Source organism: Lepidochelys kempii, chromosome 2 (genome assembly GCF_965140285.1).
Source record: "Lepidochelys kempii isolate rLepKem1 chromosome 2, rLepKem1.hap1, whole genome shotgun sequence".
Classification (NCBI taxonomy): domain Eukaryota; kingdom Metazoa; phylum Chordata; order Testudines; family Cheloniidae; genus Lepidochelys; species Lepidochelys kempii.
Genome location: NC_136381.1, coordinates 37,370,715 through 37,659,072, shown reverse-complemented (window position 1 = coordinate 37,659,072; position 288,358 = coordinate 37,370,715). Strand labels below are relative to the sequence as shown.

General features: G+C 42.3%; 2 protein-coding genes across 2 annotated transcripts; both read right to left on the bottom strand.

Annotated features, from left to right (window-relative positions):
* Nucleotides 1-52,855: 52,855 nt before the first annotated feature.
* On the bottom strand, nt 52,856-90,731 carry RRM2B (ribonucleotide reductase regulatory TP53 inducible subunit M2B). The gene is made up of 9 exons (XM_073330414.2): nt 90,573-90,731; nt 79,284-79,439; nt 75,342-75,458; nt 72,926-73,059; nt 71,678-71,772; nt 66,918-67,051; nt 59,799-59,903; nt 59,042-59,155; nt 52,856-53,503 (listed from the first exon to the last, which is right to left on the bottom strand). Exons 1-9 carry the CDS (start codon nt 90,624-90,626, stop codon nt 53,351-53,353), a joined length of 1,062 nt encoding a protein of 353 aa, XP_073186515.1. The 5' UTR covers nt 90,627-90,731; the 3' UTR covers nt 52,856-53,350.
* Nucleotides 90,732-104,777: 14,046 nt separating this feature from the next.
* UBR5 (ubiquitin protein ligase E3 component n-recognin 5) lies at nt 104,778-245,654 on the bottom strand. Its single transcript, XM_073330413.1, has 59 exons — nt 245,334-245,654; nt 217,822-217,866; nt 217,273-217,354; nt 217,024-217,100; nt 216,036-216,155; nt 209,362-209,551; nt 205,569-205,728; nt 197,876-198,025; nt 195,629-195,840; nt 189,097-189,213; nt 188,902-189,012; nt 187,981-188,135; nt 184,104-184,221; nt 174,064-174,248; nt 169,778-169,887; nt 167,284-167,396; nt 160,214-160,357; nt 160,015-160,126; nt 159,640-159,794; nt 157,891-158,088; nt 154,942-155,152; nt 151,150-151,276; nt 150,068-150,219; nt 149,510-149,605; nt 148,903-149,026; nt 147,851-147,948; nt 147,034-147,182; nt 145,491-145,582; nt 144,462-144,608; nt 144,238-144,356; nt 144,020-144,146; nt 143,789-143,918; nt 143,333-143,493; nt 141,634-141,873; nt 140,535-140,658; nt 139,537-139,648; nt 137,633-137,764; nt 136,457-136,714; nt 135,507-135,775; nt 133,005-133,216; nt 132,282-132,512; nt 130,409-130,482; nt 128,251-128,423; nt 128,035-128,148; nt 127,101-127,321; nt 124,274-124,394; nt 124,093-124,191; nt 123,430-123,673; nt 121,202-121,313; nt 120,239-120,383; nt 119,800-119,930; nt 119,062-119,122; nt 116,827-117,002; nt 113,918-114,002; nt 112,219-112,374; nt 111,631-111,744; nt 109,595-109,739; nt 108,831-108,916; nt 104,778-107,778 (listed from the first exon to the last, which is right to left on the bottom strand). Exons 1-59 carry the CDS (start codon nt 245,393-245,395, stop codon nt 107,566-107,568), a joined length of 8,397 nt encoding a protein of 2,798 aa, XP_073186514.1. The 5' UTR covers nt 245,396-245,654; the 3' UTR covers nt 104,778-107,565.
* Nucleotides 245,655-288,358: the final 42,704 nt, after the last annotated feature.

Genomic DNA, 288,358 nt, shown 5'->3' with positions numbered 1-288,358 from the left:
ATTGCCTTTTGGCAGCAGACAGTGCAGTTAAACTGGTAGCCTGGGTGCTCTTTTAACCGGGCACCTGGGCAAACATGGGAGTGACTCAGCCAGGTCATTTCCCTTGTTTCGTCTTGTGGTGATTGAGTCTTACTGGCAGTGCACTGTCTTTTAACCTGCAGCTAGCAGAAGATGATGTTGTCAAGCACCGTCTTCTGCTGAGCACCCAGGTGTTGACGATGGCTAGCGGTCGTACTGCACAGTCTGCTGCCAGCAAGATGTATAAAGATAGATGAAGTGGCTCAAAACAAGAAATAGACCGGATTTGTTTTGTATTCATTTTCTCTTCCCTCCCTCCCTCCCTCTGTGAAATCAATGGCCTGCTAAACCCAGTTTTGAGTTCTATCCTTGAAGGGGCCATTCAGTTTCTTGCAAAGCCACCCCCTTTGTTGATTTTAATTCCCTGTAAGCCATGTCATCAGTCGCCCCTCCCTCCATCAGGGCAACGGCAGACAATCATTCCGCACCTTTTTTCCGTGCAGACGCCATACCATGGCAAGCATGGAGCCCGCTCAGATCACTTTGGCAATTAGGAGCACATTAAACACCACACGCATTATCCAGCAGTATATGCAGCACCAGAACCTGGCAAAGCGATACCGGGTGAGTAGGCGACGTCAGCGCGGTGACATGAGTGATGAGGACATGGACACAGACTTCTCTCAAAGCACGGGCCCTGGCAATGTGGGCATCATGGTGCTAATGGGGCAGGTTCATGGAGTGGAACGCCGATTCTGGGCTCGGGAAACAAGCACAGACTGGTGGGACCGCATAGTGTTGCAGGTCTGGGACGATTCCCAGTGGTTGCGAAACTTTCGCATGTGTAAGGGTACTTTCATGGAACTTTGTAACTTGCTTTCCCCTGCCTGAGGCGCAAGAATACCAAGATGAGAACAGCCCTCACAGTTGAGAAGCGAGTGGCAATAGCCCTGTGGAAGCTTGCAACGCCAGACAGCTACCGGTCAGTCGGGAATCAATTTGGAGTGGGCAAATATACTGTGGGGGCTGCTGAGATGCAAGTAACCAACGCAATCAAAGATCTGCTGATATCAAGGGTAGTGATCCTGGGAAATGTGCAGGTCATAGTGGATGGCTTTGCTGCAATGGGATTCCCTAACTATGGTGGGGCCATAGACGGAACCCATATCCCTATCTTGGCATCGGAGCACCAAGCCAGCGAGTACATAAACCGCAAGGGGTACTTTTCAATAGTGCTGCAAGCACTGGTGGATCACAAGGGACGTTTCACCAACATCAACGTGGGATGGCCGGGAAAGGTACATGATGCTCGCATCTTCAGGAACTCTGGTCTGTTTCAAAAGCTGCAGGAAGGGACTTTATTCCCAGACCAGAAAATAACCGTTGGGGATGTTGAAATACCTATAGTTATCCTTGGGGACCCAGCCTACCCCTTAATGCCATGGCTCATGAAGCCATACACAGGCAGCCTGGACAGTAGTCAGGAGCTCTTCAACTACAGGCTGAGCAAGTGCAGAATGGTGGTAGAATGTGCATTTGGACGTTTAAAAGCGCGCTGGCACAGTTTACTGACTCGGTTAGACCTCAGCAAAACCAATATTCCCACTGTTATTACTGCTTGCTGTGCGCTCCACAATATCTGTGAGAGTAAGGGGGAGACGTTTATGGCGGGGTGGGAGGTTGAGGCAAATCGCCTGGCTGCTGGTTACGCACAGCCAGACACCAGGCCAGTTAGAAGAGCACAGGAGGGTGCGGTGCTCATCAGAGAAGCTTTGAAAACCAGTTTCATGACTGGACAGGCTACGGTGTGAAAGTTCTGTTTGTTTCTCCTTGATGAAACCCCCCTCCCCTTGGTTCACTCTACTTACCTCTGAATGTCCCCTTAAGAAAAGCACCCTATTTCAACCAGGTGACCATGAATGATATCACTCTCCTGAGGATAACACAGAGAGATAAAGAACGGATGTTGTTTGAATGCCAGCAAACATACACTGCAATGCTTTGTTCTACAACGATTCCCGACTACGTGGCCTGGAGTGGTAAAGTGTCCTACCATGGTGGACGGAATAAGGCTGCGCTCCCCAGAAACCTTTTGCAAAGGCTTTGGGAGTACATCCATGAGAGCCGCAAATGCCAGGGCAAATTAATCATTAAACATGCTTGCTTTTAAACTATGTATAGTATTTTAAAAGGTACACTCACCAGAGGTCCCTTCTCCTCCTGGCGAGTCCGGGAGGCAGCCTTGGGTGGGTTCGGGGGGTACTGGCTCCAGGTCCAGGGTGAGAAACAGTTCCTGGCTGTCGGGAAAACCGGTTTCTCAGCTTGCTTGTTGTGAGCTATCTAGAACTTCATCATCATCATCTTCCTCATCCCCAAAACCTGCTTCTGTGTTGCCTCCATCTCCATTGAAGGAGCCAAACAACACGGCTGGGGTAGTGGTGGCTGAACCCCCTAAAATGGCATGCAGCTCATCATAGAAGGCTCTGACCCGGAGGGGCCGTTTGCCTCTCTGGTTTTCTGGTAGGCTTGCCTCAGCTCCTTAAGTTTCACGCAGCATTGCTTTGGGTCCCTGTTATGGCCTCTGTCCTTCATGCCCTGGGAGATTTTGACAAATGTTTTGGCATTTTGAAAACTGGAACGGAATTCTGATAGCACGGATTCCTCTCCCCATACAGCGATCAGATCCTGTACCTCCCGTTCGGTGCACGCTGGAGCTCTTTTGCGATTCTGGGACTCCATCATGGTCACCTCTGCTGATGAGCTCTGGCCAGTGTGGCAAGCTGCAGGTGTCCATGCAAACAGGAAATTGAAATTCAAAAGTTTGCGGGCCTTTTCATGTCTACCTGGCCCGTGCATTTGAGTTGAGAGTGCTGTCCAGAGCGGTCACAATAGAGCACTCTGGGATAGCTCCCGGAAGCCAATACCATCTAATTGTGTCCACAGTACCCCAAATTCGACCCGGCAAGGCCGATTTAAGTGCTAATTCCCCTCGTCAGGGGTGGAATAAGGAAATTGATTTTTAAGAGCCCTTTTAAAAAAAAGAGCTTCATCGTGTGGACGGGTGCAGGGTTAAATTGATTTAATGCTGCTAAATTCAACCTCAACTCCTAGTGTAGAACAGGGCTCACAGACAGCACCTCTCTGCATCGGCTTCCCAGGGCTGGGTTCTTAAAGGCACAGGCACAGGGCTGCGTTCTTAAAGGCACAGGCATCCCAATGCCTAGTCAATGCAACTCCTCTTTGTCTGATCTAACCTACTGAGGCTATGTCTACATTACAAAGTTAAAAGCACTGCCGAGGGTGCCAATGCTCCTGGTAATCCACCACGATGAGGGGATTAGCTCCGAGCACTGGGAGCCGAGCCTGTTCACACTAGCGCTTTAAATAAGATGGGTGCAAAACTAGTTGGAAAAGAATTCCGACAGTAGTTATCAGTGATTCACAGGCTGAAAGGCCTGAGTCAGGCTGAAAGGGCATAATGAGTGGGGTTCTGCAGGGATCAGTTCTGGATAAGTTTCTATTCAAAATCTTAATCAATGATTGAGATAATGGCATAGAAAGTACATTTATAAAGTTTATGAATGATAACAAGCTGCACGCATACAAAATGGGAAATGACTTCCTAGGAAGGAGTACTGAGGAAAGGGATCGGGGGGGGGAAGGGGTCATAGTAGACCACAAGCTGGCAGTATTGTTTCCAGGTGTCCAGTTCTGGGTGCCACATTTCAGGAAAGATGTGGACAAATTGGAGAGAGTCCAGAGAAGAGGGGGAAAAAAATTAAGGTCTAGAAAATGTGACCTATGAGGGAAGTAGCATCTTTTTACAAAAGCTGTTTCTTACAATCCATACATATAAATAACTGCTGCAGATAATACATTTCTACATGTAGCAATTTCACATACACTATAGTGCAAGAAACTGCTACCTCTAGGCATTTGCTACATCAGGTAGCCGTTTACTACAATAGCAGTTTCTTACAATCCATTACGTACCAGTAGCACACTCTTATGTGGAGCAGTTTAATACCTCGCCGGGCCAGGTGCTGGCGGCACAGCTGATGCCAGGCAGCACAGGGCTGCACATCCCGCTCCCACAGTGGCAGGGGATAGGGCCGGGGTTCCCGCAGCATGCTCGTCCCCCTCCCCCCCCCCAAGCGCCCGCAGCTGGGCCCCTCTCCCGCCACCCCGGGAGCTGGGACACCGGGCCCGGGACTCCTCTGGGGATCCCGCCAACCCAGCAGTCTCAGCACACCCTGTGATGGAGCCCACTTGAAGGGCTCCGTGACAACCTGCACACAACTGTGGACCCATGGGGGCGCGGCTGAGCCCCAGGGAGTTTCAGGGGAGCTTCAGTAGGCAGAGAAAATTTTGACTAACAGTTTTATTGAAAAAAGAGAAATAAGAAAAATTCCGACCAGTTCTAGCCTTTATCCCATATTCAGAGGGTCCCCACAGCCCCTCAGTGGGTCTCCAGAGGTTTCAGTCACTTGAGCCTGGTCTACACATTATAACTATTTCCTGGGGATGGGGGTCAGGGGTGTTTTAAGGGCATGTCTACACTTGCCCTTTAAGGTGGAAAAAGTCCCTTTTTTGCACAAAAACCATGGGCGTGTCTACACTTGCCAGTGACTTTTTGCGGTGAAACTCAGAAGTTTCACCGCAAAAAGAAAACCACCCCCACGAGAGGCATACAGTTCTTACTGGTGATGCTTTTGTGGTGATGTGCAAGTGAAGACACATTCTTCCTGTTTACACAGCTTCTGGCCTCCAGGGGATATCCCACAGTGACCACTCTGATCTAGTTTCAGAGTGGTAGCCGTGTTAGTCTGTATCAGCAAAAACAACGAGGAGTCCTTCTGGCACCTTAGAGACTAACAAATTTATTTGGACATAAGCTTTCATGGGCTAAAACCCACTTCATCAGATGCATGGAGTGGAAAATACAGGAGCAGGTATAAATACATGAAAAGATGGTAGTTGTCTTACCAAGTGTGAGGTCAGTCTAACGAGACAATTCAATTAACAGTAGGATACCAAGGGAGGAAAAATACCTTTTGTAGTGGTAATGAGAGTGGCCCGTTTCAAACAAAAAGAAAAGGAGTACTTGTGGCACCTTAGAGACTAACCAATTTATTAGAGCATAAGCTTTCATGAGCTACAGCTCACTTCATCAGATGCATATCGTGGAAACTGCAGCAGACTTTATATATACACAGAGAATATGAAACAATACCTCCTCCCACCCCACTGTTCTGCTGGTAATAGCTTATCTATCGCGCTGTGAGTCAATGCTACTCATGGTAGTGGGGATGCGCTCCGCTGATGGAATGTACATAGTGGAGACATACACCATTGATTTTGTAAAACTAGAGGCTACAGGTTGACTTTAATAAGTCAAAACTAATTTTGTAGTGTAGACAATCCCATAGTATATTTTAGCTATTCCAGGATAACTTTATGAGCAGATCATTTATTCTAGAATAAAGTCACTTTTATTCTGGAATAGAGTGTCCACATTGGGAAGCTTCTGGAAAAGTTATTCTGGAATAATTATGCCACTCAATCTCCCTGTGTAGGCAAGCCCTTAGTTCAGGGGTGGCCAGCCTGAGCCTGAGAAAGAGCCAGAATCTACCAGTGTACATTGCCAAAGAGCCACAGTAATACATCATCAGCTTCTCCCCTCCCCCACTCCCAGCGCCTCCTGCCCACCAGCAGCCCCGCCAATCAGCACCTACCCCTCCCTCCCCGCACCTCCCGATCAGCTGTTTCGTGGTGTGCAGAAGGCTCGGGGGGTGGGGGGAGAAGGAGCTAGGGCATGGCAGGCTTAGGGGAGGGGGCGGGAAGGGGTGGAGTGGGGGCAGGGCCTGTGGCAGAGTCAGGGGTTGAGCAGTGAGCCCTCCCCCGGCACATTGGAAAGTTGGCGCCTGTAGCTCCAGCCCTGGAGTTGGTGCCTATACAAGGAGCCGCATATTAACTTCTGAATAGCTGCATGTGGTTCCAGAGCCACAGGTTGGCCACCCCTGTCTTAGCTGTTGTTAGTACTTGTTTGTTCGCTTTTGTAATTGGAGGGTGACAGCATTTTACTGGCATAGGTAAACTTATTAGAGCAGGGAACAAGACTGGAAATTACAATGTAAGTTCTAAAGCTCTTCAGATAGAAAGTGACATACATGTACTAATTATTAATCTTATTGTACAAAATATTCAGACTCAAATAACGACAGTAAATTTAAAATACAATGATGAGTTTAAAGAATGAAAATAGTATAAAGATTTTAAAATTGCAGCTCCTTATTACATGACAGTTCAAAGATTATTTTTTTTTTAGTGATTAAGACTTCCATTTGTCATTTAACATTATGTAATCATACTGATACACACTGGTGGGCTGTAATGTAAAGATACATATCATCATTTTTACAATGCTGATAGAATAAGTCTGAAAGTGTGTAGGAAGAAGTGCTGTAGAAAGTGTTTCACATCATCTCACTGAACAAGCAGTAGGGTAGCATGGGGGTGTAAAACTAGGTTAACATTAACAACACAGAGTTGCATGTAATCCTAAAAGTGCTCATGAAATAGCTTGTAATTTCCTGCAGTTCAATGATGAAAATGGCACTTTTTTGTTAATGTCTGAGGTCTGCTTTTAATAGCTGCCCTTTCAGTTTGGTTCTATTTATCAAGCTCGGAAGCTGAAGGGAAAGTAAATTGCAACTAATTTGCATCAAGACAGATTTATGAGAAAACTTTCACCTACCAGGCAGTATTATGTAAGATTTGTTTTTCTTCAGATCACGTGCCAGCTGCAGAAAACAAATACTATTTCAAAAGGTCCTAGGTTATTTCTTTATTGGCTGTTACCCTCATTGAACACATTTTCTACAATTATTCTTTGCTTTCTCCTGGCCTGGGAATTAACTTCCAGGCTGGTTAAAAGAATATGCACTTGGCTCGTGCTGGTTAGAAGTGTAGGGTCCTGTAGGCTGTACCCAACCCCACCCCCTCAGGACCCAGCTGTTGTGGGTGCAAAAGGAGGGGGAGAGAACAAGGAATCCTCCCTGACCACTGTACAGCAGCTGGACACTATTGCAGTCCCTGCAATCCCTGGTGTACAGGACTGCTCACTCCATCCAGTGGAGTGGACTGCATATGCACCTCCTAAGACAAAAGACCCACCCCCCTCAAAAGGAGTGGGAAGGCAAGGAGATAGGTCAATGGCCCACTCACTTCATGAACTCAAAGCAGAGCTGGCTGGCCACAGAGGAGGGTGTATGCTGCACCCCCAAACAATTGTCATAGAAAATGTTCTCCTCTCTCCTACTGGAAAGAATTCCCGAAGAAACTGTTCCTCCCAAAGACCTCCCAGCTATCCACTGTCCCCACTGCAGTCCAGAGGCTAAATAGCACTTCTGTGCCCAGAAACACAAGCAGTCCCAGAATCATGCAGAGTAAGGGCTGTAGGATCACAGGCATCAAAGTTTGTTAATTTGTTTCTCCTGTTTCACATGCTTCCTACCTTCTCCTGCCCCCTTTGCACTATTTGCTATCACAGTGCTTTCAGGCCCATCAGGAAATGGCTTCCATCAGCATTAATGTTATTAAAATACAGCTGTGCTCTCTGAATTGGCAGTACAGCAGCTCCTCACACCACCAAACCCCCTCTCTTGAAGCCAGATGGTGGCTGGCCTTTGCATGGGTGCACAAGAATGGTGCAAAGACATCACCTTTCTTTGGAACCCCTCCCCGCTGTGCAGGGACTGGCCACAGTTGCAGTCTTTGCACTCCCTTGAGTACAATGACTGCTCCTAAGGTACAGCAGTGCCCCAACAGGGACAGTAAGGAGGCACTTCTCTGTAACTGCCACGTGGGCTTTCCAACTGCAGAGAGGAGTGTGCATGGCACTCTCAGTAAAGGTGATGAGGCATATTTAGCATGCAAGCTCAAGCCTGCTAGCGTGAGTCTGTCTGCCCAGACTGGAAGGCTCGTTCCCAGCCGCAGTGTAGACATACCTCAGGAGACATTGTGGCTCCCTAAACGATTGCTTTAGAGCTCATGCTGAGACCCAGTGCCACAATTTAACCTGTGTTTTACACTAATTTGTAAACACTTTTGCACTACTGTACCTTTGCTCCATAGAAAACAGCTCAGTATTAATTGCTGTGGTTATTGTATCAAACCTGCTTCTTACTGCAACTCATACCAAATACCATTTGGGCAAATTCATCCAAGATGTAATCCCACAGAAGTCAGTTTGCAATTCCTCAAAGGTTATTGCATAAAGTATAAAATGTTCATTTCCCCTGTTAAATTAGTATTTCTACCTCTTCTAGAAAAAATAAAATGAATTGTGTCACCTATACTAGGAGGAAATGGATTCCAGTGGTTAAAGGAAGGGACTATGAGTGAGATTTTCCAAATGCTCAGTATTGGCCTAGTTCTGTTCCCACTGAATACAATTGGGTGGACTTCAGTGCAAGCAGAGATGAGCACTTGACTTCAGTGGAAGCAGAGTCAGACCAGAACTGAGTGCGTTTGCAAATCCCACCCCAAAATTCAGACCTCCTGGGGCTCTGGCTCCAACTCTACCTCAGACTTGCTGTGTCTCAGTTTGCAATTTGTAATATGGCATTACATTTGCCTTTCCCAGTGGTGCTCATAGGGCTTTAAAATCACCAAGATCCTCAAATACAAAGTAAAAATAAAATGCAAGGTATTATTTTATTATTACTGAATCACGATAAAAAAATCAGTCATTTTATAAATGTTATTTGATGCTGTTTATTATTTCTAAAGCCATCTACAGTAATTTATGAGCTATCCTATATTTACATATGTAGGTATAAATGGATTGCTAAGTAGCAACAGCTATTACACTCAGTATGTGCATTATAAATTGACACTGTAAAGATAAACAGCTCTAACGTTAATTAAATATCAGTAAAAAGACACTCAGATTTTCAAGGTCACATAGGAAGGTGATGGTATTATGTCATTCTTCTTGCCTGCATTATAGGTACATGTTTTCATCCCCACCGACTTCTTTTAACCTTTACTCTCTGCTAACATAGATAGGTCAATGGCCCACTCACTCTCATTCTATGCTAAAAGCTGTGGCATAAGGTTTTGTGAGTTGTTACAGCTTAATGGAAAAATTATTTTTGCATTATGCTAAAGGTCAAGGCCCTAATACAGATGTAAGTCAACAACAGCCTCATACATGTGGTTTCCATACATAGTTATACTTAGTCATTCTCTCAGCAAGATACTTTTTGTTTCCTGTTTCTCCTATTCTGCATCTGAACTGGTATTTTAGACTCTAGAAACAAATGAGTTGCTCACCTTTAAATTGTTACACACATCAAACTATTCCATGTCATTAGCTGACTGATTAAAGTCATGTTATGAGTCAGTTAGTTTCAGTCTTGGTCATCAGCAGTAACATTCACCAAATTTGAAACTTTAGAGATCAGCAGCTAAAGTCAATGGTAGCTTCATTTGCTAAGCACCTCAGAAAATGAGGTCACTTAGTTAGGTGGCTAAATATGGATTTAGGTAACCAACATTAGACATCTGGTTTTGAATATTTTTGGCCTAACTTCATTGACATAATGATCCAGCATATTTTTACTGACAATATTTTCAATAATTAGTTTCATCTCTCTATGGTAATGGTATATATTCTGCTGCTGTTAAGGTGATCCATCCTCCATGTGAGAGGCTGTGGGTTCCAAGAGGCTTTCTCTCAAGGCATAGCACTGCATTCACATATTTGGGCACGTGGTCTTTTAATATCAGTGTTAATTTGTTTAGTGCTGAGTTGATTGGTGCCGAAGAATAACTTACCGTTCTTAAGGTGAAGAGTCTTTCAGTTGTGTAGAAATCGGAAGAAGGAAAAAAAGAGAATGTAAGTTGTGGTATGGGGAAATAGAACATTTCCCAAATACAGGCTCTGGGCAGCAGTATTACAAGGTTAATAGTTTCTCTGGGAGGTGGTTGCACTAGACTAGAGGATCTGAACAGCAGAGATTCCTGACTTCGGGGGCAGGGGTCATTCCCACAGCAGGGTTCTCAGCTCCTGTCTTAGAATGAGAGAATCTTGGTATGAGGATTAGGTGTTGTCTCTAGACCACAGGTGAAGGATAATATGCAAGGCCTTTTCTCGTAACTGGAGAGGAAACTGGCTGAGGGTTGAATCTGTTCCAGAGGTGGTGGGGCACTGTCTGTAGAATGTGGCTGTCTGTGGATCATACTAGTGAGTAGATTGGATAGAGTGGTATCAATTTAATTCTGTGATAACTCTGGACAGCATATTGTACCTTTTGTCTAGTTTGGCTATTGCAGCACACTGCTAAAGATAACCTTCATGTCTGTGAATGACTGTAAAAAATCATCCGGACTAGGGGAACAATTCTGCAGGGTGCTGAGCGCCTCTTGGGAGGTGCTGAGTGCCTTGTGGAGGGAGCACAGCACACTGCAGGATCCAGCCATGTTTGAGTCTCTGCATTAGCTATCTAGCAGGTTCCAGAGATGTCACCCAAACAAAATGGGAGCACCAGGGCCTTCAGGTTAGAGGTTAAGAAGTTTTGTTGTTCGGTCTTATCTTTTTGTGTGGCTTTTATAAAAATATCTGTGTTGATCCCTGGGCTGTTATGGATTTCTGGGGAGCTTTCATCTGCTATAGGCATTGTAAACAGTTTACTTTCTAGTCTAATTATCCATAACGACACTTCCATGTCTGTCTCCCTTGTGCTAGCTATGCCTCCAAATCCATTCCTCTCATACATTTAAGACAGGATTTGAAGTTTGCAAGTAGAGGGAGGGACAACTATTAAACTGTGCATGCAAGCATATACAGCATTATTTTATGCTGACTGATATATGTGTAACACTCATACATGCATATACACATGCACAGAGTATATCGGGGGAAGAGGATGATTATGGAGAATGATCTTCAAAGGTAAAAAATGAACTTACTGGTTTTGTGTAAAACCATTTAGCATCAGTGATTATTCAGTAACAGAACTGCAGACTCCACACTAATGATAATGTAATAGAAAATACATAAAAGCATAGGGTAAATAACTAATACGCAAAAAGACATCTGGCCCTTTATGATATCCTACCTCACCTTGTCTTTAATCATTACCCAGCAGGCATGTCATGCAGCGTTCGACTTCTTCAACTTCATTTAGGATTTACATGACAAAGTCTTGTCAAAATAGAACCCTACAGGCTGGAAAACAAACTCTTAATTAAAGCACAGTGTTTCTAATTACGTACACCAGGACAAACTCATTACAATGAATGTCATTTTCAATAGTGTCCCAAGAAATGACAAAACAAAGTCATTGTCAAATGCACACCCATCAAATTTATGCCATGCGTGCTCACAGAATTGATAGCGGTTTCCATTAGAGACACCAGCACAGGCTGCGAGTAGGCCTAATTTAGTGTTGAATGGTACAGTGGTATATCTCTGCACAGCGCTCCCTCCATAATGTGGTGGCAATTGTAACATGCACTATTGTACAGGAAAAGCAGGTTCAAGAGGTAGGGTTGGAGAGGGACAAAAACTAATCTGGGGTTGGAATCTAGCTTCAACTGAAGTCAATAGAGATGTCTTTCCATTGCCTTCAATAGGAGCTGAATCAAAGCCTTGGTTGGTGAAAATCAGATGCATTTTAACAGGAGCGGCTGTCCACCAATATTCAGGTTACAGAAATGTTTCTATCTAATCCTCTGTTTTCAGCAACTTAGAACTTTTAGAAACTTTCAAGTTCTGCACTGAAATTTTCCAGGCATGGTCTCTGCACAAAGGGTTGCTCAAAGGCGGTTCAATAACTTGAATCTGAAGAGGGTGTAAAAATGCTTCACCATTGCGTAAAATAATTACAACTTTTTTTGAATACCTCTACAGCCAAATTGGTTTGAGAAGTTGGAAATTATGATTATTTATTAAGTGCCCGAAGTTTGCTGGGGATGCTGAAGTAGAAGTTCTAACTCACTATAGAGCAATGGCCTCCAACCTTTTTACACCCCGCCCCTTCCCCAAAGCCCTGCCCTGCTCAGTCCATCCTCTGTCCCCTGTCGCTCACTCTCCCCGACCCTCACTCACTTTCACCAGGCTGGGGTAGGGGGTTGGGGTTCAGGAGGGGTTCGCAGTGTGGGAGAGGGCTCTGGGCTGACCCTGGGGCAGAGGATTAGGGTACAGGAGGGGATGAGGAGTGCAAGCTCTGGGAGGGCATTTGAGTGCAGGAGGGGGTTTTGGGCTGGGGCAGAGTGTTGGTGTGAAGGAGGGGGTACAGGATGCTGACTCTGGGAGGGGAGTCAGGGCTGGGGTGCAGGAGGGGGTATGGGGTGCTGGCTCTGGGAGGGGGGCTCAGGGCAGCACTTACCTCTGGTGACTCCCAGTTGGTGATGCAGTGTGGCTGCCACTAAGGCAGGCTCCCTGCCTACCCTGGCCCCACACCGCTCCCAGAAGGGGCCAAAGCGCCCCTGCGGCCCCTGTTGGGTGGGAGGGCAGGAGATATGTGGCTCCGCATGCTGACCCTCTCTGCAAGCACTACCCCCCACAGCTCCCGTCGGTCACAGCTCCACATTCCCGGCCAATGGGAGCTGCAGAGGCGGTGCTTGGAGGCAGGAGCGGCACACAGAGGCAGACCCTTGCCCCCTGGGCCACGCTGGCTGCCTCCAGGAGTGACGTAGGGCCGGAGCAGGCAAGGAGCCTGCCTTAGCAGCAGCCCTGCTGCACCGCCAGAGATTGCGATCAACTGGGAGATGAGAAGATGAGAGATGGAGGAATCTGTTTCCCTGTGTAAACAAAATGGCTCATACGAAACACTCAGTGAACAAACTTGTGTTAAGTGTACTCAGCTGGAAACATTTATGCTGTGTTCCTGAAAAATATACTGAGTGTGTATTGATAGACTCCGAGAAGTGATCTGCTTAGGGAAAGTGAGCTGGATGGAGACCTTGTACTGGAAGGCTGCCCCAGGAAGAGTTTTGGAAAATATCCGACGTGGTGCAGCTTCAAAGATAAAATATTTCTCTGCTCAGAACAATTCCTATGAGATCCAGGGATAGGAATCATCTCTGAACTGGGTGACTCAGTAGTGTCCAGAGGGGGTGAACGCCCTCAAAAATCACCCCAACCCATTCTTCAATTTGTTGGTGGGATTTTAGCAGAGGGCTTTGGAAGCCCCTCTCCTCTTAGCGCATCACAGCTTTGGGGGCAGGGAAACCAACCCAAGCTGCAAGGTGCTCTCTGTCTCTTAGGAATAGGCCCAAAGTCAGGGTCACGGTGAGTTATACAAAAAACCCTCTTTTTGTGTGTGTGTGTCCTCCCCCAGTTTAATTTTCTACTTTTCTTGCTGGTTCTCAGAACAAGTCACACCCACTCCCCCCTACCAAGGTTGCTTATTATACCATTAGTAATGGGAGGCTGCACCAAAAGTCTCACCAACCACTAGGGCTAAAAGTGAATGCTGGCTAGCACTGGAAAGCTGGCATTTCTAGCTTGGTCAGGTCTTGGGATGTTGACAACCTACTAGGCAGCTGAGAATGGGGACTCTGGAATGGCTGTAACCGAGGAACCTCTTGGTGCCAACTGGCAGAGGGCACAGGGGGTGCATATTGTTTTAAAGGGATCTCCTGGGTTGGATATATGCATAATAATTCACTAAGAGGTGGCATGAGAGGTCTCTCTAGCAAGACCCAGTAGCCCACTGGTCATCATAATCATTGCAGAATGTATGTACGGATAATATCTAAGGAGTTATGTGCCTATACTGAAAATTATGTTCTTAAGGAAGGTAACCCGGAGGTGAAATTTCTTGGAGAGGTTCCTTTCAGACAGGGGGTAGCAAACAATATCTCCCTGTCTGGTCACTGTGTATTGTGTCCCCAAGTGTATATCTATTTGCATACTGAGCCAGATGCTGATCAAGTGTAACCCTTCTGCCCGTCAGAGTTGGCAGCAACAAGGGCCGGGTTCAATATCTAGGGGTTCCATTCCAATAACACAATGCAAACCGGCTCGAGCCCCCACCCAGTGACCTGGGAAAAATATATACCACCCCCGCTGGGCGCCTCCAAGAGGCAATACTTCCCCTCTCGCAAGCACATAGTCTGAGTGTAGCAAAAGTCTTTTAATAACAGAGAGAAACAATGTGGCATTATGTTGGGGAAACACCACCAACCGGATTCATAACACAACCCATGAGCAAAAAAACCCACCCCAGGCAAATTGGGGCATGCCCTTTTCCCTTTGGTTCTTGAGTCCAGCAACCCCAAATCACCCAAAGTCCCAAAAGTCCAATGCCCCAAAAGTCTCTGTCCCTGGTCAGGGCAGCCCCAGAGTTCGAAAGTTTATCGGCGGAGCTTTACCTCCCAACCTGGGTGGAAATGGGACGGGGGTAAGAGGCACCTTACGTGATCTGAAGCTGACCGCCCCATAGCTCCATAGCGGCGCTCCGCCAGCCGCCCCACGAACTCCTTCGCTCAGCTGCGCTCCGCTCCGTCAGCCGCCCCACGAACTCCTTCGCTCAGCTGCCCCACGAACTCAGCTCCACGGCCCACAAGCAGCTCCTGCCATCCACACACTGCTCCGCGTCGAACTGCTTCACCAGCCGTCCCGCAAACTGCTCCACAATATATCTTCAGGCTCCCCCACTACTTAACACAACACTCAGTGATTTCAGCTCTTAGGTGAATTCAGCTTATAGTAGGGGAGCCCCAGTGCTGGTGCACTGTCAGCCCAAAGTGAGCTCAGCAGCCTATAACTAGACTTCTAATGAAATCAAAATTAGCTCTGATATTCCACAGTGGAGAGAGGAGGAAGTGCAATCAGCATGTAAGGCCCTCACCAAGGGGCCCATGCCACCAAGTACTACTACTTGTCCCCAGCCTCTCTCCATTCACACAGTTTTGGAACCCATGACCCTTGCCTAGCGAGTGCTACTTAGTTGATGGTGAATCCCTCCATCATAACAAAAGGCCACGTACAGTTCCAAGCACAGTTCCCATAATCAGGGTAATAACAATTTATTCTTCCTGCCCCAATAACAGAGACACTGGGGATCCCACAGCAGCCAAAGTGACCATTTGGGCAGCTATGGTCTCATTCTAGGCGTGGTGGGTGTGCCTATGCAAATGAGATCGGCCCCTGAAGTTCTTTTCCACAACTTGCCACACCTCACCACCAGATGTCAGGGTGGAGCTCATCCTGACACTGCTTACACAAGCAATTGTGAAATCTACAAGAAAGAGATATACAAGAAAAAAAATGCATGGGGTGGGGAGCGGGTGTGTGTGCACTGCTTATGAATAATGCCAGTGGATTGTTCTGATATGTCTGGGGGTGCAGACGCTCAGGATTTTCTACCGAGGAGGCAAGCTGACAGCATGACTTGTCTCATGAATGGAAGGTCACAACCAAGCCTGGCTGTAAAATGCTGGAAGGACTTTGGGTGAACATTGCTCTATAAGACAAGAAACTATCAAGTTAAATAAGTCTAGGTTCTAGAAGATAGCTTATGATGTTATATGTAACAATTTGCTTCCAATACTTCTAGTTGCTATTACTTGAATCTCTATACTTTGTTAAATGAACTTTTACTTGTTTTCACTATAAACATATCTAAGTGCTGTGTGTTAAGCGGCATGGTGATCCGTGATGGAAATGGTAAACTGGGGTATAGTGCTTCTTTGGAACTGGCAAATCTGTGAATACAGCATGTGTCCAGTGGAACAGAGGCTGCACACTCCAGGGAGACACTTGGAGATCTGAAGGGTTGGTGTATGCCTATCACTAACCAACAGAGAGACAACAGGGCCTGTGAGGTCTACAGGGGCATTGCTTGTGTTGCCTGTGGAGTTGGGAAGCTGACCCCCAGCAGGCACAGACAACGCTTCTTCATGCTATGGGCAGGTGGTAGCAAGATGCCCCATTCCCTTGGGTACTCACTGGGAAGTGTCACAATGGCACCATATATACTATTGATTTCTAGCCTTGTGGCTTGTCATCTATTGGACCTTAATATAGTCACTGGTCCCATTAATGCATGATCAGTTTTCCCCTGTATCTCCTGATCTGCGGATCACTTTTCACTTTAAGCTTAAGAATTCTGCAACACGGCATTTGTGCTGCGTAAAGATCAAGTGACATGGTGGCCACTTACCTGCCAGGATGTCAGTGATACTTGAGGGTACTGCACTGATTTACATCTTATTTACTTATCCTCACACCTGCTTATTTTGCAGGTCTCTTGGGGCCAAATTCTCAAAAGGTCTCAGTCTTATGCATGCAAAGACCTCCATTTATACATGCCAATAGGTATTCCCATGTGCAAATTGTAAGTTAGATGCAAAACAGATAATTATGTATGTGTAGATACCCATTTGCACTCTCAAATGGATGCATGGGCACAAAACAGAGGCCATTTATAATGTTGCCATTGATGAATAACAACCCTCCTACTGTTAAAACTAGAAGATGACAGCATAAAGCAACATAACTTGGGGGAAATGATTTTACTCTTCTGAATGACATGAATACCTGAAAAATATGTTAATATGAGCTAGAGACAACCGACTTACAAAGCATGAACAGTATGAAAATTGAATTAGTTTTCCTTTAAGAAAAGATTATTTTCCCTCATTTTCATTTTGTTTTTCTGCCTATTTTCCTGACATGACACACACACAAACTCAAATGCTACCATATTCCTTGTTTTGTAAACTCCATAGGTCAGTTTCTGATCTTAGTCACAACAATATAAATCTAGAGTAACTCCACTGACTTTACACCAACATTACTGTGATCAGAATCTGGTCCATCACTAGTGACCATATTCTTATTTCTGTCTTTTCTATTTCTTAATTCTCTTTTTTTTCTTCTTTCCTCTTAGATTATTTTCTCATTCTCACTGCTTTTCCTTTTACTTCCTGTTTGATTCATGCAGTAGCATCAGCAAAAATACCTTGGGAAATTAATTTGTATTTTTAAATTACTCTGACTCCTCACACTTCCCTTTCTGTTCCCTTATAAAAAGGCAACAGCAAGGTTTCTGTAGCAATTCCTTGAAAAGCTGGTTCCATCTGCTAGAGTTATTAGCTATAAAGTGCCAATTCATCCTTGGGGTAAGAAGGTTCAGTTTGCATTGAGGGTGTATGAATTTGGTTCATGGATACCAGGAGGTGAAAAGGTAAATACCTATCTATAGGAGATGCTTCTGTTGCAACCTGACTATCAGATACCATCAGGGGCTCTTCTCTTAAAAGAATCCATGCTGGATGGAACAGGCTTGGTAGTCTATCAAAGTACTGTATGCCTGAGTTCGGTATTTCATAGCTGTGCTTTGGAAAGGATACTCTTCAAGACCAAAACTCTCACATCTTTGAGGAACCTGCTTTAGGTTATAGGAACTTTAGTTCTGTGAATTCAGGTTATTCTCTTCATACTTATGGGTATTAAAGTTGTACAATACATGTTAGGAGCAAAACTGCTGAAATACGTAACTCTTGCCCACCAAAAATAAACATGCAAGAGAACTGTGCTATTTTGAAAAATTTTAATAATCTGTTCATATTTTCTCCTTTGTTTCACAACATGCAACTATAATTCAGTGGCACTGGCATTTAAAGTTCTAACTTGTTGATAGGCATTTTGATATGTACAGTAGCATATCAGAGCTAGATTTCTTACAGCTGTTGCATATGACCTTTATTTGGCTACTGCAGAACTGCCTGTTATTCAACCTTTTATAATGTTTTTTGTGAAAGTCACTTAAATGTTCTAGTTCTATGTGCTCTGAAAGAGGAAGTTATTTACCTTGTGCAGTAATGATGGTTCTTTGAGATGTGTCCCCCTATGGTGTTACCCCAAAATTTGGACCCAAGAAACCCCAATAGTGGCCTGCCTGTAACTGTAAACCAATTGTCAATTTGGCCCACTTCAATGGGTAACAAGCAGTGGTGCAAGTAGATTTTAACTCTTACCGGTATGGTACCGACCCCACTCCCCCTCAAAAAATGTTCCGAGACTAGAGCCCTGTGTGGATACAAACTTATACCTGTGGATGTGGATATCCGCGGATAGAAATCAGTGTCCCCTGACCTGCAGGACTCTCCCAGGAACCGCAGCGGTGAAAAGAGCAGAAAGTGAGATCGCCACTCCCAGGAGCCAGCGCCCCATACTGGCAGCTTCTCCAGCACCGCTGTACCACCCCAGCCCGTACACACAGCTGTGTGTCCTGTCTGGGATCTGTACAGCCCCGCCGGATGACAGGGCTGGGGGCAACACTCAGGTTGTGGTCAGCAGTTTCACTGCTTTCTGCTGTGCTTTGATTAGCCTTGTTAGCGGTGGTGGTGTATAACTTGAACCTCATGTTGTCAACAACAGCCTAAATGAATTGTGATGACTTAATTGTGGGACTTTTCCCAGTGCCTGTCAACCTTGTGTTCTTGAACATCATAGCCTCTTTGGATCGCTGTGCCTGTTCAGTGTGCAGTCCAGGGATTCTATGTAGGCTCTTGATTCTCTGCAAATAAGTTTTCATCAGGTTGTCTGCTTTTGGGATCATCAGGTCTCGGTCTTGTAAGAGTTCAGACAAATTCATGAGCTCAGCCAGGACATCTAACATATTTTTTACAAAGTTGACCGAACACAGTCTCGAAGGAGACCTTGGAGTTTTGTTCATTCCCTTCTATCTCTTGACTGGTTTTGTGAGGCTCTCTCAAAACGTTTAGCTAATACTGGGTAAGTCTGCCAGCCTGCATTGACAGGTCTCCAAGTTGAATCTACCCATCATACACTGAAAACTCTGCTGATTTTTTTAAGTATGTTATGCAGTTTGTTGGCATGTGCACTGAGCTCACAGGCATTTTTTGGTGACTGACTGTAAAGCGAGTATAAGCTGTCTAAAAATTCCCTGAAATCGTTTGTACCCCCAGTAATATTGGTGCTTGATCAACGGCCAGTTCAAGTCTATGGTTAAGGCAATGCTACAGTGTGAGATTTGGGAAGTCTTTTTGTAGGAGTTTGCTCACCCCAACTTTGACTCCTAGCATGACATTTGCACCATCACTTCAAAAACTGACAAAGACCTTGGTCGGTAATTCCATAGTGAATCCATAGCGTAGTAAACATTTGATTATGTCTCACTTTATGTTCTCAGCCAATGCGTTGTCTAACTTAATCAAATCCAAAGGAAATGCTACTGAATTCATAACACCATCAAAACACCGGCTTTTAAAAAATTATAAGTTGATTTTCGAGCAAGAGTAGTAGATTTGTCAACTGGTATAGTGATCTTGGATTTGGTCTTGATTATCTGTGAGACAATTTTTTTCTCCATTTCTGCAGAGAGACATGTTCTATGATATCACCGCAGACAGTTCTGCTTTGAAGCAATTGCCCCATCTCCACCCCATTCACTTGTTGCAGGTCAATCAAGCTCTCGTGGTCCATATATGGCCGATTCATTTTCTCAATGTAGTAAGCCGTCCTGAACACGTAAGCAGTGGTTTCAAATGCTGCTTCTTCACCTTTTGCATTGATGTTGACCAGAATGCCTTTCGTAGCTGTTTCTAGAATTTTTGTCACTTCAGTGTGAGCAGCTGACTTTTTGTGTTCATTAGTTTTTTTTCAAAATGATGTGAGCTCTGTTTCTTTACTTTTCCCAAAAGATGAAATCTGACATTCAGTCCATTGCGAAGCGATATTCACACATCGACCTGAGAAAAAGCTTTAAATTGGAAACGTCTCTACATGTTCTACACCCTAGCGTTCAACTGGAAGCAAACAGCCAATAGTTTTTCCTTTGGAATTCGTCAAATTGAACCCTCAACCACACAGCTGGGTATTGCTTTTCAACAGTAGGCTTACCCCTTGATTCAGCAGACCTCTCACCCTCCTCAGGCTGCAGATTTGGCCTTTCTGTGGCTTCATGCGGTGTCGGTAACTCATTCATGTTTTTTGTTTTGTTTTTTTTTTTTAGAGGCCCTACTTTCTCCACATTCATCCTCTGCTTTATGCTTGAACATTTTTATTAACATTTGTTGCACTGACATTGTGATTGACCCTTATTAACTACTTAAAAAAACCTGAACTAGCTAGCTAAATTTGGTTTCTCGATTTGACCATCTTCAATGTCACTCACGGCCCAGATTTTTTATTTTCGCGCCATGCAACAGTAGCGTAGATGCCTTACCATGACCATTCGGATTCTAAATCAAGTGTAACTTGCACACACAGAGATGACACAGACAATGGAGGCTGTCTCTCACTTGCTCCTTACAAAGGCACACACCTAAAATAATGGATCTGATTCGATAAACTGTATATCTGGGCAGAACGTGTCGGCACTGTAGCAGTCTACTCTCTGTCACCTTAAGTCCCAACTCCAGAACTAAACTTAAACTGTGGCTGCAGCCTCCGCCTCACACCTAAATATTCTAACCCCACGTGGTAACCACTGACCCAACCCCCCAGTCATTTACCACCTATCCCCATAGCAACTTGCCCTAACTGATATCAACGCAACCCAATACACAACAACACAACACGTACAAGGGACATATTTTAGCAATTAGCTACATATGCCAGCGCGCTCTTCCAATACCCTTATGAGGATAACAAGAGGAACTAGGCCGCAGACTAGTCTTGCACAGCTGCCCTAAAACACTGCACGAAGTGTGTACTGGGACAGCTACGATACCTGGCACATTACACAAAAAACAGTCTATGACAATAGAGCCCTGCGCAGATACAAATTTCTATTGGCGGATGCAGATATCTGTGAATAGAAATGAGTATCTGCTGAACCGCAGGGCTTTCCTGGGAACCACAACGGCAAAAGAAGCAGAACATAGGGCCATCACTCCCAGGAGCCAGCGCCCCATGCCGGTAGTACAGCTGCGCCAGAGGAGGTGCCCCCAGCCCTGTCCTCTGGCAGGGCCATACAGACCCCAGACAGGGGAGACAGCCCTGTGGTTCAGCAGATACCAATTTCTATCAGCGGATATAAATTTGTATCCGTGAAGGGCTCTACAATTCATTCTTGAAAATGTGTCTTTCCGGTATGGCATACCGGCAATAAATGTCTTAATGGTACAGCGTCCCTGACCATACCGGCTTACTTGCATCACTGGTAACAAGGGGTGGCCCACCCTAGAGGAATTGCTGGGGTTTTACCAGGGTGTTTGTCTCTGACTCTCAGAGGACTCCCCAGAACAGATCGGTTCTGTTAACCCATCAGAGGACATGGATACAGCCTTCCGCTCAAAGGATTGACACTCAACCAGTAATTCTTTGAAAACACAATAACATTTATTCAAAGAAAATAATTAGTTACAATACTCTTAATAATCAAATTAAAAATCAATCAGGCTCCCTCCCTGCCTGCCTGCCCTGCCACCGCGCCGCTCTGGAAAGAGGCCGGGACCTGGGGGAGGGGAGGCAAGGCACAGGAGTCTAAGTGTTGCCCTGGCCACTCCTCCAGGTACCTCCCCCTAAGCTCCCATTGGCCGGGAATGGGGAATCTCGGCCAATGGGAGGTACCTGGAGGCGCGGCCAGGGCAACACACAGACCCATGTTCCCCCCTCCCCCAGGTCCTGGCCGCTTTCTGGAGTGGCGCGGGAGCAGGGAGGCCGGGCAGGTGGGCGGGCGGGCAGGCAGGCAGGCAGCCTGCCCTGCCCCCGGTGCACGCCACGCCAGACCCACCCTCCGAACCCCTCCTGCAGCCAAACCCCCTGCCCTGAGCTGCCTGCTGCACTCCACACCCCTCCTGCACCCCGACCCCCTGCCCTAAGCCCCTTGCTGCACCCCAACCCCCTGCCGTAAGCCCCCTGTCGCACCCCCTCTGCCCTGAGCCCCCTGTCGCACCCCGACCCTCTGCCCTGAGCCCCCTGCCACACCCCTCCTGCACTCCAACCCCCTGCCCTAAACCCCCTGATGCACCCCGCACCTCTCCTGCGCCCTCTGTCTGAGCTAACAGACAGTCCCAATTTCTTGAGCGCCACCAGATAGTCTAGGATTACAAACAGAGTGGCTGCATCCGGGGTGAGACCTTTGGGCTGGCACCAGATCTGAAATCTAGTCCACTTTTGTAGGTAGGTATGACGGGGAGCCACCTTTCTACTAAGTAATAACACTTTCTGTACCTCTTCAGAGCAAGATGTTTCTATGTGCTGGAACCAAGAAGGAGCCAGGCTTTGAGCTGCAATATCAGCAGGTTGGGATGGAGAGTGTGCCTTTCGTAAGGTAAGGAGTGATTGGAAGAGTCATTGGACAAAGCGCCAGTTGTGACCGGTAAGGATACAGTGTCTTTCTGGGCCAGGTGGGAACGATCAGTATGATGTTTGCTTTTTCTCTTTTTATTTTCAAAAGGACTTTCAGTACTAGAGGGAATGTCGGAAAGTCACAAAGAAGGCCCTTGTCCCATGATAGGAGGAGAATGTTCTCCATGGAAAGTTGTCCAATCCCCGCTCTGGAGTAGTACTGTGGACATTTCTTTTTCTGATAACTGGCAAACAGGTCTGTTGTCAGTGTCCCCCATCGCCAGAATATGTCGTGGAGTATCACTGAATCTCTCTCCCATTCATGGTTTTGGGGGAATTTGCTGAGATTGTCTGATGTCATGTTGTGCACTCCCAGTAGGCAGGCAGCTGATATTGTGGGAAATGTGACCAGTTCCATAGTTTTAATGTTTCCATGCACAGAGAGGGTGAGCTGGTGCCTCCTTGTCGGTTTATAAAATACACGCAGGCCATGTTGTCCATGACGACTTGGGAGTGTGTGCCTCTGATCAGAAGGAGGAAGTGAACACATGCATTCCTGACCACTCGGAGTTCGAGCAGGTTGATGTGAAGGCATATCCCAGATGGAGACCATTGCCACAGCATTGAGAAATCATTGAGATGTGTGCCCCATCCTATGAGGGATGTGTCAGTGGTCAGGAGTAGCGATTGGGGAGGTTGAACAAACGGGATTCCTGTGCAGACATTTATTGGGTCTTTCCACCAATTCGATTGTTTGATCTTGGTGGGCATCAGTAGTAGTTTATTTATGTTGTCTCTGTTTGGTCTGTAAAACAAAATGAACCATGCTTGCAGGCATCTCATGCGCAGTCCTGCATGAGCTATAACTGATGTGCCTTCGGCCATATGGCCCAGAAGCTGGAGACAGTGTCCGGCTGAAATTTTGGGGCTGGACTGCACTCTCTCTAAAAGTGTGGAGAAGCTGAGGAATCTGTGATGTGAGAGAAGTGCCCTCACCCAGGAGATGACCTCAACTCCATCTATGAATTCTAACCTCTGTACCAGCGTTACTGTCAATTTTTGTGCATTGATTTGTAGGCCCAGATTCTGAATAGATCCAGTGTGGTAATTCTATTTGTGGACTGAATTGTACCACTGAATTACCTCTTTTCTTTCTCATCAGCCACAAGTCTGTGTTGTGACCACATGAGGTCTTACAAGCACAACAGGGTCTGGCCAAGTCAGTGCTAGGATGGAAAACAATGAAGATCATTTATGTGCTGCAGATACTGGTGTTGGTGATTCAGAGCTTGTCTCCCTGGAGAAATGATACTGTTCTAAGCTAAGGTGAATTTAAACTGATACATTTACATTGGTATATAGACACACTTCTTCTGGAATAAGAATGCCTTTTCCAGTTTAAGTTTGTCACTATGGAAGGGATTTAAGTTAAACTGAAAGCAGCCACTCTTATTCCAGACTAAGAATGTCCACACAGGGAATTATACTGGTATAATTACACCAGTATAACTAGGAAAACTTTCCTGTATAGACCAACTCCTCAGTTGTGGCATTCCATCCTTTGAATCAATACTGAATCAGCATCTTCAACATGGTGTTGGGAGCCACAGTAATACTGGCGTTGCCATCTTTTGATTATATGGCATTGTTAACATGGCATTTTCCATGAAAATCTATGTAAGAGCAGTAGATAGATTGGGTTTAACCTGTCATGACCAAGATCCAATTTGGGTAATCTTGCCTATTTAGCCTCTCCTGGAAGTTTCAAATGTAAAGTTGAGTAGTTTCTGTGCACTTGTTAATGAGTTGCCACATTTCACCTAAACCATTGTGTTTCAGTGGATGCAGTTATGCCTATAAAGGGTATTTATATCAGTTTGTAAAATACATCAGGATCCTTTTGGGATGAAAGGAAGAACATAAATGAGCATTTGCATCAGCCTAAATGAAGAGAGTGGCATTTTATTCTTGTGCAAGTAAGTGAATAGTCTATGATTCCTCGGGGTCTATTGCTATACTTTATTAATTAATACTCTGTATGCCCTGTGTTTTGTGTGGGGAGTGTTTTTATATTACATCTCAGAAAGACAGATAGTGTGGAAGATGAAGCACAGTGACTTGAGATTAGTTTCACAGGAATATGGAAATTATTTGCAGTCTGACCAGAAATGAAATTATGTATCACTAATGCAATTCTGTCTTCTAATACAGTACATGCAGTTCTGTAAAATTTAATAAAATACAGATATTGAACTTAAAAAAAGATGTTATTTATTAAGGGCCAGATTGAAACATTGCTTCTAGCCAATAGAAGCTGTGCTGCCCCAGGAGCAGTCCAGGGAAGGAATTGTGTCTCTGAGACAACTAAAAAACCCAAAGGTTAAGGGCCTGATTTTCATTTACACTAAGCCCCCTTTTACACTGGGCTGGTAATATAAAGAAGCCTTAAAATGAGACTAAATTACATGACACCCACGCTAAGGCCACCCCTTCGACAGGCTGCAAGAGCAGTATAAAGGGACCTAACCATGAATGAGAATCAGGCCCTTAATCCGGAAGTGATCAGTTAAAGGATTCAACTAGTTCCCACTACTATAAATTCCTGCATCACTCACCATCATCCCACCCACCTTATACTACCCATCTAACATTTGCCACCTACAATTAAAAAAATTAAATGCAAAGATCAAAACAACAAATTACTAAAGGATTATAAAAATCTTATTTTCTATTCAAGGAATCCATTTCTAGTAATCTCCTTGTGAAATGGTATTTTGAACAGTTATTCCATATCGAATCTTTTATGCAGCAATGCAAGATAAGGGATTTTACTTTTTTTTTTTTTTGTGTGCTTGAAAAGCATTCTTGACTTTGTGTGAAAGATAACCTGTCTCATTAGCAATTATCTGTTGCCTATGCATAGCCAGGACATATATAGCCAACAATTATTCCCTCTAGGTACAATCCACTGGCAGTTATTAGAGTGCATTCAGGACCATGCACCTTTTATTTGCTGTTGGGGAGTTGTCACTCAGTTTCTGAGAGCTTAGTTGAGGCATCCTTGAAAACAGGGGTCGCCAACCTGTGGCTCCGGAGCCAAATGTGGCTTTTCAGAAGTTAATATGCGACTCCTTGTATTGGCACCGACTCCAGGGCTGGAACTACAGGCGTCAACTTTCCAATGGGCTGGGGGGTGCTCACTGCTCAACCCCTGGCTCTGCCACAGGCCCTGCCCCCACTCCACCCCTTCCCGCCGCCTCCCCTGAGCCTGCAGTGCCCTCTCTCCTCCCCCTCAGAGCCTCCTGCACACCACAAAACACCTGATCAGAAGGGAAGGGAAGGGGAGGCATTGATTGGCAGGTCTGCCGGTGGGTGGGAGGCGCTGGGGCTTTGATGGCACGGCTGCTGACATATTACTGTGGCTCTTTGGCAATGTACATTGGTAAATTCTGGCTCTTCCTCAGCCTCAGGTTGGCCACCCCTGCTTGACAACATCATTGTGAGCTTCTTTCTGTTTATGAAAGTTTCTCTTAATAGATTCATAAATTTTAAAGCCAGAAAGGACCACTGTGTTCATCAAGTCTGACACCCTACATAACCCAGGCCACAGAATTCCATCCAATAGTTCCCACATCGTGTCCAATAACCTGTGGTTAAACTACGGGATATTTTTTAGAAAGGCATCCAGCCTTGATTTAAAGACCTGAAATGACAAGACATGCGTTAGTATGCTGTTCCAGTGGGTAATTACTCTCACTTCAAAAATTCCACTTATTTCCCAGTTAAGTTTGTTTGTCTCATTTCAACTTCCAACTCTCGGATCTCATTATGCCTTTTCCTGCTTGATTAAAGAGTTCTCTAGTGTCAGATATCTTTTCCCTCTGAAGATACTTATAGACTATGATCAATTCACCTCTTGACCTTCTTTTCAATAATCAAAATCTATCCTGGTATGTAGGACTAGCAGTTATTTGCGTCCATATTGCCTAAAGGTAGGTGTTGCTGAAACCTAGATTTGTTTATTACTGTAGGAGCAGAGAGAAGTAACCAAGGCAAAGAGTTCTGATTCTGGTAGCTCTGACTTGATCCCTGTGGAGAAGCTGTGTCTGTTGGACACTGTATTTAATATCCACAGCTCTCACAGAACTATTTACTTGAGAAAATCTGTGGAACATCTACAAGGGTTCCTATCTATCTACCCTCTTTTGCCATTTTTATGAATGGTGAGAAAGCTTTGCCACCTGACTCTCTTTAAAATGAGATCCCTATGGAATAGTCACCAGCTTAAGCATTTCCAAAACACAATACTGAAAAAAAAACTCTTCATGTTTAAACAGTGAACAACACAGGCATGCTGGCAAATCCATGAGATTTACAGGTTCAGAGTTAACTCTATATCTGTAGAGTAAAGTCCTGGCTTCAGACAGCCTTTCAGAGGGCTCCCACTGACATATGTATCCAAAGTTGGAATATGGCCCTTATTCCTTCCTGAATAAGGAATAGAGATGCAGGAATAAGTTTAGAGATGAGTCTGGGTGAATCTAAGGGAGAATCTAACTTGAATTCTGGGTGAATCTAACTTGATGTAATTTAACCTTCTGGCTTTCTCAGTTTACACATTACACTAAATTGATTGGTCATGATGTAATTCACACCAGGAGCCTATACTGATGTTGCTGAGGATTTGGAAGAGAGGCGTAGCAGGAAAAGCCATGAATAGGAGAGAACAGAAAGGTGTAAATTAGAGTAATCATAAAGTGGCCAATTTTAATTTAAAGAGACAAAGCAGGTGAGGTAGTATCATTTATTGGACCAACTTCTGTTGGTGAGACAGACAAGCTTTAGAGCTTACACAGGTCAGAAAAAAGAGCTCTTTGTAGCTCAAGAAGTTGGTCCAATAAAAGGTATCACCTCACCCATCTTGTTTCTCTAATGTCCTGAAACCAACACGGCTAAAACACTAGTGCATACAAACACAAACAAAGCAATGATTTTGTGAAAGGTCTATAATTGGATCTGAAGCAGAGAACCTTATTAAAGAGCTGGAGGGGAGAGACACACAGACTCATTTTTTCCCGGTTTCAGAATACAACTTAATTGTATTGTCCTCATAAAGCAGGAGAAGTTGACAGATATTAATTCCACTCCTGAGCAGCTAGATGTAGCCCTCCAGCTTGGAGGTATCCAGGTCTACTTAACAGTAATGTGAAAAATGAATGAGTCAGTGATATGAGATTCACAATATATATTGGAGCTTCCAATCAAGCAAACAGGCTGCTGCTTATCAACTGTTTTATAGAAAATTTGTATCCCCAAATAGGAAATCCTAAGAGTCACCCTTCCCCCTCCCTGCTACACAATATTTAAATACAAAGCTAATAAGTAATATATATTGGTCCCAACAGATCAGGTCATAGCACAGAATATATCTCCCTTAAATATTCCTAGCCCAGACAGCATCCTAATGTTTATTACGGAAGTCTCACTGATGGCCCTGCATTTTCCTGAGGCAATACTCCCCTTTCATTAACACCAGCCCTAGAAATGTGCCAAACTAACGGAGTAATGAAACCAATCGGGTAACATCACAGGCACTTTCCCATTTGTACTACTTCTGTCTATTTATAGTTCAGCACAAACAATCACATTCATTTAGTGACTAGTCCATTAATTACTTGCATAGTCCTAGGTCATCATGCATCTAACTACAGAGAAAAACCATGGGTGATGTGGGCAATTTTCAGGAGGAAATGTACGTTTGTGCTTTACAGCATTGCCTGGTCCTCTGGAGAGCCAATCAACAGAGGTGGATAGAAAGCTGGCTAGATCATCGGGCTCAGTAGGTGGTGATCAATGGCTCCATGTCTAGTGGGCAGCCGGTATCAAGCAGAGTGCCCCAAGGGTCGGCCCTGGGGCCAGTTTTATTCAATATCTTCATTAATGATCGGGAGGATGGCGTGGACTGCACCCTCAGCAAGTTTGCAGAGGACACTAAACTGGGAGGAGTGGTAGATACGCTGGAGGGTAGGGATAGGATACAGAGGCACCTAGACAAATTAGAAGATTGGGCCAAAAGAAATCTGATGAGATTCAACAGGAACAAGTACAGAGTCCTGCATTTAGGACAGAAGAATCCCATGCTCTGCTATAGATTAGGGACCGAATGGCTAGGCAGCAGTTCTGCAGAAAAGGACCTAGGGGTTACAGTGGACGAAAAGCTGGATATGAGTCAACAGTGTGCCCTTGTTGACTCACAAGTAGGGGCACTGCCAGCAGATGGAGGGACATGATCATTCCCTTCTATTCGACACTGGTGAGGCCTCATCTGGAGTACTGTTTCCAGTTTTGGGCCCCATACTACAAGAAGGATATGGAAAAATTGGAAAGAGTCTAGCAGAGGGCAACAAAAATGATTAGGGGACTGGAACACATGACTTATGAGGAGAGGCTGAGGGAACTGGGATTGTTTAGTCTGCGGAAGAGAAGAATGAGGGGGGATTTGATAGCTGCTTTCAACTACCTGAAAGGGGGTTCCAAAGAGGATGGATCTAGACTGTTCTCAATGGTAGCAGATGACAGAACAAGGAGTAATAGTCTCAAGTTGCAGTGAGGGAGGTTTAGGTTGGATATTAGGAAAAACTTTTTCACTAGGAGGGTGGTAAAGCACTGGAATGGGTTACCTAGGGAGGTGGTGGAATCTCCTTCATTAGAGGTTTTCAAGGTCAAGCTTGACAAAGCCCTGGCTGGGATGATTTAGTTGGGGATTGGCCTTGCTTTGAGCAGGGGGTTGGACTAGATGACCTCCTGAGGTCCCTTCCAGCCCTGATATTCTATGATTCAAGAAAACCCTCCCAACATGGTAATTTGCTTGCAAGTTGTTACCCTGCCATGGAACTACCCCCTTGGAAGTGAGGAGGCAGCCCAGTAACTCCATGAGGCTCACCTCATGATTCTCTATCAAATTTTCCCCTCAAGAGGGCCAGGGGAGCTGTGGAAAAGGCTAAGGTACAGCCGCTCCATTGTGTGGATCCCCAAAATTTAGGGAACAGCACTTCCAATCCATGAAGGGCCAAGCTTTTCTGTGAAACAGCTCTGGTTCTTCGTTTCCTTCTCTGCTGCATAGTAGCAGCTGCAGACTGTACCCATTGGAATAGTGATGGAGCCAACAGAGGATAATGCCAGGCATAATACCCCTTTTCTGCTCCCAAAATTCCAATGCACCCACTCCTGCTATTATATTTCGAAGGAAAAGGATGCTATGGAGTCATGGCTCCCCTACACTGCAACCCCCAACCTAGGGTCCCCTGGAGAACACTCCCAATCCACTGACAGCAGCGCAGGCTTTAGGCTTTAGACCTGGTTGCCCAAAATGGGATTCTGATGCCTTACTGTGCATGAGTAGGATATTTGTCTCACCATCAGATAGTGTCATGGGCATGACAGATGTTCACATACCTGTTATTTACATGAGATCAGTGGGAAAGGGATCTCTGTGCCTTTTTCTATTATTAAAGATTTTACACGCATCTGACTAGATGATCTCTTGAGGTCTCTTCCAACCCTACATTTCTATGATTGTGTGTATAATTTAATTATATCATCACTGGTGTGGATACTGTGTGCATGCTAAATATGAGGAGTGATGCCATGTAAGAGTCTTCAGGAAACATACACAGCTACCCAAAACTTCTGTCCCATATGTCTCTGAAAGAAAGAGTGGAGCTATTCAAAAACATTCCGTATATCCCTTCCAGCACCTGCAAACCTGCTATCACCACCTCAGTCAGGAGTAACACTACTGAAATCATTAGAATACACCACCATACAATTGTAGTAAGTCAGAGAAGAATCAAATCCCTTGACTTCAACAGAAATCGTACAAAGTTGGGCCATGTGTTTCTCTATCATTGTGATATAGGCACCAGAGTTTGTATATACTAACCCCTGAATCTGAGTAGTCAAATTATATAGTGTAATCCTTCTGCCCATCAGAGTTGACAGCAACAAGGGCCGGGTTCAGTATCTAGGGGTTCCATTCCAATAACACAATGCAAAACCATCTCAAGCCCCCACCCAGTGACCTGGGACAAATATATACCACCGCGCTGGACGCCTCCAAGAGGCAATACTTCCCTCTCCCAAGCACAGAGTCTGAGTGTAGCAAAGCCTTTTAATAACAGAGAGAAACAATGTGGCATTATGTTGGAGAAACACCAAACAGGATTCCTAACACAACCCATGAGCAAAAAACCCACCTCAAGCAAATTGGGGCATGTCCTTTCCCTTTTTGTTCTTGAGTCCAGCAACCCAAAATCACCCTAAGTCCCAAAAGTCCAACACCCCAAAAATCTCTGTCCCTGGTCAGTGCAGCCCCAGAATTCGAAAGTTTATCCGCAGAGTTTTACTTCCCAACCTGGGTGGAGATGGTGTGGGGGTGTTAAGGGGCACCTTACATGGCCCAAAGCCGATTGCCCCACCTCTCCATAGGGCTCCGCTCCACCCCACCAGCTGTCCCACGAATCGCTCTGCTCTGCCAGCCGCCCCCATGAGCTGCTCCAGGCATCCCAAAACTTGCTCCGCTCCACCAGCCGCTCTGCTCTGCCAGCCGCCCCCATGAGCTGCTCCAGGCATCCCAAAACTTGCTCCGCTCCACCAGCCGCTCTGCTCTGCCAGCCATCCCACAAACTGCTCCGCAATAGATCTTCAGGCTCCCCCACTACTTAACACAACACTCAGTGATTTCAGCTCTTTGTAAGTTTAGCTCATTTGTGATTTCAGCTTGTAGTAGGGGAGCCTCAGTGCTGATGCACCATTGGCCCAAAGTGAATTCAGCTCAGCAGCCTGTAACTAGATTCCTAATAGAATCAAAATTAGCTCTGATATTCCACAGTGGAGAGAGGAGGAAGTGCAATTAGCATGTAAGGCCCTCACCATAGGACCCATACCACCAGGTATTAATACCTATCCCCAGCCTCTCTCCATTCACTGGGTTTTGGAACCCATGACCCTTGCCTAGCGAGTGCTCCTTAGTTGATGGTGAGTCCCTCCATCATAACAAAAGGCCAAGTACAGCTCCACTGTCCTTGATTCACATAATCAGGATAACAACAGTTTATTCCTGCCCCAACAACAGAGAAACTGGGGCTCCTACAGCAGCCAAAATGACCATCTAGGCAGGGTGGGTGTGCCTATGCAAATGAGATCAGCCCCTGAAGTTCTTTTCCACAACCCACCATGACTCACCACCAGATGTCAGGGTAGAGCTCATCCTGACTCTGCTTACATCCAGGGGAAAACAAAGAGGAAAAAAGACTTATCCCAAGAAACTGTAGGAGAAGAGGTGGATCACTACTCCCCCGCCCTCCAAAGTTATCATTTGTACCCTTTCCCGCTGTCCTCCAGCCAGGGTTTTCCCTGGGTATATTTAGGCAAAAAGGATTGGCAGCAGCTGATGTGGCACCTTGTTTTGATACGACAATTTGAGATTAGTGTGCCACCATGGGCGCTAGCTACCACTGAATTTGATTATGGCATTGTGTGTGCTCGACTCTTGCATTTTGTTTTTGTTGTAGAATTAACAGCTGAGCTGGCTGGCTGCCACAGCTCCAGCTATGGTCTCCAGAACGACCACAGAAATAACTGAATCCATTTGACCAATTTTATGGAAATCTTTGCTAGCACTCGCCCTCCCACTCCTTCAGTTCCATAAGCTGCACTCTCACGGGCAAGCTCTGGGGCATACACTGATCAGAGAAGACAACAGCTTCACTGTTCTGCTTTAAGAAATAGCATCGCACACTTTCACCTTAGTTTGCAGCAACACTTTACATTTCATATTGAATTCACTCTGCAAATAGAGGACATCTTAACAGTCCTTGGGTTTATAAACAACTGGCAGGCACATACATTCTACTGCACTTTAACATACCGCTGGGTGCTCTAGTTTGGTTGCAATACTTCTAACATAGTGGAAATTATGCCTAGGCCTAAAATTCCGCTCAACATCTACTTCATCCCAGAGGGGGAAAGGGCAAGTCCTAGGGGAGAGAGGACATGAAAAGTGAAAAGGATGGTACATGGCTAGGCTATGGGAGTTCACAACACCTCTGCTCCTCCCGATCCTTGTTGCAACATGCCAATAAGGATGGCCCATATCCTCTGCTTATGTAAATCAATGCTTGACTGAATTCTGTGGTGCCCACCAGTCAGCTGAGGATCTGAGCTGTAGTGTGTGATATTTCATTCCACCTGAAAGAATATGGAAAGTGCATCGCCCGTAGGCCAAAGACATTGTACTGTACAACAGTTTAGGGATGGTAGGGTGACCTCTTGATGTCCCTTCCAGCCCTACATTTCCATGAGGCTGATTTATTGTACATGTCTATTCAAAAAAGCATTGCTGAAACACATACAACTGCAGTAACCTAACTGTCTTTCCAGTTTATTACCTCAAGTGGTAAATGATCTGAAAAGATATTCTCTCCTTTTTCTAGGCAAAAATTAGTCTATTTTTTGTTGGCTTGAGACTGCCTAGATCCCCTTAATTCAGAGCTACGCTTAGCAACAGCACCAATAAAGGAAGAGATTAACAGCTGTGACACAAAGAAAATAAAAGTGGCAACAACTGTTTTCTGCTTGGCAGTTGCTCCTGTTTTGTGTGGTATCGTTTGGATTTTGTAATCCAGCCAGCATGTGGTAATGTTTCCACTTACAGAGAACAGATGCAGGAGAGAAAGATGATATATTGCTAAGTACAGTGGCATTGAGGACATGTTCGTAAGTACTATCAATAGCCAAAGAGTGGGTTTGGAAGAGCTTGGAAAAACCTACCTTGTCATGAAGTTCAGTTTCTTAAAGGCTTGCTAGTCTAATGGGCTGGAGGAGAATGAAATCAGCCAATAGAAGAAATGCAAGTGGAGAGATTAAGGACAGGATGACAAAAAAAAATAGTTATTTCATAATTATGCAGATGGATGTCTGCCTAATGGATTCCTCCTGAAAAGAGAGACAGCAATTAGCCAAATTTCTAACATGACATCTTCTACAATAGCTCAGCAACTGTGCACTAAATTTCCCCTATGTATTGTGACTGAGTTTTGTGTTGGACTAGTAGCCTGTGGCAGTGAGTTAGGGAAATGGCACCATGATGAGATACAGTAAAACAAGCATTAAAGCAAACCCAGTGACTGATGACATCAGTGATGATTATTTTATCATCATATATTTCCTAAGGGCTGTATGTTGCCCTCCAGCATACAATGGCACAGAAGGCTGGTTGACACACAAAGAGTTATGATAAGAAAAGGAAACTAAACAAGGTGCCCCAGCCTGCCCTAAAAAAAAATGTAGTTAGATGAAGCAGAGGGTGTAACTGTAAAAAAGCAGTGGAAGAAGAAATGAGGAGGAAATACAGTGCACAACCACTGTGTACAAGGAAACACAAGAGGGTAGCTTTTCTTCCACATTACCTTGGCCTCCTTTTTTAAATCTTGCCATACGTTCCCTTAGTGCATTGATCTTGTCCTTAGGAATCCAAGCTTCCTGTGTCAGTGTCCAGTTCAATATGGAAATAAGCAATAGTGGTCCCATCCTTGTGGAACAGTGAGCCTGTCCATGAGACTAAGAAATGGCCCAGCAATGCCTCACAATGCCCACGTCCTTGGGGGCCCATGAAAAGGAAATCACCCAACTAATGTGCCAGGGACATTAAGTGCCACCTCTTGCCCCCCACTCCAGGAACATGTTAAAGGCTGCAAATGTGAGAACAGCTCACAGGCATCATTCTATCAAAATTCATCTGGGGTTTCCTCAAGGACTATGCCCAGCAAGGAAACTCACAGTGGAGAAATGGGGAGGGATGTAAAAGACCTGCTGTCTTACCAGCTCCATCATGGTTTTTCTTCCAACCATCTTAGGAAGAATAATGGGCTTGCTGTCCATATAAGTCACAATGAGCCTCTGGCCATTCTGCAAGGATAATTGCAGAGGAGACTCTGGCAGGCTAACGGGTGGGGCCTCTTTTCCTCTAAAAGCTCTGGGCTCTTCCATCAAGGACTCACCTTGTTAACTGCCTTTCTTCCCTCCTCCTGGGTCCCCACCCTTCCAGCAGTTGATATTTCTGTGCTGACCCTACTCTTGGATCAAACAGAACACAGGGAATTATAGACCGGTCAGCCTAACTTTGTTACTTGGAAAAATACTGGAACACATTATTAAACAATCAGTTTGTAAGCACCCACCAGATAATAGAGTTATTAGGAATAGCCAGCATGGATTTGTCAAGAACAAATCATGCCAAACCAACCTAATTTCCTTCTTTGACAAAGTTACTGGCCTAATGGATGGGGGTGGGGAAAGCAATAGACATGATATATCTTGATTGTAGTAAGGCTTTTGATAGTGTCTCACATGACATTCTCATAAACAAACTAGGGAAATGTGGTCTAGATGCAACTATGTAAGGTCCATGCACTGCTGGCTGAAAAACCGTACTCAAAGAGTAGTCATCAGTGGCTTGTAGTCAAACTGGGAGGGTGCATCTAGTGGGTTTCCATGGGTGCGTATCTAGTGGGGTTCCACAGTCCTGGGTTCAGTACTATTCAATATTTTCATTATTGACTTGGATAATGGAGTGGAAAGTATGCTTATAAAATATGTAGATGACACCGAGCTGGAGGAGTTGCAAGCACTTTGGAGGACCAGACTGGATTTCAAAGGGACCTTAACAAATGGGAGAATTAGTCTGAAATCAACGTGATGAAATTTAATAAAGGTAAGTGCAAAGGAAGGAAAAAAATCAAATGCACAACTACAAAATGGGGAATAACTGGCCAGGTGGTAGTACTATTGAAAAAGAATCTGAGAGTTATAGTGGATCACAAATTGAATATGAGTCAAGGTGATTCAGTTGTGACAATGGCTAATATTCTGGGGAATATTAACTGAAGTGTCCTACGTAAGACATGGGAGGCAACTGCCCCGCTCTACTCGGCGCTGGTGAGGCCTCAGCTGGAGTACTGCATCCAATTCTGGGTACCACACTCCAGGAAAGATGTGGACAAACTGGAGAGAGTCCAGAGAAGAGCAACAGAAATAATAAAAGGTTTATAAAACCTGACCTTTGAGGAAAAGTTTTAAAACTTGGGCATGTTGAGTCTTAAGAAAACTCGGCGGGACCCAAGAACAGTCTTCAAACATATTTAGGGCTGTTACAAACAGAATGAATCATAGAATATCAGGGTTGGAAGGGACCTCAGGAGGTCATCTAGTCCAACCCCCTGCCAAAGCAGGACCAATCCCCAACTAAATCATCCATGAGGACCAGTTGTTCTCCGTGTCCACTGACGGTAGGACAAGAAGTAATGGGTTTAATCTGCAGCAAGGCAGTTTTAGGTTAGATATTAGGAAAAGCTTTCTAACTATAAGCATAATTAAGCTCTGGAATAGGCATCCAAAGGAGGTTGTGGAATCCCCATCACTGGAAGTTTTTAAGAACAGGCTGGAAAAAACCTGTCCTACCTCAAAGCAAGGACTTGATGACTTCTTGCGGTCCCTCCCAGCCCTACATTTTATGATTCTATGCCAGACCTCCAGTGTGGTTTTGCACACACTCCCCTCTGGCATGCTCAGTAGCACTGTTTATCCTCCTCAACAGACTCTGGCAATGAAAAGCTGTTAGTGTCCTGCAGGGGAACCAGCCAAAACAGGGTCAACACACACTAGAACCTAGAGTATCCCTGCATTTTGTCAACATCACAGCCAACCTGCACTGTAAGGGCTCATCATGGCAAGCCGCATCTTTGGCCCAAAGACTTCTGTGCACCCAGAAGGCCAAAGCCAATTAAAGATGGGGCAAAACATAGAAGGCTTCTTTGTTGCCTTCACAAAATATATATTGTGTATGAGACTTGGGAGGACAGATTTTTAGATATGAGAATGAGGTAGGGTTGAAAGGGTGAAGTAGATTGCACCAGAGTAAAGGTCAACCATGGAAACATAGCTGGAGGAAGTGGGTTTCAAGGACAGCAAGTCACCTAGAAATGAATTAGGAAAGGTCTCCTCCAGAGTGTTTAGCTGAAAATGTGAAAAATTTCTAATACATGTTAAAGACAAACTCCTTACAGACAATTCCATTAACATATTGAGTGATGAGTAAACATGGGAAACACCACCATTATAATGAGTGAAACAAATTAAGGAGGGGTTATACAAATAAAAATATCCTCTGCTTCAGGAAGACAATTACACGTAATATGAATGAGGGTTGGAACGGCTCAGTAAGGACATTCAAGGCTATAGGCAGCCTATTAAGCTATTAACTCTTCACCTCTTAAGCGCTCATAGAATCAATAAATGATGAGTAAGTCTCTCATCAAATGGCAGGAATATTTCCTATTATAGTGCAGAAACATCACCACCTTTTATAACCTGTTCTATTTAAGATGTCTTGAATGGGTTGAAGTTCATTTCTGTAATATGCCTCTTATTTCTAATTCATTATTTCAGTTCAGCCTCTAATAAAGAACGCAGAGCTCAGAATGCTTCATAGCATTTATATTCCTCTCCAAAGGCATTTGCTTCACATAATGGGAATAGTTTTATATTGGATCTGACCCTGCAAGCCTTGAAGTTGTTGGTAGCTACTTGTAGACTTCCAAGTTCCCTGCTGGACTTTGGGATTCCCTGAAGACTTCCTTTTGCTGTCCTAGTCCTGGGAAATGAGGGGGCTTGACACACAGTGATAGTCTCAGTCTATCTGTAAATTAACATTTTGTAACGGTCTATTAATCAAACACAGGCTGCACCACTATTTTAAATTCAGTTTAGCTAATCAGTAGCTCTCTTTTTCCCCCCTTTGTCCAATTTGCAACCAAGGATTGAACATCTTTACCAAACTGCTGTTAGAATAAATTAACTCCTCCACTCACTAACATATCAGATTAATTCAAGCCAACTCACAGCCACAGCTAACTGTACTGAAGAAAATTCCTTACCCGAGACACGTCTCAAAGAAAATTCCCTTTTGTTTCCTAACTTTCCCTCTCCAGGAAGCCCACAGAAGGCTCATCTTCTCATCATGCTTTCCCAACCCAAGTTTCTTTTTATCTTAGCCCAGAACTCAAAGGAGAAATTCTCTCCAAACCCCTGCTTTCCTGGCAGCCTTCTGCCCTAACAGAAGGAAGAGACACTCCCACTCGATATATGAGACTCTCCCCTTGCTTGGGATGAATCAGAAATCGCTCCACTGGAATTAAAAGAGATGCACTGGCTTAGAATTACTATACGAACGAGGAAAATCAGGCCCAATGGCTGGATTCTCCCATCTGCTAAATCCTACAGTGCAAAATGGATTTAAAATGGCTAGAGATGAGCCGGGAAGAATTTCCCCCTGTGGATGGCCTGCTCTGGTCAATGTTCAGCCCCGGCTCGGGGCTCTGTGCCACTATACCAGGGGAACCCAGGCGTGTCTGCTAAACCAAGTTCCAGCTCAGGGACCCTATCACCAGCAATCCAGGTCTGCTCAATCCCTGTCCCTATTGCTGTTTCCCTGAGCTCCTTCCTACACAGCTTTCTGTCATCACTTGTCTATTTCTGGGTTTACCATGGGAGCCTACTCTACTCCCCATGGTTACTTCACCCCCTCCTAGCCTCTTGCTAGACTCCATACCCCCAGGCAGGATCTCAGGACTTACTCTCACCCTGGAATTCCTTCTTGTCCCTGATGACCTCCCTCATCACAAGGAGCGACTGCAGCTTTCTTTTGTTTTCAGCCTCCTGGCTTTACAGTGTCCCAGCTGGGCTTCTCTCTTAATTAACTCTGGCCTTCCCTCTTGCAGGTGACTCCAGATAACCCAACTGGCCTTCTCAGGTCCTCGTTAACTCCATCAGGGCTAGTGTGGAGTGCACACCCTATCATACACCCTTATGGAAAACTTAATTTAACAGGCACTAAACCAAATATAGTTCTATAGAGCTGTAATGAGGTTCTATAAAAACTACTCTAAAACCTAGAGTGGCGTAGAGAATAATATTATTTTTAGAGGTTTTTAATCTAATAGAAGGGATTTAATTCTGTAAATTCTACAGCATAGTTAAAAAGACATAGAAAAGAGTTATCATTTCCTACATAATTCTATAGACCATCCCATATGGACAGACAGTCAGAAAACAATCTATCCCAACCTAATGAGCCTCAGTAAAACCCTTCGCGGCAACATTGAGTCTGATAGACTCTTAGTGCCAGTTGTTTTTGTATGCAGCTCAAGCCTCCTCTTTTTAAGAATGTGGCCCTTCCTGTCATACCGTAGAAACAACTAGTGTTCTTGTACCAGAGGATGAGACTACAGGTCTGCTAAACAAGCCTGCCTACTTTCTCCCACAGCTTTCCAGCTGGAGCAACAGAATTTCAATCGTTCAGGAAGACAATTAACCCTAAGACCATTCGAACCATGGAGTTCTCACATAGAATAATTTATCTATAACTTTAGCCAAAAGAAAGGGCTGCCTAGTTATGGCACCTATAATTCACACTGTGTCAGTGGAGAGACCTTGCCACAGCCCCTACTATCCAAAAGTCACAAGGTTGAGAGGGGCGGGAGGGAACAGAAGTGGTGAAAATAGCAGTTGAAGATGCTGAGGGCAAACAAAAATATGTCCTCAGTTCAAGCTTTGGAAGGGTTAGAAAACTCCAGTTAGCTTTTAAAGCGAGCACTCCTGAGTCCTTAGCAAAAGGGACCAAATAATCTAACCATTACCACAACCATGAGACTCAAATGGAGAGAGCAGGGGGAAGTATAACAACATTTCCTGATTGTATCAGGTGCTCGTATAATATAAATCTTCAGATCTGCTGTGAATAAAACTAATTACGTGTCATGTAACTGGGGAGATAGAAATGCTCATTTATATTATTTATTTATATATAAATAAATATCTCTGGTTGACAGATGAGAGAATACAGTGGGAATAAAACAATCAAAATAACCAACAAAGGGAAACCAACAAAGCCCTTTGAACATATGACATTTGAACATATTTCAGATGGACCTTATAACATCCTGGAAGACCGTATGGTGTGGGTGTGTCACTCCTCTCTACAGGATGGAATCTGAACTGATCAATTGAGTGGCAGAGCTTCAGCCCTCATAATACCAGAGGTAAAGGATTCTCCTGTAGCTGAAGTTGTAGGTGCTGCTCCACTGGAATAGAACCATCTCTGGTCAATCCTTGTTGTTGCTACGAAGTTCTGTGTGGCCACACTGTGCAATACAGCAAAGTCCTAGGGAGTCAGAAATCTATTGCAGCTGGTTGATCTGTATGTCTGTGAACCCCAGATAAGCTTTGCTTAAGTGTGGGGAAAATGTAAAATATTGGCTCGTGTGTATGTGTATCACTGCCCTCTCCTGGATGGAATTAAACCTGAACACGTGGGTTTTAAGTCTTAATATTACTCCAGTTAAAGGAGCATTATCTCAAGTACTAAGGGTTGTGCTTTTAAAGCAGAGGAATCTGAGTTCTAACCCCACTATCACTGTAAAATTCTGGGTGGCCAGTAGGTGCACTTTAGTAATAACTATGTCATCTTATGAGAGCACAGATTTTTAGATCCCACATCCCTAGTGGATGCTGATCTGTGATGCAGTATTCCTTTCTCGGCCTAAACTCTGCTCAGGAGTGGGTGGCACCGCTGATTTCCCAGAAGTCCCACAACTGCAGTGACGCCATTTGCAATGGAGTGGATGGCAGCCTCCCATAATTATTTAATATTTATACTGTAGTAGCACCCAAAACCTTCTCTCAAGACCCCATTATGCTGGGCACCATACACAGTCCAAAAGGCAGTCCCTGCACCAAGGAATTTGCAATCTAAATAAATGAGACAAAGAAGGGATGCCCAGTGGCCAAGGTGACTGGCAAACAGCATTTTGGTTCCATAAAGAGACAGTTTATACCACCCTCAGCGAATGGCAGCATTAACTCGGCCACTATCATGCGTGTCACCAGTGGGTCATATTAAACTAAACTTCTGACTTACATAAAAGGAAATGGGGACCTGACCTACATTTACGTACACCCCAGTCAGTGTGCACACAAAGACACGCAAGAACTCTGGCTTCACGTCATGAAAAACAGGCCATAAACAATGATGCCGAGCAACCAAAACCAGGACCAAGCAACTGAAGCTGACAGATGAGAGTCAGACGACAGAGGAGAGTCCCTAGCCATTATCTAGGGAGGTGGTGGAATCTCCTTCCTTAGAAGTTTTTAAGGTCAGGCTTGACAAAGCCCTGGCTGGGATGATTTAATTGGGGATTGGTCCTGCTTTTGAGCAGGGGGTTGGACTAGATGACCTTCTGGGGTCCCTTCCAACCCTGATATTCTATGATTCTATGAAGCATGATTAACATAGAACTAAAGGAAATTAAACCAAAGCAGAGACCACTGAAACATTCTCCTAACTTGCTATAAACTCAAGCAACAAGGGAGCTGGCCTAGTGCACGAGAACCAGGAATGGTATTCAGCTAGAAACAAACATGATACTGACCTGTTCGGTTTGATTGCAACTAATCTAAGGTGTCACTAGAAACAGAGTAAGAATATTTTTCTATATTGTATGTGATGGTTTTCTCAGATTATAAAGCCAGACAGGACCACTGCAATCATCTAGTCCAGAGGCTTTCTAACTGTGGGGTGCACCTCCCTAACATTCGGGAGCATGAGCAGCGAGGCTTGAGTAGGGAGCGCAACTTCCGTCCCTCTGACTCACCTCAGCGGACCACGCAGCCTGTGGGTCAGCGTCAAAATCTGCACGCCAATTTCTGTGCCTGGCGGCCTCTGCGCCCAGTGCTGGCTCCGTCCCCACAGACCATTGCACACGCCTTCCCCAACCCTGAAAACCTGGGGGGGAGGGTGCAGATATTGGGGGGATTCAACCAAAAATTGTAACTCAAAGTGAGGGGGCAGGCTCAGCTCAAAAAGTTTGAAAACTGCTGATCTAGTCTGGCCTTCTGTATAACACAGGCCATAGGACTTTCCTGGATTAATTCCTATTTGAACTAAGGCACATCTTTTAGAAAACTAGCCAATATTTATTTTAAAATTGCCAGTGATGGATAATCCAGCACAGCCCTCAGTAAATTACTCCAATGGTTAATTACCCTGTCTGTCAAAAACCTACAGCTTATTTCAAGTCTGAATTTGTCCAGCTTTAACTTCCAGCCATTGAATCTTGTTATACTTTAGTCTGCAAGCCTGAAGAGCCATTATCTAATTTTTGTTCCCCACTTAGGTGCTTACACACTGATCAAACCATCCTTTCCCTTCTCTTTATAAGCTAAATAGATTGAGCTCCTTGAGCCTACCACATAAGGCATGTTTTCCAATCCTTTAATCATTCTTGTGGTTCTTTTCTGAACTCTCTGCAAGTTGGTTGGTGGTTTCATTCTTTGGGTTCACAAGAAGCTAATCTGAGTTTTTCTCTAGGAAATCTTGTTGCTTATTCTAGAAATAGATTTAACTAAGGATCTGATCTGCACATCCTGATCTACATAGGGAAATGTTTTAAGATTTAAAGGAGGTCACAGAGCAAGAGGAACTTGCAGTCAAGACTCCTAAATTCAATTCCCAACTGTCTCACTGTGTAGTGTTAGGAAAGTCCCCTTATTGTTGTCCTACAGCCTAGTCATCTAGACACCAATCCACTGCAGCACTTTAAAATCAATGGGTCTTAATCCCATGCTTACAGTTGAGCATGTATTCAGGTACAGAACTTCTTCATTCTAATCATAGTGCTGATACTAAGGAACTCACAGGAATCTGCAAGTCACTACACTACTTTTCTGACTTAGTTTTCCTCTGTCAGCAAACCAGTATGAGGGCAGTCTTGCTTAGTGGTCAGAGCAGGTGTCAGGCCCCAAGGATGAGGATCAGCGCCGAGTCAGTAGTCAGAAGCTGGAGCCAAAGGTCAAACCAGAAGACAGGAACTGCAGCAAGCAGGGTGGAAGACAGGGGCATAGACAGTGAGCTCTAGGGCCCGTGGTGCCTGGGCACCAGGAATATTCCTCGGCCCCACCTTCCACCCCGGGTGCTCCTCCCCACTCTCTTCTCCTGGGCGAAATGACCCAGGGCCTCCACCCACCACCGGCAGCACAGTGGAGCTGAGCGGCTTCTTGCCTGCTTGCTCCACGTGGCTGCCAGCCTCTCCCTGCAGCCCCTAGGCAGGGTGTGTCTGTGTCTACACGTGCTGCTCCCACCCCAAGTGCCCCTGCGGCCAATAGGAAGCTAGCCTGGGGGGTAGCAGTGCACGGAGGCCATCCCAGCCCACCCTGCCCAGGAGCTCCAGGTAAACACCACACCCTCCCACCCCATCCCAGAGCCTGCACCCCCACCCCTTTCCCACACACCCCCTCCTGCCCCCAAACTCCCTCCCAGAGCCTGCATCCCATCCCCACACACCCCCTCCTGGCCCCAAACTCCCTCCCAGGGCCTGCACCCCCTCCCTCCGCACCACCTCCCATCCCCAAACTCTCTCCAGACCCTGCACCCCCAACCCCAGCCCAGAGCCTTCACCCAAACTTTCCCAGAGCCTGCACCCCCACCCCTTGCCCCAGCCCAGAGCTTGCACCCAAACTCCATCCCAGAATCTGCATCCCTCACCCCCTCCTGCACCCCCACCCTCTGCCCCAGCACACAAACTCCATCCCAGAGCCTGCACCTCAAATCCCCTCCCCGACCCAAACTCCCTCCCAGAGCCTGCACCTCTCATGCACCCCAATCTCCTGCCCCAGCCCAGGGCCTGCACCCCAGACCGCCACCCCCAGCCAAACTCCCTCCCAGAGCCTTAGACAGGTGTGGGGCAGAGTTTTGAGGGGGTGGGCTCTGGACGTTCTGAGCACCACCAAAATTTCTACAAACCTGCCGCCCCTGGGCAGGGGTAGGACAAAGCCAATACTGGGTGGAAGGCAGAAGCAGGAGGAACAAGGTAACAAAGGAGCAGGCGCAGTGGTTGGCATGAGCGTTGAAAGCCAATGACCTACTGCTGTTGCTGGCTTAAGATCCAGCCTGCTGGCCCCAATCAGGGGGCCTGCTGCAGGCCAGCTGTACTGCAGAGGCTGCCTGGAGATTAGCTCTGCTACAGGCTCCGATTCCTGACACCGCCTCTGTAAAATAGGAATATTTATTTATCTCACAGTAGAGTTAGGGGGTTGAGAACTGATAAATTAGTATTTGCAGCGTGATTGGAGATTCTCTAATTATGGGCTCTATATAACAGTATGATATGATCATTCGCAGGTAACATTTGGCAAGAACTACAGCACTTAGCATCTTGTGCTTCATTTGCAAACAACCACAACAGAGAGAGAGAGAGAGAGTCTTTGCTTTTCCAGAAAGAAAATAGATGCTGAAGTTTTTACTGTGTTGACAATAACTAAATTATTTAGAACAAAAGACAAACTGGTAGGAACTGGAGAAAAATTTGTCAATGCAAATATACCAGCAGCAATACTGTAGCCAATTAAACTGCATATGGTACCTGCCGAGAAACAGTAGTCCGTAAGGGACAAAGACTACACTGACGTACATTAAACTACTAAAGTGGATTCAAGATAAATAAGGATCATCAGAGCTTTGCAGACTGAGCTTTGCAGACTGACTTGATATTTGCTCTTGGTTTCTCTACTACAGCATTCTCCATCTTCCTAATTCTATTACCAGTGCTCCTAGTGCCTGCTTTATTTCACTTGAAAGGGCAAAATACGGTATTCCTGACTCTGTCGTCATGCTGTCTGAAACTAACTTTTGCAGACTGAACTTGTCATCTATATTTACTCTTTGTTACACCATGAGAGTGCATGGTAATGCGTGGGAGTTGATAGAATAGCTTCTCCATTTACACATTAGTAGGCCGAACAGTGACTTTTCTCTCTCCCAACCAAACTGAAAATGGTGTTACTCTTCCTAGCAGCAAACACACACTGCATATAGTACAATTTTACCCCCATCCTGGAGTTCACCTTTATTCTAAACTGAAACAAACTTAGGTTAAGATTCTTCCCTTACCTTGGCTATTCCTAGGGTTTCTCCCTGCAGGATTCCTATCTCCAGCTCCTAATTCCTCTGCCTCAGACACTAAACTCCTTTATACTTGTTGGTCAAAAAATAATATAATGATCTGGCTGGGTGATTCAGCCAAATAGCTCTGCATCTCTGCCCAGGTTCTAGCACTTGACACAAATGCGGCAGGAATAAGCTTCAGTGCTGAAATTTTCATGTATATAAAAATTTCACCCCCTCAGTTGTCATGGCATGTAACTCCAAAGCATAAGGACTTCATCACTGGAATTACCACCTGTTGATTGTTGGCACTGCACTGGGTCTCCTGCATGAGGAATGGGCAGTGGGCAACTTGAGTGGGACCACATTCTCTCTGGGCATGGAAGGAGTAAAGATAGACATACAGTAGATGGGACACTGAATTTAATTTTACATGGAATACTTTAAATTAGGAATGGTGGGTGGTTTGGTTTATGGCTAGCATATACAATAAGTCTGATCTGAATCTTTCCTGTGCTCTCAGATGTTAGAGAATGAACAAGGCTTCACCATTCCTCTACATCATGCTGTTTCCCAAAATGGCAACTTTGTTGTGTTTCTATAACTTAACTGGTTTATGAGGACAGGTTGTTGGCCTACTGCTCAACCCTCCACCTGGAAGACCCATAGTCTTTTCATCTGGTGTTTACCCTTTGACCTCTGTGTGGGTGGTCCTAACAGGAGTTAGAACTCCCATTGGCACAGCCCTCAGTTTCATTGGCGCACGCACACACCCACACCGCCCTCACCATCCCACTGTGTCAAGATGCAGAACACAAGGAAGGATACTATGATAGGTTGGGTCACAGAAACCCCCTTGGGACTGCCACCGGATGTGCTGGGACTACCTCTGACCCCGTTTTCCCTGGCAGCTTGGGACCTCAGTACCTTGCCTGGTTGTACCAGTCACACTAGCCAGCTACAAACACAGACCCAGGTTTGAATCATGTTCCCCAAAAGCTGCAGGCTTGACTGAAAACACCTTAAGAAGTGCTCCTGTCTCCAACACCCAGATACCCAGTTCCCAATGGGATCCAAACCCCAAATAAGTCTGTTTTACTATACCTCCCTACTGTATGTTCCACTCCATGCATCTGATGAAGTGGGTTTTAGCCCACGAAAGCTTATGCCCAAATAAATTTGGTAGTCTCTAAAGTGCCACAAGGACTCCTCATTGTTTTTGCTGATACAGACTAACACGGATACCACTCTGAAACGAGTCATAAATTGTTCGCCCTCTATAACACTGATAGAGAGATATGCACAGCTGTTTGCTCCTCCAGGAATTAATACTTGCTCTTGGTTAATTAATAAGTAAAAAGTAAAGGCGTACTTGTGGCACCTTAGAGACTAACCAATTTATTTGAGCATGAGCTTTCATGAGCTACAGCTCACTTCATCCGATCTGTAGCTCACGAAAGGTCATGCTCAAATAAATTGGTTAATCTCTAAGGTGCCACAAGTACGCCTTTACTTTTTGCGAATACAGACTAACACGGCTGTTACTCTGAAATAAGTAAAAAGTGATTTTATTAAATAAAAAAGTAGGATTTAAGTGGTTCCAAATAATGACAGACAGAACAAAGTGAATTAGCAAGCAAAATAAAATAAAACACGCAAGTCTAAGCCTAATATAGTAAGAAACTAAATGCAGGTAAATCTCACCCTCAGAGGTGTTCCAATAAGCTTCTTTTACAGACTAGACTTCATCCTAGTCTGAGTCCAGCAATCACTCACACCTCTGTAGTTACTGTCCTTTGTTCCAGTTTCTTTACTTTGGGGTGGAGAGGATCTCTCTTGAACCAGCTGAAGACAAGACGGAGGGGTTTCCCCAGGCCTTATATAGTCCCTCTTGTGGGTGGAAACCCCTTGTTTTCCTATGCAGCATCACAGCTACAAGATAGAGTTTTGGAGTGACATGGGCAAGTCACATGTCCATGCAGGACGCAGTTCTTTACAGGCCGACGCCATTGCTTACATGTTAGTTTGAACGTTCCCAGGAAAGCTCAGATGTGGAGTGGTGTCTCTCAAAGTCCATTGTCAGTTTAACTGTTTCTTGATTGGGCACTTACCGAGAATAGTCTTTTCTCAAGAAGCTGACCAATTGCTTCACTGAGGCTACTTAAAATCAAAAAAGTACATAGCCAATATTCATAACTTCGAATACAAAAATGACACACACCTACAGAAAGCATAACTATAACCAGCAAATTACAACCTTTCCATAGACACTCCACTTGGCCTCCTCTATACAAGACCAGGTGTAACACTGATCTATACCAGAGGTGCGCAAACTACAACCCGCGAGCCACATCCGGCCCACGGGACTCTCCTGCCCGGCCCTTGAGCTCCTGGCTGGGGAGGCTAGTCCCTGGCCCCTCCCCTGCTGTCCCCTCTCCCCCGCAGCCTCAGCCCACCGTGCTGCCAGCACTCTGGGCAGCAGGACTGCAAGCTCGTCAGGCAGCACAGCTGCAAGAGTCACCGGCCTACCCCCGTGCTCTAGACTGTGTGGCAGCGTGGTTCGCTCCGGCCGGGCGGCGCGGCTGCCAGTCCTGGTGCTCTGAGCAGCATGGTAAGGGAGCGGGGAGCAGGGGGGTTGGATAAGGGGCAGGGGGCCCCAGGGGGCAGTCAGGGGATGGGGAACGGGGGGGGAGGTTGGATAGGTGTGGGAGTCCCAGGGGGCCTGTAAGGGGCGGGGGTGTGGATAGGGGTTGGGGCAGTCAGGAGACAGGTGGGTTGGATGGGGGTGGGGTCCTGGGGGGGCGGTAAGTGGGAAGGGGCAGATAGAGGGCAGAGGTCAGGCTATTTGGGGAGGCACAGCCTTCCTTATCCAGACTTCCATACAGTTTCGGAACCCCGGTGTGGCCCTCAGGCCAAAACGTTTGCCCACCCCTGCTCTATATGGTCACAGTTCCTGTCAATAACATCACAATTAACGTAATTTGTATCTGTATCTTTTGGTTGATAGGGTGATTTGTTTCCCAGGCATTGGACTTGTGCTTTGACATCTTGAGTTTAATTACTCACATATTACTAGCACTGCAGAACATGTGATAAGTAGAAAATTCTTTGATTGTTCAATGGCCATTTCATGTAAAGCAATATGATTGGCGACAACACTTCAGTAACAAACACTGTTGTGACCTACAGCTGTTAATCATAAAATAGCATTTCTTAATACCAAAAGGTTTATGTGCTGTGTTGATTAGTACTGACTTCTTCTTTTGTTTCATGTCTTTTGAAGAAGGGCCAGGAAGAACGCTGTTAGCATCTAGTGGAAGCTGGGGAGCAGTTGTCAAGGATGCCAGACAGGTACTCTAATAACCTGCAAAAGCAGGAAAATCTGATAGCATGACACAAGGAAACTGGAGTGTTTTGTCAGGAATTCCTGTCACGCTGCATTCACAGAGGATACAGCACACCTTAGAATTGCAGCTGTATATGCTTAAAATCCTGATTCTCAGTTAAAACTTTAAAACAAATAAAGACAACACAGCGTAGCGGCATAAATTGGGTTGGGAACCATGTTCCTGTTGTGTGCATAAGACACAGTACAATGGAGCCATGACACTGGATTAGGGCCAGGGGGCACCACTATGATACACATAATGAATATAAACTGGCCATCGGGAAGTTTAGACTTGAAGTTAGATGAAGGTTTCTACCCATCAGAGGAGTGAAGTTCTGGAATAGCCTTCCAAAGGAAGCACTGGGGGCAAAAGACCTATCTGGCTTTAAGATTAGACTCAATAAATTTATGGAAGAGATGGTATGATGGGATAACATGATTTTGGCAATTAACTGATCTTTAAATACTCATGGTAAATAGACCCAATGGCCTGTGATGGGATGTTAGATGGGGTGGGATCTGAGTTACTACAGAGAATTCTTTCCTGGGTATCTGGCTGGTGAGTCTTGCCCATATGCTCAGGGTTTAGCTGATTGCCATATCTGAGATTGGGAAGGAATTTTCCTCCAGGGCAGATTGGAAGAGGCCCTGGGGATTTTCCGCCTTCCTCTGTAGCATGGGTCACGGGTCACTTGCTGGAGGATTGTCTGCACCTTGAAGTCTTTAAACCATGATTTGAGGACTTCAATAGCTCAGACATAGGTGAGAGGTTTATCGCAGGAGTGGGTGGGTGAGATTCTGTGGCCTGCGTTGTGCAGGAGGTCAGAATAGATTATCATGATGGTTCCTTCTGACCTTACTATCTATGAATTTAGAATGATAAATTTTACTGCTTGATCTTACAAATAACTGGGGAAGGTTAATCTATAAAATGGTGGCAAGTAGAGGGAACTAGATACATTGCTCTGTATCACCTCCCTTTAATTAAAATAACCTCCTGTGCTCTTTCAGTTATATTAAAAATGCTATTGTGTCAAATAGTTTTAAATGGTCACTGATACAAACACACTTGAAAACCAATTCAATCCCTCTGTGGAACAGGATGTCATTAACCCCTTAGCTCCTCCTGTCCGTGATAATTTATTTGGCTTTAATGTGTCACTTCTGGGTCATTAGTTCATATTGTAAAATATAATGCAACAGTAACTAAGGGGCCTGCTGCACAGTATGGAAAGACAGTGTGCAGAAAGACTGTGCTCCATGCATTTAACATACAGCAGAGGACAGCAGCCCAGGTAATGGCAGAATGGCAGGGATAGACTGTTGTGCTGCAATGTGTTGATTGTGTGTGGGGGGCTGTGCTAGGTTTAGGCACTGCTTCATTCTGCTGTCACCCATACCTGCTGCAAGGGAACTTGCATCAGAGCAAAAGTGGCTGAATGAGCTTTCTAGGCGCCATATGGATTCATCACTGCTGTATCCAAGTCTGCGGCCTTCCCTTCCAGGGCTTTCTACACACAAAAAAGAAGAACAGGGCCCTGCACCTTCACAAATTCTCTCTGTTATTGCATACAGGGACATTAAAAAAAAATTATCTTCCATTATGACTGATCAAATGACTATACTGGCCTAAATTTAACCTCTTGTCCCTTTCCTCCTTATCATTCACAGACCTAGAAATTAATCACAAGGGCAAAGAATAATGACAGGTTTCAGAGTAGCAGCTGTGTTAGTCTGTATCCGCAAAAAGAAAAGGAGTACCTGTGGCACCTTAGAGACTAACAAATTTATTTGAGTATAAGCTTTTGTGAAGTGAGCTGTAGCTCACGAAAGCTTATGCTCAAATAAATTTGTTAGTCTCTAAGGTGCCACAGGTACTCCTTTTCTTTTTAAGGGCAAAGAAGCGTACATTAGCGAGATAAACGGAACCAGGGAATAGCCACAGATACCAGGAGAATTACTGCCTTCAGGTCAGCAGTCTATAACATCTTGCTGTCTTGGGAGCGTTCTTTTGGTTGACAACACAAAGAGATCCTGCTGGAACCTGGAATGGCTCTGATGGGCCAAATGCTCCTAGATCTTTAATGCCAATAATACGCTCTCCATGGACAGTGCAGCAGACTATCACACACACTAGAAGAACTTATTGTCCAACTCCTTTTTAGCTTTCAAATTTAGAAGGGTTGGGAAAAAGTGAACATTTCTTTGAAAAGTGAGAGGATTTGGGCACATACAAGGCAAAAACCTTGTTTTCAGTTTTAGAAGCTTTCAAAGTGTCTCAAAAAAAATCCATAACTGACTCACTGGCAAGCAGAGGTTTATGCACTGCAATGCAGTAGAACTAGGCTCTGCAGTAATCTTGCTTCCTACACAAACAGAAAACTGAATGCATCGTAAGTGCCACAGGGACTTATGGGACCAGGGCTAATAAGTGATCTTGAGATCCAGTCTCCTCTCCATGCACTCAGTTTTCAATAATATTAAACAGGTTTTACGTACATGTATATACAGAATTGGGAGAATATATTTCATTATGTTAAAGGCCAATTCCCAGAGACACATAAGGGACAGGTTACTGAGGGCAGGGGTTTGTTCAATAGCTATCAATGGTTGCAGGGAGAACAAAATATAAAAAGGAATGTGGGTACCTACAGGAAACTAGTGCAGACTTATCAGCTCTGTAGCCCTTAAGACTCAGCCACAGAGACTGTGTCAAATACTCCCAGTAGGGAGCAAACAGTGAGTAACATTACCACAATCCACTAGGTAGTAATGAGGGTAACACACTGTGCCCAAGAAGCCAAGACACTCATATAGATGCTGGGGGAGCTGTGGCTCTACTGCATTCTCTCCCTGACCGAAAACACCACAGAGACCAGTGGGGTGAGGTTCTTTGGCTCTAGGGGGCTGAGGGAGAAGCCACTCTATCTTACATGTTTCCCTCAGCTCTTGGTAGATTTCCAAGAATCCTCACCCCTGGCAGTGGGTATCCAAAGCTCTGCACAGCTTTTCGGACATCCATAGGTTTAAGGGATGAAACCCCTTGCTAGATGCACAGAGAGTAAACCCTGCCCCACACAACAGAATGATTCTGAGAAAATGCGGAGAGTGCATATTCTGTTTCCTATCATGAGCCAAGGTATGGAGGCCAAGCTTACCCCTACAAAATAAAACGAGAGCTCCAAAGACACTAGATTATATTGTTCAGACATAATTTAAATAATTTCAGGCTTTCAATAACACAACGAACTAGCAAGCCATAGACATTTCCCCATCCATTTCTTTAGGAAGTCTGGGATGGCCAGGACCATCTTTTGAACTGTGTTACTGAAACTATAAAAATATTTCACACATGACTTGAATAAAGATTGTAACAGGACTTTGGTATCTTATGCTTATGTAGAAGACCTGAGCAAATCCATATACAAAACAGTGAATATCCTGGACTAAAAATCAAGTATCTTAATTTAAATTATAACACTGGATAAATGCTTAAAAAAAATTCTCCTCATACCACCAAGCTGATAATGATACAAGCAGAAAAGAGGTTGCCTTTCCCCGAACAGCTGACATTCAGGTTGTAACATTTTCTCCTTCCATGTGAACGTCCTGCTCATGAAATATGCTGAATTGAGAGCTCCAGAATTTGTAGTTCTCTATTTAATCAAAGAACAGGTACAGCCAGAGGTGCAAGCTTTCCCTCATTGCCCCACGAATGTGTCTCCCTCCAGACTGGACAGGGCATCTCTAGGAGAAAGTAGTTCTACTTCCATGTCTGCTAAATCCTTCACCTCTTTGCTCAGACTCTGAACAAGGGGTTACTGAACTATTATTCTGATAGTTTTTGTGATGTGGACACCTGTCCACCAGGAACTAGACTGACATGACTGACTTACTTCACATAGTTCAGATGGTAACTACAGTAGAACCCCGTTTATCTGACCCTCCATTATCTGGCATTCCTATTAACTGAACAACCAGCCCACACCAGTCCAGAAGCAGGAGATCTCTCCTGTGGCCACTAGATGGTGCTGCAGCCTCGTACTTTTCCATTCTCTGGATTATCCAAATTTTCCGATCTGGCCAGAGGTCCCAATTAAATCAGATAAATGGGGTTCTGCTGTACTTTGTCACTGCCAATCCGGGCTGGATTGTTACTGTTATTCCTTCTACACCAAATCACACTGTGTCAAAGCCATCCCTTCAATTTATGCCTATACTGTAGCAGTTACCTGTGACATAACTAAAATACACACATACGCTAGGTTGTACTATAGATCACACATCACCATTTATACAGCACTCACTAGTTAGGGGTTGATAGTCACAGTATACTACAGTGTTGATAGAATAATTTAAAAACACTGTAGTATATTCTGACTATGGCCTGATAATTCCATTGTAATGGTGTGATGTTGCACATTGAGCATGCTATTCTACAGATGACCATCACCATAGTATCTGGGTTCTCAATGGTATAAGGCTCAAGTAAAAAAAATATACCTCAAGGGGGAAAAAAAAAACAGAACAATACACCATCTTACATTACAAATATACTGGTGAAACTCAGAAGGATGGGAGAGTATAGAATATCCAGCAGAATGGATAAAATAAAGAAGAAATTGATATTGATATTTCAGTGTCAGATGCTGATCACAACCCCAGTGGAACAAGGGGTTAAAGATGGTGTAAGTCTGCTTACTGTTAAGGCACTTATATGTAAGTAGCTGCAATTAGGTAGGTTGAGATTTGACCACCACCAAAGACTTTTTCCTTCACTGTCTCGTTACAGGCTCAAGTTTTAAATACAGATCCACCTGATTTATAATATTACAAATCAAATCTTAAATGAAGGATATTTTCCTTTGAACGCTTGCTGCTATTACTGATAGGCCAGGTTTGGCATGCGTCATGAAAGCTGCTTGACCTAGATCACGTGTTAACAGGGAAATCCAAGCAAATTGTATCACTTGATCTGATAAGATCATCCCATAATCATATCGTACACCCCACTAAACACACACCACTCCTTCCTCTACCAATGTTTTTGAAGCAGTGGAGAAGTGTACTATATCATAGGGACAAAGTGGAAGCACTGTTCTAGATTCACGAATTTACATTTTAAAAGTTGTCAGAAAAGTTTATAGGAACGTATTTACATGCAGTGTAACCTCATCTGTGTTCAAGATTAAAATACTGCAAAGTGAGGCACAGATACAAACGAAGAAATAATTAACTTATCTAAAGCACAGTAAAACACTTATTGCAGCCATTTAAAAAAAAAAAAGTCACCAGTCCAGTTTCATCCAATGGTCACAACAACATGACTCAAACAAGCTCTTTATAGTATATCCCTTTAAGAAGCCGCATGAATTTCTGAGAGGACATTTTTACATGGTGTAAAGCAAAAAAATATATACACTATAGATTACAACCTACATATTGTACAGCTAAATTATAGACTATTCAAGCGTAAATTTATAACTTCACACAAAGTAGGAAGTCAGAAAAAAAAAAAACCTAGTAGACTCCAGAAGAAATACAGAAAAACTTCCCAACAAAAAGTGAGATGGGGGAGGGGGAAGTCAAGATGCTCTCTGAAGAGAGATTAGAAATCTGCATCCAGAGTGAAAACATTGTCCGTTGTTTCTGCCATAACTGCAAAGCGCTGATACTCTGAAACCCGCTTCTCAAAGAAATTTGTTTTTCCTTCCAGTGAAATATTCTCCATGAAATCAAAAGGGTTTTCTGCTTGAAAGACCTGAGAAAAGCAAACTTTATTAAATTGGAGTTCCTGAAATGACAACATGATGCTCCTACAAATCCTCATATGCATAATCCACAAAATGATGTTACTTACCTGTAACTGGGGGTTCTTCAAGATTTGTGGTCCCCATGTGTATTCCACACATGGGTGCGTGTGTGCTCCATGTGCCTGAAACTGGAGATCTGTAGCAAGTAGTGTCCTTTGGTCCATGCATGAATTGCTCTCCTTGTGCTCCAAACCGAGGGCAGAAAGGGTGGCGTGGACAGACACCTTTCCAGTTCCTTCTCTTACCATGAATTAGATCCACATCCAAAGCAGAGGGGAAGGAGGGCGGGTAGTGGAATGCAGATAGGGACCACACATCTCAAAGAGCCTCCAGTTAAAGGTAAGTAACTTCCATTTCTTCTTCAAGCGCTGGTCCCTATATATATTCCACATGAGTGACTGGTAAGCAATATTCAAAGAGGAGGAAAGTGCGAGGATACAGTTGGTATAGATATTATAACACTACTGTGCCCACTGCTGCATCTACCAAGGAAGCCCAGCCGAGGGCAAAATGCTTTATAAAAGGTGTGGCTGGAGCCCCAGATAGCAGCTTTACAAACATCCGGCATTGATACAGCTCAAAGAGATGCCACTGAGGTTGCTTGTGCTCTCATAAAGTGGGCCCTCATACCCATCTGGGCAAGTTACACATGCCAACTGATGAGACAGAATAATGCATCCAGAGATCCACTTAATGAGTCACCGGGTCAGTAACGTTTGTCCTTGTGAGCGCTCTGTTATGGTGACAAATATTCTTGGTGTTTTCCCATTCAGTTTCGTTCTTTGTAGATAAAAGACCAAGGCCTGTTTGACACTGAGGGAGTGTAGTCTCTTTTTTTTTGCTGGAAACATGAGGTTTTGGGAATAATATTGGTAAGTGAGTAAGCTGGTTCATGTGAAACTCTGAAGAGAGACTCTCTCTGTGATATATGATATATGGCAGGTCAGCCATGAGTGCACCCCATTCATTCACCCATCTGGCTGACTTGATGGCAAATAAGAAGGCAACCTTCATGGAAAGGTGTTACGTGGAACATGTGACCATCATTTTGAAAGTAAGAGCTGAGAGTACTAAGCTGAGGTCCTATGTAGCATGGGTACTTGTCACTGGTGGGAAAGTCTTAATGAGTCCTTTGAGGAATCAAATTGTGGCAGGGTGAGTAAAGATAATGTGGCTTTTCACTGGATGAGGAAAGGCACTGACTGCTGCCAGGTGGACTTTCAGCTAGCCAGTGGAAAAACCTGACATCTTGAGGGACTGGAGATAGTCTAAAATGGCAGTGATACCCGCCAATTCTGGTGAACGCTGTTTATGTTGTGACTAGATAGAGAAAGGCCTCCATTTAGCTAGAGAGCATTTTCTAGTGGAGATTTTTCTGCTGTGATTAAGAATATTTCAGATAGCCTCTGAATATGAATGTTTCAGGTCTGATGATCATCCAAATACCAGGCCATGAGACGAAGAGAGTCTGGGTTGCAATCTCTGATCCTGCCCTTCTCCTGATCGAGAAAAGATTGTATATAGGTAGGAGGATGGGATGACATTCATAGGAGGCCCACAAGCTAAAACATCTAGGCCGATTGGATACAATGAGGATAATCTTGGCCCTGTTGTGGCAAATTTTCTATAGAACCTGAGGTAGCGGGGGATGGGAGGAAAGACGTACCTTAGATGGTCAGTCCAGGATAACAGAAGAGCATCACCCCTACAGCCTCAGCCTAATGTTGCTCTGCAACTGTAGAGATTGAATTTCTTGTTTGTCTGGGAGGGGAACAGGTCCCAAGATGGTGTTTCCCACTGGGTGAAGATTTCAGTCAAGACAGAATTGTGTATTTCTCACTCATGGCCTGCTGAGATTTTCTGCCAATCTTCTGCACACCAGGTAAGTATGTCACCAACAGCAAGATATTCTCCTTGATGCACCAGTCTCATGAATTCAGTACCTCTATACACAAAAGAAGCGATCTCGCTCCAGCCTGTTTGTTTACACAAAAGACAGTCAATCATGTTGTTTGACATTAGCTGGATATGACAGAACCATATGAGGGGGAGGAATGCATTATAGGCAAGGTGAACTGCCCTCCTCTCCAGTAGATTTATATGTATTCTGGTCTCACATGGGAACCATGTGCCTTGTGCAGTGTGACTGTCCATATGGGCTCCCCATCTTAGGGATGCAACTATGATTATGGTTGCATTGGGTAGGGGTGGAAGAAAGGGGACTCCCGCTCACATCTGATCCGATTTTGTCCACCATACAAGAAAGGTTCTGACCTTTTACAATATTGTTACCCTGGTATTCATGTTCTCCTTGTCCGGTGAATAAACAGACCAAAACCAGGCCTGGAGGCAACAGAGATGGAGTCTGATAAATGGTGTTAAATACACACACACAGCCATGCGGATTAGTAGGGAAAGACACACTCCTCAATGTAGTGTGAGGTCTAGGGGTGATTGCTCATGGCCTCAAATCTGTTTATAGGGAGATAGACTCATCCTCAGTAAAGGCTAAGGTTGGTCCTATGAAATCTATAGTGTTGGTGGGAGTGGAATTTTCTTTCTTTATACAGACTCCCAATGACGTCAGAAATGGCGTAAGGACAAGGTCACTGACTGGGCTTCCTGACTTGTTCAGCACGTTAGTAGCCAGACGATGTAGCTGTTGTGCCTCATCTGGGCTGCCACCACTGAGAAGACTTTTGGGAAGACCTTGGGTTCTCACCATCCCATATGGGAGAACTCTGAACTGGTAGTGTTCTTGTCCTACCATGAATCTTAGAAACTTTCTGTGGTACCGATGAATATCCACATGAAAGTAAAGATCTTTCATGTTGAGGGTTGCAAACAATGTGTTCTTCTCCAGAGAGGGAATTATTGATGCCAGTGTTACCATGTGAATTCTGATTTGTGAATAAAGACATTTAGCTGGCATAGATCAAGAATTGGTCTCCATCCTCCATATTTCTTGGGATCTGGATATGGAAATATGGAGTAGACCCTCTTTCCTTGATGTTGGGCTGGCACCGGTTCTACGGTGCCTCTCTGAAGGACAAAGTTCACCTCCCGACGAAAGATCTTCTCGCGAGAGTGGTCCCTGAGAAGATGATTTGTGATAGGGAGGTGAGACAAACTATGTTGCGTAACCTGCGTGGATGATCTCTAATACCCCCTTGTATGTTATTATTGCCCTCCAGTTGTGTTTGAAGTGGGTATCAGCCATCAAAGATCTGCAGGGCAGTACGGCATGGCATCAATATCAGCATGCAATTCTCAATGAAACCGTTGGATAATGGGTGAGGGCAGACAGTGGTTGCAGAGTTGGAGGAAGCTGCATACCTGGATGTTTGAACTCTGTCATTTGCGAGGTGATTTGTGAGGGCACTGGTGATAAAGTGCCGGGGGCGGAGAGCTGGGGAGTGCGGGGGAGAGGCTTGGGGCTATAGGTTTGCTTGTGGAGCTCTCTCTTCAGGGCCAGGGTATAAATCTCCAGGAAGCAAAGTTGTTCTAGAGTGCTTAAGAGAGCATAGTGTAGCCATACGGCTAAAGCTGCTGACTCATTGCTCTTCTTACTGAAGAGATTATACTCAAAAGGCAAATCCTCAGTGGTATTATGGACCTCTGTGGAGAACTAAGAAGCAAAAATATGTTCCAGAGAGGTAAAGGTTTTAGTTCTTCCTGGAGTTCCAGGAGTCCCTGAGGTGGGGACTGATGGATCTGGGGCCAAGCCTCCAATGCTCTTGAACTCAGAGTGTGCCAGAATCACTGACTCCCAGGTGTACAGTGTAAAGCTCCCAGACAGGGACAATCTGTCCTGTGGGAAGGAGTGGGAATCAGAACTGTTAGATTCTTCTTCCTTTGCACCTTTTCTTCTTGGACAGAAGGTTTGTGCAGACCTAATTCCTAAGGACCAGCGAATGAGGACTTACCTAACTTAGACCAAGATGGAAGGAATCCTTTTTCATAGAGGCAAATCTGGATGGAGATCTCTTTATGCCTATACTTATGTTCCCTACTTTTATGAGAAGGTTTCTTAGGCTTAATTGTTTTGACCTCTAGTCCAGAGCTTTTACTCAGCAGGGGCACAACTCGCAACAAGGCAACTATACTGAGGTTCTCCCCAGCCTGCATCCGACTGAGATCTCAGGGCCAGCTCCATGAGGTGCTTCCACAGACGGAGCTCTCATCCCTCACAAGTTTGAGGAGAGAAACTGTGGCTGATGCTGCACCCCAAGTCAGTAAAGGAAGTGCTAGTGTTCATTGCTGAAGCAGAAGGAACCAGGGCGGGAGATAAAGTTCTTGAACTCTGGGACTCTTTACATAGTCCTTTTCCACGGGGAGAAGCTCCCAAGAACTAAACTAACTAGACTAGCTATGAAAATACTAACACACTTAAACACTAGGTTTAAACTTACTAAAAACTATTTACAATATATAATTACAGATATTGTAAGCAGAGAAAGATCAAAGTGGACACAAAGAATTCAAACTAGGCAGTGGTAAGAAGGAACTGGAGAGGCATTGGTCCGTGCCACCCTTTATACCCTCAGTTTGAAGCAAGAGGAGAGCAACTGCAAATGTGAGGACCAACAGACGCTACTTACTACAAATCTCCGGTCTCAGGCACTGGAAGCACATGCATGCCCATGTGTGGAATACACATAGAGACCAGCACTCGAAGCAGCAGCACCCACTTACTGGTAACTTTCCTTGGTAAAAATAAAGCAGGAATTCTCCAGCTTCTCATAGATAATATCTAGACTGGTTCTCCCCTCCTCAAACCACCAACCCTGGCAACCAGCAAGGAAGCATGAAATATCTCAGGAAACAAGGTATTAGAATAGACTTGGCTCTCACTCCACTAAAGCAGTGCAATATAAATGTTTACTTTTCACACCCTTGAGAGCGCCACTCTACCCTGTATATTGATTAGTGTTTTTTTACTTGGGGTTTGTACCAATGAATGCATCCAGCACAAAAAACTCTGTGCAACCCTTAACTTATTTCTCAGAGGTTCACTTCTTTCTGTGTGTAATTAAAGGATTTATCCTCAGAAAGTTCTCCTGTCAGCATTATTAATAGATCTGTTTTCCTCAGAGTAACAGTATTTTTTAAAGGTCACTTGCTTCCATCTAAGCAAATTCAGCATTTTACTGATGGGCATGCTAATCTGTTAACCTTGTGCAATGAATATAAGCGGTTCTACTTCATTATAGCTTCGTAGAACCAGAGCAACTGAATGCAACACACACTTCCAATTTAAATCCAAGTAGTAATTACAGGGCAACTCTGGCCAGAGAAACAATGGTTTCATCTGTTCCAAATAATGAAATCTGTATATTGACATTGTTCTCTATGTGAGACACAGCAGAACACACAAGTGCGATACCAACACCTGTGGTAAATTAGTGCAGCACACAGACAACTTTGCTTGGCCATTTTAACAGGCCAGTATTTCTTGGAAGGGTCATCTCTCTCAACTTTCTTACCTTAGGGAACCCAAGTTCTGTAAGTAACCGGTCTGCCACAAATTCAATGTACCGTTTCATCAAAGTGCAATTCATTCCAATCAGCCCTACTGGTAAAGCCTCTGTTAAAAACTCCTGGAGTAAAACACAACAGTGACATTTAAAGAAGGGACACTGCAACTTAAGGGGAACAAATGGTATCTACTTGATGCATCATTTGTGATGTTTTTATGAAATCAGATTCAGCAGTTGTTTACTACTTCAATAACTTGTATCACAAAAAACTGCAAATGTCTCCTGTTTTGATCAGCTCTTTGCAACTTTCTATATTTTAGTATTTATTTTGTGAAAGAGTCAGTGAGAACTTTCACGGGTGTTTTTTACTACATGACAGATCCAATTCTCACTAACGATCAACGGAAGTTTTGCCACTGAATTCAATGGGAGCTGGATCAGATCCTATGTGTAGCAACAAGAGAGTCTTACCTCTAGTAAATGTGACTGAACATGAAAGAAAACCCACCTGTGCTGGCTTTAGCTTGTTCTAATCACTTGGCTAGTACTGTCAAAAATCATCTCTGCCTTTTATTCTCTGTGACAATCAAGAGTACCAAGAGACTGATTATAGGTGGTGTGTTGGAATTTTACAGTGGTTTACACGTGTGGACTAGTCATTTATTAGGAATTCCAGAAATTCTACTAGAGCATCACCTTCTTTACACATGAAAATCCTCTTGTGCCATCAGTGACACTGTACTGATCAGTCTTGTCTGCTCACCTGCTCAATTTCAACTGCATTAACAATAATCTCCTTGACCCTCTCTTCTGAAGGCTTGTTCACTAAATAATTAAATATTAGACAAGCAAAGTCACAGTGCAGACCCTGAAATACAAAAGAATGAAAGAAGTTTAGTTTCTCCTGCCCCTCATGATTTGCTATTTAAAGACTTGTACTGATAATTGTCTCTCTGAGAGGAATAAGCTTCCTAACTTCCTGCTTCATGACAATCAGGGTGGATAAAAATCAATGATTAAAAATCAGTTTTTATTTAAATCGGATTTTTTTGATAAAATGCTTTTTGAGGAAAAAACTTATCTAAAGATAAAGATACATTATAGCTTAAAAGATATCTCATAACAGAATAGGGATTATAAATTCTGATTCTATAGTATGAGACAATATATTCATGTAATGTTTAAGAAAAGTTTTGTAAATGAGTTCCAATAGTTCATGATTAGGGCCCCAATCTTATGAGATTCCAGTGGTTTCTGTATAGATTATTTAGGTTAATCTTTCTATCTACCCAATGGGACTCAGTGCTCAGTCTAGAAGATACCATCAGAGATGCTTAGTTTTGTAGTTCTCAAACTGTGGATTTGTGTCTCCAGAGATAACATGCTTGTTAACAGCAAAAATGTTTTTAAATAAATAATATACAGAGGTGAGAACAACAGACCTCAACCCTATTGTCCCTCTGCAAATCTGTGTACACAGAGTCAATCCCTTACCTCTCTCTGAAAGTGCAAAGTTTCAAAAAGTTCAATGAACAGAAGATTGTTGGGGGAGGATTAGATCTGGACAAGGGGAAGAAGCCTGGAGATAAACGTGAGAAGGGAGGGACAGGCAGTAGAAAGAGAAGTGAAACTGTTTGTGCAGCATATTTCAGAAGTCTTGAGGTCTTTCTGAGTGTAGCCTTCATTGATTTGAGATCTACCATACCATTCTCTCACGGGAAGGGAAAACCTATAATGGCAACAGGCCGTAAAAGAGACCCAGTTTGGGAATATTTTAATGAAGCTCCTCTACCTGTGGGTAAGACAGGCATGCATGCAAAATGCAAACAGTGTAACAAAGAAATGCAAGGTTTGGTTGCCCGAATGAAACATCATGAGAAGTGTTCCTTCTCAGGGGGAAGCTGCATTGAAGATGATGAAAGGAACATGTTTGAACATGCAGGATCTTCAGGTTGGTAAACTTTTTTATTTCATACTTCTTTCTTAAGGATTGCCTGTCTTCCTTCTGGACTATTCTTGAATTCTCATGTTTGAGCAATAAATATACTTGTTACTCTATGGTACTATCATTTTAGAAGCAGTTGTGATAAAAAAAATAAATAACTGAAATAGGCAGATCTTCCTTTTACAATTTCACCTTTAAAGTAGTACTGAGTGTCAGTGAATGTAATGAGTAATACTAAATGAGCACTATGGTAATAATAATTAAATAACTGCATTGACTTATTTTGTTTAGGAGAATCCATCCTCAACATACAGGATTCTGAAGATGATCCACCTTCAAGATCACCATCATTTGCTACAGTTTCAGAGTTATCTGCCAATGATAATGTTTCAGTCACATCATGTATGTCACATAGCCACAGTATATCATCTGCAGCAAAAAGAAAAAAAACTCCATCATTCAGAAACAACTATAGATAAATTTGTGATAAGAACAAGCAGATTACAAAATGAGGTAATTGATGAAAAAACTGCCCTGTTTGTTTATGCAACAAACTTGCCTTTCCGTATGATTGAGAACCCACACTTCATTAACATGGTTCAATCATTAAGACCAGGATACAGTCCACCCAACAGATGTCACAGGCAAATTGCTGGATAAAATGTATGAAAGAGAAATTGAGCAATGTGCAAAAGGTCTAGAGGATAAAATTGTTAACCTGAGTCTTGATGGGTGGAGCAATGTCCACAATGAGCCTGTTGTATGTGCTTGCATGACAACAGAAGAAGGGAATGTCTTCCTTACAGAAATAATTGATACACTAGGAAATGCACACACAGCTGAATACTTACAAGAAGTAGTAAAAGCTCTAACTGTTAAAAAAATTCAAATGTCTAGTATGCAGCTTGGTCACAGACAATGCTGCAAATGAATCCAAGATGAGAAGAAATTTAGAAGAGAGTCCCAAGCTAATAACATACGGTTGCAGTGTTCATTTGATGCACCTCCTAGCCAAAGACTTCAGTATTCCAGAAACAAAGGCTAATGTTGCTGAAATTGCAAAATACTTCCGTAACAACCACTTTGCAGCAGCTGCTCTGAAAAAAGTGGGAGGAACCAAGCTAACTCTCCCACAAGACATGCGATGGAAGTCAGTAGTGGACGGTTTTGAGCACTATATCAAGAACTGGCCTAATCTGATGACAGTTTGTGAACAAAATCGTGAAAAAATTGATGGCACTGTCAACATGTTCTCAACATTGGGCTTAAGAGAAATGTTGAACACATGCTGAGTACCCTGAAGCCTATTTCTGTAGCCTTGAACAAAATGCAGGGAAATCACTGTTTTATTGCTGACACTGTTGAAATTTGGAAGAAACTGAGTGAGATCTTAAAAAGAGAAATATGCAATGACAGAGTTAAATTACAAGCATTAAAAAACAAATGGAACAAGCACTATCTCCAGCTCATTTTCTTGCAAATACTCTCAGTACTCAGTACCAGGGTCAAAACTTAACTGCTGAAGAAGAGGAGTTGTCTATGACATGGACATCCAGCAATCATCCCTCCATAATGTTAACTATAATAAACTTCAGAGCTAAGGGTGAGCCATTCAAGAAATGTGTCTGCTGATGATGTTTTAAAGAAAGTCACACCAGTGAACTGGTAGAAGTCACTTAAGCACTTGGATTCAGAGACTGTTGAAGTGATAATCTCACTTTTAACAGCAGCAGCTTCTTCTGCCGGTGTAGAAAGAACATTTTCTTCCTTTGGACTACTTCATTTCAAATTGAGAAATCATTTTGGCCCTGAAAAAGCAGGAAACTTCTTTTTCTTTTCCAGATTATGAACAAACAGGAAAATGAAGGTGAAAACGACTGAGATAGCTGCAGAAGCCAATATTTTAAGTTTCTCATGTTGACCTGGCTGACCGTCTATTTAATTTTTGTTTTTTAAAATATTTCATTTAACTAATTTAGTTAAAAACAATTTTAACAAAAACAAACCTGATTTTAAAAAAACTGAATGTTTAAATTCAAAAATTCATATGCTTGTTTTGTTAAAATATTATATGTTTGCTGTTGAAGAAAAAAATCCAGAATAACGTCGTTGTTTTAGTTAAATAAAACAATTTAAGTGTCTGTCTGGTGATGTTCTCCTCCTAATACAGCATGGCAAGAAAATCCTCCAAATGTTGATCATTAACCTGTTGAATTGGAGACAGTTCACCTCCCAATGACTTCATAAATATCTGCTTCAATTACCTTTGGTAAATGAAATAACCAAACAATCATTCATTTTCTGATATAGCTGTAAAACTAATCTGAAAAGTTTTCAAAATAAATCACTTTAAAAATGTATAGTGTGTACCTTCTAAAAAATTAAACCTACATCTATCTGAGTTGTGAAGACTAAATATTAAGGTTATGACAACCAACAAGAATGCACTTTTATCTAGAAATCCGTGATTTAATCGAGTCTTCCTGACTAGATTAAATCAAATCCACCCTGATGGCAATGTTGTTGTAATTGTATTTCTCAAATCTTAAAAGGGCACTCATCTATACTGGGCAGAAATATAATTATTTAAAATCTACAAATCGTTATGTTGAAAAACAGAAGACAGGAAAAAGTAGCTGACTTTCTTCGATTTGCTGATATTAAGCATTTTTGAACAATCCTTTAATACAAATGGTATTTATGTGGAACCAAATTTAGTACTATCCTCCTGTTATGGATCATACTTTGTAATCATGTTATAGCAGACATTAGAAGTAGATTTGTGAACACTCATGGTTTCAAGATATTTTAATTATCTTTATAAAGATTTTTTCCTTCTCTCACGTGCCCTCCGAGCTCTTGCAGAAAGGAGGAGGGTTAATTTAACAAAACAAGTTCCATTACTGGGATCAAATCTAACACTGAAAAATACATTTTCATGCAACATGCAGTTAGTGTGGAGGCTTCGTTGCCACAAGATTTCATCAAGGACATTAAGAATAAAAATAAAAGAGAATTGGATAGAATATGGACAATAAAAAAAACCAGAGCGACAACAGTGAAGATTAAAACAAATCAGCCAACCAAGAGTTTTGGAAGGGTTATAGATTTCAGATAAGCCAACCTTGAATGGGCATTAGAAATAAAATTTCCAGAGGAAAATTTCTCTCTTAACTGCCTGCTGCAGGAATTCTTGCATATTCCTTCGGTTCAACAGTTGCTGCCCACTGTCAAAGAGATAATACTGCACTAAATGGACTACTAGCATAAGCCAGTCTGGCACTTTCATTATGTTACCTGATATTTTAATGGATTTTGGCAAATTTTTAAGATCTGTGGCTCTCCCGCTTAAAAGAGAATGACTGCTTATGCATTCCCCAAATAACCATGCATTACCTAGGGAGGTGGTAGAATCTCCTTCCTTAGAGGTTTTTAAGGTCAGGCTTGACAAAGCCCTGGCTGGGATGATTTAACTGGGAATTGGTCCTGCTTCAAGCAGGGGGTTGGACTAGATGACCTTCTGGGGTCCCTTCCAACCCTGATATTCTATGATTCTATGATTACGTGGTGCCCACAATCTATCTAACCAGTTCATCAAAACAATTCATTTTCTTTTCTTTACAGGATTTTTATTGCTATTTTATTTTAGTTTTGTACTGATCCTCTCCCAATACAGATGCCTTGTGCACTTTGTACTTTTATTGCAATAACTAGCTATTTAATTACAATTATGCCATTGGAAATTGAACTGGAAAACTATGGGTTTTTTTGGTGCTGAATGACACGCCACAAACGGGCAGTTGGACCTATTGTATTTAGCATCCTACATCACATTAACCTGAAAGTAAGTTTTATAGAAAACTTCTGCTGAAAACCACACACATATTGATTGCATGAAAAAGGTTACAATAAAAATTAAACTGGATCTTATTAGTGGACATGAAGTAGAATTTATTTTCCCAAGCATTAAAGTTGCCTCAGGCTTGAGCCATACCTTGCTTTATTTTCCAGTCCTATCATGTACTTTAATAATTCTTTCATCATAATATAGCTTCTTTCTAAATTAGAGTAAATGAGAGCTACTGGCTATTTTCCTTGAGATGGAATCCTTTACCATTTTAAGCCAATGCCAGTAGATTCAACCATTGCTCTGTTGATCTTGCAAATTAATCTGTCCTTCAGCTTCTGCAGTGCTCCAGATTTTAAACATGATGTATTTTTTCCAACAGCACCTTAACTGTGCAAGGCCCTGCCCATGAGGAGCCATCACTACAAGATGGGGTGAGGAGGGAGTAGGAGGATACATGTTACTACAGTGATTGGCATATTCAATATCAGAAAGATACTGGCAGGTGCAGCCTTACAAGTATATTACAAGCCACCATACTTTTTAATCTCTTAAAAATATTTGAAGTTAAAAAGCGTTCCCCACTAACAGTGCCAGTAAGACAGAACCGCAGTTGTTCCACTCCACAAGATATATTTACAGTATGTTACTAGAGGAACAAGAAGGGGAGCAAGGTCAGCTACTTCTGTAGAAATACCCCCATACTGGACCAAGCACTGCAGAAGGCCCAGTGCAAGTACTGTGTTCTGTAACTGGAGAGAGCTTCAGAAGGGGACAAGGCAACCTGTACCATCCACCACCTGAGTGCTGTGGTAGAAGCCAGTGCAAAGCCAATTGCATTCATAGACACACTCGGACCCTAGGGTGAGCAGGCTGCACCTCCATTGTAAAGCTAGAGGACACAGGCTGCACTGTAGAATCCCATGTATGTGACTACCCCTGGCTGGCAGTGCAGTCCAGTACACGTGCACACCTGCTGCTCTCTGCTGTCTATTTGACTTCTGCTGCCCTCAGTGCTGGAAGCTGAGCACTGTGCTGGCTCAAGTCTGCTCTCTCCCATTATTCATCATCACTTTGTTTCTTGGGCCATGTGTCTCCAGTTCCTTCCTTACTCACACTGTGAATTAGGATTTTTTTTTCATCTTATTTCTTTTCCTTTTAAGATGATTTAGGTGAATAGTTTTATTCAGGATGTTGATTATTCTTGCCTGGGAACATGGTGGTATTTAAGCTCTCCTACATTCATTTAACATCTGCCCAGTGATAATTTATTTCTCAATCTTGTTCCTACCCCTTCTCCCTTTAAACGTGTTCTAAAAATAGCCTACTCCCTCACAGGATTTCAGTGCTCCTGCAGTTCCCAGTAATGTCAAGGTTTGCAGACTCAGGGCTACATGCTGCACTGTGTGGAAGAGTGACCACCAGCAGAGAGGGTGGGTCTTCCTGGTGCTGCCACCATCCACTGCCTCTCACTGCCTCAGCCGAGCTATGGCTGAACGGGTGAGAGGATACTGTGGGTGTGGCTTAAAGTTAATGGACAGGTCAACCAGTTCCTTCACCCAGTCAAGATGCTGCACCTGTCCATGTAACAAGCTCTGGCGGAATCCTACTATGCATGTCAGGGTAGGCTGGGTTTCAGAGAGCTGACTCAGGCCTTTGCCCTCTTCCAGCCCCATCAGCAGTAACATGTCAAAACAGCTCCATCTTGCCAGCAACTCACCCTCTCTGCCCTGCTGGATTTCCCCTTCTTTCACTGGTGTTTGCGCCCCCCAACCTTCTGCATCCACTTACCTGCTTTCTCCCTTTTCCCCCGTGAAACCCCACCTCTTCAGCACCTGACGCAATTCTTCCTTTCCTCTCCCACAGCTGCTGATAGAGGTGGATGAAGTATTGCCCTTATTAGCATGGCTATTAGGCTCTGCTCAAATGTGTGTGGGCAGCAGCTCTAGGGGGAGAGGGGAACATGCAAAAAAAATGGTGCCTCTCCCCTCTGGCCTGGGGATTCACTGAGAGCCCAGCCACACGCTGCTCTCAGCTAGAGGAGCATTCCCCCCCCCCCCCCCGGCCAAATGTAACGTTCTACATATTACCTCATCTCGGCTAATGAGCTCATTGGAGAATGTCAGTCCAGGCATCAGACCCCTCTTCTTCAGCCAAAATATAGCAGCAAAAGAACCTGAGAAGAAGATCCCTTCCACGGCAGCAAAGGCAACCACTCTCTCCCCTGTTTAATACAATACACTGGCAATTAAGACTCAGAAAAATCAAATTTGCTTCTAGTTTGTCAGTCGTGCAGCTTACATTAGATACACACTGATACTGAACAGCATGAAATCATCATCCACTTAGGTACCATATTTTACATTTCATCACATAGGATCCCACAACATGCATGTACGTGCACACATCATTTACCCACCAATGAAATGCAGCCACTTTTGGGGTGAAACAGGACAGCTATTAAAAGTGTTCAACACACAGCAGTTTAGACCAGGAAGAGAGGAAAAATAGCACATCCAATTGAAAGTAAAGGGAGAATTTCAGAAGGAAGAATTTAATTGCTCAAACTGAAATCTGGCCAGGACATCAGGCCTCATCTGGCCAGGACATCAGGCCTAATACCCCTGTTCCTCTTAGTAGACGGTGGCTGTGACTAATTGACAAGACTGGGAAATAGACTTCCTATGGGAGCCTAATCTGTCTGGGTCTCAGGTTCCTACATAAAGGGAAAAGTATTCTCCTACCTGACAGAGGCAAGACAATTCATTAAGACTTGTGAAGTACTCTGCTTCCTATAGCTTCTTCCATCTGGGAAGTTAGAGCATTATTATTTTGACTCTTGCAAAAATAGCTGAAACTCTTTAATGACCACAAATGATCTGAATCCGTTTTATGCCTTAGCCTAATGACAGCACCACCCACTGCCCAGTAGCCACTGACTCCACAAAGGCTATCGATGTTAACTGCAGAGAACAGTGCCACCTACTGAATCCCCAGCACCACTTCCTGCATCATCAGGAGTGCTTCTTGGAGATCTCTCATCCAGGTAATGACTAGCCTAAGCCTGTTCAGCCTCTGAGATTTAACAAGTTCACAGCCCAAGGAGTTATAGCTGTGCATGTAAACCCATACACTGAGAGGCTTAAAGGCATTTACCCAGAAAAAAATCTACACATGCAGGAGATTTAGTATAATCTCAAGAGCAAATACAGCAATACTTAATGATTTGTTATGTTCAAAATTCACCAGAATACTTTAATCTTAAAAAGGCCTAATCAGAGCTGAATTAATGGTGAAATCCTATAAGGCACTGTACTTTGACATCCATATTATCAGCAGATGTATTCACAATTAAAGTTGTTACAACTAACGCTAAATGAATTTATAACCACTGGGTTGAGATTTTTGAAGTCTAACAGAAAAATTCTTAATACATAACTTGGATGCAGAAAAATTTGTTTTCTTTGTCTAACTTTTAAGAGGTGCTCATTTATAAATGCTCCATTTTAGGAAATACATTTGCATATGGTACAATGGAAGTGCAAATATTCCTTTTCTATTACTTAATGCTTATGATAGCCGAACAGGCTAATCTCTTCAGCGGCCATTAATCTGAAATGGTTCCACTGCCTTTTTAGCACATAGGTTTAGTTTGCTGTGCAAGAAGAGTTATTCTTCTATCTGGTCAATTCCTTTCAACCGTTTTCTCTTTCCAACAGTGGCAGCGAAAGAACCAGAAAGACAAACAATGGAAGTGACTTGGGGAGGTCCACCAAGGCCCCTGCAAGGGGAATGCAGAGAAGGGTGATTATGGACTCGTGAGAAAAGCTCATGATAAGGACAACCTGCACAACTCTAGTCATCAAGCTGCCTTGCAAACCAATCAGTGGAGCATATGGGGGGTAAAAGGCACAATAGAGGTGGAATATTTTTCGTAATGGAGACATCACCCTGCAGCGAGCAATTGGGGAACGGCTAAAGGAAGAGGGTCTACGACGAGTCTTGAACTGCTACTCTATTTGCAATACCCCTTTAATCACAATAAAGTATTTGTAACACATTCTGTGCATTAGCTAGGTGGCACAATGACTCAACTTGTCTTCCACATAGGATAGACCCAAACTTTCCTCCTCACATTCCCTTCCAGCCAAAAATATACACCATAATATTCTTCATGGCATTGCTCTCCTAAGATTTAATCATAAAAGTCTTAGCAAGTTCTCTGGGAAGTGTCCCAAGGCAGGGCTCTTTCACTGGAGATCAAATAGCAGCTTGTCTAAATAAGCAAAATAATCTGTGCATCTCCACTATTAAGATCAGTAACATCAGTGTAGAAACCTCAACTGAGGAGGGCCAACTAGACCATACTGTATCATACACAGGAAAGCGGAGCTGAGCCCTCAGTCTGGTGTTATCGATTATCATCTTATGAGACCTATTAATTCAACTAGCCCCATCCTCCACCACTGTGAAATTCCTTGCACTACCTATTCTAGTGCTTCGGCCAGCCTTGTTTTAAGTAAGTCCCAATTATGGAGCTTTCTCTACTTAAAGCATGCAGTCAGGAGACTGAGTCCTACAGCGTACCTGCCAGACAGCCAAGCAGAAAGCACTTACCATTAGCCTAGGTACTAGTGGCCTTCCTGAAGGGTGTGTACTGGAAGTTAGAAAGATATATGCTACAATACATCAATATCAGGGTATGGAATCTGCACCTGCCCCTCAACATCAGAGCTATTGTGGTGCAGGCTAGGGAAGTTGTGATCTCTATGGCCTGGCTCTATAAGTTTAGGCTAGAAATAAGAAGGTTTCTAAACATCTACAGAATAAGGTTTTGGAACATCTTCCCAATAGGAGCAGTGGGGGCAGACAATCCAGATACATGTTATTTACATCCCCATCTTGAATGTAAAAACAGTAACTGTATAACCATCCCCTCGCCTGGGGTCCCCCCCAGCTGCCAGAATGGACCCTGGGTGCAGGGCCTACAGCCCGGAGGGACCCTGGGTGTGCTGGGATGCCAGGTGGCAGCCAGGCTGCTGGGCATGCAGGGATGTTGGGTGCACAGGGATGCCAGGCGGCAGCAGAGTCCCGGGCGCGTGGGGCAGCAACCAGGAGGGACCACGGGCAAAGTTTAATCATTAACAGAAACCGATAAGCATCAAGCTTGTTGGTTAACCGGTTAAACTCTTACATCTCTAATTCAAGATAATAAATTTATGAACAGGACTATATGACAGAGTTGTCTGTGATAGCAGGGGAGGGGACCCTATGATCCAAGAGATCCCTTCCAGTTCTGTGTCCCCAAATTCACTCCTACTGCCTCCTATTTCTGCTGCCATCTCTTCTTCACCCTACCTTGGGCCACTGCATACTCTGCCTCTCTTCCTCCCACTCTACACCCCAGTGCCTTCAAGCCCATGTACTCCTCCCCATCAAAGCCCTGTTTCCATAGAAATGCATATTGTATTTTAAAGCATCCTGATGATGTATATAGATAAATATCCTGGTCTCCAGAGGTACACAGTCTGTGCCTTAAACGCTGGCACCTTTGCCCCCTGCGCCATGCACAGATCATTTTAAGAAAAGGACATTTATTTTTCTACTCCAATGAATGGAATGCAGGTGCCATCTACTGGTTTATTTAGGGAAAGGTCATATGGAGAAAACAATTAAAAGACAAATAGCATATTTACTGTAGTTCACACGGAAGAAATATAATTGACAACTCTAAAAACATACCAGACAATCCTAAAAAATAAGTGTCCATAAAGCTAACGATCAAATGCAATACCTGATATTAAAACCCATATAGCAAAATTTCTTGCTGAATGCCTACTGGCTGGCTCTTGCATACTGAAATATGTAACAAAGTTTTTAATATGCTCATTGGAAATCTCAAATCAGGAGTGTCTATTTCTGAATGCTCCTGAAAAAAAACATAATGAAGTTGGGCTAATGGGTTCTTTTCACCCCCCTAGCAATCACTTTGCATGAAGAAGAAACAGGGTCCTGCTGTACTTTAGAATGAACATACTGAGCAGTCAGCTGACAAAGTCAGAGCAAGTGAAACATCTATGCAACAAACATCTGGCAATATGTCTGGTAAAAAGTGGAAAAAAAAGTACAGAAAATACAAGTTGCCAGAGCCACTAATAGGAAAATAAGGTATAAATACCTATGTTACATCTGGCCAAGGCAGCTCTACCAGCAGACTGCAGGAAAGGAAATGGTTCCCCCCACAACTGACATTTGGAACTTGACTAACAATTCTCAATAGTCTCACTGAAATATTTTCAGGAAAGCCACCAATAATCACTACGTGGTCTAAATTTTACCAAAGAAAAACCTTACTTGGGATGATCCCTCTTTCCCCCCCAAATACACAACGTAACCTGCACCTCATTTCTTCCCACCCAAAACAAGAGTGTCTACGCTAGTGAATCAAACAAGTTCTCACAGTAACATGACTTCATTTTTGGGGGTGGGTGGGTGTGTGTGTGTGCTTGGACATGCTGACACACCCAGAGTATTAGTTGAACCCATGTTAAAGTCATAATTGCCTTTTTATCACTTATTCATATCACAAGAAGCCCCCAGAACTTTTACACCTATGATCCCCACTGGGCCTTGACATTGGCACACGTCATTAGCTCAGGATTAAGATCTATGCACTGATCTGATTTTTTCTTTTTTTAGAAATCACGGCTGGACTTGAAACTCAAGATACACGTAACCCTTAAACATAGGAGAAATTCTGCTCTGGAAGGTTGCAGCTCAGACCCAGAAAACTCCATTATATATACCTCAGATTAACAAAGGGTAATCACCCAATTAAAAAGCTACATACCAAAAGTTGAGTCTCTGTCTGCTATCCACCTCAGGGCCCAATCTGCTTTCTTCTTGACACAAGGCATTGTTTCAATTGCATTAAATAAAAATTCTCTATAGAATGAAACAAAGGTAATATTACAAACACTTATAATTTATTTGTATTATATTAGTACCTAGAGACACCAGCTGAGATTGGGATCCCACTTTGCTTGACACTATACAAACACAGTAAGAGACAGTCTTTGCCCCCAAAGTTTTTACAATCTAACAGACAAAAGCTACAAGGGCAAACAGACAGAGAGAGGGAAAGTCACTTATCCAAGCTCACACAGCTGGTACATGGCAGAGCCAAGAATAGAACCCAGGTTTCTCAACTACCAAATCAGTGTCCTATCCACTAGAGTATGGTGCATCTCACACTATAAGCCAGATAGTAGCCAGTTCCTCCTCAGGGAGACTCTCCGTCCCGGCTCCCCTTGCAGGCCCACACAGGAGCTGGGTACAGTTTCAGCCCCTGTGGAATACAACTGCTGATTCTGGCTAGCAAAGCTAACTGTGTTCAGTACCCCCAAAGGTTGTAGAGACATACGCTTACAAGATGACACAGCAGCCATCTCCCTACCACCCATGTACCTTGGGAGTTCCAGGAGATATTGAGCTTCTCCAGTGTAGGATGCTGCCCTGGAAATGCAGCTCTGCGTGACCCTCACTACAGGACCATGGTATCTCCACACATCTGTAGCCACAGACTAACTTTTTGCTATTGTTATTACTGTTAAAATTTACATTAGACTCTCTTGTTGACATATAGGGCAAAACTGATAGTCAAAGGTCACAACATTTCAATTTATAAATAACTGGCTAGGGTAGTTTTAAAGGAAGGTTTTGAAAAATATTAGCAACAAACGTGTTGTATGCAAGTAAAGTGACAGATAGCATTATTACCAAACCCAGATCAGTAAATAGCATTAAATTCCTAGAACGATCCATAACCGAACTGTTTCAATCTATCAATTATATTGCACTGTACAAATATTAACTAACCCTGATAACACTCCTGTGTAGTAGGTATTATTATTACTCCATTTTATAGATGGGGAATACAGAGCAGGAAATGATAAATATTTTCCTAAGGCCACCCAGCGAGTCAGTATGGGAAAGAAGGCAGGTGATACTGGCATGTGCAACATGACTAGCCCTCTAGACTGCACAGCCAGTACTGAGATAATATGTTCAATGACTTTGTGACAACTTTGAGAATTACCGTTTCTTGGGATTTTTGATGTACGTGTCTATTAGCAAACTGTACATCTCTGAGTGAACATTCTCAATTAGAATCTGAAATCCATAGAAACAGCGAGCCTCTGGGATTTGCACTTCCTGGCTGAATCGCTCCACCTACAAAAAAAAGTGCCAGTTAGGGTATTAGCACTACCCGAAAGAATATTTTCAAGCCCTGAGATGAACAAAAGCAACCCCCTTGCCATGGAGAAAGGATGGGGGCAGTTGGATTGAAACATTTCACAAACATGCATGCAAACAGCTAGCAGATTGTGGAATTATTCTTTGAGAAAGTGAAATAAAGCCGCTGTATATGTAGCTTATAAAACTGTAATCAAGAGGTATGATGTATAAGTACTGAAAGTATAAAGCAGAATACTGCAATACTGAAAACTTCACATTACACAAACACTCAGGATTTTGGTTTGATATTAAATAAAATAAACCAGTACTTCACGAAATCTCTATGTCATAGAGTATGTGTGTCTCTTTCTCCAACGTCACCCCATACTATAATGTATTCCCTAGATGTGCGCCCAGAAGTTATATATGCACAAGGTCCAGGATGCGCCATTCTCAGGCCTACACCATGGACGGTTTAAGGTCAGATATCTTGCAGCCACAGCGTGACTACAAATGGAAAATCCATATAATCAGAAAGGGGAGATGCATCACTTCCTTGTAGACCTGGTAGATTCAGAGATATCCCCAACAAGTCACCTTCGTAAACACAGGTCCTTAGAATAAGTTTTACTGAGATAAGGAACACTGGCAAGGACATGGTAGTATCCCCTATGGTTTTTTAAAAGTGCTATGTTAGGGAGAGAGAGTATGATTTTAACCAACTCAAAGAGAAACACTGATGACACCACTGGAGAAGTTCAATCCCATCTTCCATTCCTAAAGAGCCAAAAATGAACACAGTCTCCTGGAAGGGAGGACTTAAAGATTGTTTCCAGGAACGGAGTGGTTGGAATCCTTCAGACTATACTGGTGTGAGCCTTATGACATTTCACTCCATATTCTTTATGAAAATATGCTTATGATATGAATATGACAACTGAGATATACTTTATGCAAGATGGGTCTTGTAAGATAACATTGGAAAGGTTATAATTTACTGAATGTGATTAACCAATTTGTACGCCTGTATCTTTTCTGTATTTGAAGTTAGGAATATTGTCTATGTATCTGTATTTCAACTATGCTATTTTGGGTGATGCCCACTGCTAATACTTCAGGTACAACAATGGAAAAGCAAGACAGGGCCGATGGCCCATGAGCGAGGACAATGGACTGTGAAAAGGCTTGGCCTTCCTGCGGGCCCTTGATACTGCCACTGACTCATGTACGCTGTGATACTACAGAGTCAGGTGGTCTTATCACCTGATAATAAACATTACCTGGGACTTCTTGTAACTTTCCACTGGAAGGGAAGAGGGGTCAAGTTTGGGAAACAAAGGATTCCCGACTTATGTAAATCCTATTTAAGGGTAGGGAAGAAGGCAAATGGGACTCCTCCTCTCCATGACTTGTCTGCTCAAGAAGAAAGACTGCTAAAGCCAGCTGAAGGGAAGGCGGGGGCGGGGTAGGGGGTGTCCAGACTGAGACAGGGTTCCAGTCTGAAAAGGAATATAACTGGAACTCTGAACCACAGAAACTTTGCAACCTGCCTAAAATAACATTTAGGCTGAGAATTTACATTTCGTAACCTGTTTCTTCAGTATATTGAGCTTAGCTTGCCTATTTTGCTTTATTTGGTCAGTAATCTGCTTTGTTCTGTCTGTTATCTCTTACATTCACTTAAAATTCACCTTTTGTAGTTAAACAAACTTATTTCTTGTTTGTAATATAACCCAGTTTAGGTAATTTCTAACTGAGAGGGCAAGAAGTTGTGCATATCTCCCTCCACATTGAGGGAGGGGTCAAATTTAATAAAACCTTTGTGTTTGTACCCCTTAAAAAGAGTGGGCACCAGAGCGTTGGAGCAAGCCCCTAAGGCTGAATCTTTCCAGAACGGATCTCTGTCTCTCTGTGCAGCTCGGTATGGCCCTGCCTGTGTGCTTGGCTGGAAGAGGCTTGTGAGCCTAACCCAGCAAGGTCAGGTAAAGGGGACCAGACTGGCAGAATAGGCTGACTCAGTGGCATGCGAGCACATCAGGTGACATCCCAAAGGGCCCAAACCCGTCACAGGCCTAATTTGTCTTAAATAGTGGCCCAGGGAGAACAGGTTGCTCAAATGTCTAAGCAAAACTGAAATGATGTGGAAAAGAGAAAATGCAACCTGTAAACAATAAAGAGTCACTTGATTATATTAAGTCAAAATTGAAATGAAGAGTTTTTGCTAGCCAGATGAATGGTAACTCTTGAGAAATGGGCTCATTGTAAAGATGCCTTACCAAATTTTCATTTACAATTCCATCGCTGGCCGCAAAAAAAGCCAGGACATGAGAGATGAAGTATTTTTCTTCTGATTTCAGCTTGTTCCAGTGAGGAAAGTCCTTTGATAAATCAACCTTATAGTAAAAAAAAGAAAGAAAAATATAATATTATTGTCCGTTCATGTTGATAACTCATGAAGAAAAATAGAAGAAGCTTAAGCAAATCAGTGATGCTGGGAGTTATTTGAGATCAAACTTGAAAAATGTTTAGAGAATTTTATTACATTTGTAATTGAATTCAAAATCAAACACAGTGAAAGCAATGAAGTACGGTAGCGTATCTGCCACCATAACATAATTTAATTGCTTTGCAGCTTATAAATGACCCCTTCCCCTCCGCTCTCCCCCACACAAATACAGATCTTTGGAAACTCAGAGAATATGCACACCATTTAGAGTCACTAGAATGACCACTAGATGTCTTATATTATAGTGTGTCTGCAAAGATATTTCTAATGGCAGAGTAGAACAATTTACTTTTACATAGCACCCTTCATCAGTCTGTGAAGCACTTTAGGATGAAAGACACTACAGAAATGGAAAACTACTTTAGATATTGAACCATACAACACTGAAAGTGAAAAACATTTCCTCACTGTAAAGCAGCAGGATTTCAAAACTTCAATATGTGTCAAACAACAGAGATGCTTTCCAATGTGTCTTTAATGATACTTGCAATTAAAGACCCCATTTTGCAACGAGCCTTTAAAATGACAAGGATTTTCTTTATGTGACATCTAATTTCTCCCACAAGGCTACTGTTTGGGACAATAAGAAAGCATTACATGTTTGCTCTTCTATAAGACAGTGAATTCTGGCTGGGGTAGAAACCACAGCTTCCTTAGCAGGGGTTGTATTTTTTTTTTTTAAAACCACGGCAGCAGTTAGGTAGGGCCAGATGTGAAAACCAATGAGACACCAAAAACTTTATTCTTACAGTTAGATTCCCAATTCAGTCAAGCATGGCACTGGTGCTAAAATGACAGCGAGTGGGAGGAACTGGTAGGATAGTTAAGTCCAAAGCAGACTGCAAAGCATTACAAAGGAACCTCACAAAACTGAGTGACTGGGCAACAAAATGGCAGGTAAAATTCAATCTTCATAAATGCAAAGTAATATACATTGGAAAACATAATCCCAACTATACATTATAAAATGATCAGGTCTAAATTATGTTACCACTCAAGAAAGAAATTTTGGAGTCGTGGATAGTTCTCTGAAAACATCCACTCAATGTGCAGTGGCAGTCAAAAAAGCAAACAGAATGTTAGGAAAGGGATAGATAAGACAGAAAATACCAGATTGCCTCTATAAATCCATGGGATGCCTACACCTTGAATACTACGTGCAGATCTGGTCGGCCCATCTCAAAAAAAGATATACTGGAGTTGGAAAACTTACAGAGAAGGGCAACAAAAATTATTAAGGATATGTAACAGCTTCCATATGAGGAGAGATTAATAAGACTGGGACTTTTCAGTTTGGAAAAGAGATAACTAAGGGAGGATATGATAGAGGTCTATAAAATCATGACTGGTGTGGAGAAAGTGCGTTAACTTAGAGCTAAGGAGTGTCATTAGGTAGGAAGGAGTATTTAATCAATTCAACTTGGAGTAAACTACATGTATATTTAACAGCTGTCACCGTTTACAATCATCTGCCTAAAAAAAAAAAAATAATAATAGTGGCTAGTACTTCAATAGAGCATTTTCATCCATATATCTCAAAGCATTTTACAAGTGATGAAACTGAAGCACAGAGAGTGTAAGTGTCCCATCAAAGGCCACATGCAGCAAGTCAACTGCAGAGCCTGTAATAAAAGTCAGGTCTCCTGACTACTAAATCATGGGCCTTGTCCACTGGACCATAGTACTCACTGTGTCCCTAAGACACCACACTGCAACACATATCAGGCCTGACACACTCACTAACCCCAACACACTTATCATAATATGTATCTAAAAGGTGTCTTGTAAGGTATAATATTTAAACTGATCATATGCCAGTCCTGAAAATCATTGTGTGATGTATGTATGGGTTGTGTACAAAGAGTTACATGTGTATACTAGAAATACATTCTTAAAAAGTGTTTGGAAGGCAGTGCACAAACCCTGCCTGCCCTAGATAAAGAAATGTGTATTTACCGGTCTGACCTGCTTGATTACAGGCAGGGGACAATAAGAGCACATTTACACATAAGGTAAGTAAAGCTATCAAGCTAACAACCATGGAGGAGAGAGTTTAGTGAACAAGCCAGGGGAAAGTCTCTGCATCCCAGGGAGACTTCCTGGTTCTTGAGGCAGAGACAATGGACTTTGGGAAATATAAGGGTAATAAAAAGCCATTAATCCATCACCTAGAGGACAAGAGACCAGAGCTCTTGGAATCTGTGAAAGGTGGATCCTTCAACCATTTGGGCTGAAGTCTCTGGAACCTGACAATAGATGAGAAATTGCCTCAGACCAAGATTGTAATCTGTTAAACTTTAGATACTAGAAAGCACGTTTTATTTTTGTTTTGTCTGCAATCATACCTGTCTTTTTCTCTTGCTTAGTATCACAGAATCATAGGGTTAGAAGGGACCACAAGGGTCATCTAGTCTAACCCCCGGCCAAGATGCATGATTAGTTGTGTCTAAACCATCCAAGACAGATAGCTATCCAGCCTGCTTTTGAAAACCTCCAGCGAAGAAGCTTCTGCAACCTCCTGAGGCAGTCTGTTCCATTGCCCTACTGTTCTTACGCTTAGGAATTTTTTCCTGAGATTTAATCTAAATCTGCTATGTAGTTTGAACCCATTGCCTGTTGTCCTGCCCTCTTTGGCAAAAGAGAACAACTTTTCTCCATTTTTTTTGTGGCAGCCTTTCATGTATCTGAAAACCACTCTCATATCCCTCCCTTAATCGCCTCTTTTCCAAACGAAACATACCCATGTCCCTTCAGCCTTTGCTCGTATGGCTTGCATTCCTTTGAACATCCCTTTGATCATCATTGTTGCTGGCCTCTGGATCCTTTCCAGTTTCTCTACATCCTTTCTATACATTCATGACCAAAACTGGACACAGTACTCCAGCTGAGGCCTAACCAGTGCTGAGTAAAGCGGAACTATCACCTCTCATGACTTGCATGCTATGCCTCTGTTAATGCAACCTAAAATTGCATTTGCTTTTTTTGCAACAGCATCTCATTTCTGACTCATGTTGAGGCTGTGATCCACCACAACTTCCAGATCCTTTTCAGCACTGCTGCTGCCAAGCCAGTTTTCCCCCATTCTGTATTTATGCATTTGTTTTTTCTCCCCCAAGTGCAGCACCTTAGATTTGCCTTTGTTGAATTTCATTTTGTTGTTTATAGCCCAGTTCTCCAATTTATCAAGATACTTCTGAATGTTAGCTCTATCCTCCAAAGTATTGGCAACCCCCCTTCCACCGCACCAAACTTTGTCTCATCTGCAAACTTGATCAGTATGCTCTCTCTACCTATACCCAAGTCATTAATAAATATGTTCAATATTGGACCCAGAGCAGACCCCTGTGAACCCCACTTGAATCACTTAAATCTCTGTTCTTTATTAATAAACTCATTCTTGTTTTATTTACAAAATAATATCAGTGGTATACTCTAAAGTGAAGTGTGAGTCTTCAGCTAACCTAACAGGCTGGCGTGTACACTCTCTTTGGAGGCAGCGAACTTAATTTCTGTGAGCATCACAGTGAGACGTCTCTGGGGTTCGCTAGCTGTTAATTGCATGGGCAAGGTGTAGACCAGCAGAGTGTCAAGGACAGACTGGAGTGGCAGGCAGTTGAAAATCTCATCTCCAACAAGGCTGAGACTTGCTGAGGCAAAGAGATCACACTGTGGCTTACGGTTCTGAGTGTCCCAAACAGAACATCACACTCACCTCTTCTGCTGTCCAGAAGGAAGCCTGTGCCTTTTTATACATGTTCCATATATCTGGGTATTGGAGTGGGAAGATGACAAATCTACGAGGATTTTTTCTGAGAAGAGGCTCTTCATTTGGTTTAAAGTCATTTTCAATAGCATCTGAAGGGAAACCCTAAAGAAAAAGCAGTGTCATTTCAGAGGATTATTTCCCCGTTATTATTCCACCACTTACTTTCTTTTTAAAAATAATTCATCTGAGGAAAGATAAAAAAATTCCTCTGAATTAAACCAGAGATATGCACATGCCTAAACCAAGTAACTGGAGGATCTTCTGCTGTAACCCTTGCTCTTCCTTCCGCCATCCCTACTATTTGTTACCATAGCTTATTGCTTTGTCTTTCTGCCTGGCTCTACCTAGAACAATTTTGAGTGTTGTAAATTAATAAGTAACATCCCTAGAAGTTTGCCTTGTACTAGGTGCAGCAATGTCAGGAAATGTCTGATTCTACACTGCAAAAAAGTCTCTGTGCAATACAATGGAGAAACCCAACTTGTATTGCCAAGATTCATGGAGCAAACAACGTTGAACTAAATGCACATGCAAGGTCACATAACCCCACTACCAGTTTGTGTCTAGCACAGCTACTCAGCGCTTGTCCATGCAGGGATGTTACATCTGATTAGCTCTGGTTTGCTCCCATTGAAGTCCTTGTGTCCACACATACTGTTTTTAAGTACATTATTTGGCGTATCAGGTTGCAGTAATTAACCCTGTCTGGAACAGGAAAAACTTTACAGTAAGGTTCCCCTCCCCCCACCACTTTAGCGTTTGCGTGGATGCCTTCCTAACTACTCCAAGTCTGGCAGTCCTCCAACTGCTACCAGACTGCAATGCTTCATACATGCATCAACCTGTCTGTGTATCTGTGTGCCTTCAACTGCTCGGATTTCATCTTCACTGGATATCATCCTCCTATTTAAATGCTGATGGGCAGCCAGGTGTGCCCCTGTTCGATACCAGGAAGTAGTGAGTTCACACTCCCAGGCTCATATTCCCATTATATCAGTCATGCACCTTGGTGCTTCTCTGTGGACCCCTCCAGAGCTCCTGGACTTGACTGCCCTCTTTGGAGAGCTGCACATCCAGTTATATCTGCGTAAGAGTCACCAGAATGCAAACATCCTCAAGCCATTGTCATAGCAAATAACTGCAAGGGACACTCCCAGACTTGGTTCCAGTGCCATATCAAAGCAAAGGAGCTCTGGCAAAAGTACCTGAAGACAAGGGACAAGAACAGGACCACTGATAATGCTCCTGCCACCTTGTCCATACTAAGAGCCACTGGACAGCATTTTTGCAAACAATGCCACCTGACCCAGAGGATTTTAGATATTATACAAGAACCCCATATGGACAGCCACCCTGAAACTGCTGTGATGTAGAACTCTACCAGGAAGTATTACATGGTGTAATAGAATAAAACTGTACAAGGGGATTTAAACAACATTTTCTGGTAGTGGCTGTCCTCTGCAATGTTGAATGGAGCTGGGAGCCCCTCTCAGCCTGCTCAACCTTTAAACACTGCCCTGCCCCACTAAAAATGGTACCCACAACAGAGACTTAAAGCTATAAAGTTTTATTTCTCTGAAGTATAAAATCCCACAACCATCATTAATCATTCTCACCCCGTAAATTCCTTGGGAATTTTGAAAGTCCCCTTCCAGCTTGCTCGGTGACGCGTGCAATGGTCTCAGCGCATCTTTCCAGATGGCCAGGCCTGCTGCACACACCAGGCAATCCCCGGCTTGGAGCAATGCCGAGCTGCTGGACCTCATTTGGGGAGAGGAGGCTGTCCAGTCTCAGCTGTGCTAAAGCCGAAGGAATTATACCACCTACGGACAGATTTCACGATGCATGACAGAAAGGGGCCATGACCAGGACACACTACAGTGCAGGGTCAAAGTGAAGGAACTGCGGAACGCCTACCACAAGGCACTGGAGGCAAACCTCTGCTCCGGTGCTGCGCCCATGAGCTGCCGGTTCTACAAAGAGCTGCACATGATACTCGGTGGCGACACCACCTCCACTCCGAAGTCCACTGTGGATACTTCAGTGGCTCACGTGCCAGTCAGGAGTGGACCAAGCCAGCAGGATGAAATCTTGGATGAGGATGTGGAGAGGGCGGGGGACCCAGAGAAAGAGGATGACTCGGAGACCTGAGATGCATGCAGCCAGGAGCTCTTCTCTACCGCGAAGGAGGCAAGCCAGTCACAGCTGTTGGAGCTTGGCGAAGCGTAAACAGGAGAGGAGACCCCTGGAAGTGGCTTTGATTTTGGGAATCACTGAAGCGAGTTATTGGGGGCAGAAGGGTTGCAGAAAGCAGGCTTGTGTCTGTGATGCGCATACCACCACATGCCTAGTCTGAATGGCGGAACAGGCTGTTAATTCCCATGAAGTGAGGGAGTCAATCTGCCTCAGAGATCTCCAGGAAACTCTCATGGAGATAATGGGTAATCTGCTACCGTGGGTTCTTTGGCAGAGCTGCTTTGTTTCTTAACCCCATTAAGTGTAACTTTCCTACGCCACATTGCCATCACTTGGGGGGGGGGGGAGCACACAGGCAAGGGGGAGCACACATTGCTGCACACAGGCAAGCTGCATAAAGGCCAGGGTGGAAGCCGCAGTCTTGGAGAAGACCCTCCCTTGATTCCCTGCTCACCCTCAGCAGTGAGATATCTTCCATAATGAACACAGCCTGTGGAAAATGTGGGGCCCCAAGACCCATGTGCCCAGTGTACAGTAGGGTCCAGGAACACCTATTTCCCCTGCGGCTACTCACCATTTTGGGGGTCTTGTGGCTCATGTGTGCTGCCTGGGGTCAACCAGTTAGTGACACGTATGTGAATAGTGGCTGTGTTTTAAATCACTGACTCAGTGGTCTGTGTGTTGCAAACAATACTGCTTCCGTAAAATGTTGCATTTTTGCTTCACAGATATGACCTTGGGAGCCTAGTCTCCATCTTTGTTATCGCCGGCTGAACGGCTGCACAGAATTAGAAAGCAGCCATGAAGAACTAAGGAGGACTTTCTGTGTGAGGTCATGATGCACTCTGCAGCCAAAAAACAGGAATTGAAGGAGTGGCGGGACAGCAAGAGGAGGGACCGAAAGGAGAATGCGGCACACCAGAAGGAAGCGGCTGTTAAACTTATGGAGCACCAAGCGGACACGCTCCAAGTGCTACTAGCACTGCAAACTGAGCAGCTTCGCACCCGCCATCCCCTGCAGCCACAGTCGCAAAACTCTTTCCCATGCCCCCCCAGACACCACCAACACAGACTTATCAACCTTCTGGCTCCAGTCTGTACCCGCAGCATTCCACTCCTCCCACATCACAGCACTGCAGACTCCCAGTAACCACTGCACTCAACACCCGTCCCTCTGCAGTTTAGCTCTGCTGAAGTTCAGTACCCACTGCACTGTACTCCAAAGGACAAGGCTGCATATGATACCTGGACATACACAAATCTTTACACTGTCCCGGGACCCCACCTCCTCCTGGGACCTTCCCTTCCCCCATCTCCCTCAGTGCTGATGTGCTTTTTTGTTTGTTTCTCTCCTCCAGTTTTTGTTTTTTTAATAAAAGATTGTGTTCGTTTGAAAGCAATCTTTATTCCATTAATTGAAAGCAAACAGTGACCTCCAAAGCAAGAGGAAATTTTCTTAAACCTTCACAGTGCATCGTCTGCACCAACCACAATCACCTCCTAGCAGTATAAGCACCGCACTCCTGAGCATAGCAACAAATATTAGTGGCTTTCAGCTTCGAATTGCTGCTTCAAGGCATCCCTGATCCTTATGGCCCCACGCTGCGCCCTTCTAATAGCCCTGGTCTCTGGATGTTCAAATTCAGTCTCCAGGCACTGAGACTCAGCAGTCCAGCCCTGAGTGAAGGTTTCACCCTCCCCTTCACAAATATTATGGAGCGTACAGTACACGGCTATAAGTGGAGGAATATAGTCATCAGACAGGTCCAGCCTCCCGTAAAGGCAGCGCCAGAGGGCCTTTAAATGGCCAAATGCACACTCCATAGTCATTCTGCACTTGCTCAGCCTGTTGTTGAACCGCTCCTTGCTGCTGTCAAGGTGCCCCGTGTATGGCTTCATGAGCCATGGCATTAAGGGGTAGGCAGGGTCTCCCAGGATCACAATGGGCATTTCTACTTCCCCAACAGTGATCTTCTGGTCTGGGAAGAAAGTCCCTGCTTGCAGCTTCCTGAACAGTCCAGTGTTCCGAAAGACCTCGTCATGTACCTTTCCGGACCAGCCTGGGTTAATGTCCGTGAAATGCCCACGGTGATCCACAAGCGCCTGGAGAACCATAGAGAAATACCCCTTGTGATTAATGTATTCGGTAGCTAGGTGGAATATGCATGCCATCTACTGCCCCTCCGCAGTTAGGGAAGCCCATTTGTGCAAAGCCATCCACATCACACACTTTGCCCAGAGTCACAGTTTTTCGGAGCAGGATGCAATTAATGGCCCTGCCCATGTCCGACAACACGAGTCCAACAGTCGACTTTCCCACTCCAAACTGGTTAGCGACCGATCAGTAGCAGTCTGGAGTAGCCAGCTTCCACGGTGCAATCACCACGCACTTCTCCAACTACAGGGCAGCTCTCATTCTTGTGTCCATGCGCCACAGGGCGGGGTGAGCTCATAACACGGTCCTGTGAATGTGGCTGTCCTCATCCGAAAGTTCTGCAGCCACTGCTTGTCATCCCAGACGTGCATCACGACGTGATCCCACTAGTCAGTGTTTGTTTCCCAAGCCCCAAAGCAGCGTTCCACTGTGGTCAGCACCTCCACGAATGCCACAAGCAATCTTGTGTTGTAGCTACTATGCGTGGCAAGATCAATATCGCACTCCTCGTCTTTGTAGTTTAAGAAATAACTCTACTGCCACGCCTGATGTATTAGTCAGAGTGAGCAGCATACTGGTAAAAAACGTGTGATCCATTCCTGCAGACCGAAGAGGCAGAGTGCGCAGTACACAAACCATTGAGAGATGGCGCCAAATGCGGATGGAAGCACAGGGATTGCTGGGATGTGAAGCAATGCATCACGGGGCACTGGGATAGGACCCAGGATGCCGCGCAATGACCTCCGCCTTCCCACAACTCTTAGCGGCAGAAAAGGAAGAGATGCTCTGAGGGATATCTACCCAGAGTGCACTGCTCTGAATACCACCGCAAGTGCGAACACACTATTGCGCAGGCAGCTGACAGTGTGAACACACAACAGCGGTTTTCCTTCAGCCCTCTCTGAGTGGTTCTGTTAACTGCTGGCACTGTAACTCTGCCAGCATAGATACACCCTAAGGAATATTGACTACAAATAATTTCTCACCCTAAATGTTGTTTCAAGCAGGTCGCAGAGTTTCTTGAAGGTAAACTGCACTGCTTGCAGCTTAAATCTCCAGAAATTCCTTTTACAGGCTGACCTTTCTCGCCTGGGCTCAGCCCCTGCCTCCCCCAGCTTAGTTCCTTTGATCCTTCAGGTGTTTTCAGCAGTCTTCCTTCTTGGGCAGGGAAGCAGTGGAGAAGAGCCCTGATTAACTCATTCCCCAGTATTAAACAGGATTTGAATATGGTGGGAACCTTGTTTTCTAGTTTGTCCCCCCACCCCCTTCCTGTGGAAAAGTACCAGCATTTCAAGATGGTATCCTGTACCAGGTGACATGATCACATGACCCTGCAGTGTCAACACAGCATCCCAGGAAACCTCTCAGGAAGGAGGGAGATTAGTAGCTTCAAAGTCCTATTGTCCTTCCTAATGGCCCATACAGGCTGATTACATACTGTCTGGTGGGTGTTCTCCAGGTGAAAACACAGTTGTAATTATTACATAGCTAATATTTCTAACTTCAGATACAGGCCTACAAATTGAATAATTACATTCAGTAAATCATAACCTTTTCAGTGATACCTCCCATGACCCATCTTGCACAAAACATATCTTAGTTATGCCATATTCATATCATAAGAATATCTCTAAGAAGAATATGGGGTATAGGGTCACATTAGGTACATTAAATTTTATGGAGGTACATTGCCAAAAATCAGCCTACAGAGGCATTCCACAATGCACAGAGATTGCAGGGTGCAAGATATTACCTCATCCACCTTGTCTGTCTAGAGACTGCAAGGCATTTTATAGCACAATGCTTTGTGTCCAAACCAATAATTGAAAAAGTTTATTATGCAGTGCACTCTGCTGATCTACAGGTGTTTATAAAAGAGAATTTCAATCAGAGTGAGCTCTATTTTAGCAGGCACATTGTAAGACAAAGCAGCTCTCTCAGGGCTGTCCATATAGCTAGTGTTTCTATTCTCCTCCGGCACTAGCTAAAAGACACCATCCTGGCAAACAGAGGTGCAGCTTATTTTCCCAGTTTGCCCATTGTCTTTTTTAACAATATCCTTCTATGTCTTCTAGGGACTCACCTCAAGGTAACACCCTCCAGTGCAAGGACAGCCTGCAGGAGTGAACATGCAACCTCACTGTCTTCCACCCATTCACCCCACAACTCCCCACCCTCCTAGCTTTGGTACAGGGGGCATACACAAGAGGGAAATAACCTCGAAAATGATAGAGGAAATCTTAAAGCAAACTCCAGAGTAGGAAGAGAAGATGGGAAGGACATTCCAAAACAGTGGGAACAATAACATTTTATCATCAGTAGCATGGAGACCAGCATTGGGACAATAAGTACTTGTCCCTTTTCTGATTTCCCTCAGCACCTGTAAGACCCTGACCTGGGCATACAAAGGCCTTATCTGCTAAAATGAGGATGATTTTCCAATTACCAATAGCCTTCTACTGAAAAAAGCAGGGAGCTCAGCTGCTTGCTTGGTGTCAGGATGGTCCTGCGACTAAGGTAATGACTGGGATTCAGAGGACCTAGCTTCTAATCCTGTGTAGGACAAATATGCAATTAAAGAATTAGTTTGATTAAGGACATGTGTGTTGTAAAGAAAGGCCCTGACTAGCAAGTACAAGGAAGGTGTAGAACTGATCAATGAAATTGTTTTTAATTGTTCACTTTCATTCATAAAACTTTGCTTATGAAGTTATATTAATAAACAACATTCATTCATAAAACTGGTTACCCAATAACTGGCTAATAGAGTTTCACTTTCAATCCAATTGCAGCTTAAATCACTGAAACTTACACTGTTTCAACATTGTAACTTCTGTTCACTGTTTGCCATTCCTTACACTTATCCATGTTGTAACCCAAACTCCACTTTAACTTGTCCCAAACTCCATTTTAAAATGCTCGCTTCATTTTTGCAAAACCCTGCTGTAATCTGATTAGTGTAGTTTAGATGTGTGAATGAGGTATGTATGGATGATGGAATCAACCTCCAGCCCCAGACTGTCCTGATGAAATAAAGTGTAAACACCAACGACTGAAGATCCAGACAACAGCCCTGACAAAGCATGAAGAGTCCACCCTAAAAAAAATAGAACAAAAGTACAACTGAAGAAACATCAAAGCCAGGTCCTAGGCTGAAAGTCATGTCTGCAATTGATGGGTGATCAATCACACGGAACCCAGAGGCAGCGCGACACAGCAAGACCTACAGTCTCTGGATTCAAACTGAAGCCTACAAAAAGGATGGGTGAGATGGAAGATTTTGGAGGGTAACATTCTGCTGCCAACATGGAAGGCATTGGTGCATGCCCAACAGAGACCCAGCCCTTCCTTGTGCCCGGCTTTCCTGGCCAGTTAGCTGCCACAAGCTACGAACCTAAGCCACGAACTCAGGCTACAGTCAGGACTGGTAACTACCTAGCAGCTGCAGAACACAGAGAGAGAGAGTGTGTGTGCGCGCACATAGGTATTAGATATTAGTTATTGTTCATAAATCAAATTGTGTTATTATAATAAACGTGACATCTTGTCTTGTCCCCTGAAACGACCTGTGCAGTTTTGGCTGTATAACAAAGGCCTTGAAAATAATAAGTTACAAGGCCAGAAGTAATAAAGTAGGGAGGATGTCTGGTTGAAAGAGTAACTAATGAGTAAGATTAACATTTTGTCACAATTATTTTTAGTAAAAGTCTGGGATAGGTCACAGGAAACAAACAAAAATTCACAGAAGCCCATGACCTGTCTCTGACTTTTACTAAAAAAAAACTGTGACAAAATGGGGCTGACGGTGGGATGAGAGTCTGAGCCCTGCTGCAGTTGGGATCTGCGGGTGGGGGGGGGGGGAGAGGGGCCTCCCATCAGCTGATAACCATGCTGAGGCTGAAGCAGAAAATGTTTCAGAAGTCTCTGGAAGTCATGGAATCTGACATCATCTTAGCTTTACTAATGAGATAAGGGGAAGTTTCTAAAAAGAAGGCCTCTGACCCACAGGGGTAACTGGAGATGGTTTTAAATAAGACAAAAAAAATCTGTTTTCAAATGAGCCAACATGGCCCATCCCAACCTGTACACCTGTGTTAAAATCTATGTGAATTCAAGTGCAATGAAAAAACTATTGAGCAGCAAGGAGGAGGAGAGGAAAGGCCTTGGGAAGAAAGTCGGTTGTAAAACTTATCTGGGTTAAGACTAGAAACAAGGATGAACTGTCTCAAATAGGCTTTCAGCTGAAGTCAGTAATTGGCAATGACATCACTTGTTTGTTAAAGGACATAAGAAAGAAAACTCTTAAAGGGTTTAATACTAATACCTGCATGACGGCAGTGAAGCCAACCAATATGGGTCTAATAACTAAGGCTACGATTATGTCACAGAATCTGTGACTTCCAGAGACCCCTCTGACATTTTCTGCTCCGGCCCGCAGCAGCTCCTATCTGCTGGGCAGCAGGGGTCCCCCAGAGCTCCCTGTGGGTCCCCCAGAGCTCCCACTCACCGCAGATAGCTGAGATCCCTGCTGCTGCCCAGCCGCAGCAGTTGGCAGGAGCCTCCCACCCCCACCTCAGCAGCAGCAGGGGGACCCCGCAGTAGCCCAGCCGCCAGGGTAGGGATTGGACCCTCCTCATTTTGTCAAGGATATTTTTAGTAAAAATCATGGACAGGTCACGGGCTTCTGTGAATTTTTATTTATTGCCCGTGACCTGTCCGTGATTTTTACTAAAATTATCCATGACAAAATCTGAGCCTTACTAATAACCCCTGGGTTTAGCCTGTTTGTAAGTAACTTGATCAAATGCTTATGAATGTTTTGTTACTGTTTAGGTGTAGTAAACTGCTTATTATTTAGGCATTTTAGCCACATTTAGAGCAATTTTATTGGCCTTTGGATTTAATAAAGGTATCAAAGCCATGCTAACTCACCCATACTGCACTACGCAGACCTTTTGAACTGGATCTGCAGTTTGACTTGTGTCCACACTGCAAAATGACAAGGCTTGGATCTGAGCTATAGCAGGACTCGGGCTCTGACTCCCCCAGCAGGATCCTAGAACCCCAAGACCAGAGTGCTTGCTGACCCAAGTTAGACTGAGTTGCCGTGGACAGAAGGGGGGCTTGGGCTCAAACCTGATCAGAGCCTGGACTCAATGTGCCACGTAGATATACCTTAAGTCTTTGTACAGTACCTAGCACAACGGGATCCTGATCTTGGTTGGGGCCTCTAGGCACTACTCGAATATAAATAACCAACAAATTGTGCTGGGATCCCTGCATAGCTATCAATATCTAAACAGTGGGGTAACAGACAAATCACCAAACATACTTGGCCTCCAACTTCTGGAGGGTTTTGTTCAGATTCTAGTGAATTTCAGCACTTACAGAGTGCATTACAAGCAAATTAATTATCACAACGCTCCCAAGATAGTATTTACCTGTCTTTTTAAGTCAAACCCCTTATCATCACTTTAAGGAGAGGGCTTAACCAAATTTCCTTATTTAAATTTAGAAAAGACAAAATACATGTAAACACTTAACATTTATTTGACATTTCCCTAGAATTTAGCAACTACTATATGATAGAGTTCAAAAGCTCCCCAAGGACCTGTGTGTTCCTGGTGTAGCTGGAACTCCCATTGAAATCAAGGAGTGCATGCTCAGACTCAGATCAACAAAGATATCCCATATTTTAAAAGCAAAATGTTTTATTATGAACTTAGCCAAACTAAGGAGACCAAATCAAAGGATGTTTGGCAGCCCCGGTGTCCATTTTTTTTAGACTTTTTTCTATGCAAAAATGTATTTCATTACACAGATGCAGTCAACTTAAAAAACAAAACACACTTTTGTTTGAATAACTTTACCAGTTATTGTTAGTAGTAACACCCTAAGTCACTAGGTCCAAGGAGAGAATGCTTCAATGCTTCACAATGATACTGAAACAATGGAGGACAGCACTGTGTCAGCACACCTGTTGTCCCTGGGAGTCATTCACACAACAGAGAACTACATTAAAACACACACACAAATAAATCCAGGAAGATATGGCTGTAAAAAAGCAAAAAGTCATGACTGAGGCTTGGTCTACATTAGCAACAATATGTTGGTATAACTACGTGGAAAATCTACACCCCTGGGCGATGCAGTTATGCCGACCTAATCCCTGGTGTAGACAGTGCTATGTCAACAGGAGGGCTTCTCCTGGCTCCCACCTCTCAGGGAGGCGGAGTACCTCTCTCGTCAGCAGGTATTGTCTTCACTGAAGCGCTACAGCTGCCCTGCTGTGGCATTTTAAGTGTGGACAAGCCCTGAGCGCAGGAGTGCCCATTGGATACTATGAGCATAGCGCTGCCAGCCCCAAGCACTCAGACACCACAAGTCCCCGTTCACCCCCAAAAGCCATGAGAGCGTTTTTAAGCCAGTGAGATTTTGTATAGCCTTAGGGCCCGGGTTCTTCATAGCTGCCTTCTGGGGCACATTTTCCAGCTTTACTTCACCATCACAGCTCGAGGCTGAGCGGGAAGGGAGCCATGCGAGTCTAGCGAAGCTCAGGGCTCCAGGAACTGGGGGCTTGAGAAGCCAGGGGAGCCGGTAGCCCCGACTCACTCCCCCCTCGCCAACCTCCGAAGAGCCGCACTCGAGACGGACGCTGACCCGTCGTCAGCCCCAGCGTCCGGGTGAATAACGAACCGGCGCTGGGCGGAGATCCCGGCTCGCCGAGCACCTGCCGCACCGCGCTGCCCACCCGCGGTAGGCCTGGCCCCGAGCCCGAACCAGGCTGCTAGGGGCCGGCCGCAGCGCGCCCCCTGCCCCGAGGGCAGCGCGAGCCAGCCTGGCGCGTGACCCGCTACAGGGCCAGGCGCCCCGGCAGCGCTTACCCGCTCCGGCCCTACGGCCTCCTGCGGCGGAGCGCGGCCCCGGCGCTCGCCCATGGCGCGCGGCGGCCGAGCCGGGCTGCGCCAGTGGCCGGAGGGACACGCTGGACCAGCGCTGCGCAGCCGCTGGAACGTTACAAACGGCGCGGCTGCTCGCGTGCGCGTTCCGACGGCGCGTGCGCGTTCCGACTGAGCATGCTCAGCGAGCGCGGCTGAAGCCGCTGCCCTCCCCCGGGCGGGGAGTCTGTGCGCGGCTGCGCACGGGGGCGGCGCAGAGGCGCGAAGGGGCCTGAGGGGGCGGGTGAGTCGGTGAAATGTTTTACACCCCCCCCCCCTCCCGAAGTGACAAGGGCCTGCCCGGGTTTGCTGTTCCCAGGAGCCCCCGGCCCGGCCCGTGGCTGCCGGCGGCCTCCGGCAGCGGGCAGGCTGGGCGCTGCGTGGGCTGCCCTGGACCTGTCACACCTGCAAAGGGAGAGGCCCGCCTCGAAGAGACGTCTCTCGGAAACTGTCAGTGCCCCCAGCACCGCAGCGTTCCCCGCGTTAGCTGCATGCAGCCCGCTGTTTAGCTGAGCTTTTCCTCGCACCCAGTCCCTGACTGTCTTACGGGCTGCCAGGAGCTTCAGCCATCAGCCCTCGCCCTGGCTCTAGTCGAGCACCTGCTAGTTGATGCCTGAGATTTTAAGTCTTAAATTTTTGTTCTTTCTCCTACATGTCTGTTCCTTGGGATCATGTGACCTCGTGGCAGAATGATCTCGTGAGTTGGTGTCAAAACTTCTCCAGCTTCCTTTGATCCACACAGGGGGATTGCCTGCAGCAGCAGCTGTCATTTTGCCTCTTTCTGCCGCTGTGTAGTGCTTTTTCTGTGTTGAACCTGCATCCCACATGTTCACTACAGGCCAGGTTTTTAAAGGGGGAAAGTACCTATTGATGCTTTTGAAAATTAGTTGCCTAAATAGCTTTAAAAATCTGGCCCTATACTATCATAGAATATCAGGGTTGGAAGGGACCTCAGGAGGTCATCTAGTCCAACCCCCTGCTCAAAGCAGGACCGATCCCCAACTAAATCGTCCCAGCCAGGGCTTTGTCAATCCTGACCTACAAGATCTGTGTATATAAAAAGATCTTCTACACTTTCCACAGTATGCATCCGATGAAGTGAGCTGTAGCTCACGAAAGCTCATGCTCAAATAAATTGGTTAGTCTCTAAGGTGCCACAAGTCCTCCTTTTCTTTTTGCAAAAATCATGAGTTATACACTCAAAAGTTATGAAATTGAAATACATACATGTGGGTTTCTCTTACTTTGCCATTCTGTTTCTGAGCCTTTAGGGCAGGGGTGGGCAAACTACGGCCGCGAGCTCCCACTGCGGAGTAGGGTCTGGGGCTTGTCCTACTCTGGCGCTCCAGCTGGGGTGCAGGCTGTGACACGCAACTCCCAGAAGCCACAGAATGACCCCCTCCAGCTCTTACACGCTCCAATGGGAGCTGCACGGGTGTTGCCTGCAGAAGGGGTAGTCTGCACAGCTATCTGGCCAAGCCTCCGCATAGGAGCCGGAGTAGGGACATGTTGCTGCTTCTGGGAGCCACTCGAGTTAAGCACCGCTCAGAGCCTGCATCCCGGAGCCTCTCCCCATGCCCCAAGCCCCTGCCCCAGCTCTGATCCGTCTTCCAAACTCCTCAATCCCAACTCAGAGCACCCTTCTGCACCCCAAACCTCTCATCCCCAGCCCCACCCCAGAGCCCACAACCCCAGCCAGAGCCTGCACCCCTTCCTGCACCCCTAGCCCCAGCCCAGAGCATCCTGCACCCTGAATTCCTCATTTCTGGCCACACACCCTCCCATACCCCAACCCCAATTTTGTGAACATTCATGGCTCACCCTACAATTTCTATTCCCAGCTGTGGCCCTCAGGCCAAAAAGTTTGCCCACCCGTGCTTTAGGGTACACTAGCTTCATATTTTTGCTGTCTTCTTTCCCAAAGAATCCATATATCAGAAACAGGTCTACATTTCTATAACATTCAATACCATTTTGGACTTGCACTCACATGCAATTCCCCCCTCCTTTTATAATTGAAAACTTATTAAAAATTCTTATGGCTATAAGTAATTCCCCATCCTGCATACACCAAAGTACACACTTTACTCCATTTGTTGCGTACATAAAAGTTGATCTTTCTGCTGAAGTGTGTATCCTTCTAATTACATATTTTAATTTTGTTGCCTTTGTGTGCTATATATTTGTTATGATACATTTCAGTGATGTTTTTCATTCTGACAAGTGTATTGTTCCGTCTTGCCAAAATCAAGGATTTTCTAAGATAAATTATCCTGTTACTCCTTTGCATTGGTTGCCTTTTGGAGAAACTAAAGTGCCTTTTCTCCACTATAAGAAAAGGAGTACGTGTGGCACCTTAGAGACTAACAAATTTATTTGAGCATAAGCTTTCGTGAGCTATAGCTCACTTCATCGGATGCATTCAGTGGAAAATACAGTTTTTACAGGGAGATAGCTAATGCATTAGTTATCCCCTGGTAAGAATACACATTTCTCCACCCTGAGGGGACAGACTATAATGCTGACTCAGATGTTAAATTAACCATTATGCATAGCTTGACAACTCTGATACTGATTGTGTGGCTAACACTACTCCTTTGCCATCAGAGGCATTTGCATGTGAATGTCTGCAGCCCCACCCTCCATTTGGGCAAGTGTCATGGAAAAACAGTTTAAAGCATTTTAACTAAAGGAATTAACAGAGGCTTCCTGCCAACCCTTCTATTTCCCCTTATTAAGGGTATTTCTAGATAGTGTGATACTTAAGGTACAAAGTTAATGCACATACCTCACAGCACCTTAAACCCCTGTGTGGGGCTGCTTTCATTCAAAAGTAAATTGGTGTTAGTTTTGACAACAGTAGTCAGGGCCCCATGGAAGATTTCAGAGTAGCAGCCGTGTTGGTCTGTATTCGCAAAAAGAAAAGGAGTACTTGTGGCACCTTAGAGACTAACCAATTTATTTGAGCATAAGCTTTCGTGAGCTACAGCTCACTTCATCGGATGTATACTGTGGAAAGTATAGAAGATCTTTTTATACACACAAAGCATGAAAAAATGGGTGTTTACCACTACAAAAGGTTTTCTCTCCCCCCACCCCACTCTCCTGCTGGTAATAACTTATCTAAAGTGATCACTCTCCTTACAATGTGTATGATAATCAAGTTGGGCCATTTCCAGCACAAATTCAGGGTTTAACAAGAACGTCTGGGGGGGTGGGGTAGGAAAAAACAAGGGGATTTGTGCTGGAAATGGCCCACCTTGATTATCATACATAATAAATGTTCAAAAATATTTTGATCCTGTCACTAAGTGTGCACCAATAACATCTGCTGCTCCTATTAATCTGCCAAACCCCAGTTTACACTGAAAAAAACCAGGACCCCCCTGCAACTAAAAAAAAGGGAAAGAAAATAGAAAAATCATGTGCCAGACCCCAGAGAACACTTATCCCTTCCTACACACAAGAGCAGTCTGACCTGGACTTGCAAGCGTTTATGGGGAGCAGCAGCCTTGTTACGTACAGAAACCAGAAAAAGCTACCAGCGTCCAAACTTCATGTAAAACCCAAATAGGTTTTTGGATTAAACAAAGAGTTCTGAAAGGGCAAAATACTGAACACTTTACTCCACTGTTCTCTCTGGCACCTGGACCTATAACCTTGGTGTTATTTGACTCATTTACCTTTTTCTCACTTCTGTATCAGGCTGTTGCCAAATCCTGCCATTTCTTCCTGGCCCATCCACACAAGTTCAAACTGTGCACTTGCTAACCAACTGTGACATTCATGTGACCCATTTACAGCATGTACAGCTGAGTTGTGTCATAAGAGAACAAAGAGGGGTCAAGGACCGTGCCCACCTATGTGTCTGTACAGCATCTAGCACAATATGGGTACTACTGCACCTCCACAGCTACCACAGTGTTTTGCTGTTTGTGTTGGTGCATTCTGGGAAGATTTAGGCAGTTACCTGTAACACCTCAGCAGTGGGCAGATTGATTGGAGGACATGCATATAGAGAAGTACCACCTGTACCTGGGTAATGCACATGGGGATGTCCTACCACACAGACAGCTAGAAGGGAGGAGGAGCAGCCAAACTGGTTACAGAGGCAGGATAGCTAGGGGTGTTCCTGTCTAACCTGCAGAACAGCAGGTGTTACTAAGGGCATGTCTACACGTACAGCGCTGCAGCAGCGCAATTGTACCAATTTTAGCTGTGCCACTGCAATGTGTCTGGTGAAGACGCTCTGCTGACGAGAGAGCGCTCTCCCGTCAGCATAATAAAACCACTTCTGTGAATGGTAGAACCTATATCGGCAGGAGAAGCTCTCCCACTGATGTAGCGCTGTGCACACAAATGCTTATGTTGGTTAACTTGTCACTTGGGGGGGTGGTTTTCATACCCCTGAGCAACACAACCTATGCCAACTTAAGCTGTAGTGTAGACATAGCCTAAGTGGTTCCAGAAAACCCACCTAGTCGTCTGGAATGAGTGAATCATAGAATCATAGAATATCAGGGTTGGAAGGGACCTCAGGAGGTCATCTAGTCCAACCCCCTGCTCAAAGCAGGACTAATCCCCCATAGTTGCCCCAGATCCCTAAATGGCCCCCTCAAAGATTGAACTCACAACCCTGGGTTTAGCAGGCCAATGCTCAAACCACTGAGCTATCTCTCCAAGCACTTGACCGCCAGGTTTAGAGAGTATTAATCATGTATGTGAGCACAAACCATAGACAGAGCAAACAATCCCACTAATTGTGAAAAGGATGCAAACTGGTCAACTGCAATTCTCCCCTCCCCCTTTCTTGCTCTCCTCCATCTATCCAAAATCCTTCCAAAAATATGCCCATTTGACTCCCTTCACTGGTTTCACGTCATCCTTTGCACTGAGTTCAGGTTTCTCATCCTCACTTGCAAGGCCCTGCACTATTCTGCTCCTGCCTCTCAGTTCCTTAACTGCACTCAAGCCACTCACAGGGCATGGGATTAGAACCCAGGAGATCTGGGTTCAGTTTCCAGCTCTGGCACAGAATCCCTGTTTGACATCACTTTGTCTCTTTTGGGTCTCAGTTCCCAAGCTGTAAAGAGAAGACTAACACTTTTTAGGCTTCATCTATACTGGAAAGTGAAAGACAAAACTTTTGTCATTCAGAGGTGTTTTTTTTTAAACACATACACACACACACACCCCCACAAAAGACAAAAGTTTTGTTGACGACAAGCACTGGTGTGAACAGCACTTTGTTGGCAGGAGAGCGCTCCTGCGAACAAAACTGCTGCCGCTTGTGGGGGATGGAAGGTTTGTTTGTTTTTTTAAATCGGCAGGAGACCTCTCTCCTGTCAACAAACAGCAGCTACACTGCATGCCTTTTAGTGGCACAGCTGTGTTGCTAAAAGCTGCGTAATGTAGACATAGCCTCAGAGGCATCGGAATTTCCTGGCTGGAACAGGCTGGCAGTCCATCTAGCACAACATCCTGTCTCCAACAGTAGCCACAATCAGATGCTTCTGTAACAGGCGACATGGAACTTCCATTCTCCTACCCTTTGTCTTGCTATTTGGATTGTAATTTAATTGGGGCAGGGACTGGCCCACGTATCCTTAGCACAATGGGGTCCACGAGATGCAAATGTATTTCAAACAACTAATTTCTCCTTTTGCACTCTTCTCCTGTTCTTGACTTCTACACTATCCTCTGCAACTGAAACAACTTCCCTATCCTGTAAGTGCTCTCCTTAAAATACATCTCTAAAGCCCTTCCACAGCCAATTGAATTCTACTAAAAAAAAAGAAGACTGCTTTGAAAATGCCCTACATTCCTGGCCCTTTAGGATACTAGGTCTGATCTTGTTTATTTGTCCAGTCCAGACTGTAAACTCCTTGGAGCAGAGACAGTATTTCCATCTGTTTTGAATAGCACTGAACTCCCTGTCAGCACTCAGTAACTGTCTATCTTGAACCTTGCATCAAAACAAGACAAAAAAACCTCTGAAAAGAGTCAAGTGTTCTCCATCTGCATCAGATCACCAGGCAGATGGGAGGCAGCTGCTTAGCCACAGAGATAACTACATTGTAGTCTGCAAGAAACTCAAGCCCAGAAAGTAATCAACCAACAGAGTTTATTGTTTAAAAAAGGTGGGGAGCAGCAATTTGGCCCATCAGAAGCCATAACAAAGAGGTACTAATTCTACTGCCAGGAAAGACAAGACACATCATCTCAGCAGAAGAGAACCAGAAAACTTCAATATTGTTGGCAGGGATTTGATACCAGCCCATTATAATCCAATTGCATTTTCCCTCCCAAGTCAAAAACAACATTCTTTGCACCTTAGAACAAAAAAACCCACCCATCAGCTATCACAGCAAGCAAAGTGTGGAGATAGTCACAGTCTAGGGAAAGTGTGCTTACAGAGGGTACGTGACACAAATGAGAGAGATTTAGGATCATTTTGTCTGGAATAGAGGATTACAGCAGAGCTGAGTGAGTGATTCTAAATTATGATCAATTCCTTCCTTATTATATTTTCCTGTAGTACGAGAACAAGAGATAATTCAATTCACTGATCACCACCACTTTGTCTAAAAGTGTAAAGAAATATTACACAAATATCAAGTTAGCCTGTGGAATTCACTGCCATTGGGAACCAAATCAAACACTATGGCCAGAAAGGTTGGCGGGCTTGATAATTTTATTAATACCATTTGTAGTTATATATGTGAACATAATGGAAATCAGAAGGATGTGTCTAATCTGTTTTTGAATACCACTAAAATCCTTAGGTAGTTGTTCACCTGACTGAGATCTGCATTGATTTTTCCCTCTCCAGAAATTTAGGAGAGCCCCAGACTCTTCCTCCCAATCATCCTCCATTAGCTCCATGTGGTTTCTCCATTCAGCTGCGTCATTATGAATAGTTACTAAAGCATGTGTCTCTAAAACAGGCTTGAACATATTCTGTTGATATCACAGCAATAAGTAGCTGAAGGTGTCCCTCAGTTAGTTTCAAAGCTAGTCTCTGCTTTGACAGAGGAATGGGGGATGGTCCATGTAGGAAAACCAGAAAGTTTGGCCTTCCTGAGCCAACACAGCCATAAAAATTCTCTTCAGATGTTTGCACAGGAGGAAAACATTTGTCTTAATCAGCTGTTACATTTTTTCCTGCCTCTTCACTCAGGACTTGTTAACATGGGTTTTTCACAATGGAGTAGCTGAACTGATGCAAACCCCTCATATGGATGTGTTGCACTGATGTACTGGCAGATGTACTGCACTGATGTAAAAATTATTTGTACTAGCAGAGCTTACCCCAGTTTCAGTAAACAGCTCTGATGCAAGTCACTTTTTACACTAGTGCAGTACATCTGCCCTAGGGGTTTGCATCAGCCCCAGGCCCAAACCCCAGTGGAGACAAGCCCTGAGGTCATATTAAGAGTGAGGTACTGGGAAGCATTTCCAGCTAGCAGAAGTGGCCATTCAGCAGGCAGATCAAAAGACCTTGAGAGCATGTACTATGGCCCAGGCTGCTGAAAAAAGGTTAAACAAAGTAAGGCCTCAGCACTAGGGGCAAACCAACAGCAATGATACTTTAAGGCTTACAAACATTGCAGGGGGTTGACTTACCAAACACAGACAGAACTAGGACTAAGATGACCTTTAAAGGTACAGAGAGGAGCCGGGGTGGGGGGAGAATTGTAAATATGACCTTTCAGAATTTCTACTTATTTTCCAGAAATTTAACCTTCGTTTAGAATTTCTTGGCTCTCCGGGGTGTGTATTTTTTTAATAACAATATCCTAGAAGGAGTGTTGTAGCAGACATACAATAACTGATAAGTCTTCAAATTCTTAGTCTAGGGATTCTGGCCTTTTCTTTGAGCTCCATATATCCACTGGATTCTTACTCATGCTTGCCATACATGCAGTCTCTCCCTCTGTGAAAGGCTCATAAGAGGGCACAGGAAGAGGGCATCCAGGCTATCCTCAGTGGTTGATAAGTAGAAGAGATGGGAAGACATGTCTGTGCAGCATCCAAGAACACATTTGTTCTAGATGTAGAACAATTTTCCTCTGCTTAAGTGAAATTTTTTTTGATGAGAACAATAACTAGCCTATAGACTTCAGTACTTCATAGACTGCACTAGGGATTTACAACACAGGCATCTATTAAGGAAGCAAGTCTGGTGTTCTCTAGCTGAAAACAGGTGGATAACAGCACATATAAGGTACTCTTTATATCTTGGCTATTTTGGCCAGCTGGTGAAGATACTTCTATTAGCCAGTACTGCTCCTACAAATAAGTGACTTAGTCTTAGGACAAAAAGAAAAGGAGTACTTGTGGCACCTTAGAGACTAACCAATTTATTTGAGCATAAGCTTTCGTGAGCTACAGCTCACTTCATCGGATGCATACCATGGAAACTGCAGAAGACATTATATACACAGAGACCATGAAACAATACCTCCTCCCACCCCACTCTCCTGCTGGTAATAGCTTATCCAAAGTGATCATCAAGTTGGGCCATTTCCAGCACAAATCCAGGTTTTCTCACCCTCCGCCGCCCCCCCACAAACTCACTCTCCTGCTGGTAATAGCTTATCCAAAGTGACCACTCTCCTCACAATGTGTATGAAAATCAAGGTGGGCCATTTCCAGCACAAATACAGGTTTTCTCACCCCCCCCCTTTTTTTTTTTTTTTTCAAAAAAACACACACACAAAAACTCACTCTCCTGCTGGTAATAGCTTATCCAAAGCGACCACTCTCCCTACAATGTGCATGATAATCAAGGTGGGCCATTTCCAGCACAAATACAGGTTTTCTCACCCCACCCCCCACAAACTCACTCTCCTGCTGGCAATAGCTCATCCAAACTGTAAGGAGAGTGGTCAATGTGCATGATAATCAAGGTGGGCCATTTCCAGCATAAATCCAAGTTTAACCAGAACGGAGGGGGGGAGAAACAAGGGGAAATAGGCTACCTTGCATAATGACTTAGCCACTCCCAGTCTCTATTTAAGACTAAATTAATAGTATCCAATTTGCAAATGAATTCCAATGCTGGAATGCTGGAAATGGCCCACCTTGATTTTCATTCACATTGTGAGGAGAGTGGTCACTTTGGATAAGCTATTACCAGCAGGAGAGTGAGTTTGTGTGGGTGGTTTTTGGAGGGGGGTGGGAGGGTGAGAAAACCTGGATTTGTGCTGGAAATGGCCCACCTTGATTATCATACACATTTTAAAGAGAGTGGTCACTTTGGATGGGCTATTACCAACAGGAGAGTGAGTTTGTGTGTGTGTGTGGGGGGGGGGGGGACGGGACGGAGGGTGAGAAAACCTGGATTTGTGCTGGAAATGGCCCAACTTGATGATCACTTTAGATAAGCTATTACCAGCAGGAGAGTGGGGTGGGAGGAGGTATTGTTTCATGGTCTCTGTGTGTATATAATGTCTTCTGCAGTTTCCACGGTATGCATCCGATGAAGTGAGCTGTAGCTCACGAAAGCTTATGCTCAAATAAATTGGTTAGTCTCTAAGGTGCCACAAGTACTCCTTTTCTTTTTGCGAATACAGACTACACGGCTGTTACTCTGAAACCAGTCTTAGGACAATGGTTCTCCCAACTACTTCACTTCATAACACAACTTTCAGTGGAGCACTTCTCTTCCCAAAGCCCTCCTTTCTCACTGATTGGTTTGCTAAAGCTTTCATTTTGTGGACCAAGAAAAATGGAGTTTACAGCCAGTTTGTGAACCACTGGAGAACCAAGGCAAGACCCAGTGGCCCAGTAGAAACCCTGTCAATTAACTACATGCTCGCTCACTGTCCAGAGCATATTGGTGGCTTAATGGTACAGTTTTCCTCCTTAAAACACCCTACATTTTTTCCATTTAAATCTGCACTCTTAAATTGAGTTAGCATGTATCAGCTGCTTGTTGTTGGGCCCCTACCCCTAAGCACTGCCTACTTGTCTGTTCTTTGACTGAAAGCTCCTCAAAGCAGAGACCATCACTGAGAGTTTAGGAAGTGCCTATTGCCCAGCAAATAGCGGGTGCTACTATAAATGAATCATGAACACATTTAACAATTCAAAATGTATTTTGGACTTTTTTAAAAAGAGGAATACATTGAACTAAACTTCCCTTCTACAAGTGTAACAGTAACCATCTGGCAATACAGCACCTACTGGTATCTCATATTATGGTGAGCATTGCAATCTCTCTCTGAATAAGTGTACCCTCAGAGAGAAACGTGTTAATGAAGACTGGTGCTTTTCTCCATAGGTAATACCTTAAAACATTCCATTAACTAAGGCTAACCATATTTGTTAAGAGTATATGAAGCTTATACCATGGGAGTGTGGAAAAGAATGTGTAGGATTATAAAACAAGTCATTTATACTTTTGACTTTATACAATCCAACTATTTCAGTAAGCCCACTCAAATGAATACAACATTCAAAAGTACCTGGCATATCTGGTCACATTGACCATATTGTAGGTGTAGAGTGACCAGGTGGGTGAGGTAATCTCTCTTACTGAACCAACTTGTATTGGTGAGAGAGAAACTTTCAAGCTTACATGGAGCTCAAACTCAAAAGCTTGTCTCACTCACCATCAGAAATTGGTCCAATAAAAGATATTACCTCCCCCTTGTCTCTCTAATGTCCTGGGAATGACACAGCTACAACAACATGCATACATATTGCTGGTTTGTCATTCAGCATGAAAGAGGCTGAGGTATAAATCTCTGAAAATAATTGAAAATCTTGATACACTAGTGGTAGCTACCACAAGAGAGAACACAGATTACTTTGACAGTCCTTATAATGCACTACAATTCTCATCATATAATCGAGCTAATCACAGGGCATATTACTTAGTTCTATGGGTCATTACCAAGGCTATGATTTAGTCATGGGTATTTTTAGTAAAAGTCATGGACAGGTCATGGGCAATTAAAAATTCATGGGCTGTGACCTGTCTATGACTTCTTATAAATACCCCTGACTAAATCTTGGGGTGCCGCTGCTGAGGGAGAGCCGGGGCCAGCGGCACCAGCTGTCAGAGGCTGCCGCAGGCTCCCCAGGGACCACTGCTCAGGTGGTCCCTGGTGCCAGCCGCACTGGCTGCTGCTTGGGCAGTCCTGAGGCAGCTGGACCCAGGGGACACCTGAGTAGCTGGCCCTGGAGCAGGCTACTTGGGCGGCCCTGGGGTCAGCCACACTGGCTGCTGCAGAAGTCATGGAGGTCTCAGAAAGCCACAGAATCCGTGACCTCCGTGACAAACATGGAGCCCTAATCATTACTACTGAACAAAATAAAATGTGTGGCTATGAATGGTTACCACATATGAAAATACTTTACAGTTCTACAGCACTTTCTATCAGCTCTCAAAGGGCTTTGTTATGGAATTAAATATCACAACATAGAATCGTAGGACTGGAAGTGACCTGGATAGGTCATCTAGTCCAGTCCCCAGCACACATGGCAGGACTAAGTATTATTCTAGACCATTCCTAATAGGTGTTTGCCTAACCTGCTCTTAAAAATCTCCAATGATGGAGATTCCACAACCTCTCTAGGCAATTTATTCCAGTGCTTAACCACCCTGACAGTTAAGAAGCGTTTCCTAATGTCCAACCTAAACCTCCCTTGCTGAAATTTAAGCCCATTGCTTCTTGTCCTATCCTCACAGGTTAAGAACAGTATTTTTTCTCCCTCCTCCTTGTAACAATCTTTTACGTACTTGAAAAGATATGTCCCCTCTCAGTCTTCTCTTTTCCAGATTAAACAAATGCAATTTTTTGTATCTTCTCCCATAGGTCATGTTTTCTAGACCTTTAATCATTTTTGTTGCTCTTCTCTGGACTTTCTCCAGTTTGTCCACATCCTTCCTAAATGTGGCACCAAGAACTGGACACAATACTCCAGTTAAGGCCTAATCAGCGCAGAGTAGAGCAACAGAATTACTTCTCATGTCTTGCTTCAACACTCCGGCTAATACATCCCAGAAGGATGTTTGTTTTTTTTTGCAACAGTGTTACACTATTCACTCATATTTAGCTTGTGGTCCACTATGACCCCCAGATCCCTTTCCACAGTACTCCTTCCTAGGCAGTCATTTCCCATTTCCTTTGCGAGGTAAGGAAGTATTCTCAATTCTACAGATAAGACCTGAGACAGATGTGTGTAGAATGTTACAAAGTCCGTCCATGGTGGAATTGTGAATAAAATCCAGGTTGCTCTTGGCTTCCTGTTCTATACTTTAGCCACACAAGCATCTTCCCTCCAAAATCAACCTTGAGGGATTTCCCCCAACCCCACACATAACAATTCTCAATTACTCCCTTGAAGTATTTCACAGAAAACCTTCCAAAATCAAAAGCTGAAAATCCATGGAAAGTAACTTTTCAGTTATCTAACATAGTGTTTCTCACCGACCAGTCTGTGGACTGGCACTGGTCCCTGAGATCTCCCTGACACAGTTTAGAAAGGCAGTAAGATGGTCCTGGTAACAAGAAGGTTGAGAAACACTGATCGAACGCATAAGGAATTCAGCACATCTGAGTCATTTGTTCAGTGACAAAATTTGCAAGACAGTTTCAACACAAAACAATAGGAAATTTAAACTAGGACAGGTAAGTTAACAACACTGTGGAAAATATGACGCACCCAATGAGACAGGGAGAATCAGTGTTAAAAGATATCTACTGTAGGGAATAGTTTATAATGTAACTGGCGGCAACAAAAAAGGCTGCCACAGTTTTGGGGTGCAGAGATATTTCACAAATCAGGAATGTAGTGTCTTCTCTACACAGCTTTGGTGCAGCTGCATCAGGAACATGATTCCCTTTCAATTATCCAGAGGTCTTGGAGGGCCCTCTAAAAACTTCATATGATCAGTTTAAGATAAACAAATTTCAGTTTTAACATTTGGATTTGGGACAAATGTCAGAAACTGAAATTTGGATAACTGGGGATTTGACTATATCACAACCAGTCCTGGGCAAACCACTAGTAGAAAGACAAACTGGAGGGAGTACAGAGAAAAGCAGCAACAATTTTAAGATGGCTGGAAGGACTGATGAATGAGTAAAAAATTAAAAGTTAAATATATTGAACGTGGTCAAGAGACAAAGGGAGGGAGAGATAAAAACCTAAAGAGTGTAAACACAGAATGGAAAGGAGCTATTAAGGATAGTGGAAGGTGTATAATTATGATATATACTACATATTGGTTATGACAGGATGACATTACAAAAGGAAATTTTAGGTAGAATAGCAGGGAAAGCTTCCTGACTCAGGGATATATTAGACTGTGGAATGATATTCCAGGGCTGGTTACAAAAGACCCCATCAATAGATACCTAAAAGATGTACCTACCATAGATAACAATACAGCAACTACAGGGAGAGGGACTGGATGACCTGCATCATTCCCGCCCCCGCCTGCCATTTGAATGATAGAATTAAAGATGAAGGGCATTTTAACATTTTCTGCCATGGCTCATCCTTGGATGGGTGAATTTTAAGTAAATCAGAACACCACATTAGTTTTGTATATAGTCCATGCTTTTACAATTAAAAAAACCCCACACTTATCTTTGGAAGGGAAGAGTAAAGTCCAGTTTCTCATGCGTTTGAAATAACTAAAATTCTGCAAGAAATACGTTTGCTTTTGCTTGCAAATTTTCTAGTCTATTACTCTTCTCTCCACTTTTAGATTTCATGAACAGAAATCTCACTTGCAATAGCAAAAAACAGTTGTCATTTCAAAGCCAAACTGGGAAATTATACCAGCTAAGTATGAGAAAAAAAACAGATAATTTTTTAAAATCTAGAATCCCAGAACAGGGTTGCAACATGGAATTTAACTTAGGTGAAGTGTATGATTATTTGAACAGTGACTACCATTAAAATCCAGAATTTGCCAGGTGATCATGATGTGGTATATCATTACAATAGGAACCAACTATTGATCTGTTGGCAAATGTTGACATTTTATTGGAGGCTGCTGTACTACTTAAGAGAATTATGAACACTTGAGGAATTAGGCCATAAAACTGAAATATTGCAAACTTTTCTCCTTTTTTTCCTTTTATTTATCTACCGCATCTTAAAAATAAACTAACAGAAGGGCTTAAGTCAAAGGGAAACAAGTGTATGATTTTAATAAACATTTTTCTTATTAAAAACCTTGATATTGCTTAAATATACCATACAGAGAAAAGCTATTTTATAAAGCAACATACACATTTCAAGTCAATGATGGCAACATAAATTATTCTGGTTTATCCCTCTGCTTATGTCATCAGAGCGCCTTGGTTGTGTATATATGGTGAACTACTGTATAAGACTAGTTACCTGTGTAGTTTCTGCCTAGCTATACAGTACAGGTTTTAAAAAAATGTTTATGCTATATACAGAAATATATATACATATAACATATATTTATATGTTATACATACACATACATTTTTATACATATACACACAATACATATATACACAATACTTTACACTTACATACGGCCTTCGATCAGAGGATCTTGGATGAGTTTTACACCATTAAGCCTCACAAAGCTTTTGAGAGGGAGGCAGCTTCTTTATTTTATGGACTGTGAATCTGAGGCCTGATCTACAGTTTTTGTACCAATATGAACTATTTCAGTTAGGGCTGTGATTTTTTTTTTTTACTGAAGTATTTATACTGGTACAACCCCTAGCGTGGAGAGTTATACTGGTATAAAGGTGCCTTATACCTGTATAGTGTATTCCCTTCCCATGCAGGAATAGCTATACTGGTATAAAGCACCTTTATACCAGTATATAACTGCACCCACATCAGGGAGGTTGTACTGCTTTAACTATACACCACTCTAGTAAAAGCAGTGCAGCATGTGTTTAAGTCTTTGAGCTGAGGGCTTGTCTAAAACTTGCTGAAAGTCACAGTGGCAGATACAGGAACGGAATCCAAAATACCAGGCTCCCAGTCCCCATTACCTAACCACTTGAAACCTTCCCCGCGCCTATGAGGGCTGTTCTTGGGAATGCTATTATTATTTCATTAATACATGTGGAAATATTTCTCCTGGTTTACTTGGTGCACCTGCAGTTTAACTAAGCAAGTCTAGAAGAGTTAGTCTTATAAAACAATCTTCAAAGTGGCACACATGGTGATCAGTTATGGTCCCAAGCCCTCCTCCATGCATGCAAGATTTAGAGGTGCTACAGAAGCAGGATGCTGCATTTTTAGGTAGGGTGGAAAAAGGAAGGAGCTTAGGTCACTTTTGGTCATCCACCTCCGCTTGGCACTCAAAGTGGTATTAACCAATTTTGGTGGAAAACCAGTTTAGCACCCTTCAGCAAGGAAAGGTCATTGCAGTATGGAGTCTCAGAGTGCAGGGAAAAGTAGGAGAACAATAAAGTCTCATCAAAACCCATCATCATCAGTCTACTCTATTAAGTCTTAGCAAGCATCACAATTTGATAGCAAGGGCAGCCAAAGGTGCTCCTTCCTTTACTAATGGCCTTCCAACATTTATAATGGAAATCATTAAAGCATTAAGAATTTAATGACAAAAGTACTAGGCTACTATATGTTCAAAGACTACCCTTGTAAAACCAATAATCGCTTTATTAAAAAAGAGTGGAAATACAGTAGGTCCCCCTACAACGAATCTGTAGATTTATTCCATCATAATCCATTTTGATTATTAGGGAGAAACTTTCCCTTAAATTCTGCATTTTTGTGAAGAGAAGAGATTGCCTGGCTTGCTCCATTCAGGATTCTCTGCTAACTGTAAAATGTGAGCTGAACTGCTTCCATTATTTATTTATTTATTGTTTATTATATAGTGCAGATGCAGATCAATTTTTCAGTTAAGAAATTGAGATTTTTAATGGACAACTGTGTCTGGTGTAGGCTGTTAAACTAAAATATTCAGAGTTACATAAATAAAAACTATTGTGTCTTCAATATGACTTGGTATTTTGTCTATAATTTCTTTATTAAAAAACTGTAACAAGATACTTAAAAAAGGCTAGATACAAAAGTAGTTAAGCTGCTCACGAACATTAAAATTTTCCAAAATGTATCTTCAATAATCATGATCTTATAAACATTTTACAGTTACCAGAAAGTGCCCAGGCTGAGTTTACACAGTTGAGATACCGCAGTTCAAGTGTCTGGTTATAACTGGAAGTGGAACAATCTCCTGACTGTCTGCTTACTGAAACAGGGATACAAAAATGTTGATTGTGAAATATGAAATAATGTGCATTGGCCTCATCATATGTACAAAAAACCTCACTAAAGGTACAGATTACATGCAAAATATTAGTGATGGGATCTAATGTGCCAGAGTTCAATGCAATCAGAACAGAAATTGCAATGAAAGTGGTTTCATAAGTAAAAGTGAATGATTCCAACTCTTGGATCTGAACTGTGAAGAACTTTTTACAAGTTCAATATACATGATACACAACTGCAGCCAACCACAAATTAAACACCATAAAAAAAGTTAAAATAAAACACAGAACATACTTAATTTTTTATTTTGAAATTCCCTACTCCCTCTATACAAGAACCTTTGCTGAAACACTTTTCACAAAGGCAGCAGTGAATTTTCTGAACATTTTACATATTTTCCCTCAGCAAAAAGATAAATCACAGTGTAAATTATATTGTTCTGCTGTCATCTTTGGCTGGGGTTAGGCCAAGAAGTTATTGACTAGCGAACTGTTACAGTCAAACATTGCTAGTTCTCCTTAGGCCTGTAGGTTACAAACTTAGTACAGGAATGTTTGCATTTAATCAATAAAGTACCACCAGGGGTATGACAGCATTAACTTTCATAAACTTTTATAGACAAATGGAAAAATCTACAAAACTTAGCTAGTAATATTACACAGCAATACACACTTTTTATACTCTACACAAAACCAAAATTCTTGGTCTTAATGGCGAGTAACAATTTCTGTTTCAGAATCTGTTTAGAGGAATAGAGTGGGACATAAAGGCGAGAAATGCAAGTGTTTGCTGTAGGAAGATGTTGGTCATCTGGTGGTCTTATTGTGATGGATGGCATGGGCTGGAATCCCTCCTCACTGGCAGGCAATGATGGGCTTGATGTCCAAAAGTAAACCTAAAAGAATAGAAAAAGTAGGCTGTAACTTTTGCTGGTCTAGAAATATTTAAACTGTCTCCATGATATAAACATTGGTATCACATACTGATCATTATTTTGACTTGAGTAAAATGGGAAAGTCAGAGGGCAGTCATGGTGCTTGAACATAAAACATTCCTTGTAGTGTAGAGACTCAGTGGTTACACTGTGTACTATTATGATAATGTTAAACTCCCAGTCATTTCCTCTCTTCTTTCAACTACAAATATATAATACCACATTTATCAAAGCAACTTATCAAAAGAAGCAACACTCTCCAAATGATATTAACCACATCTTGGTGCAGGAAGTTGGGATTTCCTGTCCTTTTGGGAAGAGGATAATGTCTAGTGTATCAGAAACTTTTATATATAATCGAATTAGCCACTTTATATCAATCAAATTACTATAAAATACAGCACTGATACCAAATGCATTAATAGCTAGCAATTGCAGTATCAAGAGTTTACTTGAAAAGTATTAGAAGTATGAAATATCCTCTTGCAGAGCAAAGTGAATACTGCATTGCACCCTGAGTTCTTTGCCTAAACCAATCCTCTCTAGATTTTCCTCTTTTTACACCAGTCCTTGTTTTCTTTTTTGCAGTTCATTCAAAAATGAGAAGGTTCACATCTCTGAGGTGATCAAAAGAGAACATTTTAAAAAAGTGGGTGAATACACTGCACAACAAGCAAACTTTTCCAATCCTCCATAAACGCAATTCAAACCTGATGCTCTGACCACCTGTTAGTGTGAAACCTCTAAAACATGGACTGCATATATGCTTCAGAGTTCTGAGATATGGACAAAGAAGGATACACCAACATTAATTTTCTTGTGAACAAAGCTAGGTTTCATATTCAGTCTCCAGAGCTGAAAGCCTACTGCACTAACTCCCTAGTACTTACTTTGCCACTCTACCAGTGTAGAAAACCTTTCCGTTAAAACAAACAAACAAAAAATACTAAAAAGCAATGCTGATTGTTGAAAAACAGTCTTAAGCAACCTTTTACAGGGGAAGGACAACTTACTAGATCTTGTCTTTCTGTCATACTCATCTTCTCAACTATGGACCAAAACCAACGCTTGAACTGCAAAAGCTTCTCAGCATTTTCTCCTGTTTGAAACAGAATAATTAAATTAAATGTATATGACAATGAAAATTTAGAGCACATGTTTTATATACACCAGCAAGTAAAATACTTAGGGTCTCTACCCCTTCCCACAAAACCGGCACACCAGGAAAAAGGACAATTCTATGTCAAACACACATTCAAAAGTGTTTACATTAAAGGACTAGACTGAAGAACACTGGTGTAAACAACTAATAAAATTAAGACACCATGTGATTTACTAACTAGTTGTATCTAAGTTCGTAACAGGTCAATGAAATATTGCTTTAAAAATATTACACTACATCAATCATAACTCTAAATATATGGTCAGGCCAGGATTTGGCAGGAAAAAATAGCACAACCCATAATTTGCTCTCCTTGCATTCTGATGGATTATTTATATAGTGATACCCTGGAAAGAGTTGTGTATTGTTCTCTTCCATTTTGAGTGAAGATGCTTAAAAGTGGCAAATAATAGGGTCCAGCACACTGAAAATCCTTTTAAAATATTATATTTAGAGCCATTCATTAAGGTCAATGAACAGAGCTGGTTTTAAGCTTAGAAAAAGTTGAAAAAAAATTATCTTTGCTATCCATCTCTATATAAAGGACAGACAGGTGAATACTGCTAAATTTCTAGCTGTACAGCTCATTTCCTAAACAGACTACATATTTCATACCTGACTCATCATTGAAAGAGGTAAAGCTGATCAGCATTTGGACGTTTACTTCACCACAGCCATTTACCAAAAGCCTGAAATCTTCTGCTGTCAAGTCTTCTAATGAATTCTTTGGAAGCACATCCAGCAGACCTTTCCTCATTGCCTGAAAGAAAGAGTCGCACGATTCACTTTACACTGATCACCTTTGCTATTGTTTAAGTGAATCTCTGAGAAGTTACATACAAGGAAGTTCACAGCTCACAAATATCAGTTGATTTTCCTCTTGGCCGTTCACCTCTTCCATGTTCAATCTCAAATGGTAAAAATGTTTTTTTGAATGGAAGCTATATGGGCCCATGGTCTAGAACTTGCAGTATTCAGGCCTAGACCAGCAACAAACATTGCTAGACTAAGGGAACCAGTGAATTATTTTTAAGGTTGGCACCTTGCAAACCACTGGTAGTACAAACAAGTGCCCTCTCTCTCACTGGAATTTGAACTTTTCAATATAGCCGTTTTTTCTATGTCCTACTCAGTTACAATATATCCACAATTCTTTTTATTACCTTGCTGCCCTCTACCTGAAATTCCCACTTCCATGAATTATGAGACTACTTTAAAAATCTGCCACTTTGAGAACCACTAAACTTAAAAACGAATGCTGTAGCTTTATCTCATTAGAAAGCCACTAAAATGAGAAGGGGTATGGACAGCTTCCACGTGAGAAGAGATTAAAAAGACGGGGACTGTTAATCTTAGTAAAGAGACAACTAAGGGGGGAATATGATAGAGGTCTATAATATCATGAATGGTGTGGACAAAGTCAATAGGGAAGTGTTATTTACCCTCTTCACGTAACACATGAATCAGAGGTCACTTCATGAAATTAATAGGCAGCCAATTTTGAAACAAACATATGGAAGTACTTCTTCACATAATGCAGTCAACCCATAGCACTCGTTGCCAGGAGATTTTGAAGGTCAAAAGTATAACTGGGTTCAAAAAGAATTAAATAATTTTACAGAGAACAGGTCCATCAACGACTGTTAGCCAATATAGTCAGGGGCACAACCCCATGCTCTGGGTGTCCCTAAACCTCTGACTGCTAGAAGCCAGGACTGGACAACAGGGGATGGATCACTCAATCCCTCTGAAGCATCTGGCACCAGACACCGTTGGATAAGAGGACACTGGGCTAGATGAACCCTTGGTCTGACTTATTATGGTCATTATTATGTTCTTGAAATGAATATTCAGGAGATACTAACTGATAAATCATGTCAGAACTGCAATTGGGGGCACGGGAAGGTGGGGAGGCAAATGACAATAAGGACAATATAATTTCAAAAGTCTAATATCCCATGGCCTACAATGGTTGGAAACAGTTTAGCAGTCCAGTAAATTGCCCTAAACACTGGTCTCTAAATCAGTGATCATAAAGCAAATATTTTTATATCTAATCTTTTATTTCAAAACAAGCTTCTAAAAACAAGACCAAGTTTTACTTTTAATATAATTTGAGACAGATTCTGGTCATTTTTCTTGTTAAAAAAATATCAACAATGGTAAGAACAAAAATTCTGCTGTCACTAGCCACACTGATCCTGCACAGAGCAGGTATAAGGAGGCCAGAAGCTCCAGTGACTTTATGCTGTCAGAGTTTGGCTTGTTATATCTCTGAGCTAAGAGGTTAAATAAATCTAGGCTGACAAAAATAGAGAAAAATGGAAGATTTTACAGAATCCATATGTCTTTGAAGATAAGCATTTCCCCAGTATACATGTTATGTAAATTCAAGATATTAATTTTTTAATCTATATGTAAATGCTGAAGTTTAACTAGTCATTGAGCTAACTTTAATTCTTCCTTTGAATTTATATCCTTCTTTCTATTCAAATGAGCTTTTAGGGTAATCGAGATCTCCACATGATTAAGTTAGCAACTGTGTAACAAGAAACAAAGATTAATACCCTTCAGAAGTTGGACAACTTGGAATGGAACGCGGCATATGCAGAAATAGACAGAATCATTCCAAAACACTACAAAGCACTTACATGTAGAGGTTGTTCTGCTACTACCAACATTCTGTGTTCTGCATATTTCCGGACATATTCATAAACATTCTGAGGGGTGACTGGTATATTTACACCATTGGAGATAAGTTCAACCTATGATGAAGCAGCAAAAGGGGAGAGGATTTAAAAACATACTTTAAAAGCAGAAAAAAGAAACAGTTAAAACAAGAGTATCATTTCTATTACTGTATGCAGTAAATATATTGTGGTGTTATACAGCTTTTTCACTCTTAAAACAAGTTTTCAATGGGTTATTGGTTCGGACTATTACCATTACCATGAACAGAAGTTTTACATTTAAAACCAGTCCTCGTGATGAGACCAATAATAGTGGTACTGCTGATTTCTCATTTAGATTATACTAAACAGCCCATAAATAGTAGGGGTGGGATATTCAAAAATACTTAAGTGATTTAGGAACACAAATCCCACAGACTTTCAATGGGTCTTGGGCTCCTGAACACTTAATCAGTTTAGAAAAATCTCACCTTAAATCTACAGTCTGGGGTTTGACAGGCTATGAACAAGTAACATTAAACTGTAAAGTCAAGTTCAGCTTGCACCTACCTGCCCTCCACCCTCCTCCTTGCACAGGTCTATTGCAAATGCTAAATCCATTGCTGCAAAAACAGCATCAGCATCCGTGCTCTGGGAGGCTAGGATAAGTTGCCGCAAGCTCTCATACATAACCGGATCAAAAAAAGCAAAGTCATGCCAGTTCACCTAAAATAAGGTAGATGTTTGATATGTAGCATTGTTTTTATAAATATATTCAACATAATTAGATCTAGAACTGATACACTATGTACACTAGCATAAGGCACCTAAATAGCCATGTAATGAGGCATTTACTCAAACTCTTGGAAAGAATGGCAATCAATCAATCAATAAATAAATGTAATTTCCATTCTCATCCTGATTTTCTGAGGTGCAGGAACATAACACCAGATTGAAGTGCATTGGCAAAGCACAGAGAAGGTTGTAAAGCATTTGCCCACACTAAGAATGACTATAGATCTAGGCAACTGAACTCTTGGAATGTATCCTTTCCATAAATCAGCTTGGGTCAGAACAGACCTTGGTGGATTTTTCAAGAGGATTTGAAAATGGGGTCACATGTGTCATCACTCCTTTCCTCATCTCCACACTCCCTAAAACTCTGGAAAGAAAATTCACCTGCACGTTCACAGAAAGAAAGCTTCTTCCCAGCAGCTGTAAACTCCTATAGGTGGACGTTTTTTGTGCCCAGTAGTTGCCCTCCTACCCTCAACAAGCAGATCTTTTGAGCAGATCCTTTCCTTTTTTGCCCCATTTTGGGGGCCTTTGCTCCATCGATTATCTGTCTTTCCATCTAAGACAGTACTTTGTGGTGCCCCTAAACTCAACTACAGGGAATTTTGGTGCTTCTCATTTTTCCCATGTTGCCCACTCCTCTGCTGTCGTCATGAGGGAACCCTAGGAGTCTTTTACTCAGATGGTAGAGCAAGGAGATTGTCCTTCTGTTTTGGAAACGGATTGGAGTGTTCTTGTGCATCCATACCCGCTTGCTCCTTTGTCACCATTCCCCTGCCCCATTTGTTAAAATCATATCCATTTTAGCCATCAGAGCCAGTCATTGTCTTTATTTTTTTTTTTTTTTAAAAAACAAACACCAAAATGAAGGCCAGGGATAATGGAAAACTTTGTTTAGTTTGTTGCATCAGGTACCATATTGAGAGGTATATTGCCAAAAGATAATAAAAATGTGATCTTGACCTAAAACAGTTAAAACATAGGCAATTGCTGGACTGCATTTAAATTTTATGTCTACACCTGAAGCAGAATTTGAAATCTGATTAAAGAATTTTCTCAATTGTTAAACAAAATGCCTTTTTGAAAATATTAACATAGAAAGAGCAAGAGAGAACTAATGCTACAGCACTGGTTCTTCAACTTCACGAGCAAAAAAAAAAGGGAGATCAACCCTGTCCCATTTTAAATATGTAATTAATAGAGACAGATAGATATAGATGTATATAGAAAGAGAGCGAGCGCGCACATTATGTCATTGGAAACCTGCCTCAGTCAATTTCTTGGCATCCACTTGGCAAACTCAGTTTAATTGTAAGACAACAAAAAAATCAAAACTGCTTTAATTAAATCTAGTATTGCCAAACAAGCACAGTGTTAACATCAAAACATATACTTTGTTAAAAAAAAAAAAAAAAAAAAATTAAAAACTAAATCTTATGTACTTAAAGGCAATTCAGATGTCTGATCAACTTACTTTTCTGCCCAGAAGAACTTTGATAACGTGTCTGTTTAACGTGATGGGACACAGTTCATTCTGCAGTAAGCACAACCCTAGAATTCTGAGAACAAAAAGAATACTATTAGAAAATCACAAAAGGAAATTGTTTAAAAAAGTGGGATTCAAAAGAGTTTCCTGAATATTTCAACAAGAAAAAAAAAAATTAACTCTGGAATTCAGGTTGAAGCTAGCTTCCAATTATAAAACCTCATATTTAAGAATTCCCAATGCCAACATCCCCCAAAATAAATCACTGTTTCCGAAATGGTGCATACAGTACCTCATCCCATGGGGAAAGTTTTTCTAGGAAGCTTGGTTAAAAATAATCCGCTATTTTTCCTGAAAGAACAATCATGGGTAAAGAAGGATCACTTCCTCAAAAATACCTGCTGCAACAGAATTCCACTCCTGGAGACTAAAAATCTCCACAGATATTTCTATGAAAGAAAATATCCAAAAATAACCAATAATATAAAAAGTAAGTGGAAAGAAAACAAACCTATTTTATGTGAGTCTCAGCAAAAATAGGGATAAAATAAGAGGGTTCCCAAAAATTAAAAACAAAACAAAACAAAAAAACCCCACACAGACAGGACAACTTAGGCAAAAACTGTTTCTGCAAAAAGGCTGTTAAAATGAATTTTGATAGCTGCCTTCTGGCTGATCAATTACACTTCACAATGGTGTGAAAAGAACTCTACATACCTGCCCTATAAATCTGTTTGGAAAATTATGAGTCTGGCTGTGTAAGTAAATATCAAATGATTGAATGAGCTTTGAAGCTATGGGTTCAGTTGTTACAATAAAAAATGCAGTCAGACAACACACAGACATGGTTCTTCTGGAATTAGGAGAATCTGCTGTACTGGAGTGAAAACAATCAAGAAGTGAGTGGATTTTTAAGGGTGTAATTCTTCTCCAGCCATAAGCCTATGGACTTCCACAAATTCGCTCTAAAAAGCGCCTCAGCAGAGCAATCCCGCATGTTTTTCCTCATGATCACTTCAAAGTCAGGTGCACTGAGTCCATTAGTGCCAATGGGGTGCAAAAACATTCACTGACTTATTCAAGAGAGCAAACACTAGTCACAAGCCTTGTTCTGAAGCACATGATCCCACAAAGGAACAATGACAGATGTCAGAAGCAACCTTCTGTCACACACATTTTCAGTGGAGATGAAGCAATGTGGTAGGAAGACAACACCAGGCCCCACAATATATTCAGAACTGAAAAGTTACCTTTACTGTATGAAATAGTGTAATTAGAGGACTTCATCCTATCCTACAATAGGTTCTTATTCTGCCCTCATCGACACAGCATTGAGAACCTTCAAGCAGTGTTAGGCAATACAACTAAATTCTGTCATATGTCATTTAGTCTCCTTCTCTCATCACTCCCCAGGGAGAGAAGTTGTGCAGTGTAGTGTTTTGTTTAACATACACACTACTATGCATTTATTTCAGACAAGACAAGGTGAAAGAAGAGCACCTTGAATTTGGAGTGGAACGTGGTGAGGTTTGTGACAGCCCTTAATTTGTGACATAGTTAATTCCACAGTCAGACTAGTCACTGAGAAAGCTTAGTCTCCTGCACAGACAAGCTTTATCCCTGTGGTAGAAAGTTCCACTGTGCCACAGAAGTAGAGTTCTTGACCATGGTCCTCATCCTGGAGCTTTAAGCAGTCTCTTTAAACATTTTGGGCCCATGCCACTAAGCTCCTTGAAGGTAAGGACTGAGATCTTGAACTTTACTCAATAGTCTCTGGAAAGCCAACATATAGAGCAGAGGCCAGGTCAGATGGGCTCAAAGTAGCCAGTGTTGCTGAGGAATGCAGCATAGGGTTCTGTACTAGTTGGAGGTTCTCCAAGGACTGGTGTCTTCATACCCAAGTATACTGCACTGCTATTATACAGACATAAGGCGATGAAGGCATAGATAAGAACACTTGAACAAGCATTGAGAAGTCTAGAAAAGTGAAATATCTTTGGAGCGAGTTCTACTTGATACACACCTTGTTTTCTTGGGAAGAGAAGCCTTTTTTTTCCCCTTCCCTCTCAAGTCAGTGCCCAACAACATGAGCAGGGTCCTGGAGTCCATCTATACCAGAGCTAGCAGGTTGTTTGTGGAAACACAGCTTGAGCACCTATTTTGTAAGAGCTTTACCAATGTGGGAAATATTGATAGTCATGATGTCCAGCAAGGATGCTCAACTGTTTATTTGAGGACTGTTTGCCTATGAAAACTGTGTGTGTGTGAGAGAGAGAGAGCGCGCGAGCGAGCAGGGGTGTGAAGAGAGAGAGAAGGAGAACCAGGAATGATTTCAGGGAAACTCACTTTTGAACTTCAGAACCCATGTTGACATCTGGACAGAGATATCAAAGCCAAGACAGTTATGGTCTGTTCTGCTGGCTGTGCATGTGCAACTCAGACATAATGTGGATGATACTGGGGCACTTTAAGGTCCTGCTTCTCTGACATACTTACAAAATAAAAAGGAGGCAGGGAAAGCAAAAGCACAAAGATACAAATTTTAGCTTAAGAAATCAGCAAAATAGTTGCCTTTTACAGAAAGTTTATGTCCTCAGAGACCAGGGAGTCATGGGACCTGAAATGCCAATGGTGCAATAAATCTGATGCTACTAACATTTTATTTTCTCTCTCTCTCTCACACGCACGTACACGTGTACGTATGTTGAGGGGTATTACTGCAAAAATTGAAGATTTCTCTCAAGATTTAACAGACTGAGTTGTTCAGGTTCCCCCACATGATTTCAAACCCAAGATGAGAACTCTATTACAGCTTTTATCTTTGGAGAAATATAAGCTACCAAAATATCTGAAATGCCAAGAGAACACAAGACTAGCAAACTAGCTTAATATTGTACCTGCCAATGTTTCTGAAACAGTTCAACCTTGCCTCTGTGTTTTTGCCAGGCCTTGGCGTATAAAAACCTCGTTTCCCAGGTTGGTAGAATAGTGGTGCATTATCATCACCATCATCTGTATCATCTAATTCCATGTCCACCACACTGCGACTGGAGCCATGTCGCTTTCTATTTTCCTAGTACAAAAGATTAAGAAGCAATTTAGAATTTCAGTTAAAAAAAATCAAATGTCTATCCTATTTTTGCTATCCACTGAATACTGAAACCTGCTCACTGTTGGACCAAAAGATTTTTGAGTCTCGCCATTTCAAAAGTCTGGTAATATTTGGCAATGGTGGATATTTAAATAATTGAGCAGTTACTTCGTTATTCTGAAAAACAACAAATTAAAGAAGCAGATCCTTTCAGCGAAGTAAAAAAACACTCTTCACTTTATTAGGGCTTTCGACTAATCACAGTTAACTCACGTGATTAACTCAGAAAAATTAATGGCGATTAATTGCATTGTTAAACAATAGAATACCAATTGAAATGTATTAAATATTTTTCAGTGTTTTTCTACATTTTCAAATATATTGATTTCTATTACAACACAGAATACAAAGTGTCTAGGGTTCACTTTATATTTTTATTACAAATATTTGCACTTTTAAAATGATAAATAAAAGAAATAGTATTTTTCAATTCACCTCATACAAGTACTGTGGTGCAATCTCTTTATTGTGAAAATGTAACTTACAAGTGTAGACATTTTTTGTTACATAACTGCACTCAAAAACAAAACAATGTAAAACTTTAGAGCCTACAAGTCCACTCAGTCCTACTACTTATTCAGCCAATCGCTAAGACAAACAAGTTTGTTTACATTTACGGGAGATACTGCTGCCCACTTCTTATTTACAATGTCACCTGAAAGAGAGAACAGGTGTTCACGTGGCACTTCTGTAACCGGCATTGCAAGATATTTACCTGCCAGATATGCTAAACATTCAAATGCTCCTTCATGCTTCGGCCACCATTCCAGAGGACGTGCTTCCATGCCGATGATGTGCATTAAAAAATAATGCGTTAATTAAATTTGTGACTGAACTCCTTGGGGGAGAACTGTGTGTCTCCTGTTCTGTTTTACCTGCATTCTGCCATAGACTTCATGTTATAGCAGTCTCAGATGATGACTCAGCACACGTTCGTTTTAAAAACACTTCCACAGCAGATTGGTACCACCTTTGAGTTTTGTCAAATGTGAGATTTCTAAAAATAGCTACAGCATTCGACTTAAGGTTTAAGAATCTGAAGTGCCATCCAAAATCTGAAAGGGACAAGGTGGGGAGCATGCTTTCAGAAGTTTTAAAAGAGCAGCACTCCAATGCAGAAACTACAGAACCCGAACCACAAAAAAGAAAGTCAGCCTTCTGCTGGTGGCATCTGACTCAGATGATGAAAATGAACATGTGTCGGTCTGCTCTGCTGTGGATCGTTATTGAGCATAACTAGTCATCAGCACGGACGCATGTCCTCTGGAATGGTGGTTGAAGCATGAAGGGACACATGAATCTTTAGTGGATCTGGCATGTAAATATCTTGTGACACTGGCTACAACAGTGCTATGCAAACACCTGTTCTCACTTTCAGGTGACATTGTAAACAAGTGGGCAGCATTATCTCCTGCAAACTGTAACCAAACTTGTTTGTCTGAGTGACTGGCTGAAGTTGAGTGGACTTGTAGGTTTTACATTGTTTTATTTTTGAATGCAATTATATTTTGTACATAATTTTACATTTGTAAGTTCAACTTTCATGATAAAGACTGCACTACAGTACTTGTATTAGGTGAATTGAAAAATACTGTTTTTCGTTTTTTACAGTGCAAATATTTGTAATCAAAATAAATATAAAGTGAGCACTATACACTTTATATTCTGTGTTGTAGTTGAAATCAATACATTTGAAAATGTAGAAATCATCCAAAAATATTTAAATAAATGGTATTCTATTATTTAATCACGCGAGTAATCTTTGTAATTGTGCGAGTAATTGCGATTAATTTTTTTAATCGCTTGATAGCCCTACATTTTATGTGACAAGAGGAGACAACTGAGGCAAAATCGCAGGTCACTTACAGGCTGTTACATTTATTTAAAAAAAAACAAACATCTTTTTATGGCAAGCCAATATAAATAGATCCTAAATTTCCTTCATTTCACAAGTGAACCCAATGCAAAACAGATCTCTTACCTGTACCTTATCTGAGGAGTCTAGCAACCCAAGATCCAGGATACTGTCAGCTCCATTTTCCCTGGGGAGAGGGGAGGAGAAGAGGCGAGGCAAGCCAAGATTTAATTTACCATTATCAATTAAATAGTCACATTCTGAGCTGAAACTAGAAAAGTTTATTTTTTAATGAAAAGTCAAAATAATAAAACTAGATATGATTCTGAAAACAGAATTTAGTAAAGAAAAATTTGAAAGGAACTAGACTGCGAATTCTTTATTGTGCATGTATACAGATGAGTTTCCTCAACCAATCTCTACAGCTGGACAGGAGGAATACTAAGTCATTATAACCAGGTTCTGAAAACAAACTGTGCAAAGTGAAGTTTCTCGACACTTTGGTTTTAAAGCAAAACACAAACAAGAATACCATATTATTTATATAACAATGGGACCTAGATACCTAACCAAGATAATGGTCTCTTTGTGCTAGGCACTGTACATATACAATGTAAGAAGCAGCCCTTGCCTCAAAGAGTTTACAATCTAAACAGACAAGGTAGAAGTTGTGGGGAAGAGGAAGTACTTTCTTATTTTCCAAATGGGAAACTGAGGGTACTAGTATCAGGTGACTTGCCCAAGGCAAACAGGACATCTGTGACAGAACAGGGAACTGAACCCAGATCTGCTGGATCCTAGATCACTGTCTTAACCACAAGACCAGCCTTCCTTTTTTATCTGAATCTTTATTTAATCCTTTACCTTCCATGTGCAATAATGAGTTCCATAGCCTCATCAACTCTTGCTCTAAGGGAATCTTCGCTTGCTAGTAACAGAAGCAGCTGAGCAGGAGACAACTCCAGTAGCATACCTGTGATTTTGCTTGCAAATGCCTGGAAATAAGAATTCAAGATCTTACTGTCCCATCATTCCTTCAGTGCACTCAGTTTCAAATATGGTTTTCTGAAAACCTTCATATCTTAATACACCCAAGATTTAAAACAAATTTGTGAGTCAAATGACAAGTTGTAGAAATACAAACTAGAGAAAGTCACAAGAGAGATTAAAAAAATACCCTTATAGAATTCAACTATTTTAATAAGTCATGAATTTCACAAGCAAAGGATAAAGAAAAGAAATCTTAAGTGAAAGATACCCATAGCAACAATAGACTTAAGTGTACTGCGCAGATTGGTCTTACTGGTTGCATTGCTTGTACACGAGGGTAAAGCCTTTCTCCAAGGGCCTGTCGATGTGCTGGAAGAGGATCAGGATCATCACTAGGATTCCCTTCTGAGGCTGGTCTAAAGGGCCTTGTGTCAATGGAAAGTTGTCTTCTAAAGTCCCTTTAAAAATGACAGTTTACATCCCTCTTGGTTTATATTTTGTGAAACTTGATAAGACTATGTTAGTTGCAAAGGAAATGTACAAATCTCTTGGATAATACTATTTATGTACAGATAAAATAGTATGGACCAGTTTGTGCAATTGTAATATTCCATGTAGTTAGTTGGATATAAAGGTTTGGGAAGGGAACAGAGTTGAATTCTGTCAATCTTTTGGAGAAACAAGGTGGACAACCCACCAAGTAACAATGGTGGTGTTTGTAATGCATTTCTTGTCTTGGCTACTGCAATGACAGGAGTGATTTGTGAGATGGGGTTGAACAACGGTCTAGTGATGCTGAAATGGGCGTATTCATTAGATCACGTATTTATATTAAAAATGAATATGGAAAGTTATTCAATACAAGTACTCTATCTTGAAAGAGAAGCATAGTATCCTCTCAGTTTGAAGAAAGGAGAGTCCAAATTTTAGAACAGACATTCATCTATTTCAGTGGTTCTCAAACCTATTTGATTAGGCCTCCCCAAATACATAAAACCACCACCACAGCTGGCCTCCAGCTGTCCCCTTTATCTCTGCCTTCTGGGTGTGCACAGCACTTCTGAATGAGACCCAGCTGCCCAGGGCTGAAAGCCAGAGCTTTTTTTTTTTTTTTTAAAAACACACACACACACACACAAGAAAACCCACACAGCTTACACCTCCCTTGACACATTCCCACACCTCCCTTGGGAGGCCCACCCCACAGTTTGAGAATCGCTGATCTATTTCATAAAATACTTGTGACCAGGACATAAGTTACAGATAAATCATGTACCTATCCCTGTCTCTTCGAGAACCAGCTCGTAAGCCACTACTCCTCCTCATTTCCCTTTCACGCTCCCTCTCCCGATCTCTCTCCCCTCTATTTCGCAATCTCTGCATCAGACCTGAAAAAAAGAAAAAAATGTTTTAAACTTCTCATCCTCATACAATGCAATGTACTTCAAGCTCTTTATTGCATAGCTTGTGCAGGAAAAGAGCACAATTTTAGTGGACTAGATGGCTTAGCAGATCGCAATGGGATTCAAAACTGAAATCTAGTTAAAAGTTTATTTTTCAGCTTTTGAAGTCTTATGGCAGGTATATGCTTTCAAAATACTAAGGATGTGTTTTCTATGTCACAGACTCGGTGATTAAGTTATTTCAAATGGTTGCTGCCTGTTAAAGGGTTAATCACTATTATATGTGCTCCAAAGCCTGGTCTATACTACAGTATTAGGTCAGCGTAAGATGCCTTACATTGACCTAATTATGTTAGGTACACACTACAGCCTTGCTCCCACCCGTGTAAGTGCCCTGCTACACTGACGTAACAACTCCACCTCCACGAGAGGCGTAGGGCTTATGTTGGTGTAGTTAAGGCAACGCAGTGTCCCTGTAGACTCTGTGTTACTTACATCTATTGGCTGTCATTCTTGTAAATTTACAAGAAAGCTGGCTCCACAGCTGAGCTGCTGCCTGTTCTCCGCTCCAAGGTGGGCTGCGCCCAGGCACCCTGTTCCCAGCGGGGAGCTGAGGGGAACAGGGCAGCTGGGCTTCCTGCAGGAAGCTGGACATGGAGCTGAGAGCCCTGGCTCTCAGTCCCCCACTCTGCCACTCTTAAGCAAGGGGAAGCACTCAGAAGATCATCAGTGTGGACACGAACCACTCGCAATAATTACTACAGTGGCTGTAAATTGACTTAACATAGGTTGATTTAAGTTTATAGTGTAGATATGCCCTGAGAGACTTTAAAAATATTGGGGTTAGGCAGAAACAGCAGTTATGGAGATAGAAGAGGTGATATTTCATTCAGACTTTGTATACAAATCCAGAGCAGCTGGATGTTTCTGCTAAAGCGATCAATGAATTTTTGACATGGACTTTAAGATGCTATTTGGAATCAGCTAACACATAACTAAGATAAACAGAAAAAGTTCATACAGTCAGATCAAATGTAGAACTCTACACAAATTCCAACTAAAATGATCTGAGCAGAGGTTCTAAGAGGAACTGTGGGGAAACAGAGCCATTCTTACCATAGAATCATAGGACTGGAAGGGACCTCAAGAGGTCATCTAGTTTAGTCCCCTGCACTCATGGCAGGATTAAGTATTCTTCTTCTATTATCCTGGCCCCCAAATAGTGTGTAGGTGAGGAACAGCTGTAGAGTGACTCCAATGCCACTACTATTAAGTCCACAGACTTCAGCAGTAGAGGATTAGAGTTTGAATCTCACAGTGTGTTCTCCATTCTTCTGCACTGCTCCAGCCACACCAAACTGTCCAAGTACCGTTGCCATGTGACCGGCTCCCACCACAGCAAACCCACAGCTGCTCCATTACATTTAGGATCTTTTACCTCAGCTAGGACAGTAAGCATGCAGCTCATAGAGTTATTTTAGTCTTCCTGAAGTGCACCGGCACACGTTCAGAATCTCTAGGAAATTGCAAGAACTAGATATTCCCCTCCCTGCCATGAAAAATTTAGTTTCTGCAGAAACTGAACTTAAATTTCTACAAGAGAAGTGCTGGTATAGCATACCACTTCACTCATATCTCAGGGACAAAGTGGGACTGGATGGGATGGTCATGGGCTATAGAGCCTTTCACATTTCAGTAGTCTGTTCATGACCATATTGGCAATGTCCAAATATAGTAGATACTCATGGCTAATTTATATTCTAAGTGAAGTAAGTTGATGGCTTTGATCTGATTCTAAGTGGACAAGTATCTAGCTCTCAAAAAATACTAAATCGGTATCCCTTTTTGGCAATTTTGACCAAGAGGCAAAGAATTGAATGGATGTATCCTTTCAGCCTGGAGGAAGTTCCTTCAGGTCAAGGCTGATTCACATTTTCAGGGAATCAAGGGGAGAAGTTATTTAGCCATCTTTCTGGTTTTCCTAATGTATATTGAACTTTTAGCTCCCTGATGGCATAACAGAGTTAATATTCCAAAGTGAAAAGCATCTCCAAAGTTATGATTAATGGTAGCCACGGAATACCTTCTCTATGGTACTTACTTGTATGGGTACCCTTGTTGGCATTCTGGATACAGTCTAAGTTTGGCAGTTTCTCATTTGATAGAAAAGCCTGTGCGATGGCAGTATAAAAACTTCGTGCCACACCACTGCCTTCTCCTGGCTCATCCTTAAACGTAACTTTTACTCTGTGAACAGCCATTGGAGTTGTAGCACATCTGCGACCAAAATGATTGTTGAGCTGCCTCATCGTCTGCTGAATTAGAAGATCTCTATCTCGATCAACCTAGCAAATACATAGGCTAAATTAAGCATTTACCCTTCTGTAATGATTGCCGTAGCAAAAGATCAAATATTAATTTCAGCTTTAAATGCTATTTCAAGAGGATTTTTAGTATTTCAGAATAAAAGTTCCCATGAAATACTATGATTGGAAGGAGCTACCAGAAGGAGGAATCCATAACACTACACAGTAACTACAACGCACCACTATTCAGTGCACCGGAGTCCCCTCCTTGAAAAGTGTTCCAAAATGTTTGCCTACAGAATTTGAAACATAACTTCCTATATCAAATTACTAAAACACAGATAGCTGCAGTGTGTGTTAAACCTTTAACAACAGAATATAAAATTATATTATGATGTTTTCATTGCATTCAACTTTTAATTAAGTTATAAATCAGGAAAATAAAACTAATTTTTTACCTCCAATGTTAAATCCCTGGATTGCTGGTTTCTAAGTTTTTCCATTTCTCTGCGGAATTTTGATTCTTTTACTTCAAAGCCACCTAATTCAGTCAAGATCTTTAAAAAACCAAAATAATAAATTAGCTGTAGAATTTAATTACACAAAATGCGGTCTATTTTCCACACAGAAAATACATACCGATCCAGGCTCTGCTCCAACATCTTCCATGAACACTCTGCCAAACAGTTCTAAAGAAAGGCGCCAGCGTCCTAGCAACATATCATGAGAAATAACCATTCCCATGAAACTACACTGGGGCCTGGTAGAACAGGGACAAAAAACAAACTTGTAATACTTAAAAAATGCAAACACTAAGTTAAACCTCTGATAGTACTCAGTTGTATATTTTTACTTTTGTTTAAATCACTGCATTCGGAATAATTTCCTGATTTTCTAGCACCTAGAAATAGGAGCTTCAGGGCGGCTCATGTTCTGGTTTGAACTGAAAGTTCAAATGTAGAGGCTGAGATACCAAACGTGAAATCATTTGTTGTTAAGTTCTGGACAAAATTTAAACTTTAAGTGGCATTGTAAATTATTGAGGACAGTCACCACCTATAAAAAAAGTTTTAAGTGATAATAAAACTGAAAGCTACAATAAGGGATATGATTTTGTTGGAAGAGCTCCTGAAAAATACAGCTCAGAAATCAGCTCACATGCAACTTATGGCATATCTCTGAGTTAAGTAATACATAGGAGATGGAGTAGATAGCACAAAGCTGGTGAGAAACATTTCAAAGCTTGCCCAATTAAATAAATCTGTGCCAACCAAGTTGGTAATTTCCATTTATTTATTTTTTAAAATAATGGAGGAGTAAGCAGCTTCCAAACTTCTCCAAAGAGACACCACTCTTCCTGAAATTCTGCATGCTGCATCTCATCTCAGGATATGCTTTTTCAGGAAGTTGTGTAAAAGTCAGAGTTTTAAAGTTACGCTTTTACAAAAGTTTAGCTTTGTTTACTTCTTCAACGTTATTCTAATGCTTTTTCCCATTCATCATCTCTTCAGATGGGGTGCCTTGAAACTCCAGATTTGTTTTGCTCATCTAACTGAGAATTGCCTTTTTTTTTTTTTTTTTGAGGGCATGTATGTGAGATGAGTCGGGAGTGTTAGAAACTGAATTTAAGTGCAAAAAGAGCATTGTTTTTTGTTGTTGTTTTTTTTTTAAAAAACACTTACAGATATATAAAAATGACCACCTGACTCCAGCTGCTGAGATGAGCCAGAAACAAGAGTGTGGCAGTGGAGAGGGGGCATATGGAGGGGTGACATGGAAACACAATTTCAGATTTAGGAATGGAGGTTTTGGGAGAGAGTCGACAGAAGGGGTCATATGTAGAGGAGAGAAAGTGGTGCGTCATGGGAAAATGAAAGGGATAGCAGAACCACAGAGAAGAACAACACATAAGATGACATAGAAGTGGGTGCAGGAAAATAGGAATGTTACAAGATGCATGTTCAGGGAATCTGTCTTACTTGTCAACCCAACCTAACCATATGGCACCCAAAACAACTATACAAACAATTCATTAAGAAAAACGTAACTATTTCCTAATCGAAGCTAAGGTGTGCATCAGTGGAGTCTTATCACTTAGAAAATGTATTCTGTCTTCCAAGTAATTCTTCTACTTCAAAAACCCCTCAAAAATAGGAAAGTCTTGAGGTGAATCACACTCCTCATGCCATATAGTTCTTTACGTTCCATCTTACCATGCAAGTAACTTCTCCCTACCCAGTCTCAGGATTGCCTCCTTTGCATATATACATACATAAAGTTAAAATTACTAGGGAATTGGAAAATTCCTTTTCTTTACGAAGGAATCTGTTTCCAAGGTACTTTAAAATACGGGATATTACTACTATTACTCATTATAAACAGTAAACATACCAATTAGCCATGTCTATATATATATTTAAAAAACATATATTGACTATATTTCATAATTCCAAGGAAAATGTTTACCTGTGCATTGATAAAAATATTACTCAAACATAAAATGTATGGAGCTCTGATCTATGCTAATGAATCCTGTGAATTTCATGGTTATGAAATATTCAGCTCTAAGTTTCATATTATATCTTATATATGTGTATACACACACAGATATATTATTTCAGAACCCAGCAAAAGGGCACAATTTAGGTTCAATACGGTGTTGTAACTTGCATGGTGTGATAGGAAGAAAAAGAGTATGAGCAAAGCTGCTGGATCCCTTAGATGTTCATTTCCAAAGGTATTTATTTAATTTAAATTTAAATAAATTTAAAATTTTATTTTATTTTGTTAAAAAACCCCAAACAAAAACACCACCACGTAAGTTGAGGAATTATTCTACAGAAAGTATAACATTTTTAGGTGTTAAGCAGACTCCACTGCTACACATTTCAACATTAACCATTTCCTAACAATGTGGTTTTTGTGGATTTTTTTTTTCCAAGGATGCTTTTAGTGCTTATAAAAGGTGCTGAATCATTACTTTAGAGACCAAAGTCCCATCTAGAAGAGGTAGCAAAACAAACAGTGAGAGCACCAGCTTGTCCACTCTTCCTACGTACCCCAATCTTCTCTTCTGGAGGGGACTAATAATGAAGGCAGTTCAATCTCTAAACCCATCAAATGATCTTTGGTACCCAGCTGAGATTCCCAGTACAGATGGTAATAGTGCCAATTCCTGCATGGAACTTGGCTACCTAGAAAGTCAATCAATCCTCCTCTGGATACAAACTATGTAAGAAGTAAAAGGCTTCCACTCCAGTTCACTCATCTTCCTATCCACCTCTGCTCAACTGTCGGCACTACTTTGCATCCATCCAACTTTGAAACTGTTTCAGAAGTGTCCTGAATATTTCTCAGTCTCTTAAGTACTTCCAAAAGTTTCTTACTAAAGGTTTGAAACGCCGCAAGATTTTAATGCTAATTTAGCATTATTTTATAGAACAATTTGATTTTACTCCTTGAGTACCTGAATGATGTAAGAGGTGGCCCTTCACTCTCTGTCAGTCCTATCTCTGCCAGCAAGCTGCTTTTCAACTGTGCTGCAAGATCATGAGCTGAAGGCCCTGGTTTTGAAGTCTCAGATTCTTCTGTTGGCACATTTTGTTCCTCTCCTTCCTTCTTTTGCCGATTTTGCATGCTCATAACATTTTTTAAATTGGCTGCATAAGACATTTTGGTTGGAAGAACCTAAACAAGGAGATGTCATTTAATTATATTTTAAAGCAGACCATGAACCTTTTCAAATTAGACATCCTGAATAAAAAAAACTGAACACTGTCCTTCATGAGTAGATGAATATGCTTCTACCACAATTCCAGTGTGTAAAATTTTAGAAGAACTTTTGTACATAATTTTCTTGTTGATTTTATTTATTTATACAGGACAGAACTGCACTTAATGTATGATAGACTTAGCTTGCCCCCAGACCACACATTGCAGAATTTCAAGCACAAAAGCACTTCAAGATGGCAGCAGTTCAGGCTCTGGGTGATCTAAATAGGACATTCTAGAGGTGGGAATTTTTTATTCCCTTTTTCTCTCAAATAGTCTTGATTTATTAGCATTTCAAGTAAATCCCCCAAAATTACTGTAGCCTTGAAAAAATAATTAGAGCATACATTTGATTATTAAAGTATCTGTTTAAAATAATTAAAGGTATTAAAGGTATCTGTTTAAAATTTGTTTTTTCAAACAAATAAAAATATATTTTGAACATACTTTTGTAAGTTTTAAAATTTTAAGAGGCTATTTTAGACCCACCACTATTTTAAAAGCTATCTTCATTCTTTCCCTATGGTAAAGCATTCACAATAATGGTCTTATTTGTTTTAAAAGGGATTACACAGTATTAGCTTTCATAAGCCACACTTTGAAATAAAACAAAATTCCTATAACTGTACCTCAAGGCAGTTTCTATCCACTGTCACTTCCATTAAGCACTTCCCACTGTTGGCAGAGGATGAATATAAACCCTGACTTGGACGGCCAAATAAATCTTCTTTTCTAGCATTTGGCTGAAAATTAACAGAAGCATGCTGAGTAAATAACATACTTTAGTTAGAAATGAAAAACAAACAACAAATAAGTATCCTCAAGCATACTGTCTCTGGTGTCACCTGTAGAAGATGTGGCTGGTCTGCCAGGGGAATGGCTTCCGCCAGAGGAACTTCAAATGGATTGGGTGGAATACAACCAAGGAACGTCATGGAGTCTGACCGTCGGAAGAATGGATGGTTTTGGCCAGTTTCTGCTGGGAGGGAGTCATCATCCTTGTCATTAAGCGTAGCACCTAAATATCAGAAAAGTTTTTACTCTTAAAAAACCTTAGGAAAGGTTACACAAAATTTACCTTAAGAGTACATGAAGGATGAGAAATGAAGGATTTAAAAGCCAAGAAATGCCAAAGTTGAAATTAAATATACTAGAGGATCACACATTTCGTAGCTTATGTAAGCTGAACTGGCAGTAATTTTACAGGATACTGCCAGTAAACCTAAATTTTATTAAGTCCTCTGAGCTGCTCCTCTTCGTTGTTCCCCTTGACAGTGCCATTTGGTGCTGCAGGCAGAAGAGTCTGAGCAGTAGCACTGTTACATCAGAGGTAACACAACCAGCCCCTCCTTTCATTCCCTCCAGTTACCCTAAACCTAACTTTGCAGGGTTGCTTTGGTCACCTCTCCCTTTGACTGTGCTCATTTGGTGCTGCCAGTGTTGAGATGAATTAGAACAGTTTTGACTGGGCAAAGATAAATGATCTTACCTGAGCCAGGAATAGTGTGGAGGAGCTACAGTGCAAATCCTGAGCCTCACTCCTACTGAGCTAATATAGCTCCGCATCTGAAGCAGCCCCTGATCTTCCAGTCCTGAACCCCTGGGTATCCCCAATTCTGTCAAAGCACTTCAGTCCTGACCTGCAGTTTCATTTGCTAACTAGTTTCAACCAATGGGACTGAAGTATGCAAATGAGCTAGCATGAATCAGTAAGAGACACACACACATATTACTTTAAAATAAATTCTGACAAACAATTCCTCCTTTATACTCTTGCCAAAACTCAAAATAAAGACTGCATATTTCCCCTGGAGGAGCTGATAAGTATCAACAGTGCATTCTTCCGCATTCCCCAAAATGTTCTTTGGTGCATATGTCAACTCCTGCAGTGGAAACAGAACCCAAAACTAGTTGAGGGCCATATTCCGATTTTGGTGAAGAAGTTCTACTGATGTCAGTAGAGTTCAATTTACAGAAGTAGATTATACCCCCAAATTGTGATTTTTATAAAAAACAAAAGCCAAGAAAAACATCTTGAACTTTCACTTGAGTACATCCATCAAAGACTCTTAAATTCCATCACTTGAAAGTCTCACACACAGGTTGGGATCACCATAAAGAAGCTTAGCATATCAGACTTGCTGATCTTTTTACAAATTGAATACAACAGGCAGAGAAAAGTGAAGCAACTTCCTCTATGGTCACAAGTCAGTTGCAGGGCTGGAAATACATCCCAGATCTCCTATCTCCCCAGTCTGGAGTCATGTCAGTTGAACCACGCAATATCTAACTTGTATTTAAATGGCACCACACAGTATCTGAGCACTGGTATTTTAAATTGGGTGCAGAACAACAAGCTTCCACATTCTCTCCCCACACTCATTCACTTGGGAAAATAATCAAAACAATCACTCAGTTTATGGATTCTGTGCTCTTGAACAATGATACTTTCCCAGTTGTGCTAGCAACAGTTTGTACCAACTTGGAATGAGTCCTGATCAAGTTCAAACCTTTGTTGCCATTGTAAAAACATTACTGCAATCATCTCTCTCTACTGTAAGGGGAGCATCAACTAGGAAGAGAGAAAGAGACACACACACACACCTAGAAGACAGACGTAGGGAGAAGATGGAGGACAAAGGATAAAAGAAAGGGAAAAGAAATTTTGTAAAGTGATACCTGTAAGTGGATCATTACTAAAAACAAAGAGCTTTACTCCAAATTTGTGTTCCTTCACGCCATTTACATAGTATATTGGAGTAGCAAAATTCCCACCCAGAAAAAAAGTGTAGTTAAAGCTTTATTAAGTAGAGCCCTGCGCAGATACAAAATTTGTACCTGCATGCAATCCACAAAAATGGTCTGCGGATAGTCACATACGCAGATATCCGTGAACATAAAGTGGATAGTCACAGATTTGCAGGGCTCCACTATTTAGCCAAAGGGGGAAAAGTATAGAGGATGTCCCATCTTGGTATATGGCAGAAATTCTCTCATACTAACTTTGATTTGTGTCATCATCATTTTCATGTTCTGAATCTTCGTTGTCAAGACCCAGTTCCAAGAGCTCCCGAGTCCTGTAAGAGAATAATCAGTTACTCCTCTTCAAGAAATCATTTTGAAAATATAACACTAATATCATGCAATAAAAGTGACAGAATAATTAAAGGGTGGTTAGCCTACCATACGTTTAGTTCTCTGAAGAAGGTGCCCTCCTAACATCAGCCTAACTGGCCTCCACTGTGTTACACTGGGAGTTGACTCACAAAGTTTGAAAGTATTTCTTGACTACTTTTCAACACCCCCTGTCCCACCCTCCACTGATGCACTCCTTCTGATTAATACCTGAACTGAGCTGTAGTTTCAAAAATTCAGCTTGGGGGGAGCTGGGAGAAAGAGGAGAGATTCAATGGTTTCAAATAAAGAGAAAAGGAATTATCACTTGAGTTAGGTTACAGAAGGGTTGTACAGTGGATAACACTGTCAGAATTATGACAGGTCAGATACCTTTTGGAGAAAGGTAAGCTCTATAAATCCTTTCTCTGGGACATTGTAGTATTAAAAAATTGCATCTATAGGACACAGTTAAAAATGTACTCAAAATGTACTCTTTTAGCATGCAATTTTAAAAGTATGTCAATCAGTGGCAAATAGTTAACTTATTCTTGTTAATCGACAGTCATCTTACCAATAACTTTCCGAATAAATTTCAGTATGAAGTATGCCAAAGAAGTGGAGCTAAAATGGGGGAAGTGTGAAATGTTCTAGTGTCTACCCTCTTTTTTAAATTTGATGGAGAACTGAGAGTTCATTAGATTGTACCGGATGAGAGAGTTGGAAGAAGTGCAATAATGAAAACTAAGAGCAGAATGGTACACTACAAGGACAGAGATTTTTGTTGTATCTCCATATATCTGGCAACCATAAGCAAGCGTCAGCGCCACAAAACTCAAAAGGGCAAGGGAATTGATGGGTGAAGGTTGTCATTTATACTCCCTCTAGGATGATGAATTGCGCCTTTAAATGGGAGATTTCTTTAAAAAAAAACCCCACTATTCGATTTCAAAGCCAACTCTTTATTCCACACTGGAAGCCACATGACCCAAGTAGGGAGAGGTCAATAGAGAACACACACCTTTGGAAAGTATTTAACTATTATCAAACGCCAACATGTCTGTCTAATTACTATTCTTTTGTCAAGCAAAGAGACTGAACAGCCACTAAAGAAAGCCAGACAGGCACCTGGAAGGCAGAGATCTCTAATTTAATTACAGCATTTCCTACTACCAACATTTCCTACTAGCCATATGCTTATATTGGCTGGTTTTTGCTCCAGTTCCTACAAACCTTTTTGTATCAATACCTTGTACTATCTTGTTCTTCTCTGATGTGCCTTATGTCTGAGGAGCTTTAGGTGCCTAAACCAAATGGAATTAACTGCTATGCAAATTGTGTCAGTGTCACATGGATCTATTACATGCCACAAACCATTCTTAAAGTTCAGGTAGATTATTCAGTATCTCTTAACACAATTAAAGCTAGCAGAATATTAAAGCAGCTTGGAAAAGTGCTATTTGACCAGCGTATTATTTTTGAAAGTAAAATATTTTTTCATCACCACCATCATGAGAAAAATGTGGAGTAGACTGCATGTGTGGGCTGGTAAGTTTTCAAGCCAACTTTATAAGGGTGCTTTAAGGATGCTTCAAGGTTTTGAATATTTGCTTCAGTGACACGATGCAGTGGTGAGCACGATGATTGCCAAACATTGCTACCTACCACAGAAGAACAAATCTTTTGAATTTTCAGGCTCACGGCACATTAGATTTCTGCCATTCTAGTAAGGATTTGTTTTTGCTAGAGTTGGCTTAAATACCTTTTCCGTTCCAGCTGAGGAGTGTCCAATGTTGTCTGTTGGTTCATTGCTTTAATCCAATAAATAAGGGCCTGAAAAACATATGCTACGTGCTTCAGTGAGCAGACATCCAGAACAGGAAGAACATCTGAGTGCTCATCATTGTGAGAACGCATCAGAGAGAGAGCATAGTTTAGAAAGTCTCCACGTGCCGACATCATTCCTTGACGGGCACTGAGCAAAGTAGCACGCCTGTTAGGGAAAAAATTGATAAATAAATGGTGCTTAGATAGTACAGTGGTAAGGTGCCTTAGAAATTCATATATTAGTTATGTAAAGTATATGAATGTATATCCTCTAATACCTGTAATTCAAAGATACTGCAATTCTACCAGTTTTGGGAAATGAAGTACAATAATTAAAACATAAAACCTTAAGTTTAATATGTATAAATAGCCAAATGATTACATTTGTGACTCATATTTAAGAAAGAGTATGAATTTTAGGGTTATGACAAAAATCAGTCTAGTTATCAGCAAGGAAAGCATCTCATTTACCAAAATATATATTCATATTGAAGATAGTAATAGTAATTAAGGAAGCCTCCTGTTACATTATAAAAATAGTTACACATTTATGCTTGAGGTCCAGGTTCCCAAAATGTCAGAGTAAAGAGTGAGTAAAGAGGTTAAACTATAAAATGAATAAATGCATATAATTGAAACATGAAATGAAATTTCACACCTTCTACCCTCAAGTGTTCTTAAACTAGCCTCCTCACGTGCCGTCATCCTCTCCCTTCTCGTTGAGTTCTGAGAAGCATGCAGGGGATGGTTTGGATGTCCAGGGTCACCAGCAGATGCTAGTGCAGAACCATAACGCAGTTGAGCTTCAGTGGAGTCCATGATGCTAACCATCCAATTCCAAGTGGGAATAAGCTTTTCCTCTACATAGTTCTGAACAAAGATGAGACATAATGAGTTAGCAGCATCACAAGCAAAAACAGAAAGAAAGGCAATTAAAAGTCTGAGGTATTGACAAGACATCTCTAAATCACTCGGATTTAATATAAATACTTAAATCTCTCTATCATCTCTCCTCACGAGGCCTCCCATTCCTGAAAGCCAACAGAAAGATCCACTCTGCTGTTAGCTGCTTCCCATAAACATCACTACTCTAAAGAAGCCTGGAGCTCCCACCATGCAACACCTCCTTATTCACCACCTCAGAATCTCTCAAGGTAATCTTCGCCAAACATTCTGACCTCAATCTTGGAGAGCCTCATCTTGTGTCATTTGATGCTGATCACACACAACCCACCTCCCAGATGCATATTTTCAGTGTTCCATCCAAACTCTGATATTTCTGTTGCTTCGTAAGAATTATCTTCCCCCTCCAGTCTCCCTCTCTTCCATTGACTCCACAACCTTTATCTTCAACTCCACTTTACCACTGTGCACTTGAGTCCTTGACTCTATCCTACAACTCTGTGCTGTCATTTTCTAACCCCTCAATCTGTTCCCTTGACCCCACCTCACCTAATGTCTCATTCTCTTACTCACTGCCCCCCTCTTCTTCAAGCTCTCTCCCTCCCTGCAGACTTCAAACATGTTATTGTATCTGTTATGCTAATAGGATCCTCCCCTTGACCCCATTTGTGTATCCAAACAACAGCTCAACTCAAAAACTCCTCAAGTCTGGTCTATATACTCACTGCCTGATTACGTCATTTCTACATCACTTGAATGGCCCACCACCATTTCAAACTCAATATTCAAAACTGTAACCTTCCCAAAATATCTCAGTTCACTGTAAACAACTTCACCATTCTACTGAGTTTCATCATATTAGTGTAATATTCAATTCCTCTCTGGCCTCCACCCCCCACAAGCTGTTATCAGGTCCTCTCTTTTCTTCCGATCCATTTATAATGACACCAATCACCAAAGTACCTAAGCATTGTTTCTCCTCCACAACTAAGACAGTCAGCTTTCTCCTCTCGTGTCCCACTACAGAAACTTCTTTCCACATCCTGAGCATCTTTTGCCTCAATTTCTGAAGCACGCTCATCTCGGTAGTCTCCAAATCCCACCACACTGCACTGTGCCCTAAAGAAAATAGCATAGCTAAAAATCATCTTACTCTCCAGCTGCTTATACAGTGTCACTCCTCTCTGTGACTTCCTCTCTTTGTATGAAGTTCAAGTTCCTCATCTTCATCTCCAAATTACCGCTCCCTATTCCCACTGCCTATGTTCCTCAAGCCTTCCTCCTGAAAGCCCCATGTTTATTTTCCAAACATTCAAGTCTTCTTCCATGGTGCCTCTTAGACTTTGACCTCCCTTTCTCCCCACGTGCCAGCTGTCATCCTTTTACCCTTTCAAATTCTTCCTTATAGCTCACTTCTTCTGTGAGTACCACCAAAAATTGATGTGCAGCACTCCAGGGCCTAAATTAAACCTGCAACATCAGGGAGACCTGAGGAGTAGAACACTGAATGGATCTCTCAGAGTGAAGACCTAAGTGGATGGCTGAGGGATGTTAAGGGGTTGGTCCTGAAGAGATGTTCCCTGAACAGGGGCAGGACTCACAAGCAGGGAGGCCTGGGGAATGGAACACTGTGGGGAGTTCTCTTACAGATCACCTGACCTGGGGACCGAGGCAAGAGTCAGGAGACTTGCCTGGAGACTAGGGCCCCAGCACAGAGGCTAAAGGAACTGGGAACACAATGCTGCTATTGACTCTTGAGTTGGTGACCTGGAGTGTTCTCTCTGAAGAGGGGAGTGGAAAAAAACTCTTGTTTCTACATACGTTTATCGTGGGTTTGTTCCTGCATAGGTTGACTGAGTTTGTTGAGAATGATTTTACTGCAAGGTGTTTTGTTTGGGGTCAGGGAAGGGGAACTACTGTGCTGGTGTACACAAATTATGCCCAGAGATGAGTTTTGCAAGCCATAATACATTATTTCAAAGCATTCAAACATGGACAGAAGGAGCTACAAAAATGCCAAGAAGCAATAATGCAAAGTTTGTGTGCACAATTTCAACTCTAAGATCTGAAAATTTTACACTAAATGGTTTTACAGAGAGATTAGATTACTCTGTGTGAAATATGGATAATTCAACGCGTTAAAAACATTTAAAGTTCTACAGCAATTAACTGGAATGCAAATACAAGTATTTTATTTTTAAAAAATGTTAGCACTGAAACCAGCATTAATGTCGAGAATGTTCTAGTTACACCATACCTGCAAGTTTACTGCATCCTGATAAGTCAGTTTCACTGCAGCGGGGATCTGGGAGTATACCAGATGATTGTATTTGGGAATCAAACCCATCAAATCAGATATCTGTCGGATCACAATACTGTATGCCCTCGCTAAGCTGCTTGCAGATGTTAAATAGCTGCTTGCATTGCTAGCTTCTAAAGCTGCTGCTGCTGCTGCAGCACTTGTGCTGATGGTGCCACTTCGACGTAAGTTTGATGGATCAATATAAATCAAACCTGCTGAACTTGCTGAAGATAAGAGAAAGTATGACACCATTAATGATTTTATATACCCTTTACTAATTCTTGTGTTTGACAACAGAAAAAGTTATTAAAATAAACTAAACTTGTAAGTGATTAAACATGAATAATGTACCTGTACTGGCCCTGCAGCTCTAACTAATAAAACTTAATACTAATATCTTCTTGGAGCAGGAGTAAATACTGTATTTTACTAATTTCTTAACTAAAGCTTAAAGAGGCAAAGCACTTTAAGACTGTACATGTTCCTCTTAAGCTACACCAAAAAGATATGTGGTTAAGAAAACATACTTAACACTTAATCCTATGGGCTAGTCTACACTAATGCTGGAAGCTGACCTATGTTACGCTATTTCAATTATGTAAGTTACGTAACTGAAGTCCACATAACTTAGGGTCAACTTACAGCAATGTCTATACCATGCTATGTTGACTGGAGAAGCTCTCCCGCCAACTTACATTCTGCCTCTCGGGGAGGTGGAGTACAGACGTCAATGGGAGAGCGCTCTGCCACCGACTTAGCTTGTCTTCACCAAACCTGTTAAATCGACACCAGTGCATAGATCACAGCACTGTCGATTTAGCAGGAAGCATAGACAAGTCTTACTAAACGGCAAAACCAAAACCATTTATAAATGATGTACGTGCATTCCCTTTGCTGAGACTTGCCTGCTGGGGCAGATGTACTTGATGGAGCCGTGCTAGTTGTTCTCTGATTCTGGGTGTTGCGTACAGCCCACTGCATTGAACGGGGAGCTTGGGCAGCACCATTGGCATGAGAGCTATTTGTGGTTCGCTCTAGAGGCTCATCAAGCATGAACGTCTCCTGCTCTATGTCATCACTCTGGCTACTGCTGCTGTCTGAATCACTGGAGTCATTTGACTGAGAATCATCCTCAGAAAAAAATGCTGGAACACTGCTAGCACCTATGTAGGAAAACAGTGTTTACTGTAATTTATTTATAAGCAGTGATGCACAGTCAGACTATTGTACATATATAATAAGTGTTTGAAAACTTCTTCCTGAAAAAGAACTACACTTGTAACATTCAAGTACCATGCTTACAGAATATCCAGAAATGCATTCTAAGAAATTGTCCTTAAAATACTATTGCTAACTTTCCATGACAGTTTTATGGAAAGGCAATCAAATTAGTTTTACTTATGTTCTGAAAGACAGTTAAATGATTAAGGAACATTTTATTTAAAACCACAGTCCTTTTCACTAACAGGTAATAGAGCAGAAAGTCAATGTAGGAGTTTGACCTTCAGATGACTTCAACCTCGGATTTAGAAGGATCCAGCTCCCAAACAAGAAGGCAGAACAGTTGCTCTCAAAAATACTTAAAAGTAGTGTTCAAGTTACATAGGGAAAAGAAACATTAAAACATTTAAAGCTGACTTTTACAACACTCCCAGGTATTTTCACACTGATGCCAATAGCTGCACAGCAACAGAATATAGGCAGAAAGCCATACTACAAGAGCCCATTTCTCTTAAGAAGGCTGCACACTGCTGTCTCACTGTAGACAAACATAAGACATTAAGTGAGAAAAACAGAGGCGAAGGAAGCTTCAGAGACAAGATTATAGGAGGAAAAGTCTAATTTAAGTGCTAAGGGACTCCCCTACAAATTGGGGGTAGAACTAACTATTTCCCCACATTTCCCCTGCCCTTTACTGCCTTTGGCACTAGGCAGCATGTGACCCTTCAAAGATTTTGTACCAGAAGCCGACAAGTAAAGTCTCTCCCAACCTGTATTTAATCAGTTAGATACTTTCCTTTATCACATATGCCTAAATCCTGGCTTCCAAGTTTAAATGAAGACCAATGCAAATGGTGTACCTGCTTCTGATCCCGCAGTAGCTGCAGTGACAACACTTCTACGCCCACTAGCATTATCCTGGTTGCTGTGGTTACTCTCACTGTCACTTTCTGTTTCAGCTGCTGCTAGTAGATCCAGCTCCATGTCACTGCCTGCAAAAATGAAAAAATACAATATTAACATCTAATGCTTACAGGAAAATAATTTAATATAAAAGGAATTTGTGTAGTCCTGCATATTTACAACACCTCATGCTTATAACAGAGCACTAACCATCTTAAAGCCATCTCACTTCTACACTTTTATTTCTTCTAAGTTTTGAGAATTAAGAACTCATTAAGAACTCAAGCCACAAGATTCTACATTTAAAGTGGCACTTCCAGCCTTATTAATTCTGCCTGTGCATATGTACTACATAGTCTTTAACTACAGGATCATGTTCTGTTTCAAGAAATAAAATGTACATATAAACGGAGTATCTTGGAAGCAGCTGAAGCCTTGAGTTTGATAGTTTCTAGTCACATTTCAGTTTTGGACAAACCCAAATCCGGATAATCAGGATTACCTGCAAATAAAATGGTTCAAAAGGAAAATCCAGGGCAATCCTTTAGAAACATAGAAAATGCCATATTTCATCATACGTTTGATCCATCTAGGCTGGCATACTGTCTCTGACAATGGCTGATACCAGACAATTCAGACAAAAGTACAACAGTTCCCATAATAGACAATTAGGAAGAAATCTTTCCTAACCTAACACAGTTTGTGCTGGTCTTAAGGCCTCAAACATAAAAGATTTACATCCGTCTGATATAAACATACGTTAGCAGTTCAAATTATTTTCTTCAACCTGTATTACTTAGCATTTGGCAATACTGTATTTTGTTTGACATCATGCTATCCATTTGCCTCTCTTTATGATGTCTCCCCAGTCATCCTATCTTCTCTAGTCTTGAAGAATCTAAATAACTGTCATCTAAAATGTTTGCCTTCTCTCTATTCACTCCACTTATTACATCATTAATATTTGTACTGAATAAAAACCAGTCCTTTTATGAATCCTTGGAAAACCCCACCTGATCTTTTCTCATATTTAATACTGACTATTTTGACTCATTTTTTAATCTATGCCCGTTTCTAGCCCGTAACTCTTGTGAGGGACTTTGTTTAAATGCTTTTTGAAATTTCAAATAAATTATATACATCAGTTTTTTTTTTTCTACTATTTTGCCGATAGGCTAAAAAGAATTGGTTTTGCTGTTTAATAAGGCTTGTCTATGCTTCCTGCTAAATCGGCAGTGCTGCGATCTATACAATGGTGTCGATTTAGCAGGTTTGGTGAAGACAAGCTAAGTCGATGGCAGAGTGCTCTCCCATTGACATCTGTACTCCACCTCCCTGAGAGGCGGAATGTAAGTTGGTGGGAGAGCATCTCTAGTCAACATAGCATGGTATAGACACTGCTGTAAGTTGACCTTAAGTTCCTTCAGAACTCTTGGATCATCATCATCAGGGCCTAGAGCAATTTGTTAGTCTTTAGCTGTCAATTTGTTCCATCACTTTGAAACCTCAATCAGTTAGTGTCCCATTTATTAGCTGAAAAGTGAAACTATGAAGTCTGTATTGCCTCAAAATTCTCTGTGGTGAAGACCATTGCTAAGAAGCCGTTAGCTTCTTTGCAATACCTTAGCCTCCTTAATTGCTCCCTTTATTCCTTGGTAGTTCAGCAAACTCATCTATTCTTTCACAGGCTTCCTGGCTCTGATGTATTCAAATTTCAATTTATTACTTTCTTTATGCTGTATTATTGTTAACTGTACTATTGTTAACTAGTTTGTCCAGAATCTTGTCTTTTAAAGGGGTGGGAGAGGGAGGAAGAGGAAGGAGAGATGCTCCTTTTGCATTATGAATGAAAAGTGTATACCATCTTCATCATGCTCATCATGTTGTCCTTCTGCTTCAGCATTTTCTTCTCCATGTTCTTCTTGTTCATCATGGTGGTCTTCTTCTCCAGCTACTCCCTCAACCACTTCAACCTGGAAAATGCTTTTTATTTTTATGCTGTAACATGTATATTTATCTTCATTCTATTCAAGTACAAGCTGTCTGCTTTTTCCTGAATTTTGTTCTGTGAATCATACTGCAAAGTGACAATTCTGTTTCCTGCAGCAATACTAGTATAAAATGGGCATACAATTCTGGTAGAGGTGAGGAGGAAGGCATTTATTTGCACTGGTTTGTGTGGCAGCTCATTTGACAGTTCACAAATGGAATATTATGGAACAGACAAGACATCCAAAAATAAAAGTTGCCTTGGACATCAGAATCTAATATTGAAAGGGAAATGTTGGCCACAAACACCAGGATTAACTAATCCTTTCTGAGTTTGTAGTATTTGTTTTGTTTTGTTTTTTAATCATCCACCTAGAAAACTACAAAGGATCTTATCTAAAGGACATCTCCTCTTGGTGGACCTATGCTCTGAAATCTACATATGTTAACAGATTGTTACAACAAAATATCACCTAACACACTTGAAACATGCAGCATGTAAAGGACTGAGTGTTACTTTAACAGTGTTCTGAATCATGTTCTAGTTTTGCAAAATTCAAACGTTTAAGAACATGTCTACACCACCATTCAGTCCAACCCCATTTCCGTAGCAAGACTGAACCATGTTCTAATCACGTCAGGCACTACTGTCTTGTAACGCAGACTTTCACCACACTTTTTTCCAGTGTACAGAAGACCTTACTTGCAGCATTCCTGGAGGCCACTGCAGTCTCTATACCATGTATATGCTCAAGTACTGAATTCATGACTTTCTAGCTCAGAGGTGAGTGCCATTGATTGATTATGCACTGATATTTAAACATCAAAATGCACATTATGTACCAAATTGCGAAAAATTAAGAAAATAACCTCTTCCACATCTGCTGATACAATATCATCTTGCTCTTCATCTCTGCCACGAACTGGCTGTGACTGGCTGATCCGTCTCTGCTGAGGATTCCTTATAATGTAGGAGGACTGAGACTGACTGGAACTACAACAAAATAGACTCATAAGTAAACTATGGCAACAGAAAAAATTACACTGTAAATATTTTTAACAAAGTAGTAGTCATTCACTTCCCTCCTCACAACAGAGCTAATCTAAAAATCTCGTGGAAGTGTGAGGATGGAAGAACAAAAGGACTTCCTCAGATTTAAATTACTATCAAATTAGGAGGACCAGCCTTTTCCTTTCCTTTCTTCCAGATAAAGAAAACACTTTCAAATTAGACTAAAATGAACAGTTAGATTATCACTTACTCAGCACATGTTCACCTTTCTGCAAACATACCCAAACAGCAGGAATTAATCAGTGTGTTCATGTACGTGGGACAGGATGACAGCACTAGTCAGTGAAAAAAGGAAAGTACCATGGGCACTAGCAAAGTGCTGTTCTTACCCAGCCATTAGTACTTCTCCAGTACTGCTGGACACCAGCATTTTTTCTGCTTATCTTCTGTCTAAAATTACTTGATCTAGAGTGTCTCCCCCTGTGATTGAGCTTCAATATCATTACCCCTTACTGCACTTGGGCTGGAATCAGACTGTCTTCATCTCTCTGTGTTCACAATACAGTCAGAGATTTGCTCTCATGCTCATTGGGGGTCTCCAGTAGCAGTTGCATTTCTCTGGACTCAGCCAAAACAATACCAGATTACCTCAGAACAACTGACTAGGTTTTTTCCTGCCTCCCATGCATTGTAAAAAGCATCCTGTATTCACACCCTTACAGGTCCAGATGCAAAGTACACAGGCGAGTTATTCTTTTATGATGTTCTGGTGGATGCTGCCACACAATTTTTTGTGATTTATATACTCATGGCCAAGTATTCTGGAAACATTTTACTTGTAATATGGAGCCTCTACATTCTGCTACTAAATACATCAAATGATTCTTTAAAGAACATTCCAAAACCATATTGTAGCAAGCACATAACGAGATGAATAGAATAAGTAGTTAACTTTACCTGCTAGATTGATCAGATGATGGTCTTGGTGGTAGAGGCTCCACAGAGAATAGTTCTTCACTGCCTTGCATGGCATCTATACTAGTGCTAGCAAGAGTAAAGGGTGCAGTAGGACGCGCAATACCCATCCTGACTGGAATAATTAGGGATTCCGCTACATTACACAACTCCTCCACAGCATAGGGTAGCAGTGCTTGGAATACTCGTTTACATTTTCCAATTGGTTGTGGAATAAAGTTGCTAGAAAAAAAAATGGTGGAAAGAAGAATCAAATAGGTAGGTCATCTTTTGAAAAAAAGTGTTTATAAGCTATATATGGGTAAAAATTATTAACCAATGACAGAATATGAGACAATATGTGTAATGCATTCTCAAAACTAAAGCAAAACACTCAGTCACACTGCAAGTGAAGCAAGTGAAGATACAGAAATTGCAATAATTTATGATGATGCTGGTCAAAAGAGGGTTAGAATTAGAGCTACTGGGGGAACCGTCTTCCCATCCTGCAAAGTTTTCAGAGAGATTTCCTAACTTTTCCTGTTCTGCACCAGTACAAAACAAACACAAAAAACAAAAACAAAAAAACAACAGATTCTCACCCCTCCCCCAGAACAGCCAACCTAGGGATTAGGGCATTAACATGGGATGAGAAATGTCCAGGTTCAAATCCCTGCTCTGCCAGTCTCCTACATTCCAAGTCAGCGTCCTAACCATCGCCAATAGTTATTCTGAGGTGTGGGGTCTCTGTTTTTTCTGTTGGAATAGTTCCACTTTGAAGACATTTCCATTAGAGCAGGTACTTGAAACTAAGTCTCATCCCAGATGAGCAGCCAACCACTGAATATTCTGGGGTGGGTGAGCCTACCTGCCTCCCTCCCTCCCCCTCTCCCTCCCTCCCCCAACAAAAAGTTTGCTTTAGCTTTTATCAGCATTTATTGAAAAATTCTCAACTAATTCTAGTTTGACTACTTCTTGTTAATACCTCAAAAATGAGGGAGCACAAATAAGTGTACTGTTGACAGAACAAAGTTGGTCAAGGCAGTACATTTTGTATAAAAAACAGAACCCTTTCAACATTAAAATTTAAGGTTCCTTTTATATCTTAACTAGAGTAAGGTCAGCACACAATTTATAAAAGCTCAGGTCCAATGCAGCACTGTGTAGAGCCATGTGTGATGTAAACTTCACAGTTCCACCAACACCACTCATCTTTGACCTGTGACACCTGACACTAAGTCTGGAGACACTACTACAAACTGCCAGTTGTGCTGAACTGTGTGACTATATTATGCATGCTGTTGTAGCTGTGTTGGTCCCAGGATATTAGAGAGACAAAGTGGGTGAGGTAATATCTAGCTTTTGAGCTACACAGAGCTCTTGTTCAGGTCTCTGTAGCGTGAAAGCTTGAAAGTGAAGTTGGTCCAATAAAAGATATTACCTCACCCACCTTATCTCTCTAATTACGCTATGGGAAAATAGAGACTAAAATAAAATAGAGACTAAAATAGAGAGTCAAACCATTCCTTTTTATATGAAACTTAAATATCATATGAATCCAGATCTCCAGAGGTAAAAGGCTAGTTTCAGAAGCCCCATGGATCAACTATCCCCACAGGACCATTTTAGTGTTTTCCTTATTAATGACTAAACACCAGTTCATACACATTTATTTATGTAATGAGTAAAACACAATCCTTACTTTTTCTTTTTGGATGAAGCCATTTCCACACTAAGAATAACAAAAACTCTTGCCACAGAACGCAGAAATCTCATTGTAACGGCAATAGCTTCTTCTCTACGCCCTGGAGTGTATTTATTTTGTAGCTCCTTTACAAGGGTACCCAGCAAAGTATCTAAAAGCTATGGAAACAACATTATAATGCATTATTTATGTGGTAAGAAATCACACTAGAAATGCTTAATGCGTTTTGTTTCAAGTGTCTAAATTAAAGATTCACAGAAAACTGGTATCTAAAAATGTGCTCGTTCCCTTAATGTAAAAAAGGCATATCAGTAGATCACATAAGAGCAGAATTGGATGGAAAACCCCATACCCTTTGAAACTGAATTAAAAACCAACTCTTAAACGTATCAATATCTAATGGATATTGCAGGATGTACAAAATTAATTTAAAACATGGCTAAGAGTGCTTACCAAAATGTCTGCTGTGCACTTGACAATAAGGCAATGTGTAAAACAGTCCAACCGAATTGTACCACTTTGCTGATTAAGGTAAACTTGTTCTTCAGGCAAAAGATGACCTATTCTACTGCTTGCACTAAGACTTGGAAAAAACAAAGCAAAATGAAAAAAAATTTATATAAGTTGACAGATCTCAAAAACAAGAGTTTAAAAAAAATTGAAATAATATTTGCAAATACACACGGGTCTTTATTCTCCTGGGAGCCAAACATGATCATAGATTTCAACGCATTCCAGTCTTGTAAAACACGTTCCAAAGCAAGCTGAGCAAATCGTGGAGGTTCTAAATCGTGATCAGGCATATCAGAATCTAAAGAGAAAACGAGGCAAGAGTGGTATGTGAGAAAGGGAGTGAAATGCAGAGACCTACATATTTTTCTTTTCATTGAAAAAAGGCTCACCTTCAGGATTTGCAGTTTTACGATTACGATCTTCCCTAATTCTAGGTGGTCTGTACTGGCAGTGTTCCACAGTTTGCCTGGCAACTGTCTGTACTAAAAATAATAGAAGATGTTCCCCCCTGTAATGCAGAATACATTAGTAAGAAAAATATTTAAAAACAAACCTGTCACATATTTTATTCCTTCTACTCCCTCACCCCAAGTCACTACAAATACAAACTTGCCTGCTATTTGGCATTGTGACCAGATTTGTAGTGGTAAGCAGTCTGTAAAGTAGGTCAAGACGAGCAGACTTCTGACCTGCAATTAGTGTTTTACACTTGCATTTTTCCCAGCAATCACAGTAGGCTGTTGGGGATGTTCGCTTGAGCCTGAAACAAATAAAAATCTTTACCATCACTGTTCAGAAATTCATTTTTAAAATATTTACTGAAGACAGCTTTTGGGTTTTTGTTTTTTTAAATAAATTTCATTTTCTACTATAAACTTTTTGAAACAGTAAACACGCTCATTTTAGAGAAAAAAATTACAATGCCTAAATAACTCAACTTTAGTTTATTGGTGTTCTGTTCTACTACTGATTTAGCATGACAGTTTCACTACACAGCTTTTCACATTTCAGATTACTTTTTTTTTAAAAAAATAAAAGGGATCTCCACAGCATCAAAAAGTTAAACTGAAAATCCTTTTTTCTACTGAAGAAAAATCAAAGATTCTTAAAAATGACAAGCACATCTTTGTGGGTATGAGCTGATAACTTGTTAATTTATATATGTTTGATATTAATGAAGCTGGGCTTAAGCGGTTTAATGAACTTACCTGGACTGTAGCTTCAAATTTGTAGCAATCAAATATTTTGGATATATATTTGGTTTCTAGCCCATTTATCCCTTGCTCAGGGCTACTTGTTAGGGGGAACATACTTTAAATTTGTTTTGATACTTCATAGCTTTGGTTCACATTTTATTCCTATATAAGCAAACTTCGGAGGTTGTGGTTGAATATGTTAACCATTTACTCTGTATGCCACTGCCTCCAGTCAAATAGCAGAAAGACTAAAAACATTTATGGATATAAAAAAAATGTATGGATATAGACTGGTTCATATTACGTTAATTTTTAATAGTTAATTAATATGCAAGTATTTTGTAGCATAAACTAATGAATTTGAAACAACTACTAATCAGAAGAGAAAGCAGTTAGTGAATGGAACCAATTAAGACATCAGTTTGTCTAACTCAGTGTGTACTTACTTGCAATCATGACCTTTGTGACAAACCCTTGCACATTCTGTGCAACAACAAAGAGATTCCAGTAAGCCACATGTTCGGCATTCAAAAATATCCTAGAATGAAAAAAATCTCCATTTTATAAACTTGAAGTTATATGCATAATTTCCCCCTCACGATGGATATCTAGTATCAATATTCACTTCAATATCAAAAATGTAGTGCTGGAAGAGACCTCAAAAGTTCATCCGGTCCACCTCCATCTTCTACAATAATACAGGATTAAGTATATTACAGTGTACTTACATACAGTAAAAGCTATTTTATCCAGCATGTTAGGGGGATGGGAGATGCCAGTAAGTGAAAAATGCTGGTTAAGGAAGAGAGTTTGGGTGCGGGAGGGGGCACAGGGCAGTGGGTTGGAGCACTGGGGGGGTGGGGGTGGGGGTGTGAGTGAGAGTGTGAGAGAGAGAGACGGGACGGAGGCTCACCTTGGGCGGCTCCCCACAAGCGGCGATCTGTCCTGGCTGCTCCTAGGCAAAGGCTGGCAGGCTGCTCCACGTGCCACCCACGCAGCTCCCACTGCCACAGTTCCCAGCGAATGGGAGCTGTGGAGCTAGTGCTCGGGGCAGGGGCAGCATGCAGCGCCGCCTGCCGCGCCTCCACCTAGGAGCAGCCAGGACAGGTCGCTACTTGTGGGGAGCCACCTGAGGTGAGTGCCCCCCAGATCCAGGGCCCAGCACTCGCTCCCGCGCCCCAACCTGCTGCCCCAAGTCCCCTCCTTCACCCAAATGCCCTCCCAGAGCCCACGCTCCACACCCCCTCTGCCAGACTATAAACCTCCTGCCAGATTATAAACCGGACTGTCAATGAAGATCAGAAATGCCAGTTTATAGAGCTTTCTGGTTGGTGAAGTACCAGATAAAACAGCTTTTACTGTACATTGCTTTCTTTTGGTATTCTTTCAGTAAAAGTGAAGCTATTAAAACTGAATGTCAAACTAAGGCAAGACTGAGCAACAGGACAGTTCTGGGGGAATAAAAGCAAGCTGAAAGGAAGACAACCTCAATTTTTAGAGCTGCATTAAGGCTTAAAGGGTGGCTGTAGTGGCCCTAGGGTAAAAATGGACTTTAAAAGTTGTTGAGTAGGTGCATTTTTGTTGGTTAATCAAAGACTGCAATGCCTCTAAAACCTTGCTTTTTAAAATATTCCTTTAACACACAATAGAACTACTGTGAAACATTTCTGCTAGTTAATCCTTCAGACTACAGAATACTCTGCTCACTTACAAATCTATGTCCAAGCTGTTCAGGGAAACAGCCCTAGAACTCTACTAGCAACAAGGTTTTGACCAAAAACAGCTACCGATTTATGTTTTCCATTTTGAGAAGTGGAACTAGATAAAGACGACTATAGCACAACTCCAAACTGTTAAAATGAATTAATAGATGAAGTTCATCTATACAAGAATAGGGCCACTGGTGTTCAGTAACACTAACTCTAAAGTACAGACAAGGCATAGTTTTAAACACTTTTTAATAAGTTAAATGGGAATGTGTTTCCTTACCTGATTAATGTGCTCTGCTCCAGTCCACGTAAAGCTGCATGTATCATTACAACACAAAACATATAAAGGAGAATCATCTGGGTTTGTGCCAGATGGGCAAACCATTCCCATGAACACATCTTCCTCTTTTTCACTAGAAGTTGCCTCAGCTAGAAAAATTCAAGCATAAGTCTTTTAAAACAAAGTTTTTCATAGTAAAATCCATTTTAAAAGAGTTAGAAATATGAACGACAAAATGCTCCCAATAATATTTAGAAGACTTCTTCTCCAACACACTATAGGTCTTCCCTACAAAGAACACCTGCAGATAACTATGATAGGAAGTTAAGCAGGTGCTTAAGTCTTCGCAGGAAGGGGACCTAAATGTGTACAGTTGCATCAGATATTATATTCCAAACCAGAAAGAATAAACTTAAGTAGTGGATCAAGTGATCCCTTTATATTACAGGAGTACTGTGAAGTTTAATCATTCAGCACTTTGAGAATACTATCTTAATTCATTAGTGTTTGTAAAGCAACAAGATCCTTGAATGAAAGGCCTTGTTAGAGCAAAGTAGTAGTATTAACAAAACTCCATAGCTATTATTAATACACATATTAGTACATGTTCTCAAATAGCAAATTATCCATGACACAGGCACCATATTTTGGGAGGGGTAAATTTTGAACACCAGCATTTACCCGAACGTATGAAATTTTACATAAAAGAATGCATGTTAGTTATGCATTCACTTACTGTCTTTCTATGTATGCCAAAACGAAAATTAAAAAAAGGAAACCGCTCGGTATGCATAAAACATATTTGAAACTCATTTACCTTTGGCAATTTTCTGTGCAGTTTCCAGAATGGTAATTGCAGCAGGGTACGCTCTGCCACTAACAGCAGACATAAATGGTGTCATACCTCTTGCATCTCTAGTAAACAAATTTGTAACGTTATTACCAAGTAAGTCGAAAAATGCTGAACTTGTAGTTACAATAGAAAGCTATGAAAGAGGCCAACTTAAACCTATATAAACAGGAATTAGCCTGGATAAATGAGGCTGCTGAATATTAGTACATATAAAGTAATAACCAAAAAGAATGAATTTTTTTGTGTAACAGAACAAAACTGGAAAGATTATAAAATAAAGTTAGTATAGCGCAGACACTAAGGAAAAGCAGGGAGTTGGTAATTTAATAATTTACCATATATTTAAAACTTTGTCACGTTGATTAAAGGGAGAAACGCAATTAATTAAGAGTGTCTTTTTTTTACTGTAATAATCTAAATAGTCTTTCATGAGAAAAGAATTCAAATGTTGCTTTAGTCCTCTTTGGTATCTTATAGCAAACTTTTATTGCACAATGGGCAATATGTCTGTCAAAGTTCCAGAGTTTCCTGACATTTAAGTAGTGTCCCTTTGTTTCTTAATTAGTATGAATTCTCCCTACTATGAATAGTTTATCAATTTTATCAATCTTGTCAATTGTGAAAATAGTTAATTTCAAAGCCTCGTCTTATCCAAAGATATTAAGTTGGATTCCATTTCATCTTTCTTCACAAAGAATCTCTAGATCTTGTGTCAATTTCTTATGATACACCCTTCTCCAATACAGCAGTATCACAGTGTTAAGTGCCTAGATTAAATATCCTCAAAGGGATTACTTGAGAAGTAAAGTACTCTGTAATCCATGTATCTGTGTGCACACACTCTTGCAGACATTCTGCAGTAATACTAGTTTAATATACCGTTTCATATTTAAAATTTGCCTACATATTGAAGACATTTTAACCAAGATGTTCATGAGTAAGTTTCAGCTCATGTACCATCTTCAGGGGACATTTGTTTTAAACAATTGCAGCACTTTTCATTTGAAAACCCTTACTTGGCTGATAGTAGTTCTCGAAGATAAGGTTGTAAAACGACACTATCACATAACAATTTCAGTATAAAATGAGCATTTGCCTTCCGATCCTTTGATTCTACTACAGACGGTTCGGTAGAAGGACCTGTAATTAGAAAAAATACTTCTGTGGAAACAATCCCTAAAGTGGGTCCCTCTTACAGGGGGTCATTTAATAAAAATAATTTCATCAAAAAGACATAGTTGTATTAAGGTTATCAATCATCACCTTGACTATGACAGTCTTGGCAGTTTCAGCAACACATGCATTTCACTGTATATAAAGGATGTAAGATTTGCGAATGTGAAATGTTATGAGCTGAAACAGATAGCACAATTTCATATTACTATTGACAGTTTTCACATGCACAAAATTTACAGGTAAATAAAAGTTTATGTGATGTTCTATTGAGCTGTGTTTTACATAAAAATAAGTTTAAGAATAGTGGTAAAATGCTGCTTCAAGCCAAAACTATCTGTATTTACAAAGAAGGAGCAGTTGGGATACACAAAACCTATCAAAAGGTAGCTTTTGTGATTCCCCCTTCCCCCCTTCTAAAGCATATCCAGATAAAGAGCAGGTTCTCACCTGGTATGGTGGAGGTGCTAGGTCCTGGGCCAGTGCCAGTCGCTGCTGTGGTAAGAGATCCCACAGCGGGGGCCAGGATAAAATCAATGTCACCATCTTTCAGTAAACAGAATAGCAGGATGTACATCAATATATAAAAAACATCCCTAACAACAAGCTTTTTCTGCAGTATCTAGCTACACTATACATCTGTTCTTTATATTTAACTGACAATTTGCTTTTAGCAAAAAGTCATGTCATTAGGCTGACATCAATGTAGCCAACATTATAGCAAAGTCTGGTTGTTAAAAAAGTTTGGCAACAGCATTTTAAACAAATTTTGTTTATTGTACCAGTTTGAATAAGTGCTTTTAAATTCTAAATCACTGCTTCCATACAAAAAGTACATCTGACTAGTCCATTACTAACATTACTTACTCTTCAGGACATTTTTTAAAATCTATACATTTCAGTCTCATACACTAAATTTTAGATTCACCTTTAAAGTCATTAGTTTCTTATTGTTTTTTTTAAAACCATGTTTAGTTTTACACTCAATTGATACGTTAGCAATCTTACCAGGATCCATTGCAGGAGGATCAGGAACCCAGCTGGGAGGAGCTATTGGTGGAGAAACTGGGTCCTGGTGATCACTAGATGAAGCTCCAGCTTCATGTCTACCCAATCCAGCTGCTCGCAAGGATCTTCTCATCATCTCCCTTAATCTCAAACTGAATACAAACCAAACAGAACAAATTCACTTCCACATTAAGTATATTACCTAATTATAAATCAAAGAAAAACTTTTGTAGTTAAAGGCAAACCAAACTTGTGGGGGGAAACACTTAATGAAATTAGAGGTCCTGAAGACAGCAAATAAATAGGGACACCTTGTGAGTTTATCAATGACTTAGAGCAACATAGGTACCATACCCTCTCACCCCCACCAATCCCTCAACAGCAATGATTAGTTGGGGGAGAAAGGGGAATAAGAGTTGCAAGAATCCAAGAAGCTTGCAGAATGGATCACTATAAAAGATATTAGGAGTATCAATTACAATATTACTCATTTATTTTGCCATCACAGAAATTACACTCTAATATATACAGACCACACACACTGAAATCATAAGCCTATCCTAGAAGTTTTAAGATGTAAATATAAGTAGCAATTTTCAAACACTTCTATAACACTTTTATTCCTGGACTCTCAAAGCACATTATAAACAGCAATTAATTAAAGCCTCAAAATCTCCAGGTTGTAGATAAGTACTAATACACAGTTGAAGAAGCTGAAGGCCAGAGTAGTTGAGACACGCCCACAAGTCTATGCTAGAGCTAGAAACAGAACCAAGCCTGTCTGGCCCTCACTCCTGCACTTTAATCACTACATCCCCATTTTCTTCTCCTTAATCTGACAACAGCACCTCATGCTTGACCACAGCTAAAAGGCAAAAAAAACCAAAACCCCCTTCCCCCGCCTTCGAGGATAGGCTTATGATTGCAGTTTGTGTGGTCTGCGTACATTAGAGTGCAATATCTGTGATGGCAAAGTAGATGAGAATATTGAAATTGCTATTCCTAATATCACCTTTTATAGTTTCATTAATATACAAGGGGTACTCAACGTACAAAACAAGCTTGTTAAAACCAGTTTATACCTTCTGCTGCTTGATGATCCTGCCCGATTTCCTGGACCATTGCTTGATACTACTGAGATCGCATTTGCAATAGCCTCAACCGCAGAAAGCCTTTCAGCAAATGTATTCCTTTCAGAGCGCTCTGCTTCTGAAACATTAAGAAAAACATTTGGTGCCAAATTTTAAATAAAGTATCATTATAAAGAAAGGAGTTAAAACAAGGAACTTTATTACATCATAAAGACTTTCCTGCAAACTCTTTAATTTTTGTTTGTTTTAAATTCAAATTAGTCTTCCAGTTGCAAATTCCCTGGCTCTAGGAGGAAAGTATGTTGATGGGAAATGATTGCACAGAATATGCTTTATGATCTGCAAAAACATGGATCCTATGTTTTTCATTTTGCAAGTAGTATTCAGATATTACTGCTGTGTGCCTTATACATGTGTGTAATAATTATTGGAATAAGACTCTGGATTCAATGAACAAGGTGTAGAACTATTAGTATCTCTATATACAACAACCCAAAGAGTCTTAAATCTCTTCTAATGGCTGTACAAACACACAAAGGTCCTGAGTGCCAAAGGGAACCAGCATTTGAAAAGTCACTGCAAAAGAAACAATTGCACAGAGCTCCCCTCTGAAATTTCTCTGAGGTGTCAACCCAATAAAGTTCATCCAGATACTGACGACAAAACTATATCGTGCAGGCAATCATGACAAAAATCTATGATACAGCAAATAGGATCAGCAAGACATTTTCATTGGTTTGTGTATTAGAAAAAAAGTTTTACAAAAAAGTTGTAAAATTTGCATCTGATGAAGTGAGCAGTAGCTCACGAAAGCTTATGCTCAAATAAATATGTTAGTCTAAGGTGCTACAGGTACTCCTTTTCTTTTTGCGGATACAGACACTAACACAGCTGCTACACTGAAAAAAGAATTGTACAATTTAGTATAAACAGTTTCTCTCAAAGAGAACCGTTTTGTCTGGGTTACAACATTCCTGTGAAACAGAAAGCCACCTAAACACTACAGCACTGCGCTAACTAAAAATCCAGAAATTACTAAGGGCATGTCTTCCAGCGCTGGTGCTGCAACTAAACAGCCACGTAATGGAGAGAGTTCTACCTGCGCTATAAGAAAAAAAACACCTCCACAATACCTGCTCCCAGCGCTGGTGCACTGTCCACACTGGCACTTTACAGCCTGTGCTTGGGGGGGGTGGGGGAGGGGAGAGGGGTGTTCTTTCACACCCGAGCAAGAAAGTTGCAGCGCTGTAAAGTGCCAATGGAGACAAGCCCTAAGTCATTTACTTTTAGTGCTTCTGTCTGGATAATGAAAAATTATAATCGACTATATTCTTCTATAGTCCTTTACTTACTTCCCTATGAAATATTCTAGTTCAGAATCTCAGAAAATAGGCATCAATAAAAGTCATAAGAAATACTGTTCAGCAACATACAAGCTAAAAACAAAACATTTCAAGTTAAGTAGTTAATGCAGTTTACAAGGTCATTTTCTGAGTTTATTTTATTCAGGCAGATAATGTGAAACTGTAAAAAACCACCACACTGGATTTATATTCCAAGTTAAAAAATTTCACAAGCATTTTCGTACCAGCATTTAACTAGAATTGCGTAAGGTTTCTACTTTAATATGGTCAAAGTTCCAAGGTTACAGTATTGGTACTGTCTATATAATAAAAGCATACATAGCATAATAAGTGGTACCGGTATTAGCATGTATATTTAACATTGCCTGACATTTTCTATTATAAGACCCTATTTCAGTTGCTTATAACTTTGCCAAATTCAAATCATTTGGACTGAAACTTCATGCTTACTGTTTTAGGCTTATGTCTTTTTCAAAAAGTTTAAGCCAAATTGGTTCAGCTGTTTCTCAGAAAGATGAACAGTTTAGTCCATGTTAAAAATTTTATAACTGTTTCATTGAGAAGCTCAAGCACACCCTCTTCAGAACCTGGAATTAAACCCATTATTCCTGAGTCAACATTCCTTTCTGCCATCCCTGTCTAGTGGCAGGTCAACAGAAGATAACCTTTTACCACTACTGCTACTGTTCGCTCAAGTAGGGAGGTCTGTGCATGGGAACTAAAGAGCCCAACCCTACTTATGAGGAGGGGAGTAGTCAATATTACTCCACATGATGGAATTTTTATCTTTTTGGATTTTAAGTTTTAAAGAAACCTGGTAAATTACATTATATAATATATAAATTATAAAAAAAACTGTCAAAAGAATGTTACGGTTGCACAGTCAAGTATTCGAAATTAGGAAGAGAGAATATTAAGGTTGCTAGCCAATGCAACCTTATTTCAGCCCTCTTGTGGATATGCATTTTAACAGTCTTTAATTACATGATCACATAGTATTTTTTCCCACAGGACCACTGCCTCAATCAGTGCACATGATGGATGGTGCTCTGGGAATAAGTGTTGCGTAGTGAATGAGGCGGTTGTCTGTAGGACCCCTGCCTCATTTCTGTCACAGAAATTGGAAGGTGTGTAATGAATGAGACAGGGAATTGCAGGAAGAAAAAGGATGGTCTTGCAGTTAAGGCAGCTGTATGCCACTCTAGAGAGTTGGATTCTGTTTCTGCCTCCCTCAGTACCATATAGAAACTCTGTGGCAAAGTCACTAACCAAAATTTTCACTGGTGACCACTATGTGCTATTTGGGTAACCAATCAGAGACACGTGGGGTTTGACTTGTGAGTGATCCACACTTCTACAACTGAGATTAATGAGATTTGTGCTCTGAATGTAGAGAGTGTTTTAAATGGCTAAATACTTTGAAAAAAAAATCAGGCCCACAGCTTCTCAAACTGGGCTCCCAAAATTAGTTGGCACTTCTGGATTTAATCTCTCTGCTTCAGCTCCTCATGCGTGAAATAGTGATACCACCACCCAGTCACCACAGTGGCCTTATGAAGATAAGTTCATTAATGTCTGTAAAGAACCAAGATACTACTATGAGAGCACCACAGTAAAGCCCATGAGGAAGTTAAATCTTTATTCAGTGCAGGGTTTGGATGGTGTACAATAAATAAGGAATGGGGCCACACATTGAATGATGAGGATAAAAGAAATATTGAATAGCTACCCATTTGGTGAGCACTGTCCATCTTGTGCACTGAATGAAGTAGCCCTGTGGAAACAATAGTATGTGATCATGTAATTAAAGACTATCATAACGCATATGCAGAAGGGGGCTGAATTAAAATGGCAAAAGTAGCCTTAATTCTGGCATTTCCTATCTTTTGAGCATTTGACTTTGCAAACTTAATGTTCTTTTCATGTGGTTTTTTTTTTTATGCAATAGTATTTTAAAAGCTATAAAAAAGGTCAGTCCCTTACATCAACAGAAAGCCCTTTGTTCATATTTTCCAATACAGATTTCTCAATGGAAGAAATACCAAAGACACCACTAAACATTAGACTAGTTATTTGATAATCCTGGAAAGAAAATTTAAACAACTGTGTGCGTACGTGTGTGCGTGACCCCAAGCTAACAGTGATATAAAGGGACAATCTAAAATTTTCAGATCTGGGTACTCTAAGTTTGTCCTAAAACCATAGTTAGGTACCTACATAAAGTAGTGCTGAGCTCCCATAAATCCCAATGAAGTAAGTGGGAGCTGCATATGCACCACACCTTTGAAAAGTTGGGCCATTTATTTTAGGTGCCACATTTTAGGCACTTGTTTTGAAAATTTTGGCTCTCCTCCAAATATTCTTGAAACTGTATTAAAAAAAGGTAGTTTCAAAAAGACACTCATGATACATTGCTCACCCTCTTCCTCTTTAGTTTCTTTGTTACTGGTTGGGAAGCATACAGATACGCAAGCATGTAGAATATTACGATTTCCATCACATCTGTGGCTGAGGAACGTCTGCAGCATTTGTAGATTCTGATCCAAGACAACAGCTTGTTCAAGATTCATCAGGTATTGTCTGCAGGCCTCATAGTCACATCGGAGAATATGCTGCATTAAAGTCTGTTTCTGTGCTCAGAAAAAGGAAGAAAGACTTTAATAAAATGGAACAAAAAATTTAGACAAACAATTCTAGATACTTCTGGCTTTGCATTGAAAAATGAACATGCAAAACTTAAGTCTAAGATGTTCACTAGTAACACAGGAAACGTTGAATACAAATATACCAGAAGAACTTTTTTTTTAAATGTTATCTCAACATCATTTCATATCGAGTCTGACTGTCATTTCTACTATAACCAAATAATAAAAGGAAATTAAAGAAAAAGGACATGCTCAAATACCAAGCATCTGTCAAAACTACAAAAGCTTGGCTCTTGGCATCATACTTGGTTACATCAATTCAAAAGATAAAGGATTTCTATGATTCATGACTATGTAACAGAGCAAAATGGTAGGATTCAAGGAATACAGCAAGTGGTCTGTATAAACTGGCTTTTAGAGGGTTTTCTCTTAATGATTGGTAGAACCGGGATGGAAAGGTTGAAATTGTCTGGGTGACCACTTTTCCTCCTACAGATGTCAAGTACCCCAATGCGAGACTCAATATAGGTCTAGTACAGGGGTCAGCAACCTTTCAGAAGTGGTGTGCTGAGTCTTTGTTTATTTACTTTAATTTAACGTTTTGCGTGCCAGTAATGCAGTTTAATGTTTTTAGAAGGTCTCTCGCTATAAGTCTATATATTATATAACTAAACTATTGTTGTATACAAAGTAAACGAGGTTTTCAAAATGTTTAAGAAGCTTCCTTTAAAATTAAATTAAAATGCTGATCTTACGCCGCCGGCCAGCTCAGGCCACTGCCAGCCTGGGGTTCCGTTCACCTAGGCTGGCAGCAGGCTGAGTGGGGCCTGCGGCCAGGACCCCGGCTGGCAAGGTGCAGGCAGCCAGAACACCAGACTGGCAGCAGGCTGAGTGGGGCCAGTGGCCAGGACCCCAGACCAGCAGTGGGCTGAGCGGCTCAGCCCGCTGCCGGTTTAGAGTTCCGTCCGCCAGCTCCGGCCAGCCAGGGTCCCGACTGCTGGCCCCACTCGGCCCACTGCTGGTCTGGGATCTCGGCCCTGCCCACAGAGTGGGTACCTACCTTCTCCCTGGTTCTAGCCCATTCTCCTCCTCTCTCTCTGCACTGAGCTGAGGGTGAAGGAGCAGGCTGGGGGTTGGGGTGTAGGGTCTGGCCAGGAGCTAGAATGAGGGAGGGGACTCTGGGTTGGGGCAAGAGGTTTGGGTGTGGAGTGTTTATCTGGGAAGCTCCCATTTGGTGCGAGGGGAGCAGGTGGGAATGTGTGTGTGGGGGGTGGGGTGGTGCAGAAGCTCCCGTTTGGTGCTCAGGGTGGGGGTGGGAATGTGGGTGGTACCATAGAGTCAGGGCATGGGGTGTGGAGGGGGTTGGGAGCGTGTGAGGAGGGTGCAGGAGGTCAGGGCAGAGGGCTGGGAGCATGTGTGGAGGGTGCTGGAGTCAGGGCTGGGGTTGTGGGGGGTGCAGGGGTCAGGGCAGAAGGTTGACCCCTGCGTGCGTGGGGGGAAGCAGGGGTCAGGGCAGGGGGCTGGGGGTGTGGGCTAGGGTCCTGGGGTTGCTCCCAGCTCCCTGCCCAGAGAGGCTCATGGCAGGGGGCTGGAGGGGATATGCCCTGATTCCACCTCCCTTCCCCAAGGTCCCATCCCCACCTCTTCTCCGCTTCCTCCCCGGAGTGGCAAGCACGCTCCCTCTCGCAAGGGCCATCAGCTGATCAGTGGCAGGGAGGGAGAGGAGGAGGGGCAGGAATCCCGCAGGCTGGGGGAAGAGGCGGGGGAGAGGGGAGCTTGCTTGCCCTGCAGCAGCTGGTAGGACCAAGCTTTTTCACCCTGCCCCCGTGGGGGAGCGGAGAAGAGCAGGCTGGGGCAGGCAGGATTTTTAAATGGCATGCTGCTGCCTGCCAGGGTCCTGGCCTGGGTTTGGCAACGGGCTGAGCGGGGCCGGCGGCCAGGACCCCGGCAGGCAGCAGTGTGCCATTAAAAATCGGCTTGTGTGCCGTCTCTGGCACGTGTACCACAGGTTGCCGACCCCTGGTCTAGAATGATGTGCAGCAGTACAGCACACATGATAAATCCATTCTTTAGGGAATCTGCTAATATACCACAGCAACCATTTAAGAGGAAGTAGTGGAGGTTCTTCCAGCATGTTTGGCATTTTGCATAAACTAGTGTACAATATATTGTATAATTATTTATACGGTGCTGTAGGCGTATATGGCACTTTACAGAGGATTCAAGCAAGAGGTCCTTCCCCAGAGATTTTATAGGTCACAACAGTGGAGATTCACAAGAAATCACTCCTATAATTTCTCCTTTAACATTTCCTGCACTAGTTCAAATTACAGGCAAATTGTAGTGCCTTTACAGTAAGATGGCAAACTTCTGATCACTTGAGAAAACACATACATTCATAATAGAATAATACAATATTATGCAAGACACACTAGTCAATATTTTAAACTTTAGAAGCATAATCCCTAATAATTCTAACAATTATAAAAGAATAATTTAAAAATCTCATACTGGAGTTGTGTCAAAGACCTTTTGGTTTACTAAATAGTTGCGTTTGGTTTTCATGTTTATAAAAGATTACTTAATTTAAAACGACATCTAAGAGTAGAAATGCAATGGTAATTTAAAGAGTTAAATATCAAGATGCTTTAATTTACCGTTTTTAAAAAGCAGTTATTAAGATTACCACGTAGTAATGAAGTAAGCAAAACACAGAACATTACCTCAACAGCCATGATGATGATAGCAGCTTTCTTTTTGATGGTTGAATTAGCAGGAAGATTTGTTAAGGAATGAACACCCATTCCAAGACTACTAATAGGTGGAAGATCAAGCCAGTCGGGATCCCTTATTCCACCCATGCAATCTTTTGCCATTGGATAGATAGTTCCATTTCCATCTCTAAGAATAATAGGAGATTCCTACATAAAAATAAATTAACACCAGATCACCATTTTGCAAAATCATGTAATATGTATTTCTACATTTAAATCCCTCCTAAAGACTCACTTCTGTTATGCTGCCTACAGGAAATCTAGTTGATTTGAAATTCATAACCTCTTAGATTGAGCTCCTTGGGACAAGAACCACCCCTTCTTGAATGACTGGGAAGGGCCTAGCACAAGTAAGTGTTAACTTACTTTAAAAATGAAACCTCAATTAAAATGAAATATGTATCAATCCTAACAATACCTGGATCTTTGACACCATAATTTATTGAAAAATACTTACAAACCTGAATGGAAAAAATGAATTCTATACATTTTCAGTGCCTTTGACAATAAATTTTCTTACATATCTTTACTAAAGATGTGGATCATACAAAAGCTTGCAGAAATCACTGAATATTATTTTTTCTGTTTCTTCTTCTAAACACCTATGTATGCCTGCAGATCCATTATTCACTTATGTCACCTAAGCAAGTCATGGATTGCCTACACTACATAGAAAAAATATCAATATTGCTGTGTGATATATTTTCTCTATAGCCTTTATATAATAATCTGCATCAAGAAATAAGCAATATGCAGTTAAAGATGGCCCCCTTACATATTCATTACAATACTGAGTTAAGTCTGTTATTCAACCTTAAATTTGGGATTACCTGACTTGTGTATTTAGCCAGGCAAATTCTACACTGATTTAACATACTTTTGACCCGTAATTTCTATTATTTTAAAAGGGGGAGGGGAATGACAAACTTAAAAGAAGCAGATTAACATCACAGGATTTAGAAACTCTGATTTGCAAAATATTGCAAACAAAGCATGCAAGTCCACAGCCAGCCCTATTTGTCTTTACACCAACATTGGAACCTGATCAACCTTGATGCCATAGGAACCCAAAGAGGAGGCTCCATTTAATAAGATCGTGGGTCTGAGAAACATTCAAGAAGTTTCAGTCTTCTGGAAGTGCTTCCAGGAGACTTAGTAGTTCAGAATGCTCCTAAGAGAGGATGTGCTGCACAGCCATGTGTCAGTGATCACATGTTCATTAAGCTCCTTATAGACACATTCACTTCACATCCTATTAGACAGATGCTTAACAAGCTTAACACACTGAGCATGAAATAGTTTTTACTATTTTCAAATGTTCAGAAATGGGTCAGATGAAAATCTTCTTTCCTCCTGAACAAAGCCATATCTGCTGTTCACTGAAGTCTTCACTGAAGCAGTAGCTACTTCCTCTGTAATAAAAATACTTTGCGCCTTCCGTCCAAGGATTTCAAAGTTCTGATATGTGATTTTCAGACATGCTTAAAAGTATTTAAGTGCCTAACTTTCAATGAAAGTCAAGGGAGTTGGATGCCTAGCTCCCTTAAACCATTTAAAAATCCCAGCTCTTCCAAACCTTAAACGAGTTTTAGAAAAGTAAGCAGCATTTCCATTTTACAGATTAGGAAAACTAAAGCACTAAAGCACTTTAAATGACTAAATTCTAACAGGGAAATTAACAAGAGAACCCAAACAAACCTGTCCAGCTGTAAAAATGGCAACACTTCTCTCATTCTGACCCAGGAAAGCAATGCTGCTAGTGGGGAAGTTATTTTCTTGCTCAGCTTTCCCTGTAGCAAGGTCAAATATGCAGTATCGAACCCAGTTCCCAGTCTTCAGGACAGCATGCACTCCTTCATGGGTACATGAACAAGAAAGAAAAAAAATTAAACATCTCTCGTTGATGGCGTTCTGTAATACAACAGAACACACATACAAACCATTGCATCTCTAATAATTTGTTAAATCAACGCAGACAAGAATGCACCTTAATCTGACAGTTGAAATGTTTTCTACAAAGGGGAAAAAACACTTCTAAGAAGTGCAGCAGGGTAGTTTACAGAAAACACTTACCTTTTGAATCTACATTCACTGCTAGAATCTCTGTTTTTTCAGGAATACACAGCTTTTTAGGAGTCCTTTGGAAGCAGTCTGGAACTTTTGGAGTCCCGCCAGTTTTGACTACCTAAAAAACAAGAGCAAGATTTCAGTATGCAAACAGCATGAGGAAATTTCAAATTCCTGTTTTTTTTTATTTCTCCATCCAACATACCTGGAGTTCATCTATTCTGAGCAGCCTACAATCTTGGAGAAGGGAAGAAGGATCGGGATCTGAACCAGAGCTGCTCTGACAGTTTGCATTACTGGATGTGCCTGGAAATTTCACAGCAACATAGGCACCATCCACTTTTAGTACCTACAAGCAGAAAATATTAAATATAATTGATGTGTTACTAAAAACTTTGAGATAAAGCTGTAGTTTTATGTACCCTGAACCTTTTTGTCAGAGCATGGAAGTTTGATCTGAGTCAGTAAGTCTTAACTCGGAAGCCCCTAGCTATTAGGGGCATTATTCTTCTGCAGTTACTGGGTTCCTGTGCACCTATTTGTTTAGACGGATTTCTTCATGCCTATCCCTAATCCAGTATTTGGAATGACTACGAAAAGGAGCCGCAAGACAGTAACCGGTGAACAGAGTGGTCTTACTTATCTGCCCCAATCCAATCTCAAAAATAGTTTACTATTAAAACTCGAGTCTAAGAATGCAGCCACACATACCCAGGAACATTTACACTACATGCATCTTTCCCCTTACAAAAGCAGTCGAAAGCCTCAGACACTTCTTCTGAAATTTTAAGTGATACTTGCCCTTGAAGAGTTGCTCATTATATATGCATGACTGGTATGCTTGCCAAACAAGTTCCTCAGTTTAGCATTGCATTCATGAATCACCAAACTGCAAAGCCATCATGTCCCTTGGTCATTCCAGCTGCAGTCACCAGTCTCTCAAAAGTACAAGAGAAAAATAAGCAGAAAAAGTGTAACGTTCCTTTAACTTTTGAGGCTTCTAGGATGAATCAAGGTCCAATAATACTTTCACCTTTTGGTCAAAACCAGGTAATGAGACCTGCCTTCAGATTTACTAAGGCCTTCATCTCAAGGAATAATGGTAACTCTGAAGCTTTTGCTAGCCTCTCAATTAAGTGAGATTGGTGCAGGTACCCTGCCTGCAAGGAAAGAAAAGAAGTATTTTGTTCACTAGTCAACTACTGCACCCTCCTCTACTCCGATGGAGTTGTAAGGAGTAGGAGAGCTTCCCTCTAAATCTTCAGGGTAACAGAGACTCCTATGGACTCGCAACCCTTCTCCCAACCAGTTTCAGGCCACCAAGTGCTTTGATGGAAAAAGATGCTTTAACACCCTGTATCAAGAGAGATGGCACCAAGGCTGGCGACAACGTAACCGGCAGTGTTACAGGCAGTGGTGCCAAAGCATGAGGCACACTCACCCAGAGATGGGAGCGAGCTTGATGCCCTATTCTGCGTCAATTAATACAGAGCGTACAGGATTGACAAGTTGTAAGAACATGGTGTAAAGCCACAAATCTGGCCCTGTCAAGAGAGAACATGTTCTAGACCAGAGTTTAGCCAGCAGGAATGGTAATAAAAGAATGATGTTGCATGGAGGACTCAAGCAGTTTGATCCAGGCATTCCAGGGAAAACTAGGCATAGAAAGTGTCAGTAAATAATCTACACTTGAAGGGAGGCTTCAGTGCCAGTTTCTCCAGCGATCTGTGCTGTAGACTGAGTGTTTGAGACCACAGTGAAGCCTTGGCATAACCACTGCTTTAACGTATGGGAGCTCACAAATGACTGTTTAAGTGTTGCTATGGAAGTCTTCACTTGTGCCTCTTCTAAAAACAGATGGCTCTGTACAGTCTTAACTTCTATCACGAGCACGGAGAGCTATGAGGCCATCTTCCACGTTTCCTTCTTTCCCATCTTCAAGACTTACATAACCTGCTACAGGGGAAAAAGTTGGCATTCTCTCCAGCATCGAACAAATCAACACATCTTCCTAAAACAAATCTGCTCTAGACTTCTTCTGATCACACTTCAGTCACCATTTAAAGCAACTGAGCTGCTTTTTATATAGTCAGTAAAAAAGAAATACAGACAGAATAAGAAAAATGCAGTGACCCTAAAAGGAAACTGTTTTTTAAAGGAGAAGCACCAAAACTGAAAATCTTTATTTAGAAAGAAACTAATGGTCATTCAGAGTTGATTTAGGAAAACCAGGGAAAACCTTCATTCAAGAAGATTTGGGAGAGAAGGGATTAGAAGCGAGCTCCTGAAAAAAGACCACTATGGTAGCTCCTTCATTGACAAATGCTACAGTAGTTATTGGCTTTTATGTGTGTCAGACTAGTCAGGATAGACCACCCACTGACGAATCAAGCAATCAACTGGGAAGTAAAAACTGGATGCTCTGATCCCAGTTATACAGAGAACACAGACCCAAGAGTTTGGATCTATTATATACTTGCCTTTAGAAAAAGATTAGTTGACCAGTATACAACAGCAACATTTTCGTAAAATTAGAATCATAGAATCATAGAATATCAGGGTTGGAAGGGACCCCAGAAGGTCATCTAGTCCAACCCCCTGCTCGAAGCAGGACCAATTCCCAGTTAAATCATCCCAGCCAGGGCTTTGTCAAGCCTGACCTTAAAAACCTCTAAGGAAGGAGATTCTACCACCTCCCTAGGTAACGCATTCCAGTGTTTCACCACCCTCTTAGTGAAAAAGTTTTTCCTAATATCCAAATTTCTAATATCCAAATTTCCTAATATCCAAATCCAAATTAGTCAAGTTGCTCAGACTCGTTTTTATTCCCAGTTTATTTTAGTCTCAGTTCAATGAAAGAAGCTCACTACTAAGCCCTGGTATTTTATTCTTTTTAATAAAAATACCTGACTTCGAAATCTCTTTCAGAAACAGAATTGTTTGCTAGACATTCCACACTGCTAGTTCAGCTTCTCACAATTTGTGCAAATTCCATCAAAAACTAAAATACAATATTCACTTTACAATTTTAGCAACAGAATATATGCATATGTTGTACACAGTCGTACATTCAGTAAGAGTTAGCCTCTAAGAGTTGTCATTAAATAGACAAAACTTATTTAGAACAAAGACAAGCAGATAAAAACGCTGACGTTTAAATACGTTTCCAAAAGCAATATTCACCTTCCATGGCATCTGCTCACTTTCACTATTCTCTCTTTATATTCCACCGTAGTTTTTCAGTATTTTAAAATTTGGTTGAAAAGGAAATATTTTAGTAAGTTTGCCACTTACCACACAAAGATATACATTTACTAACATTGAACACACACACACACACACACACGCTTTCTTGTGCATTTCATTAAGTTATACTAAAAAAGTGAAGTGGAGAAAAAAATATTCTGAATGATCAGGAAAAAAAAATTTCAATGGTAAGTTCTGTTCCTCAGCAACAAATGGAGGCAATTCTGCTGAGGTTCTTCTCCTTAGGGCTCAGTGTAGAAGTCTATGTTAGACTGACACTCTCCAGTATTAAAGAACATGGAAGATGACTATTACAGAGCTGATCCTTTCAGAAATTACATTTTTCTGCATAAATATTCCATCTCTCCACGGTGACTGGATTTCCTCTCCAGAAAGCAGCACAGCTAGCCAAGTGAAAGTGCAATTTTACATTTTTAAACCAATTCACCATGGGACTGAACAGGACCAGTTTAATAGCTTGCCCTATTTCAATATAATCCATACTTATTTTAATGTAAAGAGAAGACTACTTCCTTACACTCAGAGCATGTACAAAAGGCCATGCCTAAAGGAATAATGGATTAAGACAAGTACAGCCATGAAAAGGAGCTACATACCCTTTCAGAGACTATGTTAGATGTGAGTACCTCTAAGGCATCTTTCCTATGGGGTTGAGGCCCAAGGCAAAAATTCCAGAAACTAAGACAAAGACTAAATGAATTTGAAGCACTGCCTAAAAAGATACATCCCAATTTTCTGGCCAAGCTTTTTTACCCATTCAATCCAATTTGGGTATTACACACAAGAGCAAAAGAAAAATTTTGGCTTATGAACTTAGAAATGTACACTATCTTGAACTCTCAATCTGATCCAGGATGTGTTTGATGGACTGAAGCTGTTTGGGGAAGCCCTGGACACTGCCAATAGGAAGTTTCAGAATGGAACTGCAGCTGCCAAAGTACAAGACAGAAGCAGCTTCAACCCAATTTCCCTACACTTCTGATTTCAACCATTCCAAGCAGCAGCATCTAATAGTTAAAATAGCAGGTGCAAGACTTTGGTCCTGAATAATATTCACTCCCTGTTCCTGTATCCATCTGTTTTCACCACCTTGGCAACCTTCTAATTAGGATCTCCTTGACTCATAGGGCTTCGAGGAATATGCTTTGGATTCCGTTCCAAACCCATGAGGATTAGGATTAAAGTGGAACATCAAAACTAGGAAAAAAAAAATACAGGTGTGGGAAATAGCCTGAACCTACATCCAAGAGCTTCCATCTGATAAGTTCTGCTGCTCTCCTGTCTTCCAGTGTCTTTTAAGGATACAATAAACTAGGAGTTACTGCACTCAGACCATTCCTTCTGTGTAGTACAAAAGGAACAAATACACATCAGTATATCTGAGGTGTCTAAGGTAGCAGGCCTTAGGAGAAGATTTTCATTGAAGTTTCCTCAAGCTATGGAAGTCTCACAAACCCTGATCTGTCCGAGCCCTGATTTCATACTGTAGGAGGTTGTACAAAACATCTACTTTTCCAAAGATGGTGGTGGCACACAGAGGGACAACTGGGAAAGAATAGGATTGAGTCCATTTCAAAACTGGGCAGGTCATCTTGTCTTTTTGACATGTCTGATAACTGTTTGCAATTTGGAAGTCTGTATGCATCTAAAAATTAGGGATACATGCAATGTATAAATCTAAAATAGGAGGACCCAAATCCTCTTTCCATTCACTAAAGCATTAAAAAAGGTTAAACAATTACCAAGACTACTGTTGCAAGATGAACAAGCCTGGCTATTGTGGAGGCTTGCAAGACAGAAGCATAATGAACAGTATTTTTCAAGTGGATATTAACAGTGTCCCCAACTTGTTCTACGCAACTTCATGGACAGAAAGACGCTAAGCAATCTGAATCAGTAAGGTTGCAACGTGCATTTCTCTGCCCTCTTTCACTGGACATTACAAGTGCATGTCTATTTTTGCATGCTGGGTTCTGGAAGCTACTGTTTATCTAAATCTTTATTTTGCTATCTATTTTTATACTATTGCTTTCAACTTAAAATTGGCTGACATTTATATTGTATTGTACATTTTACAGTGCTATATAAATATATAGGTAGTAAAGTTTCCCTACCTTAAAGAATTTACAATCTAAGAGATATAAATGGCTATTAAAACAGTACCATAAATGAATATTGTGCGTAAAACACATTCCTGGCCATCAAGAGTTCACATTCTAAAATAAGTCAACTCGATATCTCATGATTAGAAAAAACGAGGGCAAAAGGATGGACATGAATAACAGCAGTACAACTGTGTGATTGTTTTAGTTGGTAATACAAGAATTGGAGACAGAATTATTTTTTCCAAACTGTTCATTCATGCCTGATACCATTTCTTGGAAGAGAGGAATAGGTTTTGTAGGCTTCATTTCTGTTCAGACAAAGGAGAGTCTGCAGAGATTACTGGAGAAGGAGGGAAGCATTCTTGAAAGCAGTGGGATTGGTGGGTTGGGTAAAGATCAGCTGGACCTGTCCCTTTCTTTTTCATAGCTTGAACATTTTAGTTTTACTTTTAAAAACATTGTTTGCATTATTATGGTGCCATCTAGCCTTCTATATTTAAAAAAAATCAGCAAAGGTGACTGAGTTGTCCTGATGGGTGGGCCTCCTTACTAGCAATTGTGGACATATGTAAGTTGTAAAAATTTACAGGCAGAAAGACTGCTATATTTGCACATCACAAAAACAGTGTGCACAAAACAAATTCAACCTCATTTATTTTATGTGTATTACAGTGTCACGTAGAGGTCTCACCCCAGATTTAGCACTATTGTGCCAGGTACTGTACACAGACACAGCGAGAAACCGTCCCTGCCCTGAAGAACTTACAATCTAAACGGAAGAGACAGACAAAAGGCAAAGAGATTAAATGGCTTTTGCAAAGTCACAGACCACATCAGTGGCAGAAATAGTAACAGAATCCAAGTATCCTGATTCCCAGTTCAGTGCCCTATCCACTAGAACACACAGTGTCCCCAAGAGAAATCTGAAAGTGCTTTCGGGTGTTCTTACACAAATAACTCAATCCTCCTGTATGCAGCAATAATCCATACGAGAAAGTGGAAATTCATCATGGGATCTTCCCCTTTCAGAAAGGGAAGCAGTGCAAGTTTCTGCAGTTCACTACAAATTGTGCCGGCTTTTCCGCAAGTTTAGAGAATACAGCAGAAAAATGCCCAACTGACCTCATCCCTCCTAACTAATTTCACGAAGCCAGAACCAAAGGAGTGTTGGAAACAAAGGGCAGTGCAGTGTAGAGACAGTACCTCCCTCTTCGGCACTCTTGATCCTGCGCAAGATCTCTGAAGGCAGGTTCACCTTCACATGTGGGTTCAGACAGGAGCTTGGGGTCCTGAGATATATAGGAACAGACAAACTGCTGTTCTTGAATAAAGTAAAATGTCCTGCTGGTGCCATTTAGTAAAAAGTGAAATAAGATTATTCCCCAGTTTCCAGTAAACATGTCAGTTTATTTCTACTCTGAATCTTGTTCTTGTTTGTTTTCCGGGGTCCCATTTTATCAACAGATTTGTTCAAGCAAATTTTCAGGTGATGCTGTCTCAAAAATGTAGTTTATTTGACCCACCAGGATTTTGCTAGACAGCCCAGGGGGCTAAATTCCTTCCTTTATAAGAACTTTTGAGCAAGGCCAAATCTTTGTGCTTTCTTCCAATGCTAGGCTTGAATCAAGTCCAGGGAAAAATCAAAGATTACTTCTTTCACAGTCAGTGTCTTGGACTCAGTGTGTTTGCAGTTGGTGAGCATCAGTGATTGTGTTAAGAACAAACGTTAAAATATGACAAAAGTTGTGCTGGGAAGAAGCACAGCAAACAATACTCCCATCTGTCCCCAGAACTGGGTCACTTTACAGCCAAAGTAAAACCAACTGAACAGTCAGCCAATCGAAAGGAAAGGTTGTTTCACACCAATTAAAAGGAAAGCAGTCAGAATTCATTTTAAACAAACCTTGCCAACAGGAACATTCTTAACATCTTCTACAAACACGACTTCCCGAAGAGACCACTGCTCTTCATTCACTTTCTCCTCTTCTTTCGGCGCAGGAGTAGACCGTCGTCGTTCTTAAACGACAACAAAATAATAAGTACCAAAAAACCTGCAACTTGAAATATTTCATCTAAATATAGCAGAGGTCTTACTTTATGCCTAACACACACACTTTGCAGAAGTGTACCATTACTCAAACCAAAATTTAAATCAGAAGTAAAATTTAGTTTGATTCTAACACTGTCTGAAGTCAGGGTAGCATAACAGAATTTCTCAATGTCACTTAAATGTTTTGCCAATAAATCTGTACCAAACAGTAAAGCTGTTCCATAACAACAAAAAGAAACTAAAAAAAAAGTCTATTAAAGCTATGACTTCCTTAGTTATGTTAATTCATTCCTAGCCATGTCTGTTTATTCCATATGTTAAAGATTCAGAGTATTAAAGTACCAAATGTTCTTGTAATGTTACGGTAATTACGATAAAGGAACCTAAAAAGCTGAAGTTAGCATAAGATCCTTAATTCAGACATGTTAAATATGCTGCATTAATTATGACATCCTTGCAAAACTCTGCCAACTAGCCCAGGGCAATATTTGACAGATGAATAAAACAGTATTACTGTGGTAAAAGTCATAGAACACATTTTGGACCTGGGTTGCAATGTATTCATGGCAGTCTTATAATTTTGTTTTAAAGATCAACATCTGAAGAGCAAGTGTTAAGATGCACATTTGTATTCTTGTTAATAGCGTAACATGGCTGAGTTAACATTAGTATGAGGCCCTTTGCTTCCTTACTTATAAGGGTTCATATTAACCAATAATACATGAACATATGATTTCATATTTTTTTAAATAAAGAAACAGGAAAGGTTCATAAACTCCACACATTTATAGCCCTGCACTTACAGATTTAAAATTCCACACAAATGTATAAGCACAGGGCTGAAAACATGGGGTCTTTTAATAGCTGGAACATAACTATGTAAACACAAAGATTTTAGTGCTTAAACTTTTCTATGAAGAAAGATTAAACAGACAGCTATTTTAAGTCAAAAAACAGTTACTGCATTCAAAACTAATCTATAAAAGTTTTCTATTTTGAAAGCTTTCTATTTAGATATTGGCTATAACAAAATTAGTATTGTAGGTCAGAACCTAAAGTTCTCTAATCTAGGTAATTATGTGACTCTTCAGTACACTTTATGTGCATAACTGGAGGGACGGGGTCAAAATGAGGAAGTTGTTGAAATTATAGTATCAGACTAAGAATCCATTATGGCTATACTGATTAAAAGTCACAAAGGTGGTAAGGTAGAGACAAGTGCTTTTGAGTTTTTAATGTGGTACATTTGGTATTCTGAGAACTGTTGATGCAAGTAGAAAACAGTTTCATAGCATATGTGCAATACTGAACTTCTAAATTTTTAAAACTGTTACTTTGGGTATGTGCAATAAGAGTGGAAGAAGGTCCTCAGTGGAAGACTATCCAATTGGAAGCTTGCTCTAGTTAAGCTGCCTGAGCAAAATACATAGAAATGTTTTAAAATAATCTGGAAGTGCATAAGGTATATTTCTGCTACCCTTGCACGCTTCAAAAACTGAAGAATGGATCTTGCTCAATTTTTCAAAACCAGTTCAATTCTAGATTGAAACCAAGCATGGAAAATTTAATTCCAGGAAGTTCTAAACATACAAAAATAGTTATACAGAGACTTTCGTTATAACCAACTACAGTGTTTCTACCAATGAGCATCACATATTTATTGACTTTTGTATAAATCTACAAGCTCCATGACTGAAATTTACTATATTTACTTTAAGATACCCAGCACTAAACTCCCACTGTTATTCTAATAAATTCTACATTAGAGAAATGTAGAATTTATTAGAATAACAGTGGCAATAACAACAGTAGAATAACAGTAGGAGGACACTGGCAAATCTGAACTTTCAGCATCCATGGATTAAAGACTACTGTGACTTTTTTTTTAAATTAAAGTGAACTGCAGTTCGGTAGAAGAGCCAGAATGCATTTTGCCAGTCAGAAAGTTACATTTTCAAAGATTTCTGTTAACTACACTATTCATAAGACATCTCCCATTTACTGATTTTAAAATTACTTGTAAAGTGCACTCTTCAGTGCTAGAGATAAATTAAAACAAACACATTGCGATTGACTTAATGTAACTGTGATATATTACAGTTATATAGACAGGTTTCAGATTAGCAGCTGTGTTAGTCTGTATTCGCAAAAAGAAAAGGAGTACTTGTGGCACCTTAGAGACTAACAAATTTATTTGAGCATAAGCTTTTGTGAGCTATGCATCCGATGAAGTGAGCTGTAGCTCACGAAAGCTTATGCTCAAATCAATTGGTTAGTCTCTAAGGTGCCACAAGTACTCCTTTTCTTTTTAGTTATATAGACAGTACACTATTAAAGTAAAACTTACTGTATGGCATTGATGCGCTGCTTGCAATTGAAGATGCATCACTACACGTAGAAGCTGGGGATGGTGGTGGACCCATTTCAGTTTTCACTGGTTCCTGTTTGCTTTCAGGCCTGGGATTTAAGAATTTAATTATATTTATGAAAAAAACATTACCAGAATGAAAAGTCTATTTCAAGGTTTGGACAAACTGTTTCTTGGGCTTGTTTTGATGAACAAAAAGCTAATCTAGCCAAGCATTTTACATTGTAACTTGTGTAAGAGATAAAAATACTTTTCTTTTTGCAAACACTTAAACAGATTTCTTAATTTAGAATGAAACAGTAAAAATCCTAATATAAATCTAAATTTCTATGTTTTTAAACATATCCCATTATAGAGCTACTAGGATAAAGTTATGTCTAGATGATGCTATGTTCCTTACTCAAGGTCTGGCTGTATAATTGTTCTCAATGGAGAGCTGAAATCCCACATTTTGGAATGTTAAAACATCCCCAAATGTGAACTAACTTGGTAGGATAGGGAGGGAAGACGAGAAAGGTGTTTATTTATTAAAGTGACCTATAAAACTCAAAATAAGTTGTAAGAAAAGTGTCAAACTAACACAGGGGTCTCAAACATGCGGGCCGCACGCCAGCTCCCCTCGGCACCCCAGCCTCCCCCACGAGCGGCTCCAGCCCGGCGCGCATCACAGGTAGGGCAGGCTCCCTCCCTGCCTGCCCTGCCCCCGTGCCGGGACCTGGGGGTGGGGGAGTGGGAGGAGACAGGGGTCTGTGTGTTGCCCTGGCCGCTCCTCCAGGTACCTCCCTCGAAGCTCCCATTGGCCGGGAACAGGGAACCTCGGCCAGTGGGAGCTTCAGGGGATGTGCCTGGAGGAGCACCAGGGCAACACACAGATTGAGGTCCCGGCAGCTTCCCTGAGCAGCGCCGGGGCAGGGCAGGCAGGCAGGGAGGGAGGGAGCCTGCCCTGCCCCCGGTGCACGCTGGGCTGGACCCACCCCCAGAACCTCTCCAGCAGCAGAACCCTCTGCACGCCAACCCCCTGCCACATGCCAACACCCCACACCCACCCTGCACCCTAACCCCCTGCCCTGAGCCCCCTGAAGCTCCCTGCGCCCCTCCTGAACCCCCTGGAGGCAGGAAGGGGGTGGAGCTGGGGTGGGAATGGGGACAGGGAAGGGGTGGGAAGAGGCGGGGCAGGGCCGGGACCTCACGGAAGGGGTGGAGTGGGGGTAGGGCAGCAGAGGGGGTGGTCAGTGATGCAGCCCTTAGGCCAATGCACTAGTCCTCATGTGGCCCTCGTGGTCATTTGAGTTTGAGACCCCTGAACTAACAGAAACAGTTTGCTCTTAAGAGTACGTGAAAATTTTCAGGCCAAATCAATTTTTTTCAAATCAGAGTTATCAGTGGGCTAACAGGACTTTTTAATGGAAGCTGGATGCAACCCTAACTTTGGAGAGAGTACCTAACACAGCTTTTCACAATATAATGAGTACCAAGACTGAAGCAATTTCCAGCTTACTAAAATACACAATTGTTCAAGTAAAGTTTTACTACCACTATGAAACAACACAGCAGACAAAAGAGTCTCAGTCTTCACATAACACTCCTGTTTAAACGTCCATAGTTTCGAACACTTGTGGTGACATCTTGATGGCAATTAAAACGTCTGCACATTTAGGTAATTTGAAAATGCAGACTTTACCAGTAAATCCGAGTCTCATTTTGAGAAGGAATAATAAAAAAAAAAAACCTCCAGATTTCGCTCAACCCCATACTCCTTATCTAAGGTCTGACCACTTCCAAATGTTTTCCTTTATATTTTGGCATCACCGATTCAAAGCTCTCTCAACTAAAATATTCAACAAACTATTTAGTTGATAAAGTAACTGAATCACCCCTTTTGGATTGTTTTTTCCTTCCCCCCCAAATTGTGTGTTGTCAAGTTATAACAAGATGTTATAAGCTAGCAACCATGTTCTGTTAAAAAATATCAATAGTTTACCTAATTTAAAATCTCCTGCTATAATATACAGTACATAAGAGCATCATTTATTGTTCTAGCTAAACAATAATACCAGCTGGAAATGACATTCAGCCAAAAGCAAATAAAAGCTAAAGCAATAAATATGGTCACATATAATACATCAGTAATTCAGTAACACAAACCAAAAGCAATACGGTCAAGTCAGCTACCACCTCTCAAAACAGGATATCAGCAAGACATTTTTCTTTCAAATTGTGTTAACTTGCTATTTGCTATCCAAAATTATAGAATAAGTACTGAAGATCTACGTACTTCTAATTGCAACAGATGTGGTGCAATTTCAGTCCCTCACCAATAATAATTAAAAGCTATTATTCCAATTTGGGAAAGTAAATATATTTCAAAAATATTTTTTTCTCTACAAAATAAAAAAAAGTGGACTAATGCCCTCTGGAAACTATGAGGACTTTACCTTGAATGTTCTTGCTTATTTTACCGCTGTGATTTTCAACCTTTTGTCATTTGCAAACCGCTAAAAAAAAAGTTTCAAATGGAGAAGTGAACCCCTTTGGAAATCTTAGACAGTCTGCGAACCCTCAGGGGTCCGCAGGCCACAGGTTGAAAACCACTATTTTACTGAATTTCCCTAGAGATTACCTTCACCCTTTACATCTGAGCTATACTAGCAATCACTCTGAGGAGGGAATGACAGTCAAAAGCAGGAGGAGGATATGGGAAAGAGGAATGGTAGTGGAAACATCTGACCCAGTATTAGGACAAAGGAAAAAGTAGTGTCCAATGCTGTGAGAAGTGGCCAGAGCACCAGTGACATCTGGCAGGTTATCAGTTGATCTATCCAGGAGGAAGTAATGGCTGAGCTGGCCATTTGGTAGGTACCATAGGGAGAGAGAAAAGTGGCCTTAAATTTTTACTTGAAAGAAGTTATTTAGACAAAGCTGGATTTCTGATTGTTGGTGGACATTAGGGTAAATACATATTAGATGTCAACTTTCCAGAAAAGGGTCTGATTAAGAACCAAGGAAACAAGCAAACATTTTAGCAACTCCAAACTTCTACAGTAAATGCACTAAGGCAAGCTCAAAACTTATAAAAATGATACATCCCTTAATTTTTGGAAATTTTCAAATAAGTACTATGAAGTTAAAAAATATATTAACATATTGATTTTCAAGTTGAGTAGGGTAAAGAGAAGAGACAAGCACAGTCAAATGACCCAACAGGTAAATAGGGCACTCTTCCACTCACAAATTCCAGAACAAAATTTACTAGCTGAACTAGACTGAAGCATAAATATGGTGCTCAGTAACCCTGTAGACTTTTAGTCAGGCTGTCTGATATTAACAACTCAGTTATCCCAATAGTCTGTTTTCCCCTCTCACATCAAGCAATCCTACTAATACCAGAGAACACTGGAATCACCAACAACTGCCCTATAAAAATCTCTTTTAGTGACCAATAGAGTTTTTTTTAATGGTTTAGTAGTTTCAACAAGTGACACTGTCATGCCTCTGTTTGCTTGCCTGCCTACCCTGATCCCCATCACTGATAATTCCTCCTTCAGATTCAGTTATCCTGACATTCTTCACAAGACGGTCCTCTTTTTCATATGCCGCTCTGTTTCTAAACCCCATCAATTTAATGTTAAAGAGTACAGTAAAACCCGAGAGTTACAAACAGAGTTATAAACTGACCACACACCTAATTTGGAACCAGAAGTACACAATCAGGCAGCAGCAGACACACACACACACACAGGCAAATACAGTACAGTACTGTGTTAAACGTAAACTACTAAAAAATTGAAGGGAAAGCAGGCTTTTTCTTCTGCATAGTAAAGTTTCAAAGCTGAATTAAGTCCATGTTCAGTTGTAAACTTTTGAAAGAATCAAAGTTTATTTAGAGTTAGGAACATTTCAGAGTTACAAACAACCTTCATTCCCAAGGTGTTCATAACGCAGAGGTTCTACTATATAAGTGGTTTGTGTCACTCACTCATTACCCCTAAAATAATCCATTTTACTGAATAGTTATTTGCCAGGTAATCTCCATCAGTGAGATCAGGAAAGAGCTCACAGCAGCACGCTGCAGAATCTATGGGGATTTTGTTTAATTTCATCAGAGTCTGCTAGAAACTTCATGTAAGCTTGATGCAAACTCGTGATCGCCAGTTTAAATTAATCGGTATCTCAATTAATATCGATATTAATGTTTAATTAATATTTTGCCAAACTAGTAAATTTTCACTCCAAAAATATATACAGATTCTTTTTAGCGCACTTACTTTGCCTCAGTAGTTTTGCTAGCTTTCTCCATGTTTTTCAAGCTCTCTGGTGATCGAAGCTGGAACCTACAGCTATCGTTCATATTCCAAACCGATTCCATTAAGACACCCACTTTAGGGATTCCAGCGCTAATTGAAAAAGCCACGGCTCCAGCATGATAAAGGGGATTATTTCTCAGGCATACCTACAGACAAGAGTTAGAAATAGCTGAATATTTCTATGTAAGATCAGACAAAAAATAATATTAATTCAGATAAGAGCACAAGAAAACATTGAACATACATATATCTCTGTGAAAGTGTCTCATTTCCTCAGCAATTAGAAAGGGAAAACTTTAGGGGAGGATTCAGAGTAGCAGCCGTGTTAGTCTATATTCGCAAAAAGAAAAGGAGTACTTGTGGCACCTTAGACACTAACCAATTTATTTGAGCATGAGCTTTTGTGAGCTACAGCTCACTTCATCGGATGCATACCGTGGAAACTGCAGCAGACATTATATACACACAGAGATCATGAAACAATACCTCCTCCCACCCCACTGTCCTGCTGGTAATAGCTTATCTAAAGTGATCATCAAGTTGGGCTGGAAATGGCTTCTGAGCTGTAGCTCACGAAAGCTTATGCTCAAATAAATTGGTTAGTCTCTAAGGTGCCACAAGTACTCCTTTTCTTTTTAGGGGAGGACACAATAGGTACAGATGCAACCAGCAGCTGCCAGTTGCAAAATGGCCATTTCAAATATGACTTTACCAAGCAACTACAACCTTAAAGGGCCAGGCTCAGAAAAGAATGCTAGGAAAAAATGTTCCTAGAGAAGTGCCACCCTCCCCTGGGGAGTCAATAAGGACAAGCAGCAGCTCCTTGGAAAGAGGCTGTTCTGGCAGTGTGACTAGAACCATTATTATAATCCCATGGCATGTGATGTTGAGTCTCTTAGGTTGTTTTGAGACCTTTTCAGGACCCAATCTGGCAAATGCTTATATGAGTAACCTAAGCATTTGCCAGATCAGAGCCTAATACTCGAATGACTTATAAAGCAGTATTCTCAATAGAGTACATCAAGTGTTTAGTCCTACAGCCCATAATACATTCTTTAGTACTTTTTAAAGCAATTCAAATTGAATTATGGACAAATAACTACCCCTTGGGCAAAGCTCATGTACACAGATTTTAAGGAGATAAAACAGTTGTAGATTAAGCTACCTCATCTGTATTTTTGTTCTATACTTCTAATGAATGTGTAGAGTGCAATTAGTTCAAATAATTTCAAAAAACAAAAAAAGTTACCTACCATTCATAACTGTTGTTCTTCAAGATGTGTTGCTCATGTCCATTCCATTCTTGGTGTGCGCACACCCACGTGCACAGTTAGAGACTTCTGCCTTACTGGTATCTGTAGCGTCAGCTGCGCCACCCCCTTAAGTGCCGAGCTCATGCGCCAGTATATTAGGTACGGACGACCCTACACCCTCTCAGTTCCTTCTTGCCAGCAACTCTGACATAGGGGCAGGTAACGGAATGGACATGAGCAACACATCTCCAAGAACAACAGTTATGGAAAGTAGGAAATCATTTTTCTTCAAGTGCTTGCTCATGTCAATTCCATTCTAGGGGACACACAAGCAGAATCCTCCAAGGTGGGCTTGGAGTTCACGGACTTGTGGCTTGCAACATTGCTCCACCGAAACCAGCATTGTTCCTGGTCAGCTAGATAAGCGCGTAATGAAATGTTAACATGTGTATGGACGACCAGGTGGCCGCCTTACAGATGTCCTGGATAGGCACTTGGGCTAAGAAAGCTGCCAAAGAGGCTTGCGCTCTGGTTGAATGGGAGGTCATGATCACCGAAGATGGCATCCTTGTATGATTGTAGCAGCAGTGAATGCAGGCAGTAATCCAAAAAGAAATTCTTTGAGCGGACACTGGACAACTTTTCATCCTGTCTGCCACTATGATGAACAATTGCACCAACTTGCGGAATGGCTTAGTCCTTTCAATGTAGAAGGCTAGCGCCCTCCTGATGTCTAGGGAATGCAACCTATGCTCCTCCTCCGACTTATGCGGCTTTGGGAAAAACCAGGTAACTAAATGTCCTGGCACGTATGAAACAGACCACCTTAGGCAGGAAAGCCGGGTGCGGCTGCAGCTGGACGTTGTCTTTGTAAAAGACCGTATAGGGTGGTTCTGAGGTAAGAGCCCTGATCTCAGAGACTGGGCAGGCAGATGTTATTGCAATCAAGAATGCAACTTTCCAGGAAATGGAAAGGAAAAGGAGACAGCAGGAAGCCAGAGGCTCGAAGGTGGGTCTCGTGAGCCGCGACAGCACAAGATTCAGGTCCCACAGAGGGACGGGGTCCCTGATGTGCGGGTAGAGGTGCTCGATGCCCTTGACGAACCTGGTAGTCATGTCCTGGATGAAAACTGACCTACCTTGGAGTGGCGGATGGAAGGCTGAGAGAGTGGCCAAGTGGACCTTGATAGTTGAAAGGGACAGGCCTTGGAGCTTGAGATGCAAAAGTAGTCCAAGACCAACTGCAGAGAGGCCCGCTTGTGCCGGATGCCTTTATCTAAGGTCCAACAAGCGAACTACTTTCATTTGGCCAGGTAGGTCGCTCTGGTGGAGGGCTTTCTGCTGCCCAACAGGACCTGCTGGACACCAGCCGAGCACTTCTGCTCCTCCGCATTTAACCATGCAGCAGCCAAGCCATAAGGTGCAGCGCTGCCAGGTTTGGATGCAGAAGACTGTCGTGGTTTTGTGACAGCACATCCAACTGGAGCGGTAGCCATAACAGAGCAGCCACCAAGAAGTCCAGTAGCATGCCAAACCAGTGGTGGTGTGATGAGGATTATCTTCACCCTGTCCTGCTTGATTTTCATGAGGACTCTGTGGATCAACGGAACTAGGGGGAAGGCATACATTAGAGCACCCCAATCACAGGAACAGGAAAGCGTCCGACAGGAAGCCCCTGTCAAGCTCCCGAAAGGAGCAGAAAACCTGGTATTTCCTGTTGTGCCTGGACGCAAACAGATCTACCTGGGGAGTACTCCACCTCTGGAAGATGCTGCTGACCGCTTCTGGAAGGAGAGACCGTCCCAGCAGGACCTTCTAGTCTCGCCATGGGTGATCTGCCAAGGCGTTCCTGGCTCCAGGGAAGTCTGCAGCTATGAGATGGATGTTGTGTTGTACACAGAAGTCCCATAGCCTAAGGGATTCTTGGCAAAGGGTAGATGACCTGGCTCCATCTTGCTTATTGATATGGAACATAGCTGCTGTACTGTCCATCAGAACCTGGACCACTCAGCTCTTTAGGTGAGGTCGGAAGGCAGGCAGGCGAAGTGGACTGCTCTGAGCTCCCAGACATTGATGTGTAGGGAATGATCAAGACAGGACCAATGACCGTGCATGCTGAGATTTCCCAGGTAGGCTCCCCATCTCAGGTCTGAAGCATCAGAGACTAGGGTAACCAACAGAGGGAGGGCCGCGAACTGAACTCCCTCCAATGCCAATGCAGAATTTTTCCACCATGCAAGTGACAACAGGATGTGGTCTGGGACCTTCACCACATGGTCTGTGCTGTGTCTGTTGGGGACACAGACTGACACCAGCCACGCCTGCAGCAGCCTGAGGTGGAGCCGCGCATGGCAGACCACGTAAGTACAGGCTGCCATGTGGCTCAACAACCGCAGGCACATATAAGCGCCGGTAAGAAGGTGGGCTTGCACACACAAGATCAGGTCTGCCATGGCCTGGGACTGGGTCTCAGGGAGGAAGGTCCTGGCCCGCGTAAAGTCAAGGACTGCTCCAATGAACTCTAAGTCGTGTGCTGGAACTAAGGTTGACTTTTTCTCATTTATTAACCGCTGCAGGTCGCGATTGGTGGACCAAACTAGGTCGAGAGGACACTGCATCTGATCCCGGAATCAGCCCTTTATTAATTAACAAGTTTTTGAGATACAGATAAATTTGCACACCTTGGCTCCTCAGGTAAGGAGCCACTGACGCTATTCACTTTGTAAACGCTCTTGGAGCTGACAAGAGACCGAAGGGCCATGCGTGATTGAAAACGGAAGAGGCCCATCACAAAACAGAGGGAATGCCTGTGCCCTGGGAAAATGGAAATACGAAAATACACGTCCTTTAAGTCAAAGGGAGCATACCAGTCTCCAGGATCCTCAAAATGCCTGCTTCCAGCTTCCTTGGCCTCTGGAAGAACCAGGCTGGGCAGAGGAATGGGAAGACGAAGGGTACTGCCACTTAAACCCTTTGTCTCTGTCCTTCCTGTAGGAGCTGGACTGGGGGAAGCCTCAGGACCTAGACAGAGGAGGCGGGAGACGGAACGGCTTTCTAACCTACTCAGGGGTTTGCAGGCCTGAGGAACAGAGGGTAGCACAGGAGTCTTTAAAGCCGTGGAGCTGTGCATCTGTCAGCTCCGAGAAGATCCCTGCTCCCTCAAATGGGAGGTCCTGAAGGGTAGTCTGCATTTCCTGGGACAGGCTGGAGGACTGCAACCAGGAGCTGCAGCTCATGACCACCACAGAAGCAACTACCCTGGCCGCCAACTCCATAGCATCCCAGACCATCTGGAGAACGTCTCTCGCCACTACCAAGGTGACAAACTATTGTGGAAGGCCCTCCTTGAACTTGCTGATGGAGTCCCACAGTTTGACATTGTACCTGCCTAGCAGGGCCTGATCGTTAGACACCCAAAATTCCAGGCTGGCAATTGAAAAAATTTTGCTGCCAAACAAGTCCAGCGTCCTGGCATCTTTATTTTTCTGTGTGCCGCTCGCCTAGCCCTTTCGTTGATGGCAGACACGACCAGGGACCCTGCTGGAAGGTGGGCATACAGGTATTCAAATCCCTTGCCGGGACATAGTACCTCTTTTCCGCCTTCTTGGAGGAAGGTGAAACAGAAGAGGGGGTCTCCAAAGACTTAGCAATTTTCAGGACCCCTGGGTGGACGGGCAACGGGAGCCGGGCCGGGGTGGAGGAGGGTATGACATTAAAGAGGTCATCAGACTCCTACGCTAGGGGGAACAGTGCTGGGCAGATTCCGGTGCTGGCAGCGCGTTGCATGCCAATGCTAAAGTGCCGGGCATGGAGTCCGATTGAGCGGTCTCTGAGGCAGGACGAAGCGCAGCCTCCTTGAGGAGGAGCCTCAAGTGGATATCCCGCTCTTTTTGAGTTTGAGGGCAAAAGTTTTTGCAGATCCTTCACTTATCCTTTCTGTGGGACTCCCTCAAACACCACTTGTGGGGGTTGCTAATGGGCATCACCCGGCTGCACGATGAGCATGGCTTAAAGCCTGCGGAATGGGGCATGCCCCACTCCGAGGTGAAGTCCCCAATCGGGAATCTAACTCCTAAACTACTACTCTACCACTCAACTTAATGGTCTAACTATGTACCTATCAACTAAATACAAAGGAGACAGAACAATGGACTGTAAGAACCGCTAACATTCTTGCCATGCAAGACAAGGCACTCCAACCAAACATCATGAGCGGTAAGAAGGAACAGAGGGTGTAGGGTCAGCAGTGCCTCATACACAGATGCATGAACATGGCACTCAAGGGGGCGCCACAGCTAACCCTATGGATACCACTAAGGCAAAAGTCTCCGATGACTGTACACATGGGTGTGCACACACTTAGAATGGAATAGACAGGAGCAAGCACTCGAAGAACTGCTGTTCAGAGCTGGGTAGCAATGACTCCAATACACTATTACAGAGTTGTACACAGCTGTTAAGAAATGCAGGTAATCCCAACACCTACCTACGTGGGTTTCAGAGAGCAGTATAAAGGGGACCTTAGGCTTGGTCTACTGAGTTTTTGGATTGACTTAATTATTGTGGTTTAAAAAAAACAAACAGTTTCCAAGGTCAGATGGGATCACTGTGATCATCTAGGCTGATCTCCTGTATGACACAGGTCATAAAACTTCCCCCAAAATAATTTTTGAACTACAGCATATCTTTTTTAAAAATCCAATCTTGATTTAAAAATCACCAGTGTTCGAGATTCCACTACGATACTTGATAAATTGTTTCAGAGGCTAATTACCCTCACTTTAAAAAGCATGACTTATTTCCAGTCTGAATTTGTCTCGCTTCAACATCCCGCCATTACTATACCTTTGTGTGCTAGAAAGAAGAGTCCATTATCAAATGTTTGTTCCCCATGTAGGTATTTATAGGCTGTGATCAAGTCACCCCTTAGCATTCCCTCTGTTGAGGTAAATGGTAGGGCTGTTCAGCATTAAAAAAAATAATTTTAATTCATTGTGCTGTTAAACAATAATAGAACACTATATAAATATTTTTGGATGTTTTTCACATTTTCAAATACATTGATTTCAATTACAATACAGAATACAAAATGTACAGTGCTCGCTTTATTTTTTATTATAAATATTGGCACTGTAAACAAAAGTATTTTTCAATTCACTTAATACAAGTACTGTAGTGCAATCTCTTCAACTTTCATGATACTTACAAATATAGATTTATGTATAAAAAATAACTATTCAAAATAAAACAATGCAAAACTTTAGAGCCTGCAAGTCCACTCAGTCCTACTTCTTTGTTCAGTCAATCACTCAGACAAACAAGTTTGTTTACATTTGCAGGAGATAATGCTGCCCACTTCTTGTTTACAACGTCACCTCAAAGTGAGAGCAGGAGTTCGCATGGCACTGTTGTAGCTGATGTTGCAAGATATTTACATGCCAGATGCACTAAAGATTCATATGTCCCTTCATGCTTCAACCACCATTCCAGAATACACGCTTCCATGCTGGTGACGTGTTCTGCTCAGTAACAATCCAAAGCAGCGCAAACCGACGCACATTCATTTTCATCGTATGAGTCAGATGCACCAGGAGAAGGTTGATTCTCTTTTTTGGTGGTTCAGGTTTTGAAGTTTCCACATCGGAATACTGTTTTTAAAATTTCTGAAAACATGCTCTAGATCCCAATCAGATTTTGGAAGGCACTTCAGATTCTTAAACCTTGGGTCGAGTGCTGTAGCTATCTTTAGAAATCTCACATTAGTACTTTCTTTGCATTTTGTCAAATCTGTAGTGAAAGTGTCATCCTCCGAGACTGCTATAACATGAAATATATGGCAGAATACGGGTAAAACACGGAGCAGGACACATAAAATTCTCCCACAAGGAGTTCAGTCACAAATTTAATTAACGCATTTTTTTTTAACTAGCGTCATCAGCATGGAAGCATGTCTTCTGGAATGATGGCCAAAGCACGAAGGGGCACACAAACGTTTAGCATATCTGGCATGTAAGTACCTTGCAATGCTGGCTACAAAAGTGTCATGCGAACATCTCTTTTCACTCTTAGGTGACACTGTAAATAAGAAATGGCCAGAATTATCTCCCCTAAATGTAAACAAACTTATTTGTCTTAGCGAGTGGCTGAACAAGAAGTAGCATTGAGTGGACTTGTAGGGCTCTGAAGTTTTACATTGTTTTGTTTTTGAATGCATTTATGTAACAAAAAAAAAAAATCTACATTCGTAACTTGCGCTTTCACAATAAAGAGCTTGCACTACAGTATGTGTATGAGGTGAATTGAAAAATACTATTTCCTTTATTGTTTTTACAGTGTAAATATTTACTACAAATAATATAAAGTGATCACTCTACACTTTGTATTCTGTATTGTTATTGAAATCAATATTTGAAAATGTAGAAAAATATCCAAATTATTTAAGAAATTTCAATTGATATTCTATTTTTTAACAGTGCAATTGAAACGGCCATTAATCGCAATTAATTTTTTTTTGAGTTAATCGCGTGAGTTCACTGCGATTAATCAACAGCCCTAGTAAATATATTGAGTTCCTTGAGCCTATCGCTATAAGACAGGTTTTCTAATCCTTTAATATCATTCACATGACTTTTCTCTGAACCCTCTCCCATTTATCAACATCCTTCTTGAATTATGGACACCAAAACTGGACACTGAATTCCAGCAGTGGCTGCACCACTAACACACACAAAGGCATAACCACCTCTTTACTCCTACTCGAGAATCTCCAGTTTACACATCCAAGGATCATATTTTCCCCTGTGGCCACAGAACTGCATTGAGAGATCATGTTTAGTTCATTACCCACCATGATCCCCGAATCTTTTTCAGAACCACTACTTCCCAGGATAGAGTCCCCAATTCTATAAGTATGGCTTACATTGTTCCTAGATGTATACGGTTACATTTAGCCGCATTAAAACACATTACTTGTGCTCTGCTTACCAAATAATCCACGCCTTTCTCTACCAGTGACCTGTCCACTCCCCCTATTTGTGTGTTGTCTGCAAACTATCAGTAATGATTTTATGTTTTCTTCCAGATCATTGATAAAAATGTTAAATAGCATAGGGCCAAGAACTGATCCCTGTAGGACCCCCGCAGAAACAGACATTCAACGATGATTCCCTATTTACAATTACATCTCAAGACCCAGAGTTTGCCAGTTTTTAAATCTATTCAATGTGTATGCCATGTTAATTTTGTACTCTTCTACTTTTTTAATCCACCTTTCTATCCAAACAAAGTAGTAAAATCTATACAACCTCTTCTCTGGAATTAAGGGGTATAAAGGTGCCTTACACTGGTATAGCTAATGTGACACGTGATGCTTTAGAAACACTGAATATTCAAAGCCTACTGCTAGGGGCCTACCAAATTCATGGCTGTGAAAAACGTGTCAGGGACTGTGAAATCTGGTCTCTTCTGAGAAACGTGGCTATTGTATGGGGCTCACAATATTGCCATCCTTACTTCTGCGCTGCCATCAGAGCTCAGTGGCTGCTGGCCGGGTGCCCAGCTTTGAAGGCAGTGTCGCCGCCAGCAGCAGTGCAGAACTAAGGATGGCAATACCGCAACCCCACCCCCAACAATGACCTTGCAAGCCCCTCACAGCCTCCTTTTGGGTCAGGACCCCCACCGTTACGACACCGGAAACTTGCAGATTTAAATATGTGAAACCACAAAATTTAAGATTTTTTAAAATCCTATGACCTTGAAATTTATCAAAACGGACAATGAATTTGGTAGGGTCCTACCTATTGCATTGAGATGTGACAGATGTTATGGGCACATGGAATATTCAAAAACAGCTGCATCTATTTTAAATGTTATTTGTATTCCTGGCTCAAAAGATGAACTAAAGGGTTTTCTGCAAAAACTGAAGTCACTGAGGGATAACTGATGCTAATCCTCACCAGTGATACAAGACAAGTAACAAATCTGTGGAAGTTTCGCTCTCACCTCCCTCAAGGCAAATAGCATATACTGGTTTGACCTGGTAAGAGGCCTGGGAGACAAAGAACTTGAAACGGTATAAAATACCAGCCATGAACAGAGGAGTCACTCACAGTCAAACCAAGAACAAACACGAGACTGTGAACAAGAGAGGCAGGCCCTGTGGAGAAGGCCTAAAGTACGTTAGTCCTACTAGGGTCCCTATGTGGGAGATTAACTGACCAGGCAGTCACCAGGCATGTATATAAGATGTTTTCTTTGTAATGCTTTTATTCTGAACAAACAGAGAGCTGACTGATCACCAGTTAACCCTGTCATTGTCCCTGAAACAGGACTGCAGGTGCTGAACTAAAGTCAGACCTACTGAGATAATTACAATAAATTGCAGAAACCTGCAGCCTGAGTCCCCAGTCTGGGAAGAAAGGATCATGGGATCCCATCCTGAGACAGGTCTCAGGCCTCTATCCGTCACCTAAGTGGCGTGCCCTCAGGGATACCAGGAGGCGGTCAGAGGTGCAGTTAGCTGTGACTGTAACCGCTTATTCCTCTAAATTTACAGGAATAAGCTATACCAGCATAGCTGCATTGACACGTAGGGGGTTGCAGCACTTTAACTACAGTAAAAGTGATACAACTTTTGTGCACAGACAAGGCCTTAGTGTAAATGGAGAATAGAGCCTGATATGTTTTTGACAACCAGTATCCCCCTCCCAAAACACTTAAGACAGCTCACAATACAGTGGTTGTACTTACTTGCGTGCCAACTGTGATATTTGGCATTGAAGAGATGCCAGCACTAGACTTGGGCTTTTTATTTTTTGCTCTGGCCTTTTCTAGCATCTTCTTCCTTTGGCTAAAAGGAACTACTCCCCTAAGGAAAGAAAACAAAATTATTAAACCAAGAACTACAAAAGAAGTGTCTGTTCATAGTCTTGAGCTTCTCAAGACTACAACTTCGGGCCTGTCTATATTGGCAAGTTTTGTTGCCAAAAACTGCCTTTTGGCGACAAAACAGCAATAACGTACACACTACAATGGGACTTTTGTTGCAAAAAACGCCCAGTTTTGGTAACAAAAAAATTCCACTGCTACGAGAGACTTGTTTTTTCCCCTCCCTTTTTTGTCCATAAAGAGGCTTCTGCCAGTATCCCACAATGCCTGCCCTGATTGCTCTGCTCAGTGTTTTGATCTCTGCTGCCCTGCAAGCATGCGCCCCTCCCCTTTCAAAGCTCCAGGAAGTAGCTGTGTGCTGCTCCATTTGGGAAACAAAGAGTAAATAACTGGAATGCTCCTGTTCTGCCCGGCACTAGGAACACAGCAGCAGGCAGACTGCTGCTGCAGAGGAAGGGGGACAGACTGCTGTGCTGCTTTGCCATTCCTCCGCACTGAGAGCTCACAGAGCTGCTCATGATGCTGCTTTCCGCAGCTGGAGGGGGCTGTGGCAGAACTTGGAGAGGATCCCAAGATGCGTGGGAATCAGCTCTTCCTTCCCACAACACTGCACTGTGGGATACATACCCACAGTGCATTGCTCACCCTGTCGATGATGGTGTCCCCAAAGTAGACATGATCTGTTGACAGAGGGAGCAAGTATGAACACCCTTTGGCGATTTTTGGGTGTTGAGGTAAGTTTTGTCAACAAAACTTGGTAGTGTAGACAAGCCCTTAAATGGAAGGCATGGTAAAACACCACTCTGCCAAAAGCCCTCAGCAAAAGTGACATCTTGCTGTCCCATATTCACTCCACCTCACTCTCAAATGCTCTTATATCAAAATGCTCACTTTACAAATCATTTTTTTTAAACTGCCTGTACTGAAAACTCAACATACTATTTAAAAACCTAAAACTTTTTGTCCTGCTTTCTATACCACAACAGAGAATCTAGAATTAAACTCACTTTGCAATTCTGCTAAAGAAACAAGGAAAAAACACCACTTGCAGCACTTTCAGTGTTAAATGCAGATATAATTTGCACTATACAGAGATGCATTCAGGAAAAAGGGGTCAATTTCAAGTCATCTGATCATAATGGCATTTTGAATCTAGCTCAGCAAAGAACAAGGTAATGCTATTTAAATATATTTTTAAAATACTACATTGTCACACCAGCCTGACAACGCAGCAGATGGAAGATGTGCTGCCATTCAAGAGATTGAGGATGAGAAGCAATTACAATATTCTCCCCACTATGCCCACTAGAACTCTATGTAAACACCACAAGAGCTTTTTGTATATGGGTTCTTACTGCTCTACTCTGTACTGAGTGCCAGGATCAGCTCTGGATAGCAGCAAGGATACATGCACCAAGGGCAAAACAGGTAACAAGTACAACTTGAAACAATTTTCTTGAAATGCAAAAGCAATTAACTAGCAAATACCAACTCTTTTTGGCAATCAGTCCCTAAACATATTGAGGCTGTCCTCACCATGACTGGCAACAATTCCCAAAGCTCACCGGCCTTTTCCTTCCTGGAGAAAAGAGTGGTGTTGGGAGGTTGTATGTTTTTTAAAGCACCGGTTAAAAATACTTTGTCCTGGTGTGGTCATGCCCTAAGTGAGATTTCCAAGTCATCATATTTTTTCCTCATCTAGATACTTTCTCCCCCCAGTCGAGTTAGACTGATCCAGCTACAACTCAAATGAAAACCTTAACACCCTTACCTTGATTTTAGCAAGTCAAGTTATAACCTCAGACTATACAGCTAGAGGTGGTAAACTGTGCGTACACGGATACAAAAAGAGTTAAGCCAATTTTATTTAGATAATATGGATTTACATACAAGACACCTTTTTACCATAGCCTAGCCACAGTATAAACAGCATAGTATGCTCTCTCTACCATGCCTGTCAGCAATTTAGATTTTTTTGGGAAAAGAATCATCATGATTAATAGAACCTTATGTCTCCATAATCTGATGACAAATACATGATCATCAATGTTGAAGTTAAGCATATCTAACTAGTGAAGGGCCCTGCAGGATAATTCAATTTGTAGTTAATTTTTAAATAGCATAACAAACAAACCTCTTAAATACAATGGGCTTATTATTCAAAAAAGGTAAGAAGGCATGCAAAAGTTTCCAGTATTACGGTCCCCACAAAGTTGTGGTTTACTGGTTGCTATGCTGAGTGATGCTCTAGAATGAACTGTGTTTGCAATGACATTGGTTTTACAGTCAAGAGAAAAAAAAAATCAGAAAGTTGTGATTTCTACTACAGCTCTGCTCCAAATTTCAAAATCAGGAGTAAAATACAGCTTCCTCATATATCTGGCTGTGATTTTGTTTGGCTTCTGGTTAATATTTAGCAAACACCCCAAACAGAAAGGTATTTAGTATCTCAAATTTTCGGTGCTTGCAAGTAACTGGTCAGCGAGTATTTAATCCCACTATAACAAAAGCTACTGGAGATCCCTGCCACTGTAAGCAAGGCTTGTTTAGATTTAGCATAACTCTTAAGTGAAGCACAGGTAAAAACAAGGTGGGCACTGAAAATGGCACGGATATGCATGTCAACTCATTGTAATTAGAAATGTATTTTCATTTTTTTACATGCTTGGAAAAATCATCATCAACTTCTACCTTTTTATGTCCAGAAAACTTGACATTTTAAAAATTCAGTGAAGTTTTACAAATAGAAATGTTTTAACAATTTATGGGAGGTTATTTCATCCAATTTTTCAGCATGCATTTAAGCCAACAATATAGTTTATGAATCAGACTGCCTAACATTCTAGCCACAGAGCTCTATGGGAGAAAAAGGACAGTGTACACGGGTAAGTTTGTTTTCTATATTATTTGTAAAGGCCTGAAAGATACAAAATATATTAAAACTACTTTGTGAAACTATGTAATACCGGGGGAGAACATTCAGCAACCAGCATTTATTTTCCCAGTAAGAACAACTCAATTATCTGGATCTGCAGATGACAACCCAACTTGACAAGACAATTTTTTTCATTATCTATATTGCACAGTCTCAGTCTAATGTCCTAAATTCTGTAGCTCTTAGCAAGGCTTTCATACTCTATGAAGTCAGTCATCAGAATCCAACGATGAAAGTACATCTTTACAGGCACGTCTGGACCCTTGACACCTCAGTCAGTGGCATCTCACTGTATTATATAGCTGCTCCTCAGCTACAATACAATAATGGTATCAGTTTTACAACGTTCACTATGTTTCACAGCACTATTAGCAAAAACAGCCTTCTCTAGAATCATTTCTTTACCAACTTTTCTATCACTATCCTATCTGAATACTAATGAATTTAACTTCACAAAGTATCACAATATCCCATTTTACAAAAAACAAACAATCAAAAAAAAAACCCCAATAATTTCAATTACTTCCTCAAGGTCACACAGGAAGCTTGTGGCAGAGCAAGGAATAAAACCCAGATCTCTTGATTCCCGCCAGGTCCAATGCTTTAGGCACAATATCTTTCCTCTTTTGTAATCATAGCGTGCAATAATACAAATACTTCCCTCAAGGATAGTATAAGCCATGAAAGCAGAGTTACAGAACTTCATCACTAGAACTATAACATGTGAACTGCAAGGAAGCTTTGTCATTATAATGAGTTTGCAGATACTTTTGGACAAATATATTCAATACCATATATACTTACCACCAGTACAAGTTGTTCTCTAGCTGAGCACAGGTATAAAGAGCACAACAATGTAGTGAAACTATCCGTTCTCCCTGCAGCTCTGAGTATGTCTGTGCAGTGTGTTCCAATTTAGAAGCTACAGAGCTTAAAGTTTCATCCACCCAGGTAGCAACCTAAAAGGAAGGGGAGGCGGAAAAAAACAACACTGCATCCTAAACAAACTCTTTACATTTTTCAGAATGAATCAGTTTGGGAAAAGTATCATCAGCCCAATTCTTCACTCCAGTCTTAGAACTGGCCCTTTAAAGTTTTGATTAATCTGGTAAATTTTCCCTTCCAGTTCTGGTCTCAGCCAGAAAATGAAAGTACCAAAAAACTGAAAGGGTACTCCTGGTCAAAGCATTTCAGCAAATTTGGATATTTAACCAAACTGCATTTTAACTCTAAACTTTCTGAGATTCGTCTATTATTGGTCAAAACAAACTTACTGTTTGTATAATCTGTTTTACTGTACTTGGAGCTCAAAAATCTTTAAATCCTTAATATTTTTTGCTACAACTCCATTCCAGAATTAGTCCTCTCTAACTTGAGATTTCAGCGCAGCAGTAAAAAATTAACAGTTTTTTGAAATTTGATAAGATGGACAGGCTTTCATTGCTTAAGAGTCCCTGGAGGCTGGGACCACATTTTAATCTTTGCTCACAGAAAGACCTCAGAACTGCCTTTGATTTAAATTGCTATAGTACAAAAGAAGATAATTATGAAAGCTGAACCTGTCAACAAAAATTATTCACTATGATCTTTATAATGATATTAATTTGTACTACTGACTTATAGCTGCAGACTTTGGTTTACTTATTCTTCATAGAGCAAAACAGTGGCTGAAAAAACCCCAAAAGTTTTATCATGAACTCAACAACAAAGAAAAGGATCTCATACCTTGTTATTTTCTGTGGCTACAGTTGCTCTGATACTATTTGCAGAAAGGAGCACTATCTTTTCGTTGGTTAACCCCAAAAACATTGCTCGTGGATGATGTAATGAAGGATTCTTTGAAAGCATAAAAGAGGTTATTATTTTATAAATTCATACATACAGAATTATTTTAAAGATAGATTTAAGGATGTACAGTACCTGTGCATTTCTATAAGGCTCTGATTCACTCCATTTCCACTGATAAAGTTCCCCTTTACTGCTAACTGCCACAAGCTCAGAATACAGAGCTCCAATAGAAATAAACTTTGTTCCATCCTACAAATGAAAAAGATGAAGTCTAAAATGGCAGTGCTATATACTAAAACTTTTTGAGTAACAGCAGATTTTAACAAACAAAAAATGTCAAGTGTGCAAAACAGAGCTTACAATGGTTACTGAAATTTTAATCAAGTCATCTGTACTATTAGAGTTCCACTGAATTTAAAATTCAGTAGTAAAAAAGAAGTTATCTAATGTGTTGCCTGAAGCTGATCATACTTTCGGAAACAAATAATGAAATATTCAAGATCTTTTATTCAGGAAGTTATTTTCCTTCAGTTCAGTAATATCACAATTTGCCAATCACATTAAAAAAATTCAATTCACAGCCACAAAATATTTATGACAGTGTGGTTTTTGGTTTAAAGATACAAAAGGAAGGATATTTAAATGTTACAGATAAGTGTCCTATTAGGGGCAGAATTTATCAGTTTGGAAAAGTCCCATTTCCATGTGGAAATTTTTGCACCCATTACCGTTATCAGTGACTACTAAAAATACCATAACCACAAGATTTGAGAGAAATATATTTGAAATCTTTTACATTATACATTTGACAGCACCTTTGTGTACAGTCAATTACATTTTTGGTGACTGAACATGTCTTTCTTCACACCCTGCTGGAGTATGGTGAGGAGTAATGGGAAGAGAGCTGAACTGACAACAAGTAGCAGGCAGATGTGCGCACACAGAAAAGGGGAACTGGAAACAAGGCTAGGCATGAGCATTTTTGTTATTGCTCTTATTGCCTCTGAGCCTCTCACCCTTCTACACATTTCTCTGCATCTGTATTTATTTTGAAAGTTGTTTTTTTAATTCAAAATACATCATTTAAAGGGTGATCAAGAATTTTTTTAAGATAATAAATTAACACACCCACGTTGTCAGTGTTCCCTTAATTTTAAATTCTGTTAGTGTCTCAGTACCACAACCCAGTATGCGCATCTTTACATGCTATTACTTAAAGGTGACACTCTTATCCGGTTTAGCCCCATTTTCTTTAGTTTGTCAAGGCTCCCATTTATTGGGACTGAAATTTGCACGTTCTGTATCATCCCTGAGAATTTTTATTTGTATTTTAATTTTAAGTTTCAGCAAAATTAGTTTGACTATTTTTAAATTATACAAGCATGGCTGGGGAGAGAGGGAAAGGGGACAAGATACACTATCTTATCTGAATTTTTTTATTAAAAGTCAAAATATTTTAAGCAAGAAATTATCACACTTGACTTTTACATAGCTCGAGGTTAAGGCTCAAGACATTAGAAGAAAGAAGTTCAGCAGTTTTAAAGTAATAGACATTTTAGGACTCAGAACCCGAAGTCAAAGCCATATGGGTGGACTTCTGTGTCCACATTGATCCCCAGTGTCTTGAACGGGAACTCCATGCAGGTAAAGAAAACCTGCCTATGCAGATCTGACTACAGGATCAGGGCCTTAATTTGTCAATTTCATGCACAGGGTGACAGAATTTAAAAAACAGTGGGATTTAAGACCTTCTCAGTTCAGGATAGTCTTCCAACTTAAAATTAAGATTAATTTTCTTTGAATTTAGCTTGTTTTGCAAAACTAAGGTTTTAAAAATCAAACTGGTTTTCGTTTGGGTTTTTTTGGGAGAGAGGGGAGGCATTTTGGGGACAGGTTGATTTTGTTATTAAATTGGTTCTGATAGTTTAAAGTTACAAAAGTTTTAAAATCGGTTCCTCAACTGGAAAATCAGTTCTTCCAAAAATTTTCAAGATAGCTCCATTAAGAAATGGCTCCATTTTAGCAGGCAAACTGAGTAGCTCAGATTTCTCTCTTTCTCAAAAGCATTTTCCTCCCCTCCCCAAAGAGCAAACACAACAATAAGGATGAGGGAGTCAGAGGTTAAGGCTGGACATTAAAGCCATCACACCCCCCCTTTTTGCATATGCTTTAAAAGTTGTGTCTTTATAGCATTATATATATTTATAAATACATAAATACAAATAAAAAAAGTGCATTTCACATGATGTATACCATATGTATAGTAATATACTATTACGTAACACAGATTCAGCACATAATCTGATCTCCCCCGTTATATGAAAAACCAAAAATTCTTCCAAGAGATCAGATCATTTCTTTCATTGGATACTGATTGCAAATCAACTGCCATGTTGTGAGCTCCTATATCCATTTAGATTCTAGTAGTTTAAAAAGACTAGGTTTTTTTTTTTTTTGCCCCCAGAACAGTCAAGCACATTAAATTGCCAGAGGAATTGTTTATAAACACACAAGTGTATAAAATGAGCACTGATCAACAATACACTCTTATTTTCATAACTCCTCAGTAATTTTGTGCATTGTTCCTCAAATGAATGTTTTAAAATCCTTAGGGAAGAAATGTCTAAAACATGTTTTGTGATGTACCCTACACACACAGGAAACCATACATAACATGGTATAATTATGTCATTTGTAAACCGTAGATGAAACATTTATAAATATTCCAAAGGTTAAGAGACCTTCAAGGTAGGGGTGTGTACACACACCCCCCCTCTGGATTTACACACTCATACTGTGGCTAGAGGGGCCATCATATTATGTAGGTTAGACCCAGAATCAGACAAGAATAGCACTTTTAAATGTACCCATATTGCTGACAGTATCTGTTTTTTTAATTCAGGCTTCCCAAAATGTTTATGGATAGTCTTCATTCACGTGAAACAAAAAATTGCAAGAGCTATTTATCTGATATCATTACAAAAATTGCTTTAAAAAAAAAAAGATGCCATTTCATAGTTACATTTATAAACAGAGGCCCAAATATTCACTCCAAGATGACTCTGAATTAATGAAATATTACATGCTATGTTGACTTAAGGTAAGCTTCCTCAAAAATTGTAAGTAAGTTTCATCTTTGTGATAACTGTATTAAAAACAAGACATTTACAATAGTTGAGTGTGAAGTATTCACTAGAATATGCATATGAAGTGTGAGCAGTAAATTATTACTAGTTAAACGTTCATTTTACAAATGCATCTTATATAATACCAAAATACATTAAGATATTATTCAGTAACAAATTTAACTAGGAAGTATACACATACAGCATTGTATGAGAGGATATAATATGAATTAGAGTATTCTTTATACAGAAAACAGCAACCCAAGAACAGCTAGGTAGATGGCGAGTTGCTATCACAGCTACTGAATAGCTACCAGAGTGCTGCAGAGAAAAATAATTCCATTTACTGGAGGATTTGGGTATTCTGAAAGTTGCTTTCTCTCTGGTTTGGAATGAAAAAAGAGAACTTTGAAATTCTCTGCAAAATGGAAAGCCTTGGGGTCCCCAGCCCAGGGACAATCTGATCAGCTGGCTGCCCGGGAGCTGTGGACTCTCGACATCTGGGAGCCTGGGCTGCCAAGGAGCCATACCACTCAGGACTTCCAGGCTCCCTGTCAGCCAACCTCTGAGCTCTAGAGGAGCAAGAAGCCTGGAGGCCTTGCTTCATGGCAGCCCAACAGATGAGATGTAAATGAGCCCTGGTTTCTCATCAGTCAGACTGCCAAGGAGCCACGTGGGTAACCTGGCAGGAAAACAGATAGGATTCCATTGGAATCCTGCTTGCTTCTTGTAAAAAATGAATAGTCCCTAATTTAGATGAATTAGCATTCTCTAACTGAAAAACATTCCACTGTGAAATTTCCAACAACCTCTGACAGCTACGAATTGGGTACACCTTATATTTATTACCCAGTCACCTTCACTCCCTATACTCCAGCCTCTACCTTCACTCCCTATACCTCCGCCTGCTTGTTTGTCTCATCCATCTGTCATGTCCTGTCTTTTATACTGCAAGCTCCATGAAGGAGGGACTCAAGTTTATTAAAAGATTGAACAGCTAAATAGAATGGAACACCAACCCGTTGTGGCCTTCAGGTGCTACTGAAATCTAAATGTATAGTAATAAAATAATAAATATAAAGTCTGTACGGAATCTCAGTGATTTTATATAATTTGCTAAATATTTTGTCTACATGACTTTCTTCATCCTACTGTTAAGACAAGTCAGAGGGCCAAAAGCACTGATTTAACAATTCAGAGTTACATGTTTAGGTTGTACTTCAGAATTCCAGGCATGGGTTGAAATGCACTTATTCAAAAATGAACAGTTTTTCCAAGAATCCACACTGTTCAGCCTGAGTACCAGGATGGAGGAAGTGGTAGTCAAGGTCAGCAGATAGACATGGAAAGTGACAAACCTCTGCAAGCTCTTTACCACTAGCTTGGCAAGAGGGCAAATAAACCAGAGAAGTGGGAAGCCCAAAAATAGAATATCAAAAGAACTGCTGAGCAAGGAAGACAGGAGAGAATGGGTAAAGGAAGAAGACAGACTGATATTGCAGACTGACACAGAGCCGTTGAATTGCCTGGAAGCGGTCGGTCGGCAGCAACACTCTCAACCTCGTGGAATCTAACAGGGCCCCAATGAACTCAATTTTTTGAGTGGGAGCCAAGGTTGACTCTGCGATGTTTAAAATGAGTCCCAGAGAGTCGAGCAAACGCAACATGGTGTCGACGTGGGTGAAAAGCTCCTCTCTGGAGCCACCTTCAGCAACCACTTGTAAAACGTCCACCAGTTTGTGCGTGTTCTCTTGGAGGAATTCCGCTTGGATGCCCTTGGATGCAACTACGTGGCATAAAACATCCCAGTGCAAACAACAGTAGGGAAGCGCTCCAATACTTTGATGTCAAAGGTGGTGAGAGCCGCTATGGGAGCGCTTGTGGCATCAAATGCAGCAGGGACGAAGTCCCCCACACGATTCTGGTGCTGTCTCCATCCCCACCATGGGGACGGAAGAGTCTGGATGCAGTGCTGACCAACATGAAGGTTCAGCGGCTCACTCCATTAGAGGGGTTATAGGTGAGGCAGCCTGGGGAAAGTCCTGGACCAACAGTGAGGTTGGGACCAAAAGGCAGAGGAGGTCTGCAGCTGTCGTAAGTGTACAAAGCATCATCACATTCGGTACTTGTATCTCCTCATTGGTACTGAACTCAAAGGATACCCAGAGGCCAGAACCAGGGTCAACGATATGGGGTTTCTGCCCTTCCCACTCAGTAACAGGGAAGCGTCAGAAGTACTCCAGCCATTCTGGTGGCAGATCCAATTCCATGCTGGTCCACGTTTTTCCTGGGGGAGGTGGAGGAGTTGCCCTGCAACCTAGAATAGTCCCGAATGGTCTTATGAGACCTCTTCCTTGGTGCCGATGACAGAGAACAGCTTCTCCACCTCTCTCGCAAGGCGCCTACCCTAGAAGGAGGGGCAAGAGTGCTCTCCGAACCCAAGGCTGATCTTTGGCCTAACAGGGCCTTGGTACCAAATCAGGCCGCATGTCCTGTTCAAGTAGGGGCTTCTTGAGGCAAAGGTCCTGTGCCACCTGAGTCCTCTTTTTAAATGATTTACAAATCTAACAGTGCTCTTTAAGGGGCGCTTCACCGAGACCAAGTCGGAGTCACTGTGGGGATCACACCTACACACGAAGAACAGTGTTTAACCCCCGTAACAGCTTCACCAGGGACACTATCAACTAACACTAACTACTGACTACTAGCTAACTTACTATATATAATAAACTAGGCTAAGACTAAATAAGAGGTTGTGAGACTACAACACCACAAAGCTCTGGCTCCAGCCATGGGCTTTGAGAAGAAACCAAGGGGGGTCAGGACAGCACTGTCTCATTTTGCCAGGGGAGGGGTCATAGCCACAAGCACCGCCCATCTAGAGGTACAGCTAAGAAACAGACTCCAGCTCCAGTGCGCTGGACACGCACACACCTAGGTGGAATGCACACTCTGCATCTACTCGAATACCTGAAATTTTAGCCTGGGCTCCCATGGAGATGGAATATGGGGTGCAAGTGGGTCCAGCTACCAAGGCCAGATGGATACTTAATTACTATTTGTGCAGCTCTTGATCTTCACTTATTTAAATAACCAAGCATGACAAAATAGAATAAATGTAAACAGAACTGAAAGAACTGAACTAATCAAAATACAAGCCTCTTTTAAAGGAGCTGGACATGAATATGACCATTCACTCCAATGCATAAGTGCAACTCAACAGGAAACGGGAAATTGTTTAATGGAAGAGACAGCTTAAGTTCTTTGAGATTTCTCTGGTTGTTGCCCGCATGAGTGGCAGCCACAGAGATGAAATAGGTCAGAAAAGAAGTGGCAATTGAACCTCAGTTGTAAGGGCATGAATAGCAATAATATAAACAAAACTAAAGAAGCACATTAGGAATCACTTTACTTCAATATCACACTTACAAAAAAAATCAAGATTTTTCCAGGGAAATCAGAAGTACAGACATTGGAAAAATAAGATCAGTTACATGCAATGTACTAAGCATATAAAGGAGCCAAAAAATTCTCAGTACCTTATCTGGCCACCATTGCAAGTCTTCCCCTAACGAGACTGGGCTTTGAACAGGTGTATTCTTCTTATCCAGGTTTGGCTCCCCTTCCTTGCTTGTAGAGCCCCTTTCATTATCAAATGAGGCTCCATCAAGCCACCTTCGTTCACGCAAACGTAAAACGGACTCACGTTCACGCAACAGCTCAGAGTCTCTCTCTAAGGGAAGAAGGAGAACTGGTATGCAATTGGGTCACACCAGTGGGATAAAAGTAAGCCACTCTCTAGTAAAGACCCTTCAGGATGCAACTAACAGCAGTTAAATCTATTCACAAAAATTTAAAATACTGATATATAAAAAAATCCTGACATGCAACATTCAATATATTAACCCTTTCAAGCATATGTACTTATTACTACCATATATAACATATGAATGAAACTAAAAATAAAGTTATTTCTAGAAATAAGAAAATCAGGTAGTTTGTGCACTACTGAAAGCATAATGCTTCATTTTTTACTCAGAGTGGTAAAAAGCCAAAATGTATTTAACAAGGTAATTTAAGGTTTTATAGTACGATATGCCCTGAAGTTTTACCCTATGATGGTTTATCTAATAACAAGATCATCTAATTAATCTATGACATCTGTTAGATACATTTAAGCAAGCCAAAAAAGAGTATTTATTAGAGAGTCTCATAACAAGTTTCCCAAAAATAAGAACTTGAAAAGGTTAAAGACAAAGCAATCTTTTTAAAAGGCTCTTGTAAAAATTTGATAATCCAACCCCTTTTGTTTAAAGCAACGTTTTACAGGACTGGATTGAATACATTAAAGCATATCTGGTGGTGTGGTTTTTTTTGTTGTTGTTTTCTGTTTTGTTTTTTTAAGTATTCAAATGAAAACTTTTCAAGAGTCAGACAAGTTTTAAAAAGGATCCTTGTAGGAAAGTGTTCCTTACCAAAATGCTTCCCCTCCAATTGGCCTACAAACTGTCTAAAGCCAGTACTCTGCAGTTCGCTCATGCAGATAAATTTTTTAAATCAGGTAATCAAACTAACTTTCCAAGAGTCAACTATGCATGGAAAATAAGGATTATAAAATTCGTGGTAACGTCTTACATAGAATAACCTTAGGAAAGGGAAAAAAAAGGAGGGATTTAGAAGGAGTTATGTCAAATGTTGAATATTTGTACATGCACATAATGCATTTAACCCATTAAGTACCTCATTTATGTTCATAAGATTCAATTGGAATTACATGTATGAAATGGTCCCACTACTGTATCATCCTTTCAATAAATTCCTCAAAATCTTGGGTCTTTTGCTATACTAGACAAACAGGAACAAGTTTTTACATAAGTCAAACATGACACCTTGCCCTGTAGGTAAAGTTCACATAACATTGAACCTGCTCATTCGGAAACATACTGACCCTCGACTGATAATTTGTATCAAGCAATTATATGCTCAGCAGTTAATATACTAATGAAGAAAACAGAATTATGAAACAGGTTAGAGCTGTACTAAATGAGCAATCATGGCAGAGGTTGGATTAACAGTTTGTAAAATGCTCTGGGCACCTATTGAGTAGAATTATCTTCAAGAAGCTATGAAGAAAAAGCTACAGATTCTATGCCATAAATATTAAGATTTAATACACTTTTCTAAGCATTTGTAATGACTTCCTACTATTCAAGGTGTTCATTAACCTTAGACAGTTACAAGCCCATTTCCAAAAATGCTTCAAAAAGAGCACAGTCCACCTCTCATTTCCCTCCCCTGAATTTAAAATTGCCTTCACTCATTTATTATTAAGTTAACTAGTTAAGAAAATTAGAAGAGCACTGCATACTGAGCAACCTAAACCAAAGAAACTAGCTTTCAGAATGCTGCATGTCATATCAAATTTGAGTATTACTTTTAGATCAGAATTAACATTCTCAATTAGATATATGAAGATAATTAGTAGGCATTTGTGGTTTCAAAAATAATTAGTAGGTATTTGTGATTTTAAAAATTTCATGCAAAATTTCTTTAAAAAAAATGATTAACATCAGACAAACTTCAAAGTCGCTCTTGTGATTTTTGCAGAACTTACCTGTTCATATTCAAAAATTTTACTATTGATATTTTCAAAATTATTAGAGACTTAATGTTTATCAATTAATCAATTTGTGCACACAAATCAAAGACTAACTAGTGTGTACTATCACTAGCTTTTTGCACAGGAAACTACTTATTACAAAGAAAAAAAAAAGATGCAAAATTACCTCGGGATGAGCCTAGCCTGGAAAGTGATGAACGCCGAAAGGATGGATAACCAAAGTAACTAATATCTTCTGAAAACATAGCATCAGCATCAATAATGACACTTGGGTGAGCAGAATGTATGTCAGCATCCAGAAGAGACATAAGATCCTCTATAAGAGGAGACAAGGGTCTTAAGTGAATAATCAGCTACTTAAAACATCAACTAGAGAGACCATCACCAAATAAACATCAAAACAAAAAATGTCCTACTTATAAGTTGAATTTCTGCTCTTCAGATTCACCAGTGCAAACCGATGCGCCTCCTATGCACCCACGTTTACAATCAAGCACAGTGGTCCAATGTATGCAGCCAATTTTCCCTACAGGAACTGCTCTGTCACTTGTCTAACCAAGTTTTCTGGACAAATCTTACCCCAAAACAAAAAAAATTTCCACACCCCAGAAATTCAAACCTTAGTCACACACTTGGGAAGAGCAAAGCATCAATTAAAATAAACAGCCAAACTCCATAAATTAGTTACCTAGAATTAGAAACTAGTGTACACTAGTGACTAGTGTAGCTATTAGGTAAAGCTGTCCCTCCAAAGATCCTACAGCCTTTCCCCTCTGGTGCCAAGCAAAAAGACTACACACATTTCCGAGTGGCTGCCCAGCAAATTTGCTTCAGAGATTAAGAAATTTCTTCACTCCCAGAAACAGTCGCTGTGCTTTCATAGAATAAGCTTTGAGGTCAAACTTCACTATCTATATTAAAATGAATAAAAGGATGTCTACAAAAAAATAGTCACTATTTCAAATCTATACCATAAAAATTAAGAGCTAATTTGAAATACTATGAGTCTAATCCCAATTACTACTCAAAAAAATCTTAGGACTCTAAATACACAGACATTCACAGTGTTTCCTCTACAAGTGCCTATTATCAAATGAGTCTAATATATAATAAAAAAATACATAGAGCTAACATGTCAAACTTAATCATCATAGAATACAATACACCCAGCTTCTTCAGCCATGACCTCTCCTATTATGGAATTTGTAAAGCCTCTAAATTATCATACACCCAAAAAAATGCAGCAACAGTCTAGATTTAGTGGAATTAATTTGAGTTAAATAATAAAAGCTCTGAACCCTGGCAGGCAGATAGTTATTTCTACTTGGACTTTTGGAATTAAGAAGGGTTTCATTTCTTGACCGTGAAAAGGTCAGTCAGTGAACTTCCATCCCTCAAGACCAGAAGGGCCACATTAACATTTTCTGAAGCCAGACAAATAGTCCAGCATCCAACAACAGCTACTTGCTTTCTCAGCAGTCGTAAGACATTTCATATAAACAGACATTCACTGAAGACAATCATAAGAACATAAAAACGTCCGTACTGGGGGAATAAACAGAACAGGGCAATTATCGAGTGATCCATCCCATCATCCAGTCCCAGCTTCTAGCAGTCAAAAGGGTTAGGAACACCTGAAGAATGGAGTTGCGTCCCTGATCACCTTGGCTAATAGACATTGATGGACCTATCCTCCAGGAATTTATCTAAATTATTTTTTGAACCCACTTATATTTTTGGTCTTCATAGCATTCTCTGGCAGAATTCCACAGGTAGACTGTGCACTGTGTGAAGAAGTACTTCCTTCTGTTTGTTTTAAACCAGCTGTCTATTAATTTCACTGGGTGACCCCTGGTTCTTGTGTTATGTGAAAGGGTAAATAACACTTCCCTATTCACTTTCTCCACACCATTCATGATTTTATAAACCTCTATCATATTCCCTTCCCCTCCCCCCATTTAATAGTCTCTTTTCTAAAATGACCATTCCCAGTTTTTTTTTAATCTCACCTCATATGGGAGTTATTCCATACCTCTAATCTGTAACTTTTCTTTTCTTTTTTTTTTTTTTAAAAAAAAAAAGATGAGGAAACCAGACCTGCCTATATTGTCAGACCATCCGAGTACAAACAATGGTGTAGGAAAAAGCAATGACCTTGCTGTCCAAATGTCTACCAGATCCTTCCATACACACACCAGAGCAGCCTAACCTCATTGTACCTTGTGGCAGCTCTCTACAAAGGAACAAGGTGGTCTAAATCCACCACCAGTCTGTCCCTGTCCATCCAAATGGCTGCAGTGCACATCATCCCAGCCCTTTTCAATAGAATTAAGCTATAGGGAGCATCTCTTGGAGAAAGCTCTCAAGCATTCATCCAAGTTGAATAACCTGCTTCCTCACCTCAGCTCTTCTATCAGAGATGGAAATTTCCTATACAGGACAGCTAGAATTTAACAGGCATCCCTCCAGCCATCTTGTTCATCCGCAGGTGGGAAATCTTTTTCAGTAGGTAAGTTACAAGTCAGCACAACTCCTCCAAAAATTTGAACAAATATTTAACAACTCAAACATACATACATACATTTTTGGCTCCTGAGTCATTAAGAAAAAACAGGAGGAGGGCACAATAGCAAACATTTATCTTTCTTCTTGTAAGACCAGTTCCACTTCAAAAGATAAAATTTCATAAGATGACATTTTAAAAACTAAAGGAGTCCCTTCTTTCTTCCATTCTCTACACCATCAAATATATGTATTACATAAAATTTTGGATGGAGGAGCCAAATCCTCAGTATCCTTCTAAGAGCCTTCAGGTATTTTCTTTGAATTCTGTGGAGATACAAATAGATTCAGCAAAACTAAAACTTTGCCTAAGAAGTTTGGGTGAGAGAACACAATATTCCATTACTTATTCACGGAATTCTGCCACATGATTTTATGTTCCATTGTTCAAGAATCCTATCCAATTTGGTCACTCATGTTTCCAGCAATGTTAACTCATGATCATATATTTCTCATTGTTGAGCAAGATATTATGATCCTGATAGCTCTGTCCAGCTAAGAAGGGATTTATACCTACTTCATCTGAATGAGCTACCAGTGAAAACTGTGGTAAAGAGAAAACTAAGTTTGACCAAGCCCAAATAGTTCAAAAAGTGCACCAACAGCAATCTATAACTTTAGAAAACAACTCACAATACCGACAAATGTGTGCGGTGATGTCTGGATATTGTCCATCTTGGAGATCATTTTAAGAAAAAAATGGTTATTCTTCAACTCAGAAAATTTTTAGGGACCCCACTTTTCATCTTTTTCTTATGTTCAGCTCAGGGAGCTAACTCATACTCACTATGATGTCATACAAATACACCAGACAGTGCTGCACCTCTAAATCTTCCATATTTCTTCCTTCTGAACAATCAGAACGTTAAGGAACACATTATTTTATGTTCCACTATCCAAAGCAATAAGTAATGTCACTGCAATTATGTTTCACAAGTTTCCCTAGAATCAGTTGACATCCAACACATCTCAGGAGCTTCTAACAAAGTGGCTGATGCACTCTCCCATGAAAGTTTCCCAGAATCAACTGGTTAAAATTGTCCTTGAGATGTGGAAAATATTGTTAGTCTTTATGTACTTGGTAGTATATTTAGAGGTGCATGTGTCTTATTAACTCTTTTTCCTAGAGCTCCAGGAAGAAATCCCAGCCAGCATTTCACCCTAGCTGTGATTTGGGGGGTGTGTCATAAATATAAAGGGAAGGGTAATCACCTTTAAAATCCCTCCTAGCCAGAGGAAAAATCCTTTCACCTGTAAAGGGTTAAGAAGCTAAAGGTAACTTTGCTGGCACCTGACCAAAATGACCAATGAGGAGACAAGATACTTTCAAAAGCTGGGAGGAGGGAGAAAAACAAAGGGTCTGTGTCCGTCCGGGTGATGCTTTTGCCGGGGACAGAACAGGAATGGAGTCTTAGAACTTAGTAAGTAATCTAGCTATTATGTGTTAGATTAGGATTTCTTCAAATGGCTGAGAAAATAGCTGTGTTGAATAGAATGAATATTCCTGTCTGTGTGTCTTTTTTGTAACTTAACGTTTGGCTAGAGGGATTCTCTATGTTTTGAATCTAATTACCCGGTAAGGTATTTACCATCCTGATTTTACAGGGGTGATTCTTTTTACTGTTTCTTCTATTAAAATGTTTCTTTTCAAGAACTGAATTTTTTTTCATTGTTCTAAGATCCAAGGGTTTGTGTCTGTGGTCACCTATGCAAATTGGTGAGGATTTTTACCAAACCTTCCCCAGGAAGTGGGGTGCAAGGGTTGGGAGGATTTTGGGGGGAAAGACGTTTCCAAACAACGCTTTCCAAATAAAAATAAACCCAGATAAAGTTTGGTGGTGGCAGTGGAAGTCCAAAGGCAAAGGGTAAAATAGTTTGTACCCTGAGGAAGTTTTAACCTAAGCTGGTAAAAGTAAGCTAGGAGGTTTTCATGCAGGGCCCCACATCTGTACCCTAGAGTTCAGAGTGGGGAAGGAACCTTGACAAATGTATTCTTCACGCTGAAAATGAGAACCAGGTATATGTGTTTCACATAAATTGCTATGGAGGAACAAAATAAAAACCTAATTAACTAGGCTCCCAGGATCATTTTTACGTTCTGGAGAATCACCGCATTTTATTAGAACACAAAGCCCCAGGCAAGATTACAAGCTGGCTCACTTGCCGTGAGTTGCCAGCTAAGAGCTGAACCAAGACACCTGATCATGCCTCTGCCAAATGGTACTCTTCTTTCCATAGTCTCATTTACATTGCTTTGTTTTATTTATTAGTAATGTATTCAATGGAGTCTCCTTATTTTGCCACCAAACAAGACTAGATTTTTTTAAACTAGGTCATGAAAGCAAGCATGCATACATAAGAAAAGCAAAAGCATTAATTAAAGGTGACCTGAAAAGGAAAAACAAACTGGGCTTATACCCCTTTTTTGCTTTTTTTGATGATGTTTAAAAAAAATGCCTGAATGTACTGCCAAGTATTTTCTGCTCCCCCATTTTTAACATTAAAAATTCAAGTCAACTCTTATATTTCCTAAAAAACTATGGCGATTAAGGTACTAATGAAATTATGGCAAATAATATACAAGAAGCTGCAAATTGCATAATTGAGGGGGAAGGGATTTTCTACTCAGATTTTAAAATTATTTTGTTTTTTAAACAAACACTTTTTTAAAAAAAGGCACTTCCATGCTTCGCAGATGTGGAGCAATAACCGGCTATAGTGGATCACAGAGCACCAGGTGCCCATCAGGGAGAAAGGAACAATATGTGGAGATTTCAATACCATATCCTTATAATTAAGGGGACAGAGTTTATTTAAAATACTTCTGAAGAACTCAATAAGCCCTCCAGCCTTGACATTCCTGCTTTTCCAAGGTTTAAAATTAAGCAGAAAACCACAACTTTCAAGCATTCATTCTACATCATCAAAAACTAAAAGGCAAACTTTTAAAGAACAACTATTCAGGATCACCTTTAAAAAAAAAAAGTTACTTGGAGTTATCACTTGAGAGACTGGATCGTAAATGTTGGTTTTATTGTAATTTTTTTCCTCTTCAAATCTATAGCACTGTAACTTCCAAAGAATATCCAGAGGCAAAAGGAGAGGAACAATTTCAGAAAATAAAGAAGGTTCAGAAGACTTAGGGCAAGGTTATGCTTGGTGTGAATGAGAAATCAGATAATCAAAAATTCAATTTGTATCTGTTATGGAGTCTTCTGAAGGAGAGTGTCACTATTTTTTCCACAAGAGATGCGGGAAGGTATTCTGGTCCACCATTTTTCCTGGAGCCTATACTTTATCCTAATCCTAAAAATTAACTTGACTCTGAAGAGCTAGAAGAACTGCTAAATTTGTAAGCAAAATTCAATATACAAAAGAATAGAGTCACAGGCATATAGTCATCATATTTTTAAAGTTGGCCTCCTGGCATGTCCAGATCTTAACTAAGAATTGTCACCCTTCAGGGAGTGTTTAACTGTAGTCATCTACTTTAGTTTTTAAAAAGCTAATGTAGTTTATGAAAGACAAGGGAAAGCATATTCTGAGGACTGGGAATTCTGGATTAACTTTGCCCAGACTGGAGCTGAAGGGTGTCAAAGGGACCATTTCTGTTGTCATTTCCAATCCCTTTCCCCACAAAAAATTTGAAAATAAATCCATTTTCTCAGGGGTGGTAGAGGGTAAGATGAGGAGAAAGATTACAATTTTAATGTCAGGAAGTTTCAGTCTTATCTGGAAAGGTTTGGTCTTTCCAAAGGGAGGATCATAAAAAAAGTTAGCTAAGGAAGGAACAGTTTTCTAGGCATTTACTGAAAGCTTACACATTGTGCTCATGACTAATTATCTTACATTGATTCAAGACAGTCTAGAGTCATCAGCTGAAGTCACAGTACTCGCAAACAGAAACATGTTGCAAGTCATAGATTGTCAGATGGTCCCTGCAAGCTTGCCGTTATAATCTGAAGTAGTACTAAATCAAGAGAATCATGAACTCAGCACAGGATTGCGTTGGAAAGAAACTCTGGTCTAAAGAGTGACCAAGGGTGCTTACCTCCAAAGCTGAAGGCAATTTCAGGATTGATGCATCCTTGTTTTCTCAGGAGTAAGAATATTTACTTTGAATAAATTTGGGAAGAGAGTAAAATGAACTTATTTCCTCAACTACATCTCTGGCAGATAGATTGTGCAACTAATTACTAATGAGAGAGATGGAACAAAAGTGCCTTAATTTGCTTTCTCTGTGTCTACAGATTCAACCAAAGGACTCTTGATTCTAAAACAAAATAAAGAAGTTTGTCAGATGCAAATGCAGGAAAACACACTTTGTCCAATCACATGGTAGATAAGATAGAGATGAAGGAAGCCCATGGGCTTCTTGGTGAACCAGATGAGCAGAAAAACCCATTAGAAAAATATAGTAAAACGTCATTCTATCATACAAAAAGAAAAGCTACTATGCACGCAGAGTTTAGACATTTGATTTTCATACTATGCACCTAGCCAGAAAAAACAAACATTAGAGCTGGCTACTACATACTTCCAAGCATGTTTACTCAGTAAGAAAAGTCCAATTACGGAAATATTAGTCAATGCAAGAAAAGGCTGAAGGACTTTTAAAAGCAATTACACAGAAAAGACACTCTTTCGAAAAAGGCTCAACCAGCATGACAGCAACGCTCCAGCACTGCTATAAGATTCAGCTATGAGAATATTTTGAGGCTAAAGAACAGAAGTCCTCAATAAAACTGTCAAAGACTATTAAGCTAAACCTTATTCAACTCTTACACAAAATAATATCTTAATAGAAAGCTGAACACATTTTTCTCTAAACAATGCATCTCAAAAGTTCACATTACCATATAAAGACTAAAATTAAAAAATCTGAAGAATTAATTTCTTCATTAGAATTAGCATCTATGGCAAACTGCATGGCAGTCATCTCACTGAACAGTAGCATAGTTTGTAATGCTGATGATATGAAGCCCAGCATCCAAAACTCACTTGTGTTACCCACAAATTAGCAAAGACAATAGTTAGTTTTTTTTAAAACAACAAAGCTATTCCCTTCTCCGGGCTTCCCAGTGCAACCTGTTATCCATGTCTTAGACTGAAATCTCCTGGATTGCAAGGACTATCTTCATTGTGTACCTTGCACAGCACAGAGCATCTTGTTGATGTTCAAATACAGAGAACTGAGAACTTGTTTGCATTTTCAGATAACCCTTTTAAGACAGGAGAGCTCAACAGTACTGGAAAATTGGAAAATGGAAAAAAGGTAAGTATCATGATATACAAACCTCCAGGTAGATATGATTCACTTGCTGTGTCATCTCCATCATCTCCATCTTCATCATCACGGCTCAGCAAATTATTTACAGCAAGATTTACATCAAGATTTGTCCGCTGGAGTTCTCGTATAATGACACTTCTGGACTTTCCTTGTAAAACAACTTGTGCCTATAAAATGCAGAACACTTATTTGTCATTTCCAATTCACCAACCACCACTCTGAGTGTTTTCTCTCTACAAGAGCAAAATTTCCTGAAGTAACGAAAAGTTGGAGCGTGACTGCTGATTTCTCAAAAAGGCAAGCATAGTGTATGAAGGCCAAGGGTCAACATTTTGGTTCACCAGTACATGGAAATCAAGTCTCCAAATGAAAAGCAAGATTTTGGGTTTTGTAAGTCCCCAAAAGCCACATGTGATAGTTTGCATACGGTAATGAAGAACGCCAAGGTGAAGAAGCTAATGAACAAAAGTAATACAGCTGAAAGATAAACTAGTTTTATGGGAGCGAAGACTGCATTTTCATTCCTTTTCCCCCACATTTCCTTTAAAAAAACCCAACTGCCTTTTCACCTCTCAATATCACCTTCTGAAGTGATACTGTGAGAGGTGAAAAGTTATATACAGCTGTTATGCATTATTGCTGCTTGATTTCATTCTATATTCCCAGATAAAAAAAAAGATTAAGATGGAGTTAAGGTTGAAAGTACACAGTAATTTAAATTTTAGAGTATTATCTATTTTACTCTAAAAATTACCATGTGTACTTTCAACCTTAACTCCGTCTTAATGTGTTTTTTATCTGGGAATATAGAAAAAAAATGGGAATGTAGTAATTATCACACATCCAAGAGTGCTAAACCCGGGACATTCATAATTAAACTTAAAAAAAAAATACAAATGGGTTAAGGTATGGAAGTGTGCAGTTGGGGCACAGGAACAACCTTAACACTGCCCTATCACACCATGTAATAACAGAATTATGATTAAAACATTTTAAAACTTGTGCTCCTAGATTGGATTCAACCAATTTTTAAAGAAAGATCCCCCTACCCCCCATTTCTTCCCTTCAGGATGCAAGGGGGACAGCATTAAGGTTGTCTGGGTGCCCTCACTATGCATTCACATATACCTTAACAGGATTAATTTCTTTTAAGTTTAAACTTTGGAAACTCAGGAAAACAATAGTAAAATGTTTGGTTTGGGGATAATTAATTTCTTATAATATAGCTTTACCTTAAATTATTGATCTGTATGTTCAATTATAATCCTGTTTTAAGATGTTTGTGTCTAGGAATATTTTGGTGGGTCTTTCTTTAATTGAAAATTTTCATATATTAAAAACTAAACAAGAAACCTAAGTGTGCCCATGTGATATTTCTGTGATTTGAAGATAAAAAGTAACAACCTTAAATCATTACTTTTTTTTAAATTAACTTATGGCCAAAAATCGCTACTATGCTCTGGCTGCTTTATGCCACTCAGGTGCAGCACAAAGCAGCCAGAGCATACTGACTGGTTGAGAGAGTTTACTGGTGCTTTCTTGCATCAGAGTAGTGTAAAGCAGCTACCGTATACATCTAGTTCCTCCTCCCTTCTGTACCCACTGCATTCCCCTAAGCGCATATGTACACTTCTCTCCTTTCCCCTGTATACTCCCACACCCTGCTATCTTCTCTGTTGAATAGATCTGGTACAACAGCTTTTGGAAGGGAATATTTAGGATTAATGGGTTTTGGGTGAATATTTTTCATAACCCAAAAGTTCTTCTGTAAGAAGAGGATGGTACATAAAGTCTTCTCTTTCAGAGACCCTCAAGAAAAAAAACCCATTGGTTCAAAAGTCAAAATGCTCTTGGGTAAGAGTATGCTGTCAGGAGGCTTAGAGAACCACCAGAACCACTGAGAACAAAGGGAGATGGTGATCATTATGGCAAGGCCAGGTTCTTCATAGAATTCTCTGTAGCAGATTATTCTTCAGCAGAGTCTGAAGAAACTCAGCTATGAAGAACAGAAAAAAAAAAATATCAACCATAAAAAAGTTTTTCAAATGCAGCCTATATACCCAGATTTCAGTGACTTTTAGCTATTTAGGAAGTCTGAGGAGTCTATTATTCTGTTGTTAAAATCATTATGGAGAACAAAAGTGTTGGCCACTGGGTGCTAGATTTCTTAAAGGACACATTTTAAATTTCATTTTTAAACTACTGAACTACTTAATGGATTTACTCGTAAATTCTCAAAAAATTCATTTTATACTCAAAGAGTAAGGAAAGAACATACTGTACTTTTCTGTATACAAAGATGTTTAATCCCTGCTGTAAATGAAAATCTCAGCTCACCCTTAACTATGGAGCTGAAACTGGTTCCATAACGTTGTTAATCCCTTCCTTTCTGCCAACACTGGCTCTCTCCCGCCTCTGTCTCATTCAAACACATGGGCTGCCATGCCCTCCTGTACAGACTTTTAAAGACTGAATTCTCAACCTGCTGCTTGCTTTTTTTTTTTTTTTTTTTTTTTTTAAATAAAGTCTACCCTCCTTTGCTTATGCATCTTTTCCTTTTTCTTTGTTGAATCAGGTCTTGTAAAACTCCCTCAATCACTAATGACAAAAGCGTTTAAGCTTTTATACAAAAAAAAAATTCTAATGCAAAGAAAGTTTTCCAAATGTGAAATGAACATAAGTGGATGAAGTGCTGTCTTCTTAAGGCTGCATGTAGCAGTGAAACTTACAAGAATCAGGTCAATTTCAATCGGTTGCCTACTGCTTTGATCCTTGAGGAAAGCAAAGAGCATGCTTAGGACAGCCTCTGATGACTATGGGAGGACTATCGAGTACTTACCCAACTGCTCTTACAATTCTAGGGGGTAAGAATGCCTCAAACTGACTTTCTTCCATCTGTATTGGACACTAAGAGTGTTACAGTTTCTAATGTGGACATGAGAACAGTTATCCAGGGCTTTGCGATCCGTGGGGATTGTGACCAAAATGTTTCTATTGGACAAACAAAACAATCCCAACCAACTCCATCTCCTTTACCCTCCTTAACAGAGACTCATTTGCCTGTACTCATTTGCCAGCAGGAGAGTGAATTTGTGTGGGGGGGTGGAGGGTGAGAAAACCTGGATTTGTGCTGGAAATGGCCCACCTGGTGATCACTTTAGATAAGCTATTATCAGCAGGACAGTGGGGTGGGAGGAGGTATTGTTTCATGATTTCTGTGTGTATATAAAGTCTGCTGCAGTTTCCACGGTAAACATCTGATGAAGTGAGCTGTAGCTCACGAAAGCTCATGCTCAAATAAATTGGTTAGTCTCTAAGGTGCCACAAGTACTCCTTTTCTTTTTGCGAATACAGACTAACACGGCTGTTCCTCTGAAACCTGTCAATAACCTTGACATCCATTCTTGAACACGAACTCTCCTCCTGCAACATCCCCCATCAGCAGATTACCAACTCTATAACAATGTGTATGTATGCCGTGCCTCATCTCCACCTCTAAGTTCTAGTCCTTGGCAACAACTCCCTCATGTGCAAACTCTCAGATCCAAAGTCATCACCTCCCCATATCTACCATTCTCATCACACATTCCATTATGAGGAAACTGGCACTAGTGTGTCCTTGAAATATCAACTTGATAAATCTAAAAATAAAAAAATTCAGCTAGACAAGGTCAGGTTTTTCAGATAGAGGAAATTAAAAGGCAAAGAACACAATACCAAATAGAACCCCACCAACTATCGATCTTTAAGCAGTTTCCAAATGTTTATCCACTCAGGCAAAGTTCTGCCAGTTCACCTACCTGTGAAATGAGTTCCTCTGGAATTACTGATGCTGGAATCACTGGCTGTGGCTGACTACCCAACAGTCCAGATCCTCTATCACGTCCAGTGCGAATAACTCTGGTTTGCCTTCGGGAATCCCGAGCTCCAGCTGATGATCTACCAGACGATCCTCCTCCACTTCCACCAACCCCTGAACTCCAGCGGCTTCTAAGGGATTTACATTTTTATTATTTTAAACAGATCTGTACATTTTCTGAGCTATTTTAAAAGGGTAAAATGTATTGGATTTTATTCATTGGAATCTTCACATCAGACACCTTGTGGGATACATTTCATTTCTATCAGGCTGAGAAAAGTACAACTGAGGCTGAGCCATGTCACCTCCATGTAAAAGAGAGAAGAGCCTGTCAGCTTGAATTCTCAGTTGATTTCTCCAGAGCAGTGATCTCTAACACTAATAAAGCATAAACAATGTAAACAGCAGTAAAACTGGCCAACTCAGAAGAACTGAAAGTGTAAGCTTGGGCTGTATAGAAGAAATTGTAAGAACAAGAATTTGGGGGTAATAAATTTTATTGTTCATGACTCTACACCAGTCATGAATCTTGGAGTTTCTAAAAGCAACAGTAACATCAACAGGAAAGTATTACATCCAACTGTAATACTGAGAAGTGCACATCAGAGGAGGTTGCCACATTCAGCCAACAGAGCTTCAGAGACTGTCAAGACACTCAGCTGGCTGTCTTACAAATATCTAACAGCTCTTCTGACCTGTTCATCTAGAAGAAGCCACTACACAAAAGAAATGTGCCTTGAAGCATTCAGTCATTTCCCTGATGCTAAGGCCTTGTCTAAACTACGGAGGTAAGTTGACCTAATTTACTCAACTCCAGCTACGTCAATAACATAGCTGGAGTCAACATACTTTGGCGTCTACACTGTGCTGGGTCGACGGGAGACACCCTCCCATCGACTTAGCTTATGCTTCTTGTTCTGGTGGAGTACCAAGGCAATGGGAGAGCAATCTGCGGTCGATTTAGTGGATCTTCACTAGATCCGCTAAATCGATCCCCGGTGCATCCATCACCACACCATCAATCCCCAGTAGACATGCCCTTAGACAAGCTTCTCCAACTACTTCTGTAGTCTATCTGCAGGGGACAGATGCTACCTGGTCTGAACCTATTCCATTTGGAATAGTTACTAACGCTTGGTATTTACTCCTGTATATTTCTCCCGGGGGAATTCTGTGCCACTGCGCAATGCAGAATTTGCACAGAATTAATATTCTACCCAGAATTTCCTTTCTCCTCCACAGAATTGGCATTGCAGAGCTGCTGGCTGCCACTAGGGGCCACTGGAGCTGGCAGAGCTCACCTCCCCAGCTTGCAAATAGAAGCCACTGCTTGTGGGAGGGGGAAGGAGCTGGAGGGTTCCCAGCAGCTGCAGTTCCCAGCACATCCTCAAGGAAGGAAGCAGTGTGAAGAAAATTCCACACAAGCCTGGGACCCAGAATCAGACTGTTTTACCTCCTGGATCCCTGGGCTCTGGAAGGATAGGGGATGTGAGTGTCTGGACTTGGGGGTAGGGTGCGCAGCTAGGCTGGAGGGAGGAGGCGGGAGAAGGAAGTGCAAGTGTCTGGGCTCAGGCAGCACTCAGCAACTGGGCTTGGGGAGGCAGAGAAACAGGAGCTGGGTTGTCGTCGGGTTTTCTTTAACTCTCTACTCCTGGGGGAGGTTTTTGTGTGTCTATTATTACAGACAGACATAGTTGTTCACAGGTACTTTGTAATAAATTACCAAAATAATTGAAACTGGCATGATTAGATAGTGTTATTTTGACAAATAAACTATGTAGAATTTTAAAATATTGTTTATAGAATTTTTATTTTTTTGGAGCATGATTTCCCCAGGAGGAGTATATGTCACTTCACAAGGGTGAGTAAACAAACATTCTTATTTTACTAGAGCCCTACCAAATTCACGATCCCTTTTGGTCAATTTTATGGTCACTGGATTTTAAAAATCATAAATTTCATGATTTCAGCTATTTTAATCTGAAATTTCAGGGTGTTGTGATTGTAGGGGTCCTGACCCAAAAAGGAGTTTTGGGAGGGTTACAAGGTTATGGGGGGGGGGGTTGTGGTATTGCTACCCTTACTTCTGCGCTGCTGCTGGTAGAAGCACTGCCTTCAGAGCTGGGGGGCTGGAGAGTGCGCTGGGATCCCAGCTCTGAAGGCAGAGCCACCGTCAGCAACAGTGAAGAAGTAAGGATGGCATGGTTTGGTATTGCCACACTTCCTTCCGCACTGCTGCCTGCGGGGCACTGCCTTCTGAGCTGGGTGCCTGACCAACAGCCACCTCACTCCACCCCCCCCCAGCTCTGAATGCAGTACAGAAGTAAAGGTGGTAATACCGCGATCCCCCTGCAACTCCCTTTTGGGTCAGGACCCCCAGTTTGAGAAACATTGAGCTCTCCTGTCAAATCTGTATAGTACAGGGTTAAAAAAAAAAAGTCACACAAAAGACCAGATTTCATAGTCCACGACACGTTTTTCATAGCCTTGGATTTGGTAGGGCCCTACATTTTATAGATAGGGTAATTGAGATTAACAGAAGTGACTTGTTCAATGTTAGTGCCAAAAAAAGGAACAAAACCAGATCTCCCAATTTCTAGATCCATCCTCAATCCACTCGATCACAGCTACCTTTTACTAGTTTAAAGCAGCCACAGAATTCCTTCAGATGGATCTATGCTGGAGTAAACCTAGGTAACTCGCAGCATGCTGAGAATCTGAAAGTCTCTCTAGTTTATCATTAGATAAGACCAGGTTTTGGAGGATAAATCAGCCATCCATTCCTTCAGAAAGACAGCTTTTCTGACCAATGTAGATGCTGTCATATTGCACACTGAGGCTTAAGGATATCAGATATAGCATCTCTGACAATTTAATCAACAGTATTAACAGAACTAGTTAGCAAGGATCAGCCTCATCTTTAACAGTTTCAAGAAGAGAAAATACAGAAGACCAAACATCTGATCGATAAAAAGAAATATATATGCTGTCTGAAGCAGCAACTGCTAAAAAGATTCCTAGGAAAGCAGTTCAGACACACACACACACAGGTGCTGGATTTAAAAAAAAGGACTGGATGTCTAACTACAATTTTATAGCCCCACAGCACGAGCCTGAATCAGTTGACAGAGTCAGCTGTGGGAGTTATATCGAGTGTAGACACATCTATATCTTGTTTTTCACCTCCATCTGTGCAGTCCTATACTCCAGGATACAAGGAATTAGTCGGAATTATAATAGGCATATATTGTCTACATGGTTCAAATAGTCAAGTTATTTCTATCAATGCACAGTTCAAAGAGCATAGTTCTCAAACGGTACACAGTGGACTGCTAATGGTCTAAAGATGATCTGTCACAATAAAGAAAAAGTACACAACTGAAACACATCATCCCAGAAAATAGGAAGCCTGTTAACAAGGCTCTGTTGGGTATTCCTTTGGCGTAAGCATCAACCATGAATTTCTTGATGGCAGCAAAATTGGAGAGAGAGCAAAAACACAAGTGAACAGAAGCAACCATACAATAACTTGGACAAATAAGAGCAGAGGCTTTGAAGCAGCAAGGAGAGATTTGATACTAATATGTATAAAGTTGAACATTCCAGGAGATAAAAATACAGAGAAGGTGCAATATTTGGGAGGAAAGGGGACTGGATGTTAGTATTGAATTAGACAAAGTTTATCTTCACCTAATTTCTAGAGGTCCTGTCTATATTGCACTTTCCCCTAGCTAGGAAACCATTTTTAAACAATTGCACAAAACAGTGTTTCTGCAAACAGTTATTCTGGCTAATGTGGGCTGACTATAACTTTGTTAACTCCAGTTTAAGCAGACATGGGACGTGGATCATGAGAGGATTTCTAGTTTAAGTATTCCATAATTTGAAAAAGTTGGAGAACCAATGTAGTACGGTAGATAATCCCTTTCATTACAGCAGTTAACATTTACTTTTGTTGTGCTGATTTGGCATCCTACAATTAGCCACTTTTGAATTGTTCCAGGGAATGTCTGAAGCTCCTTAGGGTTGTTGTCCTGTTCATACAGCAGCATCAAGCATACTGACTGTGCTCAATTGAGAATAGAATATAAAAATCCAATTTAGTGCTCTCTAAATCCCAGCTAGAAGCTGCATGCTTTAAGCGACACAAGAACTGTTCCAATACCAAGTTTCTACACACTTACAGACCCAGACATTTTTTAGCTTGCCTTAAAAATAAGATTAGGACAAAAGGCTCAGACTCTTTAACTGTGTTCCCTGTAAGCTCCTCGCTTAGGCAGCCGCGCAGGAGAGATTTAAGTGCCGCCCAGCTGATTAGCTGAGTGCGCACAGCCGGCAGCATGTGTTCAGGTGCTGCCCCCACTCAGGGATGAAAGTAACTTAAAGGATTTACCAATACTCCAGAGTCTTTAGGAGGGAGCGGGGCCTCAACCAGAAGAGGCGGGGCCTTTACATCCCTGGGCCCTTTAAATCAAGAGCCCCAGGCTCTGGCGGAGCTTTAAAGGGCCAGGGGCTCCGCTGCAGTAATGGCAGCCAGGAGCCCCTGGCCCTTTAAATCACCGCTGGAGCCCCACTGCTGCTACCCCAGGGCTCCAATGGCAATTTAAAGGGCCTGGGGCTCCAGCTGCCGTTACCGCCCCGGGCCCTTTAAATAGCCACCAGAGCCCCGCCACCGCTACCCCAGGGCTCCGGGGATGATTTAAAGGACCCGGGGCAGTAGCGGCTACCGGAGAGTAGCTCTACCAACCCAGAGCCCTGCTGCCGCTCCGGTGGCTGTTTAAAGGGCCCGGGTTGGTAGCTGCAGCAGGAGCCCTGGGCCCCCACCGCCACTTCCGCAGGGCTCTGGCAGCAGGGCTCTGGCGGCAATTTAAAGAGCCCGGGGCTCCAGCCGCTGCTGGGAGCCCCAGGTCCTTTAAATTGCCATCTGGGGAAGCTGATCTGCCCCGGTATGGCACATGGGCTCTTGCCGGTACGCCATACCGGGGCGTACCAGCTTACTTTCACCTCTGCCCCCACCCCTGCGTTGCTCCTCCTGCTGGCTGCATAGAGCAGGGGATGGGTGAGGGTGCTGATGTCAGAGTATCCCCCTTCCCCGCCCATGTACCCCAGCTCCAAAGAGCAGAGGAGGGGAGACAACTGGGCTCAGAACAGAGCAGGAGAGCTTCCAGTGAGTGTCTTAAAGAGACAGTGCACTGCTTTCCCCAGCAACCAGCACGCATGCACACACACACACACACACACACACAGTCTCTTTCACACTCACCTCCCAACACATACTTGTATATTATTGTTGTTACTTCTTGGTACTTCCTGCCATGCACATATATTCTCTGTAATTTTATTCTTTCGAAGTGTGTTTAGTGTTTTGACTAGTCTATGCATTTCATAATTTTTATTTCTCTTACACTTACATTTAATTGTTTGAGTAGTGAGTTCTAAAATGCTTAACCTTTCCTGGCTGGAGTAATTATCCCTATGGTAACTTTTTAAAAATATCCATTATATCTAGGTTTTTTGTTTCTACTGGAGGCGTACATACCTTGATGCACATATTTATTCCGCACATGGATGGAAAAAATTAGAGGGAACATTGCGCTCTACATAAATTTCATAGGGTTTCATTTCTTGCATTTTAAAATCATACAAAGCACTAGCTAAAGTTCGTTTATTCTTTGACATAAGTAAGGGACATATTCCACTTTGGTCAAAAGCCATTGCCTTTCCTCCATTTAACCATGCCGCAAAATTTCCCACATATTCAGGGACTATGATTACAGAATTTCATAATATCCAGTGAAATATTCACTAACAAAATGTGGCAGTGTTCAAAATGTCTTTAAAAAGTCACAGAATGCAAAATCTATTATGATTAAATAGTGGAGACTAAGGTACATAAATATATACACATTTGACTTCAATGGAACATCCATCAATCTGAAATCTAGTCAATTTAAAATAAGGAAAACTAATGTAGTATTCCTCTGAATTCTTTTCTCGATGTTTGTGGTTTTGCAATCACTTTCTTTTTTATTTTTATTATTATTATTTTTATTATTATTATTTTTATTAAAGCAGTTTGTTTCCCCTTACTGTGTGAAAGACCTACACATACACAGTAAACCAACTAAGGTACACAGAAGGGCAAAAATAAAACTATGAACAGAATGTTGCCAAATGCACAAAATAAACCACAATTTTTTCCCTCTGGAATCCCTTTCATTTAAAAATTTTAAGTATTACTTTAATACTAGTAGTCTAAAAGATTTCCAGCATAAGTGTGGTGTTTAAATAGACAGTGTCCCTTTAAAAATGAATCATGGCCCAAAATTCAAACATCAATACTTTTTAAAGGACAACACAACCAACAATATGAGTTTAGTTTTGGTTCTACGTATTCTGAATTGGTTTTGTCCTGAATACAGGATATCTTCAAATCTTAGGTTCTGAGTGATGAGTTGTGATTTAATAAACAGGGTTTTTTAGTTGTGCCCTAGCTAAACAATTGCTGCATTTAAAACTTCTTTCATACAAATTGTATACAATTTATATATGTGTATACACACATACCCAAATATGGTACAAAAAGATTGCAGCCTCAATCCTATCAAAACTTACCCAAGGGTGTTGCCTGCCAGTCTGCCCAGAGTTTCAGAACCAGACAGAAACCATGGGGAGTCACTAGTCCTGCCTGGCCTGGATGTCCTTCCTGCCCCTGAGCCACTGCTCAACTTTGAACTGAAAGTAAAAGATGGTAAATCAGTCACAAAACAATCCCAAATGGGTTAAGAACACCACCTGGAATCCCAGGTCTAAAGTCTCAGGGACTTAGTCTGGTAACATACCAGCTTAAGCAACACCCTTGGGGAATACTCCAAACTAATCTAACTGCAAAACAGTAAGGTGTATACTGAGATACGGAAAGCATGCCTAATAGATATTCATGTCAGCGATCCATTGTTTTCTTCTTACAAAACAAACAAAAACAAAAACAAAAACCCCACCTTTTCAATAGAATAACTGCAAACACATATATATTCTAAATTACTTTGAAACGAGGTAGCCTCTGAACTTCATGTTTAATTTAAGGTATATGTACAGACTGCAATTGTCAATGTTATTTCTGTAAACCAGAGGCAACAACTTGCTATTTTAGCATTAAAAAGATTGTTTTAAGCCCACATTTGAGTTATTTTGATAGTAGTCTTATCAAGAGCACTTACCTGGGCTAAAGTTAATGAAAGTCCTTCCAGTCGGGACCACTGTCAGAGTAGGTTCAATACGGGGCTTAAACACACAAGTCTGTTCCTTTCAGAAAGTTTTTTTTTATTATTATGTTAAAGAGATTCTGTAGGACTTTTATCATCATTTTGATACTAGGTATACCATTTCTTTCAACACAAAAATATAACTATCAAGCTAGAACTGAACTGTTTGACTACATCATCACAACCATTGTAGCACACCTAAAGATTTCCTACATGGTACTAGCATTCATTTTAAATTTTGAGGATAGAATTCAAAGACAAATATATAAGAAAATCCAGATTTATCCATTTCAAATATCTGATGAGTACAAAAAAAAAAATAAACCAGTATTTCTTACCCATCATTATTGTCAGGTTTACCCAATTCCAGTCTGTCTGGCTGAACTGAAAAGCCAATCCTGCAGACTCTACCGTCCTATTTTTAAAATAAGAAAAACGTGTCCAAAATTGAAATGCAAGGCAGAATTAGAGAAAAATCAAGTCTTCAGTTGCTTAATTAATTCAGTTGCACTAATTTAATATTAAAAAGGATTATGTTTAACCATATGGTTTCAAATTTGTTATGAGAACAGATCTGAGCAATTTACCTCAAGAAGAAATGCAGCATGATTTGGTCCCACCACACACTGTTTAATAGTAGCCTGTTCCAATACATTCAAAGGGGGGTGGCTGAAAAAATAAAAAGGGAGCATGTATAACATTTTAAAACTTTTGAACTCTGAACAAAAATTAAGTGCTATATGGAAGATGCAATGATGGTTACGGATATAAAACATTTAAAATGACTAAAAATATACATTAGTTGAAGCAACTATGATGTATTTTCAGTCATTACGCATGGAAAAGGCAAAACAAAACCATAAAAGGTGATAAAGGAATATTGTATAATTTTATTTCGGTCAGCAATAAAAAGTGGAGTCTATACTCCAAATTAAATTCAGTTTATGAGGTTGATGCTTACTAATAAATAATCAACAGCTAGACTTCCTACCTAGACAAAAGTTACCTTTTCAAAAATATATATAAAAAAATAAACATTAGTAGTAGAAATGTATATCTACAATGTAAACTTTTGCTTGTCAGTCAGAAAAATTGTTTTGCTGAATGGTTTTACAGCAACGGCTAATATGTCTTACCTATTTAAATTGTATTTGTTCAGCTTCTCTGAAACTTCCCTTAACCTGCAAAAAAAATAAAAAAAGTGCATGCTATATATATGAAAGATATCCTGTATTATATGCAAAGTTCACTTAATCAGAATATTTGTTTTGTGACATGATTTATTCTGCTCAACCTCTTACCACAGCAGCATAACTCTACTTGCAAACACATGGACTGCCACTTAATAATGAAGTTACATTTCAGAACACAAGTCATAAGACAAATTGTGCAATTCAGTGTTGGACACAACATCAGTAGGCAACAAAGTTATATTATAGCAACGACTCACTACTAGGTAGTGATGAAACCCAGTACAAACACTGCAAGATGCCAGGACACTGCACTACAATTTTGCGGGAACCAGCCTCAATTCAACAATCTACTTTAGGATTTTATGCTGCCACCCATTACCACAGAATCCAAGTACATCTTTTTGCTCCCATTTCTCACTCATTTTTGGTTGTTGGAAAGAAAAGGGCATACATTATTCCTGTCTTGTCACCATACCCTTCCTAGCCAATACATATTACGTAACACAGGCAAACAATGATTAAGGCTGCGATTTAGTCACGGAATCAGTGACTTCCAAAGACCTCCGTGAGTTCAGCTCTCCCCCAGCGGGCGACTACCACCACTCCTGGCTGTCAGTGGAGGGGGACGATGGAGCTCCAAGGCCCCATGGGTGGTGGGGGTCCGTGGAGCCTGCACCCAGCTGCCCAGGCTCCCCATTTTGTCATGGATATTTTTAGTAAAAGTCAGGGACAGGTCATGGGCTTCCCTGACTTTTACTAAAAATATCAGTGTGGAACCATGGAAGATTTTAAACCAACACATGATTCTCAAATAAAAAAAAGTGAGGGGAAGGGGAAAAGCTCAAATATAAACATTGTCAAATAAAGAGATAAACGATAAATGCAACTTGATGTAGGAGATCAAAATAGGTAGACAATTCAGAGAAATATTTATTATTCAATAGTGCCAAAGATATGGACCCAGCTCCAAAAAGCTTAAAAAGTCTAACATTTACACAAACATCTCTGAGATGCTCTTTATGACACCTAATTGATTGAAAGATCTGAGCTTGAACAGAACCCACAAGAGCATGTATCCAAGGCCAAGGGCTGCTCCACAGATGGGACAGAGTCCTCAGGGACCATGCAGTAACTTCCATTCCCCCTCCCCATCTCCGAACAAAGTTTGTTTCTAGGCAGTGAAGCACTCTCAGATTGAAGATGCTTACAGTGCAATTTAGCCAACAGATAAGCAGGAGTTCAGAGAGCGCTTGCTCTAATTCTCTCTCCTCAGTGATCACAGTGCCTAATCTTCAGAATAAGAAGATTCAAAGACTTAGGATCTACACACTTTGGATCCAAATGTCTGCCAGATTTAAAGGTAATACTTTAATTTTGTTGGGAACCAAAGCCACGGGAACTCTTACCCTACCAACACTGTACAAATACTGCCTGGATAAGGAAAAACTAAATGCATATAACAATCTTTATGGAGAAAAGGGGTAAGTCTGGTACAGAGAGCATCTTCTCTGTAAGCAATAGTCTCCCAAGCATTTCAGAGCACAGGAACACTTGAACGCCTACACTGCAATGTGAGGTGTGAGTGCAGCACATGTAGACATAGCTAAGTGAGCTGCAACATGCTCTATGGCCCTCACCCCCAACAGGCACCTTGGATTCATGATCCCCAGTCTCTACACCAGGATCTTATTGGGCCCTGAGGAAGCAGCATTATGGCTATCCTCCCCCATCTGGATATAGGACATTTAAAAAGTCTCTTTACACCACACTCCAGATCTTTTATGCAGCATAAAGGAAATGAAGCAGAGGTGAAGATCTCTCCCTCAATGTTTAATTACAATCCATAAATGGGCGGAGGTATAAATCAGGTATAAAGGTATAAATCAGGACATGCTCACTTGTATTAGTAGGATTAGCAAAAAGATCAAAAGGTACCGTATGACCTTTATGTAATTAAACATTTAACTATTATAGGAGAGCTAGTAGTCCCTCCTATAGTTAAGTTTGCCTAAAATTTTCATTATAAGACTCTCTTTTCAGTTGCTTATAACTCTGCCAAACATAAAATGTTCAAGTTGCAATTCTCCATGCCAGGTGTTTGCCTAAAAAAAAGTTTCATTTTTATTTACTTAATCATTTTTTAAAGTTTCAACTAGAACTGTTCAGATGTTTCCAAGCAACAAGATTAAGAAAAAATGTTTTTAACCCATGTTACAATTCTTGCAACTCTTTTGTTGAGAAGCTCTAGCGCACACATGCTTTGGAGACAATGTGGAGGGGGGACGATGCCTTTCATATTCTCTGGTGTGGGGGATGTGCCTTTTGTCACCCCTATGAAAATTCACTCAAATTTGACCAAGTTATGAACCTTCAACAAATGACAATTCACACATCCTCAGTAGAGGCTTGTTAAAGTTTGACAGTGATATACAATCACCAACCACCTGACCAGAATGGTGATGGTAAGATTAGCAGGGCTGTAAAAATAGAAAACTCAATAATAATTATCCCCAATAACTCAAAAACTCAATAATCCCCATATTAACATATCACCTCAGGACAGGATGTAGAAATAAAGTTTCTTGACACCACAAATAACTGCTTCTTGGAGCAGCTAGGTCCTGAACCCACAAAAGGAGAGGCAATTCTTGATTTAGTCCAAAGTGGAGCACAGGATCTGGTACAAGAGGTGAATATAGCTGAACTTCTTGGTAAGAGCAACCATAATATAATTAAATGTAACATGCTTGTGTGGGAGAAAACACACCAAAGAACCCCACTACAGTAGCATTTAACTTCAGAAAGGGGAGCCACACTAAAATGAGGATGCCAGTTAAACAGAAATTAAAAAGGTACAGTCACAAGAGTGAAATGCCCACAAGCTGCACGGAAACTTTTTAAATACGTCATAATAGAGGCTCAGCTTAAATGTATTCCCCAAATTAAAAAAACATACTAAGAGAACCAAAAAAGTGCTACCATGGCTAAACAAAGTAAAAGAAATGGTTAGAGGCAAAAAGGCATCCTTTAAAAACTGGAAGTTAAATCCTACTAAGGAAAACAGAAAGAAGCATATACTCTGGCAAGTCAAGTGTAAAAGTATAATTAGGCAGGCCAAAAAGGAATTTGAAGAGCAACAAGCCAAATGCTCAAAATCTAACAGCAAAAAAATGTTTAAATGCATCAGAAACAGGAAGCCTGCCAAACAATCAGTGGGGCCACTGGAAGATTGAAGTACTTAACGGAGCACTCAAAGAAAACATGGCCATTGTGGAGAAGCTAAATGAATTCTTTCCGTAAGTGTTCACTGAAAAGGATATGAGCAATTCTTTTTAGGTGACGAATCTGAGGAATTGTCCTTGATTGAGGTGTCCGTAAACGAGGTTTTGGAATAAACTGATAAATTAAACAGCAATAAGTCACAAGGACCAGATGGTATTCACCCAAAAGTTCTGAAGGAACTCAGATATGAAACTGTAAACTACTTACTAACTGTGCTACGTAAGCTATCACTTAAATCATCTTCTGTACTAGATGACTGGAGGATACCTAGTGAGACAGATTCTTTTAAAAAGACTCCAGAGGTGATCCTGGCAATTACAGATCGGAATGCCTAACTTCAGTACCAGGAAAATTGGTTGAAACTATAGTAAAGAACAGAATTATCAAACACACGGATGAACATGACTTGTTGGGCAAGAGTCAATGTTGCCTTTGTAAAGAGATATCATGCGTCACCAATCCATTAGAATTCTTTGAGGGAGTCAAATAAACACATGGACAAGGGTGATCCAGTGGACATAGTGTACCTGGACTTTCAGACAGCCTTTGCCCTGGCCTACACTACGAGTTTAGGTGGAATTTAGCAGCATTAGATCGATTTAACCCTGCATCCGTCCACAAAATGAAGCCATTTTGTCAACCTAATGGGCTCTTAAAATTGATTTATGTACTCCTCCCCGACGAGGGGATTAGCGATGAAATTGACATCGCGGGGTCAAATTTGGGTTCGTGTGGACGCAATTCAATGGTATTGGCCTCCGGGAGCTATCCCAGACTGCTCCATTGTGACCGCTCTGGACAGCACTCTGAACTCGGATGCACTGGCCAGGTAGACAGGAAAAGTCCTGCAAACTTTTGAATTTCATTTCCTGTTCGGCCAGTGTGGCAAGCTGATCAGCACAGGTGACCGTGCAGATCTCATCAGCAGGGGTAACCATGGAGTCCCAGAATCGCAAAAGAGCTCCACCATGGACCGTCTGGGAGGTACTGGATCTGATCGCTGTATGGGGAGATGAATCCGTGCTATCAGAACTCCGTTCCAAAAGAAGAAATGCCAAAATATTTGAAAAAAATCTCCAAGGGCATGAAGGACAGAAGCTATCACAGGAACCCGCAGCAGTGCAGCATGAAACTTAAGGAGCTTAGGCAAGCCTACCAAAAAACTCAAGAGGCAAATGCCCGCTCAGGGTCAGAGCCCCAGACATGCCGCTTCTATGATGAGCTGCATGCAATTCTAGGGGGTGCCCCTACTACTGCCTCACCCCTGTACATGGACTCCTGCAAGGGGGGAGTCTCACGCAACAGGGATGAGGATTTTGGGAACGAGGAAGATGATGAGGAGGGGGAGGTTGAAGATAGCGCACACCAGGCAAGTGGAGAAACCGTTCTCCCCGACAGCCAGGAACCGTTTATCACCCTGGATCCAATACCCTCCCAACCTGGGCTCCTGGACCTTGAAGGCGGAGAAGGCAGCTCTGGTGAGTGTACTTTTGTAAATATAATACACGGTTTAAAAGCAAGCATGTTTAATGATTACTTTGCCCTGAAGACTTGGGATGCATTCGCGGCCAATACAGCTACTGAAAAAATCTGTTAATGTGTCTGGGGATGGGGCAGAAATCCTCCAGGGACATCTCAATGAAGCCTTTGCAAAAGGTTTCTGGGGAGGGCAGCCTTATTGTGTCCTCCATAGTAGGACACTTTACCAAGGGAGGCCAGTAGCACATAGTCTGGAATCATTGCATAAGAAAGCATAGCAGCGTGTGGTCGGGGGTGTTTGCTGGCATTCAAGCAACATCCGTTCTTTATCTCTCTGTGTTATCCTCTGGAGAGTGGTATCATTCATGGTCACCTGGTTGAAATAGGGGAATTTTATTCAGGGGACATTCAGAGGTGGCCATTCCTGCTGGGCTGTTTGCCTGTGGCTGAAAAAAAATCATCCCCGCTGTTAGCCATGCGGTGGGGGGAGGAGTGAAACTATCATCCCAGAGAATTGGGAGGGGGGGTGGGGTTAGTTGGGTTTGTGCTGCACATTAACATGAAAACATCAGCCCCTCCTTTTAAACGGCCAATGTGTCTTTTTCAATTTTAATCTTTTTTTCCTCCCACAGCTGCAAATGTTTCAATGCTGTGACTAGCATCTCCGTCGAAGAGGCTAGCGCAGATAAGGCGAAAAAACCGCACTCGTAATGAAATGTTCTCTGAGCTCATGCAGTCCACCCAAACTGAAAGAGCCCAGTAGAATACGTGGAGGTAGACATTGTCAGAGTCCAGGAAAGCACAAAACGAACGCAAGGACAGGAGGGACGCGCAAGAGGATAGATGGCTGGAGCAACAGAAGAAGTGGCAGCAGCATGAGGAAAGGAGGCAGGATGCAATGCTGAGGCTATTGGAGGATCAACTGATATGCTCTGGCGTATGGTTGCAGTGCAGGAAAGGCACAGACCGCCACTGCAGCCCCTGTGTAATCAACCACTCTCCTCCCCAAGTTCCATAGCTTCCTCACCCAGATGCCCAAGAACGCGAGGGGCGGGGGGGGGGCGCTCCAGGTACCCAATCGCTCCACCCCAGAGGACCGTCCAAGCAACAGAAGGCTGGCATTCAATAAGTTTTGAAGTGCAGTGTGGCCTTGTCCTCCTCTCCTCTCCCACCCCACCTGCTGCTTCCCTCCTTCCCCACCCCTCCCAGGCTACCTTGGCAGTTATCCCCCTATTTGTGTGATGAATTAATAAACAATGCATGAATTTGAAACAACGACTATTGCCTCTGCAAGCGGTGATTGAAGGGGGGACGGGAGGGCGGTTGGCTTAAAGGGAAGTAGAGTGAACCAAGGGGGCAGGTTTTCATCAAGGAGAAACAAATAGAACTGTCACACCGTAGCCTGGTCAGCCATGAAACTGGTTTTCAAAGCTTCTCTGATGTGCACCGCACCCTCCTGTGCTTTTCTAACCGCCCTGGTGTCTGGCTGCGCGTAATCAGCGGCCAGGAGATTTGCCTCAACTTCCCACCCTGCCACAAATGTCTCCCCCTTACTTTCTGAGATTCTGTGGAGCATACAGCAAGCCGTAACAACAATGGGAATATTGATTTCACTGAAGTCTAACCGAGTCAGTAAACTGCGCCAGCGTGCTTTTAAACGTCCAAATGCACATTCTACCACCATTCTGCACTTGCTCAGCCTGTAGTTGAACAGCTCCTGACTACTGTCCAGGCTGCCTGTGTACGGCTTCATGAGTCATGGCATTAAGGGGTAGGCTGAGTCCCCAAGGATAGCTATAGGCATTTCAACATCCGCAACGGTTATTTTCTGGTCTGGAAAGTAAGTCCCTTGCTGCAGCTGTTCATACAGACCAGAGTTCCGGACGATGCGAGCGTCATGTACCTTTCCCGGCCATCCCACGTTGATGTTGGTGAAATGACCCTTGTGATCCACCAGTGTTTGCAGCACCACTGAAAAGTACCCCTTTCGGTTTATGTACTCGCTGCCTTGGTGGTCCGGTCCCAAGATAGGGATATGTGTTTCGTCTATCGCCCCACCGCAGTTAGGGAATCCCATTGCAGCAAAGCCATCCACTATGACCTGCACATTTCCCAGAGTCACTACCCTGGATAGCAGCAGCACAGTGATTGCGTTAGCTACTTCAATCACAGCAGCCCACACAGTAGATTTGTCCACTCCAAATTGATTCCCGACTGACCAGTAGCTGTCTGGCATTGCAAGCTTCCACAGGGCTATCGCCACTTGCTTATGAACTGTGAGGGCTGCTCTCATCTTGGTATTCTTGCACTTCAGGGCAGGGGAAAGCAAGTCACAAAGTTCCATGAAAGTGCCCTTACGCATGCGGAAGTTTTGGAGTCACTGGGAATCATCCCAGACCTGCAACACTATGCGGTCCCACCACACTGTGCTTGTTTCAGGGGCCCAGAATCGGCGTTCCATGGCATGAGCCTGCCCCATTGCCACCAGGATGGCCAAACTGCCGGGGCCCATGCTTTGAGAGAAGTCTGTGTCCATGACCTCATCATTCTTGACACCACGCTGCCATCGCCTCCTCACCTGCTTTTGCAGGTTATGGTTCGCATATACTGCATGATCATGCGCAAAGTGTTTACAATGCTCATAACTACCGCAGTGATCTGAGCGGGCTCCATGCTTGCCGTGGTATGGCGTCTGCAGGAGAGCAGAGTGGCAGCGGAAGCAGTGATTCAATGATGATGGTTTGCAGACCTACTGCACTGTCTGCTGCCAGGACACCACAGCTGAGTGGGCTGCATGCTTGCCGTGTTATGGCAAGACAAGAGCAGACGAGCAGAGCTGCAACGGAAGCAGCCCTGCGAGACCACCAGGAGAGCAGAGTGGCAGCGGAAGTGGTGGCTGATGACCTGCAAGGTGAATTCATGGGAGCAGGAGAATTCATGGGAGCAGGAGCCCATGATAGACAACATGGAGAAATTCGCTACCGAGACAATAGCAGGAGAGCAGAGTGGCAGCGGAAGCGGTGATTCAATGACGACGATTAGCAGTCCTACTGCACCGTCTGATGAAAGAAATATGGCGCCCGCACAGAAAAAAGGCGCGAAACCATTGTCTGCCATTGCTTTCACGGAGGGAGGGGCAACTGACAAGTACCCAAAACTACCCACAACAATGTTTTTGCCCCATCAAGCATTGGGAGCTTAACCTAGAATTCCAATGGGTGGCGGAGACTGCAGGAACTGTGGGATAACTACCCACAGTGCAACGCTCCAAAAGTCGATGCTAGCCTCGGTACTGTGGACGCACTCTGCAGACTTAATGCGCTTAGTGGCGGGGGACACAATCGACTGTATAAAATCTCTTTCTAAAAATCGACTTCTATAAATTTGACCTAATTTCATAGTGTAGATATACCCTTTGACAAGGTCCCTTACCAAAAGGTCTTAAGCAAACTAAGAAGTCTTGGGATAAGAGGGAAGGCCCTCCCATGGATCGGTAACTGTTTAAAAAGACAGAAAACAAAGGGTAGGAATAAATGGTCAGTTTTCAGAAAGGAGAAAGGTAAATAGTGGTTTCCCCCAAGGATCTGCAATGTGACCAGCGCTATTCAACATTCATAAATGATCTGGAAAAAGGGGTAAACAGGTGGCAAAATCTGCAGGTGATACAAAATTACTCCAGCTAGTTAAGTCCAAAGCAGACTGTGAAGAGTCACAAAGGGACCTCACAAAACTAGGTGACTGGGCAACAAAATGGTAGATGAAATTCAATGTTGGTAAATGCAAAGTACTGCACATTGGAAATCATAACCCCAACTATACATACAAAATGATGGGGTCTAATTTAGCTGTTACCACTCAAGAAAGATCTTGGAGTCATTGTGGATAGTTGCCTGAAATCATTGGCTCAATGTACAGCAGAAGTCAAATAAGCCAACAGAAAGTTAGGAAGCATTAATTAAGGGGTAGATTTAAAAAAAAAAAAAATCATTATTCCACTATGTAAATCCATGGGACGCCCAATACTACATGAAATTCCGGTCACCCCACCACAAAAACAATATACTAGAATTACAAAAGGTACAGAGAAGAGCAACAAAAATGATCAAAGATATGGAACAGTTTCCATATGAGTAGAGATGGAAAAAATAGACTGTTCAGCTGGGAATAGAGATGACAAAGAGGGGATATGATAGAGTCTACGAAATTGTGACTGGTGGGGAGAAAGTGAATAAGGAAGTTTCAGAGTAGCAGCCGTGTTAGTCTGTATTCGCAAAAAGAAAAGGAGTACTTGTGGCACCTTAGAGACTAACCAATTTATTTGAGCATGAGTTTTTGCGAGCTACAGCTCACTTTCGCGTAGCTCACGAAAGCTCATGCTCAAATAAACTGGTTAGTCTCTAAGGTGCCACAAGTACTCCTTTTCTGAATAAGGAAGTGTTATTTACTCCTTCACATAAAACAAGAACCAGGAATCACTCAATGAAATTAATAGGCAGCAGGTTTAAAACAAACAAAAGGAAGAACTTCTTCACACAACACACAGTCAACCTGTAAAACTCATTGCCAGGGGATGTTATGAAGGCCAAAAGTATAAGTGGGTTCAAAAAAGAATGAGGTAAGTTTCTGGAAGTTAGGTCCATCAATGACTATTAGCCAAGATGGTCAGGGATGCAACTCTACGCCCTGGGTGTCCCTAGCCTCTAATTGCCAGAAGCTAAAAGTGTGGATGTCCAGGGATGGATCATTCTACGATTGCCCGCATTGTTCAATCCCTCTCAAGCAACTGGTATTGACCACTGTTGAAAGACAAGATACTGGGCTAGATGAATCATGGCCATGCTTATGTTCTTATGAAAATTCTGAGGAGTCCATTTGAACTAAGCGTGCTCCAATCCAGCAGGGACTGCAGGGACAAAGCAGGACATTCCCTACAATTGCTATTCTAGGCTGCTGTGGTTTCAGAAAATGGCACTGAGAGCAGGAAGACTGTTTCTCCTTTTCTTCCATTCTGCTTGGATGCTAGAAATTGGAACACAAGAGAAACAGTCTGATTGGAATGCAGAGAGGTGAGGAATTTGGAAGGTGGTGGAAGGAGAGTGTATAGAATCTATTGGATGGAGAAGAGCAGAGCAGGAAAGGAGGCGGGTAAAGAGGTTGTACAGATGCAGAGGGGAGGGTGTTGGGACACAAAAAAGGGTGCAAAATGGAACAGGAGATCGGAGCAAGAGACAGGATGGATTGGTTGGCTAGAAGCAGGGAGGACACATAGTCAAGAGGTAGATAGGTTGCACAGAAGAGGCAGACAGGCTGTGGGCACATGGGTCTATAAATACTACAAAACAGTCACCTCTGGAACCTGGAATTGAATCAATTCTTACCAAGTCTCAACATTCCTCTGACATCAGCAAATAGCTGTGATACCCACCAGCAAAGTACGTGCCTCTATCCCCCTCTAGTAGAAGTCCACATGGCCTCTACCACTACCACTTACACCATATGATCAAGAAGAGATAGAGGACTGTACTGGGGATCTTAAGATCCCAAACCTGCTGATGACCTAGGATCACTATTGTTCCATATGACGGTGTTTTTTTTTTAAATGTTAACATATAAAAAAGCTAGGAAATTATATTTAAAAACCTAACATTAAAAGAATGTTAAGATTGCTAAGCCAATTGTTTGAAAGTTAGGAAATCCCAAAATTAAGGTTGCCCATGTAACCTTAATTCAACCTCCTTGTGCATAGGCATCATGATATATATAACCTTTAAGCATATGATCACATACTTATTTTCCCCAGGACCCCTGCCTCGTTTAGTGCACAGTATGGACAACACTTTGGGAATGAATCAGAGTTGTGTAGTGAATGACACTGTTTCTGTAGGACCCCCTGCCTCACTCGTTGCAGAAGTTTGAAGGTGGGTAGCGAATGAGGCAAGAGACAGCAGGAGGAAATAGGACTGCCTCACTGTTAAGGAATTTGAACATCACACTGTAGAACTGGATTCTAACCCTGCCCCCGCTACAGAGTTCCTATGTGACTCTGGCCAAGTCACTCACACTTAACCCAAACTTTTCATGGGGGATCACTAACTGTGCACTCCTCATTTTCTAGATGCCCAACATGAGACACCTGGGGCCAGATTTGCAGAAGTGCTGAGCACTCACAGTTGCAACTTAGGTCAACAGGAGCTGTGCTTTGAACATATAAAATACTAAGCACTCTGAAAAAAACCTGAAGTGTCACTACTGGGCTTTAATATGAATGAATATGAACTTACGGGAAGGGGGAAGCAGCTCACACCTTTAAGTCATGGCTTCAAGCTAGCCGCAAAATTAGGCCAACATCAAAGCATCAGTTGTACTTAGTTCACATTTGGAAGGTTCTCTCTGTAGATAGTAGGGATAGAGACTGGGGGAGGGGGGGGTAAATGAAAGCTTAGATGATAGAGAATATGAATGTCATGTAGGCCAATAAATACATTATGTGGGTTGTATGTTTGATATCCCTGCTCAAAGAGAACAATCCAGGAAGAGGGCTTATGAAAGTGACAGCACCTTGAACCAAATTCATCCTTGGTTCAACCCACACTGAAGTCAAAAAACACAAGGCATAAAGTTGGTCCCTGAACATAATGGAGACTTTTAGAACTGCACAGGTACTTATGTGGTATATTTGACAGACTATTTAACTTTCTGACTCCACCTTTTCTTTAGCACACAGCACAGAAATTATTTCCCAAAAGGGAAAATAGATAAGATTATCACTTAGATCAACATCCGAACATACTACACTAAATAAAACAATCTTTACAGATCTATAGTCAATATAAAACCTTATTCCATCAGATGGCATCCCTTCCTTCACAGTAGTCAGTGAGCCTCAGTAGTAGAGTGCTGTTAGTAACAAGAACACAGTGGCAACTGGTTTAGGGAAAAGCAGGCTTTTCAAGATCTCCTCCAATAGTGTACACATGCAGTTTTCAATTATGAGTGTGCTATAGTGCCACAGGGAAACAAGATACTGGTTCAGGGAAGGACCAGATTTTCAAGTCTCCCCCCACTTTCTGGAGGTGACATGGGTGCAAAGAATTGAATAAGTTACTGAGGACTACAGCTATCCCCAGCAGTCTGAATGTCAAGCGGTGTACTTGTGACATATGGAGCCTGGTGGCCTGGAGCTAAATGTGTGAGAGAAACCTCAGAAGCCAGGAGCCACCTGCAGATACACTTTGAAGTTCCAGTAATAGGGAATTATGCAACATATCCAATTTTTTCACATCCACACCTAAGTCTTTGGTAGGCGAGGGCATGTTTATGGATTATTTTAACATAATTCCAAAATGTACTAAAACCCATATCTTGTGAAACTTACAAACTACTTTAGGACATGATGCAATAAGGAGGGTAACAAAACACCTTGATGAAAGGTATGAGCAAGAACAGACAAAGGTAACATCAGTAAGGCAATGTGGATACTCAGCAAAGCCTAGTGCATAGCATAGGGTATATGCAAACGGAGAGGTTTCCACCCCCCCGATAAATTAGCAAATGATTTGTTCAGCTACTTTCTTCTAGCCTACAGCATAAGTGTGTATCCATAGAATCACAGAATATCAGGGTTGGAAGGGACCTCAGGAGGTCATCTAGCCCAACCCCCTGCTCAAAGCAGGACCAATCCCCAATTAAATCATCCCAGCCAGGGCTTTGTCAAGCCTGACCTTAAAAACCTCTAAGGAAGGAGATTCTACCACCTCCCTAGGTAACGCATTCCAGTGTTTCACCACCCTCCTAGTGAAAAAGTTTTTCCTAATATCCAACCTAAACCTCCCCCACTGCAACTTGGGTTTTTAAACAGCGAGAGGGCAGTGGATTTGCAGATCACATTCTTCAAGCTAGAAGATGATCTTGAGAGGACTGGTCCTGCAAGCGTGGTGGTTTTGACACATTTGGTTGGCTTTTCACAGGCACTCTATAACGAGGTGGTATTCCCCTTTAGGGGCTGGGGAGCCTGAAGTAAGCCTGTACAGTTCTGAGGCACAGTTCTTTTAGAATAGATGATTGGGCCTGGCAGAGAAGGGATCATCAGACCAAGCTAGGAATGGGTCAGGTAACTGCCTGATGAGCATCTGATTCCTATAAAGGTTGAAAGAGCTCACTCTCAGGGCTTGTCTACACTACCCGCCGGATCGGCTGGCAGCAATCGATCCAGAGGTGGATCGATTTATCATGTCTAGTATAGACATGATAAATCAACCGCTGAGCGCTCTCCCGTCAACTCCGGTACTCCACCAAAACGAGAAGCACAAGCGGAGTCGACGGGAGAATCTCAGCTGTCAACTTACCACAGTGAAGACACCGCGGTAAGTAGATCCAAGTACATCGACTTCAGCTACTCTATTCACGTAGCTGAAGTTGCGTATCCTAGATTGACCCGGCGTGGTAGCGCAGACAAGCCCTGAGAAGGGGGACCCACAGAAAGCAGGCTAGTTCCAGGGGCAGGCCCTGGAGAAGGTGAACTGCCATGCAGATGCTCTATAGGAGAACTCGGAAAGTGCTGCCAGGAGTAGCGAAGCTCTGGAAAGAAAGCCCCTGGGTCAGGGGAAAGGCAGCTATTGGATTTATGCTGAACTGTTTTACTTTTGGTGTTTGCTAAAGATTGTCAGTGCAATGAATAAATGGTGCCTAAAAAAAGGGACTGACCAGACCCTGGGCATGGCATTCAATCATTCCAAGGCTAGGGAGACAGAACAGCAGCCTATACACACTCACAATCATTAAATGGGAGACATCACATCCTCTTCTGGATCAGATATATAGGTCAATACACAACCATAATCCAGTCCAACAATATTATCTTAAAAGGTACATTCTGAAATAGTATAGGACGAAAAGTCAGTTCTACTTTTCAGATGAGCAAAATCCTCCAAATCCAAAATTAACCACCTCAGCTCCACTTTCTCAACACCAAAAGCAGGTGCAAAAGCCTCTAGTCTTCCTAACTTACAAATACAATAATACAATTGTGAATACAAAACACAGCAGCACATAGATGATCAATGTAAGAACAGTCCAAAGTTAAATTTATCAAATTAAACCTACGGACCATTGTTCTAACTGCAATATTACATTTGAAAATAATTCAGTAAGTCTCACATTTTTAATTTGCTTTAAAATGCAGCCAAAATACAACAGCCAGTATTGTTATGCTGCAGGAATGAGGGAGACTTGTTGCATAATGTGCATTTGGGAAGCTACAGGCTACATAGTGCCTTGATTGTATAACTAAAATCTCTTTCAATTGCTAATGGTAAAACTGCATCATCTAAATACAGAATGTTTAAATAACAAAAATCATTTTCCGTTTTATGTATCAGCAGATATTGCAACCTTGTTTTAGGAGGGAAACAGAGGGGAAAATTGTTTAGGAGACAGTGCTGGGCCACAAAAACAAGCAGCCATACTTTTATCAGAAGTGGGATTTCAGGCTGAATGACTCAAAACTGAAAAGCCAGTCAGCCTCTAGGATGAATAGGTCACTGTACTACTTTGCCTGCATTTCCCAAAAACTGATTATTTCCCCTCTTCATCTACCAGTACAGCAGCCACAACATTTCCAGGTGCTTCCCCCACAGTCTATCCAGCCTTCTGGTTTTATGCTGAGAAACTCATTAAGCATCACACTATATAGCTCTTGCTTCATATTGTGCCTGAAGCCACACTGTTTAGGGTAGCAATCTTGGCAGATATAAGCTGTCTCAACCTGCTTTGACTGAATCACTGGCCCTGCACAGTGGTGCAGTTTTTCAGCAGATATTAAAAACTGAGGTACTGGTCACTCCTGGGAACAATAACTTTTTGCAGGAGTGGGACTGTTCTGATCACATTACATTCTGGCTGCCTATTTTCCCACCGTAACAAAATACGGTATTGGATACCTTAAAATTCTTTGCAACATTTCTATGTACTGTTAAATAGCTCCAGAGTTCTATCCTACAGATGGGCACATTTCAGAAGTGGGTGAAACAGTCCTGACAGCAAAGCCTATGAAATGCTATATAAGTAATCCAAAGGAAAAAAAATATACAAATGAGATGGACCACTATGTGTCCAGTAGGAAGTAACAAGAGGGAGCCTCTAAAAAAAAAAAACAAAAAAAAAAACAAACCAACCTTCTGCCATTATACCACTGAATAAAAGCAAACACAATTTTTTCTTTAAAGTACTTTTTAAAAGGTGACCAAGAAAGGCCAGGGTGGAAGAAAAGGTCCCCACACTTTGCTTCTTTATGCAGTATAAAGAAAGCCTGAAATTTGGGGGGAGGTAATTTTTTTTCCATTAGAAATTCAGATTTTTGTCTACCCTCTTTAACCTGGAAGACTCTACAGGCAATTGCTATGAATAAGAAATCGGACACAATATAAATGAAATCTGAGAGGGGAAGCTATTATTATTTGAAATGTTTAAAACATGTGTTTGGATAACAGTTAAGAAACACTAGAGAAAAGTGTCAAAGATTTGACATCTTCAACCCCTTAATATTACAGGATGAGAAAGCTCGTAATCCATATTTCAGATCTATGAGTGCAGCAAAATCCGGGAAGCAGAGACTTGATATTTTTGGTATTTCAAAAGAACAAGCAGCAGGTTTTGGGGTCTTCTTTGAGGTGGGGGTTAAGTTTTCAGGAACTTTACACAAAATAGAGAAGATAATTTTGCATGTCACCTATGAAGGGTGATTTAAAATTTTAATCTAGTTGTAAAAATTGAACAATTTTTAAATAATTTGTAGGAAATCTTCATTTTACCTGTTTGTTATGGGGCCAGATCGTCCTCTTACCTAAATAAATAGCAAGACTCATTGACTTTAATGGTGGCTGAATCAGGCCAATAGCTTGTGACCAAAGAAGTGCCACTCAGGTAAATGCATGAAGGTGGCTAAGCATTTTGATGATTGTATTAAGATAAGTTATTAGAAAATTTAGTGCAACACAGACACTTATTTGTACATATTACGTAGTGTCAAACTGCAAGGGGGTGAAGTTTAATACTAAAATCCAATTAAATTATTTGTTTAGTCTGATCACTCCCAACCAGCAGCAGGGCCTCATTGCACTAAGTTTGGAGAAACATACAGAAAGACAACTTTGGTCTCAAAGAACTTACAAACTTACAAAAAGACAAGAGATATAAAATGTGTGTGAAAGGGATATATAGCATATAAGTAATCAGGGCAATGACAAGCATAAGTCTTGTAAGTTTTTATATATATAAAAACTGAACAAAGACTTGGACCTATCATCACTCTGATGATTTTTTATTATATATATATATATATATATATATATAATGTTATATCCTCCTTTTAGGTTTAAGGATATTTTGAGAGAGTTCCATTCCAGCTGGATAGGAAAAATGTGTTTCATTCCACAGGCTAGTGGGGGGGAAGGAGGTGGGATCGGAAAGAACTGTTGAAGCAGGAGTGGATAAAGTGCAAGGGAAACTGAGGGGGAAGAGAGAAGATGGCAAGCAAAATAATAAGCAGGGAGAATTAGATTAGGCAGATGAAGAAATGCTGCAGCAGGAGAGGTTCAAGGTGAAGAGACTAACAACTACTAGCAATACAGCACATGAAAAAAGAAATCCAGAGTCTAAGTTTGAGCAGAGTGAATGATGTTAAGAGGCAATGCAGGATCCTCCTGGCTATTACTGCTGATTCCCATTTGGAAGGGAGGCTGCCAAGGCTCGTGTCCTGGGAAGTGACGAAGAAGTCTGTTTTACATTAAAGCACTACTGGAATACAGTAATAATGGACCTAAATTACCCACATCTTCGGCTGTGGCTAGTACTGGCTGCTTTGAGTAAAGAGCAGCAAACAGCTTGTGCATGTGTGTTTTTCTACACAATATTTTATATTAAAAGATAAACTGAGAAATTATGAAAGTCTCCCACCTTCATGCTTCCATCTGCTAAGTTACAATTCTATTGTCACAAACTAAATCAGCAAAACTGAACGTCACACAGCAGTAAAACAGTAAAACAGCAGTGATCAATTGCTTCTGGTGACTCAGCAAAGAGGTATTAAAAACAGCAAAACATTTTGAAAACTCCCTTTGTAACTGGTATTCTTTAGTAAAACCATTTTATCTATGTATGGTATTACAACTAATTCATTGCAGTTGTCTTTTAAAACTTGCAGTTGCAGGTTCTCACTGCACTCCTCCTACAGTTTGACCAGCCTTTAAAAAAATAAATAAATAAAAAGGCATTTGGGAGCATTAACCTATTCCCAATGTAAAATGTTTTTGAAAAATACAAAATGAAATGAGAAAACCAACTGGAAGAGGAGGGGCAGAAGACACTTTGGAAAGATCATTTCTGTCAGGAGAAGGGAGCTGGAGCAATAGGGCATGGGGAGAGCCTGAACCAAAAACCTGGAAAAACGAACAAACTAACGTAATTAATTTCCTCAATTATTTTTAAATCTACAAAGAAATCCTTAGGAGCCATTTTACAACATAGTTTTGGTGGGGGTTTTTGGGTAACAATCTTGTCCCAATCCACATCTATCAAACTAATAAGTACAGAGAAAGACAATGCATGCAAAATATACCATTATCTTAATCAAAGGCCCATTTTGTAACTGCAATAAGATTAATTGTGTAGTAGTGTTGATAAATGCACAAACTGTTTGCATTTGAAGCATTTCTCCTCAAGCCCCAACACACCTAAGATGTACAGCCTGTCCTGTCTTAAGATTTAATTATCAAGACTTGGCAGGAGAAGGGCTGGGGGGAGAGCACTCTCTCATTCATCAGTAGGAAAGTTCCCTGGGCAAACGGGGACCAGCAGCAACAGAATGAAATGCAGAACTGAGACAGTTCTGCTTTGCTAAAAGACTTATGTTTCTCAACAGGCATGGTAAAGGCAAACTCCATATTTAAGTTCTGCTCTGCAATTAGATTCCCACACAGGCAGTTTATTGAACTTATGTACATCCAACTGCAGCATCAGGACCTTAGTAAACATTAGCCACCGATGGAGGATACAAAAGATGGGGCTGGTCAGCAGGATTGAGGAACTACATCTTAATAAGCCTCACAACTTCCCCAACAAGTGCTATGTTTGAATCTCAGATGGGTTGGAGGTACATTTGTAGTATGGACTTTGAGTAAACAGATTTAGCTCTTCAGCAACATTTTTCAAACTGTGTTACAAATCTTTAGTGTCACTTCTTTTGAAGGTGAATGTCATATCCTATGTGGTTTAGGTTCTACAACCTGTGGTTTTCACATAGAAGCCACTCAAAGAAGCAAAAATGAGGAAAACTTCAAGATTAAATAAACAATCCTTCAGATCCTGATTTTGTTTTGGAATAGTTAATCACCATCCTGAGCACTACGCTTGTATCTTGCATCTCCTTTCCCACTTTTTGATTGTGTCTTTATAGATCAGCATTTCAAACATGTAACAGACATCATCCTGCCACATACAGGACCTAGTTGTCTTACAATTCAAAATGCATGAATAGTGATAAAGCCAACTACATATTTATTTATCTATGCTCTTGAATAAGCTTACAAATGACCAGTTTAAAACAATCATTATGAATAGAGGTGCTTCTCACATATTCACAACTTTCAGAAATTTTCTATGTTTTATCTCAGAAAGTAGGTTTTTTGTGCAACAAAATCCTGTTATCTGTCTTCTGAATCAGTGGGATGGTGCAGGTAAAATATTTCTCCAACTTAAAAGGTTCTGCCAAAAAAAGGATGGCGGGGGGAAAGAGTGGATACTTGGTATGCAGGTGAGCCATTGCTTTAATGAATTATTTCAAAATTGCTTAATGACCACAGACTTCATTTGAGAGGGGTATTGCTCCAGGTTAGACACAATGCAGATACATGTACAATTTGAACTGCACACTTCTTAAACTTGTTAAAAGGCCGTCTTTGCCTAAGTTGTTTGTTGCCTCAACTTCCATTTTCTTGTCCCCAGACAGTCCCCCAATCTATTCATTCTACCTACCTAAGTTTTATTCTACTGCCCACCACTGTAGTATATGACACCCAGATCCTCACCAGTATTTAGACTAACTTCCACTAAAGTCCATGGGGTAAATCTCTTTGAGATTCTCAGCCTGATTGCTTTCCATGTAAGAAGTCTCCTGCAAGAGAGACTTCATGGAGTCTCTGACATGGTTTTTTAAAATATTCTGTGCAATTTAAACCATTCTAAGGGGCAAGGAGGCTGTAGAGCTGATATGTGGTGCGGTGATAAGAATAGGCTATAACAGGAATGTTTTGCAAACTTAACTACCGAGGATGCTAAGAGTGCAACCACTATAAAAGATGAGCATTCTGTCAGTTACCCTGAACCCCCATCTGTGATATATATAATACACATGCCCCACATTTAAGACAATATTATAATTACAAAGTCATAATTGTAAAAATAAGTATAGCTGCAACACACTGGAAAACTGTAGTATTTAGGTATACTGTTTGGGTGAAGCAATGTATAATTTACATTTATGTAAAAATTTCTTTCATTTTTGTATCTACTCTATCCCTCTAAATAGTCTTTCTAGTTACTAAGAACATATGATCACACACAAAATCTGTCTTAAAGCCTAACTTGTGGATTTATGGCACCAAATTTATCATATTACAAATTCATTCAGCATGGCAACTAAAGCAACTGTCATCAGGAATTATTTTAACGTATGACAATATACTTAGTATGCTGAAACTAACCACATTAGTATACGTGATTAGTTGGTTATAGGTTAAGTTTTACAATGAATTAAAACATTGCAAAAATATCTGTACTAGTCACAAAAATCCTACTTTTGTATATGATCAAAATCTGAGTATTTTTCTGATTTACGTATCTATCCTCAAGATGTGGCCAATATAATCTCAAACCATTGGGCTAATCTAGCAAGACTAGTAAACACAAAATCTGATCCCAAAGGCAATCCTAAAACTGGAGGATGGAGGGGAAGGAGGACAAGGGATTGGAGAATGTGTGTGACCAGCCTGCTACCCAGATAAACTCTTCCGCTGGCTCTGCTCAGCTACTTGCACCTTAGACCACACTTTAGGAAGTGTATGCATAGCCAATTATGCATTTGCTGTCCTCGAAATCAAGTTTGGGGTGCAGTGGTTGAGCAGAGCCTATTACTACTGACATTTAAGAATAGGCCTTCTCCCCCAAACCCTTCATTCCCATTTTCAATCTCAGGTTTGAGATGCCACTCAGAAAAAGAATTCACAGTTTGTATATGAACATCAGATTAGAAGTTTGTCCTTGAGGAAAGTACACAAAGTATGCATACAATGCAATTTCACTTTAAAAAAAATCTTTAACAACCCAAGTGCTAACATGACTGCAGAAAAGTTGCATCAACCATACTTATTTGACAACTGAACTAGAGAACCAAGTTGTCCATGGACAAGTGTCAATTAAAAAATGTATTTATTTTTGCAGTCTGACGCTATGTCTACACTAGAAACTTCAAAGTGCTGCCGCTGGAGCACTCCCACGGCAGCGCTTAGAAGCGAGAGTGTGGTCATGCACTGGTAACCCACCTCCACGAGGGGAATAGCTCCGAGCGCTGGGAGCAGTGCTGTCCACACTATGCTGTCCACACTATGCTCTTGCTGCGCTCAGGGGGGTGATTATTCATTCTCCTGAGCCAGCAAGTTAGAGCGCTATAAAATGTAAGTATGGAAAAGCCCTGAGCTTCTATAAAAGTCCTTTACATAGTAAATTTTGCGACTACAGAACTAAAGAAAGTGCAGACAGAGCTTTCTGAGTATTTTAACTACAGTGGACTCTGTCAAGAATATAGCCAATAGCAGCTAAAACCGAGAAGTTGGTGAACTTGCTACATGACTTACCCTTAAAATAAAAAAAACAAAAACAACATAAGCCCTAATTCATCAGTGCATAAGTCAACAATTGCTTTCTACCTGTGGTCCCTGGACCTCTAGGGGGTCCGCAGACTATGTTTAAGATTTCCGAAGAGGTCCGGCACCTCATTCAACATTTTTTAGGGATCCACAAATGAAAAAATGTTGAAAACCACAGCACTAGCAGCTTGGAGTTTGGACAAAACGTCTCCTATTGGCAGGCTATTCCACAATTTTACATTATAGAGATTCTTGTAACTTTCTTCTGGAGTATCTGGTACTGTTTGACCACTATCATAGACAGGATACTGTGCTACACAGACCAAAGATCTCAACTGGTACAGAAAAGTCTTTATAGTACAAAGGTTTGCATACTGCTGCCTGCAGACCATTAGCAGTCTGAAGAGCTGGTGGTCATATGGCTTCTTGTCTCCACCTCCTAAATTGCATTAGGGAGAACTACAAATATACTGAATATTTTCTAAGTCAGAAATTGCTGTAGTTGCCAGAGACTTTGTGTAATCATGAATGGATGAGGAGATGATTGACAGGAATATCTCTATTAAAACACAGTTTACCCTATGAAAGAACTCGAGAATTCCTTCTACCCCGATATAATGTGACCCAACAGAACATGAATTTGGCTATAACGCAGTAAAGCAGCGCTCCAGGGGGGAGGAGTGCGGGGGGGCTGCACACTCTGGTGGATCAAAGCAAGTTCGATATAACGCGGTTTCACCTATAACACGGTAAGATTTTTTGGCTCCCGAAGACAGCATTATATTGGGAAAGAGGTGTACAAACCATTACAGCATTTCAACAATTTTTATCTCATCTTCAAAAAATAGTTCTATTATGCAGTTGTTTATAATTAAGTACTGTTAAACCTTCTGGGATAAAATGGTGGATTTTGGCAACAAAGACTGGTAAAGGAAAAAAATTCTACAGGTATGCAAAGATAGCTCTGTTTCCAGAAAGTGATTATTAGTATTAAATTAATCCTTATATAATCAATTGCATACAAACTTGGGTCTGTTACAGACAGGGGCATACGAGTTTTATTGTTTACTGCCTAGAAACATAAGCTACAATCAATGGCCAATACCTAAAAATGTGTATGAAGTATTGTAAATAAAAGTTTACCATCCCACGTCATCCCACCGTATTGGTTAGCTTTCACAACATACAGCAGTCTAAGAAATCAATATCCTTGATCTTCTAACAGCAGCATTATGAGGAGTTTTAAACATAAATTTCTAATTTGTTTTTTCAAAGGAGGGGATTGTTCTAAGACTAAGCTTTTCAGATACTGATACTTTCCTCAAGACAATAAATAGATACAGTAAAACCTAAGAGTTACCTCGGGAATGGAGGTTGTCCGTAACTCTGAAATGGTCTGCAACTCTGAACAAGATGTTACGGACTTCAGCGGAGGAGTTCGGGCTGCAGCTCCTGACTCTAGGGGCCGCCAGGACTCCCAGGCTTTAGATCGGGGTGTGTGTGGGGGGGGCCACTGGAGCATCACTGCTTTAGATCGGGGGGGGAGAGCGCTGGAGCTTGAGGCTTCAGCTCCGCAGCTCCATTCTGGTTTCAGCCCCGCAGAGGGCGGCAGGATCAGGGCTTCAGCCTTCTGCTCCCAGTTTCGGGTGTTAGCTATGGGCGGGGGTGGGGGGAGAGCGCTGGGGCTGAAACCAGCACTCCCCTTGTAGCTAAAGCCCCAATCCCCAGCACCCTCCACCCCCACCCCCCGCTAAAACCAGGAGAGGAGCTGCAGGGCTGAAGCGCCGATCCCCAGCACGTGCCCCACACCCACACCCCCACCGACACACAGAATCCATCCCTGGCATTGGTCCCCTCAACCCCACACTGAAACCGGGAGCAGATCCGTGGGGCAAAAGCCCCAAGCCCCAACACTCCACCCTGGTCTACAGCCCTGAGCCCCACTGCTCCCAATGGTCAGAAGCCACAAGCCCCACCTCTGCCTGTAGCCCTGACCCCAAACACACACCCTGCGGCTGCAGCCCCAACACAGTACATTATTTGCTTTTTTTGGTCTGCACTGCTGCCTCATTGAGGACTTCAGGTTTCACAGGGTGTCTGGTAGACTGGTAAATCCGTAACTCTGGTGTTCATATCTTTTAAATACAGTAGACCCTCGATGTTTTATCGTAACTTATTACAGGAGGCAGACATGTCATTCCCATTAAAACTTCTGGATTAAGTTTTAATCCCATATGCATTTAAGAGACTAAGTCCTTCAAAGAAAATCCCAACACAACTGACTTGTAACTAAAGTCTTGTCTACACAAGAAAGTTACAATGGGTAAAAGGCTAATTAGAGGTCATGGACCCACCAGTTCCCTGCCTCTCCCCAGATACCCTTTCTGCATCAGCGAAGGAGCGCCTGTGGAGCTATACTCCATGGAGGTACACACTGCATCCATGGTGTCCAGCCCCGGACACATTAAAACGCTACAAAGCAAAGGGATACCCCAAGTATATTAATATCTTTACTGCCAACTGTCTCAGTAGCTAGGCACTTCTGTTTTAAAAATTAAAGCCATAAACTATTGTGTCACCTGTACTCTGCAGAAAGAAAATTTCTAGATCATCAAGTTGCAGACTGCATCTTGAATTTAAATTTATTCTATTTGGTCTGCAGAGGAGAAATTGTTTGGGGAAAATCTCCAAGTCACCTATTTTTCTAACAAATACACTACTGCTCTGGAAAAACTTCATTAGTTCAATTCATCCTAAAGAAAGATGAGCAAATCAGTTAATCATTTCAAAAAATGAATCCTAATACAAGCCCCACATATTGCCTTCCTTTTAAACACCATCTTGTACTTTGTTTTCTCCAGAATAAACAGCTTCTAGACAACTACTGAATACCTTGAATAAGTTAATTTAACAATACTTCAACTTCTATGAGACAGTACTAAGGGACACCATCAAGGTGGACTCCAGTTATTTAAAAAAAAAAAATTAAAAATCAAAGTCCCCTTCCCAATTTTGTGGGTTCTACAATCATTTCTTTAAAATCATTTCTTTCCTTTCCCCTGTTATTGGGTGAAATGCCTACTCAGATAAAGAGGAGACTAATTATGTTGGGGGAAATTAGTGCAAACTATATGCTAACTGCAGTCAAATTCACAAAGTGAAAAGATTTTTCCTCAAATTTCAGGTGTTACTTGTAACAATAGGAGGTAAAACATTTTCAGAAAACAGTGCTCTTTTAATTGACTTTGCCTCCTTCATACATTATGTCTGCTGCTCTAAATTTACACTGGTTAAATGCCTTATTTTAAGTTCTGAGACCATCCAATATCTTGATTCACAGGAGAGTTACATGTGTAAATTCCTCATGGTTCAACAGGAAATATATCCCAAATATTAAATTTAAACACTTGATACTCATCCATTTATGATTTCAGGAGACCAACTTAATGTAGGGTTTTTTTGCACAGAGTATTACAGTGGGCTGTCAAAATGGAATTCTGCTCACAAAAATCAGATCGAGAAGCAATTAAAAGCTGCAGTGGGGATGGAGAAAAGTGACTTTGCCTGCTGACAGTATTCATGGTAGAAAGAATAGCAAGTCTAGAAAAAGAAAAGCAAACTCTATAAAATGGAAAAAAGATGTGGAAAAGCATCTTACAGCTCAACAGGAATTTCTAAATGCATATTTATGTGAAATCACAAGTATAAAGCTATCTAGGCCCCGTTATATTGTCACATTACAGCGATAAGTAGTACTGCTATAAACAAAAATGAATTGGCATTTCCTGAATAACACCCACCACACAAACCCTATTTATGAACCCCTTTGAATTCAGTGTTACAAGTTCTCATACACATTTACCACATTTCTAGTAAAATTATGTTTGTGAAGAGGATACTTACAATTTTCTGCTCCGATCAAGAAGACACTTGATTCAACAGAAGTCACTACTTAATAGCACTTTTACAGCTTTTTTTCTATGTATTAATTACCACATTTTTTTGAAGCTTCCTGTACTAAATAAAAAAGTCTTAAGGTGCTGGTGCTGTGGTAAAATAAATTTAGGAAGTGCCAGAAGGACTGAAGGGTCATATTCAGTACAGATAACTGAGGGGCACACACCTTGTAATTCTTGTAGACCAAGGTAATTGCATTTGCACATACTGGGAGCTTCTTGAATTCCTTCATTCCAGGCCACAAGCTCCCCTTGTGCCATTCATCTCTTTCAGCAGCACCACACAACTTCCTCCAACCCCTCCCTCATGTTGGGACTATGTGTACCCTCCTATACTACCACTACAACACACCAGGATCCCTCAACCTCCTCCCTGCCAGGGGTCTGTATACCTCCCATTCTCCATCTTCCCATACCAGAGTTCCCCAATCTTCTCCTCGTGCCAGCTGTCAGTTCTCTGTACCGTCCCATTACTCCTTCCCCCTATGTCAGAGGTTTTGTGTTCTCCCCATACCAGGGTCTCCTAATCGCCCCACACTAGAGGGTCCAGAGTGCTCTCCTCATTCGTCCGCCCACATTCCAAAATCCCCCATTCTACCACCCATAGGAGGGGCTCTGTGCACATCTGCTTTCCTCTTCCACCATAGCAGGTACCCTACACTTAACACCTCTTTCCCTACCCATTCCAGTGTCCCCCATTCACCCTACCCCCAGGGGCTGTGCTCACACTCCTATTCCCCCCACTGTTATTTTTCCTTGTCTGGGAGGAAAAAGTCATTCAATGTATTAAGATGTTAAACTCTGCTGGGAGGACACACAGAGATGAGCCAGGTATATTGTTATGCTGGAAGGCATTAATGGGTGTCATCAACCTGTTTGATATATAAATAATTGCAGAGGTGCTTTTTTAATTGGATAGCTGAGACGCCATATATCTGCCATTTTTCCCCTCTCATTTTTCCAATTTTCCCCCAAATCACTAGAATTCCGGCAACTGACCCCTAGCACTTTTCTTGTTATTTTGGAATTGATCAAAAGTGGTGTTCAAAACTTACTGCATTACTGAGAAACAGAGAAATGCAGGTTAGCCTTCACAAGCTCAGCCAATAAACAAGACAGGTGATGTGTTAAAGCAAAACCTGGAGCATTCCTTCAATACACTTGGAGCAATGTGCGTAATTACATGCTGAATAACAGTCTCGTCATATTTTTTAAAAACATGCTGGCTCTTTCAAGATCAAAAAATCTTCATATACCAGAAGTTAGATGAAAAAATGGAAATATCCCAGCATTGTATCAGTGCTCACCTTCTCCTGCAGGAAGCAACTGCATGCCATACAAGAACGCATTACTGTGAAGGAGGTCAATCTCCCAGCAGTAGTTATGCCGCCTCTTTTGGGAAGCACATGACAAACAAGTGTCCTGTAAGATGTGTCACCGGGTCACTCCAAAAAAGTTACACCCAACTGACAAGCTTCAGGTCAGGGCCCCCTTTTATCACTACAAATCTCTCCTCTCTGTTTAAGGTCAAAGATGAAGCAGTTTGGGTGAAATATGATCCTTAAAATGACTTACTTTGCTCACTGTAAACATTAAGCCCCCTGAATCTCAAATGTTGTTTAATGGAGGCATTTCAGCACTCTCTCTTTTCCTACTCCAAATTACTCAGTGAGACATGATCATGGAAGCAGCCTAGATCTATGCTCAAACCTGGGAGGCAGCAAAGGACGGAAGTCCATAACCAAAGGCCCATACAGCCTGATAAGAAAGAAGATTACTTGGATTTCCACCCTATAACTAAATCTAGGACTTCTCTATTATTAACCACAAACAATTTGACAGGGAATTAATATAAGCTGAGAATTTATCAATTCAGATCCTATTAAGAATTTATATTTGTGAAATTTACTAGCTGCAGAAAACTCTATTAATAAGGATTAGAAGAAGACAACAGAGAATTCTAAGATGTCTCACACCTCTTGACATTTAAATAAAAGGTTTCCTTTCTTCCCCAGGCCTGTTTTAGTTTCTTCATAACTTGCATTTTTCTCACCGTATTCTAAAATACAATTGTAAAGTTTCCAAACACCACACTCAAAGATGCAATGTGTTTCCATGTCTCTCTCCCTTGCCTGAGCTACCACAGTCAGCACTTTACAGAACAGCCCTTTTCAAAATAAAAGCCTAAAACCCAGTACAGACATTTATATTTATCCCACTTTATACTTCCCTCCCCGTCCTTGTGTATGTTCTATCATTTTCACCCCCTACCTCCCAACCGCATCGTCTGTCAATTCATCGTTGATTTATATGGACAATTTTTTGCTCCTCCTCAGCCTCAGCTCAGGAGTAATGATAACCCACTTCTCAGATGGGGAGCCTGGTACAACCCCGGTGTCCCCTGACCAGTGAAAGCTGGGCGGAGAGAGGCGGGGAAGGGAGCGAGACACTCACTCGCAGAGGTCACGATCTCCCAGCACCCAGAGTCTGCGGTGTCCGGGGACTATAAGGAAATGACCATGTTTTAAACCGTGCAGCTAGGCGCCTCCCCTCACCGTCCCCGCAGAGAGGGGGCAGGGGGAGAGAGAGTTGACCCACCCCTCTGATAACCCGCTTCTCTGCCCGGTGTCCAGTGTAACTCTTCACCGACCCCGCGGACACCCACACGGCGAGGCTTCCTCCCCTTCCCAGAGCCCCGCCACACGCCGCGCTCCGGCCGCCAGACACATGGGCCCAGCCCCTCCCCTCACACACGGGGGCCGGGCCGCGCCCCTCCCCTCTCCGCCTTGCGTCCCCCTCAGCCACATGGGCCTCCCCTCACCGGTCATTAAGCTGGTCCTCGGTGCCCGGCAGCGGGTGCACCACGAAGTGGATCGATGTCATGTTGCGCTCCCCCCCCCCAGAGGCAGGCAGAGGCCAGGCACACAATGGGGTGGGGGGGCTCGGCGTCTCCCCCGGGGCGGCGGGGGCGCTCGCACCCGCAGGCAGAGTCCTTCCCTCACCGCAGCGACGCGACGCGGAGCGGGGTGCGGGGACCCGAGACGGCAGCGTCAGGAAGAGACTCGCTCCGCGCCGCACTCACACACGCACCGCCATCTTAACTTCCAGCGGCCCCTTCTCCTTTCTCCCTCCCCTCCTCCTTGCGCTGCGCCGCGCCGGGCTGGGCGGGGCGCTGACTGACCGACCGCGATGCAAGGCGCGCGCTTACTGGCGCCTGGGAGGCCCATCGGCAGTGTGTCTGTAAGGTCGTAGCGGATTGGGCCAGCTAGTCTGTAAAGCGCGAGTACGTCGGACGTGAAGTACGTGGAGACCACGTGCTCCTGGGAGAAGCGGTGGGGGGGTGGGGTTGCGGCGCGGTGCCCGCTCCGGCGCGGGGGAGGGGAAGAGGGCGCGGCGGCGGCGTGGCTCGCTATGGCTGGCGGGAGGGCGGCCGGCCCAGTCACCCGTGCTCGGCTCCCGGCGGCAGCTTGAGGCTTTTGGCCTGGCGCGTCTGGGCGCTGGTCCGCCCCAGTGCTGCCTGGAGGGCTGTGCCGAGAGGGCGACCCCGGCACTGGCAGGTCGGGGTTCGGGGTCTCCGCGGGAACGCTGGGAGCCCGGGTCGGCGGCGGCTGGAAGGCGTTGCCGCACGGGAGTCTGCCGCACGGGAGGGGCGGGCTGCCCGCTGCGGTCTGGGGGGGGATGGGGGGGCTAACACCAACAGGCGCTAACTAACGACACTGACCACGGTGGTCTGGACGCTTAAATACTTGTGAGTGGACCAGGCTAGCGATTACAGTGGCGTTTGCCAGCTAACCAGTAGCTAATACGGCGACAATGAGTCCAGAAGAGGCCTACTCTCTGACTTGGGATGTCTTGAAGACTTTTCCAACCGTCAGGGTAGCAGGAAAGAATACTCTTTTTCTTTCCTTGCCCCAAGCAGCTGTAATGTGTGGACAGTTTAGCCCTGTTTCAGTCATGTTCGCTGGACAGGGAGGGTGAGCCCGAAACATAACTGAAGTGGTGTTAAAAGCTATCCACAGCCGCTTTGGGGAGGGGAGCGATAGTCAGTCTTGACTGTGGATCGAGCCTGGGTTGTTGCCTTTCAGCATCTAGCCTAAGCTTACTGTTGCTGTACCCATTTGTAAGGATCGATAACTGCACTTTGCAAAGACAGCAAAAGGGCTACTTTCACCAGCACTAGAGTCAGTTAAATAGGATTTCCGTCCGCACGATTGCAAACGACATGTATTTTCAATGTGTGTAGTCAAGTGCACTGACTTGTCACAATTTAAAAAGCATTTGTTTAAGACATTTAGATCATTCACACCCTGGGTTGCCAACATGGAAAATTGTAATTTAGTTGGTCAGCAGTTATAGTGCTTGCTGTTTTGTTCATTTGATCAAAAAAAGTTTCACTTTGGTTTATTTCTTTTATTGATCATGCTTCCACACACCAGAACAATGTTGCAATGTGTAGTTGCAAAATCACAGGGCTGCTTTTTTTTTTAAAGTAGGAATTTCCACAGTGGAATAAACATGTGGTCTACTAGTCTAGTGTGCTATTTCCAACACAAGCCACAGCTGTGTGTTTCAGAGAGTGGTGTAAGAACCCTGCAGTGAGCATATGTGAGGGGAGAGATTCCACGTAGTTGTCAGCCTGATCTACTAGGTATTAAATGTTGTGCTCTAAGGCTTAAGTCAATATCCCCTTCCAAAAATTCTTGATCTCCATGAATATCCGATCCTTTGTCCATATTAAAACAACCTTCCTCTAGCATTTAACAAAAGGGTGTTATAAAAATGTCTTTACAAAACCGAAGTTTTGTCCAACTCTCTCTAACACCTCATCTACACAATGATTATATCCTCCCCTCCCTTGCTGGCTTATGATGAAAATGGCTCAGTGGACTGTGACCCTTGTCTCTAGAGAAAGAAGGGTTATGTGGAGTGTCACAGTGAGCCTCTGAGGCGAGCAAAATCCACCAGGAAATGCGGGATCCACGGAGGCAAGGACAGAGCTTTGTCACAACTGGTGTTAGGAGTGGGACTTCATTCACAGCGTGGCGGAAGAAAGAGGTTTAAAAAAAAATGCACTGGGGTTTTGGATTTTTTTTGTTTGTTTGCTTTGTACCACAATGGAGGAGGTGGTAAGAGCTTTGGTACAAGCCAGTGCAGCCCAGCAGGAGGCCACCCAGGTTCAGGCAATGGCACAACAGGAGTCTATGCGGCTACAGCAGGAAACCAATCAACTATTTATGAGCCAGGTGACCCAAGATCGTGCCCTTTTGAGAGAGGTGGTGGACCAGCTGAAGATCCTCACCACCCAGGCCCGGGGGTCTGACGGGACGCGAACCCTGAGGACCACTGGTTGTCCGCCAAAGATGACGTCAGGAGATGACATAGAGGCATATCTCCTCTCATTCGAAAGGACTGCTCAGCGTGAGGCGTGGGCCAGCATTCTCACCCCTTTTTTGTGTGGAGAGGCCCAGAAGGCCTACTTTGACTTGCCTGCCATGGATGCCACTGACTATACCCGTCTGAAGGCAGAGATCCTAGCACAATCAGGGGTAATGGCAGTGGTAAGGGCCCAGAGGTTCCATGAGTGGAAATACCAGGAAAACAAACCCCTGAGGTCCCAGCTATTCAATCTCATACACCTCGCATGGAAGTGGTTACAGCCTGAGGTGTGCAGGCTGGAGGAGATTTTGGAGACCCTGGTCATCGACCATTACATGCGGGGACTGCCGCCAGATCTCCGCAAATGGGTAGGTCAGAACAATCCGTCCACATACAACGAGATGATCACACTGGTAGAAAGACGGATGACAGCCAGGGAACTGACCCGACTACCCAAGGAAGGCCCCTTTTGAAGCAAGCACCCAACCCCAACCCTGGAAGGTTGGGCGGCCAAACCCCTGCGGAGTCCTAGGTGGAAGAAGGGTGGGGCCGAAAACGAGCGGTGACCCCAGAAGAAAGGGATTGGCCTGAGTGGGGGGAATCCTGGGACTAAACCCCCTAACGCCCAGGATAGGGGAGTGATTAAAAGCAGTTATAGATGTTATGCATGTGGGGAGTGGGGACACATAGCAGCACAGTGTCCCAGCACCAAGGAGCCTATGCAATGTAACTTGGGGGATTGGGAGGTCCCATGCTCTCTTATCCACCTCGCAGAGGTCGCATTAGCTCCACATAATTACACCAGGCCAGTGAGGATAAATGGAGCAGAGACTACAGCGCTTGTGGACTCTGGGAGTGCTATCGCCCTCATATCCGGTAAGCTGGTAAAAAATAGCTGCTACAAGCCAAACGTGTAGCAGTGACGCGCGTGCATGGGGCCGTGAGCCATTACTCCACCATCCCAGTGGAGTTCCCAGAGGTTCAGGGGAACCCCATTGAGGTGACCGTGGGCGTAGTTCCTAAACTCCCATATCCTGTAGTCATTGGGAGGGACTATCCAGGGTTTGATAATTTACTCCCCCTGGAGAGGCTGGAGAGAGGTGGGGACCCTGAGGATAGTGACTCGTCACCGGGAGAATGTCAACCCCCAGTGTTCGCTGAGATTTCTCAGGATCTGTTCTCAGCCCCCCGAAAGACTCGGAAGACAAAAAAAGAGAGGACGGCCGTGAAAGCCTTGGGAACCCAGATCCTGACCCAGGGCCAGAAGACCTCTCTAGTAGGCAGATGGACGCCAACAGAGAAACTTCCACCACCGAAAGTGAGCCAGAAGCTGCCCCAAGCCATGACGGCGGCAAGCCATTGGAAGAAGCAGAAGCCGGCCCCTGGGAGCATGGGCAGGTTAGTCCCGGGAGAGAGACTTTTGGGTGGGACCAGGTGGAGGACCCCACATATGATAACGCCAGGAAAGAGATGGCCGAGATCGATGGGATACCTGTGGATGAGAAGGTCCGGAGTCCCGGACCTTACTTTATAGTGAAGAAAGATCTCCTGTACCGCGTGGTGCAAATGCAGGAGCAAGAGATACAACTTCTGGTGCCACGAAAACATCAAAAAGTCATATCGAGTCTCGCCCACAGTCACCTGTTTGGAGGACACCTAGGGGTAGAGAAAACCCAGGCACGGATCCTGCAGAGGTTCTTCTGGCTAGGAGTACATGAAGATGTCCGGCGATACTGCACCTCTTGTCCGGAGTGTCAGTTACATAGCCCTCGCCCGCACTTGCGGGCTCCTTTGATATCTCTTCCAATAGTAGAGGTTCCTTTCGAATGGATAGCCATGGATCTGGTAGGGCCCCTAGTAGGGCCCAACATGTGCTTGTTGTACTGGACTATGCAACCCGGTACCCGGAAGTTGTTCCCCTGCGCAATACAGCTTCCAAGACAATAGCTAAGGAACTAGTACAGATCTTTGCCCAGGTTGGGTTACCCAAGGAGATATTGACTGATCAAGGTACACCTTTAGTGTCCAAGTTGATGAAAGATCTCTGTTCATTGCTCCATGTATAAGCCCTACGGACTTCTGTATACCACCCGCAAACAGATGGCCTTGTGGAAAGGTTCAATAGGTCCCTCAAGGCAATGATCAGGAAAGCGGTGAGCCGGGATGGGAAAGATTGGGATACCCTATTGCCTTACCTCATGTTTGCCATCCAGGAGGTTCCGCAAGCCTCCACGGGTTTCTCTCCATTCGAACTACTATATAGGCGCCACCGTCGAGGCATATTGGATATAGCCAGAGAAGCCTGGGAAGAGGAGCCAAATCCCAGAAGGAACATAGTTGAGCATGTACTGCAGATGAGAGATCGGATAGCCTGAGTTACGCCCATTGTACGGGAGCACTTGGAGAGAGCACAGGAGACCCAACGAACCCATTATAACCACCAAGCGAAGCTTTGACGGTTCCAACCAGGGGATCGGGTGATGGTACTCATGCCCACAGCAGAAAGTAAACTGTTGGCCCAGTGGCAGGGACCCTATGAAATAAAGCCGTGGGAGAGGTGAACTATAAGGTGCAGCAGCCAGGCCGCCGGAAATTGGAGCAAATTTACCACATCAATCTTCTAAAACCTTGGCACGATTGAGAGGCATGCTTAGTCATGCAGGAGACCCTTCCCCAGGAGGATAACTTACATGAGCAAGTGAGGATATCCTCCGACTTGACGCCAATCCAAAAGATCAAGGCATCTGACATGATTAATCGCAACCGAGATGTGTTCTCTACAAAACCAGGGTGGATGACTGAAACCTATCACCATATCCGCATGATCTCTGGAGCCAAGGTAACATTGAGACCCTACCGAATCCCAGCAGCCAAAAGAGAAGAAATCAAGGCCGAAGTAAAGAAAATGTTAGAATTAGGGGTTATTGAAGAATCTTACAGTCAGTGGTCCAGTCCAATTGTTCTAGTGCCTAAACCTGATGGTACCACGAGATTCTGTAATGACTTTCGCCGACTGAATGAAATATCCCAGTTTGATGCATACCCCATACCACGCATCGACGAACTGGTTGACCGACTGGGTAGTGCCCGATTCTTGACTACACTGGATCTGACAAAAGGGTACTGGCAGATTCCTCTGACCAAAGAAGCTAAAGAAAAGACAGCATTCTCCACCCTGTATGGACTATTCCAGTACACCATCCTCCCTTTCGGGCTACATGAAGCCCCAGCCACATTCCAGCGCCTCATGAATAAGCTGCTGCGCCCCCATACTAGTTATGCAGCTGCATACCTAGATGATGTCATCATCTATACGCCAGACTGGGGAACCCACTTGGAGAAAGTTGAGGCAGTACTGTGCAACTTAAGGTGGGCTGGCCTTACTGCTAATCCCGCTAAATGTGCCATAGGGCTAGCAGAGGCTAGGTACCTGGGATATATTGTGGGAAGGGGCATAGTGAAGCCCCAAACGAATAAGCTAGAGGCAATTCAAAACTGGCCCCAGCCGACCCGAAAGAAGCAGGTCCGTGTGTTCCTAGGTTTGGTAGGCTATTACCGACGGTTTATTCCCCACTTCGCCACTAGGGCAAGTCCCCTAACAGACCTGGTGAAGGCCCGAGGTCCAGACATGGTAAGGTGGACTGACGCAGCAGAGGGGGCATTTACAGACCTTCGGACAGCCCTCTGTAATGACCCCGTACTCATAGCCCCGGACTTTAACGGGAATTTATTTTACAAACAGACGCTTTTGAGGTGGGGTTGGGAGCAGTTCTGTCGCAAATGATGGGAGAAGAGGAACACCCGATCCTCTGTCTAAACAGAAAGCTTCTCCCAAGAGAACAGAAATACACAGTAGTCAAGAGAGAATGCCTTGCTGTCAAATGGGCTATGGAGACACTGCGTTATTACCTCTTAGGCCGGCGATTTACTCTTGTGACGGACCATGCACCCCTCCAGTGGATGTAGCAGAATAAGGAAAAGAATGCAAGGGTCACCAGGTGGTTCTTATCCCTCCAACCATTCCAGTTCCGCATACGGCACAGGGCTGGATGCCACCATGGCAACGCTGATGGTCTGTCACGAGCATACTGCCTGGCGTCCCAAGTTGCCCAACTCTATGGTGTTGAGCGGGAGGGGGGATATGTGACGGGGCAAGGCCAGATGGCTATAGAAAGTAGTGGGAGATAGATATATTAGCTCCAGGCTAAACAAATCCCTGGTACCAGGTTAAGTGAAATGGAAGCTGCTCCAGGTCAATTAAGACACCTGAGGCCAATTAAGAACTTTCCATAAGGCAGGGAGAATGCTAGGTTGATTGGGACACCTGAAGCCAATCAGAGGCTGGCTGAAACTAGTTAAAAGCCTCCCACTCAGTCAGGTGGGTGTGCATGTCAGGAGCTGTGGAAGGAAGTTGTGCTGTTGGAGAGACTGAGTAGTACACACCATATCAGGCACAAGGAAGGAGGCCCTGAGGTAAGGGTGAAGTGGAGCTTGCGGAAGTGAGGGCTGCTGTGGGGGAAGTAGCCCAGGGAATTGTACATGTCGTGTTTCAAAAAGGTCAGCTACGTAGTTGATACTATTAGGGTCCCTGGGCTGGAGCCCAGAGTAGAGGGTGGACCCAGGCTCACCCCCCCCCCCACCTTTGCCTCCTGATTAATCACTGAGACTGAGAGACAACAGAGCCTGTGCAAGGAAGGATAACTTCTCACCTCCCTTGCTGGCTTATGATGAAAATGGCTCAGTAGCCTGTGACCCTTTTTTCTAGAGAAAGAAGGGTTACATGGACGGTCACAGTGAGCCGCTGAGGCTAGCAAAATCCACCAGGAAATGTGGGACCCACGGAGGCAAGGACAGAGCTTTGTCACTATATATATATATATATATATATACACACCCACACACACACACATACAGAAAAGGTGGAATTTGCCGTACAAACTGTAAGAGGCTAATTAGTTAAGATGAGCTATTATCAGCAGGAGAAAAAATAACTTCTGTAGTGATAATCAAGATGGCCCATTTAGACAGTTGACAAGAAGGTGTGAGGATGTGGGGAAATAGATTCAGTATGTGTAATGACCCAGCCACTCCCAGTATCTATTCAAACCCAAGTTAATGGTATCTAGTTTGCATATTAATTCAAGCTCAGCAGTTTCTCCTTGGAGTCTGTTTTTGAAGCTTTTCTGTTGCAAAATTGCCACCCTTAAGTCTTTTACTGAGTGACCAGGGAGGTTGAAGTGTTCTCCTACTGGTTTTTGAATGTTATGATTCGTACTGTCAGATTTGTGTCCATTTATTCTTTTGTGTAGAGACTGTCTGGTTTGGCCAGTGTACATGGCAGAGGAGCATTGCTGGCACATGATGGCATATATCACATTGGTAGATGTGTAGGTGAACAAGCCCCTGATGGCGTGGCTAATGTGATTAGGTCCAATGATGGTGTCACTTGAATAAATATGTGGACAGAGTCGGCATCGGGCTTTGTTGCAAGAATAGGTTTCTGGGTTAGTGCTTTTCTTGTGTGGTTGCTGGAGAGTATTTGCTTCAGGTTGGGGGGTTGTCTGTAAGCAAGGACTGGTCTGTCTCCCAAAATCTGTGAGAGTGAGGGATCATTTTTCAGGATAGGTTGTAAATCTTTGATGGTGCGCTGGAGAGGTTTTAGTTGGGGGCTGAAGGTGACATCTAGTGGCCTTCTGTTATTTTTTTTGTTGGGCCTGTCTTGCAGTAGGTGACTTCTAGATACTCTTCTGGCTCTGTCTATCTGTTTTTTCACTTCAGCAGGTGGGTACTGTAGTTTTAAGAATGCTTGATAGAGACCTTGTAGGTGTCTGTCTGAGGGACTGGAGCAAATGCGGTTGTATCTTGTAACTTGTTTCTTCAGCAGGAAAACTGACTCTCCTCCTCTGCTGATCTCTGAGGGGGAGGTGTCAGACCAATGGGTAGCAGAGAGAGATAACATCTCTGCTTTGGGCATGAGCTGTCTTCTAGTAATGCTACCGTGTTATTAAAGGGAGCTTTCCCTTAGTGAAATGTGGGTGCTGCAGTGAACCTGAGCCCTCCAACTCCTCCCAGTGACAGGTTGACCTGGTCTAGCTCCCATACTTCCCCCTCCCTGGACCCCCCATCAGCAGTTTGTTGCATTAGCCAGCCACTCTTTATCAGTCTCCCTGAACTTCGTGTGAGGGGGGGAAATTCAGCAGTGTGCTAACAATGCTATATTATATATTTGCTTTCTCTGCATTTGTTTTTTATAATGTGTACTATATCGTATTGTGCATGTTATCAATGCTAAACAAATACCTGTTTTAAGAAATGAAGGCATAGCACAGTAGACCTAGTTTCTATACCTGGGTCTCCCATAGACTTCCTGTGTGACCTATGTTCTGGTAATAAACTTAGTATCCACTTGATTTCCCCATTGTATGTTTGACCTCATGAGTCTGTCAGATCAAAAATTCGGGAAATCAGCTTGTTTGGATAGCTTACTTTTCAACAGCTTATGTGAAGAATTTTCAGTTGATCAGCCAGCAACACTACTCCTGAGGGAATTCTGTGTCACAAAATTAAAAATTCTGCACACATTTTAAAATTCTGCAAATTTTATTTGTCAAAATAACACAATATAATCACATCATTTCAATTAATTTGGTAATTTATTTCAAAATACCTGTCAGCAAGTATGTCTGTAACAATACAGATTCAGGAAATACTTTTTCACAAGTAGATTCCTTACTAAGCATATTAGCACATTTATATGGCTCCACAGTGAGCGAGCAGGACTGAATCTCACACGCATGTCCAGTCCTGCCCCCTGATCCAAGTGTGGGGTAAGCCGGCTCAGCCCAGCAGGATCCAAGTGTGGAGGGGCTTGGTGGGTGTGGGCAACTCAGTGGGGGATCCAGGTGTGGGGAGGGGATCTGAATGCACAGGAGCTCGGTGGGGGGTTCCAAGTGCAGGGGGAATAGGACTTGCAGGGAGGTCCAGCTGAAGGTGGTTGGAGATCTGCAGGGAATTCTGGGGGGATAGTCTGGGTGCTGGGGGAGTGGAGCTTGGTGGGCTCCAGGTGCAGCTGGTTGGGGCTCAATGGGGTGGGAGTCTAGGTGTGAGGCGCTTGGCAGGGTAATCCAAGTGCAGGGGGGTGGGGTTCAGCAGGGTTGGGGTTTGAGTGTGTGTGGCGGCACAGAGGGGCATGGTCTGAGTGCAGGGGTGGGGTTCTGAATGCAGGAGGGTGGGCCTCAGACGGGGCAGGGTCTGGTGGAGGTCGGGATGCACCAGGGTTGGGCAGATGCCTGTACAGTGACCCCTTCCCCCTGCAACTGGGAAGCACTGGTGGCAGGAAGTGGTGGGGAAGTGTTGAACTTCCGACAGCAGGGGGAGCTTCCTGGGGGTGGTCTGACCCAGCCCTGGCAGCAGCAGAGGAAGTCCTGTTCCCTGACAGTCCAGACAGAACTAGCAACTGGAGGCCAGTGCATGATAGGAGCCACCGGCCAGGCTATTCCCAGCCCTACCCCTCCCTGGCTCTGGACGCATGGCAATAGTGAGCAGGAGGGATAGAGAGAACCACGCTCTGCCCCCTGAGGCAGTGATTTACATCTTCTCCAGCTGCTTCTTACGCCAGAACCTGATGCATCTTACCTCCTCCCCCCAGACCACTGCCCAGGAGGGGCATCAGAATCAGTTTTTTCTGCAGGAAAAGAATAAATTCTATGGGGGACATTAAGTGAAAGTATGGGACCCTTACTGAATGGGGGAGGCAACCTAGTGGTAGATTATATGGAAAAAACTGAAGTACTCAATGCTTTTTTTGCCTCGGTCTTCACAGACAAGGTCAGTCGGGGGGGGGGGGGGGGGTAGCAGCCTTCAGTGGTGAAAGAACAGGTTAAGGACTATTTAGAAAAGTTGGACATGCACAAGTCCAGGGGTCCAGATCTAATGCATGTGAGGGTGCTGAGGGGGTTGGCTGATGTGATTGCAGACCATTGGCCATTATCTCTGAAAACTTGTGGCGATCAGGGGAGGTCCCGCACAATTGGAAAAAGGCAAATACATAGTGCCCATCTTTAACAAAGGGAAGAAGGAGAATCCGGGGAACTACAGACCGGGCAATCTCACCTCAGGCCCTGGAAAAATTATGGAGCAGGTCCTCAAAAAATCCATTTTGAAGCACTTGGAGGACAGGAAGGTGATCAGTAACAGTCAACATGGATTCACCAAGAGTAAATCATGCCTTACGAACCTGATTGCCTTCTATGATGAGATAATTATCTCTGGGTATGGGGAAAGCAGTGGACATGATTTACCTTGACTTTAGTAAAGCTTTTGATATAGTCTCCTACAGTATTCTCGCCAGCAAGTTAAAAAAAGTATGGATTGGATGAAAGGACTATAAGGTGGATAGAAAGTCGGGCTCAGCGGGTAGTGATAAACGGCTCGATATCTAGTTGGCAGCCGGTATCAAGCGGAGTGCCCCAAAGGTCGGTCCTGGGGCTGGTTTTGTTCACCATCTTAATTAATGATCTGGATGATGGGATGGATTGCACCCTCAGTAAGTTTGTGGATGACACTAAACTGGGGGGAGAGGTAGATATTCTGGAGGGTAGGGATAGGGTCCGGAGTGACCTAGACAAATTGGAGGATTGGGCCAAAAGAAATCTGATGACGTTCACCAAGGAATAGTGCAGAGTCCTGCACTTAGGATGGAAGAATCCCATGCACTGCTACAGGCTGGGGACCGACTGGCTAAGTGGCAGTTCTGCAGAAAAGGACCTAGGGATTACAGTGGATGAGATGCTGGATATGAGTCAGCCTTCTTGGCAACAAGGGCACATTGTTAATGGCATATTGGGCTGCATTAGTAGGAGCACTGCCAGCAGATCAAGGGAAGTGATTATTCCCTTCTATTCGGCACTGATGAGGCCACATCTGGAGTATTGCGTCCAGTTTTGGGCCCCCCCTACAGAAAGGATGTGGGCAAATTGGAGAGAGTCCAACAGAGGGCAATGAAAATGATTAGGGGCTGGGGCACATGACTTATGAGGAGAGGCTGAGGAAACAGCTTATTGAGTCCGCAGAAGAGAAGAGTGAGGGGGGATTTGATAGCAGCCTTCAACTACCTAAAAGGGGGTTCCAAAGAGGATGGAGCTAGGCAGTTCTCAATGGTGGCAGATGACAGAATAAGGAGTGGAGGTCTCAAGTTGCACTGGGGGAGGTCTAGGTTGGATATTAGGAAACACTCTTTCACTAAGAGGGTGGTGAAGCACTGGAATGGGTTACCGAGGGAGGTGATGGAATCTCCATCCTTAGGGGTTTTTAAGGCTCAAATTGACAAAGCCTGGCTGGGATGATTTAGTTGGGGTTGGTACTGCATTGAGCAGAGGGCTGGAGCAGGTCTCTTTCAATGCTAATCTTCTATGATTCTAATTATGTGCTTGTGCAGTGGTGCAGAACTCCCTCAGGAATACAACATGAATTGCCCTTTAACAGATCTCGCCAAGTGTAGCACATAAGCAAATCCTGCAGTCCTTACTCAGACATAAATTCAGTGAATTGGACTGGAACTTTTGTCCAGGTAAAAGATGGCAGGATTAGATTGCCATAATTAGAAACCCTCTCTTTCAGAAGTACAATTTATGATCAAATAATTTTAAAGAGAAGCTACCTTCCAGAATGGACCAGCTTCTATTACCACCAACCATCCCACTATAATTTCTCTGCTGTGGAGAGTAAGTAAAACAATGAAAAAACTATATAAATTGTGTTTTATAATGGAGTTGACACCAATCTTTGTCTTTGATGGGACCTTAACATCTATGTGTAACTCAACCTGTTTCCTATATTTTGTTTTCTAAAAATAGCAAAACACTCAGGTTGAATTTATTTTGGAATCTCTCGAACACTGATAAGTATACCCTTGATAAGGTTAAAAAAAAAAAGCCATTCCCTTTTTGTAAAGTCTAGGGTAGGAAGTTTCACTTCTTTGCATTTCTGCAGCTACATAACCCTAATCCTTAGACATCCCAACTTGCCGTCTCCTCCCTACCCTCCTGGTGCTCTCTTGTCATCAGATAGAGGTGAGATTCTAAACTTTGCTAATTTGAAACAGCTCAGTTTTTTCAGAACAGCTGCAAAGAGCTATGCCAAGAAGGAGCCCGTATAGCTCACTGTTTTAGGATTTGGTGAACCTGTTTTCCAAATTCCATAATTTCTTTCATAACACTGTAGTAAGGGTTGTAGCTGTTATCAAACTATCTGAATATAGTAATGGTCTCAAGTTGCAGTGGGGGAGATTTAGGTTGGATATTAGGAAAAGCTTTTTCACTAGGAGGTGGTGAAACACTGGAATGCGTTACCTAGGGAGGTGGTGAAATCTCCTTCCTTAGAAGTTTTTAAGGTCAGGCTTGACAAAGCTCTGGCTGGGATGATTTAATTGGGGATTGGTCCTGCTTTGAGCAGGGGGTTGGACTAGATGATCTCCTGAGGTCCCTTCCAACCCTGATATTCTATGATTCTATAGCACAACTTTGTTCTGCATTTATTCCCAAGATGGTAGCTGAACACCTTATTAGTTTTGTTAGTACCATCTTGTATTTGTTTCCAGACAATAATTGCATTAAAAATGGAGTTAGTTGAGAGTGCAAATCTGTATTTTAGAGCAGAAAAACGTTAGTGATGTTGCAATTATTCCAATACAAGCATTATTGACGCAGCATATTCAATGTTAAGGTTAAACTTAAAAGAAATCCTAATATGTTAATGTGGAAATGCACAATTACAACACCCAAATAACTTTAATTCTCCCCTGTAGTGACCTATGCAACAATCATACATTTATGAATAAGGAATTTTAGTGTTTGTAATCCCCGTTTAAATGGATTTTTTTCATTTTTTTTACACTGTTTTGCCTCCTGGTGTCTCTACAGGGCAGAGTTAAGATTGTTTGGATGCCTTGGTCCTGCATTCCCTTATCACTCTGTTATTTCTGCAAATATTCTCCAGATCAAGCTCCCAGGCAACTGGAATCTCTTATTTACAACAGTTAGTACAGCTGAATGTTCTTTAAATCAGAATGACTGAAGTTGAGAGAGCAAGATCTTCTACATCTGTTAATAATTCTGTCTGGATGCTTTGCAGCTCAGATTTCATTGATTTTATTTCAGACAATTCTCAAATACCTGCCTTCATTTCAGACATATTCCCATTCTCCATTGTACTGTGTTTGTGAGTAGAACATTGGCTCCTGGGGAGTTTTGCTACGGACCTTGCTGCTTCTCTTAAGAAAGATATTGTTACTAGCAGTGTGTTTATATACAGGTGTTTGGAGTTCTCCAGACGCTAGTTAATTGGGGTCTCCGAGTCATTTAAATTGGCAAATGCAAAGACTGATGCTGTGGAACTCTCTTAAGGAGCAGTCAGCTTGTCACCTGCTTCCTTCCTCTCTCTCACATGCACTATTTGGAATTTAGAAGTTTATGAAACACATTAGATAAAAGACAGACTGGGGGGGAAGACTGGAAATCCCCCCTAAGGGAGCCTGCCTCTTCTGAGTCTTCCCTTTTCTGAGTCCTCCTGGTGGAATTCCATGTGGGCATTTTCTGTAGCCCTGTTTATACTATAAATTATCTGAGAACATAAAAATGGCCATACTGGATCAGACCAAAGGTCCATCTAGCCCAGTATCCTGTTTTCCAACAGTGGCCAAAGCCAGGTGCTTCAGAGGGAATGAAGAGAACAGGTAATCATCAGGTGATCCATCCCCCTGTCGCCCATTCCTAGCTTCTGGCAAACAGAGGCTAGGGACACTATCACTGCCCATCCTGGCTAATAGCCATTGATGGACCTATCCTCCATGAATATATCTAGTTCTTTTTTGAACCCTGTCATAGTCTTCTCTGGCACAAGTTGACTGTGTGTTGTGTGAAGAAATATTTCCTTTTGTTTGTTTTAAACCTGCTGCCTATTAATTTTAGCCATTGGTGTAGCTGCATTAGTTTAAACCCCTGATGTACACAAGGAAAGTCATGATCTGCTCCAGTAGAATTTACCCCACTTGAAACCAGGATAAGCTCCACTAGCAGTGTGGATAAAAATCAATGATTTAAAAAAATCAGATTTTTTTATTTAAATTGGATTTTTTTTATAATGTTTTTTGAGGAAAAAACTTATCTAAAGATAGTTTTAATTAAGATACATTATAGCTCAAAGATATCTCACCATAGAATAGGGATTATAAATTCTGTAGTATGAGACAATATATTCATGTAATGTTTAAGAGAAGTTTTGTAAAGGAGTTCCAATAGATCATGGATTAGGGACCCAATTTTATGGGGCTCCAGGGGTTTCTGTATAGATTATTTAGGTTAATCTTTCTATCTACCCAATGGGACTCAGTGCTCAGTCTAGAAGATACCATCAGAGATGCTTAGTTTTGCAGTTCTCAAACTCTGAATTTGTGTCTCCAGAGGTAACATGCTTGTTAACAGCAAAAATGTTTTTAAATAAATAGAGAGGTGAGAAATAACAGACCTCAACTCTATTGTTCTTCTGCAAATTTGTGTTCTCAGAGTCAATCCCTTACCTCTCTGTAAAAGTGCAAAGTTTCAAAAAATTCAATGAATAGAAGATTGTTGGGGGCAGAATAGATCTGGACAAGGAGAAGAAGTCTGGAGATAAATATGAGAAGTGAGGGACATGTTTATTTTGTTAAAATATTATATGTTTGCTGTTTGAAGAAAAAAATCCAGAATACTTAATGTTGTTTTTGTTAAATAAAACAATTTACATGTCTGTCTGGTGATGTTCTCCTCCTAATACAGCATGACAAGAAAATCCTCAAACATTAATGATTAGCCTGTGAATTGGAGATAGTTTACCTCCCAATGACTTCATAAACATCTGCTTCAATTACCTTTGGTAAATGAAATAACCAATCATTCATTTTCTGATATAGCTGTAAAACTAATCTGAAAAGTTTTCAGAATAAATCACTGTTTAAAAATGTATAGTGTGTACCTTCTAAAAATGAAACCTACATCTACCTCTGGGTTGTGAAGAATATGTATTAAAGGTTATAACAACCAACAAGAATGCACTTTTATGTAGAAAACCATGATTAAATAGAGTCTTCCTGACTAGTGATTTTGATTTAAATCAAACCACCCTGTCCACTAGTGCAAATATCAGTTTTCTTTCTTCACAGTAGGGGTTTGCACTGACGCTGCTACGCTGATGGCTTAAAAAAAAAAAGGTAACTAATTCCAAGCATAGATGAGACTCAAGAGTGCTTCATCCATCAGAGAAATCCGGCAGTTTACAGACTAATATGTTCTGATATTCTTTTGGAACAATGGACACAAATGGAATTTCCAACTGGCTGGCAGTAGTGTCCCTTTCTTATCAATGCGGCCTAATTAATGTATAGCACTGAGTCAATTTTCTTATTTTTATTTATAAATTCAGTTTCAAGATAACAGTAAGGTCCAGATCCACAAAGGTACATAAATGCCTAAGTTCCAGATTTGACTCCACTTTAATTCACAGAACTCCCACCAACCCCTGTCAGTGAATAAACTCACTCTGCACCTAAGTTTTCAACGTAAAAGTTCCTTAGGCATCTATGTTGCTCCCTTACTCTAAAGTGTCCAGATGCCTATTTCCCCCAGAAAGCCCTGGAGTGATTCACAACCTTGGGGAAGATGAGCATTCATCTGCCAATGTTGCATGTAGGGCCCAATCCAGTAGGTGTGCTTCGAGGCTGCCTATCTGCTCAGGTTCCATTCAAATACTGGCTGCCAGAAGAAACAATGGTAGTGCCACTTTATAACTTTTATCCCAGTGGTTAGAGCACTTGTCTGGGGTGTGGGAGATGCAGGTTCAATTCCCCCTCTCACAGCCCCCTTTTTGCATTCCAGTTCGCTAGCTCCTACTCAGCTCCTAGGTCCAGTACAGTGAGTGCTGGTGGACCCCCACTTTTAGGGAGCTTCTGCCGCTCCTGATTCCCACCATTCTCACATTTTAAGGACATCAAAAAGACATTAAGGAACACTTCAATAATGTAAGTGGTACTCTAATCACTATATCTGATTACAAAATAAATTTAATTAAAAAAATCATTAAAAATGCATTTACTAACTCATGAAACAAATTAAAACATGCCTTAAATATAATTTTCTTTAAACAGATTAAGAAAGAATCACAGGTTTCAGAGTAGCAGCCGTGTTAGTCTGTATTCGCAAAAAGAAAAGGAATACTTGTGGCACCTTAGAGACTAAGCAATTTATTTGAGCATAAGCTTTTGTGAGCTACAGCTCACTTCATCGGATGAGTAAGTCTGATGGAGTAGGTTAGACACAGGAAATCTCTCTCACTGTGTCACACTTCCCCGATCTATATAACTGTAAATGATGCCGCCAGGTACCTTAGGCCTAGTTTACACTAGAAAAGGCTTGCTGGTATAGTCATACTGGCATAGGTATACCACCAAATCCTCCTAATATAAGCACACAGTAGATTATAACTGCCCCCCACCCCCACCCCAAAAAAAGGGGGTTTCCTTGTTCCTCAAACAAAATAAGCTATACTGGTGTCATAGGGTGGCCAACTCCAGAGTGCCTCCTCTTAGCCTCAGGGTGGCCCTGCATGAAACCCCCTGCCTCCATTTCCCTCTTCCAGGGGCCTCAATAACACCACACAAGCTTTCAGAGTAGAAATATCCTTTTGTGGGATTAATTTATTACAGAAGTCCCACAACCATAACCCAGAATTTCCCAGCACAGTCTAAACAATACAGTTTTTATTTCAAGTTCCAATAGTCCATCAACACACCTCATCACTCTGACATGTCTTATCACACCTCACCTCACCCCCTCTGACTAGGGTGTTCTCTGCCCTGTTTCCTTCTTTGGTATAGCTACAGCTTTTACCCAGAGACATCAGCAGCTTATCCCCATAGTCATTCTCTAACCTTCAGCTCTCTACAGCCCTCTGGCTTCAGCTCTCCAGCTCAGAGAGCCAGCAGGCTTTGCCTTCGCAGTCTTCAGCCCCTCTAGCCTTTTTGTGGGTGACCCCTGACTATCTTCTGCTTTCAGCAGTCTGATCTGGCTCCATTGCTCACTGAGGAACTGTTACTGCCCCATCCTTCAAGGGCAACTCATTCCTGAAGATCTCAAACCAGTTCTGCTCTTCTGAGTTCTTTGTGGGTAGCTGGGTTGGTTTGTTTGTCTTTCTTTCTCCTCCACCTCCTCTAGGTTCTGAGCTTTCCTGTGCCCTTGGGCTGTCTCTCGTTTAACTACCAGGGGCAGCCCTGTCCTCCTCAAACTAGGGCACATCTGGACTGGAACAAGAGAGGTGGGCCTAATTTCATTTAAGGGGCCATTTATCCTGTTGTGACTGGCACAAACACTTTTTCCCAGTTTAACTATGTCTACACTACAGTTTTTGCTAATGTAGAACTATTGCGGGGAGAGGGGGAAATCACATGGTTAGCAGCACTGAAATACCAGCAAAAGTTTCTAGTGAAGACCTGGCCATAGCAGGAGATGATGTTTTGCTCACACCTCATCAGAAGTATGCAGCGTAGTTGTAGCTGTGTTTGTCCCAGGATATTTGAGAGACAAGGTGGGTGAAGTAATATCTTTCATTGGGCAAACTTCTGTTGGTGAATGAGATGAGCTTTCATGCAACATGGACCTGAAGCAGAGCTCTGTGTGGCTCGAAAGCTTGTCTCCAGTCTCATCAACAGAAGTCCGTCCAATAAGAGACTCACCCACCTTGTACCTCATCACAAGGGCTTTCTGTTAAATTAAGGCACACGGAATGCAGCTTACCAATGGATAAGTGTGGCAAATTACCGGCACTACTATGATGGGTCTCACGCTTTCTCTTCTTGGTGTGGGGGGGGTTTCTGGGCACCATTTCTTGCCCCTGAACTGGGGTATTAACTGCCCCACTAGTGTCCTAGAGAAGGGGAGTGGAGAGGGAGGGACCCGGGCCCACCCTCTACTCCGGGTTCCAGCCCAGGGTCCCTAGGGATAGTGGTAAACCACTAGAACTAGTGGTTCCTTCCCCTGGGCTACTTCCCTCTCCTGCCCTTCAGCTTGTGGGGCTTCCTGCCCTCCCTCTGCACAAACCAGGTGTCCCTTTACCTAGGGTCTTGGTCTTCTTAGCCCACCACAGCACTTCTCCAGACTCTCCTCTGCTTCCCTCCAAACTGCTCTTTGCTCCAACACCAATGCACTCTGTTTCAACTCCTCCAGACTGCTCTTTGCTCCAATGCCAATCCTCTTTGCTCCAATGCCAATCCTCTCTGCTTCAACGCCAATCCTCTCTGCTTTAACTCCCCCTCATGTCTGATTGAAGCAAAGTTTTTTTTATCATGTGACTGGCTTCAGGTGCTCTAATTAATTTATAGCAAACTTTCTTCCCTCTACAGAGCTCCCTTCTAACACTCTTCTACTGGCCACTGGCCACTCTGTAGCACAACAGGGTTACCGCCTAGCTGGTATTTGATGAGCCTGGCTATACATTCAAGTATATAGTTAAAATATAGAACCAATGCAGTTTGGAAAAAAATAATCTCAGTGAAGACAGGCACAAACAAAGCAGCTTGGAGAAACTCAATCAAGGTAAGAAAATGATGTTATCAATCTTATCTGTATGTGTTAACTCTAGATACTCTAAGTGGCTGTTGAAGGAGAGGGGGTTGTAGAGTTGCCTTGTGGTTGGGGGCTGGGGTTGCCGCAGGCTTGCCTTGTTTGGGGGGGTAGGTGCCAGTTTTTGTTTGTTAGTTGTTGGGTTTTTTGCATTTCAAAAAGGTGGTAACCCTCAGGCCCTCTCAGAGGTCTAGAGTGGCCTGGCCCACTTCCAGCTTTTGAGGCCCCTAGCCATAATAAAAATTAAAAATGACACACGAAAACAAAATAAGGCACCAAAAAAAGAGTAAGACATAATTTGAATTTTTTTTTATTTAACAAATGCTTTTCTAGCCTTTTTCTGTGCAAATGCACTAATTATGGAGGAAAAAAAAATCTAGATTTCGTGCAATGTCACAGTTGATATTAAGCATGGCGAGCCCATTCAAACGCTCTTGTCCAATAGTGGAACGGTGATAGTTCTTTACCTGCTTCAACAGGTTGAAGGTGCATTCACCTGAAGCTACTGATGCAGGCAAACTGACAAAAATACACAATGCAATTGTGATATTAGGAAACACCCCAAAGAGTCCAAGTTCAAGTATTTCCTGAAGCAATTCCTTTGGCTTGCAACCGAATTTAAAGGTCATGAAATACATTCATTTGAGGAAGATGACCTCATCACTGAGATGTTTTGAGATTTCTTTGTTGTACTGTTGCTGAAATTGTTCAGCTGCAGAAAGTAGATCTTCATTACTCAGTCTGTTGAGCTGCCAAAGAAATCCAAAAAGGGTACAAATTAGTCGCAGTGACTCAAATCGATGTGTAGGACCTGATTGAATAGAGTCATTGATGACAAGGAAGACATTGACCCTATGATGCTGCTCGGCATCGGATTCAGTAGATAAGTTGTGGTTGGTGGAGAACTCAGATGAAATACCAATATTCTGTGCTACTAATTGGATTCAGTCAGGATCGCCTCCCATTGTTCACTAATCTGTTGAATGTCATTGATAAGACTTTCAGTGTTATCCCTCTCAATATCAAGTGTAGCATTGCGTACTTCAATTACCAGATTAGTTTGGTGGATCATTGTAAGTAACTTCATCCACAAAGATGACATCAGAATGCATTCAAATTTGGACATGTGCTTCTGAATAAACTGAAGTTCAGTTCAAGCCTGTGCAGTGAGATTGAGATATTCAAGCTCATTTAAAGCCTTTCTCACTGAATTCAAATGCTGCGCAACTGGTTGAACACCATCAATCTGTGCCGACCATCTAGTTTTGGACATCCCATGCAGTGAAACAGGAAGATACTGCTTCAGAATTTCCCACCTTTGTGGACTGCTGCTGAAGAGATTGTACATTTGCTGAACAGTTCCAAAGTAAGTAATTGCCTCCTTGCATGATTCAGCACAGTCATCACCTACAAGGTTTAGTGTGTGGCTTCCACAGCTGGAGAAAATACAGTTTGAATTATGTTCAAGCAGAACTGCTTGTACACCTTTGTACTTCCCAGCCATATTAGATCCATTGTCATAGATTTTTCAAGTCTGCATTGGTCAAGCCTAACTTAAAAACTTCTAGAATTGCTAGTACTCGAGCAGCAATTTCCTTTCCAGTTTTTCTTGTGAAATTATCAAACAACATAAACCCTTCAACTGAAAATTTTGAGCTGTCTACAATCTTAATATATCTAATAACCATAGTAGTCTGTTCCTTGTGAGAACAGTCTGGAGTGGCATCAACAATGATTGAAAAATACTTGGCATTTCAAATCTCATCAAGAATTATTGTTTGTACAAATGACCCACATAGCTCAATAAACTCATTTTGTATGCGTGTGGAGAGATAATGGACTTGCATGCACTTTTGACTCTCTTGTGATTCTTGAACACGTTTAACATGCTCTGATAAAAATGGGTCATGTTTGCTGAGGAGCTCAACTTAGCCTAGAAAGTTTCCATTTGCACAATCACCAGTATGTTGACTGGAACCAAAGAAAACCAATCCTTGCTCAGAAAGAAAAAGGATGACATTCAGGATGCACTCAAGGAGTTTTTTCCAGTTATAGTTTCTGTAGAAAGTTCAGTCAAGAGTAAATTCTCAACTGAACTTTCAGCTGATGCTGCCCTACTGGCTGATTTCCATGCAACATAGTTTTCTTTGTGTGATGTTGAACTCTCATGTGATGGCATTCGGTCTTTCAACTTCCTCCAACCTCTGTTGATGCTCCACCCTGATTGATCAGAGAGAACTGATGCACTTTCAGCACTTTTGTTCAAAATGAAGCAGGGTGCACAGTACAGAGATTGTTTTTCCGTACTCCAGCATAACCAGTCTCTTGTGTAGGTCTCACCGTTTGGAAGAGTTTTTGTCAGCAGACGAGTAGGGAAAGCATGATTATCAGCATTTCGTGAAATGTTACTTGGAATTTCAAAACAATTAATTTGAAGAAAAGATTGCATTTGGGCAGCATTGCTCTGGTCAATAATTCCAATGTCAGTCACAGTCAAACCTGTAGTACTCATGAATTGCTCTTGCTGTGTAAGATATGCATCTTCTTGTTGCTGTTGAGTTTCTTGATCGTACACAGGATCTTCAGCTGCATCTGTTACTGCTGGCACATCTTCTTGACTACTGTCCTCATGTTCAGGTACTGGCATTGAAATATCACCTGTTGCAGTTGCAGAGTTTTCATTATCTGTAGCATTGTTTGTTGGGTAAGATGTGTTTTCCAGTGGCTTGAGAAATGAAGTTATTGGCTTTGAGCTCTTAGATGCTGCTTCATTCAGTTGTTTTTGCCATCTCTTGCTTGCACCACTTTCAAATCTCCTCTTCATAGTGATCTATCCATACCTGAAATATTCTGCTGTAAATAAGTAGATTATCTACACTTGAAATCTTCTACTGTAAACATGTACACAAATGCTGAATGGTACACAAATGCTGAAAAGACTTAAAACAAAGGAATATTAATTAAGAACACAAAATGAAATGGTCAGACAGGTTATTATCATCACTGAATCAAAACTCAAGCACGCAAAGTATAATATAACAGGCTGAGCTGAAGACAAAGGGATGACATATAAATATATATATAAATAAAACACAGACATGGATAGAGACAGAGGGATAATGTCCAAAAATTTCAAATTTGTGTCCTCACAAAACTCACTGTACAAGATTGTCCTCACAAATTTTCACCTTGAATCTGGGCCTATAGACTATGAAAGCCTATGATGATGGCCAAGCTACCAAGCTAGGGCTCCACCAACCAACCGGTCACCTCTTTTAGCTACCGTATGAAGATGATAATGAGGAATTCTCAAACATAAATAATTCCTTAGTCAACTAGACATAAAACTATAAAGACACTAAAATGTAACAATTCTCTACCTTTCAACACACACTTGATCCAGCACCCAGCCACTAGTAGTGGTTTGTTTATATAATCAGTTGATCTGAGAGGACACGTTCATCACAGTCTAATCTTGTGCCATCAGAACTGATATATTTTTATTAGTATTTATGAACATTTTTAGCTCTTTAATATGATAAAATTTATATCAGTTAACAAAAAAATTATGTCTTTTACCAAATCACATCTTATTTGCTTAAATTTGCTGCTCCTGCATATCCACCAATGTGATATATGCCATCATGTGCCAGCAACGCCCCTCCGCCATTTACATTGGTCAAACTGGACAGTCTCTACGTAAAAGAATAAATGGACACAAATCAGATGTCAAGAATTATAACATTCATAAACCAGTCGGAGAACACTTCAATCTCTCTGGTCACGCAATCACCGATATGAAGGTCACTATCTTACAACAAAAAAACTTCAAATCCAGACTCCAGCGAGAAACTGCTGAATTGGAATTCATTTGCAAATTGGATACTATTAATTTAGGCTTAAATAGAGACTGGGAGTGGCTAAGTCATTATGCAAGGTAGCCTATTTCCCCTTGCTTTTTCCTACCCACCCCCCCCCAGACGTTCTGGTTAAACTTGGATTTAAACTTGGAGAGTGGTCAGTTTGGATGAGCTATTGCCAGCAGGAGAGTGAGTTTATGTGTGTGTGTGTGTGTGTCCCCCGGAAAAAGGGGGGGGTGAGAAAGCCTGGATCTGTGCTGGAAATGACCCACCTTGATTACCATGCACATTGTAGGGAGAGTGGTCACTTTGGATAAGCTATTACCAGAAGGAGAGTGAGTTTGTGTGTGGGGGGGGGGAGGGCGCGGAGGGTGAGAAAACCTGGATTTGTGCTGGAAATGGCCCAACTTGATGATCACTTTAGATAAGCTATTACCAGCAGGAGAGTGAGTTTGTGTGTGTATGGGGGTGGGGGGGTGAGAAAACCTGGATTTGTGCTGGAAATGGCCCACCTTGATTATCATGCACATTGTAGGGAGAGTGGTCACTTTTGATAAGCTATTACCAGCAGGAGAGTGAGTTTGTGTGTGTGGTTTTTGGAGGGGGGTGAGGGAGTGAGAGAACCTGGATTTGTGCTGGAAATGACCCACCTTGATTATCATACACATTGTGAAGAAAGTGGTCACTTTGGATGGGCTATTACCAGCAGGAGAGTGAGTTTGTGTGTGGTGGGGCGGAGGGTGAGAAAACCTGGATTTGTGCTGGAAATGGCCCAACTTGATGATCACTTTAGATAAGCTATTACCAGCAGGACAGTGGGGTGGGAGGGGGTATTGTTTCATGGTCTCTGTGTGTATATAATGTCTACTGCAGTTTCCACGGTATGCATCCGATGAAGTGAGCTGTAGCTCACGAAAGCTCATGCTCAAATAAATTGGTTAGTCTCTAAGGTGCCACAAGTACTCCTTTTCTTTTTGCAAAGACAGACTAACACGGCTGTTACTCTGAAACCTGTAAGCTGAGAGAGTGTGTCACATTTTGGTCCAATAGGGATGTGCATAAAAACAAGTTGCAAAACTTATCAAATGCCAAAAAATTAACAAGTGTCTAAATTTGAGGCCCCCTTTGAGCTTGAGGCCCAGGCCAACTGGCCCTCCTGGCCTGCCCTCTGATTGGCCTTGGTAACCCTATCAATGGAATGCATGGGAAAGACAAAGATTCTTTCAGGTTGCTGTTAGGTAAGATCTGTTATTTCTGGGAGTGACTTCAACAGGGCCAGGATTTAACTCCTTACTGGTTTCAGAGTAACAGCCGTGTTAGTCTGTATTCGCAAAAAGAAAAGGAGTACTTGTGAGCTGTAGCTCACGAAAGCTTATGCTCAAATAAATTGGTTAGTCTCTAAGGTGCCACAAGTACTCCTTTTCTTTTTGCGAACTCCTTACTGTTAACCTACTTCCCAGCCCAAAGCATTGTCACATGTCCTCTACCACTGAGAGAGACAGTAGTGCCATTTATAGTACAGACAGAAAGGTAGGATGACATGTATTTCTAAAATCTATTAAATTAATTTTTGAAAATTGCAGTTACTTTGTAAAGATTAGTCTGTTAGTGAACCAGCTCAAATATGCTCAGTGCAGAAACAGAGATATTTTGACTAACGGCCAGTTCTGCAAACTCAGCCTGGGATCTGAAAGTCAAACTTTTCTGTGGTTTTGTTTTGTTTGTTTTGGCTTTTTTAAACATACCACTAATTAAGATTCTGTAAGCTAAATTCTATCCTCATTTACACCTGTGCAACCAAGTTGTCTTCCAGGGTTAAGCACAAGTATAAGTGAAGGCAGAGTTTGGTATCACAACAGGAATTTAATTAGAGTTACCATTGATAATGCATGTGCTGGAATATATAGTCAAACTCCACTGGCCACCACATAAAGTCCTTAGCTAAAACCTCTCCAATGCATCATTAGTGATCTACAACCCATCCTGGACAACAATCCCTCACTTTCACAGGCCTTGGGAGGCAGGCCAGTCCTCGCCCACAGACAACCCACCAACCTGAAGCATGTTCTCACTAGCAGCTACACACCGCACCAAAGTAACTCTAACTCAGGAACCAATCCATGCAACAAACCTCAATGCCAACTCTGCCCACATATCTACACCAGCGACACCATCACAGGACCTAACCAGATCAGCCACACCATCACCGGTTCATTCACCTGCACGTCCACCAATGTAATATACACCATCATGTGCCAGCAATGCCCCTCTGCTATGTACATCGGCCAAACTGGACAGTCCCTATGTAAAAGGATAAATGGACACAAATCAGATATTAGGAATGGCAATATATAAACACCTGTAGGAGAACACTTGAACCTCCCTGGACACACACTAGCAGATTTAAAGGTAGCCATCCTGCAGCAAAAAGCTTCAGGACCAGACTTCAAAGAGAAACTGCTGAGCTTCAGTTCATTTGCAAATTTGACACCATCAGCTCAGGATTAAACAAAGACTGACTGGCTAGCCAGCTACAAAAGCAGTTTCTCCTCCCTTGGTGTTCACACCTCAACTGCTAGAAGAGGGCATCATCCTCCCTGATTGAACTAACCTCATTATCCCTAGCCTGATTCTTGCTTGCATATTTAGATCTGCCTCTGGAAATTTCCACTACATGCATCCGACGAAGTGGGTATTCACCCACGAAAGCTTACGCTCCAATACATCTGTTAGTCTATAAGGTGCCATGGGACTATTTGCCACTTTTATAGTCAAACTCATTATCCCAGAGTTGTTTGGGTTCCGAAGGGCTATCTATATACACTGTGACAAAGTTCCTCCTCTGCCTTGATGGATCCTGCACTTACTGATGGATTTGCTCGCCTCAGAGATTACGGCAGCCCTCAGTTTGGCCACTTTTGCTAGTGGCTCAAACCTGCCATTCACTCAGCTAACCTCATCACTGGCCAGCATGGGGAAACAGAAGGAGAACAATCCCCACAGTCTCAGCTGATCCACCTAGTGGGTTGGGGGACAGGCCAAGAACCTTCCCCTCTGGTGGGACCTGCAGTCCAGGACAACTCCTCCTATATCCAATAGGGAGTTGGGGAGATGGGGGGAACCCAGGCCAGCCCTCTACTCTGGGTTCCACAACAGGGCCCTGTGGTTCACAGCTGTCTACAGTGTTTCTTGTAACAGCTGTGTGACAGCTACAACTCCCTGGGCTACTTCCCCATAGCCTTCTCCCAACACCTTCTTTATCCTCACCGCAGGACCTTCTTCCTGATGCCAGATAGCGTTTGTACTCCTCAGTCCTCCAGCAGCACACCCTCTCACTCTCAGCTCCTTGCGCACCCCTCACTGACTGAAGTGAGGTCTTTTTTAAACCAGGTGCCCTGATTAGCCTGCCTGTGTTAATTGATTCTAGCAGCTTCTTAATTGGCTCCAGGTGTCCTAATTAGCCTGCCTGCCTTAATTGGTTCCAGCAAGTTCCTGATTGTTCTGGAACCGCCTCTGTTACCTTACCCAGGGAAAAGCGACCTGCTTAATCTGGGGCTAATATAGCTACCTTCTATCACTCTCCTGTATTCCACCTGGTCCCGAGCCCCGCCGGGGATATCAGTTGGTGGCTCCTTCATGAAGCCATAAGCGTGGGCATGCACTTGGTGCGGTTCACCCCCGTCCTGGACACCTGCCCCTTTTGCGGCATGAGGGAGACCCTGGCGTATGTTTACCTGGAGTGCGCCAGGTTGCAGCACCTATTCCAGCTCCTCTTAGACATTCTGTTACATTTTTGGTTGCACTTTTCCCCCCACCTTCTTATCTATGCACTCCCTATCCATGGCCCCACAGTCACAGGACCTCCTGGTCAACCTCCTCCTAGCTCTGGCTAAAATGGCCATCTATAAAACTGGGGAGAGGAGGTTGGCTGATAGGCCCCACAGTCACAGGAGATCCCATTTCCCATCCTCCGTCCGCTCATGCATCCAGGCAGAGTTCCTCTGGGCGATGTCTACTGGCTTCCTGGACGCCTTCAAGGAGCAGTGGGCACTGTCCTGGGTTCTCTGCTTGGTGTCCCCATCAGGTTCCCTTCGTTTGACCCTTTGACCTCACTCCTGTCCCTGTTATCTCATTAATTGTCCCCTGGAATCATTTGGCTTCCAAGTCATGTGGATCCTCTCCTTTGGCTGGGGAGGTCCTTTTGCAGTGGGTGGGCGTCTGCCCGCCCACTTCCTGGATCCCAGTAGGATCACTCTCCTGTAGCCATCTGGCCTGACCCTGTTACAACACACACATACATACACACACTGAAGTTAGCACAAGTTGTTAATTTTACATGACCCTTTTGTAGAATAGAAATGCATTAATAATATTTGTATTTAACTATAGTACCTAAAGTATAATAACTAATGACTGTAGTTTTTCTTTAAAGAACCAAGACATTAAAGTGTTGTTATGCACATTACAACTTCTGTAATGGTTTTTAATATCATTCAGAATTGAGGCTTCCTGTGCTCAGAAGAATTTCTTATTTGAACAAGAGTAAAAAAAAAAGACTCTCTGGTCCTCTCATGGAAAACTTTGAAATAAATTCTATTCAGAGAGCATTCTAATTATAGTCACATTGGGAAACTCTTAATGGAGTGGACATTTCTAAAGAAACAGATGTGTGACAGATTTCTCTTTTGAATGGTTGAATATTTTGAAGCACTTTAGAAGGAATCTGTTGAGTTCATTGTGAGGAGAGTGCAGTTCTATCACCGTTTCCCTAACTTTAAACTTGCTCTTAAAGGAATCTTTAAAGTGTTTTCTGTGATGTGTAGGAGAAGCTGCGGGTGATTTTGGAGCTCTTTTTTTTGCTGATTATTTTGGATTGCTAAATAAAACAGCACTTTGAAAAACTTAGTTGAACTGGTGAAAAACTAGCCTGGCAGCCCTGCATATTGAGACCTTCTGTCTTTGTGGGTACCTGTGTGGGCAACATCAGAAGCTTCCCCTAACACTAACTTGCCACTGTGCTTCAATTCCTAGCCAGCAGGAGCACCTTGAAGCTTCATAGAGTAGTTCAGTCTCCGTAACACTGAGGTGGGCAACCTGCAGCCCATGGGCTGCCTGCCAGCTGTCAGGGTAATCTGCTTCCCACAGCTCCCATTGGCCAGGAATGGCAAAACACGGCCACTAGGAACTGCAGGCGGCCATGCCAATGTAAACAAACTGTTTCGCAGCCCACCAGCGGATTACCCTGATGGGCAGTGGGCAGTTGCCAACCACTGCCAAGTTGCCCACCACTGCCATAACCCATTCAATCTCTGGCTTCTTCAGAGACTGATGATTATGTGCATACGTAGGCCTCAATGCTGCAAAGCCTTATGCACATGCTTAACTTTAAACATCTGCTAGTGCCACTAATTCCGATAAAGTTGAGTATGAAGGTAAGGCTTTGCAGGATTGGGGCCCTATCCATTTGGAATTGGATAAGACCACAAAAGTCTTTGTACAGAAGCCATCAACCAACAGCTTTCAGTTACTGCCAGCCAGGGATGGTTTGGAATCAGCTATCTGGAAATGAAAGATCTATAGTCTCATTGCCAATCACCTGAACCATCCAGTTCCCTTTAAAGTGATGATTTTTGCTTCCAGAAAAGAGCCCATAATTCATCTACTACCGTACACTGCTTTTTTTAATCCCCAGGGAGATTTACATGAAAACAGAATCTTTCTTCTTTAAACATTCATCTATTCTCTTGTGGTTTATTCCTAGCCTGAGGTCATAATCCTGCCAGGACAACACAACTAGTTGCTGTGGAAATGATTAAATTGCCAAAAGTAGATTATGACCTCAAGTGGGATACAGACAGCACTAACAGATGAGCTCTTAAAAAATAAAGGTCCTTTCATGGAAATGCAACTACAGTACTCAAAAACAAGAGAAGAAAAGAGTGAGCTAGCATACACAATCATATGTATTGCTTTGAAAGTTAATGTCTTCACTGATACATCAGTGAGTCTTTAAGAGATTAAAGAAAAGTAAACTGTCAAATAGATTTGCCTTTTCCTCGAATCATAGAACTAGAAGGGACCTCGAGAGGTCATCTAGTCCAGTCCCCTGCACTCAAGGCAGGACTAAGGCCTGGTCTACATTGGGGGGGCGGGGATCGATCTAAGTTACGCAACTTCAGGTATATGAATAACGTAGCTGAAGTCGACATACTTAGATCTACTTATCCTGGTGTCTTCACTTCGGTAAGTCGACTGCTGACACTCCCACATTGACTCCACCTGCGCCGCTCGCTCTGGTGGAGTACAGGAGTTGACACGAGAGCGCTTGGCGGTCAATTTATCTTGTCTTCACTAGACGCGATAAATCGACCCCTGCTGGATTGATTGCTCCAGAGGTAAGTGTAGACATGCCCTAAGTGTTATCTAGACCATCTCTGACAGGTATTTGTCCAACCTGCTCTTAAAAATCCCCAGTGATGGAGATTTTGGGCCCCGCACTACAAGAAGAATGTGGAAAAATTGGAAAGCATCCAGCGGAGGGCAACAAAAATGATTAGGGACTGGAACACATGACTTATGAGAAGAGGCTGAGGGAACTGGAATTGTTTAGTCTGCGGAAGAGAAGAATGAGGAGGTATTTGATATCTCATGTCTTCCTTACAATACTCCTGCTAATACTTCCCAGAATGATGTTTGCTTTTTTTTTTTTTTTTTTTTTTGGGGCAACAGCGTTACACTGTTGACTCATATTTAGCTTGTGGTCCACTATGACCCCCAGATCCCTTTCTGCAGTACTCATTCCTGGGCAGTCATTTCCCATTTTGTACGTGTGCAACTGATTGTTCCTTCCTTAGTAGACTACTTCATATTTGTCCTTATTGAATTTCATCCTGTTTACTTCAGACCATTTCTCCAGTTTGTCCAGATCATTTTGAATTTTAATTTGATCCTCCAAAGCTCTTGCAACTGCTCCCAGCTTGGTATCGTCCACAAACTTTATAAGTGTACTCTCTATGCCATTATCTTGACTCCATGTCTAGTTGGCAGCCGGTATCAAGTGGAGTGCCCCAAGGGTCGGTCCTGGGGCCGGTTTTATTCAATATCTTCATAAATGATCTGGAGGATGGTGTGGATTGCACTCTCAGCAAATTTGCGGATGATACTAAACTGGGAGGAGTGGTAGATACGCTGGAGGGGAGGGATAGGATACAGAAGGACCTAGACCAATTGGAAGATTGGGCCAAAAGGAATCTGATGAGGTTCAATAAGGATAAGTGCAGGGTCCTGCACTTAGGACGGAAGAACCCAATGCACAGCTACAGACTAGGGACCGAATGGCTAGGCAGCAGTTCTGCGGAAAAGGACCTAGGGGTGACAGTGGACGAGAAGCTGGATATGAGTCAGCAGTGTGCCCTTGTTGCCAAGAAGGCCAATGGCATTTTGGGATGTATAAGTAGGGGCATAGCGAGCAGATCGAGGGACGTGATCGTTCCCCTCTATTCGACATTGGTGAGGCCTCATCTGGAGTACTGTGTCCAGTTTTGGGCCCCACACTTCAAGAAGGATGTGGATAAATTGGAGAGAGTCCAGCGAAGGGCAACAAAAATGATTAGGGGACTGGAACACATGAGTTATGAGGAGAGGCTGAGGGAGCTGGGATTGTTTAGCCTGCAGAAGAGAAGAATGAGGGGGGATTTGATAGCTGCTTTCAACTACCTGAAAGGGGGTTCCAAAGAGGATGGCTCTAGACTGTTCTCAATGATAGCAGATGACAGAACGAGGAGTAATGGTCTCAAGTTGCAGTGGGGGAGGTTTAGATTGGATATTAGGAAAAACTTTTTCACTAAGAGGGTGGTGAAACACTGGAATGCGTTACCTAGGGAGGTGGTAGAATCTCCTTCCTTAGAGGTTTTTAAGGTCAGGCTTGACAAAGCCCTGGCTGGGATGATTTAACTGGGAATTGGTCCTGCTTTGAGCAGGGGGTTGGACTAGATGACCTTCTGGGGTCCCTTCCAACCCTGATATTCTATGATTCTATCTAAATCATTGATGAAGATACTGAACAGAACCGCACCCAGAACTGATCCCTAAGAGACTCCACTTGTTATGCCCTTTCAGCATGACTGTGAACCACTGATAACTACTCTCTGGGAATGATTTTCCAACCAGTTATGCACCCACCTTATAGGAGCTCCATCTAGGTTGTATTTCCCTAGTTTGTTTATCAGAAGGTCATTCAAGACAGTATCAAAAGCCTTACTAAAGTCAAGATATACCACCTCTACCACTTCCCCCTATCCATAAGTGCTATTTTGGAGTGCTTTAATACCATTTGTCTCTTTTTAAAAACTTCATTGAGGCCCCAGTCCTGCAAAGACTTTTGCATGTGCTGATCGTTATGCACTGTGAATAAGTCCTATTGAAGTCAGTGGGAGTACTCACTGCCTGTGAGGTTCAGCACATGTGCTTCTTTTTGCAGGACTGGGGCCTAAATTTGGTACTATTTGGGTGGCATTTTGAGGCCTTCCACAATGGGGAACAGCCAATGAGAGTGGGGTATCCTCAGGCACAGCAGCAGCAGTGGGAAACTGACTGTAAAGCCAGCAGAATTGGAGATGAGGATCCCTCCAGAATAAGGTTGAGCATTCGCGGGGCAGAGCCAGGAATCTTGCATTGCTACTGCCCTCCATGCTGCCTCTGTTCTATGGCTAAATAAGACTTCACTGTTCAGGACTTCCAAATGACACCTTGCTACCACCATTCCTAACTTCACCCCCATCCCTCTCCTGTCTCTGGAACTTCCACTTCTTCTCTCAGAAATTCACAACCATCCAGAGCCTCCTTATATCTCACTCCATCCCCCTCTTGTCTGTCAGAGACCTGTATCCCTTCATCTGATATTGCCGCTGCAGCTGCTCTTTCTTATGGAGGCCTTGCCTTTCACACTCTCCACCCTGGATCAGATCGAGGCTTCTCCTCTCCCAATCCTTCAGCTTTCAACTCTCCTTCCTCTCCCTTCCCACTCCCATCTTTTGAACAGCACTGCATCCATCTCTTTTCTCCTTTCCCCCTCCATGTTGCTGTCATTTACCATCTGCCATCCTCTCTGATTTCAACTCATGGCTCTCCCACTTTCTCTCCTTTCAATATCCCACCCCTCACCCTCAGAGACTTCACTTCCATGTTGATGAACCACCCAACCCCTTAGCTGTATGTTCCCTCACCCTCACTTCTTCATTCAACCTGCAGCTATGGTTCAACTCTCCCACTCATCAAAATGGTCATTCCCGAGAGTTGGTCTTCACCAAGGACTGCTCTCTGATTCATCTGTTGCTGAGTTGCCTCTCTCGGACCACCAGCTGGTCTTCTTCAACATCACCCATCAGCCTCCTCCCTTATGTCCTGTCATTCGGCCTTTCTGTGCCTCCTCACCTACTCTCAGCTCTCTCCTCCCCACTCTCACTTCCCTTTCTTCCATTGATATGGTTGTTGACTCTCTCCATGCTTCACTCTCCTCCATTCTTGACTCTTTTCCCCTCTCTCCCATTGTAAGGTCAGCATTCCCAACCCCTAGCTCATCCCAATATCTGCTTCCTCCTCTCCTGTGCTTGTGTTGCAGAACATCTCTGGCAAAAAACTTGCAACCAGGCTGACTTCCTCCACTGCAAATTAGTTCTCTCCTACTTCAGTTCTACCTTCTTCCTAGCTGAACAACTCTATTCCAATTTAATTGTATCCCATGTCCTCAATCCCAGCCGCCTTTTCCTCAAAACCTCCCCTCCTTCTACCTCCACTTCACTTTCTGCACAGGATCTCACCAAAATCTTCCAAGAGAAAATTGACAAAATAAAACACGACTTTGCCCCTCTCCTTCAGCTTGCCTTCTCTTGCCCTCCTACAACTGTCTCCTCCTCTTCAGTCATAGATACAGAAGTTTCTTTTCTCTTGTCATCCTCTAACCCCTCCACTTGCCCCAGTAACTCCTGATCTCCCTCGCACCTACTCTCATCCCCTCCCTTACTCTCTCCCTAACCTTTCACTCTCCTCTGGCTAGAGTGACCAGACAGCAAGTGTGAAACATGGGAACAGGAGGTGGGGAGTAATATGTGCCTATATAAGGCTATATATAGAAAGCCTTGGAAACAAACAGGGAGAACTGGAGGTCCTGGTGATGTCAAGGAACTATGACGTGATCGGAATAACAGAGACTTGGTGGGATAACTCACATGACTGGAGTACTGTCATGGATGGTTATAAACTGTTCAGGAAGGACAGGCAGGGCAGAAAAGGTGGGGGAGTAGCACTGTATGTAAGGGAGCAGTATGACTGCTCAGAGCTCTGGTACGAAACTGCAGAAAAACCTGAGTGTCTCTGGATTAAGTTTAGAAGTGTGTGCAACAAGAGTGACGTAGTGGTGGGAGTCTGCTATAGACCACCGGACCAGGGGGATGAGGTAGATGAGGCTTTCTTCCAGCAGCTCACGGAAGCTACTAGATCACATGCCCTGATTCTCATGGGTGACTTTAATTTTCCTGATATCTGCTGGGAGAGCAATACAGCGGTGCATAGACAATCCAGGAAGTTTTTGGAAAGCGTAGGGGACAATTTCCTGGCGCAAGTGCTAGAGGAGCCAACTAGGGGGGGCGCTTTTCTTGACCTGCTGCTCACAAACCGGGTAGAATTAGTGGGGGAAGCAAAAGTGGATGGGAATCTGGGAGGCAGTGACCATGAGTTGGTTGAGTTCAGGATCCTGACGCAGGGAAGTAAGGTAAGCAGCAGGATACGGACCCTGGACTTCAGGAAAGCAGACTTCGACTCCCTCAGGGAATGGATGGCCAGGATCCCCTGGGGGACTAACATGAAGGGGAAAGGAGTCCAGGAGAGCTGGCTGTATTTCAAGGAATCCCTGTTGAGGTTACAGGGACAAACCATCCCGATGAGTCGAAAGAGTAGTAAATATGGCAGGCGACCAGCTTGGCTTAATGGTGAAATCCTAGCGGATCTTAAACATAAAAAAGAAGCTTACAAGAAGTGGAAGGTTGGACATATGACCAGGGAAGAGTATAAAAATATTGCTCGGGCATGTAGGAATGATATCAGGAGGGCCAAATCGCACCCGGAGTTGCAGCTAGCCAGAGATGTCAAGAGTAACAAGAAGGGTTTCTTCAGGTATGTTGGCAACAAGAAGAAAGCCAAGGAAAGTGTGGGCCCCTTACTGAATGAGGGAGGCAACCTAGTGACAGAGGATGTGGAAAAAGCTAATGTACTCAATGCTTTTTTTGCCTCTGTTTTCACTAACAAGGTCAGCTCCCAGACTGCTGCGCTGGGCATCACAAAATGGGGAAGAGATGGCCAGCCCTCTGTGGAGATAGAGGTGGTTAGGGACTATTTAGAAAAGCTGGACGTGCACAAGTCCATGGGGCCGGACGAGTTGCATCCGAGAGTGCTGAAGGAATTGGCGGCTGTGATTGCAGAGCCATTGGCCATTATCTTTGAAAACTCGTGGCGAACCGGGGAAGTCCCGGATGACTGGAAAAAGGCTAATGTAGTGCCAATCTTTAAAAAAGGGAAGAAGGAGGATCCTGGGAACTACAGGCCAGTCAGCCTCACCTCAGTCCCTGGAAAAATCATGGAGCAGGTCCTCAAAGAATCAATCCTGAAGCACTTGAATGAGAGGAAAGTGATCAGGAACAGCCAGCATGGATTCACCAAGGGAAGGTCATGCCTGACTAATCTAATCGCCTTTTATGATGAGATTACTGGTTCTGTGGATGAAGGGAAAGCAGTGGATGTATTGTTTCTTGACTTTAGCAAAGCTTTTGACATGGTCTCCCACAGTATTCTTGTCAGCAAGTTAAGGAAGTATGGGCTGGATGAATGCACTATAAGGTGGGTAGAAAGCTGGCTAGATTGTCGGGCTCAACGGGTAGAGATCAATGGCTCCATGTCTAGTTGGCAGCCGGTATCAAGTGGAGTGCCCCAAGGGTTGGTCCTGGGGCCGGTTTTGTTCAATATCTTCATAAATGATCTGGAGGATGGTGTGGATTGCACTCTCAGCAAATTTGCGGATGATACTAAACTGGGAGGAGTGGTAGATACGCTGGAGGGGAGGGATAGGATACAGAAGGACCTAGACAAATTGGAGGATTGGGCCAAAAGAAATCTGATGAGGTTCAATAAGGATAAGTGCAGAGTCCTGCACTTAGGACGGAAGAACCCAATGCACAGCTACAGACTAGGGACCAAATGGCTAGGCAGCAGTTCTGCGGAAAAGGACCTAGGGGTGACAGTGGATGAAAAGCTGGATATGAGTCAGCAGTGTGCCCTTGTTGCCAAGAAGGCCAATGGCATTTTGGGATGTATAAGTAGGGGCATAGCGAGCAGATCGAGGGACGTGATCGTTCCCCTCTATTCGACATTGGTGAGGCCTCATCTGGAGTACTGTGTCCAGTTTTGGGCCCCACACTACAAGAAGGATGTGGATAAATTGGAGAGAGTCCAGCGAAGGGCAACAAAAATGATTAGGGGACTGGAACACATGAGTTATGAGGAGAGGCTGAGGGAGCTGGGATTGTTTAGCCTGCAGAAGAGAAGAATGAGGGGGGATTTGATAGCTGCTTTCAACTACCTGAAAGGGGGTTCCAAAGAGGATGGCTCTAGACTGTTCTCAATGATAGCAGATGACAGAACGAGGAGTAATGGTCTCAAGTTGCAGTGGGGGAGGTTTAGATTGGATATTAGGAAAAACTTTTTCACTAAGAGGGTGGTGAAACACTGGAATGCGTTACCTAGGGAGGTGGTAGAATCTCCTTCCTTAGAGGTTTTTAAGGTCAGGCTTGACAAAGCCCTGGCTGGGATGGTTTAACTGGGAATTGGTCCTGCTTTGAGCAGGGGGTTGGACTAGATGACCTTCTGGGGTCCCTTCCAACCCTGATATTCTATGATTCTATGATTCTATGATAAGAAAAAGCCCCCAAAATTGGGACTGTCCCTATAAAATCGGGACATCTGGTCACCCTTCCTTTGGCTCTTTCCCCTCACATTACAAACATGCTTTAGTTTCTCCCATCTTAAAAAGCCAACCATTGTCCCCACTTGCCTCTCCAACTACCACCCCACCTGCTTTCTCCTTTCATCTCTTAGCTCATTGAATGTGCTGTGTACAATGGCTGTTTGGACTTCCTCTCTTCCAATTCCATGCCGGACTCCCTCCAATCTGGTTTCTGCCCCTTGTACGCCACTGAAATCATTCTCACCAAAGTCTCTAAAAATTTCTTCCTAGCCAAAGCTCAGCACCCCATCTTCATCCTGCTTGACCTGTCAGCTGCCTTTCACATGGCCAACCATGTTCTTCTTGAAATCCTGTCCTCCCTTGGCTTCCATTACTGAGTCCTCTCCTGGTTCTACTCCTGCCTCTCTAATCTCTCCTTCAACATGTCCTTCAGAAAATCATCCTTATCCTCCCCTCCAACTTTCTGTGTGGGTTCCACAGGGTTCTGTCCTTGATGCCTTTAACTTCTCCCTCTACACCCTATCTCTGGGTAATCTCATCTGCAAACACAAATTCAACTCCCATCTCTTGTGCTGATGATTCACAAATTTACCTCTCTACTCCAGACCTATCTCCTTCTGTCCAAACTAAGCCTCCCTGACAGCTCCTCGTGGATGTCTAGCTGTCAGCTCAAGCTCAAAATGGCAAAAACAGAGCTCTTAATTGTCCCCTCCAAATTCTCCCCACTACCTCCTTTCTCAGTCATTGTTGACAACACCAACATTCTGCCTGTCACTCAGGCCTGTAACCAGACCATCATCTTAGACTCAGGCCTCTAATGACGAGACTATGTCTAAAAAATTATGCTTTTTCCTTCAGCGTGATGTCTCTAAGATACAGCCTTTCCTATCCCCTTATGCCAGTGGTGGGCAACCTGTGCCCCTTGCCACTTCCTGCAGCTCCCATTGGCTGGGAACAGCAAACCACGGGCACTGGGAGCTGCAGGCGGCGGTGCCAATGTAAATAAACTGTCTTGTGGCCTGCCAGCAGATTACCCTGACTGGTAGCATGCGGCCCCTTGGCCGCAGGTTGCTCACTACTGCCCTATGTAGCTAAATCTCTTGCCCAGGCTCTCATCATCTCCTTTCTTTCTTACAGCAACATGGTTCTCTCTGGCCTCAACAAATGCAACCTTGCCCTGCTCATATCCATTCTTACTGCTGCAAAGATCCTTTTCCCAGCCTGTCACTATGACCATGTGTGATGTTCCCCTGCATACCATCTGGACTGTTGAACAGCTGTGTCCCCTCAATTCTCAACTTGGGGTGCCTTTTACAATGCTTTGTTGTGGAAACCACCACTCTTGGTCTGTTCACACACAGCCTCTAGCATGCAAAATCACTCACAGCTGAATTATATGCCACTCCTGAATTATATTGCACAGAGACACAAGAAAACTCTCAGTCACAGACTGGAACCCAGAAATGTGCATCTTGTACTGCCCAGTTCTTTCCTTCTGGACAATACAAGCTCATAGAAAGTCCATCATTTCATTAGTAGAAAATGATATGCACAAACACTGTTATCTCAAATGGAGGTTTCCAAACACTTCAATCCAAACACACAATGGTTTAGATAAAACAATACAACAAGTTTATGAACTACAGAAAGATAGATTTTAAGTATTACAGGTAATGAGGCATAAAAGTCAGAACTGATTACAAAGAAATAAAAGGTAAAACACAAATACCTAACTTAACAAGCTAAGTGAACTTGAAGCAAAAAGGTTTTTCTCACAGGAGTCTAGCTGGATCTCTCAGCCAGGACCACTCCCCCAGTTCAATGATGCTTCTTTTGTCTTTCAAATGTTGTTAATGCCATGAGGAGAGGTGATTTGAGGCCTCTGTTCCTCATTTTTATATCTTATCCTCCTCTTTGAGAATCATCTCCAGCTGGGATTCAGGCGAAAGCCAGTCTGTTACATGGGATCCCCCAGCTGTTCCATTGCCAAAATGTAAATTTCTCACTCACACCCTTCTTCCAGGTGATAGTCTATTTGATTAAGATGACACCTGGCTGAGGTGCTGGCTAGCCTTTTGTCTCGGAGGAACTGGTTTGGGCTGCTGGCCCAGATTTGGAATATGCCTTAAGGCTTGGCTACACTTGCGAGTTAGAGCACATTAAAGGAGCCCCGGGCACACTAGCTCACTACCTGTCCACACTGGCAAGGCACGTACAGCACTCTGACTCTGTGGCTAGAGCGCTCCTGCTACTCCACCTCAGTGAGTGGAATAACATTTGGTGCGCCCCTGCTGAAGTGCCGTGGTGCCAGTGTGGACACCCTGGTCTGTTAGTGCGCTCTGATTAGCCTCCAGAAGTGTCCCACAATGCCTGTCCTAGCCACTCTGGTCATCACTTTGAACTCTACTGCCCTGCCCTCAGGTGACCAACTGTCAGATCCGCCCTTTAAATTCTCTGGGAATTTAGAAAATCCCCTTCCTGTTTGCTCAGCAAGGTGTGTAGTGCTCTCAGAAAATCTTTCCAGGTGACCATATCTCTGTGCACCAGGTGAGCCCCAGTATGGAGTAATGGCGAGGTGTTGGACCTCATCAGTGCCTGGGGGCAGGAAGCTGTCCAGTCCCAGCTGCGCTCCAGCCATAGGAATTACGATACCTTCAGGCAGATATCAAGGGATATGATGGAAAGGGTCCATGACTGAGAGGCACTGCAGTGCAGGGTTAAAATGAAGGAGCTGTGGAATGCCTACTGCAAAGCCCGTGAGGCAAACAGCTGCTCCGGTGCTGCCCCTGCGACCTGCCGTTTCTACAAAGAGCTGGATATGACACTTGGGGGCAGCCCCACCTCCATTCTGAGGACCACCATGGACACTTCAGAGCCCAGTGCAACAAGGCACAAGGAGGAGGAGCAAACTGGGAGCAAGGGTGCTGAGGTGGAGGAAGACACCCCGGAATCCCTAGATGCATGCAGCTAGGAGCTGTTCTCAAGCCAGGAGGAAGGTAGCCAGTCGCGGCAGCCGGTGCTTGGGGAAGGACAAACACCAGAGGAGGTTCCCGGTAAGCACCTTTTATTTTGTGAAGGAAGTTATTTGGTGTTGGATCTTGGGGCGAGGAGGGTTAGGGCTGTATGCATGCCTCGATTCGGAATAGGGTGTTGATGTGCTCTCTCACATCGCGGTAATCAGCCTCAGTGATCTCTTCAAAGGTCTCATCCAGACCTTGGGCAATGCGCTTGTGCAGGTTTCTCGGGAGAGCAAGTGTTGTCCTTGACCCAGTAAGGCTAACTTGTCGGTGCCACTGTGCCATGAGGGGCAGGGGAACCATTACTGCACACAGGCAAGCTGCATATGGACCAGGGCGGAAGCCACATTGCAGTAGAAGACCCTCCCTTGCTTCCCAGGTCACCCTCAGCAGCAAGATATCTTCCAGGACGAACTCCTGTGGAAAATGTGGGGACAGTGTTCATTATAGGGGCCCCCTGCCGCTGTTGGCTCTCCCCAAGGCACAGAAACCCAGAGGACAGTACAGCCGTGAAACAGTCACGCTTGACCCTGTGCTTACTCACCATTTTGGGGCTCCTGTGGGTTATGTGCGCTCGCTTTGGGACAGGCAAATTTGCTATTGTGTAGATTGTGCTTGCCCTTAAGTATGGGGGAATCATTGCTCTCTCTGGTGTGAACAATGCTTCCTCTGTAAAGTGTTGCATTTTGCCTTTATAGATGCAACCGTGAGATCTTAGCTGTCCGTGTTATCACTGGCTGAAAGACTCCAAAGAATCAGAAAGAGGCCACATAAAAGCAAGGAAGGCATGCTGCATGAAGTAATGCAGCATTCAAGTAATGAAAATCAAAAAGTGCAGGAGTGGCGGGACAGTGAAAGGAGGGTCTGCCAGCAGAATGAGGAGCGCCGGCACAAAAGCGCGGTGCTCTGGCAGCAAAGCACGGATCGGCTGATAAGCGTAATGGCGCGCCCAGCGGACTCTATCCAGGCGCTCATAGCCATGCAGGCGGAGCACTACCGTGCCAGCCGCCCCCACCCTACAGCCCTTTTCCCAAACCTCTTTCCCTTGTGCCCCCATGTCACCTCCAACCCACTTTCCCCAACATCCGGGTTCTTATTGCCACCAGCCACCTCCAACACCTGTAGCTTCACCACCCAGCCCTGAAAACTATGACCCTGACCCACTGCACTCAACCCCCATCACCATGCAGTATAGCCATCCTGAAGTGCAGCACCCATTGCACCGCACTCCAGACAGGAAGGCTGAGTATGAGAACAGGACACACACAAATCTGTGATTGTACCATTCCCCACCCCATCCCCTTGCCCTTTCTGTTTCCCAAGCAGTTGTGTTTCTTTTCAATAAATGGAGTTTTTGGCTTTGAAAACCTTTATTATTGCATAAAGTAAAAGATACCTTAGCCCAGGAAAGAAACAGGCACTGCAAGTCAGCGTAGCAAACATAGATTCCTACTAACATTGGATCCACTGCACTTCACTCCCGTGCAGGGCACCAGACATTACTGGTGGCTTTCAGCCTCAAATTGCTCCCTCAAGGCATCCCTAATCCTTGCTGGGTCCCTCTAATAGCCCTGCTCTCTGGCTGTTGAAATTCAGCCTTCAGGTGCTGAACCTCAGAGTCCCATGCCTGAGTGAATCGTTCACCCTTCCCTTCACAAATGTTATGGAGGGTACAGCACACGGATAGAACCACGGGGATGCTGTCATTGGCCACGTCCAGCTTCCCATACAGAGAGCACCCGTGGCCCTTTAAATGGCCAAAAGCACACTCCACAGTCATTCTGCACTGGGTCAGCCTGTTGTTGAACTGCTCCTTGCTGCTGTCAAGGCTCCCTGTGTAGGGTTTCATGAGCCACTGCATTAAAGGATAAGCGGGGTCTCCAAGGATCACAATGGGCATTTCGACTTCCCCTACGGTGATCTTCTGGTCTGGGGAAAAAGTCCCGGCTTGCAGCTTCCTGAACAGGCCAGTATTCCGAAAGATGCGTGTGTCATGCACCTTTCCGGACCAGCTTGCCTTAATGTCAATGAAACACCCATGGTGATCCACAAGTGCCTGGAGAACTATAGAGAAATACCCCTTCCGATGAATGTACTCAGAGGTTAAGTGGGCTGCTGCCAGAATTGGAATATGCGTGCCATCTATTGCCCCTCTGCAGTTAGGGAAACCTATTTGTGCAAAGCCATCCACAATGTCATGCACGTTACCCAGAGTCTTGGTTCTTCTGAGCAGGATGTGACTAATGGCCCTGCAAACTTGAATCAGCAAGATTCCAACGGTTGACTTTCCCACTCCAAACTGGTTAGCGACCGATGGGTAGCTATCTGGAGTTGCCAGCTTCCAGATTGCAATAGCTACCCACTTCTCCACCATCAGGGCAGCTCTCAATCTCGTGTTCTTGTGCTGCAGGGTGGGGGTGAGCTGCAGGGTGGGGGTGAGCTCATCACACAGTCCCATGAAAGTGGCTTTTCTCATCCGAAAGTTCTGCAGCCCCTGCTTGTCACCCCAGACTTGCATGACGATGTGATCCCACCACTCAGTGCTTGTTTTCCGAGCCCAAAAGCGGCGTTCCATGGTGGTGAGCATGTCCGTGAATGCCACAAGCCAACTCGTATGCATTACTCGCGTCAATATCATCGTCGGAGCCCTCACTGTCGCTTTGGAACATGAGGAATAACTCGACTGCCAAACATGACATGCTGGCGAGACTCGTCAGCATGCTCCTTAGCAGTTCGGGCTTCATTCCCACAGATGGAAAGGGAAGACAGAGTGCGCAGTACAAAAAACATTGAAAGATGGTGCCAAATGTGGATGGAAGCACAGGGATTGCTGGGATGCGAACCGATGCATCATGGGGCATTGGGACAGGATCCAGAATGCCCTGCACCTCCTGCCCCCTTCCCACAAGCCACAGAGCCAGAATGGGAAGAGGTGTTCTGTGGGATAGCTGCCCAAAATGCACCGCTCCCAGTGCTGCTGCAAGTGCTGCAAATGCGGCCACACCAGTGCACTTGCAGCTGTCAGTGTGGACAGACTGCAGTGCTTTCCCTACTGCGCTCTCCGAGAGTGGGTTTAACTCAAAGCGCTCTACATCTGCAAGTGTAGCCATGCCCTTAGTAACATCATGCAGTAGAATCTTACAACTTTACATACAGTATTGCCATACATATTTTACCAGTACAGTAATGATCAGCAAATTACGAGTTCTCAAATGATACCTCACAAGGCATACTTTGTACAAAATTTATCATAGTGTAAGCAGAGTCAGAATGAGCTCTGCCCTGACATCTGGTGGTAAGCTGTGGAAAAGGACTTCAGGGGCTGATCTCGTATACATAAACACTCTCATTTGCATTGGCACACCCACCCTGCCTAGCATGGTGGACTGCTTGCCCAAATGGTCACTTTGGCTGCTGTGGGATCCCCAGTCTCTCTGTTATTGGGGCAGGAGTAAGAAAAGGTTGTTATCCTGGTTATGTGAATCAAGGACAGTAGAACTGTACTTGGCATTTTATGATGGAGGGACTCGCCCTCAACTAAGTAACACTCGCTAGGCAAGGGACATGGGTTCCAAAACCCATGGAATTGAGAGAGGCTTGGGATAGGTATGTGTGTTTAGTAGTGTGGGCCTCTTCTGAGGGCCCTAAACACTACTTTGATTCCTCCTCTCTTGATGGTGTAATAGCAGAACTAATTTTGGTTCCCTTAGGAGTCTTGTTACATGCTGTAGAGCTGAAATCACTGATACCTAGGTCTAAGCATCAGACCTACCTTGGGGTAGTGGTGCACCAGCACTGAGGCTCTTCCTACTACCAGCTAAAAATCACTGAGAGCTGAAATCACTAAAGAACTGAAGTTGCTAAGAGCTGAGATCACTGTGAGCTGTGTTAAGCAGGGTGGGCCTGAAGGCAAGTTGGTGAGCGAACAGCAGGAT

What these genes read in the sequence shown, in the direction of transcription:
- RRM2B (XM_073330414.2), bottom strand. Translation starts at nt 90,626, where the DNA reads ATGGGCGAGCGCCGGGGCCGCGCTCCGCCGCAGGAGGCCGTAGGGCCG. An exon ending in AGGCCGTAGGGCCGGAGCGG is followed by an intron (nt 79,440 to 90,572) that starts GTAAGCGCTGCC and finishes CTTTTTCTTTAG; the next exon opens with GGTTTCCCTTCAGATGCTAT. An exon ending in CAGAACTTGGGTTCCCTAAG is followed by an intron (nt 53,504 to 59,041) that starts GTAAGAAAGTTG and finishes TGCTTTTCTCAG; the next exon opens with GTCTTTCAAGCAGAAAACCC.
- UBR5 (XM_073330413.1), bottom strand. Translation starts at nt 245,395, where the DNA reads ATGACATCGATCCACTTCGTGGTGCACCCGCTGCCGGGCACCGAGGAC. An exon ending in TCAGAATAGATGAACTCCAG is followed by an intron (nt 160,127 to 160,213) that starts GTATGTTGGATG and finishes CTTGTTTTTTAG; the next exon opens with GTAGTCAAAACTGGCGGGAC. An exon ending in CAACAAGGGTACCCATACAA is followed by an intron (nt 121,314 to 123,429) that starts GTAAGTACCATA and finishes TCTTTTTTTCAG; the next exon opens with GTCTGATGCAGAGATTGCGA.